The following is a 288,358-nucleotide window of genomic DNA, read 5'->3' as shown; positions in this document are numbered from 1 at the left end:
CCTTACACAAAGCTGTAAACTAAAGAAAATGACATATATAAAACTGTAAAGTGCCTTTGTAGGAAAACCCAAAGAGTTTTATGCACAAGTTTCCAAACTGTCTTATGCATTACAGCTACTATATTTTTAAATGCAATTTATAATACAGAATCATTTTTTTAAAGAGGCAGTGTCAGCCCAGCCACAGATACACTCAAAGATTTCAAAGCCTTTTTCCCAGCCCTTCCTTATCACCACCATACATGCAGGGAGAGAATCTTCCAGTAACCCAGTCCAGTAGTTTCCATCCAAGCCCAGCCCAGCCCCGACAGCCTCAGGCTGCTGAAGTCATTAAGATTTTTATGAACATCTACTAGCCAGATGAGTCCTTATTTCCAAATCCCTTACAATTTTTTTCCACTACAAGAATACTTTCCAAAAGCTGGGCAATAGGCCCCAAACAGTTTTTTCAGCACTAATATGGACTGGAAGCTAAAAAACCATCCAGCAGGTAATTTGTACAAGTCTCTTAAATCTTGAAAATGAGGCTATTCATTTTCTAATAATAAATCTTTACTGCACATAATCTTATCTTCCTTCAACAATAAACTCCTAATTATTACCTTTCCAGCCAGCATATCTGTGATTTTAAAAGTCTGTGACAGCAGTAAAAGCGAGTGCTGGATCTTAGGACTGAAACAAGGGGAATAGTTAGGTTAGGCATACAGAAGATCCTTGGGTTTTAAGCTCTGAACAACATGGCATAACGGAAAAAGTTACAAGCTGTGAGCAAACGATTCGATGAGAGGAGTCAAGGACAGTCACAGCTGCTGGCCCTGGGGAAGCTCCACCTTCTGTTTGAGCAGACCTGCGGTGCCCAAAGGAAAATGAACGAGAAGTCCTTTTTTTTTTCTTTCCTCACTTTAAGTTAGACCTGGTCAAACCTAGAATGCATTTACTACATACTAAAGGCAAACGAATAAAACATTTTTGCAAATATTTGTCTAAACTCAGAACTTTGCACATCATTAATTACAAGTTTTATCTCACTGGAAGTACCTCACGGCTGGCAACTCTGTGAGGCCCAACAGTACCCAAGCACAGTGTGTGCCATGGCACAGACCTTTTCTGAATCACTTCCACTCTGCTAAGGCTAAGCAAATTATGGAGAGTATCTGCAAAGCTAATTTTTGAGTTTCAGAATATTTATATCTACCAAGGAAAAAAGGTCCAAGTATGTCCTCACTTAAAACTGAATATCTGAATTTTGAACAGCTGCCCCTTGTCACTGCCTATTCTCAATCCAGCCACAGGAGAAGTATTTAGAGAAGTGATCTGAAGAACACAACTGTTTGAGAAAACAAGGAATATTTGCAGGGAACCTGTAAAGTGAAAAGGAGACCAGAAATTATCACTCTAGTTCTGCCATTTTACTGCATAGCTTTACAATCATTTTTAAACAGTAAAAGGGATTTAGCTGCATTGACTTTTAAGCAGGTATATTTGCAAACAGCATCCAGCTTTTGAAACCAATTATTCCTTACAAATATATGCACTACTCTAGAAAGTACTTAAGAGTTATTTGCAGAAAGTGATGCGCCAGTGACCCAACAAGATAATAAAATAACCAGAATTTCCTGTCCATTCAGAGTAAATTGTAAAATCACCAGTCTCTTGGCCTCAGTTATTTGGAAATGCCCAGATACTCCTTGCCCTTCCAGAAGGTGTAGATACAAATATTCTGACACTTTTCCCTACCTGTTTAACTATGAATTTATCTCTCAGGTTTTGCCACCAAAGCTGTGATGATGACAAAGGAATGTAATACTTAACAGATAGTCTGAGCCCATCTCATGTAACAATGCTATAAGTACATTAGGGCACATGGAGTCTATGAATCAAAGCTTTATTCTTTATGGGAAAAATACTATACTGTTATTTCTCTTCATGTTAATGCATTTCTTTGGGGCAAAATAAATATTTTGAGTCATACTAAAAAATAATTTTAATTAATTTATAATTTATTGATTTTTAATTTGAAAATAATTTCTTCTATTTATTTCTACAAAATATCTTCATCTTTCACATCTAAGGGACAAAACACAGTGTTCTAACTCCTTGGTCCTTCGCACCGTTTCCTCCCGGAAACCCTACATACCTTTCCCACATACATCAGATTTTCATAACATTTAAATGCAGTTCCTTTCAGCAAATGTGACACAGTTTTTCTCTCTGGGCCCCATAGCAGCCTCCAGCAATTTTCAATCTAGTTGAAATCTTCTTCTTTCTTAGATAACACTAACAATTTGAGCTGAGTGTTACTTTCATTTTTAGACCAAGACCTGGCCTTTAAGCAGCCAGTGCCTGCTTTTCTAGGTTATTGTTTCTACTCTGTGCGTTTTTTTCTCACAAACACAAGTTTGTAGCTTTAGCCTTTGATGAAGCTTGTCACTTGCATTTTAGTAATTTTGCTCACCCTCCTCTTCACAAATTCTTTGAAGATTGCTGTGTGCTCCAATTGTAAAAAAAAAACCAGGAAGCTGCTTGATTTCATAGTGCCTTTTGATCCAAATAGTCTCATGAAATGCTGTACAAACATCAGGATGCCTATGGAACAGATGCTAAATATATTTTCATGTATCAATCCGCGGGGGAGAGTATAGCACTGAGAAATTAAAGGGAAAATGTTCAGATACAGAAAGTAAAGCTGTAGCAAGGTGCTGAAATAATGATGAACTGCATCTGCATATGCAGTATCTCAAAATTTCCTTGAAAAATTATGAACTTTAAGAAGAAGAATACAGTTCTCAAGAGAAGCCTTATCCGTAACAATTAGGATAGAACTGCTGCCCAAATTGACATTAAAGAAATCACTAAGTGAATAAAATCAAGCAGTCCTGCCTTGAAAGCCTATTCTTTAATCTTCAGACAATGCTCTCCAGCCATCCCTGAATTATATTTTTTCATCCGTCTTTGGTTTTTAAGTGTGTTGTTTCTGCTGAGCTTATCTGTGAAGGAAAAGGTCCAAAGTAAGCAAACAGCAACGAGGAAAGATATAAATAAATAATCCCGGGGAAGGAGCCTTTCTGAGCCTGTGTATCTGAACCACTGACTTATTGTCTCTGCTCTCACCACATCCCCCACTTTAGTCGGTTGTTCCTCTGTAAAAAAAAAGAAAAAAAAAAAATTGTGAAAACCTAAGCAGCATAAACGGCCTTAGAATTCTTGGGAAGGGGGGGGGTGGAGGGGAGGGAGGTAGAAAAAAAACAGGGGGGGAAGCTATTTTGCAGTTATACAAAAACAAAAAGCATCTGAAATCAGCATGTTGTATTTGTTTTCACCATCAGTTTGAATGAGGGGGGGAAAGAAAAAATAAAGACAGCTGTTAAGCCATTTTAGTAGAAGTGGAAAAAATCCTGGGGACTTTCTAAGCCTAATTTCAGCCTAGAGTGATTTTTATGGCCAAACAATGAATCCTTAGAATAATTGGTTCATATCACGAATTCACAACAAACAATGAACCCAGGGCCTGATCCAATTTCCAGAGTAATCGGTAGGAATACCTGCTTTGACTCTGGTGATGGTAACAATGTTCAGTATCTTTAAAAATAAAAATTCTACCAATGTGTTCTGGGTGAACACAAACCAATTGTTTATGTTGCATGAGCTCTAAGAGTGTTTTTGAAGCATTACATGTGACTTATGTCGATGCAAAATAATCGATATAAATCCTGGGTTAAAAAAGCACCATCACTTAGAGAGGTACTAAATTTCCAGACCACAGTATTTAGATTATGATTATTTATTGCCATTGTAGGTAGATGAAAGGCTGTGGCGTTCCTTCCAGTCTCACTGCTTCGCGCCAGCTGAATTCTGCGAGAGGGCTGGTGTTAGAAACGGAAGGCTACAGTAATGTTAACTATGCTGTTTCCCTCCAACATCCATTTTGTTCCAAAGAAACACTTGCCAGAGATTAAAATATTCAAGATGGCTGTTTTCTGCACCCTTCCTGCGCGCTCTACAGTTTTTCATCTTTCCAGTACTCCGGGCCCCCGTCTTTATTGAGACCATGAATATTTTATTCCCCATCTTATCTGCCTCCCAAGTCATTAAATATTGGACAAAGTTCAAAGAGGGTTGCTTCACAGCCGCCTCGCTCCCAGTCCGGACACCGCGCAGCGCTCCGGACCCGGCTCCGGCCGGACGCGGCTCCCGCACCGCCGCTCGCAGCCGGGCACAGCGGGACAGCCGCGGAGCCGCCGGCCGGCCCGAAGGAGGCTCGGCCAGGGCACCGCGGGAGCGGCAGGGCCCGCGCCCCGCACTTAGACTGCCCCGTGGGCCCCGCGCCCCTCCCGGGCGGCCCCTGAGCAGCTGCGGGGCGGGGCCGGGGGGCGGCGGGGCCGCGGGGGGGTCCCGGCTCCGCGCGGCCCCGCCCGCTGGCAGGAGACAGCGGGAAGCCCCAGCGAAGGGAGGGGGCGGCGCGGATCCGCCCGGCTCCCACGCACAGCCCACCTCTTCCCTGGGGCTTTCCGAGGCGGGGGAAGAGTATTCTTTTGTCCCCGTGTGCGTGAGTGTCCCGAGCAGCGGCGGGGGTCGGCTCGGGCCAGGGGCGCCAGCAGTGCGGGCAGCTGGGCCATCCCCATCCCCCAGGGCTCCGCTGGACGCGGCGGGGAGGGGTCCCGCATCCGCGGGGAGCGCCAGGCTCCCACAAACCCCGTCCTGCGAGGACGGGCCACGGGCGGCCGGCGGCGGAGCCCCCGGGCTCTGCCTCGCCGTGGGACGCGGCAGAGCTGTACCCTCTGTCCCCAGCCCCGCGTCCCCGTCCCATCGCTGCGTGAACAAAGAGCCGCGGAGCGTTGCGGGCTGCTGTGGTTCATCCAGGCGTTGGTGTTGCCACGTTGAGACAACCGGCGGACAGCTGGTTCTGGGTTCTCTCCAACATCTCGACGGCGAGTCTTCCCCAGTTACCTTAGAAATTCGTTTGTAATATCGGTTGGAAATACTTACTCCGGAATGTATCTTGGTGTTTGTTAGGAGGTCACTTTGAATATGCCAAGTCTTTTTCCCCAAAGCATCAGATGATGCAGTCCTCCATTACACTTGAAACAGCGTTTGTCCTAGACTGCATATAGATAAATGGATTAAGGCAGGAACCTGCTGGTTTGTCTGGGTACATTATACAGCTACGAGAATCTTTTTTCATGGCTGAGAACTGAAAGCTTCACTGACCTCTAAAAAATTTTACTCCATACAAAGAAAGCTTCGATTCCCTATCTAGTCCCAAAATTGTAACAGGTTTCCCGTTCACCACCACCTTAATTGTAATTAGTGACTAGATGGGATGAGGCACTTCCCATGCACGAGCTTTCCACTCCTACAAAATGAGTTTATCAAGCACTGCCTAAACGTCGCTTTGTATTACCGAGCCCATGATGTGCCTTAGAAGAACCTCCTCTTGCACACGTGTGGCAGGAACGCGGTGCGGAGGTTCACAGTCCGCACCTATTTTAACAGCTTTGTTGGTGCACTTTTAACACTGACGCGCAGCAACTGCAAGGAGCGTTAACAAACCTCCTGGCCAGCAATAACCATCCCTATAAAACGCATCTGTGACTTGCTAAGGAAAGCAAGACTTGCTTTATGGATGCACAACCGCCTGTACTTCTTCATGAACTATCAGTTGGATACATTTTACTGCCTAAATTGTTACTGCTTTTCCAGCGATTGCTGCTCAGACTGACAGGATCAATTTTTTGTTGGTGTTGGCTCCTCTAAGCTCTTGATGCTTGCCTGATAGCGCGGCGGTCCAAGCACAGGCAACTGCAGATTTTTAGATTTCATCCACTGTGAGGCTTTGCTGGCTGCAGCAGATGCAGTGCCACCGGGCTGAATTAATCCTGCATTGCAAACAGTGGAAATCTCGAGAAAGGGTATATAACCGAATCACTTAAGTTAAAATAAAATTCTCCCGATCAGCAAGAAATATTTACGTGTTAAGTGTAGCTAACAGTGATAGGTGGGTCCTGCAGCGAGCTGCACCTCCCCTGATGCTCAGCACACGGCTGCCAGTTTTTCAAAATGTTTTACCGAAATGAGAAAGATACGGATGGCAGAGGAAAAAAATGCCATCACATCAACGATTTAGAGTTTACTACTTTCAAAAGATTCTTCGATGTTTCTAAATACATGTCTTTTTTCCGGTATCATGGCTAGCGAGGGCCGTATCTTGTCATCGATGGTAAATCAATGGCACAGCCTGACCTTTAAGAGGGCTGTATCCCTTATTCAAACCAGGGGGGTTGAACAGAAAGGTCTGTGAAATACAACTTCGCTGGGGAAGGGACATTTTTAATACGGATCCTGTTTTCTATAAACTGTAAATAGATCCTTGCAGAGTTGGCAAAGGTCGGGCTGGAAGGCAGCCGATTTCACGCGACGGAGCGCTCGCTGGAATCGGCTCTCGGACTCGGGATACGGCGAAGGTGCCAACTTCTAATTGACACGTTTAGGCGAAGCTCCCAGCGTAATTGCTTTTAACATTCATTTATGCAAAGCAGCTTCGTGCGGTCAGGGCGAGCCCGGAGCGGCCGCGCCTCCTGCCAGCCGGGAGGTGGCCTGGAACACGTCCCGCCTCGGGCGGAGAGGGACCCGCGGGGCACTGTGGTGTCCCGGTCCCTCCCGCCGAGCCCCGGGGACACGGCGGGGCCTCACAGCGGCTCTGTCGCCGGAGTCCCGGACCCCCGCCCCGCTTCCTCCCAGCTGCGGGGGCTCCGTCCGCCGGGGAGAGACTCGGCCGCCGAGCTGCCTGGTAACAAGACGGAGCGCCAGAGATAGCGGCGATAGCCGTCCTCGGCAGTAATCGCAATAATCCTCCTCGCGAGCGGCGTTTGTCCCCGAGCCTCGGCTCCCACCCATGCTGTCCGCTGGCGAACGCTCGAGTGCTGGAGCACCGTGAACGCCTCCCCGAGCAAACCGCCATCGCCCGGCAGCATCGCTAATTATCTCTGTGCAGCTCGAACGCGGGACCTTCCTTCGCACCTCCCGCTCCGAGGTGCACAAACCCCCGGGCACTCGGCTCCCCGCCAGCCTCGGGGCCGAGTCCGTGGGTCTCGCCTGTCCCGCACCCCTCGGCCGGCAGCGGAGGGGCACGGCTGTCGGGCCCTGCAGGCGCTGGGAAGCAGCTCCGTGCCGAGGCTGAGGGCGGGCGGGAGGGGCCCCGCCTCGGTCCCCGCCGGGGGCCCCTGCCCGGCAACACGCGGCGCCTGCAGGGCCCCGGCGCTAATCGCACATCCTCCCCGGGCGCGCACGCACAAAACGACGGCCGGAGGCGGCGCCGGGACAAAAGGGAAACCCGTCCCTGGGTGGGCTCGAACCACCAACCTTTCGGTTAACAGCCGAACGCGCTAACCGATTGCGCCACAGAGACTGTTGCGGCAAGTGTCTCCGCCCTATTGCCCATGTACTGCACCACTGCTCCCTCTCCGGTCCTCGCCCCTGTCCTGGCGACCGGCGGCCACCCCGGACCCAGGGAAGCCGAGCTCCCAAGCCGGGAGCCTTGCGGCGTGCTAGAGGAGGGCTGAGAAAGCAATCGGAACGGCGACTTTTCTTCGCCTGGCCAATATTAAAGACTAATTCCCAAAATCATTGCTCACAGCAGTGCTCTTTTTGTTTTTTAGAAATAAATTCGCGAGCCTAAGTTAAAACTCTTTCTTCTTGGCTGCTGCTAATTAATGCGTTACACAGACAAGCCAAAATGTAATTTCCAAATATCAGGGCAAAATCGCCCTACCGATATATTTAAAAGGTAATTTTAGGCAACTACAGGGAGCAGTTAGACTGTCTAAAACAGGCAGCAGCCCTCTGCATATGTGTGGATAAAGTATATTTACCGCTCTGAGCGACTGAAAACAGACGTGCAGAAAAGCTAACACTCTTATTATCATTTTATCAAAATCTGCTTCCCAAATTACCTTACCGTAAATCTATATCTTCAGCTCTGCAGGTACAAAGTTTCACATCCGAACCTGAGCAAACGTTTCCCCTTTCACATACCAATACTGTTTGAATCTCTCTGAAGTCTTACAATAGCAGTTGCCTCATGTTGTCCCTGTGTCTCCCGAAGATTTGCCTGGTGGCTCTTCTGCCCACTATAAACCCTTTAGAGTCGAGCAGACACACGGCACCCATGTCAAAAGGACAAGTACTAACTCCCAGTCCACTCCTGATACCAGGGAGCCTCATATTTTGTACAATACTTTGCTCTTAAACAGTGTCTGACATCATTCCTCAGTCCAGTGATTAATTTTAGGCTGACCATGCTTTGAAAAGACCTACATAAATGCCAACATTATCTCAGTACCGCTCTATTTTCTTTTATTGCGTATTGTTGGTATCTTACTGACCAACATATTTTAAAACATGGTGGAAAAAGACAAGATATGCAAGGCATCAATAGTAATTAAAATAATTATTTTAAAGATTTATTTTTGTAACATTGTGGCCACTGCTGCATATTTTTCTACCCAGACCTCTGCTATTCACAGAGTCTGAAGAACCAGCTCACAGTCTGGACCACTTCTGTTTTATCTGTATAGGATGACAAGCAAACAGTCCTGTGATTTTATGCACAAGCAAGTTGATATTTAGTGGAAGTAGCAAGACTGCAGTCTGACCAAAGGCCTAACCCATACACCAGTAGTCTGGGTGTAGATTTTGGGTCCTGAATTGTTTTGCTTTATACACATGAATATTCACATGAATTTTAAGAAACGTGTAGACTATTTTCAAATTTTGTGTCTAGAGGCGAGATCTCTAAAAGGTCTTTGCCGTGTTGATACTGAGCACAGACTCTAACTCTGAGGTGTTTGAGGGGAGCAAAGGACCTGGCATTAGGCATCCAAGGCTGCCTACTCAATGCACTGGGACAGTGAGAAGAGTGCTGCAGGTGAGGCTACAGCATCACTTCACACCTCTCTTCTCAGCAGTGTTCCACATTGAATCTTGGAGTCTTTTGTTTAAAATCTTGCAAGGTAAAAAATAAAAAGAACATACACAAAAGTGAATGTTACCCCTTCACACTTGAAACCCACAGATGAGCAACAGATCTGAGCATGGATGACTTTGGCTGACTGTCGAAGCACTAACCAGTGAGCCATTGTACCAGACAGCAACATTATCACTGCTCTGCAAACAGAAAAGATCCACTATCTACCCTTAGGAGAAGGTTTCTGACTGTATCTTTGGTCGAAAGGAATGGGCCAAGTAGTGTTTAAGGCATTCAGAAATGAGAAAGGGCTGCTACTTCAGATGAATCCTCCTCCATATTAGTGTATTGTTCTTTATTCCTGGACAGCTCTGTTCCTTGATACACATTTTCTTGTGGATCATATCTACAGTTGATTAATTTTTTGCACTCTCTAGTGTATATAATTTAAATATCATTATTACATTCACTAATTATGGGTTAGAATTTGTTTTATATTTTAATACAAAATAAATTTATAATAATATGGCACATATTAATATATGAAAACATCATACTATGTAATTTGAATTATTTCATATTTTATAATATTTAATGTCTTATTATTTTATTGTACTATTTAGATCACTGAACTATGACATTGCTATGACATCTATGACCTTGTACAGGTATAGGCTTTGTTTCTTGAATGTCAGAGAAAGTTCCTACAGGGCAGAGGCTGAATCAGGTATTGTTTATGAGATTTATAAACATACCATATATTCATCTACTGCTTAGAAAAATAAATCCAGTTATTCACCCAGAACTATTCCTCAAATCAATTCAACAGGATATAGCAGAAATAAAAGAACCTTTCCACTTGTATAGCAGAATTACTCATTAACTACTGTATTTCTACAATTTCACAGAGGAAAGGACCATTTTCCCTCAAAAAGCACATGTGCCAACTTTATTTATTCACCTGTGTAATTTTTGGTCAACTATTTGTCCATTCTCAAATTACAACTCAGCCCAAACTATAAAAATTCATAGCCTAGCCACTAAAAGTTTTGGAACAGCTACTCAGTTTCTGCTCAAATATATTTCTGATTGCTTACTTTGTAACAGAACTCTCTTAATGCACAGCCTACAATCCAAAGATTTCTTGTGTTTTCCTTGGAAACATATGATTCTAGTCCTTACAAGGACTAGGACATTAAGGTAAGTGGACGGCTAATATAATTCAACATTGCTATTAGAATTATTACAAGCAGAGACTAAGATTTCCATGACAAAAGATTTTCTTCATGAAGCTGCAAGCATCAAACCATGGAAAGCATTATTCCTGAAAAAGGATTGAAAAGGTTGGAAGAAGCAGGTATTGACAGTTCTTTCTTGACCAATTGCAAGATTTCTGTCCTTTCATTCTTCAAATAAAATGCATTTAGTGGTGTTTTTTTAAAGTTATTTGTACACAGACTTGCTGCTTTTCAGATACAAAGGTGTCTTCCATATTTTTTTAAAGACTTTATTAACTAAACACTTCTATTCTTGGGTCTGTAAGTAAAATCATAAAAGTGTTATAACTGAAAAGAAATCACACCAAATAAGATCACCTCCCTTACAAGTAAAGAACAAGACTAAACAATAGCATTTTACTGAGCTATTTAGTTCACTTAGCTCTGTCTTCTCTTGTAATGCAAGTCACAAAAAAGATGGCTAGGTAAGAAAATCCAAGAATCTTGGGGTATTGCTAATTTCAGACTGTTGGGTAAACTAAAAGTCAACGATATTCCCAACGTCCATAACCATGTTTACCAAAAGGAAACGGCATACGATGCCTGGGTCTGAATCAGGAAATATGTAGTTGCACGTTCAGGAGGGAGAAAAAGTCATTTCAGTGTGACTTGTGACAAAACTAGAGAACAGCCATTGCTATTATCAGTAATTTGAAATATAGTTTGCAACTGTGGGAAAAAAAAACCCCAAAACCAAAACCCAAACCAAACAGGGTGATCTACATTCAGAATTAACCTTCAGATCTCACCTGACATACTGTAAGGGGAATTTTGCATTGCCATTCCCTGTAATCTGTTCACTCCAAGTGACTGCTGAAAGGAGTGCAATCATTTCCCAACACACACACACACAAAAAGGAGTGCAATAGTTTCCCAACACACACAGACACACAGACACACAGACACAGACACACACACACACACACACACAAAACCCCCAAACCACAACACTAAAGAAGAAAAACAACCAATAAAAAATCACACAATCTTAAGCAAAAAGAAGAAAATTTTATTGGCTGAAGAAGTGAGACTATAACACCGAGAAGAGTAATAATGATGATTCTCATATATCACTTATTTATCTCAAGAACTTCTTAATAGCATGGTAAGAAAGGGAGAGATTTCCTGTCTTTGCAGGTTTTTTGAACTGCACACACTAGGAATGCTCAAGAGTTCTTAAAATAATAGTGAATATTATCAAAATAAGAATGAGTCTTATGCAACTTAACTTTAATATTGTCTCTACATAACCCACAGGAAAGCACAGGAATTTCCAGGCTGTGTTTCAGGGAGTAGCAACTATTTTAGCATTTTCTGAAGTCCAGGATTCAGATCTAAGTTTTGAACATGGGTCTCAGTTCAGGAAAGCAGCTCTACTCAGAGCAATATGAAAGCATGTGTTAAGTACAATCAGATTACTAGTGTGGTATAAAAGTGTTACGTAGGTTAAATTTCAGAAAAAAAAAGAACAATTTTTAGAGTAGACTCAAATCCACTGTTTGTTAAAAAATGAGAAGAACACACATTTTGTATCCTTGCAATGCTGAAGAAAGCACACCTCCTTGAACGTCTCACCAGAAAACTTCTGCCTCAGTTATTTTGCAGGTGATCACACTAGTCAAGTTTATACCTAAGTGCTACAATTCAACCAGAACACTAATGTTTGAAGGAAAGGCAGTGAGAAAGGAAAACTCAAGTAAGCTTTGTGGATCCAGTCCAGGTATTTCCAAACAGGAATCTGACATGTTTGTCCAGGCAGAAATCTGAAGAAACCTGTGCTGACAGGTTGTATTGGCAACACCACTTCTGAAGGCCTTTTCTTAGTCAGACTGTTTCAAATAATAAAATAATAAATAAAATTCGAGTATCAGTGCTCCTTTTAGGATGCATTTACAGGCTCAAAGTATTCTTGTATTGACTTCTAGAAGAGCTCTGTATGACAGATAGCACTGGGGTTCCAAAGAACCATGGAGAAGCCATCACATTTCTCCAGCTATTTGTATAACCAGCCAGCAAAATATTAGCGGGGGTTTCTAATACTGTAACTATTGCCTAAAATTGAGTAGGTTCTGATATCCCAGCATGAAAACAAGCTTGAATTCCTACATTTACAGTTATGCCCAGCAGAATTCGCACTCTCTCAAACACCTCTGGTGCAAGGAACCTTTGCCATTACTGTTCCCTGTCTGTTCCTTGCAATGCAAGCAGAATCCTGCAGGACCCCAGGATACCAAACATGCTGGTGGTCTGAATGTGCAATAAAAACCTCCTTCTTGGACTTATAAAAAGAATGGTATACTAGAGATTCATCTTATTTCTTATAAATATTATGTAAGAGATATTCAGAATATTCTCAGTAATCCACAGTGTAGAGAAACTAGGGGATTTTTCTCTCTCTCTCTCTCTTATAATCAATCCCTTTTCTTCAAATAGTCTAGACATGGACAGATGTTACAGTAATGGGGCCTAGATAAAAAATAAAAGCAAACCTAAAACTCAGTATTACTCTCCTACAATTCTGTGGGAGAGAGAAAAACTGAGGAGGTTTATACTTACCTTGGTTGAAATAAGGGACGATGGACTTCTACTGTTCTATGATAATTTATGATCATTTAGCACAGACAGGAATTCATGGGGGTGCTGGAATATTTAAAGAATAATTAAAAAACCCCAACCCAACCACCTTCAAACCCTCAAATTAAATATATCTATCCTAATTTCAAGTCTTGCAAATTATGAGTTAGAGGAGGATTACAATATGGAGACTAAAGAAAAAAGAGGCAGACTAGGGAGAAAAAAAGGAGAACAAAGAGGAGTGGGAGGGAAATTAAAGGATAAAAAAATCAGAAAAGTGAAAGGAAGTCTGAATTAGCTCATTTTTGAGACAGGTTGTATTCCTGAGGCTTACTAGAGATTTTGCAGGGGAAAGGAACCAACATATTTTTGCAGTTTCAACAGTTTGCCTTCAGTTAGACTGAAGCAAAAGGAGAACACAGAGGGAACTGACCTCTCTCCTGTTGCTCCTGTCCTAATGGATGGTATAATCTCCACTAAAGCAAAGGAACAGAGTAAAGGCACTTACTCACAGCTCCCTGGTCCCCTCCTCCTCCTCTTGGCCCCCAGTTTCTCAGATCTTTCTATTAAACTTTAATAGTGGGGACCCCCTCACTCAGGGCAGCACTGCAGTCATTCATTAGTGTCCACATAGGGAACAAATAACTCTTTAGCTGCACTGTAGGTGTCCAGCTTGCTTTGTGCCTGGAGGGGGATTTGTAATCGAAACAGGGAAGTGCAGGAGCAAAGAGAAAAAATGGGCAGTAATAACCCGTGAACTCGCCTTTCAATCAGGTAACACACAAGACACATGTTAATGATTTCAGCTTAAGTACCAGGCAGAGAACTAACTGTATGCTAACCAGTCAGAAATCACCTGCATGTGCCAACATCCCGATTAAGCAAGGACTTCCTGGAGAAGGGACAGCGAGAAGTAACTTGCTGAATTTGCAGGGAATTGTTTTGTTGTGTAATTTACTGTTCTGCATTGGCGAAGTCACTTTTCAGCCATCACCCGAATGGATCAACAAGTTAAGATTTCTGTCGAGTCTTGCGTTTTAGCCTGTCTGCACAGTGTTCCTGTAACTGGAGAACCTGCGAGTATCGAGACAGAACGCACTGGCATTTCAGCAGCTGTGTTGTCTGATGGGACTAGAATATCAGCCAGTTATGTGGTATCATAGGCAAGGGAGGCAGAGCTGCTTCAGACCCCATAGTCTGGATCATTAAGATAATTTTTAAATAAAAATTAATGGAAACATAGCAAACAGGAAATGGGGTTTGCTTCATAATAATTTCAGTCGAAGTGCATGTGTGTACAAAAGCAATCAAGTAATCTTCACGTAGGCATTCTCCTTCGTTTGCCTCATTCAGGTTTTTGATGACTGCCGGCCCCAGCAGGGTGGCAGCTCTTTTGCCCATCTTTCCAGCACCCTCAGATGCACACATCAGCCTGCAGCATATAACAGGTACAAGACAGCCGGAGAAATACAAGGGTAGAAAGTTCTCTAATGGAGAGAGGACTGCAAATACCTTTGAGGACAGCATTTCCCTTTTCATCCCTAAATATTTGCAATCAATACAGCTTCAGTATTTCGCGAGCTAATCAATAATGCAGTGACAGTGAAAGAGATGTGAGGGTCTTCTTGGCAGTTGCAAACTGGCAATGATGCTTTGATGGCTCCTACCAAGGATTTATCATTTCTTGGATAATCTCCTGCAGAACACTGTGGAGTCTGAGATTATAATACATAATATAAGAAGGAAACTGGAAAGATGCACTTTATCTTAATTCCCTATAGCATCATCTGCCAAGGAAATTAAAGGTAAAATAAAAGCATGATTACATGTCTCAAAGTATGAATACACTGTACAAAGACTGTTGTTTGGACATTCAATATAGCTAAGCTGGTCCATGAAAGGTAAGACAGAAAAAGGGTGTTATGAGGTGCCACAATCCTCTTTTGCCATTGTCCTTGCTATGACTGACTTCAGAAGCACCTTATTACTATTATTAGACTATATTATCAATTATTTCAGAGGCATACACAAGCTAAACCTCTCTCCTTTTCCATATCCACGCAATTCACTAACTGTGAACAAAATGAAAACTTGCCCCTAAATACAGAATCACATGCAGTCCTTAACTAAAAGGGACAGAAGAGGTCACATCTCTAAAGTTTAATAAATTTTGGTCAAAATGGCCCTGACTCAAGAGACTAGAACATTTACTGAGATGTGCCACCCTGGGGGAAGGGATCTTCCATTCGGACATCTCTATTGCTATGCAGAACACTGCCACTCAGACACAGCATAATCCTCCCAGGAGAAGGAAATACACACTGTACACAGCAGCACATTATGACAATACCAAAGTCCTCCTCTTTCTCCTTGAGGCCTTGATATAGGGCCCTAATAATAACCCCCAATAATAATGCAGCCAACATGTAAAATCTCATCATTTCACCTGTCCAGGAATCCTCTAGGCCTGAAAGGTCTAAAACTATTCTTCTTTCTTCTCCTTTCTCACTTTTCTTTCATTACATAAAAGCCTTTCTAGACTTCCTCAAGTTTGTGTTGCCATTATTTACTACCTTCAAATCGTTATTATAAATACATAAAATTCTACTTCAAGAACAACTGGTATAATAATAAACAGGCACTGCAACACATCCTGGCTGCCACTGAAGAGACTCCTAACCATTCAGCATTACAGCTTATTACAACTATGTATTCTTTGAAAGAATACAATTTTCAGTTTTCCATACAGCCATGCTGTAATTGTGGGACCATTAGATTTTTCTGTATTTCCACACTATATGTTAATACTCTGCACATCAGCTCAATTTCCACTACCTAAGTGTAAATACAAAATATAAAAACTATTAACATGTACAGTGTATATTTAAATCTTAATGCCCTTCCTAATCTTGTCATTACCACATTAACTCTCTTTAAAAAATTCTGCTAACACTTGGAGCACTTTAAAAACTGCTTTCCTTATGTATTCATGTTATTGGTATTTCCAGATTCTCAGATATTTAACCTTTTCCTTCTTTGCAGTTTATTTAAAAAAACACCCAACAACACTCACCTGCCCCACCCCCAAAACAAACAAACACACAAAATCAACAACAACAAAACCAAAACAAAAACCAAACCCCAAACAAACAAAAAGCCCCAAACCCACAGGTGTTCATGAGTCTGTCAATACACCTGGAAACTTTCCTTTTTTTTTTTCAATTAAAATAATCAACACAATTGTAATATTAAAGTCAGTGATTCTCAATTAAATTTTCAAGCAACCTTAAAACAGGCAATTTTATATAATTCTTTCATTTGTTTTTAACTTACTATTAAAGCTTGTTAAAATATTATGCTCAAGCCACCACAAAAAGAATGATGATATTAATGACAAAAATTACGTATGTGCTCTTTTACAAATCGCAGTATCCAATTCAATGACACACAAGCAGATTTATAACAAAAGTCACCTCACAAGACTACAGAAGCCTTTAAAAACAGCATTTCTGCCATCTTCAACAGGCTTTTGCAGCTTAGTAGGTACATAATTTGTATTTCATCAGTCAATGATCATTAAAGACCACCCCATATTTCTCTTCAATTGTATAAATTAGAAAATTGTTCATTTCCTCTTCCTCCAGCTCTGTTTTCATGTATGATGAATTTAGGGATGTTTTGCTGAAAATGGGCAAGAGATTATGCTATATAGAGATATGCCTGCTGAAAACAATTCAATGACTTAAAAATAACCATGGACTGCAACTGACCTTTCATATAAGCCATATATCTCTATATGTTTTACATGTCTTAATGATTATTAGAGTTTGGCTCCATGAAAGCAACTGAAGACTACAGTATTTAGCATTTGCTTTACATTATTTATAATTTCAGTGCTCTATTTACAGATGTTTACAATCCCCATCCTGGAAATCTTACTCAGATGATCAGTCCAATCTCGCATAAGTATTCTGAATGAAGGGTGTTGGAATGACTCTTTCATTCTGTTATAAACACAAGATAAACAGGCAGACAAACCCTATAGCTCAGCTTAGGTGGGGGATGCCTCCTTACTGGAGCCAATGTGTCTGCTGTACAGGGCTTAGAGGCAGATGAGCACAGCAATGTTAAATCCTGACATGCTCCGAGAGATCTGCACCACTTCCGATGGAAACCTATTACGCTCAGCTCTACATTGTGTGTGCCCTCCTCCCCCCAGACAAAAAGTTCACTATTTCCAGCACCATTCTGTGCATAAACACATTTTTCAATATTATGCTCCTAATGTTACTCCTAGTCAATATGAGGATCATAGTCTAGGATGTATTAAATACAGGTTTACTTCTATGAGGAAAAGAGATATCTATAACATCATTTCCAGCCTAATTCCAGTTTTTAACTAAAATTACCATGGAAATGTTTTGATCATTTTGATATTAAATAAATGGAGAATCACGACTGTGAAAAATAATTCTGTGCCTAGTGCCTTATTTAGTATTGAAAAGTAAATATTGTAAATATATATCGAGATTTTCTTCATAAGTATTTTTAATTAACAAATCTTAACAACACATAGAATAAATACATGTATAAAAATGTGATAGAAGTTATACACATTCGTACTTCAGAGCAGATGCAACTATTGCTAACATCTTCCCCACTGATAGATTTTGTTTTCAGTTCAAAAGTTTGCACACAAGGTTCATGCACATGGATTTTCTGACATTTTCAGGATCTGGCCTTAGAAACACTCAAGTAACTTTCTCCAGAAGTGCAGTCCAGCTCAGCTTCAAAGCTCCTCATCTTAGTCAAGCTTACACATTTGCAGAATTAAGCCCCCAGTATAGACACAGATACACATGGCTAAATGAGATTTGGCTGCCAATTTCACAATGTGGTATTCTGTATCAAACAAAGCAACAAAGGAAAGGTGACTTGTTCCCCTGTGTGAGATGTAAATATCAACCATCACACCACTTAATAGGTTTATTTTATTAATAGCATTTATTTAAAGACTTCAATGCAAGTTTCTTTTGAACGAGAAAAAGCTGGCAAATTCTTAAAAGATAATAATCAGCAGTGCAGTGGTTCTTTGATGGTCTGTAATTACCCAACTGTCCACTGTTTGAATGACAGCAGCAAACTACCACTCACCGTTAGTTTATTTTTATTTATAACTTGTACTTTAGGTAGGAATCCATTAATTACAAGCAAAACAAATTGCTTACTTGAAACACTTCCCACAGAGACTTGTTTTTTCACATGCATTAATCTAGCTGAGATATATATGACATTTTAAATGGAGGTTAAACTGATGTAAATAAATGCAATTATTTGAAAGCAAACAGGATTCAGTCACATTTATTTCTGTGTGGGATTACCATACATTTTCCCCTTGCAACCACGCACTGAACCACAAGAATTCCAGAAGGCTGAGGATTTTAAAACTTCCTACCAACATGAAATTTGACAATATGTCACTGTACCCTTTCTTCTAATTTTATATGATTTGCCTGAGGTGGCATCTTGTGGAATTGTTTTTCAATTTCCCATAGAACCACTAAGCTGAAGGGACAGCAAAAGGTTTAGATTTCACAGTCTTCTGTGCTTTGCTAATAAAAATGGTACAGATGAACACCCTGCATGGCCAAGCCCTGCACATGGAGCTGTTGGTCCCGCCTAGGAGCACACCCTGATGGTCACCATCACAGGACTCCTCTTGGGGAACAGCATCCTGGGCAGCCTTCAGTACCCACCAGCCCTGTCCACCTTCTCAGGAACCTGCCTTCAGCCAGCCAGAGCTCACCACGGCCCTCAGCCACCTCCATGGCTGCCACAGCAACAGGGCTTCTCCCCACTCTTCTCCACAGGCACCATTGGCACTGCCCATCCCACCTGGCCGTTCCTGAGGAACACGAAGTTTGCCTGATCGAAGGCCAGGGTCACTTCGAAATCAGTTACCAACCCAAAAAACACATCAAAACTGATAGCTTCAATCTCACAACCTTTTAAAGAGATTTAAATTTCAAAAGTGAATTTGTACAGTTTTGGTGTGGTTTTCTCATAATCCGCACTGTGTTAGTTTTACTGCTGCGGGGCAGCCCTTGATGCAGTCCTTTGAGACAAAGAAAAGCGAAAGATCAGCGTGCACCCAGAGTGACTGTGAGGAGCCACCCAACTTCTGTGCTGCAGGCACTGGGCAGCCCAATCCTCATTTTGGCAAAGACAACAAAAAAGGGATTTTGCCACCAGCATCACTAGCATAGAGATCAAGCAGCAGAAGCAACAATGTTCTGAAAACCAGTTAAGTCATATCATAATGGCTCCTGGACACAGTGATCTGCTTGTACTCACTGGGGACAAAAACCGCCACCCAATTTAATGCTCTAAACCATTTCAGCCACTGTTTTGCTGTGGCAGAGGTCTTCTGAAAATTATTTAAAATAATATGCAATTATGAGCTCCAAAAATGTTAATTTTACATCCTGCCAATTTCAGCTAGTGTTCCATGTAAGGAATAAAGGAAAACATCATAAAATCAAATCGATAATATGAAAACTTACAGCTGAACACTCAGCCTTCCATGAGCTGACCAGCAGTCTTGATGATGGTTGTTTCAAACAATACAAGTTGGGAGTAATTGCAAAAGGATCAATCTTTCCATGATCAGACTGATGCAGGGACAGTGTTGGCTTATAATACCTTTAGGGAGGCATGGGCTGTTCTTTCTACTTTTGTGTCACTGTGGAGGCATTAGCACAGCCTGGTCTTATTCCTGCTCTGCTGAAGAGGTTACCCAGAGGGTCAGGGTGCTGAGCTCCCAGCAGCAGTTTCCTATGAGACCGGATCTCACACGCCTTTTCAGCAGTGTTACTGTGTAAGAACTAGTCACAGATACAGTCTGGCCCATATAATCCATTAAGCCAACCAGACATCAGTTCCTGGGAGAAGTCTATCCCATTTTTTGTCGCCAGCATTGTAAATCTAGCAATAAACTGTTGCGAAATTCTATCCTCTCTCACATTTAGGGAGCTTTGTGGAAAATGGATCTTGGGGGATAGGGAGACACAGGGATATTTTCCTCCAAATATTTTAAGGAGTAGTTTTTCCACATGGGGCTAAAACCATTTTTGTATTTTTGAATATTTATGTAACTAGTACATTTTTAAAATGTTATTTTTACCATTATTTCAATTATCCATAGCTTTGTATGGTCACTTCCCAAACAAACAGGCAGGAGTATCTTGGTCAGAGTTCCATATTATCATCAGACATACATATTTATAACTCTCCATTTCCTAGAATGCTCCACATAAATAGATGCTCAATGCTTGTCATGTTACATGTCTTGCAGATAGTAAGAACAAAAGAATAACAACAAAGAAACAATACCAAAAATAGTTTTTAAAAATCCAAGCTGAAAACATAAAAGATAAATGCTCAGACATTCTCTGGTAACAATCACACATTTGAAGGCAGCAAGGCTGAGCTATGTTTTGCTTTCCTTATGCTTACAAATACAACAGATATCACATGAATGAGGAAAAAATTATTTAAATCTAATCTCATGCTCTGTGTAAATATAATCCTATGCTCTACATTTTATATTGATGGACTAATTAAGAAACCAGCCACCTTTACCTTTATAATAAAGGTCTAGTGTGCAGGAGCTCTAGTGACAGACTAACCTTAATTTCTTCGCTTCAGTCACATGAACCTGGTCAGGGTCATGACCAGTTATATATACCCTGTCATATGGCACAAGGGTCAGTATCTACTAATTCCAGTGGCTACTGTTACAATATTCAACCACCAAAACTTTCAGATCAGAAGTTGAAAGTTTGAGACATTTATGAGTGAGAACAGAGGCTCCTAATTTAAAATGTGTGTGACCTTAATATAGAATTTGGGGGTTCAGAATATTCTTATGTACTTTGTCTAATACTGCAGTTTTACAATACTCCCTCACTTCCAGTCATAAAATCTTATCTGTAAATTTTGAATGGATGCCTGAGAAAAACAAATTTACATGACTATGTGACTAGCTTTCCTTAATGCAAAGGCAGAATAAAAAGAAGCTGCATCTAACTCTTAATTCCAGGCGTAAGTTGGCATTTTGCACAGATGTGTACATTTTTCAGAAAATACTATAAATCAGAATGATTCTGTACTTGTCAATGATAACTCTGTTAATGTAAAATAATCTTATAACAGGACACCAGAATAATCTATCTTTAATCAAAGACAGATTTATATCCATACAGTCCAGTTATTCACAGACTGTAACAAAACCTATAAAAATGTAGATCTGACATCACTGTAAGTCTTGCATACACAATTGACTTCTTCATGTGAGATATAGCAATGAAAAACTATCACCTATTCCTGCTCCCACTGAAATCAGGAACATATTCCCATTTACATCTCTGGCAATCTCTCTGGATGAGAGATCAAAACTAGTGTCCAGCTTTTGAAAATTCCTTAAAACTATGTATTATATGTATTTGAATAACTCTGATTGTTCCAGAACTTACTGGAAATATAAAGTTTTTCTTTTAAATTATCTCAAAGAATTAAAATAAAATTCAGAAAAGGATGATCTCACACAGCATTTTCCATTATTCTACCCATACATTTTTCCATAATTACAGCTTAGTCTACAAGAAACCCACTCAGAAACCAGGCACATCTAACCATTTTCACAAGGAAATTGCTTAGTAAAAGTTAGTATGAAATAGAAATGGAAGATCTATAGGCTGTGACATATCTCATTTTCTCTGGTGGGAATTAGTATGTTACGGATGAAAAATATTTGGAGCAAAATCTTTCTTTATTTAATAATGTGTACTCTTTCTGAAGCAAACAGTCAGTGCATCTACAACAATAGAACTACAAAAACTGTGTTGTCAAATATGACCAAACCCACAGTCCTTATACAACCAAAATATCCATTATTTACATGATGATTTTTCCTACAGTTCTCAGCCATGATGTTTCAGCAGCTTTTTTGATAAAAACAATATTAATAAATGAACTGACAATGGATTCATTACAGAAACAAACTAACGTATTTTTAATAGTATGCAAAAGTTTAATGTGGATGAATTAATTACCTGGTCGTGTTTCTGTATCACCACACCATCAATGAAATTTCAGAATAGGTAGGCAGAGTCAAGAGCAACCTGAATTCTTCATATGAATTCTGGTTCAGATAAAAACAGTTACATTTTATTCAAAGTAAAAGAAAACCCAGTAAAGTTTTAGTGAGACAGAACAGTGCAATAACTCAAGAAAATTAATGCCATGAGCAGTTTTTCCTCTTTCTTTGACTGCAATGGTCAACAAAATAAATGAAGAACAACAAGAGAGAATCAATGCAAAGGCCTAGAGAGTAACTCCAATTTTTTTAACTATTAATTTTGTGCTTGGTGTCAAAGGCAATGACAGTAAGCACTGAATAAATACAAAACTTCTTTGGGATTGCTATTTTTTTCAAGATGAAAAATGCACTGGCTTGGAATGTTTATTTGAACCAGCTGTAGGGTATTACTATAGAGAGTCAGGAAGTTAATATATTCTTTGGAAGTCCAGTATCATAACAAGTTATTCTAGCAGGCACAGTGAATGAGCACAGGACATGCAATGTGACTTGGCAGCCCAAGCACAGACGCTGCAGATGTTCCTACACAGCAGCTATAAGTTATCAGCACCAGGTCTTACTCCTAACTGGAACAGTGACTGGTACAAAGAAGGCATAATCACAATTAATATCAAGATGTCCTAGCAGATGTGAAGGACTGATCCTCTCTGAAATGTACGGAATTAAATCTTCTGACTGAGATCTGGCACATAACAGGATCAGGCTCATAACGTACTGCATCTTTTTTTCATTCGTTATAGTACATAATTCTGGGCATTTGTCTCCAGTGGTTTATGCAACCATGTCCTCATTGTTACAGTGCTGGCAATACAGCAACATGTTGTGATAAGAAGTGCTGGAAAATCACAGAAATCTCTATTCTGACCATGGGAAGCTGAGGGTTGTATGTATTCAGAGGGTTGTATGTGTTGTATGTATGTATGTATGTATCCAGTTAAGAACAGTCATGAAAACCCTTTATATTCTGAATCTCTCTCATAAAACTATTAATGGTGAAATCCCTCATACCACTACAATCAATCTCTCTGTAACTGTTTAATAGCTATGCCGAGGCAAATCAAATTATTCTCATAATCAGGGATAAAATGCAACACATCTTGCAATCTATCAAGTAGAAGATCACCTACTTGTACTATTAGTGTCTAAAGATTGTGACAGGCTGACCCTGGCTGGATGCCAGGTCCCCACGCACTCTATCATTCCCCTCCTCAGCTAAACAGGAGAGAAGAAGTATAACAAAAGGCTCATGGGTTGAGATATGGACAGGGAGAGATCACTCACCAGTTACTGTCACGGGCAAAACAGACTCAACTTGGGCAAATTAGTATCATTTATTACCAAGCAAATCAGAAATAGGGTAATGAGACAGTAAGAACTAAATCTTAAAACACCTTCCTCCCACCCCTCCCTTCTTCCCAGGCTCAACTTCACTCCTCATTTTCCTTACCTCCTCTCCCTCAGTTCAGGGGCATAGAGAATGGAATGGGCCTGCAGTCAATTCATCACATGTTTTCTATGCTGCTCCTTCCTTCTCTGGGGGAGGACTCTTCACACTCTTCCCCTACTCCAGCGTGGGATCCCTTCCATGGGAGACTGTCCTCCACCAGCTTCCCTAACATGAGTGCTTCCCACAAGCTGCAGCTCTTCACAAGCGTCTAGAGCATGGGTCCCTTCCGCAAGGTGCAGTGCTTCAGGCACAGGCTGCTTCAGTGTAGATCCTCTGTGGGGTCACAGCAAATCTGCTCCAGTGTGGACTTCTCCAACCCAGGGTCACAGGTCCTGCCAGGAGCCTGCTCCAGAGTGGGGGTCCTATATGGTCACAGCCTCCTTCGGGCACTCACCTGCCCTCCTTGGCTGTAGGTGGAACTCTGCTCCACCATGAACCACCACTGTTGTCACCACAGACTCCAAGGGAATCTCTGCTCCAACACCTCACCTTAGTGTCTTCAGAGCTGGTTCTCTCACATATTCTCACTCCTCTGGCTGAACTTGCCCAGGATTTCTTTTCCCCCTTCTTATGTATGTGATCCCAAAGGTGCTGCCAGCATTGCTGGTAGACTTGGCCTTGGCCAGCGGCAGATCCATCTTGTAACTGGCTGGTATTGGCTGTGTTGGACATGGAGGAAGCTTCTGGCATTTTGTGAAAGAAATCCCCCTGTACACCCCTCACTACATGGCTATGCAAACCCAACACAAAGAAGAACTACTGTGTTTCAGAATATTAATTTTATGATAGCAAGTTTAAAGGAAATTAATGTAAAGTTAGTGCTGAATTTCAAAGCTAGATGTATATTTTTATGGCAAGACAGTGTAGAAATCTAAGTTATGACATTGCAAAAACTAGGAGTAATAGGGTAAGTTAAGTTACCATAACAGATGTTTTGATTTTAAGTCTGCATTCCCTTACTCTAGCAAATGTCACAATCTTCTGGTTGCCTAAATATGGATTATTACTATCAGCCATATCCCATCATCCTTAGGCAAATTTCCCAAAAAAGGAAAGGGGAATTTTCTTTGAGTGACAGATGCAGAATTCACCATTTTTAGTCCTCTGTTTGCCATGTAAATACAATGTGGAACAATTCTGGGACACCTCTTTGTGGACAAGGACAAAAGGCACTTCCACAAAATACCAATTTTACCTAACTTTTTTTGCCTTCATAGAGCAATACAGACATTAAAAATTAACTGAAATTTTAGAATATGTAAAGAATCTGTCTGAATTTATTTATGCTTAAAAATTGTTTACAATCTAAGCTACTATATCTTCACTTTATTTAAATTACAGAAACAATTTATTTTCCAAAATATGAACAGAGGAAAGGAATAGTTATTTAGTCTATCCAATAAATACAGAAAAATACAAAACTGTTATTTGCTGATGTAATTGGTACACTTACACAGAACCCAACCAGATTGTACTAGAAGATACTTTCTCCCATAACATTAGTCTAATACAGTCCTGTACATAGTAGAATAAGTGGACAAGTGCTCAGTATATGCTTACATTTTAAAACTAAGATTATCTACTTGATATAAGAACTTCTTTTCAGTTGATCAGGTATTTTACTATACTCACAGACTATTTAAAAACTGGACTAGGTAATAGTCTTTTGCATTGAGTACAGGGCATTCCAAATTCTGCTTCTTTTTTTTCTTTTTCCAAGGACTATAATATCATGACAATATCTCAAATAATTATATTAGATTACTGCCATAAAACACATGCTTAAGACTATTGCTATATCCAAAATCCTTATGGCATTTTCCCAGTACAGTGTAGCACAGTGATCCTAGTGATGTGAGTGGATAGTCGGAAGCATCTCCAAGCCTGAGCAGCATGACTTGCCCAGCCTAAGCCATAACTTCATGGTGTGAACAGCTTTCAGCACTGAGAAGTTCCAGCACTAGCAAAGCTATCGCCAGCATTCATTCTGGTTTAGTCATTCAATCCCAGCATTCTTCCCTTCTACCCTTCCCTGACTCTCATTCTTCATAGCCACGTTCAACAAATCTTGGACTTCAAGCCAAATTATGGTGTCCAGTTTTACTCTGTCACAAGAGATGCAGGGGAAATCAGACCAATCCTAATATTAACTGGGTTTTTTTGGAACTTAGAGTCAGGCCAGTGGCTGGGAAGTGAAGGTCACAGTGAAAGAGGGCAGAGGGAAAAGGTGTACGACAGTTTTCGCTGACACTGGGAGAACTCCACAGATGAATGAACTCTTCAGTCTCATCATACAGTATGAGAGAGAAAATGCTACCCTAGAACCTTCCAGGGTTTCCAGCCTCTCAGATGGGCTTTGCCTCAGAGAGGATGCCTTGACAGGAACAGATGTGATAACAATGACCTTTAGAATTGCACCCTGAGAGCTGTTGTCCGTTTCCTGAAAGCTGTTCATCCTCCTGAGCTCCTGGCTTTCGTTTGGAAACCTTGAGATCCTGGCATACAACTAAAAAGGGTCAACAATAAGAAATAGGAAAATAGAGTGTAAGTTTTAGAACCAAAAGAAAGAGGGGGTAAAACCAGAGTAGTAACATATTTAAAGACTTTTGCTTTTAAAGAAAGAAGTAATAAATCTAAACGCAATGCCAAAATGCAGCATCATCTTTTATCCCCAAATCAAAGAAAAAATTCTGAGATGAACAAAAGACTACCAAATGGTAATACAAAAAAAATTGGGTTCAGAGCTATTTTTTATTCCAATCTAAATTAAACCAAGTATATAATATTAGATAACATAGTATTTGTATATTTCTGTGACTGTGCTTAGATTCACTGTGCAACACACAGTCCTTCCCAATGACACCTTACAGCATAATTGGAGTACACAGAGAGCAGTGCACTTCAGGAAGTCCAGGGGAGAGTCCACAAGCATGAGAGAGGAAGATGGGAGATAGTTTATTTGTTCCTCTTTGACTTCACCAGCCAGGATAGTGAAAAATTTCTTGATACTGACATCTTGCAAAGCTCCTTGAAATCAAGACTATAACGATATCCCATGACTGGCATGGAGCAAGTCACATTTCACTCACACACTCACTTAGGTTTGTGCTGATGACTTCAGGCTGTCTCCACTAAGTCTTGGGGGGGACGGGGTGGGGAAAGGCTGAAAGAATAACAACATACTCACTGATATTCCATTTTTAAGGCAAGTTAGGGAAAAACCTGGCCCTGCTAGTACAGTGATATGCTACATCTCATTCATTGCCTGTGAAAGGCAGAGAAGAGAATAAAGGGGAGGGGTAGGCAGGATATGGAACGAGACAGAAAGCAGAAGCAGAAACAAAGACGCAGCATTGGGAGACAAAATGAAAGGAGAGATGACATCGGGGAATGTGCACAAGATGCCTCTTCTTACATTTGTTAAAACTAAACATGCATACAAACTATAAAGCTGAAATGAAAAGCGCAAGCAAGCTTATTTGGTTTAATCCTTTCAAGCAGTGAAATTATTTTCTCTATGATTTTTTCCCTGTCAGTTCCTGTCATTTCCTTGCAATGCATTCTCCTTTCTCACTTGTCTTTCCTCCCTTTTCTTTTCAATGCCATCTTGCTTTGTTCCTTTTTCTTTGCTCCTGTCTGCTTCTTTCTTCCTCTTCCTTTCTTCTCTCACTCTCCCTTGTCTTTTTTTGTCTTGCTCTTGCTCTCCCATGTGTTGTCTGAGCATATGAAAAACATGAGCACAAATAGTTGAAAAGCATTTTTTCCTGATGCTCCTTTTCTATCCCCATGTGGTTTTGACTATTGTAGCTCTGTTAGGTTTTAAATACACATGGCGAACCCACTTGTACTCCCATGTGTTTTAGAATTATCTACAGTAGCACACTGCAGGAAAAACATGTGGGAAGGGAATGTGTCAGAAAAGTTTCTTGTACTCTCTCCAACACGTGGGCCACATTTAACAAGGTCAAGGGACAAGTGTGGCTCACAGGCATTAGTTTGACCGGTACTATAAAAAGGATCTTGCATTCTACTTGCTTTTACCTGCACACACTCTGCAGTTAATCACTCACCCGCATACAGCTTACAGAGTTTCAATTGATCTACTTTTATTTTTAGGCTACATGATCAGCTTAGCATATTTTAGGAACAGATTGTTATATCTTTTTTCCTGATTTGACAATTCCAAGATAATGAAGGATATAAATGTAACAGAAGGAAACCCTTTTTTTCCCCTTTGTCTTTCCTCCTGCATGAGAGCATCATACACGCTGTGATCAAGCAGATGCCTGTTAAGCTTGCTGGCTGTTCCTGAGGGGCAAATACTTTCTGCTGAGGGTTTCTTCTGAACTTTCCTTCTACAACACCAAATTCACACAAAATGTCTGTGAACTGTTGGTTCATGTTATGCACATTTTGACACCTTTCAGCTGGCTTTCACAGATTTTCAAAGCACCTGTCCCAATACAACCTGTCTTTTTGGCAGCAACCAGCACCAGTAAACCCCTGATTTTCTTTCCTCCTTTGCTCAACCATTCCTAACAATGTACATGTCATAAAATATAATGAAGTGAAAGACAGCAAATGTTGTCCAGCTCTCCTAGATACTGGATCACATTTCCTGCAGAAAAAAAATGGTTTGCATTGCTACACAGACTAACTAAACTGCTCTTCCCTGTCACTCATTTCTTAGGGGAAAGGTCCAGCTCACTTGCAAGTGGGCTGCTTGCCATGTGAGCAGATGGGCACGGGGTTTGACAGCCAAGAAATGATGGATCAAATTTTGAAATTTGTTGCTCTATATTCACTCTAGTAGTTCCTAATTGGCCTCTATGGTACTTTATAGCTGTAAAAATGGTATAATGGCAACAACATTTGACTGAACAAACACACATCCCATGTAGGTGCTGCAAACAGGCTTTCTGGCTGACAAAATCGGAATGATGCCATCAATGAATATCTGTTACGAAGTGATGTAGTTCTCTAAGGTTAATGTGTTCCTATGTGAGCGTACAGTGGAGTTGAAAGGGGTATCTGATGCTTATTTTGAAAGGTGATCTAAGATACAGTCTTTTGTCTGAAAATATTCTTTTAATAAATATAACCAAATAAACAAAGCACGGGTTCACTTACATCTTATAATAAGCATAAGGCAGGAGGAGCAAAGAGGTTTTTTCAGTGATGCATTGTTTATAATTAATTATCTAAAAATGTTATCATCTATATCACAAATATTATTCAGGATTTTACCTAGCAAATTGACCAAAATTAAATGATATTTGATTGTGACTAAGAGATGAAGAAAATAAATTTGTGTTTGGAAGAAGATTGTTTCCCAGATTACTAAGGGCCTCTCTGCTCATATACATTCACCTCACATTCCTGTGTAGTCAGTGAAAACATGGGATCTTTGATCTCATTCACGCACTTATATAGTTCTGGGTTTGTACCTTCAGCAATTTGAATTAGTACTGATGAAAGGTTCACTTACCTATGAAATAGAGGGTTCTTACATTTCTTCACATTGGTTGTACACAGCTTTGTAATTTTAACTCTGTCTTTTTGTTACCGATTTGACTGTATCAGCATTGCATTAGCTAATACCAGCAGTCGCAAGACAGGATCTTTTCATTCTGTTTATTTTGTTAATTTGTGCCTCTTTCTTCTCTACGTTTTGACAGGTTAGTGATGCATTTGCAAAAATAGTTGAAGAATTCTATGACTGTGCCAGTATGAGGTGATTATGATTATAATTAGTGTTAACTTTAGAAATTACATTGTATTTTTAATAAAATTGCAGATACAGTGAAAGAGTATAAAATATTTTTAGAAGCATCTACAAGACATTTCATTATTTTTTTCAAGCAAAAGAAAGCAATTTTGCAGGGTCCCTTCCAATTTTTCTTCACCACTTTAGGCCCACTGCTATTTGGTATGGACAGATTAGGGTAGCTGATGATTCCTATTGATTTAAATGTCGTGCTAGGAAGCCTAAATCCCCAAGAGCAATAGAATCTCCCCTATCACTATCCTACTGCTTATTGACCTAATTCACTAACCAACCATCAGGGCTTTCTCTCACAACAAATAAATCTTGCATGAAACAGACAGCACATGGACACTTGTAGTTTTCAGTGGTGTTGCCAGTATAATAAATTTAGGGTCACCAAAGCATTCCTCTTTGTTTTCTCAGATTGAGCATAATGTCTTTTGCCGTTTAAAATGAACAGAAACCACAACTGTATTTTTAATACCAAAACTATTTCTACAGTCTGAAATAAACTTGATGTTATATAAATTATGTAGACAATTTAGCATGTGTAAAATTACATGTATTTCAATGCTTCAATTTGCTGTAAGTTATTGCTAAAGCAGCTGCTGAACAGGTTTAATGGCTGCAGCATTATAACCACTAATTGAGGTATTACTTAGACCCAGTGTTTACTGCTCAAAATTCTGATAATTAGTAAATGTTCTCATTTGTTAATTGAGCCAAACAAATGAAGAATGAACCAGAGTTTGTTATGTTACTCTGGGTCTCACAGGGCAGTCATTTCAACTAAAACTTTCAACTTGGACTCTGCAGATGCATCTGAATTCACTCTTGGTGATATTACTGAGTTGAATAACACGTTTGTTTATATGTAAAAGCCAGAGGTCTAAACTTAGTGGTTCTGTAAAATGTGGTTGTCACTAGATAAGCAATATATGCAGCAAAGGAAAATACAAAAAATACACTATATAAATAAGAAAAAAAAAAGAAAGAAAGAAAAAAAAACAACCCCCTTCATATTACTTTGATAGGCAGATCTGTTTCAGAGGAGAGGCCTAATTCTGCTCCCAGTAAAATTAATTAGAGCAACAGCAAGGTCCTAAATTACTAGTTCTCTCATCAATAGCAAGTTAAGCTTTTATCAATGTAATTTGAAGCAGTATTAAAAGCAATAAATGCTAATTTATAATTGTTGATATTATCAAAGCAAGATCCTTTGCAACCACACATAACTGTGCCAGATTTTTATCACATTATAAAGGTTAACAAAAGTGTTACAAGAAACATCAATGAGCTACCTACACTACGTTTGCTTTTGGTTAGATAAGTATGCTTTGTAGTAGTTGATATTCCCTCTAGATAATGGATATGGGCCAAATTCTCTGCTGACACAAAGCAATATAAGTAATTTGAAGGCAGATATGCTGATTTACACTAGCTGCAGATCTAGCCCTAATATCTTCAGATGCAATAAACCATCTTAAGTAAGTCCGTTTCCTAACTATTACTCAGCCATTTCTCACTGTTGCCAAAAGGGAACTGTGAATGCCAAGGTCTGCAGGATTTTATTTATCAAAGCTTCTTTTAAGGCATCTATCATTTTGGCAGGCAAGCCTTGCTTTATGACCAGGCTCAAGCATTTCCATGAAACAGCAGGACTAATTCTAGCAAAAAATGCCACGCAGTGCTCGTTTCACAGTGGTATTACAACATCTGTTTCAACGATTTTTTTTTATAAAAATGTTTATTACATTAGCAGAATTATATACTTTTGTTGCTTGGTACTGACAAACTGTACACAGAGAATTAAGAATATTATACCATATATCTCTAAATACTGGATTACTGATTACTCATTTTCTGTATTTCTTGTATAATTTGATTAGAACCTAAATACAGAGCTAAGAAAATCACATTTCTATTTGCTACATAAATATAAAATTATTTTACATAGCAAAATTAGGTGCTATGCTAAATAACATTTTAGTGTGGTGACATTAAACATCTGGAGACAAACAGTACCTAAGCCATACAGCTTCACTTTCCTTCAAGGTTTATCTATTTTTACTTAGATTTGCTGGATGTCAGCTTATAATAATTACTGTTCTACACACATCTCTAACACTAATGTGACAGACTGTGAATTCTTCTTGACAATAGAGCATAATATCCTTTTTACAAGTTTCCACTAGCAAGGCTACCATCTTACCATCACGTGTATAAACATGTAAAGAGCCTTACTTAAAACATTGACAAATTTCAAATGTATTTGAGTTACTGTTTAAAATCACATACAGATTAGACTTTTCTCAAAAAAAATCTGAAAAATAAAGCTAGATGCAAAAAACTTTGGCTATGATGTGTGACAACTGCATCTGAGAGCTGACTGAACTTTGAAGTATCTATAAATTGTGGCAGGTAATTTGAAAAGCAACAAAAATTTCCATTTAAGAGCTGCTTCCAATAAATGTTGGTTGCAAAGACAGAATAGCAATGTAACACCTAAAAAGTATTTCCTAGCATTTTTGTGAGCATGACAAACTATGTTCATCTGTGACACAGGACTAGACATGGAATTACAGTAGTAATTCCAGTAAATCAGCAGGAATGTTTGTATTTCTCCATCTGACATTGAAAGCAGCATGTTTTATGTAGGCCTCAGTTATAAACCTCCACAAATTTAGTCAAAGACATGAGAGTTTTATCTTAAGAAAGAGCAAACGTTATGAACTACATAGCTTTATTTCATAGCTTTGTTTCTCTGTGAGACAAAAACAAAGAGTGAGCGTGACTGAAAAGTCAGTAAATACAGAACTTTCACTCAATTGGAAGGACTTTAAAATAAGCTAAAACACATAAATTGACAAAACTGGTATCCTGGAAGATGTGCTATCTAATACATCAGAGTGACCCTAGCTCACATTCCCAAATCCTTACATCCTTTTATTACTCAGATTTTTGTGTGATCTCAGACATAAAGTATGTGAATTTCCCCTGTAATTTCTTTTTATTTAACAAGAAAGTATAAAATATAAATTCAAATTAATTTTTAGGGTTTTGATCTCATATATTTTTTTGCAAAATAAGAGGGTAATGGAAATTTTATAATATGTAAAATTTTATTGAATCGTTAGAAATCAGAGGAACTATGATGTTTTAAACAGTGGTACTTCTCTGATTGTCTCTATTCCAGAGTACTTAAATTAGGACCAAAATATTAACAGCTTAAAAGTGTATAATTAAAATGTGAAAGCTCTAAATTTTTCCTTTTTTTTTTTTACAGTCTAAGAATATGTGGATTTTTCACGTATGAGGGGAAAACCAGAAGACTTTAAGTTTTGATAAAAAAGAAGCTAAAAGCAAGTTGAATAAAGCTAGATAAACAAAATAAATCAAAAGGTAAATAGACAAATCCTATTTATTTTTTAATAAATTAATCTAACTTTACTTCAAAAATAGTACGTGATAGCAAAAATGGTTTTCAGCTTAAACAAAGTAAAAAATATTAAATACCTGGCAAAAAATGTATTCAGCTACTATAGGTTTTACCTTACTGAAATAAATCAAGTGCTTTCACATATTTAAACAAAACTCTAATTTTCTGAACTGTTAATCTGAACTATTTATAAGCAAACAGAGCATGTTTCATTAAATAGTTCTTGTCACTATTCAAACAATGCATTTATTGTAATTAATACATACAAAAAAATTCTGAAAGTAAATATTATTTTTTGAATATGTGATAAGTACTGTATTTTCAGCAGATATGAGGACTGTTTCTGATAGTCATACTAATTAAATAATCCACATAATTGCCTGATTCAAGGCAGTATTTTATTGTATTGCACTCCTTTTTCTGTGATTATGAGAGAGATTTTCCTGGGTTTTCTGCGGAGTGCAGACTCCTTTTCTTTGATTCTATGATCATGTGAATACAATGTTTTCTCTTAAGATACTAATCCAGCAAGAAATTAATTTTGTGAAAAATAGTTACTTATTTTTTACTGTTCTTATCTGGTTAAAACATTTTATTTAGTAGAATATATTTTATAATAAAGAACACTCAATACTGAATTAAAAGAAAAGTTCTGGGGGCATTCCATTAATGTGTGGAGGAAACTCTTGGAATTCAGTGATGATTTTGTAAAAAATGGCTGTTAGAATATCAACATATCACTGTCTCTTAACTCTGCGAAAGAGCAATACATGGACAAAAATTACTAATCTGAGACTTTTCGGAAATACTTATGCCAGTGCTTAAATTTTATGACTTAGTCTTCTGGACAGGCTAAGAGATTTCCCTTAATTTTGAACAGTTGAATTATTTTGTTTTGACTAACAAAGTGAAATCTGTAAAAGTTACTAGCCTGCACGGGCTGAGGAAGTTTGTTTTCCTGATTAATTAATATACAAGTATTAATGCATTTCCTTAATATTTTCTTTATTCAATATAAAGGTTAGATTTCTCTTGGAGATTTTAATTAATAGGGCTTTAAAATATATATATACTCTGCACAGGTAGTAAAATCTGATGGTAATCTGACAGTCTGGATCCATTTCAGAGAGAGAAAAAGAGAGAAAGAGGAAAAGGTCAGGCTGAGAAGATGGGTAGAGGAATAGATTATATAAATTCTGTGATGAAAATTGCAATGAAACTTACATATACTTCATAATTTTGCTATGGATCTTTAGCAGTTGTTTTGCCTTTAAAGCTTTGTGTTAATTCATAGATTTCAATATGCTATAAATGATAAGGAGATGTTGAGGAAGAAATTTCTGTAACATGAGATCATAGCCTATTTCTATATATTCTGTATATTTCTAACATTTTTGGGGTGACTATCCTTTTTTATAGCCTTGGTATCTTTACCTTTGTAATTCTACAGCTCAGAGCTCTATCCTCTCCTCCAGGTTATGGCGTTTCTTCTCCATTTTATGCTGCCTTTTCTTAGGTATTTTGTCTATATTTGACAACCATAACAAAAAAGAGAGAAATACTTATTTTGTCAGCCCACCTCCCTGTCGCCATCCCTTTCTTGTTTCTGGAAAAATAAAAATGACTGGGACCTCTGTCAGCCAGAACTCGGAAGCTTGGAGCTTGTCAATTCAGTGGTATTAATTTTTATGCCAACGTATCAGGCCAGTGGCAGTACTTCAGATCACACTCCAAAACTCTCAGTTTCTTCTCCACAGTGTCATGAGGCCTAAAATTGTACACAGGGAGTTAGAACTGAGGGCCTGATCCTGCAGCCAGTATGATTTTCCTCTTCACCTTAACTTGGGCACAGTTAAGATCTGGGTATACAAACACGGGTTTTTACAACACGGTGACCAGAAAATCCACAGTGCCAGAAACCTGGAGGCAGAATCACTCAATAGCTGTGCTCTGTGAAGTGGGTGGCTGAGCTTGCATAAAAGACTAATTAATTAATACTACAAAAATATTAACAAAAAGTGAAAAAGAAAAAAGTTAAGTGATTATGTCAAATGTAGCGTGATTCCTCTAAACATAAAATGTGATGTGGTAAGGTGTGATAAAGTCTAATCGTAGTGCTCTTCATGCAACAAAGTTTGCACTGGCCTCCAAAGCTGGACTGAGCTCTTGGATGATGGATTGCAATTAGTGAGAGTGATGGATACAAAATTCCAAACAGCTTTTTGATTAAATAATCTATCAATCAATTATTGTGAATAGTTCAGATAAAATGAAATATGTTTGTTCTTTTTGACGTTGTATCGACATTATTTTGAAATCATGAATCTGGTGGAGGCCCCTAGCATTCAGTCATATTTTTTTCAGCTGAGCAGTGTTCAACATTGAATTTTGCTTTAAGAAATATTCAGCAGAAATATTTGTTCAATAAAGAAGGCCAGGTAACATTTTTGTCCATTCAGAATAGACATACATAAAGAAAAAAGTGAAATCTAAAACATTTTACATACTTGAACTCCAAAGGTTGTATACATCATGATCCACGTGGTATAGTAAGGCCTTTACCTTTGTTTTACTACATCAGTCAGGATTTGGTCCTTAGCTAAGATATAACCACATTTCATTGTTTACTTGTAAATTACTAACTTTAGGATTTTTAAGGACTATGGCAGTATTTTAGTACATAAAGAATAAAATGGTAACACAAGAGGTTAATCCCTCACATGAAGAATTTGATTTTCCTGGAGATGTTTTCAGACAGCAGTTGTGTGCTTTTACTAAATTACCAGCAAAGGCTGTATTGTCTGTCAATATTCTTTATATGTCAAAACACGCAAAGCCTTTACCAAAATATGACAACCATCTTGGTTAGAAAATTAATTTTATTGTTAAGTTCCCATTTCAGAAGGCCATAGCCATAGATAACAAACATGTGGCTTGATATGCACATCAATAGCCACGGTGGGGAGGGGATGTCTGGTGATACACACAGACATTCCAGAAGCAAAATAACATTCTTCACTGCCAGAGTGGTTAGGCACAAGAACAGGCTCCCCGGGGAAGTGATGGAGCCACCAAGCCTGGCAATGCCAAAAACCTGAGTGGATTGTGGTACTTTGGGACATGGTTGTGTGGGCATGGTGGTCTTCGGTCCAAGGTTGGGCTCGCTGGTCCTGGAGGCCTTTTCCAACCTCAATGATTCTATACAGCAAAAGGGTTAATACTCCGTCCCTGACATTTTGAATGAGCAGGCAGCGCGTCCTGAATTTCTGGACTGCGAAGTTTCACATCGGTAGAGGTGTATTTATATATACGGGATTAGGGATATTACGGATTTCACGAGATGGGAGCACTTTTAGATTCACCGAAGAGCTGATCCCCCCGCCCCAGAACACACCCGTGCGGCGAACCCCCCGCGCACAGCATCGCCCTCTGCTCCGGACCGCGGGGGGGACTCTGACCAAGGAAGGGGGAAGGGGTGGGGGGGGGGCCCCTCTGCGGGCGCGCGCCGGCACACTCCCCACCCGCGCGCCCCCCCTCCCCGCGCGCGCCCCACCGACCCCCTCCCCGCGCGCCCCCCCCCAAGCCCCCCCCCGCCGCGCGCGCCCCACGGCGGCGGCCCCGCCTCGCGGCCGCGATCAGCTGCGCGCGCGTCACGTGGGCGCGTGTCGAAGGTCACGGCGCCCACAATGGAGCTGTCGCCGTACGCGCAGGGCGGGTGGCGGCTGCTCGGCGACCCGCGCCGTTTCCCCCGCCGCCCCTTCGCCGCGCTGCTCCGCGCCGCCTTCCGCAGCCTCCTCGATGACCCGCAGGCCGCGCTGGGTAAGGCGAGGCGCGGGGGCGGCGCGGGCCGCGCAGGCGGGCGCCGCGCTCCGCCCGTCCCCGCGCGCCGACACGCGTGTCCCCGCGGGGCGGGACGGCGGCCCCGCACGCAGACGGGGCGGCTCCGCCCGGGGACGGCGCCAGGGTGCCGCTGCGCGGGGTGTCACCGCCAGTGCGCGCCCACCTCTCCAGAGCCCCGAGCCGGGCCGGGGCACCCGCGCGTTCGTGCCCTCGGCAGGGGCAGAGCCGCCCTGCCGTCCCACGGCAACCCCCCGCGTGAGGGTGCGCGGCCGTGCAATTACTCTGCGGTGCTAATGACTCCGCGGCCGGTGCCGGGGGCTTCAGCTCTGCGCCTCGCTATTAACAGGCTGCTGGGACCGCGGACGGGACTTGGAGAGGAAATTGTGGGTTTCCTTCTTTCCTTTTTGGCTTTTTTTCCTTTTTTTCCTCCCCCCCCCCTTTTTTTTTTTTTTTTTTTTTTTTTTGTTGTTGGGAAGGAGATGCAGAGGCGGCGGGGCGCACAGCGCCGCACGGCCCCGCCTGGTACGGCTGCCCCAGCCGGTGCTCAGCCTCTCACCTCCTCCACCTCCTCACACCTTGCTGCTTGCGCCGTCCTTGCGCTCTGAAACACCAAATGTGTTTTATTTTGAAGTTTTGTGGGAAAGATAGCGTCCAAAGGGCGAGCAGCGGCCCCCAGTACCGTGTGGTGGAGTTTGGCAAGTAACTGTCATACGTAATTAATTTATTTTAGACGATCCAGATCTGAAAGATATTGACCCTACAGTATTAAAACATTGCCATGCGGCGGCTGCAACGTGTATTCTGGAGGCAGGGAAGCAGAAAGCCGACATATCTGCTATAAGGTATTCATTACTTGGAAGCTACACCAGTTTTCTAGTGGTTGTTACTTAAAAGTGTACTGCTGAGTTAATGTTAACAGAAAACTAATAAATTCTTTTTCCCCCATAGCACATGTCTAGAAGACTGTAAACTGGATAAAGAGAGAATAGAACAATTTTGCACCGAATATCAGGTTTTAAAAACAATTTTAACATAATTTTAACATATTAATTTTTTTCCTCTCATAGGAGTTTATTGAACCTAGTACATTTTTTTCTTTTTTCTTTTTTTTTTTTTTCTCTCCAGAAAAACAAGGATGCATTGGAAATCCTGTTGGGAAGGTAGGTCTTCAGCACAGAGAGACACAGTTTCTATTACACTTAGTTTGAAACTGTCCTGGAAAAGACTTTAGCAGACTTTAGGTGATTTAAATAAGCAGTACTGTTCCTTAAAGAAAAAAGTACACTTTTAAAAAACTCCAGAAAACAGCTGTTGAAACTTTTCTTCATTTGGAATTCCACTCCAAAAAAAGCTTTTTTGAGCATTTCAAGAGTCATTATAAGGATCATGAAAAAGTTCTTTATTGATGGACAGCTTGAGAAAATGACCTTTTAGCATAGGAAACTTGTAACTGTTGTATCTTTCAGCATAGGCAGATCTCCTCCCCATATAACTGATGTGTCTTGGCGCTTGGAATATCAGATCAAGGTAATTTTAATACATTAAGGTGTTTCCTTAGTCTGATTTATTGCTGAGACATAATTTTTTTTGTGTTCTTTGTTTTTAATTTAGAACAATCAACTTCATAAAACTTACCAGCCTTCCTACTTGCTGACCTTAAATGTAGAGGTACTGTACTCCCAGCACACTGAAAGGAAAAAATGTCATTTCATGATTGCTTTAAATAAAACAGACATTGTTGTTTTTGTTGTTTTTTTCCTTCAGAACAGTGATTCAGGATCACACCCAGGTGTTAGTTTTAGTTGTACGATGGAGCAATTACAGGTACTTGTTTCCTTCTTCATTCTGTGCTTAGTTCCAATTGTGGATGTAAATGTTTATCAACTTGCCAATCAAAATGAAGTCACATATACTATTATTGAAAAAAAAAGTAATCTGGTACTGGGAGGATAAGAGGGAATCTTCCTTAAAAATTATCCGAGTGTATTTTTACTGACTTTTCAAATAAAGATGCAAGGTAACTGATTGTAGTTGTGTGGGGGGTAGTTTACATAAGTGCATAAAATTTTGTCTATTTTCCTAACTGTAATCTATATGTGTATTTGGGAAGAGATTTATCTGGACCTCTGATTTCCCATGCCTTAGAGAAATTATTCAAAAAGCTCGTTCAGTGATTTAAATATGTCATGATTAAAAATAGAGGACAAACTGAAGGTTCTTCAGTGGTGTTAATGACATGTAAGAAAAGTACTGAAACAAACGTTAATCTTTGTTTAGCGATTTAAATGTGTAACTGAACAATAGAGGTATTGTAATGCTTGAAAGTGACCAAACTGTGGAGGATTGGGAAGAGGGGTTGGGGGAAGAGGAAAAGCAAGATATTAAAACTTTAGGTTTACACCTCCTCTTTTTAAATGTGTGTCTCAAAAGTCATCCTTTCCTCACGTGTTTCTAGTCGGTTTGCTGATGAAGCAAAATCTGGCATGCTTTGGCTGGAGAATGGTCCTACAAAATTACACTCAAAATATTTTCAGTGTTTTAGAAATGCACGTAGTACTTCAAAGCCTGGAGCGGATGTCAGTGTTAGCCATCGTGGCAGTACTGATAAAATCTACGTGTTAATAGTAGTGATCTGTTTTAGGGGCAAACACATTTCCTGATGTTCCACTTTTCTGACTACATTGTAAAATACGGAGCTATTTATTTACTTGCTGGCATTGTTCATCAGTAGCAACATTTCTGGTACAAGATGCTGGTTTCCCTTGCCTGTCTGTGTAAAAAAGTGTTCTAGTCCTCTAGCTGACCTTTTAAAAAATATGTTTATTCTAAGACAATATTTCATCTCTTAGGATTTAGTTGGAAAACTAAAAGATGCTGCAAAAAGTCTAGAAAGAGCAACTCAGATGTGATTGAAGGAAAGTGTCAGCCTGCTGAGCTGAAGTACTCGCATTCTTAAGAGTGTCTTCTAAATGACAAATGTCTTTCATCTCTTGATGCAAACTATTCTTTTTTTAAGCCCTTGGATGTGAATTAAATGAACCGGTTTTTTTACGGGCCGCACTTGGTATTCCTTGCTGTGTAATTTTTTTTTATTAACGCTTGTTAACCCTGTTGTGTCATCAAAGCATTCCTTCTGTCTTATTTTGTATATTTTTACACTTGTCGCTGCTTATTTTTCTCTGTAGTCTAATAAAAGTTGATTCGTGCCTGTTCTGCAGTTTCTATGGGTGAATTAGCTGTACCTAAAAGTAAGATGCTAAACGTTAGATCGGCTCAGTGAGGCGAAAGCCCCTTGCTCCGGTGCCGCGGTTGCGGCGCGTTTGTTAAATCGCCCGCCGTGCTTTGTCATTTCACTCCAGCCGATCTTAAATCTCCCCTACGAGTAAAGCTTGGACCCCGGCGCGGGTGGCAAGAAAGGATTCAGTTTAATCGCGGTGACTCGGGACGCCTTGCGGAAAGCCGGGAGTCCGCGGGACGGAGCGGAGCCGGGTGGCAGCTCCGGTTCGACGGCAGGGATGCTCCCCGGCTCTGCCGATCGCCTTGGGCCGCTCCCGGCATCAGTGGTCTCCGCGGAGCCACTCGCCCTCGCCGGCAGGTGCGGAAGGACCGCGCCGCGGCGCCCCCGTCTGCACCTGCCGGCGAGAGCGACCGGCCCCGCGGAGGATGCGCGGCGGCAGAACCAGGATTTTTCCTCTTCACGCCCGAGCTGCGGGCGGCGTCTTGTCCTCGCCGGCAGCCACCGCCCGCGAGGCTTTCCCCGCTTTCCCTGCTCCCGGCTGCCCTGTCTTCCCCCGCGGGGAGCGGGGACTCCGTGGGTCCCCCGCCACACCCGCTCCCGCCACCCCGCGGGGCGGAACGTCGGCCGCGCGCCCCGAGGGCTCGGCCGCCTCGACGCCGGCGGCCCCGGGCGGGCGGGAGGCGCACGGCAGCGCGCACGCGGTGGCCCGGGGGGCGCGAGGCTGCGCTGTGGCCGCCCCCGGGGGTCGCTCCGCGGCAGGACGGGCCGTGCGGGGCCGTGCGGAGCCGCCGCGGACGGGAGCGCGCAACAAGTGCGCGGAGGGAGGCGAGAGCTGCGGGGGCAGCGTGATGGGAGGCGTGTGGGACCCGCGGGTGTGCGAGCGGGGGGCAGCGGCGCGGGGCGGATGGAAAGGGCAGCGCCGGACAGAGCAGGGGGCGCGCCCCGCGGAGTCCCGGGGGACGGGCGGGGGTCGGGGCAGGGGTCGCGGACGGGAGCGGAGGCGGCGAGGGCACGGGGCGAGGGTGGGGAGCGGAGGGGCTGAAGGGGGACGGCGGCGCAGACGGAGGGAGAGCGGGGAAGGAAGGCGGGAGGCAGCGCGGCTGCGGCGGGCGGGAGAGGCGGGCGGGAGCCGCGGAGTGGGGCCGGGGGTCGGGCCGGGCGGGCAGGAAAAGGAGGAAAAGGAGGCATCGGCGGCGCGCGGGCGAGCGCGTGCAGGGCCGGGGGGAGGGGAGGGAGGGAGGGAGGGAAGGAGAAAGGGAGGAGGGAGGGAGGGAGGGGAGGGGGTGGTGGCGGGGGAGGGGAGGGAGCGAGGGAGGGGGAGGCGGAGGGGGAGGAGGCGGCCGGGTTGCGGGATTGGGTCACGGGGAGGCTGCCGGGCCCCGGCGGCAGCGCCGCTAATTCCCAGGCCGCCCTTAAGGAATGAGGCGCCCCACGTGACGCTGGCGGGGCGGGCGAACTCCGAGCCATTTTGGGGACGGTGTCAGTTTCCACTGTGTGCCTTCAGCGTTGCATTCTTCCCTCCTCCGCCCTCCTCCCGCCCGCCCGCCCGCCCGCCCTCCTTCCCTCCCCGGGTCCCCGCCACCAACTATGAAATAACAACAACAATAATACTCGTAATAATAACAATAATAATAAAAGAAGGAACGCGAGCGAGGCCGCGAGGCGGAGCGGGGGGCAGAGGGAGAGACAATGGGCTGGTGGAGAGAGGACCCATCCGGACCGGGGAGACTGTGCGCTCGCAGCGCCTGAGCCGCCCGGGCGGCCAACTCGGAGGGAGCGAGAGAGCCAGGGAGCGAGCGAGAAGGGCCCGCGAGGAGCGGAGGAGACCGGGCGTTCTGTAACTAAAATGAGCGGAGCGCAGCGGCGGCGGCGGCAATAAGCTTATTGCAATTGACAGCGTCTGCAGTTCATTTCAAGATGGCCGCTTGGCTCACATTCATTTTCTGCTGAACGACTTTTAACTTTCATTGTCTTTTTTGGCCGCTCCGATCATCACCCACCGGCTCCGTTTTCCGGGTACGTATGAAGCGATCTGTCGCCTTACCAAGGGCGGGGGGCGAAGGGGGCTCGGCGGCGGGTTTCGGCCGGTTTGGGGGCTGCAAAGGGGCGCCTAGGTGTCCCCCGAGCTCTCCGTATGGGAAAAGCGCTGACAGGCTGCTCCAGCCACACACACACATACAGACACGCAGCAGCAGCAGCCTGTGCACTCGCTCGCGTTACGCACCCACATTTGCAAATTTTAGTTCCTTTCTTTCTCCAGACGCCCCCTAAAACCTTTTTGTGCACATGGCCCCCGAGGAGAATATTTATATTTCCCGACCCTGCTGCCAGCCCAGCCCGAGCGCCCTTTGTTTAAAGGCAGATTTTGATTAAACAGGGACGTTCGTGAAATCTGGAGCTGCCTGGGTCAACTGATTTCAGTCCTCCCCGAAAGAAATGTGTCTGGGGGAGGTTAAAATGTCAGATAACGCACCCATTTTATAGAGACGGAGCCAGCAGGGGGTAGCGATTCTCCTGGGGGGGTTGTTAGGCGCCGGGGCGCCCAGCAGAAAATGTTATTAACTTAAGTTGGACAAGTACTTCTGTGAAATTGGATGGGTTGTAAGATGGCGGTTCCCAGTTGTTTCCAATGTCTCCTCTTACATTTCTGCTCTAAATGCTAAACTTTAGAGGTTCTTGCCTACTGGGAGAGACAAGAAGTGGCTAAAGCCGAGAAATAACTTTTTGGGGGGGGTAAGGATAGCAGTTTGGCTGCGATCTTGGGGAGCTGGGGCGTGTGGTTTGCTGGAGCCTTTGGAGCAAAGGTGATGTGTCTGCGGGACGCGGAGGGGGGGTGGTGTGTGTGAATTTCTTTTCTCTGGTTGTTTTTTTTTTTTTTTTTTTTGCCTGAGCCCGGGAAGGGTAAATTTACATGAAATCCTTTGTCAGATCTTAAAGGTGTCGCGAGTGGACTCCTCGTGCTGCTTATGGGCAGCTCTTGAAAGTTGCTGGTGTTGTGTTTTTATTATTGAATGGCCTTGGCAGTATATAATGCGGGATGTTTCTCTGTGTTTGCTATAAACATTTGCAAAATAATCAGGTAAAAATAAGCAGAAAAAATCGCATTTCTATAAAAGTGAGATAGTAACTTTTCAGCCTCTAGAAACTTTCATTCACTCCTCCAACTCTCCAGAAAAGTCGAAGAAAACCTGGGCATGTGTCCCCATTTGCAAGCTTGGCTCTAAAAGGATTTTTTTGCATAGTCTGTAGTGGTCAGAACAGCTTCTTTTATGGGACTGTCCCTAAGACCAGGGACATTCATTTGGAAATACAGTCCAGTAAAACTCCTTTGAGTGACTCTGTGCAGCTCGTCCTGGAAAGTGAGACAGACTTGTGTTGTAGTTTGCCAGAGACACGAAGTCTTGACCTACCTGGTCACTTAGATAGTACAAAAATAACATTTTAGTGTATTTTTAAAGTAGGCATATTGTGTCCTACGCCTAGTCCCAGGGAGGCGATTTTGGAAACTGGGATCCTTTTGCTCTCTGTTGCCCATATTCAGGTCTTTCCTCACTGCAGCGAGTTGGGCAGAGATATTTGAGCTTCGTGTGCCTTCTCTGAAAGAAGCGCCGTCCTCTCCTTTAAAACATATGTGGCCATTCTTAAGTGAAAAAGTAATAACAGGCTCGATAGTACAAGTGGCTCTGTCTGATAAAGGGTGAAAATGTAGGATGACGGCTGCTTTATTTCTGATGAGAGAGTTTTCCGAGAGAAGATGAGTGCAAAGTATACAAACCTACTCGAGCAATGCTTCTATTTTTTATGAATGTATTTTCAATTAGGGACTTGTCGAGCAAGGTTTGATAGCTTATTGCCTTTGTAGATTTTTAATAAATGTAGCTGATTCTTAGCAGGAGAATGCACTTCTGTTTTTCTTCATTTTGACATAACATGTTTAAGGCCTCTAAATAATCTGTTGGCTAGCAGTTTTCACTTCTAGCGAGTATTATCTAAGTATTTTATGTTTAGTTGTTCCCTGTGTCAATGTGTAAATATGTATTGTTCTGCTTAAGAGGCTGTTTATATTTGTGTGAAGTGTTGGCATTCGCCGTGCGATCAGCAGGAGCATAAAAAAGTTCTGAAAGGGTTTTCCTGGTACCAAAATATTAAGCTTAGGCTGCTGTAGTAAAAAGTGATGTGTTCGTGTTACATCCCCATAGGCACAGACACGCGTGTGCTTGTGCCCGTGCGGGTGACTTTTGGGGAGAAATTAGGCTCCTTGCTCAGTTCCCTGGAGAAAATCACTGATTTTCAAGATAACTCATAGCACGTTGAAAATGTGCTAACTTTGGGCAATAAATAATCCGCGTTTAGGGGTTGCTTCGACAAAACAGGTTTCACGGTTGAATTTAATCCCCCTCCATTTAGGAAGGGGCTACGCCTGCGTGAAATAAACGCGTTAATGTCTTGAAAGGTTTGTCCCAGTCTGTCAGGGCTGGGAAGGAATTCTCGGTCAGCCGACTTGCATGACCTCGGTCACTGCTGGATTTTTTTGGTTCAGATATTTATGAATTATAAGGTAGTGACTTGAACAAATAAAACACAGAACCGTGAAAGCAGCCTATCCATGTGTAAGTACCTAAAGGGACCTCAGAGCCGCCGGCTTCAGGGCGCTGGACTCTTCAGAGGGGAGTGCAGAAGCCCTGTCTCCGCCTTTTCTGGGGAAAGCAAAACCTCGGTATGAGTTTAAAAGTAAGAAGCAGAGGGTCAGGGACCCTGGAAGCGACATTTAAACCACAGTACAATGCAGCGGCCGTCTTGCTTTCCCTTTCGGGTCTGGGAACAGCTTTGGGGACCTGGTCTGGCTTGGCGCTTCTGGCACTTTGATTTTCTGTGTGCTGGCCGGCTATGGTTTGTTGCTGAGAAGTTTTATCTGCTGCTCACTCGAGGGTTCTCCTGCAGCAACCAGAGAAGTTTTCTGGCTGGGGTCACTCGCTGGCGCTGTGCACGCTTCTGAGGAATATTGTACCCCTGTCCTGGGCAGTTTGGCCGACGTTCAGACCTTTTAGAAAGCTTGGTGTGTTGGTTTTTTGGTTTGTTTTGGGTTTTTTATTCCCCGCTGCCTAACGTCGAAGTTTGCGAGTGGCTGGGGGGAACCTCGCATCTTAAGAATACAGTGCTTTGGTGAGAAGTGGCTTGCAAGCTCTGCCTCGAGAGAAGTGGAGACCAAGAACAGGACCTGGTGTGTTGGGAGCACTGACCTGGGGAAATTAATAGCTCGCATTGGAGCCACGTTGTTACATTACATTTTTGAGGATCTAGTTGATAGAAAATAATTTACCCTGCAATTGACGTGGCTGACAGGGTTTTTTCCTCGTGTATACTTTCCCCTTTATCTCTATTTCCTCTCATTTTAAACAGTATGTGTGCATCTAGCATTGGTGCCAGTGCATCCGATGGGGGTTTATGGGTTTCAGACTGTGAAAATGACATTTGTTTTTCACTCTTGTCGCTGCATTGTGTTGGCAAGGTGTTGATTTAGCTTTAGGAATGATCTGGTCACATGGTCCTTCGCATGTTGTCACTAATGTACCGTTTTAAGTCGGTTTGGGCTTTTCCCCCCTCCCGGTGTGCTTTATTGCTGAAAACGGGGTTTGCTTAAGGATTCGGAGACTTGTTTTCTCCCAGCCGAGCATCTTAATCTGGAAATCTCTTTCCACCTTTTGCAAAACTTTGCACCGCGCTCGCTTCGTCCGCGGGAGGATTTTCAAACGAGAGTCAAAACGGGGGGAAGGAAATAAAGAGAGAGAAAAAAGAGTCGGGGGGGGGAGAGAAAGGAAAGAAGGAGAGAAATAAGGAAAAGGGAGAAGAACGGAGCGAGGATGCCGGCGCGGTGGAGCGAGAGCTGGGGCTCGGCACCCCGCCGGCGGTGCGGGGGGCTCGGTCCGCGGGAGCGCGGCGCGGTTCGGCTCGGCAGAGGGAGGGAGGAGCGGAGGGGGAGAGGAGCGATCTCAGACCAGCTCCTCGCACCGAGTCGACGTGGAGAGAGGCCCCTGAGAGGATCCGAAATGGCCGAGGCTCGGGAGGAGCCTCTGGCACTCGCCTCCGCCAGGCTGAGACCCCGAAGCCCGGGGCCGCCCCCGCCGCCCGGACTGCCCCGCGCCGCGCCCGGGCACCCTCCGGGCAATGCCACCCGACCCCGCCCGGGCCGCTCCCGCCCTCCCTCTCCCCTCCCTTCGCAGCCGGGCTCCCAGACCCCCGCGGGCTCCTTGGCTCTTCCACTCCCTCCGCCAGCCCCCGGGCCCCGCGTCCCACCCCCTGGCCCGGCCCGGCCCGGCCCAGCCCGCCCCCCCGGCCGCCCCCCGCCCGGCTCTCGTGTGTTCCCAGCGGTGGCAGGATGCCAAGTGTAAGTGTAAGTTGCTATAGCAACCCCCTCGGAGAGCGGAGCAGATCCGGATCGGCACCGAGCCGCAGCGGCAGCCGCCCGGACCCCCCCGGTGGGCCGGCCCCGCCGCCCCGGTGCCCGGCCCCGCTCCGAGGTGCGTGTGTCCCCCCCCGTCCCTCCCCCCGCCGCCCCTCCCCGCGCTCCGGAAATGCCAGGGCAGCCGCACCGGGAGGCGCTGGTTCCCCTTTGTGCTGCTCGCCGGCAGCCCGGTGCCCGCCGTGTCGCCCCCGGAGCTCCCCGCCGCATCGCCGCCGAGCCGGCCGGGGCCGCCGCGCCGCGGGAACGGCCCGTGCCCGCCGGGGAACAGCGCGGTGGGTGCCGCGGAGCGACCGCGGGGCTGCGCCCAGGCCGGCCCGGAGCGGTGCGGTGCGGTGCCGTGCGGGGACGCCCTGTCGGCCTCGGGACCGGCCCTCTCCCGCCGCCCGGCCCTGCGCCGCCGCCACCGCCTTCGTCTTCCGCGCTTGAGCTTCCCCTGCACTGGGGGATGCGATGCGATGCACGGGGGAAGGGGACGCGCCGGACCGCGGCACCTGGGACGCCACCGCGCTCGTTCCCGCTGACCGGTCCTCCGTCTGCGTGTCTTTCAGAGCCGCTCGTCGCCACGCCAAAATGCACCGAACAACCAGAATCAAAATAACCGAGCTAAACCCCCATCTCATGTGCGTGCTCTGCGGCGGGTACTTCATTGATGCAACAACCATCATAGAGTGCCTCCACTCCTGTAAGTACGAACGGGCGCTCCGCGTTGTTCCCCCGCCGCTTCCCTCCTTTCCCGGCATCCCGAGAACACAAAAAACCCCAATCCTCCCAAACCCCCCGAGGGACTCGGGACCGCCGCCCTCCACCTCCCCGACGGGCGGGGAAGTAGGTGTTCCGGCCGCGTTGCAGATTTTCTGAGGACAACTCTAAGGTCTTTGTTAAAGTAATAATATATGTACTATAAGCGTCTCCTTTTCATGGTAATTGCAGCTTATTTGGGTATTTGTTTAGCTTAAGCAGCGTGCTGCTGACAATGGACGATTTGCCCTAGCTTGCATAGTTTAGAAAATCGCACCTTTATCTATGCATATCTGAGTGGCACCTTCGAACATCACTGAAAGTCTGTCGTGTTTGACTTACAGTCTGTAAGACCTGTATTGTGCGTTACTTGGAGACCAGCAAGTATTGTCCTATCTGTGACGTCCAAGTTCACAAAACTCGACCACTTTTGAATATAAGGTAGGAGAAAGTTGCAAAGTGCACCCTCCATCTCTTATTTTGCTTTATATGGGGAGACCAGCAGTAGTCTGTGTCTATGTTGTCTCTTTGTCTGCGATTTAAATCTGAAAGGGCTTGTCAATTTACAAGCTAACTGGTGTGTATGCCCTCTCTTTCGAGCTTCCTCATTGATTGAAACTGAAGATTTCTCTGGATGGAGACAGAAAGTTTTTGTTGGTCTTTTTTAGCATAGGCCAGTCACTGATGTAATGCTTCTTCCCTCTCTCCCATTCTCACTGTGTTAAACCTTGTACACCCGACGGTTCTTGCCTCTGCTCTCTGTATCTCCCAGACATGCATCACTCCAGCCACAACATCTCGTCTTGAAAACTCTTGCTGCAAGTTTCCAAGCTAAAAGGCAAAATCCTTTAAGGCATCATTTGCCGTTCAGAAACATTTTTTTGTCAGCATTGCATTTTGCTCTCTTTACTTTCTAGGGAGGACATGTAGATTTTAAGGCCTTCCTTCAGTCTGAGAGAATAATTTTTCAGTTGAGGTACCACAGATGAGTTTTGGTTCAGAGTGGTATTTAGCACAGTGTTAGTCTGATTACAAGGTCCTGGAAGTTACACTTTTTATGACTGGCCTCCTACTTTACTTTATAGAAGATACCTTGTTGTGAAAGATTATAAGTGAGGATTAAAATATTACTTCACTTGCTTAATTTCATGTTTTGGGTTTGTTCTTTTTTCCAGGTCAGATAAAACTCTCCAAGATATTGTATACAAGCTAGTACCAGGCCTTTTCAAAAGTAAGTAGTTAAATCAGGCATTTTCTTCAGAAAAACAAAACCAGGGCTGCCATCCTATATCAATATCAGGAGTTACAGAGTAAATACTAAAAGAAAAATATATGCTTTTCCATCTAGATGAAATGAAAAGAAGAAGGGATTTTTATGCTGCTCATCCGTCGGCTGATGGTAAAATCTTCTCCTTCACAACTTTAATAAATGTAGCATTGACCTAGATGTTTTACTGTTTCCTTTTTAACTTTAGTGATGTATTACTGTCACAGAATTTCAAGAAGTAAAGTCAGCATAATAAAAGTTTATTGTTTTAACAGTTAGGTAGCTTTTATTCATTATCTTACTGTGAAAATGTTTTTTTCTTGTTACTGAGAATTGCCATTCTTCCTGATTTGAATTTCAAAATGTAAATTATTGTGGAAATTTCTGCGCAGCTGCCAATGGCTCTAATGAAGACAGGGGAGAAGTGGCTGATGAAGACAAAAGAATTATAACAGACGACGAGATAATAAGCTTATCCATTGAATTCTTCGACCAGAACAGGCAAGTTCCAGAATGGCAATATTTTATGTCTACCTGATTGATAGCAGCTCTATCTATTATTTACTGTAATTGTGTCACTTCTTCTCACAGACTGGAACGAAAAGGAAATAAGGACAAAGAAAAATCAAAGGAAGAGGTAAATAACTTTCATTTACTCCAAAGAAAACATATCACACACACACACAACTTTGGGGCAGGTCTGTAGTTGAGAAAAATAAGCAGGTATGTATATCTAGAAGAAAGGAAGCACACCTCCTATTATGGCACGAGGTACAGGAGAGGTAAAACATTTTCATACAGATATATATGTAAGCAACCTTTTAAAATTAAAAAAAAGCTGCAGTATTACTTTTAAATCAGAATCTGATATTTTGTAAAATTTTGGGGAAATATTTAATGATTTATTATTTTATTATAACCTAAACCCAGATTTAATGTGATACAAATATGTATGTATAAATTTAGTCACATTTTTTAATTACTTTTTCTAGAACTGAAATTTACCACTTGTTTCTGATGTGCCTTCTAAGGCAGAAGACGTTGATATATTATAGTTCATAATTTAATAAAGTGCTTTTTTTAACATAAAACGTTAGAATACAACATAAGTGGGAGTAATTGTGTGTTTCAGTAGACTGATTTTCTTTCCTATGCTATCAGGTGAATGACAAAAGATACTTGCGCTGCCCAGCAGCAATGACAGTGATGCATCTAAGAAAGTTCCTGCGGAGTAAAATGGATATACCTAACACTTTCCAGGTACCAATGGGGAAAGAGTGATTTTTTCTTTTAATTTTTTTTAAGGACTCATTTTCTCATTGCAGCCTGTTCCAGCAAGTGCTAACTGCCAAGTATTTCTGGTGTGTGCAATACATTGCTGGGCTTATTTTTAAAATATCTATCTGTAGAGTTTGGCAACACCATAATTTTTTTTTAATGCTCTAAATACTGAAGTATTAAGAAGTTGCTCGTTGGTGCATTTAAAATATATCCAGTAGATACGAAAGTTCCTTACTCTCTGCTAGTTTTAGTATAGCTTTTTGATTTGTTTTAAATTTTGTGATGTGTATGACATCAGGGCTACTTTCACCTCAGAGCAATCATCTGATAGGGATTGAATGCCTGGATGCTCCTTAATGCAGGGATTCATATCTTGAACAGATCGATGTGATGTATGAAGAGGAGCCTCTGAAGGACTACTACACCCTAATGGATATTGCGTACATCTATACCTGGAGACGGGTGAGCATCTCTTCAGTCTGTCTTCTCTGGAGGGACTGCAGGTCATGGCCTGGGGAGGGCACTTATCAGGGTCTCCCTTTTGCTTTGCAGAACGGGCCTCTGCCCCTGAAGTACCGGGTCCGACCTACTTGCAAGAGGATGAAGATCAGTCACCAGAGGGAAGGCTTGAATAATAGTGGGGAGCTGGAAAGTGACTCTGGGAGCGACAAGGCGAGCAGCCCAGCAGGAGGCATCCCCTCCACCTCCTCCTGCTTGCCCAGCCCCAGCACCCCGGTCCAGTCTCCTCACCCCCAGTTCCCCCATATCTCCAGCACCATGAATGGCACCAGCAGCAGCCCCAGCAGTAACCACCAGTCCTCCTTTACCAACAGAGCTCGGAAAACATCAATAAATGGCTCCTCAGCCACTTCATCTGGTTGATGTGTCAACCAGGCTACCGCCCTCGACCCTCCTTTATATAGATCTCTCCATGCCATTACAGCTTTATAGATGCTAATCCATGTGACTATCATCCAAATTGCTTTCTTTTGTAGTAACACTGAACTTGGCTATAAAAGGACTAGGTGACATTCAGGATGGACGTTAATGGAAACGCAAGATTGAAATGTAAATTGTTTTCAGAGGACTGGGAAGCAAACAAAAGTTACATCTTCACCTGTTCTGAGTGATGTGGAGTTGTTTCTGTCCCCATCATCTGGAGTCAGGAGTCTCCAGAAGTCAATACAAATCCCGGGAAGTAGTTTGTTAATCCAGACTAACTCCTTCATTGCATTCTCTTCAATTGTTATTGTTCTTATGCTGTTTTGTGAACCTGTAGAAAGCAAGTGCTTTTTCATCTTGAAATACAACAAAATTGAAAGAATATGCATAGAAAATGCATATATGTAGCCATGTCACTGTGAATAACAATTTTTGCGTATTAGCCATTTTGATTCTTATGTTGCATCTTTTACTTCTCTGTTGCTGCGCAGAACCGATCAAAAGAAAAGTAAACTTCAGTTTTACAATCTGTATGCCTAAAAGCGGGTATTACCGTTTTATTTACTGACTTGTTTAAATGATTCGCTTTTGTAAGAATCAGATGGCATTATGCTTATTGTACAATGCCATATTGGTATATGACATAACAGGAAACAGTATTGTATGATATATTTATAAATACTATAAAGAAAATATTGTGTTTCATGCACTCATGATATGGTTGTTAAATTTCTAAACTGGTTCGACCCTTGCAGATGCCACCTGTTTGAGCTTTGCTCATACTGCAAGAAACACTTTGTGTGTAAGAGCTACAGTATTGGGAAAGCACATTCGAGTCTCTGATAAGTCAGAGGCAATTGGCAATCTTAAAAGGATTTAACTCACTTTCTCTTTTTTTTTTCCAAGTGAAATATTTTTACTTTACCAAATATTGAAGTGATAGAGTGAAAAAAATAATCAAGGGACATGGAAGTCTTTGACCTGTTTGATAACTTTTTTATTATTTAGTGTGGTGGGACTGTGTTTTTGAAAGCACATGGAATCATTATAGAAGCCATAAACTATTTGGTATAAACTTTAAGGAACCAGCAAGTGGCTGGATGAAGGCATTTTATCTAAATTTGTTTTAATATATATGTATATGGTACAGTACTAACTTCATTAAAATTTAACAGGTACTTTAATATTTCCAGTAAATTGTGGAGAATGCCTTCTCTTTAATGGCCTGCAAGTAGGTGCATTTTATTAGAGGCTTCTAAGAGTGGGGCTTTTTCAGTAGAAGGAACTTTTCCACCATAAAATATGAACAGCCCAGACATTTTCAGTTTGTGCTTTGCTTTGGTCGAACTTTGTGTGTGCTCATCACCCATCAGTTATACATTTGTGAGGGTGTTTATTCTATATGGATATTGTTTCATGTTTGTACGGAAAAATTGTAGTTAAACATTTCATTGTCTTCAGTCTGCAAAAGAAGCACAATTCTTATTGCTTTGTCTTGCTTATAGTCATTAAATCATTACTTTTGCATATAAATTGCTGTTATTTGTCCTGCTTGTTTTTATAGACCAGGTGATTGCAAATCCTCCACAACGTTATCGCTTATTGATGTATATGTCTTGTTAAACAAGAGTTGATATTTTTTCCTGTAGTAAACATGTACAGTTCAATTTCAACAGTAAAAACTTCGGTTTTATATACACGAATAACTTTCATTTATAGCTGATCAAAGAAATAAACAAATAAAAGGGATAATTCATTGAAAAGTAGCAAATTACCTCTGTTGATAATGTGTTAAGGGACAAGCATCTATGTCTCATGGGAAGTGTTTCTGGGTCTACCAAAGATTTTAGTGAACAGAACAGTATAGTGTACTACAATAACAAAGGGAGGAAAAGCCTAGAAGTTGCAGTGACTTGTTTTGGTTGCCTGTCTTGAAAACATTTGCTGTTCTTTATTTGACCCCGATTTATTCTTGAAAATAAGCAAATGGTGCATTTTCACATCCCTGTCAGCCACAGGTTTAACCTCCTATCTGTACAAACTTAGCCCGTGTTAAACTGCACTTCCTGGGAAGGGAAGCACTTGATTTTTGTGATGGTGTGTTCCATGTTCTGCATATGCTGCCCTGGATTACTTTTTAAAGTCTCAGTGGAACTAAATACGTTTTAATATAAAGAAATATCTCAACTCGACTGAATGTCTATCTTGGTACTAGTCCCTCAACAACATGAGTAAATCACACTGTACTGCTTGAGCTATTTCACCCAAACCCCAGCACTGAACATGCAGCAGAGGCTTGTACTTTAGCACACTGATCAAATTCTGCTTATTTATACTGGAAGTAGCAGTTAATCACAACTTCTAGCATGAATACGAAACTATTCTCGGTCTTGATGGAGCGTCCATGAAGCACTCGGCAATGAAACAAGAATTGGGTATTTCCCTTCGAGGTTTACTAAGCTCTTACAGCACATTCGACATCTCCCGTCTGAACAAGAACAAACGTTCTCAGTAGCTCTCTTGCTGAGCTGCAGAAGCCGCCGAGGATGTTTGTGCTGCCATGTGAAACTTTTGTTTTGCTGCTGGCCCTGCGCAGATGGCACTACGATGCGTATATACTGCTAAGCACAACTGGGAGGACGATCAAAGATAGCATCTTGGTGTTCTACTAGCGAAGCTGCTCTGTCAACCTTCCCGGGTTCAGAATACTTTCCTTTGCAGATACATAGCGACCGCGTTTCCTGTTTGGAAAGAAATCTTCGACCGGTACGTGTAAGAATCTTTTCGTTATCCGACGTTGCGTTTATATAGATGGAAGGATAAAGCCGAAATCTGCTGCGTTTTCGCGAGCTTGTTCAGCAACCAAAATGATCAAGGGTAGAGGCAGGAGTGGTCTGTGCCCGCTGGAAAAGGATGTTTTTCTGCCTTCGTCTGACCAAATTTTTCGCCCTGGTTCAGCCGCATACAGCTCCAAGCAGCGTTTTGATGCCCGGCCGGAATGGGGATCCAGCCCTGGGGAAAGCAAGGGAGAGGAAGCCTGAATCGCTCCACAGGCTTCTGGAGAAGACAGGCAAAAACAGGGAGAAGGAATGCAGAAATACGCGAGGAAAGAAAGAGAAGGAGCATTACGAACTTGCTGAGCCGGTACGGTTGTCCCTCAGCACCGAGCACTCCTCTCAACAACCTGCACCGCTGCCTTCACGGGCATCGCCGGCAAATTCCCGACACCGGCAGCGTCCCGCGGGCAGGAGAGAAGAGCGGCGGGCGACACGGCCGCGGTGCCGGGGGCTCGGGCAGCACCGGGGGAGTCCCAGAAAACACTGCGCAAAGACGACGTTTCCCGATTTTCGGATGGGGCACGGTAACCCGACGGCAGAGGTAGCGGCAGGCGCCCTGCCCGACAAGGCGGTGCCTTTGGTCCTCTCCCCGCGGCCGCCGGGGACGCACCGCCGTCACCTCCGCCGCCGCACCGCTGTCCCAGGAGTCAATCTTTTCGCTGGGGATTTTCAAAGCGCGGCCAAAGCAAGTCTTCCCGTGGTCAGTACCGGGGCGAATCCTTCTTCCTTTCGCCTCCACCAGCCTTGCCCCTCTTTTCTTCTTCGCCGTGGTCCCGGACCGCCGGTCTCTTTTCCCCGGCGGCAGAGAGCTGTGCTCCTACTTTCCAAACATCGCTTCTGGACTGTTCATCTCTCACCACTCAGGAACTCCTGCAGTTCCGATCTTTACCACCAAAACGGCTGACGAGGATCGGGGTTGTCTCGCCGTGCCGGGCTCTGGTTTGTGGCCCCGGCGCGGGGCGGGCGGTGGCGGCCCCCGCCGCAGGTACTACAGCCGGAGCCGGGTGGCGGCGGCCCCGCAGGGCACCTCGCATCCTCCCAACTTTAATACGGTGAAATTCTGAGACAATGTTTACTCAGATAAGTGTTTCCTGTTTCCGCTGTTAATTTTTAACGTTCTTGCTTCTACTCCGGGTACTTGAAACGGATTTCCTTTATTTTACTATAAACAGTTTCTTTTTCATCTTTTCTGCCCGTCTCCTACCCGGAGGACGCCTGGAAAAGAACCTGCGCTCCCATCCCAAGGTCTGCGGATCTTTGCTTTCCGCAGCTCGAAGTCGTTGCCCCGCTCCGGGAGCTCCGACCCATGGTTGATTTGTGTTTTATTAACTCAAGAATGGCAAGGATTCTGGCAAGGATTCTGACAGCGAGGATTTTTTTCCAGCTTTGGCTCCCTCAGCCCTTTTCCCCACGACCAACAGAGGAGTCCTGCCAGGACAACAGAAAAACTTGTAAAGCCCACTGTGGACCCATGCAACTCTCGGTCTCGCCGTCTTCGGGGATGGGATATTTGTATTTATTTAACAGTGATGATGTGGACTAAAGTAAAAAACTCTCAGCAGTGTCGGTAACGGGTACAGCACGAAGGACACGTAACATCCACGGCCAAGGGGGCTTCTCCCTGCCGGGGCGGGGCAGGCAGCCGCGACGGGCAGACAGCGGCGGCCGCAGGAAGGCCGCGGCGGCGGGCGCTGCGTGGGGGTGTGCGGACCCCGCGGGTCCCCCCGTCGCCGGCGGGGCGGCTGCTGCCCGCCCCAGGAGCGCAGCCCGAGGCTGCAGTTCGGCTGCGTTTGTCTCCGCGTAGCCTCTGCGGGTGGAACGCGGCTTCTCGGCCCGGCGTGGGAAGGCGGCGGCGGGTGCCGCCGGTGCCGCGGGCACGGCCGGGCCCCCGGGCCGCCCCGCTCCGCGCCCCCCGCGCCCGGGCAGAGGCCATCTTGCGCCTGCGCACCTCTCGCGCCCGCGGAAGTTCCCCCCGCGCCGCCAGGTTCGAACGGGGCTGCGCGGGGCGCGCAGAGGGACCCGCAGTGGGACGGGACGGGGGCTCCGAGCCGCGCCTGCCGCGCCCGCCCCTCCAGCACCGCACCAAAGGCCTCCGCCGGCGGCCGCAACGGGTGCGCCGTCGTGCTTTGCCACTGTCTCGGGCCGGGCCGAGTCTGGCCAGGGGGCGGCGGACACGGCCGGCGGGCAGCACCCCCGGCCGCAGCCCCCGCACTGCTCTGCGTCCCCGCCTGCCTTCCCCCGCCTCCTGCCCTTCGGGTGCTCCAGCCAGCCCGGACATCTGGGGGTGTATGCATCGGGACGGCAGCATTCCGGGCTTCCCAGATGCAGGGCGCCGCAGTCCCGTGTCCCCGTCGGCCCTGCCGCAGGCACACGGCCTCCCGCCGAGGCCTGCCGGCATCAGCCCTTCCCAGGGCACGGCGGAGCCCCGGGGCGCCCCGACCTCCCCCAGAGAAGGAAGGGGGCCACAGTAACCATTTGGCTCATCTACTTTCGTGGCTCGCAGCTGAATATCGCACCTCGTCTAGAGAGATAAAGGGTAGTATGCTCTCATCGCCAGGGACAGGCAGATGCCTTCCCCGCGCCGATGCTCTCAATAGTGTGGTGGGGTTAATTTTTCTGGGGGGGGGGGCCGGGTGGAATCTTCCCAGTGGTAGGAGACACTTTCCAATAGCAGAGGCAGCCAGGAGCCCTTCCCCCCTCTAGCCCTTCGCCGGACCCGCTGACGAGGATGCCGCCGGTATCTCTCGCGCGTCGCATCCCCGGTGGAGAAGGCCGAAGCCGGGAGGCACCGCCCCGCATCCTGGGGCCTCCGCTGAGCCCAGAGCTCCCAGGCACTGCTGCCAACTGTGGCATTTCTTACTCCTCCTCTTCCATGTGCTGAGGATGCTTGAGAGTTGCCTCCTCGACGAAGCACTTTCTCATTTGTGAGAGACATCGAGCCAAAGACTCTGCAGCTGATGGAGGCCTCTGAAATGGGCTGACACTACTAAAAAAAAAAAAAAGAAGAAAAAAACCCCTAAGCCCACTAAAACTAACCACTACCAACAACAAAAAGCAGCCCCAAACCCACTGAAGAAAACAACTCCCAATAAAATAACATCAAAACTCCACACTCCACCAGAGAACCCTAAAACAGCTCGCATTCACAATGCCAAAAGTTTAAAGGGGAAATGATAGAAAAAATCCAACAAAACAAACAACAAAATAAAACCCAAAAGAATGCCTGCACAACCAAACCGAAGAAACACAGAAAGCTACGCTCACAGGATACTGAGTGGAAGGTGTTGGTATGTCCAGAGTACAGTGGTACTGAGTGAGTGAAGCCCTTGCGAGGCAGCTCTCACTGCGCGGGGTGCGGAGCGGGCGCACACCCTCTGCATGTTCCCGGCGACCACAGCTCCGCCCGGCCAACGGGTGCTCCAGTGCAGCGGGTCGGGACATGTCTCATCAGGAGGGATGGCACTTTGATTTCTAGGTTGGGATAGGATGGCTGCAAAGGGCTGCGGCTGCAGCCCCGGCGTACACCGCGCTGTTGCTCTCTGGGCTGGGGCTCTGCTGCCGGACAGGCGGGCGCGCAGGGAAAGCCCCCGGGCACCGAGGACCTGGCAGCAGCCGGTACCGGCAGAGGCGCGACAGGCGCTCAGCGCCGAGAGGGATGCCTACAAGCCATGAGCTGCCATTTTGTCTCTTTTAAGAGGGTTGCCTTTCCCCCCTCCTGCAGCGCAGTGCGCGGCGGTGGCAGCATCGTCCCTCCTTGCCCTGCCCCTCCTCGGCCGTCCTTCAGGGAGGCAGCTCGGGGCTGCACGGGAGGTCCCCTCGGGAAAGCGCCCACCAGCTCCAGCCTTCCCAGCCCTAGCGCTCTCCCTGCCACCTCCGCCCTAGGTGCTCAGGGTTTGCAGGCTGTTCAGCTGATTTGTTGCTAATAGCAACCACACGACAGCGATTTGCAGCCTTTGCTGCTGCCAGCGCCTCTCGTTACACCTTCTTCTGCAAACCGGGATATCGTAGTCAGGCTGCTGCCTGTCCACACCCCTCTAACCGCAGCAGCCAGGGACAATGATGGTGCAGGAGGACGGGACGGCCGCGGGGCGAGCTGCGGGCTCCGCTGGGCACCGCGCAGATTTGGTCCTTCCAGATCAAGAACTAAATAATGGCCAGCATTCAGCCGCAGCCGCGCAGGCTCCGCGCATTTCGCATTGTGTGGCAGCATTGTTGCGAGCAGCCTGCGCCCGCAATCCGACCAGCGCGGGGGAAGGGGGGAGAAGCGCTGCTGGGTTTACATATGTAGATGCGGGCAGCGTTCAGCGCCAAGCCGACACACACCCTCCCCCGGAGCATCAGACACAAAGGAAGACCTCGTTCCTTTCAAGTCCCAAGAATAAATTAAGCTTCGGCTTTCAGTTTTGGAACGTCCCAAAAATATTTGTCTCTCTCTTTTCTTTTTCTTTCTTTCTTTTTTTTTTTTTTTAATAGCACTGCACAAGAGCTGACGGTTCCGCAGGAAACCAGAGGTGTAACCATCTGCACGTGGTAAAAAGGGCTCAGCCCTACCAGCTAATATTTCCTGGTCCCATCCTGAAAGTCAACCTGACACGTTTTGCCCTTTTCCGGTTTATTTATCACTTTAAATTTTTATTCAGACTTTGCCTACTGTAATGGCGACGCACCAATCTCCACTAGCCAAATATGTACCGTTTACATGTTTACAGTTACAAATATCTACTCAAGTACCAGTGTCGTCTTCTTAGGTGAAGAAAAAGGAGAAGTCGTCTTTCTAGAGCATCTGAAATGCTTCGACGTTTCTGTCTTCGCCTCACAGAACTAATGTAGTCTATAGAAAGGTCTCACAAACTAAACTCACCACTGAAAATCCAGACCCCAGAAAGATGTGAGTCACTGGAGCCCCGAGACAAAACTCAGGGCAAAAAAAAGGAGAGAAGTCTCCACTGCTAAGGTCTCTCTGACAGAGTTTTTGCTAGAATCAAGTAATGGCAAAGCCCAACTTAAATTTGAAAATTAAATTATTCAAGGATTCAAATTTATTTCAATAGAGGTTAAAAATGGAGTTGGAGATTCTTCACTCAGTGTACTCTCTTATAGAGTTCACTTCAGTTTCCTCCATCCCATTCACTCTCGCTAAGCTTTCCACGTGCAGCCTCCTGTCTTTCAAAAGACCACCCTTTCCAACTCGGATCCGCAGGAGCGAGCAGAAGAGTTTGCGCGTTGTTCTACCCACTGGAAACGCTCAGTCGCTCAAACACGCTATTGAACCCCTCAGTTTCTGTAACCCTGTAAATATCTTCTTAATGCCTTGAACAATTTACCAGGCATGTGGCAAGCAGAGGAGACCCTCCAGAGGCAGATCGGGGGACTCAGAGCCTTGCCGGAGGCGCGGAGGCGGCCGGGGGCAGCTCCGTGTCCAGTCCGGTTGATCCGCAGCCCCGGCGGGCAGTCCCTGCGGCGTCTCGAAGCCGGGTAGCCACAGCATGAAAATCTCGCCTTCTAATGGGCGTCGTGCAGTTTTAAGCCGTAATGTAGCATCCACGGCTTGACCAGTCGAGGCACCGCGGGCATGAGACGTCGAGGGGCAGAGAGCCCTGCTCTGGACCTGCCACCCGGGAGTCCTGCGGAGCACCTGGCTGCTGCCGTGCGGAGGCTGAGTCACCTGTTGCCTCGCATCCGCGGGGACGAGACCAAGCCGGGAAACCCCACCCCGTCAGCACGCCTTACGCCTGAAAAAATTCCAGAAGTAACTTCGCTCTTCCCCGTCTTGAGGAAAACGATGCTTCCCCGCCCCACTTCGGGCGTATTTCCGAGTGAATCAAAGGCTGAGATTAAAGAACACCCACCAGAAAGCGAAGGCACATTATTAATTTGTGTAACTATTGCCTATTCCCCTGGCCCCCGGTTTATTTTTTAAGGTGACGTGTGCGGTAACACAGTCATGACTAACACCACCCGCTTAAGGATACGGGTTTCCTACTAATGAGCACCCCATGCAATGAAGTCTCACAACTACGTCATTTCCATAAATGATTTTCCGTCTTCACTAATTTTGCGAGAACCGGTGACATTTCCGTAGACCGCATTTGCATGGTGTTTATTCCTCATTATTATTATTAACCCTGTGAATAGACTCTCAGTATCAAGCAAAGAAGTGTAACAACAAGTCTTGGTGGTACTCGGGGTGCGTTTTGTTGTTCCTTATCCAAACATTAGACTTAATTAGAGAGATAAATCAATTTATCTGTAATCGACACATCTGCTTTTTTTTAAAACCTCTGGAAGTAATTAATCACCATTTGTTTATTTTTTTATTTAAGTTAAGAACAGAAATAAGTATAAAGAAATGTGTTTAACAGCTGTTCCCTTCTCAAGTACACATGGTGATAATTTCCCAAAATATTTTCTGTGGCAAACGACCTTCTCACCAATCTGATTATATTTGTCTCTTTTATTTGTAAAGAATAGCACATCACCTGTCTAATCTGTTTGCTTAAAGAGATTTTTTTCCCTCACTAAATACTCCTCAAAACATATAGTTCATTTTAGACCACGATATTGTGTATGTTAGCCCCTCTCTTTTCAGCTGAGCAAACACGTAGATGATTTTTTTTTAATTCTGACGTCTTTCTTACACTTTTCCAAACTTTTAAAACGCGGCTGAAGTAACCTCAGAGTTCCAACTTTGAAGTATGGGACAAAACTTTACACTATCTATCAAATAACATGTTTGTATAGTGTCAGTAGTCTCATTTTGTGCATGTAGAGCTTTGCAGGACAGATTACCAGCCTACGAAATCCTGAAGCCATCGTGCAATAGAGAGTGACTACAGAAAGGAACATTTTTTATTGAGTATTAACTCTGATTTTCTGTTGTGGACCACAATTTCACTTGCAGCAGCCTGATCGATAGCAGAGCTAACTGTAACCTTCATTCACAAGTACCTCGCGTCTTGGGAATCGCTCTCAAAAGAGACTGGAGGTGATGCAGAGTTTATTTTTATTCAAACTCTGGTAACACTGATTTCATATTCCGGTCTCACCGTTTACATTAGTTACTATACACTCCCCCAAAGTTGTCTGTACTCATAGATGCAACCATGTTTTTGCCGATCGGTTATGAAGAGAATTATTTCTAATTAATCCTTACGGCCGGAAGCCGAGAGGGGGAAATCTGGAAGGCAGTACCCAAGATACGTTGTTGGGAAAAAAATAAAAAATACTGTTAAGGTGCACTGGAATAACCAGTACCTGTGCTTGGCAGTCAGGGGACTGCTGCCGAACCATCCCTCCCTTCCGTGCCTCTTTCCGCGCTGCTCCCCCTTGCAAGGAGATAGCGGATGCTGCCCACAGCCAGCCGCGGCTGAGCGGGGATGAGAGCCGCCGCTGTGCGGATCTCCTGCGCGGGTGGGTGCGCTCGAGCTGATCATTAAATGCGCCGGGTACAGACTGAAAGAAGCTTTCCCTTCCAGAGGGGGACGGCTCTTCTTCCGCCGTACTTCCCCCGTGTCTCTGGGCGGAGGCGGCGCCCGCAGCCGACGGGCTCGCCCCTGCTCGTCCGCGCTGCCCACGCCGCCACGACCCTCCGCGGCCGCGGGTGGTCGGGGGCTCCTCAGCCCTGCGCGGAACAAGTTAATTTTCCGTGCCGCGCAAAAAGCCCCTGTATGGGCCGGCGCGGCGGCGTTGGGCAAGAGCGGAGATCCCCGAGGAGTAATCGGTGGTGAGGAAGAAAAGGAAAAAACTAAAATCAGAGGACCTCCGCCTCCCCGAAGAATAAAGATGCGGCGGGGGCCTAGCAGCTTCGGGCTGCCCTTTTTTTTTTCTTTTTATTTCTCCTCCCTAGGGAGCGGAGGGGAGCGGGAGCCAGGCAGGCGGACCCCAAGTTGCTGCCGGCGATGGGCTCGACTCTGCTGGAGCGGCAGGGCTCTCCCTCCCTCCCTCCCTGCCCGCTGGGCCCTCGGCAAGTTGCGGAGAGGGACAAGGGACGCGGCCCCGGCGGAGCAGCGCGTGCCACCGGTGCGCACCGACGGGTCGGCCGCGGCGTCGCTCCCGAATGTCAGCACGGGCGGGCGGAGCCGACACCCCAGCGCCGGCCGCTGCTGCCGGGCGGGACTTGGGGCCGCTGCTCGGCTGTGCCCGGACGCGTCCCTGCGCGGAGCTCGGCTCCGTCCCGTGGGTGCTGCGCCTTCCCCGCCCGTCCTCGTCCTTTCCCGGCGCTCCGGCGAGCAGCAGCTGGCGGTGAGAGGTGAGCGCACGCAGGTGCTGCACGCGTTTTTATGTCACGTCGTGTTCACACCCTCCACAGGTGCTCTGTGTGTGTGTGTGTGTGTGTGTGCAGCACAGTGCCGGTCCCCTCTCCGCGGGGCTGTCGGTCCGCACGCCCCCGCGCACCTCTACAGGTGCCGATACCCACACCGGTACCGGCACCTGGGCGTGTGACACGCGCGTGCGACGCCGCCAGCCGGGCACGGCCCGAGCTCCGCACTCATCCCGCCGGTCCCGTCCCGCCCGCACCGGCACGGCCCGCACTGCCCCGCGGGGCGGGAGGAAGGCGCGGTGGCGTCACGGGGAGGCCCCGCCCCGCGGCGCCGCTTCCGCCCGGTTGCCGGGGAGACGCGTCCACCGCGCGGAAATCCCCGCGGGCGCGGAGCTCGCCCGGAGCCGCCATGAGCCAGCGGCAGGTCCTCCAAGGTAGGCCGGGGCCGCGATCGGGGCCGCAGGGCCGGCACCGGGGTCGGGAGTGGGGCCGCGGGGCCGGGGTCGGGGCCGGCTGGGTCCCGCCCGCCCCCTGACCCGGCGCCGCGGCGCTGCCCCCGCAGTGTTCGAGCAGTACCAGCGCGCCCGGACGCAGTTCGTGCAGGCGGTGGCCGACCTCGCCACCCGCCCGCAGAGCATCGAGACTCTCCACAGCGCAGGTACGCGGGAGTCGCCGGGCCGGGCGGGGCAGCGCGGGGTCCGCGGGACCTTTCCCTGGGCTTGGTTTTTCCTTCCCTTCCTCCTCCGTTGGCCGCTCAGTTCCCGATGACTTTTTTTCCAGGGTTTTTTCATTTTGCCAAGTCCCCCGCGGCGCGATGGGAAAGTCACTTGCGCTGATCGGCGACGTGCGGGTGCACCGCGTGTCTGTGCCGAGGTGGATGTCTTCGGACTGTGATCTCATGTTTATTTCATGGGAAATTTCACTTTTCTTAATTTACTTCTTCTAGCTTGCAATATAGCTCTATGTAAAGTGCAGAAATGGCAATTCCCTGTGAAGCCAGCGCTAAGTTGCCAAGGAAATCCTACTTCAGAATAAACTTTTTTTCTACTGGCTTTACAAGTTGTTCCTAAATTCTTCGGTGCTTTCTGCCAGCGGATTTGCTTAGTTTGGGAGGGATTCACTTTTGTTACATTGCTGTCATGGGATGTCGTGAAGCAAATGGAACATTTTTAGGAAGAGGAGCCGCAGGAGCACTTCTACCAGCTGTTGTGCTGCTGGCATCTGGCAGACCCACTCTGCTCGGCCGAAGTTCCTGAGCTTAAATGAGGAAAAAGAAGTGCTTGGTAATCGATTACCTGAATGACAGTCTGAAAATGTGGTATAGATCAATAGTTGGTTTACCATGTGGTATTGATGAATTGATTGTGTTTTGGTTTGCCTATATTTTGTTTTTAATACTTGTTTCTCAGATCTAGTATATCTGTCAGACTTTTCTCCAATACGATGGTATCCAAACAAGCAAACAAAAGAGAAAGTCACTGGTGTAAATATTTACAACTTTCTGTTACTGTATTTACAACTGTTTATTAAAATTGCTCTATTGAAAATCTGTCACCTTAATTTTTGCTAAAGAAAATTTTTTGCTTTGATTATGAGAGTGACATGTTGGCACCAAGACTTTTTTATTACCGTGTTGTGGCTCTTGATTTTTTGTTTTGTTTTGTTTTTCCTTTTTCAGTGAGTTAGTGCCACTTCTGTAGTTTACATAAGTGATCTCTCTTTACCAAAAGGACATATTTGCTATAGGAATAATTTATGTCTTATTTGTACTAAGAGGTCCCTCTGTGTCCCTTTACAGTTTGGTTTTAGGATCTCACAGAGACAGATCCCATTTAGGCAGGCTTCTTACAGCTCAGCCTATTTAAAAATACAGAAAGTTGCTATTTTAAGAAAGCAATCCAAGTGCCAAACTAACTTTCATTGCAGTGCATTTCTTCTTAAAATGATTATCTGAGTTAATCTGGTTAGTAATTACCTCAGAACTAATTTTTTATTTGTGCAGAACAAATAATCAGTTCAGAGGCCTGGAAGTTTCTTCTGCACATAGCTGGTGTTGGTCTGAAGGTTAATTTTACAAGGATCAGGCTCTGGGTAGTAATGTAGAAATGTGCATTTGTGTAGATTATCCTTCTAGGCTCTTTCTGGTACTGAGCTTCTTTTGGATAGGCTTTAGTTTTTCAGATATTGGAAAAGAGAGGAATGTCTGCAAAAATGGTGCTTCCTATTACAATTTGTTTGAATGGCCCACAAATACTTTATCATCTTTTGCACCTGTGCCTTTAAAAATACTTTGTAATTACATAATTAAAATTATAGCTGTTAGTTTTGATATTTTCTGAATGTGCTAGATACAGATTGTAAAACCTACTGCTAAATCAAATGTGTTTCATTTTTTTAAACCTTCCACTAAATAAAATGTGATTTGGTCCTTTTATTAAAACACTTATACAAATATTTTGAGACACAGCTGTCTAGCAGATCACTGATGTACCTTTTATGGTCTTAATCTAGTGAGTGCTGGAGCAATAATTTAAGAAAGATATCTGTCTATACATGTATATTGGTATAAATCAATGCATAAAAGGACTGAGGGCTTACTTCTTATTCTGGTGAGCAGGAATTCTATCCATCCCTTATGGAGATCACTGTTTTAAGATGATGAGGAAAGGCTTTGTCTACTGTCATTTTGTATGAGCTGTAGGAGTCGGGGACACCTTGCAGGGTTCTTTTGTTGGATCTCAGAAGTTGTCAGGGCTTAGTCTTTTGCTGGCTGGTGCAGAAGTCAAGATTACAGTGATGTGAATTGGAACAAAATTGAGCTATTAAAATGTACTGTGGCATTCTCTTGTATTAATGACCTCAGTTTATACTCCTAGAATATCCAGAAATCAGACTGGCAGAAGTAAAATATCAGTGCTCAAGGAATAAAGCATCTGACCACATTTTAGAAGTCCTTCTGATAAATACTTAATGTCTTATGAGGAAAGTAAACACTAGTTTGAGACTTTATTCTTTATGGAGGTGTCTCTGGACATGCTATGTTAACATCATGAAAGATGGAAGTGTATTGAAAAAGTAATTCTCTGCTACACTCCAAGCCCTGCTCGTGTGGTATTAGACCAGGTACAAGCAGTGGCATTGTCGCAAATTCAGAGACTGCAGCCTGGAGGGGAGCCAGGGCCAGAGGCAGGAGGGCCTTGCACTGGCTTGGCACTTGAGAGACCTCAAGGTACCATTGTTGTGGAGACACCTATGTATGACCTGTAAAGAAAACTGGTGGGAAGCTGGAAAGAAGTTCAGAGAGGGCCAACAGGAAACCCACCTTTTCTCAGGACATCTCTCTTCTGAGGCTTCTGTATCTCATCAAGTTCTGGAGCTGCTTTTCCCAATGAGCAGAAATCCTCAAGGTTGTCGTAACTAGGGAACTGGAATCTGTCCTTGGACTTTGACACACTTACATGGCACTGGCTCTGTCCTGGTCAGGAATGCCCTGGGGGGTAGTGCCTGTGAGCTTAACAGCTTTCTGGTGGCAGGGAAGTGCAAGGAATGATCAGAGAAATTCCTTTGTTGGAACTCCTGTGTGTTTTCCAACTCTCTGGTTGGCTCCGATAAAGTTGTTTCTTATGATTAAGTACTACCATGAATAATAATTACAGAATTTGTCATTTGAACATTTAATTAGTGAATAATTTGAAAAAAAAATCTCCTCTAAAGCTTCCAAAACGTTTCCATGTAGTAAATACATGACACAACAGCAGGCAATCTTGTTTCTGGAGGCCTGCTGACTAATGGGAAAAGCTAGTTTGATAGTAGCTATTTTAAATATACTCTTTAAAAATGAATCTATTCATTTGGCAGCTACTGCTTATGAAGTTTGGTATTAGAATGCATTATTCAGTTCCACACTCCCTCATCCTTCCAAAATTTAAAAACCTGGAAACAGACTATTTTCAATTATAATGGCTGAACTTGAGAAAACTTGAGTTCTCTTTCTTGAACTGAGATTTAGGCAGCTGTCTGTCTTTTAAAAGATGCAGGAGAAAGTCTGAACTGGTTCTGTTATGTTTCTTAGAGTGACAATCACTGAGGGTCTCATTCCTCTTGTGAAGTGCAGGCTCTGTAAATAAATAATTCCTGTGAAATAGCATTTTGTTTTGATTTTTTTAGGGCCATTTACAATTCAAGATTAATACAATACTTGTGTCAGAATAAGACTTGAATTACTTTTGAGTATTCATTTTTGAACGATCTGATAAGTATTATTTTTGATTTCTTTATTTTGCATTAGAACAGACAGTGACGAGAATTGTGCTTTTAATATGTAAGTTATTTAAGGCCATCATTGCGATTAAGAAACAGTTTAGTCTTGTAATTTAGCCTTTGACTTTAAAGATATTACAAGATCAGTTCTTTAACCCCTTTCTTGGCTCTAATCACATTCTTTAACATAATGCCTGTGGGAGTCATAGGGAAAGCTGAATATGGGACATGGTAAGAGAGCTCGAAGCCGTGTGGCACAGCAGCCTCGGGCTGGGGCCCTGCACACCTGGGCTCCCTTCTCTTTGCTGCTGGGGTGTTTTTATCATCTAGGGCAGATAACTTCGACTGCTCTTCCTCTGCCTTATGTACTTGCTGGCCAGTCTGCAGGGTTCCAGGAAAGTCCAGAATGTCAGTGTAAAGGAAGATCCTTTCCCAGTGAACCTCTTCCAACTGTCCTTCCACTCCATCAGCCCACAATCCTGAGCCCAGGTCTCCTTTCCATTATGCCTGGTGTCAAACTGCTACACTGAGGCCTCATACTCCAGGACTGAGCCCTCTCCTCTTTTACCTCTGGGCATTTTCTCCTGTATCTGTTCTTCACAACCCATGTTGGCAAGAGGCTGTAGCTTGGGGAGAGGGTTTATCTGAGTCAGGCTGGGGCTCCTCCACAAATCCTTGTGGCATGGCAGATTCTCCTCTACTTTGTGGTCTTTTTATATAAGTAAAGGGCGATTGCCATCAGTGAGACCTAAGTCTCTCCAGGCTCCAGAACTAACTGGTGACAGATTTTAAAAACTGTATTTCCAAATCTTTGGAGTGGTTTTAGGAGTCTTTATTATTGAGAAAAGGCTGTTCAAATTTATTTCCCTCCTCCAGCTGTGTCTTTGCACATGCATTTTTCAACTTTTCTTTCTAGGGTGTATATTTTAAATCTACCTTTTTGAATGTGACAGTTGGACACTTGGCCTTGTGTAATTAGGATCAGAGTCTGGGAAGTGATTTTAGGATGTAATTCCACATTTTGCATAATGCTGAAGCCTGTGCTTTGATAGCACAGTGCTTTATAGAAAGCCCACTGTGAGCATTTAGACCCTGCAAATGGATATGCATGTACAGACTCCAGTGCCTCCGTATATCCAGTTTCAACATTGGGGTTTATGTGCCCTCCCTTCTGAAGGATGCAAACACTTTTTTTTCTTTTAATTATTTTTACTTTGAGTTAGAAGCTTCACTGAGCTTTAGTGGCAGGAGAAGTGGGAGGAAAGTGCAATGTGGCATGAAAGGAAAAAGGTTGTCTTTGGAGTTGTAGTAGGTCATGTGTGGAGAGTGGCTTTCCCCAAGGCTTGATGACATGGTGGTACCTGATGAAGAGAAGGAGGCTGTGTATTAAGGAAAGTATGAGAGAGATGAAAGGAGAAAGTAAGTGCAGCTGAAGCTGGAGGACTGACTTCTTCTGTAACTCAATCAAATGGAAGCTCAACTGCTCCATTCCATCCTCCTCTTCTCAGCCTCCTGGCATGTTCAGAGATTTGCAAGTAAAATGTCAAAACTGGAGTTTGTTAGAAACTTCAGTCTCATCTTAAAAAGTGGCCATTAAAAAGAAGCAGCTCCTTGTGACCCCCTTGGTTTTGTTGTGTCTGTGTAGGATTGTGTGGTGGCCACTAATAGCCCCTTGAAAGGTATTTCCAGAAATTTGTCCTCTTGGATTAGGATTAGTTATGCTGCAGTAATGCAGAAACAGGGTCTGGTGTCTAAGGAGGAGAAACTTACTGCTCCTCAATCCTTCAGAACTCTCCAGTCATACTGTCAAATTGGATCTGCATTATATCCCACACCATCTGGTGATTGCTATGGGAGTTACCTGATTACCCAGATCTGTTACCAAACTGTATTTGTGTTCCCTTTGATCTTTGAAGGATTGTAGTTGTGCTGTGCATGGAACTGTCGCAGTGAGGAGTCCTTTCTCATGGTGAGTCTCACTTGAGGAGTGTGTACTTGAGACGTGCATACTGTGTTGTTTCTGGAAGAGGCTGCGTCAGGACAAGTGAGTGTGAAAATTCTCTTTCACTGCTCTTATGGGAAAGTTGTTCTAAGGAGGAGACTTAGAACTCACTGCTGTGCTGCTTCTAGCAAAAGGTAGTTGAAGACAGGGAGTTGGGGTGAGGCAGAAAAAAATTTCCATTTCATTTCCATGTTAGATCAGCTGAATTTGACATGAGGAGCTCTGAAAAATGAAGCTGATATGACAAATGTTTGAATACCAGTGTTAGCTTGGTGGATGTTCTAAATGTAAGAGGTAGCACACAAAAATGAGATGTTGCCTTTGATCCAAAGCATAAATCAGAAGGACAGCATCTTCAAGACAAGAGAGTGTCCAGAGACAGCAGTAATGTAGAAGGACTTTTTTCCCCATTTTAAAACAGAAATAAATTTTCTTTTAAAGGAGGAGAATAGGGTAGGAATAGTCATGTTCAGGTGCAGAAATGGAAAGTATTTCCAGTGCAGTGATGTTTCTCTGATTTGTGACTAGTCAGATTTGACAAGGATTTGATGGGGATGGGAGGAGAGTAGAAGTATTCTGCATGAATTCCAGGTGGTTTCCCCCAAGAAATCAAAATGACCATGCAAAGATTGCTCTCTCCAGAATAGTGACTATTCATTTGGCTATGGAAACTTTGAAAAAAATTCGCAGCCTGCTGCTTCCCTGAGTGATTTTTTTTCCCAAATAGACAGCAGCCAGCACTTGCTTGCTAAAAGAAAGTACATCAGGCCTATATGTAACAGCTCCACTTGAGAAGTGTGTGTTAAAAGGGATTCAGCTTCTAAAGTGTGTCATTCTTCAAAACAAATTTAAGTGGGATAGAAAGCGGAATCATTCCTTGCCCAAGGTCAGTCAAGGTTCTGTGATGCAAGAGAGAATATTTGGCAGTAATTCTGTGTTATTCAGTTTCTGAGTGCTAGTGGGAACTCTTCCAAAACAAATCTAGTCCAATAGTCTAAATGGCTTATTTTGTAGTTTGCTTAGTGTGTAGTTGCCTTTGAATTAGAGTTAATGAATTTCCTACTTCTGTCACAACAGACTTACTTAGAAGAAGACCTAAAGTTCTAAGAGTTTAGAGTTCTAAAGGTTTCAGAGGCAAGACATTGCTACTCCCTGTTCTGTATGGCCTTGTTCACTTGAGTGAATGGCAAAGTAAACAAAAGTTGTTGGAAGGTTCTTTCCTATTTTCCTATCTCCCCACTTCCAGCTCCTTCGGAGCCATGTATAGAAGGTTTCTGCCTATTTTCCTCCTCTAAGACAATATTAGATACATTTGAATTTAATTTAAGATGCTGATAGGATTCTTGGCTTGGGCCTCTTTGGAGAGGAGGGGTAAACTTTGCTGTAGACAGGATAGTTGAAAAGAAGAGGTCAAGTAGAGATGCTCACCAAATACAGCTGTCTCTGGGATAAAGAGCTGGGTTGGGCCAAGTGCAGGAGAGCCTCCTGTTCCAGGCACATCTGCCCTTTCAGCACTACCTTCTAAAGTCACAGAAGGAAAGGTGAGTATCTTGGATTTCCTGTAGGTGTTTTAGTGGAGACTCTGTGTAGCTGTTTTCACAGTCCTAGAATTCTTTTTTTCTAAGTGCGGTAAAGAAAGAAATATGAGGTTTGCTGAAGTTGTACAAATTATGACAATGGTGAAAACTACTCAAGCATTTGGTCTTACAGAGTAGCAGTAGCTGGGATGATGGATAGTATCTCAACACAGAAAGAAAGTGATTTTAAGAGAGGATGGAAAGTAAAGATAAAAGGTTTTGATTATGTTCAAAGCACAGGCATAATCTAGGCCTATACACTTCTAGCAATTCTCAGTTAATTTGATGTCAGTATAAGGCTTGTATACAACAGGATTTGATTTTTCTTTGTCTTGTTCCTTGAAAGCTCTTGCCATGATAATTATTTGTCCATGGTCCCTTGTCACACTTAGACATCACTTCAAGAAAATACAGTCTCCTTGAGGATCAGCACAGTTGCTATTGTTTCCAAACCTGTTTTTTCCCCTAATCCTGTTGTAGCATCTTATGCCGTTTCTTCAAACAGTAATTTCCATTTCACTTTTTATCTCTTTTCTCACTTTAAGCTGCACCAGCTGAAATAATTTGCAGTAGAACATTTTGTGCTGATGTTTAAATATCATCACCAAACTTTACACAGTTTATACTGCCATGAAATGAATGGTATTGAGGCAGTGGGCTCCTTGGAAGCGTTTCAGACTCACAGCTTTTGAGCCTATTTTAAAAGTGAAATCTGTATCATCTTATCTTTAAATACAATATAAATCTCATATTTGAGACAACTCAAAGCATATGTGCATGTAAACTTTCTTAAATGTAGTCTCACATTTTGCAGTGTGTAGGTACATTGTTAAGGCCAGAAACGTGTCACATGACCTGGACCTGCCTCCTGGGTAAAGTAATTCTAATCTGTTTAAATTCCACTTGATTTCAATACGATCCCAGAACGGACATCCACCAGTTGGGCACAACCTGATTCAATGTCCCAGCCACCAGGCCCTTGGCTTTTTTGGGGTCAGACGCTGCACGCTGAAGTGTTCCTTTCTCTCACCCTAAACCACTTCTAACAGTTTCTTTTGTATCGGTAAAACTAAATTTTTTTCTCCTTTCTTTTTTTTATTTGTTAAATAATTTTGTTTTCATATTATCTTAAGGACTCAAATGTAACATTTGTACACTAAATGCAAGTGAACTACTTCTAACTGTTTCTGCTTAACTGAAATACCTTTGATGTAGGTAGAGTCAGAACAGTATGAGGTCCCCTTCGGAATTTCGGCAGCAGTTTGACCATCCAACTGGTGTTAGAGGGAAGCACAAGAAACACCCCCCACAGAGGGTGCAGATGACTTGCTAGAAGATAATAGAGGATATACAGTGTTGGCCCCAACTTGTATGTTGGCTTTTACTTTTAATTTGTCGTATGAAGTACTTGGTGCGTTTTTGATATGATGTGTAACTTGCTACTGAGATCATGCCTGCTATTTGGGAGACTTTGTGAGAAGATGTCAATATGATGACCATGTGACTTCTACAAAGTGCTAAATGAATTCACATTGGTCTTACAATACTGGAGGATGTACCTTTTGTTCATTGTACACAGGAGGCCTCTTTCAGCTCCCAGTTGTTTTGACAGAAGTGTGAGCAGGCCCCAGCTGTATTACAGACCTGTTCCATAGGTCCTACACATACATGTTCAATTAATGTGTTTTACAGAGCCATTTTTGGTGCTTCTGTCATGCTATTAGACATCACAATTTCATTTTACTTTTCTCTTTTTACTGTGTGCCCCCCTGAGACCTGTTTTATTTTGGCTTGTGGACATGCTGGGAGGCTCTACCTCTCATGACAGTGCAGCTTTTGTCTGGAGTATTGACCTTCCCATAAATTCATTAGTGGGCAGTATGGCCTCCATGGTTAGTTTTTCTGCATCCCCACTCCCATCTCCTTCAGAGCCATGTATGATTTTTAGGGTTTTTTTCTTATTGCTTGGAGCAATGGATTTTGATGTACAATAAAGGTGAGAATTTTGTTACTGCTCAGCTTACTTCTTTTTTTCTTTTCAGTGTTCTTCTATACAGAAGTATTCTGTGGATGTAATTTGCCTCCATCCCTTTCGACTATTCCTTGCTCTGAGGTCCTCAGCTTTTCCTTGTCATGATGTGCCTGTTGAGCACCTGGGTGTTACTTGCCATTGAGGCAATGATCTATTCTGGGACTGTCACACCAAAAGACCTTCGTTCAGTGCTAATAACCACACAAGCTCTTGAGAAGGGAAGTCTTACTCTTTTTCCGCAGTCACCCAACTAAATCTTTCTCTTTGTTACCAAAATAAAAGGTAGTGGAAAGGACTGAGAGAACTGATATGTCTGTATCTCAGTGTGTTCAGTATTCTGTTGTAGCACGTCTGCATTTTCAGAGAGCTCTGATTTCTGGCTGAGGTATAAAGCTCCAAAGTGTTGTTAATTCAGGCAGCTGGCTGGTAGAGGGGCAGCACACTTGAAGATTCACAGTACCAGTAATTTTCCCTTCCCAGACCTTACAAATCATGTACCCATGTGAATCTTGTTTTGGAAGAGTCTTAGTTTACCTGTAGAAAGAGCTTCCAGATACAGATTGGTCATCTTGGATCATCTCTGTTGCCTTTTGCTGAACCTTTTTCAGTTCTACTTTAGTGGAGGGTATTAAATTTAGGATAGTGTTGGTCTCTGCTTTGGCCCTTCTCCCTTTCCAAATAATCCTGAGCACTCTGTGTAGTTCTGTGGGTAAAGTTTCTTCTCTGCTACTGACCAAGAGCTGGTACCTCTATGGAACTGTCTGTCCTAACATTGAGATTTTGCTCCTGTTTGGTAGTAATCTGTTTGGGGTTCATTACTGCATATGAAAGGTTGGGGTTGGATTCCCTGTGTGAGCTCCTGTTCACTTGCTATTTTGTTACCCAGTCGTTCAGTCTCTAGTTCCTTATAGTTTCCCTGGCTGGTACTTTCATATTCTTTATGCTTAACTGATACACTGTGAACTCATCAGTGAAAACACATCATAAATAGTAACAATAAGAAAATCTTCAAGTCTTCTATCTGGAGTGTAATATACTATGAATATTGGGCTCCAAATCAGTCACTGCTTGTAACAGATGAAATGTAATTCTGTGTATTCCAATGCAGAGGTTCTGCTGGCATGATAAGTGAGTGACATGCCAATGTCTTCTCACCCCGACCTCTGGATGGAGTTCCCCATAGGTATGTTAATGCATGCATTTTATATATGTTTGAATATACCTTGTTTTCTTGTGTAAACTTTAAGACATATATTTTACAGGTATTTGAACACAGCTTATTTCTACATGTGACTTCTATTATATTTCAGAATTGTTTTATACCTATGAAAAATTGGCAGAAACAGCAGTGCTATCCAAGTGCCAACTTGATTTCAGCGGAACACCTGGATTTCCTACACGTTCTTATTACCTGGAAGAGTAATTTAGTAGTTTTTTGTGAATAAAGGCAAATGTTTAGAAAAATTTATGCTTACCAAATGTTTTTTTCTCTTCCTGCTGTAACTCAGGTGTAGTGTCTTTGCTGAGACTTCTTTTGCTGGACATTGTCCCAAGTGTTCGACAGACGGCTGCCTTGAGTCTCGGGAGACTTGCTGATTATAGCATGGACCTGGCAGAGGCAATTGTGAAGGCAGGCATTCTTCCACAGCTCGTGTGTTCGTTGCCTGAGGAGAATGTAAGGCATGATTGTTTTCTTAAGTAATATTTTTCTAACTATTGTACAGGGAAAGGGAAATCTTTTAGTATCAGCATTTGCTGTTATTCTAACATGGCATTAAATGTTCTGAAGTCAGAGTAGCATGTATGTGTCTGCACCTCTGCGAGATCACTGTGTACTGTATCCCTAAGTTTGACTTCAAATAAGTTTGACTTTAAAATTTCGTATTACCATTTAATGCACTATAGAAAATACATTCATGCCACGGCGCTGTTTTTAAAATGTTGAGTTATGCTTTGTAAAAGGTTCCTCTCTAAAAATGAGACAATTTGAAAGCTGGGATCATAATGGACTGTGACTTGTTAATAATACCAGACAACTGTAAAATGCGTATAAAAAGACTGAACTTCTGTATTGAAATATTAAATATCTCTGAACATAGGCTTTTGGAAATCTGTAGCATAAGAAGTATCAAACCACTGGCACAGGAAAATATACTGAAAGACTTTCATCTTCATATTTGTCGAAACCAAGCAAAGTATAGTCACCATTGCAATGCAAATAAATCTGGTGGTCTCTTTTACTCCCTTCTTCCCATTTTTCTTCAAGTTCCATGTCTCTTCCCACTTTGATTTCCCAGTGATGCTAATCTAGATTAACAGAAATAGTTTTTGGTGAGGTTCCTAACAACTGAAGAGAGACAGCTGAGAGTTAAGTGCACTGATACCACAGCCATACTTAGGTTGCAGTTTTGATTCAGGAGAAGTAGGTTTTCAATGGAACTATAATTTGGAAAACTGTGTATTTTCATTTTCAACCTTTTGAGGGAAACATAGATATAAATACTCATTGCATATATTTTGTGCATATATAATCATTGTCTCTCTACAATTCATCTTAGAGGGAAAAAAGAGATAAAGAAAAACTGATGGCAAGATACTGGTATAGAATGGAAAGAAAGTTAAGGTTTTAATTAGACAAGTTTATAAGCATTTTGGTTATCTTATTTCTATTTTTAAGGGAAGAAGCAGAACAAAACTCTACCCTCTGTGTTGGTTTGGAAACTATCCCCCTGCTACAGCTCAAAACCCTCACTAAATTAGCTGGAGAACCTTGATTTACCTCTTCCATGTTACTGCCCATGCTGTTGTTACATTGAGATAGCTGTAATTTAGAATCACTTGCGGCAGCAGCAAGACTCATGTGAGGTCATGGAAACCCTATTATGCCCTGGTGACTGAGAGCAGGTGGAGGAAACTCATCTTCAGTTCATGTGCAGTTTAGCAATGTTTGTTACTTCCCATAGGCAAAAAACCCCATTTCCATTCCACTCACTCTTAGTGTATCAATATCTATATTTAAGGATCAGATTCTTTAAGCACACAAGGAATACTATTTCTACTAATTTATGGAGAACAGTGACAGAGGCACATCCCAGATCAATGTTTTATTGATTAAATGGAGCAAAATACAGTTTTACAGTGTGTTCTGACTGTGCCTGTGAATATGATCTGTTTTTGAATAATGTGTTTTGAATAATAAACCCAAAAAAGTGTTTTTCTTTGCCAGGAGTATAATTACTTAACAGAAATAACGTACCCTTATTTGTGCAGACATTGACTTATGTAAACAACTATAGCTCCACTGAGTTCAGCAAAAGTTAGGGTAACAAATTATCTAAGAATTTGACTATTTGTCTGTACTGTTTCCTTAACTTCTGTTCTCCCTGAATGAGGTTTAATGCTTTGCTTGTAAATTATGTTTAATGTGTCTGCTTGTAGGCTTTAACTTAGACGACTATTTTTGGCACTAAGGAATTATATCAGTACTGGTAAACTAAGGAAGGTAAGGGCATGTGTTTGAGCAGTGGATGATGACTGTGCTTGTTAATCATTAACATGCTCTCTGATGTGGTTTAGGCCAATGCCAGCTATCAAACTACTCGACAATGCCTGGACATAGTTTAAAGATAACACAAGGCAGGGACAGTTTCCAGTAGCATAGATGAGACCATTGTGCTTGGAGGAAAGAGGAGTTTAGGTGGATGGATGTGATATGCTGTGTCACCTTCCTTCAGGGCCAGGGAGTGGGCTTGGGTCCATTTTGCTTCGTGTGGGGCAGTTGCAGGTACTTCTTCATTGCCACACCTTAGTGCTTTAGATCAGACTTTTGAAGGTGTTTGGCCACCTTACAGAAGGCACAAAAGCACTCACAGGGTTCTTTGTTTTTCTGGACTTGACCCAAAAGGGATGGGGGCTTTGCATTGTTTAAATTTTGAGTCCCTTGACAGTAGGAATCTAGCACTGTAAAGTGCCCAGGCTCCCTGTGCAGGGCAGGGGAGAATCAAGCATCTTGATAAAATCATAGCCAGGTGGCACACGGAGGAAGAGTCCTCTGGAGCTTGTCCATAGGGATGATCTGTCTATGGCCAGGATGGAGAGCACACTCGGGACACATGGGCATAGCAGTAGGTTACTTTTGTCCCCATGAATCTTGCACTTTCACAAGGGAGGGGAACTGTTTTTCTCACAACTCAGTTTTTTCTGGCAAGAGCACTTTAACTAGGCTCTAGATTTTGTAACTGTAAGGCAGGGAAGAATCTTAATGTTAAGCTTCCATATCCCAATGACAGTTACAAAACTGCAGGAGGAGACTGAAATGTGACCTTTTGGGGGAGGATTTTATCTGTGCTTTTAGAGCAAAGTACAACTACTGATGCAGTTTACATGTGAACCCCATGGTGTGTGCAGTGTCATACATTACATATGCATTCTCAAAATATGTATTTGTTCCAGCACTGAGGAAGATGGATAGAATTGAGACAAGAGCTTAGACTTGCTTGCACTTCTGACAGAGGTGCCAAGGTGCTTAGTTCTGTTCAAAGTGAGCAGTTTCTGGACACATGCAGGAGGAAAATTGCAGGGTGCCTGGTCAAAACGTGGAGTCATTCACCACTGGGTATTGGAGGGATGAGTTTCCAGGATCTTAGCTGTGGGCTTTAGGCAGTATTTAGGCATTTCAGGATTCAGATCCTAAATCCTTTCATTGCATCTAATTACCTCTGTCTCAGTTTCCTATTTGTAAATGTAAACAGTGTTTTCTTGTAGAGATTTTGTGAGGGTATCTCCATTAGAAATTGTAAAACCTTGCAAGTGTCACAGATGGGAGAATTATTTTAGGAGCTTGCCCTGCATAACTTGTGTAATCTGGTTAAATATGTTAACAACTATTGTTTTTGCAGCTCTTGTCGTTCACTATTCACTTAAACAAACAGACTTATCTAGACTATTATCTTTTCCCCATATCCTCTTAGCTTTCTCATTTTTTCTGTTTATTTATGCACTTACTGATTTTAGATCATGAGCTGTCTCAAAGAACTGTAGGTTTGTTGTTTGTATGATGTCTAGTGGTCTTTATTTGGATTGGTATGAGATATTGCTGCTACTAAAAAAGTCTAATTTAGGTATGTCTGTACTATATTATGCTTTGAACTACTTAGTGAAAGTTTGTTTTATTTTTTCTGCTTTGTCTAGCGGTACTACAAGAAATCAGCTGCATTTGTGCTAAGAGCAGTTGCTAAACATTCTCCACAGCTAGCTCAGGCAATAGTTCATTGTGGAGCGCTGGAAGCGCTGGTGATTTGCTTGGAAGATTTTGACCCTGGAGTCAAAGAAGGTGCATCTTGGGCATTTGATTACATTGCCCGACACAATCCAGGTAACAAGTTTCACATGTTATCTTTCAGCTTAATGTTATGTGATAATTATAATGAATTGCATTATTTTGAGAAGTAGAATAAGATGCTTTTTCTTCTCTACTGTTATAAAACTTTAAATTTGGAATAAACCCCTAGTATAACCATACCATTTCAACAATGCTGTAGCTTTTGTGAGAAACTGGCATACCTGGCACCAGGAGTGCCTGGTTATGAGAGGTGCTCTAAGAGGAGACATGTTTGGCCTGTGGCCAAGAAAAGACACTCTGCTCTATTCCTCTTCATGAAGAGATTTCTGAATCTTTATGTATTGTGTGACTGTTACTGCAAACAGGTTCATTTGCTTGTCATTAGTTCTTACTGTACATGCATACACAGTGGAATGGAGAAGCCTAGGGAGAAGCAAGTTGCATTCAGCTTACAGCAGTGTTTGCAGGATAAATTCATTGCACTGACTGTATTATCATTAGCCAGTAGGCCCACAATCCTTTCTGAGAGTCAGGAATAGATCCTAGGAATCCAATACTGAGCAGTTAACTGCTGTCTCACAGATAGTTGTATAACTCACTGGTGGTGTCATGTTCCTATTTAAAAGCTGATCCACGTGGTTGATAGTTCTTTACCAGCTATTTATGTAGTTCAAGTAAAAGTTTAGAGCTATGAATCAAAGAACTGAGGGAAGAAACTGCTGGCTGAAAGGGGTGGGAGAAATGGCTAGTGTGCATTTTGTTTAATACTAAACTAATTCTGGGATCATAACATTAACTCATAGATTTATATTTGGTTTTGGCTCTAAAATGTAGAGAGACTGAATTCGAAAGCGATTTTCTTTCTTTTTTAATCAACACAGAATGTTGGACTGCGAAAGGCATGGGGGCTTCCCCCTTCCCACTTAGAGGGTTAACTTACTGGGACGGTCTCCAAAGTTGGTAGCACCTTTCTAACAGACTGCATTTTCTGGGGAACAAAGTAATTCTTGGGACACCTCTCTGATAAAAATCTTTTTGGTTTTTGGTCACCAGGATTGAATCCCAGCTTTGGTGGAAAATAATTATTCTTCTATCTGAAATATATTTATTTAAATATCAAAGGCATTCATTTGTATAAATGGGTGTAGTGTGTGTGTGTGTGTGTGTGTGTGTGTGTGTGTGTGTGTGTGTGTGTGTGTTACTCTTAACATAAACATTTCTGCACTTTTGTTATGGCAGTAAATCAATATTTACTCACTTCAATTGCCCTTCATACTATTCACTGCATGAATGCTGATGGATCTTTAGGCTGATCCAGTTCACTCTGTGACAGCATTGTTTGCAAAGATGGAGGTGATTTGGGGTATTGAAGACAACAAATTATTTGTACAAATTTTTATTCCATGGTTATGAATAATTTATTCACTGATGGAGAATGGGTGCATACCTTGTGTCAATTTACGACAGCAACAAGAAGAGCATTTTCAGAAGTTAAGTTGAAAATGTGCTATCAAGCTGTAACCATCAGGACATAGACAGATCACTAGATGTAATCAGTAAAAAAAACTAAAACAACCCAACAAGCAAATCCCAACAAAAGATCCCAGAAAAAATTGTTCTTCAGCCAATTTAGGGGATTCACTTTCCTCTACAACACAGTCACAGGAAGTCTCTAAAATTATTGTTGAAAGTAGAGGAGTTACACTGAAAAAAGATCACTGTGTGCATGGTATGTTTCTTACACTCCTACAAGCATGCCTTTGCAACAGGATATTGTTGGAGATGGGATACAGTGATAAGTGAACTTGTTCTTATCAACATCTGGTGTTTACTATTCAAGAAACTCTGGATTAGACTCACATGCTTGTGTTGACAAAATTTGAGTCTTATAATTTTCTGTCATTGACTGACACATAGTGCAGCTTTAACTTTAAAAACAGAGCTGCATGGGAAAAGGTTTCCCCCATCCACAAAAGGTTTTTCCGTTTCACAAATTATTTCAGTTCCAAACTGGGATAATACTAAGACAAGACTTCTTTTCTCTCTCTTGAAAAGCCTGAGGGGTATGGAGATTTATTTGCTCCAGCAAGAAAAATTCAATAATTACAGCATATCTCTGGGGTGTATGTGGAAGACAGATTAAAGTCTTGATCTGTCTTAGGGAGGATGTGAACCTCTGTCTTCCTGAGTGCAGTCAAAGGCTCCCAGCATTCAGGAATAGCTGTTTGCAGTGGTGAGGGTCTTTCTGCTTTAATCAGAAATTCCACCCATGATGTAGTAAATCTGCTGGCTAAGAACTGCAGTGTATGTTCCCATGAAAAGACTTCCATTTTGAGAAATCAAGACTTCTTTTCTTTTTTTTTGTCCTGATGAAAACATTCTCTGGTTAGCAAGTTCTGTATTGACTTCATACAACAATCTCATAGTTTCTGTGAACAGATACCAGCCAAAGGCCTGGAAGATTTCAAGACAAATGTATCACAAGATTTCAAGACACTAGAAATCTTGCCAGATCAGATTCTAAACTTTGGGAACTGCTTTTGCAGTTCTCCTCTTTCTTGAAGATCCCTTTGAGATAAATTTCAGATGCTGATCTCTACTCCAAAGTTTACAGATCAGTGTGCTGCAATTTTGTCATTCGTTATTTCTAATATTTGTGTTTAAAAAGAAGTGTAAAGTGTTTCAAATACTATAAATTCCACTAGGTCCATTAAAAAAACTGTAAAATTTTACTTATACCATATTTGGTTACTTTGAAAATGCAAAATTCTTTTGCTTAAAGTATACAAGTAATTTGGTTTTTCATTTTCTTTGCCTGCATTAAAGGTGTAATATATTAATTGTCTCCTACTTGTTTCAGGGTATTGTAAATTGGTAGGAAACCAAAAATCCCCCACTATTTATACTCAAGCATATTGCTGAGAGCAGAATTTTGCTGATTTTCTGTCATACAGTGGTACTCTTTGGATCATAGGATAGTTCAGCTTGGAAGGGGCCTTGGGAGGTCTCCAGTCCACCTTCCCGCTGAAAGCAGTATCTGCTACAATGTTAGATCACATTGCTCAGCTCTTCAGTGATTTAAGCCTATCCTGCTCCTGATGAAAGGTCTTCCCAGTGGTTCCAGTGGAATCTTTAGCACTGTGGTTGTAGTGGCCTGCATAAACCTGTGATTTTGAAGTGCAGCCTTTGGGCTACCCGTGGGGATCAGAGTCTTCCTATGTGGCCATTACATGGTCACACAGTCCTCATAAAAATACAGTATTGGTGGTTGTTTTGGTCAAAACCTGTTGTTTTCTGTGGATACACCTGCTCCCACAGCAGGATCTGTTTGAGAAGCCTCATCTGAACTGAAACTTGCATTTGTTCCCAGCCAAAGGTTTTGCTGCTGCTCCACTATGTGAATATGATACTGTTCAGAGACAATTTTCCTTCTCTGGGGACTACCTGCACATTCACTTTCTCACCCTCATCTATTTCCCCTTCTCTTTTATGTTTCATCCATACTATTATTACCAATATGTTTACTTTAGTATGGGTTTTTTTAACACCTTAAACCAGTTTAGAATAATTCTGTAAGATTTCCATTGATTTCCATGCATATGTAGTTAGGATCTTCACTCCTCTTTGTTAGCTTTCCACTCTTCTTGATCACATAAACTCATGATGAGACCTCAACTTACTTTGAGTTAATTTCTTAGTCCCTGATGAGTACTTTTGTGTTGACACAAAGTGGAACCCTAGTACAACTTCTAGTTGAACTGTTGACATCTTAAACTCCAGAATCTGTCTTATCATCTTTCTTCTATATCTCTATTTGCTAAAATCTTCCCCATGTTGATCTGGGCAAAACTAATTAATTTTTGGTTGGTTTTGAGCCTGTTATTGTTTGAGCCTGTTATGGTTCTCTTGTTTCTGAGCGTAAGTAGAATTAGATTTCCTACTTTCATTCATGGAGGGAAAAGTTTGACTTTATCATCATGTAGTTGGACAGACTCCTTGAACTGTACCTCAGAGTGAAGTTCCAAGGCTAGGCTTTTCATAATCTTCTGTGGAATTAAATGAGATTCATATATTAGTTTTTATCTACTGCCTTTCTCCTCTTCAACTATCAGTCTTGTCTTTGCCCTTATAAAGCAGCCTTGGCATAGTATTTGGAAAACCTTTTTTGTAATTTTTCCAGCTATTTTATTTTTTTTGACTGAATATTTGTTTTTTAAAATTTCCTTTTGACAACTTTCCTAGTTTTCTTCTCTTTCTCAGTCTTCCTTTTTTCCCCACCTCTGCTTGTGTTTGTAATTGGGTGGCAAAGTTCCATGAATCCTTTGGTGTAAAGTCTGCATTAAAGATATTCTGCCAAGTAGGAAGGTCAATTGAGCCTTTTCTTGAAGAAAAGAAAGGAATTACAATTTATAATAGAATCATTAATACTTAGATATATAATTTTGGGCCTAGTTTGCAGGGAAATGTAATGGGAAGTTTTCTATATTTTCTTTTTTCCCTGCCTTAGCTTTTCTGTTTTTCTGACAGTCCATTTATGACTTGTCTGTCTTTTGACACATGGTCCAGCCCTCCATGTGGTAAGTTATTAGCCATGAACCTTATAAACACCACTGGAAGAACAGCCATTTAATTACCCATGACCAACAGTAACCATCAGTATTTAAATGATATCAGACTTCTAACAGCAAGAGCTGATCTAAACTGAATCAGATTTAGTTCACTCTTTTAGAATAACTTTAATGGCTACTTTTGCATGCCTGGGTGTAGCTGTGACCTTAAGTATCGTTCTTTCTCTCCCTGCTTGAACTTCATGATTTTAACTAATAGGGCATCAAAGAAACCCATTCTTCTAATTTGTACTGGGTCCCTCTTGACCTCATATTCTTGATATTAGCATCTCCTAGCAGACTGCAGGCAGTGGGGTTGCTGGGTCTGAAGTTGCTTCTGAGGCACAGTTGGATGGATTAATCTGGACTGTTGGTCAGTAGATCACAATGTATTCCACTTGGTCAGGGTACCAAAACACATCAAAACACAATCTGAAGAAAGTATGGCTTTTTCCCTGAAGAGCTGACCATAGCTTATACCACTTACATTGAATAGCTAGTTTTCAGATTTGTTTTTACATAAATTTCAGGTATATTTTGCTTCAAATTTGTAAAACTGAAGGTACAGCATTTGAGTTTTGTTGAAATCTTATGATTTATGTGTATTTTGAGGATGCATATGCTACGTTTTCAGTCAAATAGTTATTTGAAAAGTGAACCTTACAGGGTTAATTTTGTATTAGTTTAAAAATTACTGCATTATTGAATACAATTTTGTGATGTAATATTGGTATTTTCTTTAAAAAATTATATCATAAAATAACACACAGTGTAAATATTTGACTTATCACATGTGTTGCAGTGTGTGGCTATAACTCACTAATTGAAAACAAATCTGGTCTGGAACATTATTTGGATATTAACATAATGATGACATGACTTACAGATTTCATGAAAAACTATATTAGTCTATGTATATTTAATGAAGTATGCTGTATTTTTCTTAGTATGAAAATCTCTTTATGGATGGACTATAAATCAAAAGCTAAGTTAGAGTCTTGAAATACAACAGCCATATGTTGCCATGGTACTGTAAGTCAAGATAAATGTTAAAGATAATAATGGATATGCATAATAAGGTGTAGCAAAACCAAATGAAGAACCTAATAGATTATTGAAACCCCTATGATTTTTACCACTTTTTCAACACTATTTTAAAACAACACAGCTTGGTTATAATATAAATTTTGTTTCTGATATTCAGTAATTCTCCTTTTAGGACTGTGATTAATGCTGCATACACAGAGAGAGCTAATGAATTTCTAATAGTGTAATTTTTGTCCATGTCAGCTAATCATATGCTCAGATTTTTTCTTTTTTTATATATAAGGTGCAGTTAGTTAAGGATATTGTGCTAATCTCAGACACAGAATATCTCACTGATGATATTTCCCATTTGTTTAATTGTGTCTGATAACATTTTCGTGTCATTAAAGTATAAATTCTGTCTCATCCCATGTATGGTAGCAAAGACTAGTTTTGATCAGCCAGTTCCATTTTTCCAGTCTTTTATGCAAGATAAATCTTTTATGTATGTTTTTTTGTATTTTTGGTTTTGGCATTTGATCTATGCTAATATCTGCTTATCATTTAAAGAGGGTAAAATGCTCTCTAATTAGGTGGTTGGTAAAATTTTGGTACTTTGGCTTTCTGTGTTGTTGTTAGCCATGCATAAAATGCTTTCCTATTGATCAGTGTAGAATAGCCAGGGTTTAAACAGCTGACATCTGCTTACTTTAAAAAAAGAAAAAGAAAACAGAATAACAAACCATTTCAGCCTAATCTACCTCAAATGTGTGCATGTAAATGGGGGTCCATCTATTGACCTGCATTCTTTTCAGCTGTGGATTGGTCCACACGGTTTATGAAACCAGGAGGGCTGATTTGAAATGCAGATGTCGAGACAGTGAACTACACCCTCCCCTTTTTCCTTTGCTGTATCTGTCAGGGTGAAAAATGGCTTGCACAAGGGTCAGTCACCCATACTCACTTAATTACTTTCCTTGGACCTACAGAACTGTCACAGGCTGTGGTGGATGCAGGCGCTGTTCCTCTTTTAGTGCTCTGTATCCAGGAGCCAGAAATTGCTTTGAAAAGGATTGCTGCTTCAACTCTCAGTGATATTTCAAAGCATTCTCCAGAGTTAGCACAGACAGTAGTGGATGCAGGAGCTATCGCTCACTTAGCTCAGATGATCCCGAACCCTGATGCTAAACTGAAGGTACATTTAATTATTTTTCTTAATCTCCATTATGCCAGTCATTACTTGATACTGAATCAAAGACACTGATGTGCATATTTATTTAGAAACTCTTGGTTTGGGTGTTAACAAAATGTAACTACGTAGTTAGTGACAAAGAGTTCTGATCTTATTCACAAATTTAGCTACTGGATAAAAACTGCAGCTCTGTGAGGAACACCTAAACTAACCTTTAAAGTGAATAGTATGAGTTTTTTTAAGAAACATATAGATATAAAGAATGCAACAGATACTTTTAATAGATAAAACTTGCACATTTCAGTTGCAAAAAAGCTTTTGCATACTAAAGATTATACAATGAACCAGTTAGTAGTAAATGTTTTACTGTATTTTAGAATGTACCATCTAATGTGAATGGTTGTTGTCAAAGGTTTAATCACTAGAGTTTAATTGACAAAAAATTGTTTCTTAATATAAATTTTCTGTCTTGCTCTAAAAGAAACAGAAGACAACATAAAAATGCCACTTCAAACAAATAGATAAAAATTCCTTAATATAAGATTTGACAGATCCAACTTATGCAAACAAAGATATTTTCTATAGATTTTAATAAATTTTAAATTACAGTTTTGAATGGCATATATGTATTTTCTTTTTTAATACATAGCAAGCTTGAACTGGATAAAACAAAAGAGAAACTTTTATTCAGGAACCAGTGAATGTTCTGTGCCATTATATTCGTGCATGAATTGGCTCAGTGAATTGTAAAATAGCTGTAATTGTTTTCCCTATCCTGCTTTGTTTTCCTTGATGCAATAGATTTTTGTGTGCAGGGGGAGTGTGTGTTGTGGGATGTTTGTATACTATTGATTTTATAACAATTTTTATTTACTAGCGTCAGGTGCTGTCAGCTCTAAGCCAAATAGCAAAGCACTCAGTGGATCTTTCAGAGTTGGTGGTTGAAGCAGAAATTTTCCCAGTTGTGCTCACATGCCTGAAGGACTCAGATGAATATGTCAAGAAAAATGGTGCAACTTTAATTAGAGAGATAGCAAAGCATTCGCCTGAGGTAAAACCTTGAAAATGCAAATACAAGGTCATATCATTAGATTTTACACTTTAAATAAAATACAGGATTATTCTGTCATTTGCTTTTGGAAAGGGAGGGCAAATAGCTGTTTGGCATGTTCATTGGAAAATATGGAAATGCTTGCTGATATTATGAGATGTGTATTGAATATGAATTGGGTTAGGAAATTGGGAATCATAAAATGTATACCAGCTACTTCATTCTCTGAGATATCTGCACAGAGAGAGAGTTCTAGGCTGACAGTATTGTCAGTCCTAGATATTAAAAATATCATTAGAAAAGCCGCACAGAAGTCATGTTACCAGCTAATAAATTGCATGATCATCCTGGAACAATAATAGATGGTGTGTGTCTTTTTAAAAATCTTCTGAGGTGCTGGGATCACATTTTAATTATTTTTCCAATGACAGTGAAGGTCAAAAATTCTCTCATTCATTATTAAACTGGTGGTAGTTTCTGTTATTAGCTTGAGTTTGTAATTTGAGTCTCAGCATTTGCAGTGTTTTTGCCAATAGCTGATACAAGACGGTGGAGATGTTCGGCAAAGTCAATACAAAATAAATAGGAAAACCAAATAATTATAACTATGTTAATTTCTCAGACCATAGGGATAATTAAAAGACTCTAAATATGACTTTGGAATGAAATACAAGAAATGTATTTGTAGAACACACTAATGCTGAGCACAGCCATTTCAAATTCATGATACTAGCTTAACAACTGAGAAGTGTTTAAACATGAACATTGTGCTGCTTCTTCAGTCTCCCACTCTTTAAACTGGTGATTAAAGGTTACGATCTTGGCACGCTTCCAGCTTTCTCTCTGCACCTCATGGGCAATGCAACTTCACTTCCTCAAAAAAGGGAAGAAATTATCATTATTAAAGAAGGAGCACTGGAGTCAGAAGCCAAAGACCAAACTCACAAGACTGCAGGTAAAGTCAGAAGGGCTTCTAGCACCGGATCCTCCATGCAAGGGGAATTGGCCATGCTAGCAGCATTCCAGAGGAGCTGTAGGAAGTGACTCCCAGTGGGAAGGCACAATCCGCGTACGACTGCAGAGTGACAGTGACCACTGTCCATCTCTGAGCAACTCTGTTCAAGTAACATGTTGCAGCAGAGACAGACTGGCAAATGATGTTTCTAAAGGACTTGGCTGTGTCATTTGAGACTCGTGGCTTTTGGCTCCCAGCTCTCAACCTGCATATGCAGTAAAATTCATGTGAAGGTCATCACTGGTGGGACTTGCAGTGAGGACAGAGCAGTGGGGAGTGTGCCTGTGCACAGCTCTGTGCATCCAAGTGAATGTGGCTGTGTCTGGACATAGGACTTGGCTGCCGCTGGCTGCAGCTCACAATCATGTGAACAGTTTTTCCTAAGTCATAACTGCAGATTTCATTTATTCATTGTTTCATGAATAAAACAACCCCCTTTTAAAGCCTCTGAGGCAAAGGTGGATTTCATGTTTATAGAAATCAGCTGGATTGGAAATTCACATGCCTCAGTTTTGTTAATTTAATTTTGACTTTTAAGAACATGTTTATTTTGCTTTGCAATCTGTCAGGCAAATGGGATATACTTAAGAACTTGGAAGAAAATAATCATATTATGAAATAATTTCTATGCATTGTTGATATCATACATGCTCTACTGCTGTCCCTCAAGTAAAGTAAGAAGTGACACCTTTCAGAAAAAAAAACAAGTTGCATAGCTTGATTATCATTTATAAGCAAGGCTATATAATTTGGCATTCTGGGGCAGACTCCACTGCCCATTGAGTGTGTTCCCTAGGCACTTTCCACAGGGTACTCTAACATGGCAGAATGGTGCAGCCCAAGTCAGTTTTGCACATCCAGAACAGTTGTCCTTGGCTTCATGCTTCAGTGAGAACATGCACAAAGGATTTTATGCTGCAGAGAATGCAGGAGAGAGGATGAATGGGCCTTTCCCTCTGTCACTGCACAGAACATCCTATGTTAAATTGTGAATGGGTATAAAACAGTATCTGGAGTTGGATAGTGGAGCTGAGAACATGTCATCCCATGCTATACAGCATCAAGAATTCAGAATCCCTATTTCATTGCAGTAAAGTAAATCAAAAACACAGTGGCAAATCAGCTTCATTCCTGAAAACTGCATGCTGCACTTAGCTGCCGACAGTCTGTATGATACATCGCTCTGATTCCAGCTTTATTTTGTAAATTTGGAGCAATACATTCAGAAACTTTCCTAATGTAGTGCTTTATGCCTGTTGGTATTTCAAAGAATCTAATCTCTCTATCTTTTCAGCTTTCCCAGCTTATAGTAAATTCAGGCGGAGTTGCTGCTGTGATTGATTGTATTGGCAGCTGCAGAGGGACTGTCAGACTGCCTGGCATCATGATGCTTGGTTATGTAGCGGCTCATTCGGAGAACCTGTCAATGGCAGTGATTGTCTCCAAGGTTAGCTATCACTTCATTGTCTTCATACAATTCTTCAGTGGTATTCTCAGGTAGAGATACAAATTAACGTCAGCAGAGAATGTATTTTGTGACAGGATTATATACTTGCTCTTGACGAATGCACTTTCTCCTAATATTGCTGCTTACTATGACCGAAATTATGTGGTAACCTGATCAAAGTGTGTCTTTATGATATTGAACCTTTTATAAAATATCCTGAATTAGTTTGTATTACAGTACATGATTTTTCTGTGTTGCAATTGCATGGGTACAGAAAATAAGTTAGTGAATTTCTATAGTCTGCTTCCTCTTAAAATGAATATTTGTGGCTACATCAAAACCTTTTTTGAAGCAAGTATGTTTAATGGCATGTTCTTAATTTCACTAGCATGACTCTGCTAGTACCACTGGAGTATCTTGGAACAGAAATCTTCAGACTTGAAAAGACCTCAGTTTCTAGTGTTTGATTCAGTTGTGCATTTCAAATGAGTGAAGCTATACATTTTCAAGTTTAAATAAATTCTGCTGGGCAATGATACAGAAGGGAGAGGCTTTGCAATACAATAGGTGAAATTAGTGCCTGAGGTAATAGTCTGATGTAAATAATGCTAACTCATGACAGAAGGAAGGGGATAATTTCAATAACCTTTTTGGCTGATTTTCACTCTATGTCAGATCATTTAAAATGCACTGTATGAGTGGAAACAACAAAACAATGTAAGTGGAGGAACAGAAATGTCTTCTAGTAGAAATGCAAATTAAGAATTGGAAAATGCTACAACATGTAACATAGTATGCAGGGAGAGTAGGAGTGATCAAAAATGCTCTCCTGTATTTTAAAACTAAAGGGATAGACACTTTTTCCTTGCCCTCTCTGGAGGCCCTTCTCTGGATGTGTCTGTCTCTCCACTTTCAGGAATGCCTAGAGCAAATTTGCTCCTGCTGTTGAGTGCTTGACATTAAGTGGGATGAATCTAGGATTAAGTTCAGGAGGAAGCCCCTAAGTGTTAAATTTTTGAAGGGTAGTAATGATTCCTATCATAACTGAGTGGAACCACAGTTAGAGCTTTTGTAAGGATCTGTGCAAACTTTCATGAAATTAAATATGCTAATGAATGGTCCACAAAATAAATAATAATAAACCCAAATAAACCCAAAAGCCATTAAAAAATGTGGTGCATAGTGCTGAGGGCAGGACTTGGTAAACTGTAACCATTTAAAAGAAATACACTGTGGCATAACCACATGCAGTTACACACCAATGATATTGTGATGTAAAGTGATAGCTCCATTCTGTGGTACTCTAACCTGGAAAGGATAAATTTTGAAAAGTGAGTTTTGGGGTCATACTGAACAACCAAGTCATCATGGTCTTCTGCTGTAATGCAGTGGAAAGAAAAAAAAAAGACAATTTAGTCCTTTGGGGTATTAAAGACTAGAACATGAAGCATTATTGAAAAAAAGAAGTTAATCTGTCAGTAGTAGTAGTGCATATAGTTCTGCCATCTGTATTTGAAAAGGATCTTGCAAAAAAACCCAAACAAACCAAAACCAGAAAAGTGTGCAGGAAAGACTAAAAAAGATTCATGGGCTGGAGAACAAGGTTTTTGGGATAGAGTTTTAGTAGCCTTGCCTTACCTAAAGTGACATGAAATATTTCCTATTGAAGTATCTTGGCATAAAAAAGTAGCTGTGGTGGAAGGGTAAAGACCATGACCCTGAACCAGAAGAACTTTAGAACAGCTGGATGTGAGATGGTATTCTCCATCTTTTGATGTCTTCAAATAAGAGTTGAAACCTTTCTGAAAGTAATTGGATTCAAACATGTACTACTGGACTCGAGAAGAGGTTGATAAGTTGAGTTGTGGATAATAAAAAATAAAGACTCAATGATTGAGCCCTTACGGTCTTAAACTGCTTTCATAGAATCATAAGCACTCAAATTCTTTTATTTTGACTGACAAAACTGCAGTCTTTCCTCAGTACAGTCTGAATTATGTCATGTATTCCTTTTATTCCTTAAATTTGCATGTTTGTTCAAACTGCCTTCTGACTTAGAACACTGAATCTGTTTCTCTTTCTTTAACTGTATTCATAAAGATTTATTAAAAATTCTTGCTAGTCATGATGATGATGTAAAAATATGACACCACTAGCATGCATTCTCTTACTGCTTTTTTTAGAAGAAGAGTGTAAATAAAGAAACACTTTCTAACAATCTGTATTGGTTTCACATTGTCCTTCCCTGGTCTACATTTGTAAAGATTGTGCTTTTGATTAATGCTACAGGGAATACCACTACTGTGTGCCTGCTTGATAGAGGAACATGAAGATCATATTAAGGCAGCAGCTGCTTGGGCCCTGGGACAGATTGGGAGACACACTGCTGAGCATGCGCGTCATGTGGCAGCAGCAAACGTGCTGCCTACACTGCTCGATATCTATATGGACGCACGCAGTTCAGACGATCTTAAAATGAAAGCAAGTATATTTGTAGTGTTTGCAGTATAATATACCAATTGTAATCAAGGTTTAAGTGCTTAAAAACTACTAAGTTATGTGTGTCTTTATTGATGTTCACAGAGTCCCAGATTTCCTGGGTGCAGGGGATCTGAAGGCTGTGTGTCACTTAGTCTGGCTGGATCATACCAAATCATATGGTACAGCTACTGCAGTCTAGTCTCTTTTTTCCCTGTTAAGATCAGAGTTGCATACACCCATAAATGCTATAATTTCTAATTATCTACTTCTTTTGTGCAAGTATAAGCTCTTGTAGAAAATATATAGTAATTCTAGTAGTTTTTCTTACACTTTTATTATTATAATAAAACTGTAACAGCTAATCAAAGCTCTACTCTTGAAAACATGCAACTGTTTGTGTTTAGGGCCTTCCTGTGTGGGAGCTAGTAGAGTTGTGGTTGAGTAATATGTATTTTTGAGCAACAGTAAGTGAACCAAATGAAGATGTCAGGATATGGTCTCTTGTGTTGCACTATGCTTCTGTACAATCCACTGAAATATTACATTCAAGATATGTAAAATAATTTTTCTATAGTAATTTTCAGTGATCCCAAAACTATCAAGGCCAAATTAGCTCTATCTGTAATTCTGCCCAAGAAGGTCACTACTGCTTGCAGCAGTCAACACTGAGCCTGTTTTCAGAAACTAAGCACCAATGCACAATTATTTCACTCTCTCTTTGCCTCCCTCCTGGACAGTACTACACTTGCTATCCCAGACCAGCAGCCTCTCATAGTAAGCCACTTCTAAATTGCAATCTTTTAAAATGTGTTTTGATTTAACTTTCTTGTTATATTACAGTTTCTTCAATTACTTAAAGGGTCTATGCCAGCTTTCATTATAGTCAAATTGCCATTACTTGAATGAAGATAACATAATATGATGCAGTGTAGGTTTTGAGGCTTAATAAATCTAAGTAGAAAATTGATTCTTCATTAGATGACCTGATAGATATAATAGTTTTTATTCAGAAAATACCCATTGAAAGTTCTGATCAATTTGCTTTTTTGATCAGACTTCAGTGATATATAACATGAGTTCTTGTTTTTTTCATTGATGTCTTACTAGAGAAATTTTATTTTGCATTTCAATAGGCTAAAAAAGCCTTAAAGAATGTTCTTCAGAAATGCACGTATCTTCCAGCACTTGAAGCATTGCTGCATGATGCCCCTCCCAGTATTATGAAACATATTATTGGGCAGTTTAGTAAGGTAAGAAAAGGCTCTGCTTGATGAGTAATATGTTAATTGTTTCCCATTTAGCAAGGAAGCTATCTTTCCAAAGATGAAGTCTCTAATGGTCTTAGTTGTTTTCGCAAGATCCTCAAGCATTCCTTTGAAAAGCAGTTTGGAGCATCCTGTTCTTTTGTCTGATACAGCTGGATACTGTTTCATCTGGAGTCTGCCATAATTCATCCTAAGAGTGGGAAAACAGTTGCTTATAAGCAAGGTGTTTTTTTCTTCCTTGCCTCTTGAGATTAAGTGGAATATTAACTCACGTGCAAATATTTTCACTGAGCCAATGTATCACATAAGTCCCAGTCACATCTGTTTTAGATAAAGTACAAGCTGTCAGTACAGGAGTGACTTAAGTCAGGTATTTTACAATAATATAAAAGCTTCACTACTTTTATCCTCCTTAATTTTAGGTCTCAAATAAATGTAAAAATCCCAAACCTTTTCTCATTCCTCTCAAAGTTTGAAAGTTAGTTGTAATTACATTGTTGATCTGAATGCAGCATGTGGAAAGTGATACAATTTAATAAAAATATTTAAAATTATTTAATTGCTAACTAATCAGGAGATTTGCAGTGCCTGCCATGCTCACAAGCTCTTGGGAATCCTGCTCAATGATAGAATATCTTTTGTGCAATACTCTGCAATGTAATGTGTTACCAGGGAATACAAAGCTCATTCAGTGAGATGTTCTTTCTGGAAATGGCCAAGTAAAACATTCTTGATACTCAGTTCCGATTATTACAGATCTAGAAGCACTTCTGTTGGTAGTGCAGATTCTTGATTATGTTGCCTTGCCACAGTTTTGTTTGTCCTGTCTTCTTGTTAAGTCTGTACGAGGACTGGAGATTTGCACAGAATCCAGTCTCTTTTGCTTCTGCATGCTGACTGGAGCTATTAGTGAGCTGATTGCATAGCAATTGGTTATCCAGTGTGTATTTGAATGTTGCTTGCTTTTGAAGTGGTTTTGTGCCCTTCATATCAGCTAATGTTTTGTTTTCTTTTGTTTTATTTTCCTTCTTTTCCTTTATAGTATTAAACAAACTGTACTTGTCTGGTGTTTACTCTTCTGAAGTATTCTCTAAAAATGAAGTTCTCTGTAGTAAAAGCATTTTTCTCTCCTGTAGCATAGCGTGGGGATTTCCTATTCTTAGAGCTGTGGTGTATTCTGTGGGTTTATTTATAGCACAGTAAAAGCCTTATTTCCAAGCTGTACTTCAGAGTGGGATGTTATCCATTCTTGGTGCTGGACTGTGTCATTTTAGCATTAGAGTTTTCAGGGTCTGTGCAATTCTGTGCTGCCTCAGTTTGAACTGGGGGAAGGGACTGTGTCTCAGAGGTGCTGTCTGTCTTTAGGGCCTCTTCCAAGAGTTTTCTGCTGTCTTATCCTGCCTGGGAGTCACAGTGTGGAGGAGGAAGGCAGGGAAAGGGCCATATCCTGTCTCCTTGTTAGTTCCTCCTTGGCAGGTCTTGTTGTGGGAGATATGTGAAAACAGACGTCTGTTCATTTGCCACAACGAAAAGATCTTAGTTGTTCCTGACACTTCTATGGAGCATATAACAGGGAGAAGTCTCTGTGCTCTCCTGTTTTTTCTTTACCTGTCTGTTGATTTTGTACAGGCTAGAGGGACCAGAGAAATGAAAGCTGCTTGCCTGTAAGCATGGAAGAAATCTTGTCCTTTTCCTTCCCCCTTTTAGTCAATCCCTTCCTTATTTGAGGCTCTGGTTTTCTTTTGAAATACAGTCAAATTTATGGCTTAATTTGTCTGACTGGTGTGAAAGCTTACAAATGCTTTTGTCCTCATAGTCTGTAACTCTAAGAGTTGGTTTTAAACCCATCTGGTTTTGCTGTAAATGCAGCTGCCGTCTTGCATTATCTTTCTGTCTTTCTGTCTTTTTTCTTTTTTCTTTTTTTTTTATTTAATATTATTGCAGCCCCGTGGGCCTATGGACTACACGCTGTCATTCTCCCTTGCCTTGCCCAGCCCCCACCTTCCTCCTTCCCTCCCTTTATCCCTTCCTCCCTCCCTCCCTCCCTCCCTCCCTTCAGTCCTCTGGACAGAGTTGCATATTGGCATCACTCAGGGAGCACAGAATCTTATTGTCTGATCATTTCTGCTTCTCATCCCCTTTGGCTGCAGAAACTTCACGTTTTTGCTTTGTGTGTGTTTGTAAAAGGCTTCCATGGCTACACAGTGTGTTAAAGGATTTTAATATCTAGGAATTTAATAGTAGCATGTAATGCTTCCAGGCTGCATTGTTCACTTGCAACAATTCTCAGTATTGTTTTCATGCACTAATCTATACTAGATCATTATAATGATATAAAATTCAGCTCTACAATTAAACTGTGGGAATTGACATAAAAGACCTGAATAACTTGGTTTAAGTGGAACAGATGCTGTTGTTATTCCATGTTAGTGTTCTGTTTTTATTATCTATTTCATCTCCACGATCTTACTGTCTCCATAGGACTAATTCAAGAAATATTATTTATGTAAGGATAAATATTCAATTAATTATTTCATATATGTTATGTATTAAAGTGCATGCTAAATTATGTTGTAAACATAAAGGGCTGGTTTATGTTTTTTTTTGCTGTACAACTGGGTGTTATAATACAGTAGTCATTACAGATGTTGTATCTCTGATTTTCCATTTTATCTGTCCTCTGAATTACAAATTAGCAATATTTGAGCCTAGCAGCATACAGATTAATTTAAAAGAAAATATTCTGGGTTTTTTTAATGTACTGTTCTGTGTGTAGGTGTTGCCACATGACAGTAAAGCACGTCGTCTCTTTGTAACAACCGGAGGACTTAAAAAGGTTCAAGAAATAAAAGCAGAACCTGGGTCACTTCTTCAGGAATATATCAATGCTATTAACAATTGCTATCCAGAGGAAATAGTAAGGTAAGGAAAATGAAATTTAAAGAATTCATACTGATAACATTGTTAGATTTTTTTCCACAGGAACAACACGAAGGATTTAAAACACTAATCTAAATTCTGTATGAATTTTTTTTGATAAAACAGCGTAACATTTGGTTAATTGCCCCTGTGGTAACACAACCACTAGAAACCTACATTAGAACACTTTCTTGTTTTGGATTGTATTTGGAATCAAATTTCTTTGTTGTAAACAAAGCCCAAATAAGCAGGGTCTTTCAGGAAAGTGGAAAGAAAAGTCAGGCCTGCACTACCCCCATGAACTCTGAATCCTTCAGTACAAGCACACTCATTTTAATGAATGTCTGTGGGAAGTTTATTTTGGTGACTTATTTATGGATTAATTAGGGTCCGAAATACAGGTATTGGTGAACCTTTGGTTACATCCTTAACTTTCCTAATAGTGTCTCTGAACTAGTGTATTCAGAGGCTCCTTTGAAACTGCCTCTGATGTACAGGGGTCCAGAAGCTCTCCTGCACAGTTGGTCTGCCCACAGCTGCCCTTCCTCCCCCAGCCTCATCACGAGGCTTAAGTGTTATATAAAAGGACCATACACCAGCTGTCTGCACCAAGTTGAACTTTGCCCTTAATGAATACAGAAACACTATTAAATAGCTTACAGTCAAAATGTCATCATCCTAAATTGTAATAATGAGAGAAATGCCCTCCTAGATTCTAGATATCCATTTACCCGTCGATCACTCCATCAACACATCAAAAGGATGTTGTACTCGTGCACTCCCTCTACAGGATCTGAAAACCTGCATCATCAATTTTAATTATAGCAGCAGAGTTCTTAAGCTAATAGTTGCTACGAACTAAGTCACACAAAATGAAGGTCTGTTTGTCTCCACAAGGAAAAGCCAGTGGCTGTCAAATGGGTAGAAGCAAAACTGTAAGGAAACTTTATTCTACAGCAGATACTTCAGAGAGAAAGAGGACATTTGCGTATGCTTTTCTGGATATAATTAATGTTTCTTTGTTACAGCTATTTTCCCCCCTGTAAATGAAAACAGGTTAGTCATCTAGCCTGGGATGTAATTAAGAAAAAGGCCCCTTCGAGCATCTCCTACTTGCCTGTCTGTGCTACTGCCTGAAGCTGGTTGTGCTGCCTGAGGCACAGGAGCTCTGGGTTCATTCTGGAGCCCTGTTATTTTAGGCTGTTTGCAGACTGAATATAGTGATGCATTGGAAAGTTAGCTTTACAGTCACAGAAGTAATATGAGTTTTAAAAAGAGTTAAATTATGTAGAACTCATCCAGAAAATGAAAATAAGGTAAATGGATCTTCCCTCAATGGAAAACACTGGGAATTTTTACTTGAATATATTCTAGGCATGCATTACATGGAGGAGTGTTTGTCCATCTTTATAGCTGAAGCTTTTAGGGTTCAGAGACAGCAATTTACATGGCTGCAAAACCAGAAATATACTGAGATGTAGATTTTTAGAATAATTCAGTAATACATTTCAGATACTCTTAACCTGGAAAACAAGAACTAAATGCAGCTTTGATGCTTGCATATTGGAAGCGTGTAGTTGGTCCATTGTTGAAAAATAGCTGAATGACAGCAGGACAACAATGGCACCACAGAGTCCTACTCTAATGAAAACCTATTGGATAATCTCCACCCTTGAGTTGGCATTATAGAGAGAAGGTCATTGTGATAATTTTTTTGTCCCAGAATCAATGTCTCTTACATACATGGATGTAGACTTCACATTAGCTTTGGGGTGCGTGCTAATGTTTGACGAACACCAGCAGACTTTTGTCATCTGGCAGCCTACAGTTCTGTGTAAACTCCTGCTTTTTTATTAAAAGCCATAATTTCAAAAGAACCTAACATCTATATGTCTTAGTAAAGACAATGCTAATGACAGCTGAACCCCTATAAAACCTAGCCACTTACCTAGATGCCCTAAAAGAAGCTAAACTTATTTTTGAAAACCTGACTTCCAAGTATAAATGGTAATGTCAATTGAAAACCAGGCTCTTAAAACATTGTGGGGGACTAACTGGAGAATTTCTTGACCGGTGTTTAATGCTAGGATTTTTTCCTGATCAGTAGGAATATGCATAGTGTCTCATTACTTTGCACAGAACATGCCTTGTAGTCTAACACACAAACAAAATGTTTCTCTTTCAGGTATTATTCCCCTGGATATTCTGAGATACTTCTGGAAAGGGTGGAAAGTTACCAACCAGTTTTATAAACTTCAGGGTTTTATTAGAGCTGCATTTCACATTTATGCCTTTATGACTGTAATACAAATACAGCTGTTGAAAGCCTTGCTTGATTCTAAAATCTCCTTCTACTGTTTGAACTACTGAAAGTGCTCAACAATTCCAGCATGTTACATTTTGTTCTTTATAAACTTGTTTGTTGCAAAGCTTTTCTTTAACATTATTACCAGATATCGCCACATATATGAATGGAATTTCATTCAGGGGTGATGATTTATGGCAGAAGCTTTTTTAGAATCAGTCATTTCCTTTTCCTTCCACAAGAAAGGTTTGTTATTATCTCATTCGAATTTTAGTCTTCTCAGCACTGTTACCATTTTCCCCTTTTGCCTTTGCATATTGTTTAAAGCTTCCCAAGCTTGATGAGGGGGAAAAAGCTGGCCCCTGTGCTTTTTCTAATTATGGAATTCCTTCTGTGCGGAGAAATTTCCTACTGCTACTTTTGAGAAAGTAAAGTGATGTGATTTTGCATCTCCAAACACATTTGTAGCAGCTAAATAAAGGAATATTCACATCTTATGATGATACAAGGGCTGAATTCTGCATTATATGATAGTGTGATCCCCTGGCATGGTAGATAATACATCTTCTGCAGAAATCCCCCTAGTAAGATTGACTGTGGAGGGAAGGAGCAATACACTGCTTGGTGTGTGTGGTGGTGTTCCTCTTAGAAAGGGCAGAATAAACTTAGAACTTCAGTGGGCACAAAAGGAAGAACCCTGGGAGCTTCAGCTCTGTGTGGGTCATCAGCACATTTGTGTGGCTCAGAAGAGGGAATTGCTTGGCTGGAGGAACACTGTTAGCAAAGTTCTGAGTACATTCAGAGGAAATCTGAGGACACTTGAGTTCCACTGATTTGAGTAATGGGACTAAGGTGGCTTAGGATTTATCCTTCGAGAGCTGAAATTGCTGCAGGATTGAGTTGAAACACATTTAGAACTTAGCCTTGAAGTTACAGATCACATCAGCATGGAGGTACGAGCTCTTGCCTGTCTGTAGAACAGCCTGAAACTATTTTTCCCTTTGGTAAAGAGTGAAAAGTCTTTTACATTCTGCTTACTCCTCTGGTGTTATTGTAGCAGCAGGGAACATCAAATAGCACTCTAGTCTTCCCTAATATGTTACTATCATTTACCATTTTTTGTCCTAACCATTTTTCCTTTCCCTATATGCAGCAGTTTTGCGCGTGTGCTTTGTCTTTTTTTTTTTTTTTCCAAAAAAGTACTAAATGGTGTTTCTGGAATGGGATGTTGAAATACTGGCAGCCACAGGTAAAGACAATATTTGAAAACCTCTGCAGGAGAGAAACTTGTCTGCTTTCTTAAACATATAAGTGAATGAGTTTATAAAACAGGGATAATCTCTTCTTGTGAAACAGGAGCAAAGATTTATTGCAGTTGAAAATTATTTAGAGTGGCTTTTCTTTGCCAGTTTCCCAATGACTATTTTATTCTTGTCAGCATATTTTTCAAGAGTTCACAAAAACATTGGTGGGCTATCTTGTCTTAAGGTTTATTTCTATAGAGGTCTGTGTTCCTGCTGTGGGGTACTTGATGCTCCCAGACTGCTGTTCAGAAGGAGCAGGGGCATGCACAGTAACTTGCTGTATGGAGCCTCACAGACAGAAACTGGTGGTGTCATGAATGCTGGTATAGAAACCACACTTGGTGGGTTCTTTCCTTAGCCCCTATCAAGTGAAGAGCCTTGTAACTGACTAACTTCTGCCAAATGCCTTTTTGGTTTTGGTGTTTCTCACATGCATTATGGATATTTAAAAGCCAAATCTTGTACAATCTCTGAAAGAAAATGTAATGGAGGGGCTTCCAGACAGTCTTGAAGGATCTGAAGCCTTTATTTTCCCTAATAGAGCAGAAATGGTGCAGAGGGCTGGCTGAGGGCAGATGGAGGCAGTGGAGGAGCTGTGTGTACCCATGGCTGCCTCGTGTGCTCAGGAGCACACCCACACCACACAATGCTAATGTATATGTTTTTTGCTGAGAGAGCAAAGAGGCTTCAGTCCCCTGACAAATGTGCTCCTGCTGTGTCACACTGTGCTACACTGTAAGGATTCCACAGGGTTAAATTTCAATGCCTAAACAATTTGTTCACAGTCTTTTCACAGTCTTTTTCTGATTCCTGACAAAGGAAATGATTGCACAAGGCAAACCTTCAAAGCGATCTGATTGTGTAGAGGACAATCCAAATCAGACCTAGCATAAATACATCTTTACATCGGCTAGGCAGTTCTGTCCTAGGCCAGTGGCTGTTTGGCCTCTTGTTGCAGGACTCCTGGATGATGCCACATCCCATTATGCTGTGGCAGTGCGGAGTTCTCCCTCACATAGTTGGAGACCCCCTCAGTTGTCCTTTGCTGGCAGGGTGCTTCCCTGCATTGCACACACACGTTTGTGGCTGGAGGCTTCCATGGAGGTACACATCTGCACGAGGCAGATCTAGCCCTTTACGCCACAGTTATTGCTAATTTGTATTTTAGGCTTACTAATGTAACTATGGCAAGAATTCCTTTTTTTTCTGTAGTGTTTCACAAGGTGTTTCTGCACTGTTTGTATTCCATCCTCTCATTTGGCTTAAGTCATAATCTAAAACTATATTAATATTTGTAATAGCTACTCTGGCAGGCTTCAAGTGTGTGTATCATTTGTCTCAATTTCATGTAATAAAATTTAGATTTGCATTTTAATTCATTCAAATGCTGTTTTCATGCTACTTGGTGACTGTGATGCTAGAGAAGATGAACAACAGGCTCATTTGTACCTTGGGCCTTACACCCCCTTTGGAGGTTTTTCTCAGCTTTTACCACTCAATGGTGCCTACTTCTGAGTTTAGGACATACAAGCATTTCAAGTAAGAGTCCCTCTCACAGAGATGGCTTGTTAAGACACACAAAGAAAATTAAGCCAGTGCTTTGGCAGAAATAAATGTAAGCAGAGACGGCCCTTAAATCATTGTGCCGGTTCCTTTGATTGCAGCATTGGGACTTTTCAACCCAAGTCTCTAAAGATCTTCTCTGGGAGCATGAGCCATGATTTTTGTCTACATTACTACAGTTATTATTATATCTACAGATGTAAACCAGGGGCTTGAAAGAACATGTGGATGTGTAAAACTTTTACCATATTTCATTCAGTGGATGGATTAACTGGCCTACAAAAGCTCCATTCTTTATCTGAATGACTGGAAACCTAGAGGATCTGAAAAGGGGAAATTCAAGGAGTTCAACTCTTGTGTATATAATATGTTCTGCATTTCCAGAGGGATTTACCAAGGGATTGCTTTGTCTCATCTGAAGCGATCAATCTGCTGGAGATCTGCATCTTAACAAACAAATGAACAAAATGTTGAAGGAACTGAATGGAACTGGTAGAGGAAGAAATGAATCTCATTTTGTGAAGTAAAGCATAAAGTTACTGTAATTAGCAAGTGGATAGAGTGTGAGTAGGTCTTCGGTGTTCTTAGTTTAGTCTAAGGGGTTGTGAATTAGCTTGGCCAAAGGAGAGTCTTAGGCATGGAGGATGCCATGGGATAGCCTTTTACTTTAGTAAAATTGGACTCTGATTTCTGGGTATGTAGGTGTGGCAGACTATTGTCTCACCAGGTGAAGAATCTATGACAGCATGCTTGCCTCAATATGTCCCTTAATGGCTGCTTGTTTTCCAGTATCATGGTTGTTGATGTTTTAGATCTCCCTATGTGGCCAGGGTAGAAAGGAAATATGGAGTAGGACTGGATTACAAAGCCAGTGGTTCCACTTCTTGCACTGACATAGGACTGCTTTTATGGTCTTGGATAATTATTACAAATCCCTATGATTCATCATCTTCATCTGTGAAATATCTGTTACACTCCTTTGTTAACTTACAGAAGTGCTGGGAAAATTAAATTCATATGAGAGATCGATGCAGCAGAACTTAAGTTCTTTATAACTAATACCATATTCAGAAAGGAATATCATTCAAGAACCTAAAAAAATTTACCTAAGAAATCTTGGAGATGCTGATTTTTAGAACTGGAGTTGAACTAAAAGCCAATGTATTTTGTGAGTTTCCTTATCTGACACAATTTAAAGGGATCATGGAGGAAGAGAAAATTATTATGTCTCCTGACTATACTAAAACTATTGATGTCATTTTTGTATAATACTTAACTGATAATATTGAAGCTGCTATGCTGTATTCTGCAGCCAGCTCTATAATTTAGCTCATGAAAATACTAATTACATTATTACCACTGTACTGTATTTCTAGATATGGCACAAAAGACTGAATTAGAAAATATGTATAAGCAATACTAAAGCATATTTTGATTATGAGAATGCTGTTTAAACCAGGAAATGGTTTTGTGCTGCCTTTCATGAAAAGTTACTCTTACTTGAGTTAAACACATTTCCTGGATGTGTTCCCTCCCACCTGGAGATCTGATCACGAGGCTCGCTGGGTGCTCAGCAAAGTGCTGAGGGGCCATGATCACTGTCTGTAGCAGAAACCAGTTGTGCTCACTGTCATGCATCAGCAACCTATGGAGAGGAACAACACAAAGGTACTGTACTAATGTCTTCAGCTTAGCTTATTTTCACAGAGATTTTGAAAGGCTTGCATTTTCTTCATAAAAATATGCTTGTTCCTATTTCCAAATTGAGTTAAAGAGTAGATGCACAGGTTAACTATTAGCTATTCTGTATTTTATTCCTTTTCCAAGAATAGTGTGTTAATGTATTTCTTTAAAACAAAGTTTTTGATTACTTTTTTGTGTCAAAATCAGTAGCATAACTCTCCATAATCTTATGACAAGATATGTGCCCTTTGCTCTCAAGGAAAGTTTTGTCTTCATTGATACATACTAGTGATAAGTTTTATCCCTTTTGTCCTATTCATAATAAGGTCTGATGGCCTCTGTACATGTTCATCTTTCAGTATGATGTCAGTATTAAAGCCATTATCAACCTAAAAGGTTGGATTGCTACCAGGATCCAGCCTTTGTTGCCCCACAGTCCTATAAATTATATTACAATCTATTGTTAAAAATTAATAATATGCAACACAGAGGTCTGATGGAATCATGTTAATGAGAACACTGAAGCTTCATTGACTTGCAATATCATTAGAGCTCTGAGACAGGTTTATAGCCTTGTGCAAAGTATATTTGTGTTGGTTTAGACACCGTATTTATTTGGTCACACCCAGCCAAATGTTTCCTTACTAAATTAAAATAAATGCTGGTTAGTTCAATGAACTACAAAGATGTATAGTGTAATTTCAGGTTCTCAAGCCACAGAAAATAAGCCCCAACAATGGAAATCAGTAGAGGATCAAAAATGACGGATATACTAGAGTGAGTATGAACAAAGAGAGAAGGGAGTTTACCGAGTTGGGTGCAGTTAATTTTTTGTGACTCAAGCAATGTATAAAATTTGGAAAGAACAGCTCCCATTTGTGGTCTGCCCTATCTTTATGTAACTTCTCCCTGTACATGCATATACACACCCTTGCAAGCAGAGTCGACCAAAATGTAATCAAAAAAGTCTTCTTTCACAAGACTTCTCTCTGTAAAACATCGGTAGGGGCTGGAGGAGAGCAGGTCATTGTCAGCTCTTCTGCTCAGTAATGCTGGCTTTATGGTACTAATTTCCATCAAGGTCAGCAGCATGCACCTGATATCCATTGCAGTGAGAATTAGGCACTGGATCTCCATCATCTGTGCTCTGGACAGCTCTCCTTGCTGGAAACAAAGCAGAAGCAATAAAATTACATCCCTGCTTTCTTCTCCAACAGCACTTCTGATGAGGGAACGGTAGGAAAATCTTTCTAGAGGTTTTTGGGAATGGATTGTGTTCTGTGTTGGAGACCCCAGGGCATGAGACAGAAAGGGAGTTTAGAAGAATAACATACTGGTGTTGCAGCTCTTACCTGCTTTGGGAAATTGATATTAAGGAAGCTTCAAGTTTTCCATCTCCTTTCATGGGTAACACCTCCTTGCTGTAGGTGTCTCTGAGTTTGGTCATGGGGCTGCTTGTCTCTGCTTCCTGTTCTGGAGTCACAGTGGCCCTGTAGCACATGCCAGCCTAGCACTGGATCATGATTCCTACAGACATTTTTATTTTATGGAAATTGAAAGGAGAATAACTTAAGTGATTTAACTGTTTAACAACACAAAACTTCCTTGTTTATGGTCACTCCAAAGAAAATTCTATACCAGTTTACCTGTGAAGGCTGCAAGGTCTTGGAACACACACGAGATGGGGAAATCTGGTGGTAGGAGGCTGGACAGGGTTGAAGGAGAGCAGGCCTTGTGCCTGTGCTGCTTGTATGTTGTCACAGCCAGAGAGGTAGAGCTGAAATCAGTCTGTCCTTAATTGCATGGATTAAGACCCCACCCTGACTTGGAAAAGACAGAGTATGCTCATACCCAGAGCGTATACCTATAGGGCTGAGAGAGTACAGATTGCTCTCCCTGCCTCCATCCTGTGTCCACTTCGCAGCAGTGCACCAACCTTTCCTAGCTGTCTCTGGCACAGTGAGAACTTCCACCTCCTCAGGGTGTCCCAGGGGTGATGTTCATTAATGCTTTGAAGTTGAAAACTGCTATGAGTGCTAAGTGTTATTATTGCCCACCAATGTGTAGCTGACCATAACTCACTTTCCTGTGATAATTCTCTTGATTAACTAAAGAAAATGAACTGTTTTGATGACAATGTTTTAAGATGCTGCCATTTCAGAAGCTATAGCTATGCATGTGATATATCACCCTGACCGACAGCAAGGATGGAAACCTGGCTTTCCCTCTGAGGTGTGGAGGCCCAGTTCAGACCATCTCCCCTTATTTTGGTATCCTTTTTATGTCAGACGACCTACTAGTAAGAAAATCTGTTAAAATTTTTACCATGAACTTGAATTATCATGAGGTGATGAATCACAAAGTTAGGCCTAGCCCTCCCTCTTCAGAGTGTTTTTTAAAACCTTGATTTGTGTTTATGCTAATGTAGTTGTGCAATGGGAATGTTTGGTAAAATTGCTGTTTAATTTACAATAGAAGACTGCTCTAGCAGCTGTTTTATAGCAGTTTGACTACTATGACCTAAATGACTGTTCTTAAGAGATTGAAAAGTAATTGAAAATGTGAAAAAGTCCAGGACTGCCCGTATTTTTTAAACGTCTTTGAAATTATTTTATAAACAATTTGAATTCCTCTTCAGAATTCAGATGAGAGAGAAAAGTATGTCAGTTTACTGGGAATTTTCTCGGACCACCTGAGAAAAATGAGTTTTTCATCCTCTTGAACATCATCTGGAGTTATAATAAAACATGCTCTCAGCTGGATTCCTTCTGTTTGAAAATAGAGCTACATCATTGCACACCTAAAGGAAGGACACAGAACTACAAAAGCAATCTAAAATCTGGATCTTTCCCTCTTCACAGAGACCACAAGTAATTTTCTGTAATCTTAATGAAAATGGTTTCAGTCTTCAAGGAGGGATATACCTCTCCCTTCACCTCAATGCTAGCAGTCCAAAGGAACAGAGTTAGAGATCCTTTTATACAGAGCTAAGTCACCTGTTGGGATCCTAACTGTGAAACCCTCTAAGCAAGGACTGTTGAAGAAACTGCAAACATCTACAAAACTGAAAGGTAATTTGTGAAAATCCACAAGTAAACTAATAAAATTTAAGCTAAATTTTCATTCCAGTCTGTGGCAGATGAATGAAATGTGGTGCTAGTGTGTTGGAATCCTGTGGTGATAGACACATGAAGAACAGATAAAAGATGGTTGTTAGTTAACTAGTGCTGCAGACAGGCCATGCTACTTGTCTGGGGAGTGGGTCCTGAAAACTCTCAGCCATGCAAAAGTTTTTGTTGATTTGAGGGTGACTGTGCACTGAGGGAAGGTTCTGGGCCTGGGCATATGGCAGTCAGATGATCACAGTGTAGCTCCCATGATGTGCTCTGGACTGTGAGATGGTTAGATGACAAAACTCTGCAACTTCACACAAGTGTGGTGTAATTTGAAGCTGTTCTGCAGGGAAACCGTAGGCAGCAAGGACAATTTCTAATCCTGATTTAAATTCCATCCTGTTTAACTGCCACCAGTTCTGCTGCTGCAGATGAGCAAATCAAATGAAAGAACAAAGCAATGGAGAGATTTGATCTGGTTTTGTAATGCAATTGAAAATCTCCCCATTAGAAAAGCATTTGCCATAGCCCCAAAAGCACAGAACTGAGGTCTTTGGTGTTTTCTGTTGCTGTATCACTGTGCCCTAAAGCAGGCAGCTGGTCCATTTGCTTTCTTTCTCCTGCTGAGCAAAATAGTGGTTCACTCACTGTCTTCTGGATTTCCTTCACCTTCCCTCTCTCTAGCTCGTTCCTCCCCCCCTTCCCCCCATTCCTTTTAACTGAAATTCACTGATGCACGTATCTCCTACATGATTTTGTCTGTTGGAGAAATGCAGGAAGCTCTACTTTAGCTCCTTCCAATGCTTTTCCAGACCTTAGGCACTCCCTCTTGTTTCTTGATTCCAGGTTGTGATGCACTTTAAGAATTTGTCCTCTGCTTTTGTTTATTTGGCTAATTACTCTCCACATCTCCTTCAGCCCTTCTAAATTACCACTCCACACATTGCTTGTCATAGTTCACACTCCTTTTGTTTGACTTTGCTTTTTGCAAGGCTAGTTACTGAGTCTTGGTAGAATTGTTACAGCATCTCGCCAACAGCTGTTTTTTGCTGTGACAATAGGCTGATTTGTGCTCCAAAACAAACACACAGACTGCATATTAAATACTTAGAGTGTTGTGACAAGCACAACCAAGTTTTTAAATACTTTAAAAAAATTAAGGTGGAGATTCAAAATAGGAAATCACTGAAAAGAGACATCCCAAAACAGGAGCAGGCATGCTTCTCATGAGATACACAATATCATCTGTGAGGAAAATCTCAAATAAGATCTCTTGCAGTAAAAGACTGAGAGAAAAACACCATGGGCACCATGATGTCCTGTGCATAGTCCATGCAGCAAATGGATGCTTGCACAGTTTCTGCTGGGTTGTATCCGAGTAAAGGGATCACAGAGCAAATGCAGCTCTGCTTACCCACCATGATGGAATGTTCTTATTTTCCAAAATTCATTTATTTCTTCAAATGAAATTTTGTCAGACTACTATGTCACAATCACACTGAGAGTGTATTTTAATGACAGGTTTGGTTTAAAGCTGTGTGGAGTACACTGCTGCCTTCATCCTTTTCCCTGTATCTTTCCTCCACCTTTCCATTACTTTTCCCCATTAATGTTCAATACACGCTCCAAGGTGTGTCTGTCGGTGGGTATTACTTTCACCAGCCTTTCCTTGCAGTGGTATGTCTATAAGTGGCAGACAGCATCATTCCTAATTACATGTTGCCCCCAGATGCTCCAAGGATGATGCTGATGGATTGCTGTGTGGGTGGTGTTGAAGGGACTGGGGGAGGGGAGCTGGGATGCAGCTCCTCTAAGTGGTAGCAGAGGTCTCTCTTAGGACTGTGCTCATCAGTCCTCCCTCGGAAAAGTGAGCTCAGGAATCTCCGAGATCGCCCATCTGGGCATTGGAAAAGGGGACGCAGTGCAGGGAACGCTTCGCGGTACAGCCCAAACAAACGCGGAAGCAGGAGGAGCTGAGAGAGACAGAATTCAACCTTTTCCTATCACTGCAGAAGCCACACAGCACGGAGTGCTGGCAGAGCACACAAGCTGCTGCATCACCCTTCCCTGTGCTCGGTTCCGCGTCGGGCGCTGAGCTCAGCGCGCAGCGGGAGCGCGGCTGCTCCGCCACGCTCCTCTCCTTGGTGCTGCCCGGGCTCAGGGATCCCTGCCGTGACCGAGGGCAGACTGGGCTTTGGAATTGAATCTGGCCGGTTTTAGCTGCCTAAAATGTGGCTGTGAAACTGATGCAGCCACTGACTTCTGCCAGTCGCCTGCCTTGCGGCCGACCTGTACAGGAAAGGGCAGAGCTTCTGCAGCCGCTGCCCATAAAAAGGACGGCCCTTCCCTCAGCCCAGGGACGGACATTCCTGCAACAGCACACTGAGGAGGAAAATGGAAAGCTGAGTGATCCTGGATCTTAAAAGGATGCTCACCAAACCCCAGAGAAATCCAGAGAAGAGTGAGGAGGTGAAAAAAAAGGATCTCCAGTAAAGTGTTTGTCGGTTTTGCAGACCTCTACTTTGCAAAGGCTGCTAATGAGAAAGGAGGAAGTGAGAGAGTGCACGTGTGCGACAGCACATCTGCAAGGGCTGTTTCCTTCTCTAACTGTCCCGTGCTCCTTGAAGGGGTCTATATTTAGTGTGCCTAGCAGGTCACCCTCCAGCTGGGCAGCTACTAGGAAAATGTGGAGGGAATAGGCAGTACTGGTTTTGGGGCTGAAGCAATTGGAATATGGGTTTTTACATCACAAGCTTAGTGCCAGGCTGGGAAATTGCCCCATCACAGTGTGCACTGAAATTGGGAACTATCTTGGGGTGGTGTGCATAAGGACATTTAAGAACATAAGACACCAAATACTGCATCAGACCAATGATCCATCCAGCCCTGAGTCTGACAGGAGGCAGCGCTACCTACAGAGAACAGGTGAGCCTGGTCATGTTCTGCAGCCCATCCTCTCTGTACTCCCACAGCGTTCCCAGTGGGTGGATTTGGATGTTAGAGGTTCATCGCTGCCTAACCTTTCTAGTGTCTGCTTACAGACCCATTGCCAACTCATTCAATTTTATCAAGTCCTTGTAGAGTTACATGCCTGAAAGACCTTAGGGTCACATACAGACTTTAGGACTTCACTGTACACTCCTCTGTTCAGGTACTCACTGAAAATGTTGCATAAAGCTAGTCCCACCATCAATCCTACAGCATGGACATCGTGCTGATGCCTGTTCTCCAACCTGAAAAGTGGCTATTAAGCATTATCTTTTGCTTCATGTTCTGCCTCCAATTTTCAATCTGCAAAGAATCATCCTGTACTGAGTTAGTTTCTCTGATAACCTGTGGTACAGAACCTTATCAAAAGCTTTTTCAAAATTGGACCATTCTATGTCTGCTGCATCCACTCTGTGTTTACTCATGCACTCTGAGGACTGTGGTAGGTTGCTGAGGCAGGATTTCTCTCTGGAGAAGCCACACTGCCTTGTTCCCAAAAGCCCATGTTTATCCTTGTCTAGAGTGACTATTTTTTTAGACCCTACTGCCGTTAGCAAGGATGGATGGCAAACTTCCTGGTCCGCAATTCTCAGGGCCCCTTCTAAAGTCCTTTTTGTGGCTCTGAGTTGCAATGGCAGCTTGCCAGCCCCTTGGAAGCCTGGTTTGCCATGCTGGGCTACCCTCCCCATCCAGGCAGCCTGAGGCTGAAGAGGGAGGATGAATAAAGTCAGAGACAGAGTGGAACTTTACTCAGGAGTGGAAACCACCATCAAGAGAAATGTCAGTAGCTCATTTGTTTTAATATCAAAACACATTTGCTCAACTTCTGAAGTGAATACTTAGGTATTCTTTTCCCCTCTTCCCTCCAAAGGGACAAGGCATTTTACATGGCTCCTCATACAATCATCAGCAAAACAGAGAAGATGTATACAGATTAGGTGATGATACAATTTCTGTCAAAGGTCTCATACCTACCACTGATACATAGTTGCTAATTGGTGGGATATTTCCTACAGTGTGGTGGAAATATCTACGCTGGCAGTTTATTGGAGTAAAAGGGGAAGAGAGAGACTCTCACTATACTCTGAAATCATATAGATCAGGATTTAGCAGAAGGCATGAGCACAAAAATGAATAATATAGCTAAATACAGACCCTTCAGGCTAGAGAAACACCACAATGAAAAGTTTTTGGCTCAACTATTAAAAAAGATATTTCTTACATGACATCTTATGAGGGACATAGGCTGCTAAGGAGCATCCTAGAGGATCCAGCTCGGGAAGGACACTGGAAGACAGCAAAGATGTTTCTTGTGCCTGGTCACAGGCAATGCAGTTTTGCAGGCAATGCTCTTTACTGATCATCACCAAGATGGGAAGAAAGGAAAATACAAAAGCAAAAAAGAAATAGCAAACAGTAAATAAAACAGAGGAGGCAGCAGTAAAATGTCAATTTTTGTTGGCCTTAATGAGACTGCTGAGGATCTTTGTTCTGGGAAGAGAAAGTGCCACAGCAGGATGGGAATGCTTGGATTGGATGGACTGTCATATCTGTCATCATTATAAGCATGGACAGATGATGATGATCTCTCCATTCTGTTTCTGCTTTTTCTTAGTCTCCAGAGATGCTCATCCAGCTGTTTTCACCAGAAAATTTATTCAGATGATTTTTCTATTTTCTTTTTTTGTTTTCTTACAGTGTTTCTTACCTTTATCAAGCTGGTAGCATCTTCTCTGTGCCCGCTGCTACTTTAAGGCCTTCCTGTTCCTGCAGATGCTGACTACTTACTTTCCAGTGCCTGGAGGTGTGTTAGTCTTCCTCTTTCACTGCTTTTCAGCTCATCTTTCCCACACAACATGACATCTCACACTGCTCAAGGAGGGGGCAAGGTGGGGGGAGAAAAACAGGCAGTGACTGGGGGCTGTTTAAGCGGGTCACTTCTCATAGATACAGGCTCACTCCTCCCCTCTTATGGCTCCCTCTCTGCACCCATCCCTTGGGTACTGACCCCATGTTTATTTCCTAGCCTGCAGCAGCAGTGTGTCTAAAACCAGGCAGCTGACAGCACGTCTTGTGAGCTCAACTACTGCTGTAAGGTTTTGAAGACAAGCAGGTTTCACAAGGCTGCAGTTTAAGGAAAAGTATTTCTAGATGCCAGTTCTTCTCTGGGGTTTTCAGAGAAGATGGGTATGGTCACTGACACTTTCCAGTCTGTTTTGGTAAGTGAACTGAGGAATAAGTAATTTTTTTCCCCCCCAAAATGATAACTAGGATATGGCAATCCTCCCAAATTATGTAGCTCTCTTCACCCTGAGCTTGGTCACAGCCTGTGTCTGAGGAGGACCGCTTCGAGTGAGATTTATGTACATTTGCTATAATTTGAAACAGACTGAAACTTGATGTTAGGGCATTTCATGACATGCAGAGCCTTAAAATTATGACAGAAGTCATCTGGGAACCTGCACTGGCAGCATACAACCCTTCTCACTGGAGTTGTTCCTACCTGCTTACCACAGCCTGCAAAACAAACAACTGCCCGTGCAACTGCAGTGCAGACAAAATGCCGCTGTGATGGATGATGTCCAGGTGTGACCTTTCACCTGTCACGGTAGCCAAAAATCTTTGCAGTGAGAATGCATGATGGAAGACTATGGGATAATAAAATAAAAAAAAATCTGTCAGGTGTAGGATTCTGTTGTTAAGAAAGTATTAACTATATTTTAAATACACAACCATCTGACAGGCCAGGCTGCACCTGAAAGGGCAACTGGCAAAGCCCCAGTTGGCTGAAATGGCTTGGTCCAAAGGGCAGCCTGGTTGCTGGAGGATGCAGAGCATATCTTCAGTGAGCTGCTACAACGGAGGCAAGAAACTGAGCACACAGTTTATTATCAAATGCATGGTGGAAACTTGACATTTCAACAATGTAATGTGCTTGTTTTTTCAGCACCATGAGACTAATATACTCCTTTTCTGTGCTTGACGCAGCGTCATTCACATCTGAGCAAAATAAATGGGGAAGAAGACAATTTTGGTATCTATTCTTGGCATTGCTAATTTTAGTCCCACTGAGGAGAGAGATTTTTTCCGTTTTTTGTTCTAATTTTTTGTTTTTAAAGGAAATACAACAAAGCACACAAGTCTTAGAATAAAAATAATTGTGAAGGGCAACATCTCTACTGTTTCTTTGATACTGATGCTTTGATAGCTGCTGTACATCCCTTATGTTGTCTGGAATGAAAACCAGCCAGCAAATTCTGACACAGTGGAGTTACAAAATGTTTCCAGCTTCTCTGAACCCCTGAAGTGAACCAGGGTTTGTGTAGCTGGAATAAATATAGAATGACCATGAATGAAACCTTAATTCAGAGCCATCAGTACAAAACATTGCATCTCTAGTCTGTGTGCAAGATGTTTTGAACCTCAATTTTTGAATCAGCCACCTGTTTCTCTTTTGCAACTCCTTCTAACCATTGTGGTCATCATCATCATCATGGCTCAGCTTTGTGAATAAAGATTTGGGAAGGGCTGTCCCCACATGGGTGTGCCCTTTGAGCCTGCACAGTGGATTTTTTAGGTAAGGCACAGCATGCACAGAACTGGTCCCAACCTTTAACTCCTCAGGTTCATCTGCCACGGCCGAGTGAGCTTGGATGATTACAGTGAAGTCCTCAGGACTAGAACCTACAGCCCCCGGTATTCCCAGGAATTCTCCCATCCAAGTACTAACTGGGGCTGACCCTGCTGAGCTTCCGAGATCTGATGGGATCAGGCATCAGGGTGGCATTTAACTGCCTAACTCCTGTGGTAGTTCGTAACAAAATTGATCTGTGTATTGAAGAAAAGTGGTAGAAAAAGGGTTGTGCTTGGCCTGGCTTCTTTGAAATGTATGTAGACATATTTATTTCCCCTTTGATATAGCTCCTATTATGTGCTTTGCATCTTTAAATGTGCAAAGCATGATGCCTGCCTGGCAGGACTCTGAGATTCAAGACAGAAGAGAGGCAGGCTTTGTTTTCTCTCTCATGGAAATGTTGCTTTTGGTTTTTCTTTACCATTGCATTGGTTTGTGGAGAGAGTTAGTAAAAAACCCTGTCCTGTTTACCAGTTTCTTTACATTTTTTGTGCATAGAGAGCAAAAATTCACTTTTTCCCCTGCACAGAGAATTCCCAGGAAAGGAAAATGTACAAAACCTTAGTGCGAGAAGCAGCGTCTCCTCCACAGACAGACAAGCAGGCAGCACACTCCCATTGGAGTCTGCAAAACAAAGAAAATAAACTTGCAGGCACATATTCTGGAGTGCCTAAGGACTGTTTTTGTTCCTCACCAACCTGCTCATAGCCAGGACAATAACGAAGGCGCTGCTGTGTGGAGGCCCCATATACACAACTGCATTTTGCAGATGAGGCATTTGCCTTTCTGATTGTTTAATTTTTCTAGCTGGTTCATACATATTCTAGAGTACAAGAAAGTAAGAATGCTATGAAAGTAATTCTTCTCCTGTGGTAGGTTACTAGGACAACTGGTTAAGCACTGATCTGATTTTGTAAGTTGTTCCACATGAGCAAGCTGGGAATCTGCAGCCAGCAAGGAGGAAGGCTTGGCTGCATGGCATGGGGGTGACTTTCCTTCAGGGTGACAAGTTTGAAGCCTTGAGTTTTTCAAGGATAAATTTCCTTTTCCCCACTCCTATTGGGCTTCAGAAGCTGTATGGTGGCTGCTTTCTGAGAGGAGGTGTGACTGAGGCAAGCCAAAGTGAGTGAGGCCACATTAGCATTCAGGTTTGTTTGTATGGTTAGAGGCTCACCCACGCTGTCAGTTCTAGATGAGTTCATGAAGAATTTACAGCAATTTGTGGGGAGGCCTTCAGACTTTTGCATGAGGTGTGGACCAACTGTGGTTGGAGCTGCATACTTTTTTCCCCCTGTATAAGTGACCACCTTGGAAAATAAACCCCAGGACTCATGTCAGAGGAGTATTCTGCATGCATTAAACAGTGATACAGCTGTGGTGTGTGTAGCTGTGTGTGTACATGGAATAGCAGTGTTCATACCAACATCCTCCCTCAAGAATCCTGTTGTGGGAGGACAGTTATAAATAACTCTTTGGCCACTATAATTGTTCTGCCAGTGCAGGCTGCCAGAGAAATACATTGACTCAGCACATGCCTGAAAAAGGTCCTTTCCCAGGCAGCACCTCCCACCGTATAAATGTCCCTGCGAAGTCGTGTAGGTGCCTGGTGAGGCAGCGAGCCCCATCTGGCTGCTGCTGCAAGCTGGCATAATCCAACCCTGAATCAAAATTAATGTCTGTAAAACATACTGAAGACAAAAAAAAGCATTACTTAGGCACTAGCTAATATTTTTTTCAGTGCCCCCAGTTATAATTCTATTGTTGCAAGAATTTGAAGTGCCTTTCCCTGCAATGGTACTCTGTGTGTTTCTCATGAAGAAATGGAAGCTCTTTTGCCACTCACACAGAGCCACACTGGTCTTTACTGAGCCAAGTCAGATGATCTTCTATGTGTTCAGTGACAAGAGGAACAAAATTGTCTCTGGTGCTAATGTTCTCAATGTCCATTGCTCCAGTGGTTTTTATGCCCCTTCTGCCTGCCACAGAAAACTCCCTGGCCCTGTACCAAGTAGGAAGCTCCAGTACAATCCTTTTGCTGTGGTTTCTGAAAGGATATGAATTCTTTTTGATAATTACATGGGAGACTATTTTTCTTATTTTAAAAATTGGCTTCAAAATAACAATTAGGAAGCTGTCATTGTTCTTTTTTTCATAGCAGGTTCTACATGGAGTAAAGAACCTAGAGATATGATTTGCTTTTATCACTTGGAGCACCAAAATGGCTGTAAATGAACCCAAATGTAATTTTCTTGAGAAAATCATTCCTCTGTTATGCACACCCTTTTTTCTGTACTTCTCAGGGCCTGTTTTACCTCGATAATTTGAAATTATTAATAAAAAACCACTGCCTTTTTTGTTTGTACAAATCTCGATTCTGCATTTTTAGTCTACTAATCCTATCTCTGACTGCTTTTTTGCTGTTATTAATTCCTACAAATAATTGTAAAAGACTTCTTATCTTCAGACTATAACTCTCTAACTTTCCAAGAACCTATTTGAACATACACAGTGTGTCCTCTTAACTACACGGCTCCTTTTAAACCAGTACAATTGCTTGGAGATATGCAGGGATCCTAGTGGGTTATTCTTACATTGCTGTATCCCTTTCCTGAAATGGTGATGGCCTAATATATAATAGTGCATCATACCTTTATTTAAAATTGCATGTGCAATAAATGTTTTACCACTACAACTACTTTGGTAAAATAAAATTATAGTCTGCCTAATTATAATGATCGAAAACCAGGGTGTAGACCAAGACTCACCAGTTAATTCTTTATTACAATGTGCTTTTAGCTGCAACAGAGTTTAAATGTAATATTTTCTCTGGTGGGTTGTTTTAATTTTTTCCGTAATGTCAAGAATTTATTGTATATAAATGCAATGATGACATCAGCTACAATGGGAACATTTTTATCTTTGCCCTGTGTCCCTGTGCGTAGAGACAAACCTCTAAAAGTCAAACAGTGAGCTTTCAAAACTGAGCTTATCTCTGAGGTTAAACAAGGTGTGGTAACCCTGACATGGGGCTCCTTCACAAAGAAAATGTCATTTTTCCAGCCCTAATAGTGATACTTATTCTGCAATGTGAAAATAATTTTATAGATGTGTATTTACATATTTTTAGCAACATCATATACAGTGTTTTCAATGAAGATGTTATATTTAGAAGTTTCTCAAAATGTGGAGCATGTGTTATGTTTCTTTTGCGTAATCCATCAAGACTAATTTGATTTGAGACCAGTGCCTTTTTTCCCCCATCTGTTTGGAAAAGTGCAGTTGTAAAGACATCAGTCATGTAACACTTTCTGTAAAACAGCTTTACTGACAGTTGGGAGTTGTCAGTAACCATGTGGATTTCAAGCTCTCAGTCTGGCTACGATGAGAAAAACCCTCTGACACGTAATTTCCACAGAGTCACAGAATTTAAGGCTGGAAAGACCCAGCGTGCTCATCTAGCTGACCTCCCAGCTAGCCAATCCAGGGATAAGTCATGTTTCAAGCCTAATGGCTGCAGAAAACAGCAGTTTTTGGGAAAACATGCACTTGATTTAATAGCATTTTCTCACCAATCACCAGTAATTTATTTCAAAAGTTAACGACTGTTATTTATTTCATATATATGTTGTGTACATTACTGTGGCTTGTTTCCTGTCTCAGCTGATCTAGCTTCAACTTCCAACCTTTGAGAAAGCTTGAAGAGATGATGAGTTTGTGTTTCTTGTCTAAATATGTAGAAACCAAACTCTGTTGGGTGAGGGTAGAATAGGCAGATGCCCCAGAAAAGCAGATTGCTGGAAGCAGCAAAACAGTTCTGCAGCGGGAAGACCATGTCCCTACTGCCTATGCCCACAGTCCCTCTTTGAGTTTGCCACCCAGTGCTGGGGCAGAGGCAGTAATAGGGGTTTGCAGGGCTTTGCACAAGCTTGGTGGGCTTGATATAGGCTTGCAGGGCTCTGCATTTGTGCAGGAGATGGAAGAAATCATACCAAAATGCCTGTAAAAGCTCTTTTTCTTTCAACTAGAAAGCAGCAAAACTTGGTTTTGCCTCTGTGATGCTGAGAAATGTGGAATTGTCTCTGAACCAGTGCAGAAAACTCCACTATGTTCACCTTTGGAGAGGTACCACACTGAAACGTTTCCATCTCTCACTGTAAAGTGTTTTGTACCCTCTAGGACTCTGTCCTGTTCATTTGTATTCCACTCAGGAGGTGGCCAGCAGAACAGTCCATGAAGGGCGATGTCAGAGGTGATGTAACCTACTGCATCATACTTGGCATTTCCTTTTGTATGTGTTCGGGTGCACCCATCTTCATATATTAGCTCCTTTTGTGACAGCAATATGCTCTGCAAATTCAAATTCATTTACTGTATTCTCCAAGTCTTTCCTAACCTCTGCTCATCAGCATGGGCTCTCTTCAGCTGTAATCTTTCATCCTTCTATACATCTGAGCTTGCTTTTAGCAGCATTGGAAAGCTTATGGTTTCAGTGTTGCTATACAAATTATCAAGTTGATTCTTTGGGATACAGTCTTTCCTCCTTGTTACTTACTGTTCCCCTGGTTTTGAAGCTTTTCAAAACATTGCTCAGGAATCACTGCATAGTTGCTTCTGGTGCAGTGCAAAAGTATGAAATAATGCGTATTTCAGCTACCTTCTGAAAATTGGAAATAAACACACTTAATCTTATTTATAATCATACTTTGTTATAGTTTCATACAGTTATTGTTTTAATTAGTTACTTGTAGAATCAAGGGACCTCTGGAGTTCATCTAATCCAACATCCTGCTTGAAATGTGGCTGTGACCAACAGTGGACAAGATCAGCCTCACTCCAGCTAAATCTTGAAATACCTCCAGGAGCAGAAGTTTGACAGCCTCTCTGGACAACCTGTTTCAGGGTTACACTGTCGTCCCAGTTAAGATGTCCTCTCATGTCCAGACCTCAGCAGGTGGCCACTTTTACAGCCTTTAGCACTGAGAAGGCAAGTTTGACTCTTCTCTGTATAACCACCCTTCAAAAAGCTGTTCCAGCAGTCCTTAGTCTCCCCTTGATCAGATTAAACAGGCACAGCTCCCTCAGCCCCTCGCACATTGCTCAGGCCTCAGCAGCGCTTCACTGGACCCTTTCCAGTTTGACACATTTGGCCTTGTGTCCTCTCTAATCCCCAGCTCCTTTTAACCAGGATGACTCCTCAGTCAGGAGCTTCCCAGCCTGGAACAGATCATGTTTCCTTGTTGAACCTCATGAGGTGTCTGTTGGCCCAGATCTGAAATATATAAAGGAGCCTCTGCACTGAAGCTTTGCTATCTGTCGGTCCAGACAGTTTAAGTAAATCTGACTGTGTCACCATCAAGGTATCTGATGAAGATACTGAGCAGTATGGATCTCAGTACTGACTCCTTGGGTGCATCTCTGATTGCTGGTGACCTGCCAGATGTGACCAGTCAGTTTTCAGCCCCTCTGACAACCTATCCTTCTAGCCCACACCCTCTAGGCTTCCAAATGATGTTATGCAGGTTGGTGTCAAAGCGTTACAAACATCAGGGTACATTACACCCAACACTTTCATTTTCACACATTCAGTAAATTCATTTTTAGAAATCTGGCTGGTTGGTCAATTTTGGTTTGCCATCAGAAAATCCATACTGTCTGTTCCCAAATATCTTCTTGTCCTTTACAGCCTTAGAACTGAACCCCAAGAGGGACACACTCCCTGACCTTCTAGCGACTGAGATGATGGTGATCAGCAGATAGTTTCTCAGTTTCCTTTCTTGCCTTTTTAAAGATAGATGAAATGTTAGACTTTTCCCAACCACTGGGGACTTTCCTAGTCACTACAGCTGTCACAGACAGCAGTCTTACAATACCACTGGCCAGTTCTTTTGGGAAATAGCTACTGTTCCTCATGTCCATCTCTTGTATGCTCACTTTTTGCATCTGTTTTCATCAAGAAGATGCTTCTGTAGTCAGTTAAGTATTCTGCTGAAATTCCATCTTCCTGCACAACAGGATTGTTTTTTGCTGAGCTCTCAGTAAGTTGTCTTTAAAAATAATTCAGATCTTCTGGGCACATTGGCATTTCATGGTTGCATTCTAAGGGATTTTATTTAGCAACTCTGTGAGTAAACTGAAGTTTCTGCTTCTGAAATCCAGAGTCATAACTCTGTAGCTTACCTTCCCAGCCTTCTTCTGGATTCTGGCAGAAGGTAAAACCAGTTTGATACCATGAGCACATTCAGCACTGGAAGCTAACTGTAACCCTCAGCTGCCCCTTCAGCATTCACATGATTCTCATCACATGTGCAGTATAAGGATTGCCTGGACTGCTTGCTCAATGCTGTGTTGCCCTTCTAGCAGATGCCTGGACAGTTGAAATGCTCCATAAGGATCAGGGCTGGTTAGAAGGGCACTTCTCCCAGTTGTCTGTAGGAAGGCCTGTTCACAGGCTCCCCCTGGCTGAGTGTACTGTGAGAGGCTGCCCTGTTTCCAGCAGATTTATCCCCTCTGCTCCTCACCCAGACTGCCCCCAGTCTTGGCTTTCCTGCTAGAGCTTGGTGTAGTCAAGGAACTCCTTAACACAGAGCGCAACTCATACCGTTCACATTTGATTCACTGTGATTCATGTCATCTTTATTAATTTTGAATCTCTTTATTCATATCATCCTTGTTTCCTAATCAAGATGTCACTGATCTCTAACCTTACAGTCAAACGCAGTCAAATATAAGAAATCTAATTCCTTTTAGTATTATCTGGGCTTGGTATAGAACTGAAATAATAATAATTACATATATTTCTTTACCCTCAAGCTTCTTGAACCTGACCTTCCCAGAATTTAGTGTTCTCCAAGTCAAGCCATCTGTACATGATGACACCAGAAGATGAAGTTCTATTTGCCTGTTATGGGTTTAGCAGTGCATTTGCACCCTAACAAGCTACAGCTGTGAAGGTGGAAGGTATTAGAGGGACATGTGGGCAAATCTTTTTGCTAATGAAAGTACCACACCAATATTAACATCAGGCTGAACAAGCAGAATTTTTTCTTTATTAGTTAATCCCCCAAAGCCCCAAACAATCATGCAAAGAATAGACTCTTTTGAATGGAAGTCACACATTAACTTTATGTTTTATATTTTTCTTCCACAACAGCTGAGTGGGTTTTTTTCCTCCTTTTCCCATTTATTCATTTAATAAGGTTTTGGTGTAAAGGAACAGAAGTGAAGTTTTTGGGTTTTGTTGGCTTTGGTTGGTTGATTGGGTTGGGTTTGGTTTGGTTTGGTTTTTTAAGCAGAAAGCTTGATGCAGAACTTGGGCTGTTCCTGTAGCCAGAAGGTGCAGCAGCCTGGCTGCATGGTGACTCATGGCCCTGTGCCACATCGCAAATAATGCTCTTATTAATCTCTCCAGGCTTTGTTCTGGCCCCCCTCCTAGTGGTGTCTGATTTCATGGTGTGGTGTAGCCAAAGGTCAGATAAACTACATGATGGCCAGAGCTGCTACTGCAGAAGGAAATCGGAAATGCCTCTCCCAGCAGTTTCAGCAATGAGAATAGAGAGAAAAATAATTTTTTACTCCTAACCTGCCTGATGCGTCATCTCATGTTTCTGTTTCAGTAGAGAAAAGCTGTGGTATAGCAGTAGCCCAGGGAAGCAGCCAAGCCCAGCTGTGTTGCAAACACTTCAGGATCTGCCTGGCTCAGTACATTTTTCAGCAAATATGTTCGTTCTTTGGGTGTTTGTTCATTTTCAACAAATGACAGTCCCAGCTAAAAGAGACGCTGAGCTTTCTAACTGAGCTGGCTGATTAATTGACTGATTCATTAATTACCCACTTTTCCCCAGATTTGATTCAACATACTATTCACAAAGAGATAACAAGTCACAAATTAGTCAAGCTGAAGTTTGATGTACTTGGCTACAGGGACATTTTTTTGTTACCAGTTTCAGATGAGTGATTACTCATGTGAAACTAGCAAGTGCTTCTTGTGAGTTGTTTCTTTTCCTCCATGGCTACCCAAAGTGTTTTTATTCAAATGAAATGGAGCCCATAGGCACTGGGCTGGGGCGCTTTGTGAGCAGCTAGCACGGCCGGATCAAACACGGATGCTTACTGTAAGCGTTGCGTGGTTTTCCTTGCTGTCCTTTGAACCAAGCTGTATGTGGTTTCTGGTGAGTGCTGCCTCCATGCTATAGGCTCCAGCTAACACTGACATGTAGAGGACTTATCTGGAAAAAGAGAGGGGAGCAGAAGGCAGCATCACTTCCTGCACACGCAGTCCTGGCCATTTCTATCAAAGGTTGAGACCCCCTCAAAGCTCCTTCCAAGAGAAGCTTCCTGGATCATATTTGAATGACTCTGGGGGCAATAAAACCTGCCTTTGACAAGACCATTACAGGAGAGTAGTAAGATTGTTGTTTTAATGCCTCATAATTTCATTGCAATTCCTTCCTTATATTATGAACATCAAAGTCACATTTGTGCAAGTTTGCAGCATGTGGGGCTCCATTTTTGCTGTCATCCAGAGATGTGCCAGCTCTGCTCTCCATCACTGTGGGGGCTTTCCCTTGCAGCACGGCTTCCACCGCCCATGTAGGCACAGGGCCACAGTTGGCCAGATCCAGCAGTCATATGTTCCCACCTGAAGCAAATGCCAGTAATTCCATAAAGCACAGAAAAGGGGAGAGACCAATCCAAGTCGTGTGTGTTAAACCTGGCCTACATGATGGTCAGAGCTGGGCAAGGTTTTGGCACTGAGCAGATTTGGGGCTTGTCAGTCTGTTGGCTGCTTCTGAGAGGAACCGCCCCTAGCTCATCGCCCTGTTTTCCAGCTGCCAGCAGCTGCCCTGGACTGAGGTCCTCTGGGACCCTGAGGCTTGCCTTGTTTCTGCACCTCAGCTCACTTGCTGCACCACAGACGGTGGCAGGGGCTGAGGAGGTGACAGCCAGAGCCAGTCTTCCTGCCTCAGCCTCTCCAGCGTCCCCTTTGTCACTGCCTGTCCCTGCCTGGTCTCTGAGTAACCTGATGGCTGTCTGGTGGCAAATTGTGCGGGAGCCCTGCCCTGTTTGGCTCGCTTAGCCAGGGGGGTTTATTTTGCGAAGCGTGGTTATTATTGCTCTGCTTTTGTTCTTTGTCATCAGTCCTGCCTTATTTTTATGTGCATTAACTGTTAATAATAATGTGAAGCGTTAAGCTTTGGCAACCAGCTGAGCTCTGCACAAACGCGAGGACAACACGGCTGCTGGCACAAGGCTGCTGGCTGCCCTGGCGGGCGGCCGGGCACACGGAGCACTCGGTTTGGCGGCCAGCACAGGCGGATGCTTTCGATGAGGCAGCAGGGGAGTCGGTAAGGGCAGCCCAGCACATAGTGGCACAAGGCTCAGCACTGGTCTGGCCCCTCTGCAGCCCGGGCTTCTCCCAGCATTGCCCTTTGAGCTCCTTCCCACTTCCCTGGCTCCTCGTCATCCCTCAGGAAGGCGGCGGGAGGAGGGAGGAGCCGAGGGATGAGAGCTGGCTTTACTCATTGCTGCTGCTGCTGCAGAGGGATGCACCACGATGGGAATGTAGACGGACAGGCAGAGGTGATTAGTAGTGATACGTATTATTTTAATTGAGTCATATTTGGCCTCTTGCTTTGTCAGTACTCAATTTTTTTGCTATTGTTGTGGTGTGAATTTGGAATTAATCTAAAGTATAATAAGAATCCCTCATCTGGCAAATGCAGGCAAGACTGAAAATTAAAATGCTATGTAAATCTTACAAGATTAGGGCATAAACTGCAGCAGGCAGTGGAATGGCTGAAGCTTCAAGATGCTGGAAAAGCCCCTCTCCATGTTATTCCTGATAGTACAAAATCAATTTACATTGAATGCATTTTTTCCAAAGAACCATCCACCACATGCTATTTGATATTACTAATGAATGCAGAAATTGGATCTTAATGCATTCCAGGGAAATACTCTGAAAAGGTTTTATTAGTTCTAAAAATACTTTGTGGCATTGCAGTACTTTGTCATTAAAATTGCCAGGTTTTGTGATACAGATATTGTGGAATTGTAATTAATATGCTGTGGCACTGGCAGTGGCAGCATTTTGTTTTGAAATCCCAGGTTCTTTCTGAGGGCTTCTGAAGCACAGTTTATGAGATGCTGCCACCCTCCTGCTTTCAGCTCTACCAAGCTGGGAGCAGGCAGCAGTAAGGCAGGATGGGGATGGTGCATAGGGACAAGAAACGTGTCAGCCAGACTCATGGGCAGCACTGAACTTATATATACAACTCTGCCTCAGGGCTGCCTTGTCCTTCCCAGATGCCTCTGAAGAAAAGGCAACAACAAACAATTAAATGAGTTTTTCTCTCAGCTGGGATGCAGTGGAGACTCAGGGCTATGGACACCACAGGGTCCCGCCATGGTAGAAGCCATTCTCACCTCGTGCTTTGTGGGGCTGCGGGGGCAGCAGGTGCTGGCTGGGGCTACTTTTCCCAGGAATCCCACCAAAACCCATCAAAACGAAAGCATCTAGCATGTGGAGGGTGGTAAATCCCAAAGAGCCTGACAAAGATGTAAGGCCTCCAGCCCTGCAGCACACCCTGGGCACACCATTCCTATGACCACCCGGATGACTTCTGAGATTCCCAGGGCTGGCACTGCGGCTGGATGGCACAGAGGCTGGGGAGATCACTGCCAGCCCGCTGTGTGTGGGACACCGGCTTCGATTTCCCTCCAGTTAGGAGGAGGTGGAAGTCCCTGTGCCTTGGCTGTTGCTTGGAGCTCCATCTGCAGCACTGATGGGGAAAGTATCATTCCTCCTGCACAGAAGCCATTAATTCCAGGCTGCGGGAGAGTGATCAGCAGTGGGGCAGAATCCAAGCCACTGCCTGGTGAGAAAGTGCTGAGGAGAGTGGGCCTGGGGCTCCCGACAGGGCTGTGTCACCACACGCTATTTCTGGCCTTCCCAAAAGTGCTGCTTATTTCTTCAGATTGAGGCCAGCCCGAGCTGGCGCTCCCTTGGAAGCAGGACTCTCCATGGGGCTGGGGCAGACAGGCAACCCCCTCCCTCCCCTGACTCAGCTGCCTCACCTCGGGCACCAGGATAATAATAGTGCCCATAGGAGCTCCATCACTTACAGCCAGTAGCTAAAGTTGTCAAACCAAATGAGAGAAAAGGGACGTACATTATTAGGCTTCCCATCAAGATTCGAGGTTTTTTTCTACTTTTTATTGATAAAAAGTTAAGTGAACTGAAAACGAAACATCAGGAAAAGAAAAAGAACCCCACAGGATCTAAATAAGACTCTTACTTTTGTGAGGTTTCCCAGTATCTTTAACTGTGATAACCCAGCTCTGGCCCAGAAGAAGGTGAAGACCCACAAAATGAAGGCAGTCAGAGGCAAAGTGGAGAGATGAGTTACAACATCAGCATTAATACTTTTCCCACATCCTTTTCAGCCATGGTTACAACTCCCATTTATTCTGCTACTGATTAATTTGATCAAACATTGTGAACAAATAATTTGTATTAAAAATCGTACGAGTTCTACCCTTCATGTGGTTGGCTTCAGGCAGGTATTTATTGAATAACATAGTCTCAGACTAGTGAATGTTGACATTTAATTAATATGGAAGCTTAGTACTGTGAATATGAAGAACAGAAAAAGGCCCAAGAAAATCCTGTGATAATGAAAGGAGATGACAACCAGGTTCTGGTAGTCAGATATTTCTGTTGACATTGAAGGGTGAAATGTAGGTATCTGGTGGAGGGCTGCAAATAACACACTGTGGGTCAGGGTTTGCATGTACAAATAGTTCTATATGACGCCTAACTTACACCTACTTGAGCTGCTTGCACTTACATTGGCAGTGCTATGCTGGATAATTTTGTCATGACTATTCCAGGAAGATGCTACCAAAAAGGGGAGAGTGGTGTAACCTACCAGTAAAAGGCTGCAGCAGTGAATGCCCATCACACTTTCACAGGATTGCTTTCCACAGGCTACAGAGGTTGCAAAAATAGCAAAATTAGGCTAGTAAAACTGCATTTATATTAGGGGATTAGCCACCATGACCTACATGCCTATGCCAGCAGAACTCTAGAGTATCTCAAAAGTACTTGTGTGCTGTCTAATTTGTGATGGGTAACATCCACACCCACAAAAAGGAAACAAACTGGAAATAAATCCATTGTAATAAAAGGAGAATGTTTTATCATAGAAATGTATATGAACTGTTTCTCTCGTCATGCATAAATCAGGAGCATGAGGTTGCCTGAATTTTCCATTCCATTAACTTTGCAGTTTTTGAGTTGAGATGAAAATGGTTTTGGAGAAAGGAAACATTCTGTGCTGTACGCTGAGGATATCACAAGACATGTTAAATTGCCCAGTCACTTTGTTGGGCATTAACCTACCACTGACTTCTGTTTATTATGTGGTTTACTTTACAAAGTAATTGTGTTCAGAATTTTGTTCATTGCATGCGCAGGAAGGGCACTATTTTATCCTTACATTATTGGGCTTTTTAACTAAACCCCTATACTTTCATCTACTTCACGCTGAAATTTGATGAAAAAAATAAAAAGAGGCGAGAGTCTGTCTTTTTCTCTGTTTCATGTTTATATTCAACAGAGAGGTTTCTGCTTAGTGGAAACAGATATTCCATTAAAAGTCCACTGCTGTTGTATAATTTAAATGCTTTTTCAACACCACAAACTACCTCAAGCCAAACAGCTGGTGTTGACTAAGAACGGTATTTCAGCCTGTTACATACTGTGATTATTACTTCCCAAACAAGAGTTTATACTTCATTTTCAGTGAAGATTAAATTAATTAGGGTGGCAATGTGATACGGGAATAAGAAGGCAAGTGAAATTAACAGTTTTCACCTACTCTGAGGTTTGTTTAATTAACTGTTTTCATTTAGAAGTGGTGGTCTGGGACTGTATTTTAGCAGTAATACTTCTTTTTGGACAAACAGTACACTTTGCAAATCATGGAGAAAAACACAAGTTCATCAGAAAGCTCGTCAGAAAATGCTTTCATTTTGTCTATGCATGGGATTCTGAAGGAAAAAAATCCTATTGAACGGATTAAAAAATCTACTTTTTCGAAGCATGTGTTGAAAATGAGTAATACCCTCCCAATAAGTAAGAAGAATTTCAATGTATGAAGAAATTGTATTCTGCTCTTTTATTATATTTGAGGAAATTACTGTCTTGTGTTGCTGGAAAATAGTCTCACTAGGGAAAGCTACTAATTTCTCTTCTCTTCTCTCCATTAAAATGTAGTGAGCATTCTCCTAAATCATCAATAATATTGCAATTCTTCTCTCTTCACAGACCAGGGATTATTCCTCCATCATCAATAATAAAGTTTAGTGTTTAAAATCTTATCTCTGCATTCATAAGGCATTGTTGATATATAAAAAAATCTTCACTATTCTTACAATTGTCTCAGGGTTTCTTAAGTAATTTAAAAAAGAAATAAAAATGAAAAACATCTGCTTTAGAGACCGACCCCTAAGAATCTGATTCTACAAAAATGCTGCTTGCCCTCACATGCCCTTAATGACCACTTATTGACAGTAACATAACTTAAGGTTTTAATTGATGTTTTAGCCAGGCCTTTGACTTCATGGTAGTGTTTGTAAAGATTCCAATTATCATGATATAGTAGAAATTAGAAGGCAATTTGTAAATGTTTAGATCAGTGTGATTAATACAGTAAAACTAGAGCAGCCTCAACATGCATATAGCTTTACTTAGGGGAGCAGTCCACACTTAAAAAATATTGAAAATAACTGCAGATTCAGGTCTTAAGAGATAAAACACCCTCAGTCTGACCAGGTTTTCATTCCCATAGAAATGTGTTGTTTAGTACAACTGTATTCCATTTATCTCATAAAGATAATTTGAATTCCATCAATTATATAAACAAAATTAATCTCTTTTCCTCTTTGACTTTCAAATGTGAATGCATATTGAGAGATCTGAATGTATTTGTTATTTTTAAATACATAAGCTTGTAAATCTTAGTGTACAGTTTCTTCTGACAAGCATGTAGGTATTGACTGGACTTCTTTCCATGAAACACAGCCCTGGAAACCTGAATTTCCACCATGCACTGCAGTAAATTCCAGATTCCCTTTCTGTGAATATTTTCTCACTTTTGGTTAAAAATTACTATCAGTGACAGTCTCATCAAAAGTGGACAATATTTTGTCGCTCTGAAGCAGATTTGAAAACACTGGATACAAAAGGAATACAAACAGACTGAAACCAAAATGATTTAACAGCAGAACTGTTTGGTAGCATCATTCTAAGGCATTTTCAGCCTTCTGCTTTAACATTCAACATTTCAGAGAAGAACAATTTAGAGGTGACATTTACTGTTCCAAACAAGTGAGACAAAATGTAACTCTGCATTATTTACTGTTGTACAGTTTCTAAAAAAACCAAAAAAACCTTAACATTTCCTGACCATAGCATTTTTGCTCGTCTGCCAAACTGTGCTCTTTGCATGCAAAAGCCTGCCATCAGGGTTTAAACTTTCCCCTATAATTCTTTTTAAAATTGGCTTCCTTTCATAATTTTGATACAACCTGGGACACCTTTATTTCATAGAGGCAGAAAGGACAGAAGCAGTTTGTTTCTGGACAGCATGGAGTACCTGTTTTGAGTTAGCCCTGGCTTGTCTGAAACCCCTGAATGATTCTATTGATTTCAAGGGGTCCACTTGCATGAGAAAAGTGAGCAGCAGAGACTGGATGCTCGTTTTATTGTTTCATCCCACACAGATTCATTTTCTAGGATCAGTTATTCTGCGTGATGAATGGGAAGTGCAACTAAAAAATTGAGCCTAGAAACCTAATGTTAGCAGAGAGCGTATGAAAGTCTGATTGTGAAATATGATCCAGAACACATTTACTAACAGACAAAACTCGAGACTCATTTCTCACACAGGCAAGACTGTTAAAGTCAGTAATACTTTGCTTTTCCATTACAGCCAACAGGATTTCTGCTGCACAAAAGCTAAGCAAAGCAAAGACAGAAAGATCTGGTGCTTGGAGCTTTTTATTTACGAAGACCTTGTGCATGCAGAAGGTAGAATTAATTTAATTGGAAATAAATGTCAAAAAATAAATTAATGAAATAGTACTAAATTTTGTAACAAGAATATGTTATGGGTAAGATATTCTTTTGTGTCAGTCTTCCTAAAGAGAGGGAGACAAAGGAAAATGGGTAGGGGAAAAAAAGGCTGTACTGAAAGCACATACAGAAATCAAACACAGAAAAACTGTTGGGGACTTAATAGTGCTAGAGGTAAATTGGCCACTATTCTTTCTATCAGAAAGAGACCAGAGTATTTGATTAAGTTAAACAGGAGCCATTTCTTTGTTCCTGAGAATAGAAAAAGTAGCATTTCAACTACACAACTGAGACAGAGAACCCAGGGAAAAAATCTATTAAAGAGATAACAAAGGAGAAAAGGACTTATACTAATTCTGTCAAAACTCATGAAGCATCTGGAAAGGTTTATAAAGGTGGTATTCTCCTAAGGCCCATAGAGATGGCTATAGAATAATATTTGAGGTAGGTACAAAGGATTGATGATTTCTTTACAAGTGAAAGGCCCAGAAACACCTATGAAATAAGCTCAAATTCTAAATCTGTGAGGGTCAACAAAATAGCACAGCTTTGTGGCTTAGAAATTAAACATCATAAAGACAAAAGCACTTAACCTCTGTTACACTGAAATTATTTCAAGAGGCTCTGTAGAAAGGCAGGCCGGCAGATTTGATGAATATTTTACTTGTTTTTCCTAGGCAGGTCTCATGTTCTAAAGAAGAGGCTGTGCTAGTGTTGCTATAAGGGATTAAAAACTGTGATTTCTTGAAGTTGGTCATGTCAAATCAGTGTCCTTTTATCTCCATGATAATTTATAATATTTACCAGAGTGTAAAATAAAACAAACCCCTCACCTGCACCTATATTCTCTGCTCATCCTCAAGTAAAAATTAGTTCTAGCGATCTACTGTTATGTATTTGTTGGATTTTCAGATGTGAAGAAATAATCAGTTGCCCTGTGGAAAAAAAGCCTAATTCTCCTGTTTCTGATAAATTCACACAGAATGCATTTTACAAGTTTGTATACTGAACACATTTTGTGCAAATATCAAGGTATTTTAGTAGGGCTAATTTGGGGTAAATACTGATTTGAGAGCAAAATATGGCCCATCAGCTTCTATATTTAGGTTAATGCAAAGATATATTAGTCTTCTAGGTAAACATTGACCTTGTCTTCCCCTTGGTCAATATTTACTTCTCAAGTTAATAAATCTTTATATTAACTGCAATTGAAGTCATTCTCTGCTGAAGAGATAAAGACCAAACAGATCCTCATATGAGGACAGCATTCATCCAACAAACTCTCCAGCTTGATTTATCTTCTTGCCCACTTTTCTTAAAAAAATGGTAATCCATAGATGGTGAAAGATGTTCCTTTCTGGAGGGGAAGGGGTTGGTTGTTATTTTAAACCTGTAGCTTTGTGCATTTTACTTACATTTTAAGGTAATGGCACAGCTTTTGTTTCTTGCACTTAGGAATCACCAGAGTTTCCAGGGTGTTATTCCAAAGGATGTTACATCCCTACAGAGTCTATTTACCTATGGGCAAGTCTGGAAACTATTTCACTCAGTGAACAGCCCTCTCGGTCACTGAGCTGGTTGCTATTTGTCTTCAACAAGGTGACAGGTCTAACTTTTTGGAATACATAGTTATTTTGGAGAAAGATAATGACTGAGGGTGTTGAGAATGGCAATGCAATAAAACACCAACAATAAACAAATCAACTAACCTGTGAGGACCTTGGAAAAACAAGAAACTTATAAGAAGAGATATCAAAGACTTGACTTAATCTAGCTGCATGGAATGGGAAAGAAGTTGTCTTGAAGAACATTTGGATAAGTAGAGGGTGAAGTTACAATTAGAGATTTCCTTGAAATTACCAGTGAAAAGGAAAAGCAGACAAGAACAGATTTATGCATCTTCTCTTTCCATAATTTCAAACATTATTGCACTAATTAAAACCTCACTATCCTGTTTTCTCCATATTTAAGTTGAGCTTTTAAAAGCCAAACAACCAACATGTGTTCTGTCCATGGGTGTCTCTGATTGAGTCTGGACTAGGTTATACTATATTTCACCTATAAGTGGATTCTGAATAATATGAAGTCATTCTGCTTGTCTGATCTCCAAAAACTGAGGACTTGCCTAGAGATACTCATTATAGAGAAATTAAAAACTGACCTTCCCAAGAAGCAAAACCGAAGCAACGTTAACATAGGAAAATTAATGGCAAAGCTGTTCCTTTAAAAAAAACATATTTAAGATCTCAAATATCAACCACTTTACTCATGCAGGCATTCCCTTTGAAGTCAATGGGATTAGCCATGGATAAAATTCATCCTAAATTCTGTGTAGAAAGGCAGGTACAAAGTCACTGAATCACTTAATTCCCACAGATTCTCAGCATTAGGCTTAAAAGCTGCAAAGGTTTCTTGTCAGTCCTCCGGACTGGAGTGTTTCAAAACCTGGAAATCTCGGGGGCAGGATTTGTCCTCACTGAAAGATGCTTTAAGGCTCTCCAGTTACATTCCTCTCTCCCGTCGAGTTACAGTTTCAGCATCTTCTTTTTTTTCTCCATGAAGGTTTGATGAGTTTACAATGGTGTTGCGATGCCTTTCTGCAGGCAGTGCAGGGAAATGCAAACTCCATTAATAAATCATCCTATTGGCATAAACTGAATGGCACGGCCAGCTCTACTAGCAACACAATGTGTTTGCATGGCTCTGTGTGTGTGTGTACTAAAGTATATGGACTCATCTTCCAATCCACAAAAACCCGATCTGCGTTTCTCTTTTCCCCTCCGTTGAAAACAGCAGCTTAGTCAGTAAATGACGCGGCATACAAAGGGATACAAGTTGTATAAAGCCAGTAGTGACTGGTGTAATACACCTCTGATTCTGACCGTAAATGATGGAAGTAGTCAGGGCTGTACTTGACACCGTCATTCTTATTTCTAGTTCATGAAAACATAAGAGAATCTCAACATGGTTACCAAATCTGCCAGGATTTTTAAAGAATTTTAATAGAATAAACACAAGCCAATAAAGATGGTTTAATTTACTGGCATGTGAACAATGTGGCTGTTTGAAAGCTACACGCCGAGCAAGTCGCAGTCCTCAGAGAGGGAAAACGAAACAAATTATGGCTGCTGACTCCCAATATTCCACTTTAATTGGGGGGGGGTTGTCCTAGAGAAAGATACATGAGCCTTTCCCGGCGGCAACAGGAATTTGACATCTATAAATACAGAAGACCATTTGTGTTTGAATCATTCACGCATCCGCACCAGCCGTTCGCGCTGGGCCTCTGTGCCCGCCGGTGCTGCTCCCGCTGCGGTGCCCACGGCGGCGGGCGCGGTACCGCAGGGCTCAGAGCCCCGGCTCGCCAAGCGGGGCCGGGAGCGTCTGAACGCGGCTGTACCGACAGCCACAGCCCGCCCTGCCGCGGCGGTTCCGTGCGGGCCCGGGGGTTGCTCTGCGCGTCCGGAGCCGGCGCTGTGGCGGGAGCGGTGCGGGGGCTGCGCGGAGCGCTCCCCTCCTGCCCGGGCGGCCCGGCAGGCGCTGTGCGTACTCGGCTGCTCGGTTGCCATGGGGCCAGCGCTGGCCGCCCCCGGGGCCGCCGCTCCGCGCCGGGCACTGGGGTGCTGTCCCCGCGGGGGCCGCCCGCCCGGGGCCGCCGGCTTGCGGGAAGGGGAGCGGGGCTTCGTGCGGTCCCGATAATTTTAACAGCCTTCTCCCTTTCCTTTCCCCGATATCGGGCGGCCGAAATTGCCAGAGAGGCGCCCCCGCCTCCGCGCCAGGGCTCTCGCCTTTGTTGTGCTGAGCCCGGCAGAGGCGAAGGCGCCGCTAAATGAATGGAAAATGGTCTTTAAAAGGCGCAGACGGGCGATGCCCGGTCCCTGGCGAGCCGCCGGCGGGGGGCGGCCCGCGCCCGGCGCTGAGACACAAGAGGCGCCTTGGAGAGCTTTCAAACACCTTTCTTTCCCCATTTCACATTTCATCCCCTTCTCACTCTGTCGCGACTGCTTCCCCGACACACTGCGTGCCGTGCGAGCTGGACACTCAGGGTAGGCAAGGGCGCATGTGTGTAATTAATAAAGTAAATTAAAGGGTTTTAAAAATTAATTCTACTCATTTAGTCACCAATCTGTTAATGAGGCATGGAAAGCCTCCGGGATCGATAGTCGTGAGTAAAAACGAAGTAGGTGAAGGAGATGCCTGCTGAATGGTAAAAGGTTTATAGAGGAAGTATATGTATCTCAGGCGACATAAATATATATAAAAGGATGTGTATAAATCTTTGTTTGCTCTGGGGGGGTCTGAATTTCATCGGCGCGATGGAGGCAGCCGCCGCCTCCGTAGTTTATGGGGCTCCGAACTTTACCTCTCCCGGTACCGCGGGGGCTTCAACCTTTGCTCTGCCGCATCCTCCCTGCCAAAGGAGCCTCTGGCTCCTACCATAAATATTAATACTCTGCGCTAGTGCGAGGCATAATTATCTCCCCTTAATTGCAAATTCAACCAAAAATTGAGCCTGCTGTCATTCAGGCACCTCTAAATTATTGTAATTAGGGCTTTTTTTTTTACGTCAAGTGAATCCCTGGGCAGAATGTTAGTCCTTGTATGCAGTGGTGCAACATGTAAACCATATGCTGTGCCGCGCTGCTTGGGAAACCCCAGCGCCGGGAGGAGCTGCCTCCCGTCCCCGCTGCCGGGGAAGGGCTCGTCTCGGGGCAGGGGGGCAGGAAGCCCTCGGGGAGCCCCGCGGGGTCTGCCGGCAGGGGCAGCGCCGTCCAGCAGCGGGGGCGATGCGGGGCCGCGGCCCCCGGACCGCTCCGCACTGTCCCCGACCTCCCGTACCTCCGGCCGTCGGGAAATACCCCTCGGAGAACGGACTCCCGACGAGTGCACTCCCTCTGCCCGCTCTGGAGCCTCTGTTCGGGGGCCAGCTTCCAGCGCTGGTGTTGGGGCTGCCGTCTGCAGGTGCTGCCCGGGCTCCGGTCTGTTCCTACTACCTTTTGGGAGTGAGAAAGTGAATCGATATCCATCAGAAATCCCTTAAGTGGCCTGGCACTGCGTTACCGAGCCAGAGTTGAGGCTATTGGAGTGCACAGCACGGTGCTGAGGTGTGCAGATACAGTGTTGTTGTAGTCATGCCTCTTTCCTCAAGGTGCCTCTGAGCAGTGGGCTGAATGCTGAGAGTGCTGCAGCCCTTGCCAAGGAGCTGGCCTCTAGGTCCTCCTTCAAGCTCATGAGATAGGCTTTGTCTTTCTCCCCACGATGGTGGTAGCTGACAATATTATTCCTGTCGAAGGACATGCATCGTTTTGGGTGAAGCTGGGATGCTGTGCTGAGAGGAATACCAGGTTTGTTGGGCTAGCAAGACAGCAAATAAGAAGGGAGCCCAAAGTCTGTGCTGAGGACCTTCTGCCAGGATGGAGGGAGCCTGGATCTTTGTCCCCACTGAGCTTTATGCAATTCATGAAGTAATGCTCATACAAAATATGTAAGTAGCTTTTGTCAGATGCTGGAGTTGTCCGCCTGCATGTGGTCTGCCAGTGCTACTGTTTGCGAGTCTTATAACCTGCCTTCCAAGCTGAAAGGGTGATAACTAATAATTTGTATGGAAACATGGCATCAGGCTTTCAGAAAACTACTTAAAAACAGAAGCTTGCAAATTAGTGCTTGGGAAGTGCTGTACCACAGCACTGGGTACACGAGCCCTGTGAGTGCGCCATGTCTTTAGTCAGACAAGAGATGCTGCTGGCTCTGGTTGTGCTCTCACATTTGGTGGCAAGGTTGAGTAAGGAACTCTTCCCCTCTTATCTCCAGTTTATTCATTCCTGCCCTTGTGCTGCCTGTTGTGCTGGGCTTGAGTCATATGCGGCCTTGTGTGGCCCGGAGTCATAAAGACTGAAGAATTGTTATGGCTACTTTTTATTTCCCCTTCCCCCCTCCCTGATTCTAATAACTATGAATTCTACTGGGAAATCGTGCACCTCCTTTCTCTAGGCACACTCCTACCCTGTGCCTTCATTATCACAAGTCTCACAGGACTCACCTGTAGCTTCTGATTTCCCAAGCCAGGTGATGGAGTGGGTGATAGATGGAATTATAATAAATTAAAAGTTTACTTTTCATGATGCATAGTGTTCTTGATGTGAGGGCTGGTTTTCTGAATAAGAAATTCACACAATGAAATACCATCAAAAGAAAAAAGCCATAAAGTGGAGCACTTGGAAATTAGGAACTGACAGGATGAAACTTCTTCCTACAAGTTAATGTGGCCTTACTGTAAAGGTCTTTTGGTCTCTATCTAAATTTTGAGGTTTTATATCATCTTTGCTGCAAAACACTCTCATTTAATGCAGAAGATGCCTCATGCCCTGACAATGAGTCTGGATTGTTTTTTGGTGCCTGTCCTTCCCTGGCTATGGTGTTGTGTGGGCAGCAGAACTGCCAGTGTGTGAGGGGAACGCTGCAGGCAGCAGCTTTTTCTCTGATGAGACAACCCATTTGTCACCTAGGCTGGCCCCTGCCACAAACTTTTCTGTGCCATTCTTAATTCTGATTCTCAAAGATCTTCTGAGACCTGAGCTGAAGAGGATCTGATTTGGGAAAACCTTCTGTTTAAGCTGTTGAGAGCTATGCTGTGAATCCATGAAGTACTACAAAACATGAAGTTACCGCAAGATTCAGCTCCCAGGGCTTCCAGTTCCACAACTGAGGGCACTAACATGTCTCACTGTGACTGTCCAGTCTCATCTGGGGCCTCCCCGATCCTGCCCATGGCCCAGGACCCCATGCCAGCCCAGCCCATGCCTGTCAATCCCTGCCCCGGTGATGCTGTAGGACACTGTAGCCCCTGCCCTGCCAGACCCGAGGGATCAACCAGCCCTTGTTGTCCCTGACAAAAACTGCTTGAGAGATCTAACATTTCAGCTGCAATTTTTTAATTTTGTCTTTCAAACTCTTGCATATACAACTAAGAGAATAATGCCACCTTGCCTCACAGTGATGAAGTGCAAATAAATTAGTATTTCTAATGAAATGAGCTAACAAGGTGGGAAGGCCAGAGAAAACCCCACAGAGAAATTGCTGGCAAAGTGAGAGGCTGGAGAGCCCCTACTAGAACATGGCAACAGCAGCTCCCATCTTAAAGCAACCACATGGGAGTGAAGAATGGGATGCTCCTTATTTTACTCTTTGTTGTCTTGAGCAGCCGAGTCACTTAAAAACTAAAAGGTCCTTTGGAAGTCACCAGACATGTTAGCTGTTCAGTAGATCTGAAAATAATATTGTACTCTAATCTTTTTTAGTCCATGGTCTGTTACTTGCTTCCTTCCAAAATTTTACTTGCTGAAGGGGTTTACAGTGTCAGAGGTGACCCTGTTCTGGCCCTATTAAAGTCAATGTGAATTTCCCCCCTGACTCGTAAATGTATTTCTCATGGGGAAAGAAAAATTTGCATTCCTTTGCCTCCTTGAATTTAGCCAAGGTCAGTGCAGATTTGGTGAGACCCAAGTGTTACAGAAAGCTCTTTTCTTGAGCTTGCAGATACCATCTCTGTTTGAGGTAAACCAAATTGTGTTCTAAGTTCCAATTTTAGAAGCAAACACAGATGTGATAATTACCACCTATGAGCTGGAAACTAAGATGGTGTAAATGGGTCAACATGCTGCTTGGGCTTGAGCTATGTAACAGAAACCATAGTTTGGTTAGAAGGGAAGTTTTAGATTAAATCTTACTCCATTAGGAACAGGGATAGTCAGTGAAGCTTGTGCTATTGCTAATTTTCAATAATTCTGCAGTGATGTCATCTGCTGTGTTTTTTATTTGCTTTGTACATTATTTGCAATAGTGTTAATAACACTGTTTGCAATATTAATAATATAGGATTGCTGTGAACTTGTGCAGAACTGTGTGTAGGAAAATTATTTGGGATAGTACTTACACAGCTAGTAACATACCATCTGTGGATTTGCAGTTATTATTTATTAGCAGGTTTGGCTGGAAGCCCCCTATGCAAGAATAACTGCCCTTGCCCTCTGTTTGAGCTTTGCCCTGGCAGCAGCATCCTACCCTGATGGGCAGCAGGAGGGATCCTGGAGGAGTCGTGCTGGCTCTGTGGTGCCTGGAGTTGGTCTAACAGAATGGAAATGGCACTCAGATGTCTCTGACCTGATTGGTAGTAGAGGAAAGGTGTGAGGGTGATCTTCCAGAAGGAAGAGGACACTTTGCCTAAAAATATATTTTTGTGCTGATGGAGAATTTCTGCTAAGTAGCTTCACAGCAATGAAGAGCAGTTAATGAGATACAGGGCTCCTCTTTGCCCAAGCTCTCACAGTGTGCTCCTTGCCAGGATCCAGCCCTTGCTAGCTGTGCCAGCAACCCAGATTTTCTTTGTGCCGAAAAAATACAATTTCGGTAAGCAAGCCGTGTGCCGCGCAGCTCGGGAGAGGAAGGCAGGAGAGTGACCGTATCCTATGGAAACTGCAGGGGGCACAGTGTCATTACTAGAGGGAGGGGATAATTAGATGCTGTTCACTTGCCTCCCTAACGACAAGCTATGATGGGACTGTTAGTGGCAGAAAATCAAACCCCGACTTTGATTGCTTACCCTTACACAGGTGCTGTTTTGTGATGGCAAGCCAGCCCAGCGCTGAAGCCGCTGCTGAACCGAAAGGCAGCTCCGTGGCACGGCTGCACAGCGGCAGCGAGGCCTGGCAAGGAGCCCCGTGTGACACGTTGGGAACACAGCCCGTGTCATCCTGTAACATGACATTTGCTCCTGCCCTCAGCAAAAGAGACGCGGTGCAGGCGGATGTGCTAAAGAGCCAGCACTGAGACTTTGAGAGAGTAGGTTTGCCCCACCTTTTAAAAAATATTCAAAAGCACTGAATATAAAAGAATTCCTGTTAATGGCCTATTTTCCGCTAATACATAATCTTTGAAATATGTTAGATTGGAAGCCAAACACATTCAGTGTTACTTTTGCTGTTTTTCTTACATGCAGCTGTGAGGCACAGACCCCACTCTCCTGGGTCAGGAGGATGAGGCATTTGGGGAGACATAGGTAGGGCCATTTGAATGGTGTCTTGTGGTTTTATTTTTTCCCCGCAGAAATGCCTTGTACAGCTGACATCACCAGTTCAGCAACCTACGGTGCTGAATAATCATAAACATGTTTGTCCTACTTCTTCCCCTGGAGGATTTTTCTACTTAAAATATTTAAAGAAATATATACTTGCTGTGACATAGGTCTATTTTACAAATTCTAAAGTTCATAGGTTTTGTAATTATTTCCCTACAAGTAAAAATCAAAAGGTTTTGCCTGTAGATAAGAACCCTTTACCAGCTGAAAATGTTATAATTGTCTAAGCAGAAACATTTTTTAATGTACATAAAAACATGCTCTGATATTAAATACATATGTGTGAAGTCACTGCTTTGGGTCTTAGAACTGATAAATTAACTCTAGAAATGTTTGTTTCTCTTGTGTGTTATCTCTGTGATGTGCAGACAGGTAAATAAGGAGTGTCATACTGCTTGAGGACTTGCTTTTTATATACACTTGTGCTAGTGATAGATTTTGTAAAGTTTGCACTTCTAATATTTGTGTGAAGGGATCAGAAGAGAAAATACAGTTTCTTAAAATTACGTCAGTGAAAATGACAGTTAACCAGACAAAACTGCAAATAAATCTGAATATCAATATAATATGATATAAGGATTGCTTACTCCTATGTAAACTTTACCTTTAGGAATAAAGAAGAAAAGAGAGAGTGACTGGGGGAATGGTGTTTTCAGAGCTGCCAGGAAGCACTGCTAATAGATTATTAGAATTTTTTTGTAGTAGTTCTTAGAATTTCAACAAAAGTATTCATACGAAGTTAATTTCCATACCTTTTTTTTTTTAATTTCGTGCTAGTGTTATTTGCAGACTACTAGTCAAATAAATTACTAGGATTTAATCAGATACTTTGCTACGAAGCTGGTTAATTAAGGAAGTTTATTAAATATTATCCAAGAAACACTGTTTATAAAAGTAGAGTGATTTGAACCTTACAATAAAAAAGGGGATTTTTCCATGTACTTCTGTATATATTTAACAACAGAAGAATACCTTTAAATTGTTAGAGATTTCACCTATATTTAGGTGACTGCATTTTTAGCTAGTAAACCAGTCAAATGGTGAAGACTTTCTCAAGGACTTTCATAGATGGGGCTAGTAGAAGAGTCAAATGTAGAAGAATCTGGTGAGTGCTTTTCCTACATGGAGGTGCTTACAATCTGTTTTTCAACTCAGCAGGTTGCTGTGATGACAGGGAACTGACCAGAGGAGATAGGGGCTGGTGATTCCTGCAGATGAAGCACTGCTCAACTGCAGGAAAGATTAACCCTCCCTGCAGTTTCTACCCTCTGACTTGGCAGCATCACCATGCCCTGGTATGCCCTGCTCTGTCCCTGATGGCCCTGGGGTAGTCATGCCAGGCAGATCCCTGAGGGGTGGCTTTCTTCCCCTCCCTCTACTTCTGACCTGCCAGCAACCTTCCTGCATCTGGGACTAAGCTCTGCCATTTCTGAGAAGAACCAGAACAAATAATTCTGCTAATCTGCCTTCACCCCTTCCAGCACTTCCTACAGATTTGTGTTTTGTGATTGATTCTGAGCTCCAAGTGGAATTTCGTTGTGAGTAGATACTCACATGGGGTCTCATTTAGAGCCTGTACTTCCCTTTCCCTTGTGCAGGGTGCTTTCCAAGTCCCCCTTCTCTACTTGAACTTCTGTTCCTATGAAGATGTATAGGAACTTTGTAGCTCAAAGTGATCAGTAGCCCTCTGTCAAATTTGGTTAAAGCTGGCCAGAGAATTTGGATGATTACTGGATCATACACATACAGAGACACAAGGTGCCTTTGCATCTTGGTTTCCTTAGGAAACAAAGATAAGAAAATCTTATCTATCTTTTCCTGTGATCAGAAGCCAAATTACTACATGAGTGTCCATGGGGAAATCCTTCCTTTGTGACTCCCGTACTTAGCAGCAGAAAGTTTAAACACGAAACTTGAAAAAAATAATAGCTGTCTTCATTGGAGGTTCCAAAACTTATGAGCCTGGCCAGTGTCCATAAAAGAACTGGGTTGAAAACCAGTTCCAAGGCCAGAAAGGACAACAGCTACCCAGCCCATTCTAGGCGTGCAGTTGTTCCTTGTCTCACCCTTTTATGACTTGTTTTCCAAATTTTTATCACTTTCATACAGCTGTCTGAAGGAAGATGAGAGATTTGGAAAAGCAGGCACCAGGACTGCACATAGTAGTGGTCTTGGGAGTGAATTGTACTGCAGCAAAATCAATTTTCACTCAATATTTGCATTTGAACCTTATACCGCAGGCTTGTGTTCTGAGCGGACTTTTCAGCTTCCCTCAGAAGAACTGATTCTCAAAGTAGTCTTCTGTCCTTCCAGCATCCACGGCATTTCTGATTTCCATTTGACTTTTCTGAAATGTCATGTAGGGCTGTGTCCATTTAGCAGAGCTCACAGTAACATATTCCCTTCACTACTTTCTGCACACCTTGGTTTTGCTGCCACGCACAAGCTCTACTGACCCAGATCTTGTGACATTGAGTAGCCCATCAATGAATAGACGAATAGATGGGAAGACTGAGAACTACTCCCAGAAGATTATTTCAGGAGAGTCCCTTTCAGATATTTTCTCATTAAATGACACTTTACATTTTGATATTCTTCATTAATGTGGCTTTTTGACTATATATGCCTTATTATCTTCATATAAAGTGAGTTTCACCAGTTGTGTGGTTCCAAGTCAGACACGAGGAAGAGATCCAACCATACTATAATGGCACCCTGTCTTCTGCTTTCTGCACAGCCACCCACTGATGTCAGGCAAAATGGTCCATACCTCCTAAGACATTTTTCTGTGTTTTAAAATAAGGAGGCACAGTTTGGTATTTTCTGGTATTTTGCAAGGAACTGGGGCTGTCTAGGCAACGTTTAAAGGTAAGAAGCTTGTCATGGGACCAAGGGCTGTGGGGGGGCTGGAATCACACAGTGGAGGATGAGGCAGAAAGGGGTCAAGCCTGAGGAGAAAGACTGGAAGTTTGTGTTGTTGATTAAAGCAGTGATGGAATCTGTGCTTTCTAAATCTCGCTCCTCTTTTGCAACCACAGAATAGCTGACAGGCTTTCTGGTGAGTTGTGCCTTGTGTTACCCTCCAGTGCTGGTCCACACAGATGTAACAACCTACTCCTGCTGCCAGTCGCTTTCTTACCTCAAGTGGCAGATATGTGTGTGGTGAATCTAAGGATGTGAGCCACAGTGGTGAGCCATGTGGTTCAGCATCCATTCATATGATACAATTTCTGTTTTTTGGGGGGTTTGCCTTTTGTACCACTTTTTCATTTGTCATAGAGGTGGTATAACCATTGTTTAGTGATTAAGGTAGAAGAGTGATGCCTGGAGAACTACAGCCTATCCTTTCTATTGCTACAAGGGCACTACATTTTCCCAGACAGATTATTTAAGCCAAATCTTCTATAGACAATCACTGTTTTCATGTTTCTGAAATAAGACCTGTGGGAATGTTAGACACTCAAATGTGGAATTGGTATAATGAGAGCTGTGCTTTGAATCTGTGGAGTTCTATATAACCTCCAAAGCTTTGAAAAATAAGCTACTGGCCTCTCAGAATTGCTATTTGTGTTTTTTTCCTGATCTGTCTCTTCTTCAGTTCATGGTTTGTAAAATGGGACTAATAATGGTGTCTCATACCTAACCTAGGAGAAAAAGAATACAAAATTAGAGGCGATACATTTGATAAGCGATGAATGTCCATAAGGCAATGAGTCATTCTGGTAAGATAGTAGAGTTTCAATAGCATGTACAAATAAAGTATTGGATTATACCTTGAAAAACAGGAAGAAAACAGAATTCTAGGCTTCTGTTTGTTAAATTGATTCTGTCTTTTCTGCATGCAATAACAGAGAACTGGTGGCCGAACAGTGTGTGATCATGTGATCAGAGATGATATATTCAAATATGATAAGCAGATATGCATCTGGAGGCAAAATCAAGGTTGCATAGATATTTAATTGTATTATTTTCCCAAATCCAGTGTTAGAAATCCAGTCATGTGTTAAATGTTTTATTTCAATAGGCTGCCTGAAAGATTATTCATCAGAAAAACAATTTAAATAACATCATGAGCCATTTTGTGTGTCCGTCTTCCCATACTCCCTCCCTGCCTGTTGCCATATACATGTCGTAAATCCTCTACATTGTTGCTCTCTAAGGAACTGTGCAACTGGTTCATTGTTCGTATGTCAGTTTGCATATGCAAATGGCACAGCGCCATACATTTCAGCAGCAGAAAAAGCTGTTTCTATAATCAGGAAAACTAGCAATTAATGAGGTGGGAGTAGGAGCAGATATTGCTACAGGGAGGAACAGTAGGCTTTTGTGCTGTTCCTCCATGACTTTTTGAGTCTATGCTTGGGTTTTAAAACTGTTGTGTAGTTGAGACAGCTCCTGGTTGTTGTTGTTGTTCTGGTTAATTCTGCTTTCTAAGGGCTCAGCACTATGTAAACACACAATTGAAAACTCATTGACTCTTAAAATGAATTTAAAGGTGAGGAGACTTGATTTGAAAAAAATCTATGTAACTGAATGGCAAGCTTTTAGAAATCTTGTTTCCTCAGCACGTGTTTGCTCTCCAGGTTGCCTTACTGCTGAAGGTGGGAAAATAGGAAACTGCAGTAATCGAGGCAAACAATCTCCAGAGGTGAGCGTGTGTACAGGCTGGGACATCCTGCCTGAAGGGACCATGGACAGGAGATGCTTCCTTCTGGACATTTGCTCTGCTGTATCTTCTGTATATACTTACACATAATCCCTGTATTTATCTAGTAGCACTCTATCTACCTTGGTATAAACCAACAGATTTTACAAATGCTTTTGGATCATAGCATGATATTTAAAAGGAAACACAGATGTTAGAGAGCAATTCAGAGAGGAAATGAAAAGAGGAAGAGCATCTGGAAACTTGAGTCTGGGCTGGAGCTCTGGTTGTTGGTTGATTTAGTACTCTGGGGTCTTTCCAATCAGCTCTGGCCTTTCTGCTTTTAAGTAGGTGCCCCAAAGTATTCCCCAGCATACCTGACTTTGTTCTGGGCGGGGGACTACACACCATGTGAATTCGAGGCACAGACAGTGGAATGACTTTGATGCCAATTTCAATTGCAACATTCACAGCTGTGAGTTTCAGATCCCGTTCAGATCTTATCAACCTTCTTGTAACACCGTGTCCAGAAACATTGTCTGTTTTGTGAAAAGTTTGGCAAAGGACAATCACCCACAGAAGGATCTTGGAGACTCTTTCTAATTGTTCTGTGTTTCAGTCGCTGCTCTGAGTCCAGGTAAAGCTGGCAAACCTGCTCCTTTTACAGGTTTTAGTAGACAGGCTTGCAAGCATCTGCACAACAAACTGTTACACCACCTGTGGCGATGATAAATATTTTATACTGTGCAGAATTTGTGTCTTGGTTACAATTACTTACATGTTTCTGTGGTGCTTGTGTCTGCTGAGTTAGTGCAGGCAGTATCTGTGAATGTGAACAGGCTTGTCAGAAGATTCTTGTGTTACTCATCTTCTCTCAGGCTGAGAAATGCAGAGTTCAGGAGCAGTTTTATGCTAGAAATGTAGTGGTACAACATTATCATAATTCTCTGGTGTTTGTGGGGAGGGGTGTTTCCTTAACTTACCCACAGCCTTGTACTTGCTCTCCTCTCTTTGTTCCCAGTGAAATGTGAGATTTAATGAATGCTCAGGCTTACATACATAGCCAGTCTCTCCTCTCAGCTGCATTTTATTATTTAAATAAACATTTTTATATTCTGTACCCTTCCATTGACTTTGTTGATGTATAGTCCTGGAAATAGTGCATGACTTATCTTTTACTATCAGAGATGTAGTTTATGTCTCCTAATAAGTAATATAGACGTTATCTGTGTTTAATGTAGAAATTTCTTTCTTTCCTTGAGCTTTGGTGCTGTATATTGTATACTGTCTAGATCTAGTAAAACTTAAAAGCACCATAGAAGACACTGGATGGAGATCAACCTCAAGATCAGTTCTTTGTTGTCTTTGGAGTTTGCCAGGAACAGTGTGAAGGAAGGAGAAGGATCAGTGAGAAGGTGCAGCTTTTTTTTCCCCAGACTTTTTCCAATTTATATTTCAAGTGACCAGAAAGCTTTATTAATGTAAATTGTAAAGTCAGATTTTTTTTTTGAGGCAGTGCTTTCTTCTGTGTTTTGTTTGTTTGTTTGTTTGTTTGTTGGAGGAATATATTATTCTGCTCTGGGATATTGACCATTTTAATCTTCTAAGCCCACTATTCAAACCTTCTGGAGGTTTCTGCCGATGCAGCCAATTCAGGCTCATAGGACTGCAGGGAGAGAAAAGTATGAGAATACATGCAACACTTGTGGAGGCCAAAGGTATTAAAGGGTTCAGGGAGGGGTAGGTCCACTGAGAGCTGTTAAATGTAATGGTCCAGATGCAACTGTGGTGTTAGTGGAGATGTGGACTCTAAATGCAAATTCTTTGGTTAGATCAGAAGATTTTGAAGTATTATATATGTGGGTTTGGAGATATTTTTACTTAGTATGTGTCTGTTTTCTAGATAACAAGATCATGTATTAGTGTTGCAAATGTATAGGGGTTTTTACAGAAAAGAAAATATACCCTTTATGTAGCTTCCTTTAAATAATAAACCACACAGGAGAGTATAGTAACTTTAGATTTAGCCATGTTGCACAATAGTTGTTGCTGAGGGACTTGTTCTGTTCTTCTTGGAAATCCAGTAGAATTCTACCAACATGAATAGGATTGAATCTTAAATGCTTAAAATTAGTAATGCTAAATACATGCAATTTAGCGACCACAAATTACACATGGTAAGAAAAGTATCACTAGAAGAACATGTAAAGAAGCGTACATATGGATTATGGCAAGCCTCAGTATTTGGAGGAAAAATGATGAAAAGAAAGAAGCAAAGCAAACTGCTTATGGAAATAATTTTCCAGCTATTCTGGGTCATAAATAATTTGTGCCAAAATGCACAAGAAGCACTAAAAATATTTCTTCAATGCAGGTTTGTCTGTTCTAGTATTGGAAAAAGCAGTGAAATTTGCACAACTGCACAACTGCTGTGGGCATAGGATGCCTAATTTCTTTTTACTTGTTATCTCACCTGGTATAATGAAGTATCTATCAGCTAGGGCACAGAGAAAAGTTTGCAGCCTTTAACATTTTATAGAAGAAAAAATAAACTGTATGCATACAAAAAATATCTTAATTTCTTTATAAAACCAAATGACACTATTGCCGACTCCATGTGAACATGTGGGGTTTTTTTAACCTGCATTCACTGTGTTTTAAAAATAATGCAAGTTTTGATGATGGTTTTGTGTGCCATGGGACTCTTCATAATGTGAAAAATGCTTTCATGTTTCTGATAGAGAAATGATAATTTGCAATCTTGAAGAGATTGTCACATAAAGGAGATTGCATGTACTGAGCTGCATGTGCTGCACAGATGAGGTAATGTCTGTGGTGCACACTTGAGATTAACCTGGTTGAAGCACAGAATGCCATTTTAATGACGAATTAAAAAATAAAGTGGGGGGTGTGTGTTAACATATTACTTTGGGCAAAAAGGTGAAGTCCTTCTCTGAGAAGGTTAAACGTGAAAGAAAAACACTATGCTGTAGAAATGAGCTGGAGAATTAATGCATTGTCCGAGGGAGTTTGGAAAAAAAAGTATCTTCCCAAGATGACTTAAGAAATGGCTGAAGAAATGTAGTGGAGGTGTAGAGGGGAAATAGATAAAAATAATTCCTGTTTCCTCTTACCATCAGTTTTCCAGGTGTTACATGTTTCCTTTGCCTCCTGAGTCTAATAAAAGACTTGTGGGAGTCAATGAAAATATTTTTGTCTCTGTATTCTATTTTTCCCCAATAATAGAAATTCTGAGAAAAAAAAAAAAGAAACACCATGGTAGTCCGAAAGGCCTTTCTTTAAATAAAGTAGATTGCAAATTATTTCCTTACAGGACAATCAGTATATTCTTAGGTCACAGTTCAGCTTTTAAACAAGCTTTGATCTATTTTCACAAAACTGAGCCTTTAAGAAAAGTAATTGCCGGACAGTTTCAAAATCTACTTACTATTGCATATGATAAGCTATGTTGAAACGTACCTTTTGAAAAATAATTTAGATGTGATCAGTGCATATACTACCTGGAATTATCTGCTTTATATACAAAGTGGGGAAGAGCATGTTTTGTTAACTACTGCGCTGAAACTTTAGAAATGTGTCACAATATTGAATATCTAGATAATTTTTAGTAATTTCTGAGACTTTGCAGTCTAATGTTTGAGAGATTTTCATTTTCCAAATGTTAGGAATTTCACTCTCTATTGTGCAAAGAAACTTTTTACTTTAATTATATATATATATATATATATTTTAACCTGACATTGTAAGCTGCTTCACTTATCATGACAGTCTTAAGAATGCACCTTTTAAAATGGATTTGGTGCAACTGCAGAAGTGGAAATAAAAGCTGAGAGGTAGTTGTAGTAATTGAAGAAGGTTAATCTTGTATGGTCACCTTCTTGTGTGGATAATCACAGATGTGAGCAAAACCTCAATTTGCTGTGTCCCATGGCCACTCGTTACAACAATACACATTATACCAATAGGGTGACTATATTAATATGAAAGTTCTTAGGTAAATTTTTTATAATGATAGAATATAATTTTTGGTAAACAAGTGAAAGAAACACCTATAATTGAAAACTGTATATAATGTTAATGGTTTGATGCCAGTCAGTGGGAATCCTTTCCCCTAGGAAGGCAGCCAGAATCCCAACAGCAGCAGGATGTAGGTCAGTGGACCCCAACTCAGGGATTAATGGCATGAAGTTGTGCCAGGGGAGGTCTAAGCTGGATATCAGGAAAAGGTTCTTCTCCTTGAGGGTGGTTGGGCACTGGAACAGGCTCCCCAGGCAAATGGTCACAGCACCAAGCCTGACAGAGTTCCAGAAGCATTTGAGCAATGCTCCCAGGCACATGGTGTGAATCTTGGGGCTGTGCTCTGCAGAGCCAGGAGTTGGACTAAATGATCTCTGAGTCCCTTTCAGCTAAGGATATTCAATGATTCTTTGTTTGTTGAATAAAGTCAAACTGTAACTGCCAAAGAAAAGGGATTGCAGCTGATACACCTTCCTGTACAGCATCTAGAGAGGTGGGGAGGTGTTCTTCCTGGATTTGCTTCATATTACATTATGGAATACAGGATAATCTCCTTGTGTCTCACAGGCCCAACACCATCAGCAATGCAGCTGCCGAGATGTGTTTCATTTTAAAGGCTGTCATGCCACAGTATTCCACGTGTGTGGGGCATTTCCCAGACAGAAATTGCTACACTTGTACTGTGCTTAGCCTGTGCAATGAGCCTGACACTTCTGGGAAGAGTCAGATTTACTGTAAATGTGCAATAAATTTGGCACTCGGGAAGTATTTCAGGCTTACTGTGAATGTGTGAATCAGTTGTGCAGTCTATTAATGGCAAATCTGAAGCTTCCAGGCAGAGTCTGACCTATGGTGTGGGAATGTACAGTTAGAATGGTTTGGGTTGGAAGGGACCTTTGAAGACCATCCAGTCCAACTGTGCTATCATGGGCAGCAAAACCTTTCATTACCCCAGGTTGCCTAGAGGCCCATCCAGCCTGGCCTTGAACACTTCCAGGGATGGACCACCCACAATTTCTCTGGTCAACCTCTCCAGTGCCTCACCACCCTCATTGTAAACAATTTCTTTTTTATGCCTAATCTAAATGTCCAGTCTTTAAAGTCAGCACCCCTTGTCCTATCACAGTTGATATGGACAAGAACTTCAGAAAATACACTGCATTTCCAAATGACAAGTATCTGGAAAAGAGGACATGTTTGGGGAAACCCGGGCTAGGGCAGCTCAGTGCAGATTGTTGCAGAGCAGGTCAGTGGCTTCTGACAATCAGAAAGACTCAGGCTTTATCTTAGGCTTGTTGTTCCTCAAAGTGAAAATTGCAGGGTATTCAACTCCTATTGGGAGATTAAGAGGGCTGTGTAAGGCCAAGGAAAAAAAAAAGGTGTTTTTCTTTTCATTATGGCTTTGCAGGGTCTTCCCATAAGCTGTGTATGAGGCAGTGATGGAGTGGAGAAAGTGGAGCTCCTGAAGAGGCAGCGTGTGTGTCCAGACTGGTTCTCCTCCTGAAAGCAAAGTGTGCTGTTGTCTCACTGTACATGTGTTTTGCCTGTTTAAGTAAATCAGCTGAAGAATGGATTTTTTTCTTTATTTCATTGGGAATAATTTTGCTTCCTTGTCTTGAACCTGGAGGCTATTTTTAATTTTAAGAGGATTTCTCGCTTGATGAGGTGATAACCTAAATGGCACACGAGGATCTGATGCGGCATGTTTTCATTCAGGGGCTCAGTTTTACAGTCAAGCCTAGGAATAGAAAAAGGAAGCTTGAAAAAAAATTGTTAACTTTATAGATACAAAGATGTTCAGTTTTATGCACATATGTATTTATGGTTTTGAACATTACACTATGACTTACATGCCAAAGAAATACTTGGATCCCATGCAGTCCTTCTACTAGTTATATATTCCCAGAATTTTGTTGTATATGTAGAAATACACATAATTGCATAAAAACACCTCAGAGAAGAAGCTAGGGAAAGCTGTCCTGCAAGAGGACAGAAGGGGTTTGAGGATGGACTCCTAACAAAACACTGACAATCAGAGAATCATAGAATTGTTTAGATTGGAAAAGACCTTTAAGGTCACTAAGCTCAACCATTAACCCAGCACTGCCAAGCCCACTACTAAACCATGTCCCTTAGTGCCACATTTACAGCTCTTTTAATTACCTCCAGGGCTGGGGACTCCACAACTTCCCTGGGCAGTCAGTTTCAATGCTTGATAACCTTCTTGGTGAAGATTTTCTTCTTAATATCCAGTACATCCCCTGGTGCAACTTGAGGCCATTTCCTATCACTTTTTACTTGGGAGAAAAGATCGACTCCCACATTTGATAAGCCAAAGTCCCCCAGGAGAACTATGACTAGTGATTGTGGAACTTCTGCCAGTTGCTTATAGACTATTTCATCTGCCTCTTCGTCCTGGTTAGGAGGTGTTTTAACAGACTCCTACCATGGTATCTGACAGGTTCTTAATCATAAACAATCCTATTGGCACCATCACTAAGACCCAGATAATCAAAACCCTCCCTTAACATACAGGGCTTCTCCACCTCCTCTCCTTCCTTGCCTATCCATTCTGAAGGTTTTGTAGCTGTCCATTGCAGCTCTCTAGCTGTGTGAGCCATCCCACCACATTTCTGTGATGGCAAATATGCCATAGTTTTCCTGCTGCACAACAGCTTCTGGCTCCTCTTGTTTGTTGCATTGGTGTAGATAGATTTGCACAAGTACACGGTTAAAGTCCGAGCCAAAGCAAGAGGGCAGAAGGAATGTCACCACGTTAGGAAATATGCCCTGACAGCTCATACTGTTGCTGTGGATGGATGTTTCAGGCACGATAGTCAGTACCGACTCAGGAGCAGCACAACTGGTGCTTCTGCCCTGTAAGCAGCTGGTTGTGGGTGGTGAAATTGCTGCCTTAAAATCCAGTCTGACCATGAACATCCTTTTTCTTTGCCCTTATAATTTTTTTAAAATAGCTGTGACTACCAGGGGCATCTGTAATAACCTTTCCTTGGCACATACACCAAAGGTACCTCTTCTTTTTTCACTTTCTTATAAGAACAGCTGCATATTTGTTTGCAGCCCCCACCTTCATCCCAAGGACATGATAGCAGGCTGTGAACTTCCTGAGTCCAGAATCAGTCCCTTAGCTGCCATAAAAAGTGAAGAAAAAAAAAGAATCTCAGTGAACCTTGGCATATTTTTTTAATTGATGTGAATGAGATGAAAGGGATAGCTGACTTCTGTGACCTCTGCAGGATAATTGTGTATCATGTGTTGCATGAATAAAGGGGTGTGCCATAGCTGCAAAAATGAGAATTGACACCATTCTGCTCTTTAACAACATCCATTGGTGTGTGACATACAAGTACATTAACAGCTGTCACCCTTCATTTCTCTTTTGCTTACCTCCCACATACTTTGTCCATTTGCATGATGCAACTTGGTCAGTGAAAAAGTTTGATGCTTAGAATTTTTGAGACACTCGTTCCAACTTATTTTCGTCAATGCAACCATAACTATTAGTCTGCTGGCACTATTTCTGTCTTTACCAGAGCAAGACAGCAGAATAGCCAGCAGAACATCTGGGCAGGTTCTTCCATGTCTTGCTGTATCGGAACTTGTACGAGTGCATTGACAGTGCATTGCCCATAAGACACTTAAGCAAAGGAACAGGTTCTTCAGTGGTGCAAACTGCCATGTACATCGTTAGGACTGAAGCTTGCTCTCCAACTTTTTTTTTCAATAAAATTCTTTCAAGTCGGTTTTGTAGTATTACTTTATCAATCAAAAAGGAGTAGTATTGAAAAGGCTTTGAGCAAAATTGGTTTTATATCATACATTTGTGAAAGAATTACTGCTTCCATGTTTTTATTTCATTAAAGCTTTTGTGCCTGGCTGTCAACCTGGCTTCTGCCAGGTCTTACTCCTCATGGAAGGTTTTGTAGCAAGCTGAAGAGCATCATCTTACTACACCATTTCAGTTGAAATGGTCATGCTTGTGTTTTAAATTAGGTATTTAAGCCTCTTCCTTCTGGAATTGAGAAAAAGGTCTAATGCACACAGTGTAAGCTTACTTCCCCTTCCCTTGGTTAGGGTAGAGAGTTCTCCTGTTGCACAGAGAAGCTGTATGGTACTAATTACACTGTAGGAAAGCTAGCACATACTCAGTGTGTGTGCTGGAGCTGGATTTGTTCTGCTCTCATCTGGTCTGTGGGAATTCATTTGACAGTTAAAAGGATGTTTGAGCTGGCTGTTAAGTACTACAGGAGTATTAGACAAATGGGACCAAAGATCCTGTTCAGGAGAAGGTCTGCTCAAACATCTGTCTTATAATTATACTTAATACAGTTACACTTGGTATATATGGTGAGAAGTTTGACTCTCCTTGTACAGCTGCAATCATGCTGTAAAGCTTTTATTACAGGTACAGTCATACTGTACAAAGCAGAATGTACTTCAATAAGCACCCTAAATGGGATATGGGCTAACAGCACAAGTACTTTTACCATGATATATCCAGATCCACGGCAAGAAAGACTGGAAATATGAATTTATGCTGGCACTACTAAAACAGCAACACCTTTAAGTTTCACAGGAACTAATTTGTGTGAGTCACTGATGATGAAAAGGTTATGCTTGATGAACCTGATTCAATAACTATTGAATTTAGATGGAGCCTTTCCTGGACTTTGGATCAAGTTGTGATTTCTAACTCAAGTAAGTTAGAAGACATTTCAAATGCCTCTGGATTTCTTTTGATGTGTTGAATATGTTCCAAAGTGAATAATGGTTTCAAAGAATGACATGTGCTTGACAGAGTAAACTTCAGGAATAGTACAACTTACTTTTTACCACTGTAAATCTTTTCTATAGGAAAGTCAAACCTGATTGCTACTGTACGGAGGGCAATGCAAGGGATGTAGGTAAGACCATTTTCTACTACAGTGATTAAAAATCAGAGCAGTGCACTCTGGGCTGTGAGTTAGTTTGAAAGGTAATATTTTGATTTGTGAACAAAAAAGAAGGCACTACAGCACTTACTGTGAGGAGGTTCCTTAAAAACACTAAGATATATAGGAGATCGGTTTAATCACTTTATTTAGCAAAAAACCCATTTAGAATTAGAAATAGTTTGCTTGTTAACATCTAAAACTGAGATTTCATGGCAGTATCTGTATCATATGAAACACCTAAATGCAAACATCAGTCAAAAAATCTTGAAGATGTCTGGAAATATGTTTGTATGTGATCTCTGGCTGGTTTCTTTGAACCATCTGAAATTTTCCACCCTTTATTTTCAGGATAAGCTGTGAAATGCAGCCCCCCGTTATGCCTTGTTGTGAAATTACATTTTCTAGGAGCTGTCAAGTCCTGTAACTCTTGTTAAGAAAACTTTCTTCTCTACTTGCCTCACGTAATGAGAGAATGTTTGGAAACATCACAACAGTTTAAGTACATTGGTTTTCTTTCAAACCACTCCTTTCTCCCAGACACAGACCCTGTATTTATGTGGGCTGTGGCTGCCTTGGAGAGCTCCACCTGCCCTGGTGCCCACGAGGATTCAGTGAGCACAACTCTCTAAGCAGGGCTTCAGCAGGGTTTCGGTTTTACTCACGGCTTGTGCAACTCATTTACTCCCTGACTTGGGTTACTGTGATCCTATTATGTCCCAGCTGCATCCTTTACATTGTCCGTGCCTATAAAGCACAGATTATTTTAAACGGGTAGTTTTGATTTATAAAGCATTTAATAGCATAAAGCTTGGCTGTTTGCGGATTATCTTCAGCCTTCCTCTTCTGGGCATCTGTGGTTGGCCATGGTTCACTGTGTAGTTTCCCACCCTCTTGCTTTAAATTAGGGATGTATTCTCTTCCTTACTAGGGTGCAAACTGCTTTGTTTCTCACCTTTTCGAAAAAGCTTGGCTTTTAGTTTTAGTATGTAATGGAATTTGACGTTTAACAACAGCTCTATAACTTGTTTCCCTCCTTCTCTGAAGCCATGTTTTTCAGGAAGCCATCAAATGCTGTTTTAGTAATGATCTTGCTAGTAATGTAGCCAAAGTTGTTCAGTGATAATGCAGGGCACTGTGCCCTCAGAATGGGTCTGGATAATGAGCCCTATTCAGCAGCACAGGAATGTATGGGACAGCAGCTCTTTTCTGGAGGATTTTAAGTACAGAAACCCATTTGGGAAAGCATTTTTATTTGAAACATCTACATTCTAATATTTCAGAAGAGCCACTCATTTAAAGGATGAGCCTGCAACTGCAACATATACATCAGACTGGCTGACTTCTAGGATAGTAGCTGTGATCTGGTCTTTTGCTGCAGCAGTGGTGGCACCTAATGAATTGGTGAGACAGATGATGCACTTTCCCCAGGAAGGCAAGTTAGAGTCTTGTTTGATAACCTAAAGACTGGACTGAGGGTTCAAGCCTAACCCCCAATGCTTGAGAAGGAAGAGGCTGCTTCACAGTGGATCTTAAAAGAAACACAGTCATTTCACATCCATCTTCTCATCTGAAGAGCCTGTTTCTGATCAGCCCTCCCTTCCCCTTGCCCGAAAGGAGGACCAGTGAAAACAATTATCTGCCTGCCTGCCAGAGAAAATGGTACTCAAAAGGTGTGTTTGTGGGGACTGTCTGATAAAACTGAGTCAAAAAGGTGGGAGGTACAGGCTACATCATGCACAAGAAAATGTTTCTGTCAGGAGAAAATCCCATCCAAACAGTGTTTCCCCACTTTGGTTTGGGTCACAGAAAGAGCTCATTTTGATGACGAAAATGTTCCATTTGGCCTACTCCGTCTCTTCAGCATTAACATACGACCGTAACACATGAGTCCAGCAGTATGTTTTGCTTGGGTATTTCCTCGAAGCTTTTAGTGCATTTCTTTTAATGATGCTGGGTTTTATTATGGGGTGCTATCAGTTTGCTCTCGAGGCTGATCAGTTCTTTCTGATTTGCTCTACTTCTAATCTTACACCATAGCACCCTTCCCATTATTTCAGGTGAGGACTATTGTGAAATGCTTTTATGGTGTTGTCAACATAATATTCTATGCCTGTCCTTCTGCATCATAATCTTTATGGTCTGAGATTTTTCTCTGCAAGAGAAAGCCATATGGGACTGTTCTCCCTGATCCTAGAGCATCCGCAAATATGCAAATAGCCAAACTCAGGGAGTATGTTTTCTGTAGCTTCTTTGTGTTTTGTTTCTCATTCTCAGCTTTATTCTCTCTACTGGCATCTGCACTGTCTCTTCTTTGCTGCTTCAAAAAGGTTATTTTGTTTATGCCCTCCCCTTAACCCTAAACCCTTGTTGCTGCAATCTGTGATGTTTTTTCTCCTTAGAACCAAATTCATAACTTCTCTTATCAGATTAGTCCTATCTGATTAGCTTTCTATCAAGGAAGGTAAGTGCTCCACACTTGTCCTCCTGGAAAGGTGAGAACTTGGAGCACAGTGGTGGGACACTGCTCCATGGCTTATTAGGTGTCTGTCAGATGCCATCGTTTGTGCAGGGGTTTGTGGAGGGGTTTATGCAGGAAGACAGCTGTGTAACTGTGTTGGAACAGTCTTCTGACTGCCCTGTGCTTGCCGCAACTCCCAATTTTGGGTGGAGAAGCAGTGTTCACGTGTCCATCCCCACACAAACTTACCTTGTGTCTTTTCTTTTTCCTCTCTATAATTTAAGGCACTGCAGGATAAAAGCAGGTGGCTTTATCTACTTTGTCCTGCAATTTGGTGGCAAATAAAGCATGTCCACTGTCAATGAAAAGGGCAGGAACAGAGGGATACAAATACAGACAATAACCCACATGCACATTTCCCTAAAGCCTGATTTTGATGAGTGTGTCTGATGTGGAGATTGGTGTGGCAGATCAGCAGGCTACACAATACATGAGAAAATGTTTAGAACAGGTAACAAGGCAAGCCCATCTATTTTCTTCAGCCTTCTACTGCTCTGCGAGCTGCACTTGTGAGGAACCCCGTGAGCCTCCTCAGCCCCACTGTCACACTTTGGTTGCCTTGGAGCCAAACAGACGGTAGGCAGGAAGCTCAGCAAGGAGCTGCACTGCACTTCAGGCCAGTGGCTGACAGGGGAAGTGCCACGAGGAGTAATACAAATTTTTTAAAGGGCATTACTTAAATCCAAGGTGCAGTTTCAAACTCCACAATTTCTGAAGTACTGCTAGGTTGTACAGAAAGTATGTTTTTCTCCCTCTCCAGGACCTCTAAAAGCATCACTGTACTGCTGGGTTCAGTTTCAAGGTTACAAATGCATACTCAGCTTCTCCGCTTCCAAACAACCCAGTGCCATGCCAGTCTCCTGCATCCTGGAGCTAAGGAGCAGCCCAGCACAGAGATGCTGCAGCTTGTGTCATGTGAAACACAACATGCAAACTTTTGCTCCAGAGCATTTTACAGTGTAATCAGATCAAACACTGTAATTCTTCCTTCCACACAGCTTTGCTGACTGGGGCAGCAGTACTAAGCAGGCCAGCATGCATATCACTTCACTAAAAGCAGATTCTTTCCATTGTACCCTATAAAGAGATGATCATCATTGCACAGTACAATTTGATATTTTAACACCTCTAAGTCTTTGGTCCAGCTGATGTACAAATAAATTTCCAAGACTTACTGCTGAACAAAGAGAAAAGAGTAAAGTTCTTCAAGGCAGAAAATATTTTGTTATGCAATTCCACAGTGTGAAGGAAGACAGGGCCCTGACCCAGAGTGTAAAGTTCAATTTAGCATTATCTGCCTGGTTAAAGTAGGCACTAATTAATCAGACCTATTTGGCAGAAGGGATTCTTATGCATCGCTCAGATCCAAGCTGCTGGGATTAGCAGGCACATCTTGGGAACATGGGACTTTCTCTTAACCAGAATCAAACATGACCCTGCCTGCTGTCCTCAGGTGGTGGAGGGCAAACTACAATTGTCAGCCCAACAACTCCAGCTAAGATCTTCTATCTGCCTTGGTATGACAAATCCGCTCTAGATATTAAAGTGACTGAGGTATTCTTGTAACAAAATAGCTTCATGCATCCACTTAAAAATGCATGAAACGGAAAAGAAAGTAGAGTGCTTTGGCCTTGGGCTTACTACACAGAGGCAAGGTGAAATACTAGAAATGTAATGATATAAATCATCTTCCAGGCTTGCATGGAAGTGCCAAACCTCTTCAAAACACAAGGTTCTCAGAAACGCCATTTATTCCAATAGGCTGCATATTGCTAAATAAAATGAGTCACTATGAATGAATCAGACTGAGTTGGAACAAAGTAGGAGCTTTTTATAAATTCAAAGCATACTGGGCAATAACGAAAATGCTTACAAACCTTCAGAGCACAGGGTAAGAATGAATTTATACCACCTTGCAGAAATGTATTTTTTGTATCTTAATACTTACAACCTAATAGTTATTTTATGTTGTGTAACTAACAGAGATGAGACTACAAGCTGTGAAAAGGGAATGTCATTAGAAAAGCTAAGACCATGATGTTGTTGTTTACTTTTGGAAAAAGAGAAAAGCAGTATAATATTGCAGTTATAGCAATGACTACAGCCAAGCAGCAGCTATGCTCATTTTGAAACTTCATTCTGTTCAAACAGCAATTATGACTTTTTTTTAATTAGATGGTAAATGGATGGCTAGGAAATTCTCTAAGCAGAAATTCAAGAAACACCATTTTAACTTTTTTTTTTAAATTAGGCACTATAAAAGATGGAATAGGCCATTCTGCCTCACTCAAACCATTCTGATCATTTTGTTAAATAAGAAAAGGGAATATTCAATTTAATATGTGCAAAAGCTAATATTTACATTGTTCAGTACACAGAGGTAGGATCACATTAAGAGAAACTGAAAGAGGAAGAGAACAAACTGTTCTCAGGGTCCACTGTAGATAGAACAAATATTAATAGGCTTAAAGTACAGTAATGTAGTCAGGTAAGACTTTAGAAGAAAATCTTCCTAATGATAGAGCTAGCGAGGCATGGGGAAGGACAGCATAAGGAAGTCATGTAACTACCCTCCCTGGAAAACATTAATCCAGTTTTCATCAGTGTTTATCCACAGATGAACTGCTCTGAGACAGACTATAACTACCTTTTAAAGTCCTTCCCAGACTTGTTTTTTAGCAGTTTCAAGAAAGCTATTGTTAGTGATTTTAGTACTACATAAAGGGCCTTTGCCACTCGGTATTGTAAAGGATATTCGGATATCCAGAAACAATTCCTGCCATAGAGAAATCAGGATAGACAGGAAGAGATGAAACAGATTTCTCTTTTAGGTTAACTACTATCTGGTTTTGTATTTTTTCCCCTGTTAAATAAATGAGTTTGAAAGAAATCAATGGACAGCATGTACAGAGCATACATTGGATAAAGACAGGGTATAAGACCATAAGAATGCAATGGCCCCACTCAATGCAGCGAATTGCTAACTGGTATTACTTTGTAAATGAAGTAGGCACAAAGAAGGGAGCTGAAAATTCAGATTGCATGTTTAGGTTATATAGTTGACATAGAAAATTACTGTTTCCAAGAATTTTTAACTTAAATATTTCTTTTGTCATAGTCCTTGCATTAATAAGCCAGTTGGATCTCCTGCCTTGAATATCATCATTACCTTCAGGTTTTCTTCAGGTGAGATTGCGAGGAAATACTTTATCAGAAAAGATATTCTTTTCTTACACATTGCCATATACACACTTCTGCTAAAGGTCCTGCAGCTGCTGCTTGTTGCCCACCATGGCTAATGGTCTCCGTAATTTGAGCAGCATTCCTTGAGCACCATGTTCACACTAAACCCTAGGCAGCTGGAGCAGCTGTGTGAAGTGCAACCTTAGATTAATACTAGAAACATCATTAAGTGAGTAATTAAGAAGCTGAGTATCTCCCCTCTCTATCACCTAATTTAGTTTTAATAGAATAGTTCCTCAGCCACCTTGTCTTTGGGGTATTTCTACCTTATCATTAATTCAGTCCTGTGCATTTTACAGGTAAAAATCCTGCTGAAAAGACCGTTTTGCTGTACGTGTGCAATAAACTGAAAAGTGATAAATGTATTAAAAGAATTAAAAGTTATGTTGGAATAAAGACAAAAAGACACTTTTCTGCCATGTACCCACACTATGCAGTACAATCTCTATCACACTGAAAGTCATGACAATCAAAGCCTTGAAATTCGAGAAAGCTCTCCCCCCTTCCCATGAAAATTTGGGCTTATTCCCAAGTACTTTTTAAATAATTGGTTTAATGTAAGATCACAGTTAGCAAAGTTACTTCAAGTTTTTTAAAGTTTTGTCTTATTTTTTCCTTTTGCAATACAGGCATTTAACATCCAAAATTCATCTGTAAGCAATCAAAACCATAGGTGAAACACAAGAACAAACGATTTACCTAGTGAGTCATCAAAGTGCTTTATTTTATAAAGCCTTGCTCATGTTTGGAGTGTAATCTAAGCACTAACATACACAATTATGAGTCTTCCTTGCCCTGTCCAAATAAACAGTTTATCAACAAGAATGAGTGACAAAAATGCTATGCAGACAAAAAGAATGTTTTGCTGTAAATGTGTAAAATGGTCTAAAAATGTACACTTGCTGGCTGCAATTAAATATGTACCCCAAGTATTTGTACCTGTTTTTCACTTCAGGGTCTCCCTGTGGCCTCATACCTTCAGAAGCCACAGCATGCTTCAGCAAATGAAACTGGGGTGAGAACGTAGACAACTGGGGTGTACAGGGAGAGGACAAAAAAATCAAGCCACAGTACCAACTTATTTAAATACATACAATACAAAAGTATACACATACATTACAGTGCTGCAGACATCACTAAGTCAAAACATAACAAAAAATTCTGTGGGAAAGGTTGGGGAAAGGAGAAAAAACATTAGTACACAGCAACAGGGATAGTATTGCCTTTGGCCACTGAAGAGAGTGTAAAGGGTTGCTATTGTATAGGCTACTCTGAAGTAAACCACTACATAAGTTATGCACAGTTGCAGGCTGAACAGCACTGACATTAGTTATGGAGAAGGCATGCTGGCACTCCTGATCTGAGTTATAAACCATGATGGGGAGGTTTGACTTCTCTTACATTGCCTACAAAATCTAACAATTTCAATAAAGAAATTTTAAAGGCACAGCTTTAGCACAGTGTATAAGTAGATAAACTTATAAGCATATGTAAATTTGTCTCTTTCAAGCATGGAGTCTTTCAGGGAAAAACACAAGAGGAGAAGAAATACAATGTTGTTTAAAAATTTAAAACATGATCAGCACAGTTTCAGGCAATGTACTATACAATCAAACTTGAGTAAATGGTAGGACAGGTCATTTTGATGCTGAAAGACAACCCTGGGAAAAATCCCTCTGAAATATCCTTTCTCATTTTATTGTAGAAGAGTCTGTCACAGAGATGAGTGAGACATTCACTTTAGTACACTACTGCACATTACCTCTTGGAAGATGACAAAGATTACTTCATTTGTACTGCAAAATAACTTTACATGTAAACTCAAAAGTCATATATTGTACACGGCTCTGAAATTCAGAAATATCCCTGCTTTCCTAATAATGTAAACAGTAAAATTCAGGGTTCATTTTTTGAGGGATAATCTATAATAAAATGCCGCTGTTTCAACAGTACAACATAAGCATTTAAACTTCAAATTCCCAGTAAATTACAAGGGAATGGAATCAGTGTGCACATCTTTCAGGATGGGTGAAAGATGGAGCTACTATTGCCCAAAACTATGCACTTCTTCAGATAAGCTTTTTTAACACTTGTAACATTATTAGTTCCTATATTGCAAGAATATAAAACAAACAAAAACTTCAGGTAACAAAGTGAAATAAGCAAAATTTTCCCTTAACATAAGTTTACTACAGCAAAAACGCACACAGCATGAATTACATTAGCTCTTTGTAAGATAAGAGATGCCAACTCTCAGACATCTGAGAGGCTGATCTTCCTGACACAATGTGCTGAAAAGAAGACAAAAACGGGAGAGGGAGATAAAAAAAGGAAAAAAACAACTGCTAGGAACCAAATGGGAAAAGCCTCTGGCACCAAGGGCTGTTGCAGCTGCTTTTTTAAGGAGTGCCAGTGTACAGGGTGTAAGTGTAACATTCGCAGTAAGATCTTCATTATTATTGTCATCATCATCATCATGAAGAATACTGTCATGTATCTTTTTAGTTCAAAAAATAAACTGATCCACAGTTTACAATTTGATATCAATATCGTAGATTTAACATGCATTTACTCTTCCCCACCCCCGTCCCACACCTCTTTGCTCATTTATTCCATTTCAGCTGGTAGCATCAGAGTATTACTGTCACAGTGCACTCCGAGCAAGCTGTTCTATTTATTTAAATTATTTTAATTTTTTTTTTGCACACACAAAAGAGTCAGAAATAGCTAGAACTATGCTGGGAATATCAGGCAGCTGTTAAAGCGAGTACTCCACCCCACTTCAGTCATCCTTGCCAGCAGATGTAAACAAAGGGGTTGCTTCCTGCAAGATGAGCGCTTCTCTGAGTTCCTTTTTTTCCCTACACTAGTAGCCACTGCTGCTGCTCCCAGGTCTTGTGTCTGTCCTATGTAACATGATAGGTTACGTCAAGATGTTGGCAATAAAGTCCAAGAATCGCTTTGAATACTGTTCAGGATTAACAGTTGAAATTTCTGCACCAGCCTATACAGAGAATGGGGAGGGGAGAGGAAAGAAGGAAGAACCAGTGTTTTATTTAATGTTTTGTCACCAAGGGTGTTTCTTACTCAGTAAATTTCACGTGCAGTCTCAGAACCAGACACTAGAAATACAATTGTAATGGTGCTCAAGCAGAATCTTACTGATGCCTTTTCAGGTTTCACATTAATACAGTGTTACTTGGTACTCACCACTGTAACACTCATCTTCCATTTCTGAAACACACTTTTTTTACTTTCCATAGTTCTCTCTACTTTCACTGTACTTCAGTCTCCTATGTGAATTTTTACTGTACAATTAACCATTTTACCCACTGACTCACCACAACAGATTCTGGTCTCTTGAGCAGCAGTGCCTTCATATAGAGAAGACTGAATTACCATACTCAGATCAGATATGCCAATATTAGTGTAACATACATTGTTATCAGAATGTTAAATAACCTGGTTTGAAATATATGGTAACAGCTATGAACATTTTTCAACATAATATGCTTTTAAACCCCGACTTACTGAATAAGTTGTACAGTTACTACTTCAATGAAGTAATGATTTCATTAATATTTTTATTTGGGGTTTTCAGAGCCTTAGCCACATTTATATTTATATTTTTCCTATTTTACAAAAGGTGTAAATTGTTTGCATGCAATTAATGAATGCACTTCAGTGTCAGGTGGCTCAGGATGGAGACAGAAATAAACAAAATGGTTCTATGAAAGTAGTGCTTTGTGGTAAATTTTAATCACAATCAGCTTCAATAACCATAGTTGTTATTCACAATCTATTTCTATCCCTTATTTAAGCCAGAAGTGTGAGTTTTTAAAGTCTGCCACATTCAAAGTTCAGTAATAATTGCCAGACAATGGCTGCATATGGTCTGCATCAACTTTCAGCTGCCCTGAGAGCAGAGAGAGTAATGAGAGCATTGTTTTAGAGACAAAAAATAGCTTCTACAGGCCTGTGCAGGTCACATCATTATCAACTGTAAATTAAAAGTCCTGAGCCCTTTGCTTAAAACTCCTCACAATGCCCTGACCCCTTAGATACATAGACAGGGAGCGATTTTAAAGTTAATGAAATTTGAACCTCAAATCACCACAGGAGTGGTAATGGTAATATGAATCATAAATTCAGAAGACTGGGCTGGTTTTTTTGGTGTCTGCTGCTCAATAGCAATTTCAGTCAAAATTAATCCATGGTAGTTGAACAGAAGCCTTCACTGAACAGTCTCTGCATATTTAACATGCACATTTTATCTTAAATTTTGCAAATTGTACTTTTTTGTTCCTGAAAAAGTCTTGCAGAATGAGCCACACTATGTGTCCAAGAACTAACTTTCAACAGGCTGTGCCAAACAGTGAAACTGTCACAAAAGTCCTGCACCTGACATTAGGTTCATGACAGTTTGCACAGTGTGGTGAACAGTGTTGTTTGCAAGGATAAGGTGCATCTCACAAATTTAGGACCAAGTTCTAAAAAGGCATCTCACTAGAGCTCTTTATGGCTAAGAAAGCTATTCATATGGCTGAAAAGGTTTCACTCTCAGTATGGAATGTGTAGCAGTTACTCTATACTATTTTATTGCACGTTAAACAAGAAAACAATTCTGATCTATTTCCCCTTTCCCAAGATCTACTGTGCTAGGTCAGGCCACCAAACAATAAAAATGCATGAATATAAATGCGTAAGAGGTAAAAAACCAACCAGATACTTACCCCATGTTTTACTGTTTTTGCAGCATGGGCAGCTTTCTTTTTTGCATCATAATGAGTAAGAATGTCAATAATGGCCATAAAGTAGACTTCCTTTCTAGGTGCATCTGCAAATGGCAAACACAGGGCAGTAAGAATGACTTCAGAAACATCTTAATAATGAGTCCTCCTTCTAACAAAGGAGACTTTATAAGACAGGTGTCAGCCAGAATCAAGGTCTTGAAGACCACAGGCTCAAGCTGTCCCTAACTGAAAGTTTAACTGCACCCATATATAATGCAAAATCCCCCAAATGAGTGTAAAATAAAACACCAGCATACAGAAATAGGAATTATTGCTCAGTTAAAGTGATGTAGATTTCATCTTCCTTTGTGTAAAAATGGTGAAGTTTAATATGAAAGGCATTGCTTATGGGTCAACAAACAAGATCATATTTTCTTTATGAATAAGACCTTGTATTTATTTATGTCAATGCTTATGAAAAAACCAACCAAACAGATATCTTTCCTGTCTTGAACAGCCACAGGTAACAAGTTTTATTTAATTTCACACACTAACACCAAACCCAGTGTCAGGCTTTTCATACAGTCCTTATGATGACTTTCTTAGTTGGAACACAGAAATTGGGTATGAGTGTACAAATTTTCACAAAGCAACCAAAAAAGTGAAATATAACTTGGAATGCTGCTTTTGTTCATTCTTTCTAGACTGTATTTAATAGTGTTATCTGTCAGAAAAAGAACAATTATAGATACTAGATTTCCTGAAACGGATGAAAAACTCATGAACTGCTGAACCTGAACATCTAAGCATTATAGGAATCTTCTGCTTTCTGCTGCACCAAAGAGAAAACTTCCTTTTCTGCAGAATGAACTTCTGTTTTGCAGTTTGCATTTGCCTGTACATGGTTGTGACAACTTTAGGATTCTGATGCAAGATTCAAACCATCCTAACAGAAAAATATTACTGCTTACTTTCATGGGATTTTATTCCATAAACATCAATAGCTGGATCAAATTCCCCTGGAGCCAAAGGCAGTGAGCTGTTCAGCGTGTTTCCTGGACTGTCTGGAGGGGTTCCAATAGGGTGGGTCCCATCACTTTCACCTTCCTCTTCTCCATCATTCTCTTCACACTCTACTTCTTCCTGTTCAGCTCTTTCAACATCATGAATTCCAACCAGCAAGCTGTAGTCCATGAGTTTTAACTGAGCAAGGAACTAGAAAGTGACAATAAGCAATCTGTCAGTATCACTGGAAAAGGTAAGCTCCATTTAGAAGTTACACTAAGGTGTCATCAGTTGAGAAAAACAGGTACTTTTAAGAGAGAGCAAAAGGGAGGATTAAGGGATAAAGTGAGGGAGGAGACACTTAAGATGTAGTAACAGAACACAGATAACATAGTGAGACTTACAGTCTATCTCAATCTCCCCAAATCCTCAGGGAAGCAGCCTTTTGTGTAGTGAAGACAAGTGCACTTGCAAGCTGGTGACAGTCATTCCCGTTTTGTGTTCCAATTTGAATTACCAAATACCTTGGGTTGGAAGTGACCCACAAGGACTATGGAGTCCAACTCCTGGCCCTGCACAGGACCACCCCAAAAGTCACACCATGTGCCCAGCAGCACTGTCCAAACACTTCTTGAACTCTGCCAGGCTTGTTGCTATGACCACTTTCCTGGGGAGCCTGTCCAGTGCTCAGCCACCCTCTGGGATATTTGGATGTATTATAATATCCCAACTAAACCTCCCCTGACACAGCCACAGGCCAGTCCCTCAGGTCCTGTCACTGATCAACAGAGAGAAGAGCTCAGTGCCTGCCCCTCCTCTACCCCTCACAATGAAGTTGTGACTGCAATGAGGTCTCCCTTCAGTCTCCTCCAGGCCAAACAGACCAAGTGACCTCAGCTGCTCCTCACGTGGCTTCCCCTACAGAACCTTCATCATCTCTGTTGCCCTTTGGATGCTCTCTAATAGCTTTACATCTTCCTTATACTGTGGTGCCCAAAATCGCACACAGCACTCGAGGTGAGGGCTGTTTTGTCACTGCTCAACGTCCAGACCAGCCTCAGTGCCATCAGGCACACAGTGTGCTGTGATCTGGTGCTGAATCCGACCCCTCACTCCCTTTTAAGCCTTATTAAAGAGTCCTGAAAAAGTGTTCAAATGTTTTTGCAGTGGAAAACCATAAATTTTTACATCATCAAGACATAAAATGATATTGTATTCTCTTCACAGTGACAGGCTCACGATTTAAATCACACAAACAAAACACAAATGCGAATGAAAGGTTGGTTTTGAAGGAAGACTGAGGATGGGAGATTTTAGAAAACTAAAAGATGAATACATTCTATGTATAGGTAAAGAGTTATTTTAGTTGAAGGGAATAGGGTAAGCTGGAAAGGTAAGAAAGGAGGATGGAAATAAGGAAGGTATAAAAGCAGGAAGATGGCATAAACAGCTCAAGGGGGTGCAGGGTAGCCAGGACAGAGCTGTGTTGCAACCTTAAAGCAATTCTGTGATTTTGAACGTGTGGAGCCCATGCTTGTGGTATACAGAGAAAGTGGCTGAAAATAAAAACTGCTTCAGTTTTTAGACACTCTAAATGGTTATAAAAGGGAAGTTAGAGCAGACCAGGGAAGATGGGATTTAAGCCAAACTTTGGAACAGTGATAGTGATGGTGAAGAAAGAGATGAGTACAAAATACTAGGTAATGAGAAACTACAGTTTGTCAAAATCCTGATTGTGAGAAAAGAGACAAATCAGAGATAACAAAGTGACTAAATTCAAGTGCCAGCAGAAATATTGAGAGGCTGACATTGTACAAAGTAACTGGTTTTTAACGATTTCAATATAATAAAGCAAAAGACTCTTCAAAAGACAAGAAGAGATGTAAGTTTGAAGAGATTATGTTCAACAATGTACAAGATGAACAGATGAGACTGACCAAAGGCAACGGCAAGGAAGAGCTCCAGGTACTTGGTAAATAGAGGAAAAAATTCGACCAATAATCATACAGAATAGCATGAAATAGAACAGACTCTTGGGGAAAAAAAAGAGTGAACTGCAAACTAGAAGAGAATGGCTCTTGGAAAAAAAGTGTGTTGCTGCTAACAACAGCTTAGAAAGGCTTAGGGAGATCAGCACAAGGAAAAGATAATCTGATTTAAAACGGAAACAAATATGTGCTTTTTCTCAGGACACCTGAGACATCACACAGGAGGTGGGGAAATAGACAGGGGGGCATCAAAACAGCAGCAATAGGTATTTGTGTCTGAACACAAGAAGGGGACACATGAGTTGATTATGAGAGAAATATAGAAACAATATACAGAGGATAATAGAAACAAAACTTAATGACAAACAAGAACAGATATAAAGTCATATAGCTCAGAATACTACTCCATAAGATGTTTAACTATAATTGCCATTAATCCTGTACTAAGTGTTGTGCATTTCTTTTCATTGTAGTGAAATGTGAATGTTTACACATTGGGTACAAAGTGTGTATATCAGTTATCTAACAAGGGTAGAACCACCAATAAAAGCAAAAAAAGATTAAAGAATAGCTTGCCATTGTTAAAATCAGGAGCCAGATCACTTTACAGTAATGGTTTATACGGATATTAAATAATTATCTGTATAAATTTCAAACCCATAAAAAACCCTTATAAGACATGATCTGCAACCTGCCATTATATTTCTGGTCTGGTAAAAGATGTAGAAGGTGTCACACAATCCAGTTCCTGCGGTAAGAAAGTATCTTCCACATTCCTTGTACACTCTTAAGATATTATCTGCCATGTACTTACTGTAAAAGCATTTGTCAGCAACAGCAGTACATGCTAGAAGAGCACAAAATCTTAACCGAAAGAAACTTATCTCTAGAGCTGTGACATCTGTACAGCGGTTTTCCAGCACAGTATTTTAAATATAAACACACATTGATATTTCACAGATTTATGTTTTCATCATCATCAACACCATAAATTTTTCATTGTTATCATGATTAGACTTACTCAAAAGAAAATTATCGGGTAGATTGTAAAGTAACAGTACTTTGTTTTGTGCAGCTAATGAGAGACAGATCTGAAGAACTAGACTAGTCAATTCACAGAGCCCTTTTGATAGAAATAGCTGAAAGTCTTATTAAGTCACAGGCACATTTTGCTATGAAGTCTCTTCCAAGTCCCTGCCTTTTCCTTGAAAACAAATTTTAGGCTTTGAGAATAAAGCTGCAAAATACTGTGTTTAATAAAAAAATACACAAAATATTTATTATGTAAACTAAAGGCAAGTTGTTTGAACGAGTTAGTCTGATACTTATTTTATTAGCTGAACTAAATCAGTTATATATTAAATTCATACATTAACACTTTTCTATTATTACATTAACACTTTTCTATTATTTACTACATTCAGCCAATTACAAATTTATAGGAAAGATAAATGACTACATTAAGATAATGAGTCAAATTGCTGTAACAAATTACTGAAGCACTCTAGTGTTGTGATACTAAGAATTATTTAAAACTGGGTTATTCATAAAAAATAGGACATGCATGCTGTGAGTGGGGAAGACGACCCTCCTCTGTTATGGACAACAGTCTGTGTGTGGGCTCAGCTCTGGTGCACTTCCAGCTGTAAAATACAACTAACAATACTCACCTCTCTCTCAGGGGCATTTGGAAGCACTAGGCTTGTAAAGTGCTTAAGTAATAAGCAGTACCATCATTTTAACATCACATCATCAAGGCAGGAACAATGTATGGCAACCAGCTATGGCAGCAAGGCATTTATCACATCAGCAAAAGTAGTGATCAACTCCTGAAAGTTTAAATTGTGTTTCATTTAAAACAGTTGCGCTTACAATCTTATAAACAAGAGTTTTCATTAATGATTTACAGGTATGATTTCCTAGGATATCTGTAATTTGCCACACATTTTAATCCCATTGAACTGAACAGGTACATTCTTACCTCAACATCCTTTTTCAGTTTCTCAAGGAACATCTTTTTGTTGTTCTCATCAATATGAATCTTTTGGCCATCATTAATAAAATCATTGTCTTTGAACGTCGGCAGCTCTTTGGCCTAAAATAAACCAGAACTCCTGTAAGATGGGGTTGCAAAGAGGACTGTGGTGAAGCTGTTGGCCCAGTGCAGTGCTGCCACTGGCAGCAGCACCGCCAGACATCCCTGTGCCCGAGGGAGCACCACCGAGCCGCCTCTCCTTCATGGCATGCAGCTCTCCGTAACTCCACCCACGGAGCTCTTTCCTTAAGTTTATCCCCCCTGTAAATGGCCTTGAAGGTATATATTTACTGGGCATGCAGCAAATGTAGACAGGACACAATCTCCACCTCAATACTTGATTTGCATTGAACACTGATTTGCATAAACTTCTTCCATGATGTGATTTTGCCGAAGTGACTGACAAGCAAAGTCAAACACAATCCACACCTTTTAACAAAGGGCTGCATCAGGTCTTACAGAGGAACTCAGACTGGACTGCATTTTACATGGCTGCTGTGAGCGTTTACAAGTGCCTAATACCAAATAATTATTGAAAAGCATCAAATGAACATGAATTATGACATTCTGCTTAAGAGTGGCAAATGCAAGAGAAGAGCACTGCCTCTTAAATATGTGATCAAGTATTTTTGATGTTGGAACATAAGCTGATTATCTTCAACTCTCCCATGAAGTTATTTGCAGCATTGTTAAGGAAAATCAGAGTAACCACTGGATTAAGTACTAAGATACCTCATAAGGGCTCTGTTTTTGAAGGGCAGCGACTCAAGTTTACTCAAAAAAAAAAACAACAGCAAGCCAATAAACAAAAGAGCAGTTCCTTCAGGGTATGTGGTCAAACAAACTAGAAGTAATAGTAGCTCCTGCAATCAAAAGCCTGTAGAAAATTGGCCCATTAAGAACAATAAACAGCCTCTCTTCCTTCCCCCAACATTTAATCAATAGTAAGGAAGAACAGGTTTTCTTTACAGAGAAAATGTTGCAGAAACAGGAGTGCTGCAATTATCAACGGCCATGAACTAACGAGTACTCTGAATAAAATAATTTCTCCTTAAAGACCTTCTGCTAGGGATAAAAGGCAGCTAACGTCAGTCTACTGGAATGTCTCCTGTCAGTTTAACTAGTCAGACATTGTTTATAATCTTACTGGAGATAGTATTTTTCATAAAGTTTATTTTCTTCCTATGCCACAGTAAGGAAAAGAATCTCAGAGGTTCTTTTCTCTGCTCCAAAATGTATATATTAGAAAGTACAGCATTAAAGTATGAGCACCACAGCAGACTGTGAAATGCTTTTAGATCTTCATAAGGGCCGAAAGTTATTTTTGCTGTTGGGCTGTGCATTGAGGTGGCCAAAATACTCAGTTCCCCAACTATCCAAATTTATTTTTTGGAGCTGGAATATGTGAATTGCTTAAGATTCCACAAAGTTGCTTTTGTTTAGAGAAGCAATTCTTTTCTTCCAATAACTGCTCAAAAACACTTAAGCAATTAGTAACATTTTAATAGTTATGAATCCATATTAAATCCATTGCATTCTGACACATATAAACTCTGGAAAAAATAAGACCCTAATCTGGCTGCTCTGTATTATTACTGTGTTGCATCTACCACATTCTTATAAAATAAAATACACTCCAATGGATATCCTCTATTTCAATTTATAATAAAAGGGGAAAAACACCCAAGGCAGCTGAGATGGAGCTATAACATTAACCTATCCCAGACTCCACTTCTGTGGAGGAGTTACCCTGCAGTGCTCGTCTGCTTTACTTGGAAATCATGTTGGACACTTTTTGAAGATCACAATGAATTGTTGACGATAATACAACTGCACAGCATGGACTGATTTTCTTTCTGGCCTCCTTACTCCAGTCAGTAAGTGGTTTAGGATGCAAACGAATAGGGGAAACATCAGGTAAGTGTTCCAGGCTACCAGTAGTAGAGATTATCGTACACAATCGAGCATACTGTCCCATGGATAAGAACTAATTCTGCAGAAGCAGGACTGTGGATCCAAGGATGTTGCCAACACCAGAGGATGGAATCCAGTGCGTGGGATGCTTAAGAATGGAGAGGAGAATTGGATGAATTAATTTAAAATGAAACAATCATGAAAAGAATGCAGGAAACCAAGCTCCCTTCATTTCTAGCCCAAAGTAACTAAAAAAATTCCCCAGATTATTTATTCAAGTTATTTATCAAATTAGGCAGAGGTTAAAGTGAAACAAACCTATTAACACTGGAAAAAACCCTCTACTAATGCTGTTTAAAGCTGGGGGGTGAGCGGAGAGGAAGGATGTGCTTGTGGTTAAGATGCTGAGATGCATGTTTGTCTCCAGGCTCTGCCAGACTTCCCGCAGAGCACGGCTTCAGCCAGTCAGACCGGGGCGGTGCGAGGGGGAACCTCACTCCACTGCTGAACCAGTCCTATCATTGGTAAAAACAAAATTACAAGCAATGCCTTTTTGGAAGATGCTGGGGCAGGTAAGCCCGTAGTGCAGGTGCCATACTCCACTTTAACCTTGTCTCTGATCTATTTTTAATAGAAGTGAGCTAGCAAAGCTGACACTGCTGCATTTCTTGCCTGCCATCACAAGACCCAAGGGGCGCTCCCAAGGACGTTCAGGGCAGTGAGTCAGCTCTTCCAAAAGCCAGACTCCTCACTGCCTCGTGTGCAGGCTCCCCAGTCCTTGTTAATCCCTCTGTGGATATTTATCTGAAGTAATTTTTCTTCACCAAAATGCCCATAGCTTTGCAGACTTAGCAAGTGTAAAACCATGTAAGTTAAAAGCGAGTTCAGACGTATGTGAAGAAAAAGAGAAAAGCAAAATAAGTGGGTCCCATCTGAGACAGTGAAGCTAAAATGCTATTTTGTCAGTGGCTGTCCCCACCACACTATTTGCATGATGCCTCCCAGCCTATACTCTTCCCTTTCTAGGCGTTACTAGACAAAGATTTTTTTTTTGTGTACTAGGCAATATTATTCTTCCTATTTAGTTAAAGCCGAATAGTTCCAGGATACTGTTGCATCCCATATCGTACTAATGCCAGCCAGCACTAGTAGTGACTGCAGTAGTATTTTAACTGAAAAGTCTTAAAACTGATTTGTGAATTAAAGAATTAAAATCTATAAAATATGGAACTAGGAGGGGCTCTTATAGTCATGCAGAATTAATAATATATGTGCCCATGTTGAAAAATCCTACTATGTTAATTTTATTTTTATGCACTGAAATAAACACACATATAATCACATTGTGGCAGTTTAAAACATTATCTGAATGAAAAAATGAGACTGCTTTAATGAAGTAATTGATATGGTTAATTTTTTATGAAGACTCAAATATTTCCAATGGAGCAAAATCCTTGTTGGAAAAAGATTCTCCTAGAATGTAATTTATTATAATGAACATATTACTGTCATTAAATAACTAAATATTTTAAGAGCTGCTCAGGAGACGAACATCTAACTACTGCCACTAAATTAATAATAGATATTCTTTCTGAACCACCTCCGCTGTTTTTAATCCTCTACTTAAAGATGCAAGCAAGGCACAACAGGTTCTAAAAATATGAAATATTTATTTATTAAAAAAGTGTGTTATTTGCACACTTCACCTTTGCATTCCAAAGTTTGCCACGGTCACACAGAATTTTAATAGCAGGAAGATTTCACTGCCTTTGAAAAGGCTGAAAATCAATCAAGATTTCTTACTAACTGACAGAATATATAAAGCCTCATTCAAAACCTAAAATCATATCGTAAGAGTCCACTGATACTGTCTGGGGTTAAAAAAACCCCATTAGAATACAGGTACCAGGTGATGTTTTACTTTGATATCAACATGGAAATAGTTTTTGTATATTTCTTAACACATCTCAATTCACCATCCTATTCTAATGTGTTGAAATGAGTATTAGAATTTTTTTCCCCAAAAAGATTTTTTTGTGCATCACGACATCAAAAATAATGGACATAGCTAACATCAATGCTAACATTTTGGATGCACTTTGCTAAACCAGCCGTAGGTCACATAAGTTTTGGACTGAATAAAGAAAAAAAAAATTGTCTTCACAACCTGGCACAATTTCTCACCTAAGAAAGGCAAAGATTATGTTGTAGGAGAAATGTGGCATATCAGCTTTTTTTTTCATTTGGAACTAGACACAAGTCACATTACTCACACAGCTAATCATGGAAAAATTTGGCTTACAAATTATAAGTTTTGAAAAAGACACAAAACATCTGCCAAGAGTGAAGCTCCACACCCTGGGCTTCTTTCACAGCAAATGGCCCACATACATGTTTATTTCTTTAAATATTGGGCTCACCAGCATTATATAGTAGGCAGTATTCGGGGGAAAAAAATTGGAACAGGTGGTTTTGAACTGAATCAAAAGTCTGGAGTCACTAGATCTGCAACATGGAAGGCTGAATACAGCAGCTTCTTCCCTTCAGTAGTTCTGTGAACTGGGTCCAAACTTTTGTTGTACTACCTGTCTTTTCAATGCTCCGGGAAACACCCCCAGAATCATCCCTAGCATTAATGTCTTCCTGCTGCAAAACAAACACGCAACAAATAAAACGCAACACAAAATTTTAAAAATTCTTTTAACATATGGAAAACAGACTTTTGAACAATAACAACAAAAAAACCCCAACGCAAAACAAAAAAATCCCCCAACAACAAAAAACCCAAAAGCAAACTAGTGATTTGTTTTGAAAAACAGTTATGGGGTTGATGTTATGTGAAGGCTAAATGCTGAAACAGGAATTGGAACTCTGAATGTCTATTCCTATCTTTGCAGTGTGATGTTTTGAAAGTTATTATCTTTATACATTGCAACTTTGAGATTCATTTCCCAGAGAAATCTCAGACACTTCCCAAGTCTGTTGTGTGAGATCAGCACATGAAACACACTGAAATCATTAAAAGAGATAAGTAAAAACATGCAGGTCTCGAATTAGGTATTTTAAAATAGCAGGAAAACCAGCTCAGATTCTGGAATGATCCACCTTGAATGAAGTTTTACACAGTGACACCAAAAGTAAAAAATACCCCTGAGTCAAGACTAAGTGATCTTGTTGCTATGCTCCCATACTAAACCCCTTCTTCCTTAGGTTATACTTTCCTTTCAGAAACCAGTTAGTTACTCTATGTTGTAATATATAAAGTAAAACACAAAGCTAGCATCTAGTGGCATCTTCCAATCTAATTATCACAGCTGTGTATTTTGCATACAATTTAACTAAGATGTAAAATAACTGCCGACTACTGTAATCTTTTTCCAAAAATAAACTTGCAAAGAAAATCCTTTGTTCAAATGTATTTACTGTAATTTTTCCACATTTATGTTGTTTTATGAAACAACACATACCACAGAGGTGGCAATGCAACGTCTTTTAGATCAATTTTAAAGCATGTAATAATCTCTGAAATTGCTCAGGAAAGATGAAATGTGATGGGCGTCAGTTCAGTTAGGTTTTATTTTTCTTCCTCAAATTTCCTTCTGAGTTGCTCACTCACAAGCAACACACTTAAGTTCTTTTATCAGTACAAGTAGACTCAGCTGTTACTATTAATTTGATGTCCTACTGCAAGTATGGCATAATTGTGAGCAGGCAGACCACCAGGGGAGGTCTGCATTATCCCTGTTTCACTTAAGAGGGCAAAATTGTCCAAGGAATGAATAGAAAATGTCCACTATTAAAATAATAAAAACAAAAAGAGAACTAATGCCTAAAAAGGAGCAGCTGTCAGAATTTGACAACTGTTGAAATGCACTATTCTTTTAAAATTCAAGACATCTTAAGTGCCTGTTATGATACATGTTGCCAAGCAAGCAATGGCTTTATTTTTAATAATGTAATTTATAATACAAATGAAAGGAACTGTGTGTTAAGGTGAAATCTAAGGGACAGAGCTTGTCTCTGCACTATCACAAAATAGTGAAATGACAGTTTCAGAGCTTCTCATCAATGTTAGGACATTAAACAGCTGAAGACAAACAGGAGATAAATTTAAAACAGGATGGAAAAGCAGCATTCTTAAAAGTCAATCCAGACAACTTTTCTTCCTAAAAACTGATTTTAAAAATGTTTGAATACTAGTACCTATTTTACTCTACCAAAATAAAGCAGAAACATGTTTTTCTCCCCTGATTTCTTATATTTTACTCCATTAAATATTTCTGCATAATTGTCTCTTCTTTAATTAACTGAGTAAATGACAAGTTTCTGTTTGATAGGAAGAAGATTCAAGAACATCATAATTTTCACCAAATTTGCCTTTATAAAGTAATTTATCTACAATTTACAGTCTGCATTCCAATGTAAATGAAAGACTTGCTCTTCTGTTTTCTGACTTCTCCAGCTTTACAGGAAGTACATATATTATTTCTGACATCCTGAAAATCACCTGATTACTTCAATATTGGCATCTGAAATTCAATATGAATTACTTCAAAGCCCATTTTAAAACCAGAGCATTGCTGGACATTTTAGCCATATATTTTAGCACCAAAAGCCTCCTGTCTTTCATTACTGTTTCTCAGATGTGAATAGTCATAGATACCTTCATAATAAGTAATTAAATAATGCTGCCATTAATTGAAATTATATTGTCATTTCAGGATAATATAGTAAATTCATGATTTAACTTGCCTCTGGCTAAAAATTAGCTAATAAGTTACTGCACCAGCTAAGGTTCTCAGATTGTCTGGTTTTGCTTCATCACTCAGGGCAATTTCTTCTAAAAGATGAGACACCAAAATCTCTTCAGAGAATTTGCTGAAATGTCTTTTTTTCCCCCGTTCCTTTTCAAGCCAAAATTTTTCAGTTGTTTTAAAATCTTTAAGACTGATTTGAGAGTCCCACAGATGACAACAAACAAAAAGTTTGAAACAGTGACATCTGCTTAAGAGAAAATGAAAGTGAAAAAACCATGCTACAGGGCTGCACTTGCAAGTTACGAATAATGGACTATTTACACACTTAGTCCAACACAGTCCTCAAAGTCCTGAGATCAGTGACACACAGGCAGAGATACATCTCATGACAGCAGCTCTATAGAACTCCTTGGAGTTTCAAAACAAAACTCTGCTTGTCTATTTGTATAAATATACAACACCCTTTTTATTTTAGCTTTAAAACTGCCTTAGAAACATTTAAGTAGTTAGGTAAGTAAACCACTGCAGTTCTCATGCCTGTTGCAGGAGATTCAGATCATAGTGATGATGAATGTTCTGAACATCTGCAATCCAGAAGTGAAGCATATTCTTCAGGCCTTTTTCAAATCAAACCGCAGACTCCAAAACTTAAACAAAAGCCAAATAATGAAGAAAATAGTATTTTCCCCTTGCTTGAATCCCTTAGAGTCTTTCTTGAAGTGTAAAATGTTGTTCCCTCCATGAACTTAGAAGCCTACCCAGTAATTCCCTTTCTCAGAAATGTTTGCTCTGAGTGCAAGCTTGTGGCTCCCTTGCTGCATTGCACTGGTGTTTGAGGGGAATGATGACTCACAGAAAGCTGTTCTGAAAACCTCAGACTGTCTGCCTGCAACATCAATAAGCTTTGTGCAGTTCCACCTCCAAGAAATCAAACTAGTAAAAAAAGAATTTGGAGGACAAGGTTTTGACGTATTTTGTTCAGAGAAGTACTCAAAATAAAAAGGGAGGTTCTAGATATGAAGTTGATAGGAATTTTTGTTACTTGCCTTACTGATGTTATGATTTCACATTAAATTTAGAGAATGCCTATTGTATACAGTTATACAAAATCACACAATTTTGTTTCAACTTAGCTACAAGCAAGTTCAATAGTAATTTTGCCATGAATGTCCATGGCAACAAAATAAAGGTACTGTTCCTTTGAGATTCTCACTTAATGTATTAGCTACAGTATGTGTGTACTATTATTAATCTCTTTACTACTATGAGGCATATTCTCAAAACTGCTCAAAACTACTGCACTAAATATCTGTATAGTATGAGCTCCTGTAGAGCTGAATATGCATAATACTGTTCAAATTTACATTAATATTCCAAGTATTAATGTAGCAACCTGAAGTAGTCCCATCCAAGTAATTTGCCCTCCTCATTTCTGTCAGACTATTTTAGTACTGCCAGTGGAGCCTTTCAATGACATTAAGCAGACACTGAAGGGTTAATCCCTCTGCTTTAAAAACTCCAGAGTTGTACTACTAAACAAGAACAAAACCAGATGACAAGAAAAGAACAGAGACTATTCAGGACATGTTCTTGAGGGCCCTGTACAGCAAAAGAGAGGTAATACTGGCAATCCTAACTGCAGCTGGTACTTGGGACATGTTAGTTGCCTAAAGCTGGAAGAAGAATTTTAAGAGTTTGGTCATGCCTTAGGGTAAAACAGAAAAACATTGCAGAGTTTTTCATACAGTGAGAACTGTAGGACTGACAGCTATTGCCATATCCCTTACTCCTTAGTGCAGTTGTGTGATCTGTAAAAGACTAAGAGAGGCAGGTATGATGCAACTCATGCTTAGGAGAAAAACAAATACTCTGAATAGAATTTGGGCACAATATAAAATTAAGTCTATTAAGTGACCTGTTGAATGACCTTATGCTAATTCAGAAGGAACATGCTTGGAAAAATTATGAAAACAAGGTCATGGGTTCACAGAATCACAGAATATTCAGAATTGGAAGGGACCCACAAGGATCATCAAATTCAACTTGTAAGTGAATGACCCTTACGGGGATCAAACCCACCACCTCAGCATTATTAGCACTGTGCTCCAAACAACTGAGCTGATCTCAGGGTTGTCAGGCTTCACCCCAATTTCAAAACTAAGACATCTTAGATGATGGAGACAATGTTCCACTTTCAATTATCCATAGAATCTCTAGACAAATCTCTTCTGAAATGCCACCAGGTTATTTCAATAAAATCTTAAAGAAAAACTGACTTTGAGAACGTAAAATTTTCCAAATGAACTGAAGTTGGAGGTGCAGAAAAACAAAATGATCAATTTCCTTTAAGAGCAAAGTGTCAGCCCAGAATTAGAGGGAGAGTGTCTCTCATTTTAGCTACATGTATATCTAAGTCTGTCAGTTGTTTGCAGGTTTGTATGAGCTTTACATACCCAGACATTCTCGCAATTCAAGATTTGGTTTATCTTTGCATTCACTTTAGAAGTGGTGTTATGTCACATAATTCTATTAATTGACATGAATATCCATAAATATCAATATTAAAAGAGCAAGAGAAAGAAGATGAAGAAGCAGGAGGGAAGAGAACAAAGTCCTGATGTTTTCCTACCACAGGGCAGGCCCTGGAGAAACTAGGAGAAGAAAAAAACAGGAAAATGAGGAGGTAGAGGATTGGCTCACTTACCTCTGAAATTTCAACACCATTGCAAACCAATATTCAAAGGTCTGCAGAAAACAGAGGAAAGATAAAGGAGGGAAGAGTATGGTAGAAAAAAAGAAAAGGGGCAGAACAGCACTGGTTATGTTTGTTCTGGGACTAGCTAGCGGGTTAATTGAAAAAGAAACAGAAATGCACCATACCTTTTCTTTGTCACTGGCTTCTCGAGCCACAGTAGAGCCCTGAAACAGAAAAAATGGATCTAAAAATGTGCATATGTCAGAAACTAATTTGAAAATGTTATGATAATAGGTCAAAAGGTGGATGAACTGTATCCTTCTGAACTTGAGAGCTGTTTTAAAGAAAGGTGATGGAGTAGGTAGAATGCCCAGGAATGCTGAACTGCTGCAATCACTTGAAGATGATGTATCATGAGAGAAGAAAGATGGATTATATCCTCAAATGCTCTACATCTGTTGTCCTTCTGATTCCTGGTGCTTCTTCCTCATCTCTCATCCTCATTTTGAGGCTATGATCCTGGAAATTCAGTTTGTTTGGGCAGACTTCTCATCTTTTTGTGCCAATTTAGCTGTATGGTTATGGAATAGCCTATTCTACGTAACTGTTTAGACACATATAATACACATTTGAAAAGGATGTCAGACAATATAAACATAAAAATACTTAAGAGATCAAAGTACATAAAAGAACAATGCACCTCACAGCAACATGGAGTAAAAAGAAGAGATGAGACCAACTATGGATTCACAAGATTTACAGTGCTTGCCACAGACATTTTGGATATTTTCTTTTAAATTTATTTTTTAGTTTAAAACTAGTAGGCAATGTGGTGCTTTCCAAGCAAGCTGGAGATGACAAAAAATGGCTGTATTTATTTCCTTAAAAATTTCTTGGAGTAGGACCACACCTTTAAGTATCCAGCATTTGTTTATCACATAATGGCACTGCAAGAAATGGTAACTATAAACATAATAATTGGATATTAAAATATGGGTAAATTAACTCTACTGTCTGTTGGAAGGTGTGCCTTGTATAAAGAAGTGGTGGAGCAGTGTCATACTAATTCAAAGAATGTGAGGATTCCCAACCACATCCTTTACATCATGCTTTATTCTGTTTGCAGAAAGAAACTTAAAAAAACTTAGTAAGGATGGAGAGAAAAGATATATGGGACAGTATCTCTTAGTTATTATGTATGGTCCAGCAAGCAGGGATGTCATTGCATTATACTGTTAACTGCTAACAAAGCCTGGTAAAAGCCTGACATTTTACTTTACTGATGAGACATCTTTTATATTGTATTCTGTGCTCCAACAGACTATTAGGCCAGAAAAAAGATCAGCTGAAAATGAAACTGAAGGGGAAAAAAAGATTCACAATAGTAAAAATTAGGGAGAATGCCAAATTTGACATTTGGCAAAAAAATGACATTGAAGTAATTTTAACCCTTTGAAACCCTATGCTGATCTGTGGTCTTTTTTTCTTGGTATCTACACAGGTGCTACAAGTGAATTCTAAGCTGGGATCAAAACTATCCACATACAGAAAAGGACTCTGAATCTACAACTGCAGATGTCATAGCAAAGAATATCAATAAAAAGTGATGTATATCCAGTGTCACTATAAATCTGCTCAGTGAAGGAGATTGCTTTGCAGAATAATATGATATTGATGTAAATTTCAATTGTATGAGAAGTTAAAGCAAAGCTGTCCAGCAGGACAAACTGAATAGAGTACAGAAGCATTCACAGAGCTAAATAACAGCAGAGCTGTTGACACTGATGTTAAGAATGTACTGTATATAATTACTGTTTCTTCCTCTTATACTTTTGTGCCTTTTTTGATGTATCCAGACATTATGATGCTCTAAAACACAGTTCTCTCAAATTAAAAAAAATAACTTGCTCTGGTAACAATTGCCGCCAATAATACTAAATATCAAAAAGTGAATTGTTGGCAATTCAGAAATCGGTTCTTGTAAATCAAGTTCAGTCAACTACCTAAGGAACTGCTAGGCAGAGAGCTGACAGTAGGAAGGGAGGGTGCCATACGTCGCAGTACAATTGTCTTAACACAGAATCATAAAACAGGCTTGCAGATGCACTAAGTGGTCCAGCACATAGAAATTAAGTGTATTAGAAAGAAGCAGGTTTCTAAGGGGATACTTTATGAAGGAAATTAAAATAAAATCACTTAGGTAGAAAGACAGACTATGTTTTGAGCATTTGTTGTAAGCACTGTATATTAACTATTGGCAAAATTACAATGAGCAGGGAAAGCTTCAGAAAAAAACCTAAAACAGATCTTATGATAAAGGCAACAGGTATTTTGTTGGTTCGTAAGAACCTTCTCCTTTTCACTTGAATTATTTATCAGTTATTTCAACAGCAATTATTTCTCACCTTTAAATCATATTTTCTGTAAACAGATAAACGATGGCTGAACACATTTCTTGTAACAACCATGTATACTTCAACTCCATCAACAGTAAGCCGGTACATGCCCAAAAACTGGGGAAGAAGTGTATTCCCATGACACTCCACAATAAACTGTAGAATAAAAAGAAGAAACAGAAATGAGGATCAACATGTATTATATAAATGCTTATATGGTTTTAGATATAAAATACCCAGAAATAACACGTTTATTTGCCAAATATTTATTTGTTTGAAGACAAACCTTTAAAAGTCATGCAAAACCAAATCCCTTGATGAGGAGGTTATTCTGCTTTTCAGCCAGAGTTTAAAAATTAAAATCTTGAACTGCGTAACTTAAAACTCCTATCTTCTCATAGAGACATTGGACAGACCTTTCAAAGTTTTTGGTTCAAAAATCACACCTAAGAAGGTAACATTTTGGTACTGATGTTGAACATCACACTGCTGTAATTTGCACACTGTTGTGCTAGATTATATTTAATTTGTATGTTTCTCCATTATCAATATTTGTTCCTTATGATGTTGTGGTGTTGTCACCAGCAAGGGTTATTATCACCAACTTTCTGCTAGTTCCTATGTAGTGGTTTCCTTTCAGGGTCAATAGAGCTGAGCAGTGAAATCCAAGTCCCTTCTATTCTTCAGTATATTTCCTTAAGGTCACCATATTTCATTACAAATGGGCTATTAACCTTAAAAAAATTTGCCACCTGCAAACTGTCTTTTTTTTTCTAATCACTTGCCTTAAAACTAATTGTTCTATTGGAAAGACCACTGGAGAAAGCAGAAAAAGCAGAGACAGATTGATGATGAGAACTATTGAAGACTGACTTTTTATTACCAGAATAAAAATGTCCATACTGTATTAATCCCAAAACCCTACTCAAACATATCCACTTTTATGTTTTGTGGAACTGAAGAAAAGTTAAACCACAATGAGGCAAACCAGACAAGGACTCATCAGCTTTCTTCTTTCTGTTAGTACCAAGAGTCAAACAGAGGAACTTGGAGAAAATTTAGAAGTTCAAGCCCCAAATAGGAAACATGAAATCTAACCAACAGTCAGCTTTTAAAGCAGAACAGCTTTTAAATATTGATTGAACATTGAAGCTGTTGGTTTTGTACCAAAGCAACCTCATTATTAGAAATACAGACTTTAGAACAATTTAGAACAAGTTAACTGAATAAGCCATATGAATTGTTTAACAAAGGTAGCCAGTATTTGGTAACAAATGATATAAATGTAACAAAGCTCTTGGAATTCTAGAAATTTTGCAATTCTGGGCTGCTCTGCTAATTTTAAAGAATTTCTCTCACTAACTTTATACTGGAATCTGCACATATCACAGACAGACTTTATTGGGAAAATAAAAATAGAAACATTAAGAGTTCTGAAAACAATCCTGTCCATCAAGAAACAAAGGGAATGAACAAGAAAGACAGAAATTGTTGATTGTGAATTGAACCCAGTTTTGACAGAGAACTCTTAACATGTGAGCCCTGTTGAATCTTCCTGGCACAGTTTGGGCTGTAACACTCCTTTCTGCCTGCCCCAGAGATGTACTGGAGATCCAAGCTCTGAAGCAGAGAATATGTAGTCATGATGCAGTTATGGCACTTCACAGCGAAGCATTTTTAAGCTCAAACTGCTTATAAATGGGCAAAATATCTTAAGGTGCTGCAGAGGTTCAGTGAACACAAATCGGAATTGAAGGAAGGAAATATGATTGTATGGCCCAAAATGTAAATGAAAAGTTTGGCAGCAAGAGGCCACAAAAGCAATGCCAGTTGTGAGCAGTGCAGAAAGATCAATCTGAGATTTCTGTATTTAACAGATAGAGAAGTTTTACACTGGAGTTCTCAAACTGGAGGATGCTCAGTCATAGGGCTGTTACCAACATCATAAAGCAGTTACAACACGTTACAGGATACACAGCTCATTTTGACCATCAGTCATTTCTCTTAGAGATCCAATCATAAAGTGAAATGAGAACTTTTAATGCTGAGGTTACAGAAAACCTGTTTAAAGTACTAATTTACTAATCAAACTACACTGATTATTTTGCTATAAATATCAAGCACTTGGCATATATCCTAAAGGTAAATACTTTTCTAAAACTTAATAGAAAGTGTGAAGGGTTGTTCCTATAAAAACATTTCGTGAGTGACTTCTATCATAAAATAAATTCTTTGGTTAACAGTGTACAAACCCCCCAAAACTGTTCTGTATTACATAACAAGGACAAAAAGGCCATTAATGAGAGTTGCCTAGTTAGGATTTGCCATTTGCTAATGCTGTTGTTTCACTTTAATATGGTACAAACAAAGCCTTATGAAAGGGCAGTGTTACTAGTGTGCAACACAGGACATGAAAAGCTCTGCTAGTACTGCTCTTCACTTGATAAAAAGGGATGTGGCCATGTTCTTCCAGACTTCTAAGAGACCCTCTCAAAGCAGACCATTGACTGCACAGGTGTTTCCCATTTGTTGCTGACTGTGGACACTTGGTGCCATTGCAATTTAAAGAAAAGCCTCTAAAATTATTTGTTTCCTATGACAGCATTTCTTATCCTGATGGGAAGGCAAAGGAAAGAGGGAGTAATGCCACTTGCTTTCAGCATCTACAAGGTTGGTCTCGAACTTCCTACCTTTGAAACTATCAATCCCCCATATCTGCATCACAGAGGAGGCAAAACGTGTCATCTGTTTGGGTGGGAGTCCAGCAGGACTTGCACTGGTGACTGTGGTTGGCAGATTTTCAATTTGTCCATCTTGATATAAAGGAAGTTGGAATTTAGTCACCTCAAGGTGCTTTTTAGGAATGATTTCCTGAAGTTTCCCACTCACAGCTGGAAAAAAAGTGAGCCTAGAAAATAAGCCAGCACACGCTTAACAAGACTGCCAAATTTCAGTGAAAGAAAAGACCTTCACTCCTTTATGTTAACTTTTTCTAAAAAGAACATTAAACAATTCTACCAAGCAGATTTGCTAAATAAAACCATAATGCTTACCTAATGCATTTACAAGTCCTTATATTCAGTAACATAATCATCCTTTTTTAAAATGGGTGTTGTAATAAACACCTCATCATTTTTTGTTAATTTAGACAATTTTCATTTTTGTGCACAGCACAAGGACACTATTACCACTGACAAAGTAAAGTAACATCAGTTATCAACATTGCATCAGCTGTGCAGCACAGGTGTCAAATAATTAATATTCTGAGCTCTCTGGAAACTCATGCTTAAAGCTGAAAATTGCTAAGACATTCTTTATGATCCCATACTCTCATTAATTTTTGTATAAATACAGCTTCAAGATTCCTTAATAAGAACAGAACTTTTTCTATCTCATTAGCTTCTTGCTTCCCCATGGCAATGCTAGTAAGGTATCAGGATGACTAAAAGATAATACAATGCATACAATTTAATGGCAAAGCAGTTAGGCTGCTTTTGGCTCTTTTTGGAAAAAACAGAGGGTAAAATTCCTGCTTCTGCTATTTCTCCTCTTCCACTTGGAGATAATCCGTGGAATGATTTGACATCAGTGAAGACTAAATCCTGAATTATATCTATCTTGGTTATATGTGAAAACTCATTATTCCTATTTCTCACAGTTAGCCCTATTCTACAAACATTAATTCAGAAATACACAACATGCTCATTCTCTGTTACCCCTTTATATACTATTTTCACAATGTCTACATCACAATGTGCCAAGTCTACACGTTAATTAGGACACTTTCATTAAAGAAATTGAATGGCAAGTGATTATTTAAAAACATTTTGGACACTGTGAAGCACAAGACATTGATATTTCTTTTTGTGCTCAAAATCTTTTCCTTTCAAATACTCTTGTCTGCCATCAGAAATATCCTTCACCAAAGTACTTTGTGCACATACACTCCCTAAAAAGGAGATTGAGAAGTTGTTCAGAGTTAAAATATTCCCCTTATTGCCACTTTATCGTACCCTAATAATTTCACAGAAAATTAGGCATCGGGTACTTATGTGATTGATGGCAAAGATTAATTAGCTGAACTACAGCACACAACAGAAAGTTACAGATTTTCACGTCATTCTCATTCTAGTAAGCCATGTAAAGAAGTTAATTTCATTGAAAGAAGTATTTAATAAATACACAGGTTTTCCTACAAGCGCTGTGATTCATACAGGACCTTCCATTTCATGCTGCTTCAGACCTGGACCAGTGTTATTTTTACTTCTAAGTGCAGCATAATCTCAGTATTACCACTACAGGTGATTATCCAGGTTACAGTTCTGCTACCAGGAACATTACACTTGGTATTGCTACAAGTGAGTCACTGCATGGACTGATCTCTTCTGTGAAGTGCTGTGCACAGCAGCAATAGCTTACGTATATAAAATACAATAAATACATAGAAAGCATCTGCTGGTGAATCCCAGCCCTCAACAGAGCCAGTGCAGCCAAGTCCATTCTGCCATTTTGTGCATATGAAATTTCACAACTCTCAGTGAAGACTTTCAATGTGTTTTTCACTTACAGTCCCAGTTTGTGTGGTCCCTTTGGGTATCTCCCTTATGCAATTCCTTTTAACAACCACACTGATGAGTTCCCATTTTCAGTTACCTATCCTAGAGGAAGTGGCCTGTTGAATGCAGGTGAAATGTAGACTGTTTGGATGAGAATGCATACATACATTCTCATCTCTACCTTTTCTGCTTCTCCTGTTTCTTCAGATCAAAGCTGCTTTACAAGTTGGTTATCTCTGCACACGACAGGGGCTGTGTTCTGTGCTGCCTTCCTCACAAGGAATTGTCTTTAAGTCTTTTCTCAACTACATTTCTTTCCAGGCCTCCCAAAAATCGTCACCTTTAACTACCTTAGGACGTACAAAAAGTTGGGGTCACCATTACATGGCACACATCCTTCTTCATGCACATTTGTGTTTCATTAGTATTACACTATACTGCCTTGCTTTGCCATTTTACCTACCCTTTCCCTTCTTTTTGTGATACACATGGATGGGGGGGTTGGGAGGAAGCAAGCTGCTGAATACCTGGGCAAGTAATGACATGGAGGGAGGCTGACATAAACATGAATGTTGCTCTGCTTTAGCAACCCACCAGCTCGACATCAGCACATTGCAGTGCAAATTCCTAGGCACTAGTCTCCACTTTATTTTTTCTGATATTCTCCAGCCTATGTTGTCACCAATTCTGTAACAAAACTGGTTTGACCTACAGTAATATTTTATCTATCTTTTTAAGACTTTAACTTTTCTCTGACCTTCCACACATATTTGTGCTGTTCCTGGATTCCTGCACAGTGCTGAATCCTGTTCTTGGTGCAATATTCCCCCCTTTTCACCTCAGTGCCTACATTTCTCCCCCTTTCATTTGCTTTTCTGTTTCTTTCATGTTTTTTTCCTCTCCAGCAGCTAAGGTAATATATTTTTATGCTTTTCTCTTTTATGCTGTCATTTCCCCTTTTTTGCTCATTCTATTATTTTCTTTCTTACCATTCACTTCCCCATCACTCCACTGTTTGCTGCCTCTGGTGGATGGGCAGTCCCTCTCCTTTACCACTACCCACTATTGCTGCTGGTTGCCAGGGAAACAAACAGGCACTGCAATAGGTGTCAGCTCTGCATGCAATTACCTGTGTAGGGAAGAGAACTGTGCAGTCAACAGGGACAACTGCCCATAGAAAACCTAAAGGGTACCTGCACTCATGAGTAGCTTTATATTGGAAGGTTTGTATGCTTGTATTGGGTTTCTGTGGCCAGCTTTTGGTGGGAGGGAGGGGTGTGTTCAAAATGTGTTGCTTTATCTGAGACACCCAAACTGCTTTCATTGATTTTTAAAAATTTCTATCCTGCCTGTCATCTGTTCTCAAAGAGCACAAGACTCCATTTTTACACCAATTTAAGATTTAAAGCAAGTTTATGAGTTATTGGAAAGGGCAGCATGTCTTGATTCTGACATTTCAGATACTGTAACACCTGCCTTCAGAATTTTACTCAACTGTCACTGATTTCTGCCCATGAAAATCATATTTGCAGTTTAAAAACTATCTACATATGTAGTAATATCTACAATAGTATATTCTGTATTTTATATAAATTAAACTTTTTGCAAAGGACAATATACCCAAAAGAAATACATAAACACAGCTTGAATATATGCTGAAATAAAAAGTTTTCTTTTAGGAGGAAGCAGAGTATTACCCATTCCTTAAACACAGGGTGAAACCCTGGCAATGCACTTATCACAGATGACTTTGCTGAACTCTGCCTTAATAACACCAAAGGGAGCAGTAGCTTTAACTCCATTTTCCTGGTCCGTGCTCTTGGAGTCAGGAGCCTAGGTTTAAAACAAAACTGCACTAGATTTGGAGGTATTGCCAATGAATATTTGATTTTGCTCTCAAATACTATTTAAGTAATTAAGATAAATGTGCTTGATTACCTTTCACAATTTTAAACGGTCCAACTCCATCTGTGAGTCCATACAGCAACAGCTTTTCTAATATTTGAAAGTCTGACCCATTTGAGCATATCAATGGTTCTACCGCATTTGGTAAGTAAATGATGCTCAGCCAAGTAACACCTAAGAGTAGTAAGGCTAATAACTGATAATATACCCATAATACATGCAACACAAACCAATTGCAAATTATCATTAAAATGTAACTAACAGCAGTATTCAACACCATGTATCAGAAAATATTACTGTAGTTAGAAACTGGGTAGCATAGATTCACAGAATAGGAACCTGACAAGTCATGTATCTACTTGTATTTACCGTAATACTTTGAAACCTATCTGGTTCATGCTCTAGGCCATTGTGTCTTTCAAATAGATAGAAGGCTGATTCATGCATGATGGACTTTATAATCTAGTCATAAAAAAATACATTCTTTGCAGCTTTAAACATGAAGAAAGGCGTTATTCCCCCTTTCCCTTGTGCTTTTTGGTTTTTTTTCTTCTTTTAACTTTGGGAAAGAAAATAATGATCTGTAATGTTTCTACTCAGTACTGAAAGTGTCAGACATCTCATCAGTTGACAGAAAGTGTCAGTGTTTAGACTGAAGTGTTCACCATCTGTCTGAGGTCATGGGCCTGACTGCCACCAAAAAACAAGGCATCACATCAGACAGGGTAAATGGATGAATGCAACTCATAATTTTGGACAGCAAGTATAATTTACAATTGTCAGGACTATTATTTACAAGTCAACAGTTTTAATTTGGAATTGCTATATGTACTTACATGATGATTCAGTAGTAACTTCTCCTGACACTCCTTTAAGCCCAGTCCACTTACAGTTATTTACACATTTCTAGTATGTAGTCCTTAGTTTGGAATTTGATCAGGTCACCTTTGATGATTTAAGAACACCAATTTAGATTTGGTATTTGTGTCTATAGGCTATGAACTATGTTCCTGCTCCATTTGTAAACACTGAAGTATACAGACTGTGTAACTATAACCTCAGTTCTCACAGCTCCAAAGAACAGGTGGGTTATTGCACCTTCTGACACATGGAGAGAGGAAGGACTAGACATCTCCACGATCTCCAGTTACTGATCAAATAACCCTTATTTCTACTTTCTAGTGGCAGTCTACCTGTCTCTTTCTAAGCCCTTGGGGACTTCACAAAAAAACACTGGTATGTGGAATTAGATTTTGGCGGTTCATGGGCAAAGCTCCTATGCTACATTTCTCTGCTGACCACACAAGATCCCAGATGTCTCACTGGTAACCCTGAAGTTCAAAAAGGCAAGAGGGACAGCTTTTTTTGCAAATGCCAGGGATGAAAACTATTTTGGTGAATGAAGGACATATTCAGTCTCTCACACTTCTGATTTTTCATGGTCCTCTCCCCAGTATTCTTTGTTTCAAGATAAGTGTCCTCTGGTGTTTATTGCTAAGCAGTTCAAGTAGTCTTGCAAAATATTTGATAAGGCTTGTTTGGTCCCTAAGTAAGGGCAGTGCTACTTCCAAAACTTAGAATGATTCTATCAGCTTGGAGCTGTTAGCCTTAATAAGGAAACAGTTGAGTAAATATTATGGTTTAAATGAAATTCAGCGTTTCAGCCTTGTGAAGGAACCTGGAATGAATTAGAAGAGGGGAAAAAACAAAACCTGCAAGAGATGATCTCTCATAAATGGCATGCACTTCACTCATATTCACGTCAGAAGTAACAGAAGATAATTACTGCCTTCTTGGGCAGGTGAAAGAGGGTGCACAATACTAAAAGTTGACAAGACTTGACAAGTTGACAGAAGTTAGATCATCTGTCCATTGTTCCTAATGGACAGATGATCAAACTTCAGTTCCAGTGGGGGTGCTTGACCTCTAACAAGGGAAGAAACACTCTTCTAAAATTTCTATGAATCACCTCCCTAGCCTTTGTGCACCTGAGAAGGTTATTCCCAGGTGAGCTCTGTTCTATGGAATCAGGTCTGAACATGTCTGCATGCTCCCCTTCTTGAAAGGCTGAACCTTTCAAATTCAGCTTTGCTCTCAGAGCAGACTGGCACAGGGTATACCACCAAAAATCCCAATCACATCTGGGCCATGAAGCACACTTAGCTGGGCCAGGAATTTTCACATATGTGGTGAGTGCTGCTGGCAATCAGCAAACTGAAACTGGAGAAAAGCTAACAAGCAGACTTTTCCCTAAAATTCCCATATTTGATACTTGTGTAACTATTAACAATTAAGGAAGATACTGGACAGGAAGGTATGTAAATCAACAGAGGGAACTTGACATTTCCTCTACAGTAAGAGGAGAGTATGCCAAAATAAAACTGAACTCAAGAGAGCTTGCTTCATTGACAAGGATTTCTACAGGAGTACTAGTGCAGCATCTGAAAAGTCTTGTACCAGTGCAACTATGCCATCCTACAGAACCATAAAGTTACATCCATACCAGTGAATTAGACAGGTCTTGGACTGTCTTCTGGATTCAGTTCTAGTAGGTATGGAATAACTCACATGTAAGTTGGTAAGCTCTCCTCTAAAAAGGATATTCGAGCAGTCCCATGGTGTAATGGAGAGCACTCTGGACTCTGAATCCCAAGGACCTGAGTTCGAGTCTCAGTGGGGACCGTCGCCTGGCAGTTCAATGCCTCCTTGCCACCCGATGCCGTCAGATCTCGAATGCTCAGCAGGGTCAGCCCTGGTTAGTACCGGGTGCTGTGACAGTCACGAGGATTTCACTGTCACCGTCCAAGCTCGCTCGGCCGTGGCAGATGGACCTCAGGACTTAAAGGGTGGGGCCAGTTCTGCGCACACTGTGCCTCATCTAAAAAATCCACTGCACAGGCTGGAAGGGCACACCCATGTGGGGAGAGCCCTTCCCAAATCTTCGTTCATGAAGTCTGGCCATACATACAAAAAGGATGCTCATATTCAGATGCCTAAGTAGGAATATTAACTCATGTAAATTAACACCTGTATCCTTGCCCAGAATTATCAGGGAGACAGCGAGCAAAACCACAGTAGGGACCATTAATGGGTGCAAATGCCAGTGGATGGTGTCTGGCACTGCACTGTCTGCTGGCAGAAAGGTAATCTATGGTCAGTCTGTGCGGGATGACCCGGTCAAGGGAATTATTAATACCTTTCCACCAGGGCAGTGGGTTCTCTAGACTTTGAAAAGCAGGTGAAGATAAGCTTCACTTGTCTGAAAGATACCTAGAGAAATGGAAGGACAAGTTGCCATAGCTAGTGATCCCAAGCATTCAATTTCCAGCAGCCACACAGAGGACAGTGTATCAGCCATCATCAGAGCTAGTGGGATTTAATTCAGATTTTGTTTAATACATTGCTGAAAGTACTGAAATGAATTAATTTCATTAAAAAGCCCAATTATTATACTGTCTCTGTACTTGAGTACTTCTGCATTTACACTTTTATAAAGTGCTTTCAAGTTCTGAGACAAAAAGAAATACAAATTGTATATGTATGAATCTCTTGAAGGCACTACCAAGAGCTTTTTCATATGAATGTTTTTCCAGCATAAACTGAAATTAGATGCCTGGCAGAGATAACTCTCAGATCATTGTTCCTTGTAACCCAGCCTATTATGAATTCTGATGCTGGAGAGCACTAATGAAAGATTCCAAATTATTAAGTTCATTCATGTTACCACTGTCTTCATTGACAATCTTGAAAGAAGATTACTGTTTTGAAAAGCAACAGGACTTTTCAGCTGGATTAAGGCTCAAAATCTGGTTCACTAATACCAGCTTCTAATGCCAAATATGAAACAGAATAAAACTAATTCTGCTGCACTACTTCACAGATCAAAACCTATCAGAGCAAAGCTAAAGTTTTAAGTTTGAAAACTATCATAAAAAATAAATCCCAAATTACCATTAGGTAATGGTTTAAAATTTCTCTTTGGTAAAACTGTAAGTAAAATATTTCTTAGGAGTATTTCTGATAGTGATGTTATTTATTCACACTAAAACAAACACATGGTGGTCCTACATGTTATTTAAGGAGGACAACAAGCAGAGAGAGAGAAAAGAGTTCACAACCAACTTCCTGAAGGCTTCCCAAGCTACTACTGACTTGGAGGGCCTTCAGAGCTCTCCCTTTGAGATCCACAAATATGGCCAGCAATACCTTCAATCCCAAGCACCCTGAAAGAATGCTTTTGTCTCCCTTGCACCTCAGAAGTTAAAAGTAGTTTTACAAAAGTAATAGTATTAAAAAACCTGCAACAAAAAAGAATATTATAAAACAAAAAATAAATCACCTAAACAATAACAAAAAAGTCCAATCCAAAAATATCTTAAAGTCTTTATCTGAAGTCTGAACTCATGGAAGTGAGAAGAAAGATGGAAAGGAGGACAAAATCACCCTCCTATTTGGTAGCATATTTTAGGTGATTGTTAGAAGCTTTTCTGTTAGGTGACTTTTAGAGGTTTTTCTGAATTCTGCAGATTTAGAAGTCACTCAAACACATCTGGGGCTAAGAACACTAGCAGTGATTTTATTAAGGCTTCTTCTATTTCCCAAGTTCTGCCACCCTGCCGTGCCATCTACACAAATTATACACTGGCAGTGTATGGCAGCTATCAAAGACTGATTTGAAGGATCTTCACTGTTCACTTTTGACTTTATTGTTGTATATGAAAATTCACATTGCTAAAGACAATTTTTTTATTAGTAGGAATTTTACATTATTATATTCAATTTTTCATTTCTCATACAATGCAACTTCAATTCTTTGAGATTTGTGGTTAGTGAAACACAGAACATTCAGTGATCAGACCAGAAAGAAAGAGGTGACCTGCACCATTCATACATGTGTATGCAGACATCTCCATCCAAGCAAGCCCAGGATAAAGAAGCTTCACAGTCTGGGAGCCAACTAACCAAAGGAAAGACCCCCTTCCTAGTAAAGCAATGGAGCTCATGGCCTCCAAGTCAGTATCTCTGTATTGTGTAGACATAACTTTTTACATAAAGCTAGCACAGATATTTAGAGAAGCGCAGCCTTGTGAACTGCAGACACACAATAAATTGCTGATGCAAAAGGGAAAAAGTCTGAAGTGACTCTTAATTATAATAATAATCATAATTATTAATGTAAGTTTTTTATGACTCTGAAATAAAGATTGGTATTATAATATATAAGAAGAGATCCCACATGCTGATAGAGTTCATATATTACCTGATGGTATTTCTTCAGTATGTTGTGCATTTCTGCTACATCTTCACTTGTTATCGTTTTGATGATGTATCTTTTGTCGTAAGATGTATGAAAGCGGGCGCCACTGCGGGCTTGGGAATCGTTGGCAAGGGGTGAACTTCTTGTCAATGAATTCTGCCAATTGATTTTACACAAAAAAAGCATCAAGTCAGGCAAAAATATGTAATTTTTAATTAGAATAAATATGAAAAATTTACATTTATTTAAAAATCTTTTCCAATACACCTGCAACAAAATAAATTCTGCAAAGCACATACTCACAGGCTACATTATCTTGAGAAAACACTTCAAAAGTATTCCAAAAACAAAAGCCTGTTTGGGGGGAAGGATTACCCATCAGTGGTTCAAAACTCTTCTCAGCGTTTAATGAGACTGTATCACACTTTGTTGCATATACCTTGGCAGCTTTTGGGAAGAAAGGATGCAGTAATTAAAAATTCAAAAGGAACACTGTGCTACACCACAATAATAATAAACAGAGGCTTCATCCATAGTTACAATATCACTTTAAAACCAGCAGGATTTTCTCTTGAGACAGTGTGATCTGATACATAAACAAGATCACAGTTAGATTTCTGAATTCTAATACCAGAGCTATTGCAATGACTGCATATTTAGAGTTAAGCAAAGAATAATATTGTACAATACCTCCACAGAGTCTTAAGAAGGGAAGGTTACTTAACGACTGCATAGCAGTTAGAAGAAAAACTGCTAGAGATTAGGACCATTTTTACACTGAAGTTTGAGATCACTTGTGCTTCAACAGTAGAAAGAAAGGCCCTTTGCTTTTTCCTCCCCAGAATAAGTATTCACATTAGATTTTATTATATTTATAAAAACAATAAAAAAATTAGACAAAGTATAACAACTTTCTTTGGCTGAAAACATCTTTCTTTACCAGGAAGAACTTAGGGTAATTGTTTTATAATTGAACTGCACCGGTTTTTTCTTTTAGTAAGTAGTAACAGCAGCAACACAGTCATAGAAAATGTTCTTACACCCCTTGTGTACTTCCATAAATGTGGATATACACTGAAAAGGCTAAACAAGTTAACTACAAACTGCTGGAATACTTCTATATTTGTGAAAGAAACTTGCAGTAACCATCTGGTATATCCCTACTGGTAGCAGAATACCCCAGATCCTGCTATGGTCCCTCATGGTACCGTGCTGTACATACAGCTCTTGCTACATTGGAATACATCTCTTCCCCTTCCACACTCACTAAACATAATGTTCTCCCTGTTAAGTGAAAAGTCATTTTATTTTCACAGAAAGTTTTAATAAGATTTTTTATATAAAAGTACATGTTGCAGGTTCCTAAACAGCAAACTTTCAGCTCCAATAGCTACAGAATGAGATGTTTGTGGCTAATAAGGCCCCATGAACTAAGTCACAAAATAGATTTACACTGAAAGAACGATGATGCTTTCAGATAGCAATTACCAATATGCTCCATCTACCCCAAGCAAATCCAAAAAAAATTATTTTTGTAAGATCGATGCCTTATTATTTAATCATTGTTAAATCTGTTCACAAGCTCTATGGACTTCAGCAGGAGCTGAACAGGCAGATTCAACCTCTGTGGCAGAAGGTCAGTAACTGGGATAAAGTAGTAACCTCAGCCAAGAGATAAGGGCAACTACAGCCCTGATTTAAGAAGGCACTTGAACACATACAATTATGCCTCTGTAATTTGGAGATCAATTGACTTCAACAGGGCTTCAGCATAGGTAAATTTATCCCAACTGTGGGGTGCTTTCTGAAATCAATTTCATATGAAATACAACTATTTTCCCATGAGGTTACCTGGTTCAACTGGAATACTCAGGCGTAGCAGGAATAACAGTAAATCACCTAAAAGCACACAGCTCTTAGGACGGTTTATTAGAATGAAAACCTTAATTACATGTAGGTGAAATAAATCTTTGTGCACTTCTTCATCTATATTTTAGGCCTGTACAATGAACTAGAATAATTACTAACATCTATGATAAAAAGTGACATCTTTCTCCATTACCCTCTCTATTCACCAGGAAAAGAAAGGATGTGGGTGTTTCCCTAATGTTTATAAATCAACATTTTTTTTCTAGACTAATCAGAAGAGGGCTTTAGGGACAACCACTGCAGATATTGAAGTTCCCTCTCTGCACTGGTTTTTGGACAGAAAATTTTAAGAGATGTAAGTCCTGACACACCATCACTTCACATGGTATTGAATACAGTAGGGAAGAGAATTTAAGTATTACAGCTGTTTTCGTTGTCTATTTCCAGATGTTTTATATTCTAATTAATTTCCAACCATTCCACCACTAGAAAGTTTTTATGTACAAAGTCTATTCAAGGGAACACGTATCATAAATGGATTAAATTTTCTTATTGCTATACTTGATACCAGTATTCCATTAATTTTCAAACTGAATCATACAGTTAGTGGTAGAAACAATTCTCTGTAGAATCCCTTTCTGTTCTACAGTCAGATCTTGGTTTTGGTTCCAGGTCTGTATTTAATAATTCAAGACGAAAAACTGGTAATAGTTAAAAACAAAAAAAAAAAAGGTGCAACTTCAGTTGCCTTCATCACAAATTGAAAATATGATGTAACATAAGTAATTATTTTTCATTTTGAAAAAAGCAGAAACATGGGCAATTATTCATGTGTGTAGTAAATTAAACTATTGCTAAGTTATTAGGCTGTAATTCAGTTAATAATAATAAAGGCAACCGAGTAATTACTTGTTATTGTTCCCAGCAGAAAAGGGTGCATTATTCTGAGGTTAACTATTGCAATAAAGCAGTAACCACAGTTTTCCAAATGCATTTTTCCCACAGAACCCTTCTATTCAAACTGTAATGGTATAAACCATATGGTATAAACCTTGAAAGCAATTAACCTCGCAGGAGACTTAAGTTGTTTTCCTATAAAAGCTGGGAAAAAGTGTGCTTGCTAGTCTGCCACTGAACCTCTAAACGAGGAGGAAAAGAAGGAAAATGCAAAGAAGGACCTGAACTCAAAATCTAAAATACTTGTAAGGTGTATTTTAATATCCTTCATCAAGAGATTTTCAGATTTGAGTGTAATTCAGATCTGGGAGTACTCAGTATGCAGGAGGTCCCAGTTGACTGGAGGTTAAAAAATGTGACACCCACCTAAAGAAAGGGCTGAAAGGAAGATCCAGGGAACTACAGACCTGTCAGTCTGACCTTGGCGCCAGGGAAGGTTGTGGAGCAGATCATCTTCAGTGCCATCACACAGCATGTGCAGGATAACCAGGGGATCAGACCCAGCCAGCTTGGGTTTGCAAAAGGCAGGTTCTGCTTGACTGACCTGGTCTCCCTTTGGTGACAGGGTGACCCGCTCAGTGGGTGAGGGAAAGGCTGCAGATGTGTCTACCTGGACTTTAGTAAAGCCTTCGACACTTTCTCACAGCATTTCCTTCAGAAACTGGCTGCTCATGGCTTGGCTGGATGTGCTCTTTACTGGGTAACAAACTGTCTGGGTGGCTGAGCCCAGAGAGTGTTGGTGAATGAAGTTACACCCAATTGGCAGCCGGTCACCAGTGGTGTTCCCCAGGGATCAGGGCTGGGGCCAGTCCTGTTTAGTATCTTTATCAGTGATCTGGAGAAGGGGATCGAGGGCACCCTCAGTCAGTTTACAGACACACCAAGTTGGGTGGGAATGTTGACCTGCTGGAAGGTAGGAAAGCTCTGCAGAGGGACCTGGACAGTCTCAATCGATAGGAAGAGGCCAATGGTACAAGGTTCAACAAGGCAAAGTACTGGATCCTGTTCTTGGGTCACAATAACCCTGTGCAGGGCTCCAGGCTGGGGGTAGAGTGGCTGAAAAGCTGCCCAGCACAAAAGGACCTGGCAGTGCAGGTTGAGAGCATCTGATCATGAACCAACATGTGCCCAGGTGGCCAAGAAGGCCAATGGCATCCTGGCCTTTGTCACCAACAGTGTGGCCAGCAGGACCAGGGAAGTGACTGTCTCCATGTACTCAGCACTCCTGAGGCTGCACCTCAATTCCTGTGCTGAGTTTTGGGTCCCTCAGTACAAGGAACACACTGAGGTGCTGGAGCATGTCCTGAGAAGGGAAACGGAGCTGGTGAAGGGTCTGCAACACATGTCTGATGAGGAGTGGCTGAAGGAGGTGGGGGTGTTCAGCCTGGAGAAAAGGAGGCTGAGGGGAGACCTTTCTGTTCGCTACAACTACCTGAGGGAGGAGTTTGTGGTGAGGTGGGGTCGGCCTCTTCTCCCAGGTAACAAGCAATAGGACAAGAGGAAATGGCCTCAAGTTGCACCAGCGGAGGTATAGATTGGGTATGAGGAAAAGTTTCTTCACCTAAAGGGTTGTGGAGGATTAAACAGACTGCCCAGGGAAGTGGTTCAGTCACCATCCCTGTAGGTATTTAAAAAACATGTAAACAGCTGTTACACTAAGAGAATGAATGAACTAGTAGTAGTTTTACTATGGTTCTTTCATTACAATTCAAACTAGACAGAAAAAAAACCTAGTCAGATTCAAATAGAAATTAATAAAGTCATATTTTAAATCATCTGGAGAAAATCTTGGTAAGTCACTGACTTTCTACAGATTCTTGTTATTTTCAGCAGTAGCTTTTTTCCTAATGGAAATTAATTCTGCCTGATTGCTAACTATAACGACAAGTTAATTCGCAAATGCAACTATCATACCAAAAATGTTGCTAACCAGAGAATATAAAACATCTGAAGATAATTATTTAGCTGCACTTTACTTTTTTGTTAATGCTTTAATGGGTTATAAACACTGATACATTTGTTTTTCAGTAGATGGCTATGTTATTATTAATCTATATCAGGATTAATTAGGAATGCACACAGCTATCATTGTATCACATGCATATTCATTTGTTAGAATAAACCAAGCAACTTTATGCTAAGCTGCATCTTTCCATGCATGCACAGATAACCCAAGTGCCCTCTCTACAATATTCTGACTCTGGCAGTAAATTAAGATCAGGTGTTTAAACATTAAACATATTTAAATAAAAAACAACCTCTTGTTAAACAACTTCTTTGATACTATTTTTTCTAAATCCACACTCTTGACATAAGTCAATATAATGCACTTTTCAGATACATAATGTGGTCTTTTGAAAGCATGTGGAGCATGGAAGACACTTAATAGTACTATTTACTCTGTTTTCTTTTGATACTTTACGAAGTTTGTTAAATAAGTATGATTTAAAAAACAGAAAAGAAAAATCTCCATTACATCATATTGTGCAGATAACTGGTAAATGCCATTTGTTTGTACTGATAAATGCATGGCTGAGTTTTGTATGTGGATAGTTTTATCTGTAAGGGTTAGCTCTCACTTCTGTAAATAGAGAAAAGTTAAAATTCCTTCTAAAGTAAAGCTTTCAGGTATCATGCAAAATACCCTAACTCTCAACTATACTAGTTATATTTGCTTACAGATAGAAATCAGTCTTCAGTAAAATACATCTACTGTTGCCCGGTGATAACAATGAACCTTCAAGGAGAGAATGCTGAGAGTTGGCCTGCACTGGCAAATCATCATTAGCAAGTAGAGATCAGAAAACCACTTCCCTTAAATGATCAAACTAGAAGATTTTAGGCGCTTCAAAGAGGAACAGCATGGCTGTTTAAAACCATGAAGATCCTTCCCTTTTGACATATATGCAGCTAACTTACCTGTTACACTGTTCAGTGAAAATCAAAGCATTTTGCACCTCATGGAGCCAAATACTAATAAGTTAATAGTACAAATATTAGAATTTAAGAGATTCTACACTGGAAAATGTTTCTCTTGTAAGTTAAGCCACAAAATGGCCAAGAAGGTCCTGCACTTAAGCCACTAGTAAACCTATAACTATTATGAAATATTGGACAAAAATATCAGTCTGATAACACCACATGTGACATCCAATTTTATTTTTAAATAAGACCTTAGATTTATCTCGACAAGGAAAAAAGTTTAACTTATTCTGGGATTATCTAGACCAAGATTTTAAGTCAAACAACTTTATCTTAATGCAGACAGTAATAAGAAAGTTACATAGTTTGATGGGTAGTAATTTTGTCTGGATGCTCACCAGACAGACTAAAAATATGCATTTATTTGAATTGTACTGCCCTGTTGTTCAGAGTGCTATTGGACACACTGCATAACCTGTCTCTTAACTGTTGAATGCAGTTTTGTGAGACAGTAGAGGGTCAAACACTCCTGTGATCCAGACAATTTTTACCAGAACACACAAATACATTCAAGTGATGATTTGTAAAAAAAGATAAGTTGTATGATAAACATCCATGCAGAAATTCCTTGGAAGCAAAGCTGATTGAACCTGCCTAAATAAAGCAGTAGAGGGCTTTTTCTCTGCTTGTGTCCAGCACTCAACTCATCTAAGGGAGATCCAATGCCACCCCTGACAACAGTATCTCCTTCTTAGATGAAGTGTCTATAGTGGATTAATAAGAAAATACAGAATGAAATGCAAGCATCTCCCTTTTCCAAAAGGAAAATATAAACAGGGTTGAGGGAGAGGGAAAAGAAAAACAGAGAGAGCCAGATCATGGCAAATACCAGATTGAATTCCCTCTGGCTCTGCTTCTTAATTAGGGGAAGACTAAGTGGAATATGAACAGATGGGAAATGAGCCACTCCTCAGCACAAATCTATAAGCCACAAAGCCAGAACAGGGAGGATATCCTTCAGATAGAGACAAATAAATGCCCGACTGTTACCGTCCAAGAGATACAGGTTTGATGGTCTAACAACCCCTTTACCATCCTTACTGTCACGCCATATTGTCCAGTAGAGCATGTATCCAGCTACACAACTTTGGAGGCATGAGTTTTATTAAGTTAATAAAAATCATCTACTTAAATGATAATGCTAGTGAGCTTAAAACTCAAAGAAACAAGGGTCAGGCTGCCCTGTCCTCTTCAGATTTTCCCAGCCTTCTCCAACTCTGCCATGGTGTGCCTTGGTTGTCCAGCACAATTAAAACATCTGTCAGCCACGCATACCCTGTTCCACTGAACAACTTCACTTAGCAACTCACTGCAAGTCTCTTGCTCCAAGTGTGCGTGTTCTGCCAATTCCCCATTCAGTTCTCATTTGTGAGTTTTAATCTTGTGCCTGCTGGTTTTTTGGTCTCAGGAGAAAGAAAAGGTTTTGTACTTTTAAAGTGTTGAATACTTTCATGAGGTCACTTAAAGACTACGCTAAATTACTTGTGTAATTACTTATATAACTGAAGACACATTTAACATGCCAAGCTCGGATTCCTCTACTAGATAAGTATCTCTTTTACATACATCCCTCTCTTTCAAAAATAGTTTCCCTCTGACAAGCCTCACATAAATGAATATAAAAAATATCAGCTATCACTAACTAGCAGGCAACTAGAAATATTCACCTGGTCTTCAGTGCTGAGAGGATACAATCCACTAAGAATTTACCCCATACCACAGAACTAATTTCTGATACAATAATAAAAGTATAGCTTTAAATATAAATGACTAAAAGCTACACCACTTACCAGAACTTTACTTACCAAAGTATTGTTCATAAAAGAGTTAATCAGCACACCTAAATTACATGTCATCAGTTCATCCAAGAAGAGAATATTCTTTAGCAAATTACCTGAAAGGTTGTTTAATTTCTCTATAGACACTGTCTCTAAACTCAAAACTTCCTTCCCAGACTCTCAGCAATCTGTGCAGAGTTTCATTTCCTACAGTAAATACATTTCACATAAGCAAAAAGGTTTTTCTATGGGTGCTCTTAGGATGTGATATACAATTCTTTGAAGTTCACAGGAGTTTCTTCTGAAACCTTCAACAAAATTTCATAAACTAGAAGTCATTGCATTTCACCCAGCAGTTCCTAAACTGAATTGCAATCTCTGCTTTTGGTTAAGGTACAAATTCTAGAAAGGCAGTCCTGATTTTTTCCAACTTCAAAAGACCAAGATTCACCACTATAGTTTTTCTAGTATTTAATCTTATGTGTTGCTGCAAAGGTGTGCCTAATTTTGAATTTGAATAATTTCCTTCTCCAGTCATTCCTGAAATACCTACTAATCTTTTTCTGCAAAGATACTCACCTATACTTCTCTGTTCTAATTTTTGCAAGTGCAGCAGGTCTAACTCTTTCCCTCCCAACCACATGACATTTTCTATCCTTAAACTCCTCTGACACTATTTTTTCGATATCCAAATTTCAACATCCCTTTTTAAAGAAGACTAGGATCAAAACTATATATAGTATTAGCTTCAGGTGTAGAATAATCAGATGTCAAAAAGAAATCAGAGCTCTTTCTGATCATATTTTTAGACCTTCCAAATTATCCACCCAAGGGTGCAGTTACTTATTCCAGTCTGAAGGTCACACTAGTGCGAAGATCTTGTCCTTTCTGACCTCGTGTTCCTTCTCAGAGCTACTACCTCCCCAAACACAGACTTCACCTCTGCAGTTCTGCACTCCTTTTTATCCATATAAGTATTCATTTGGCTGTATTAAAAGACATTTCATTTAGACTGGCTCAGAATGCCAGGTGATCAAAGTGTGTTTTGTACAAAATCCTTGTCTTTATTCTGCTTTGACATTTGGATGGATTTTGCATCTTCTATAAGGTTTCACTACATGAAATGTCAATTGCTCACTGAGAATTAAATTTTGATTGTTATCACTTAATCACCTATTATTTACGTAATTTAATTTTTTAAAAAATTAAGCTCTGCAATAATTAGCATTTTAAAAATCCAAGGCACCAAATATCAAGTCAAATACTTTGTAAGAGGCATCATCAAGAGTCCTTAGAAGCCAGATAAAACACCACCTAATACTTTGTCCTTTGGAAGTCTATTTTTACCTTGCACATTGGTCAATAAAAATAGTTATCTGTTGTAATTAATAGCAGTAATGATATTACTGATAATTCTAGTTATACCAATACCAGATATCCAAAACCTAAGATAATTTCCGGAAAGTCTTCAATTGTTTTAAGTTAAGCTGTTTGGAACTATTTTTTCCAACTGAAACCACTTTTGTGAGGAAAACGCATGGAGCAACACCACTGAAGTACAGGAAGAATTTGTCCCCCCATTCATACTGTAATTGCAAGCTATATTTATAAAGAGCAAAGTACTGCCCCCCTCTTCAAAGACAAACTGCTGGTGAGGCTCTTCCTCCTCTGCCCACTTGCTTAAAATGTTCACAGCATGAATTTTTATCTCCACAGTGGGAGGCCAAGGATTAGTCCCAGTCTCCAAGAGGGTGGAGAGATTTAAAGGTCAATTTAATTAGCTCATTCTAATCTCTTGCATGTCTAATGTAAATGTCATTGTTTTCTAACTGCTACTTTAGTAGACAAGATTGTATTTTAAAAACTTTGAACACATGAACTATGTGTTGGATGTAATACAAATACTTTGTGTAACTAATCTAAAAAGGGAGCCTAATAAAAATTGTCATTGAGTCAGAGCTTTTCCTAAAAAAGAGAAAAAGGGCAACAGGAAAATTCTGGTGGTAAAGCATGGAGAGCTTTAGAAGAATAGTAATCTTTCAAACTGACTAGCTTAACAGCTTCTCATTGATTTAAACCTTTCCAATTTCACAATGTCTGGACAAAGGCAAACAACAGTTTCGGGTACTGTGATCTCATCAGAAAGTCGTGGAACACTAGAATGAGCTTCGCAAGCTCAACACATCCTAAAGACAAATCAGATCACATCCCAGGCTATTTAAGAGTGCCTCTGGGCAAGCTTTGCATGAACAACAAGTGCACAGATGATGCTCTGTGATGACTGAAATCATAGGTCAGTGGAAAAGCCTGGCAGTGGTTCATTGCTGTTACAGAATGATGTACACACAGTCTGGCTGTTCTTCTGTAGCTGAGGTGGTCTCTGGCCCATGCCCAGCTTCCCAACAAGACAAGCTTACAGCTCCCTCCAACCTTTTTTCCTTTTTACAAGGCTTCAGGAACCATGGATATGAATATTAGACATGGATTATTGATTAAGAAGCGTATTAGAGAGACAGCATCATAGAGATGCTCCATCCAAGGTTCTTTGCTGAAATTTGAAACAAGCAACACACTTCTGGGATGGCGTTCAGTCCAGTGTTTTGTCAGTGACTTCTAGAGGGAAGAAAGGCAAAGCACTTGTGTTTAAATGTAACAACAAAAGCACCAAACCTAGAGGTGTCCTGGTTTGTCATACAGGGATAGGTAGGGAAGCCTTTTGGATTTATTTAGCATGTTGGCATTGTATATTCTTTCTATTAAGCAGGCTCCTATCTGGAAACATGATCAGGAGACAATGACCTCTGACACTGAAAGGTGTTTAAGAAGTTTGGCAGGGAGCAAAGCGTTCCTGACCAGTAACACATGCTACAATACAAGCACATTTAGGGCTATGACTGCCCCTTGCCTTTGGCAGACGTATGGACAGCACTGCACAACAATTTCTTGTCAGCTCATGAGCACAGTACCCAAAAGGCCTATGGTGAATGTCACGGGACCTCCAAACGATGAAAACAGAACACCACTGATCCTGTGGTGCACCCATCTGAAATACTGAGTTCCTTCTATGACCTTGTTAAAATGTGGATGCACACACTCTGAACACCTATGAACATTTATAAGCAAATTACATTCAGGGTGTGATTACTGAGGTGAAAAACTTTGACAGAAAAAGGAGAAAGACCAACTTTTTCTTGTTTTGCTCTGAGCTATCCTTCCAGAAGAAAGGTTATGGGTGCCTTGACTTTGCTGAAAGAGTTTAATGAATAAAACATGAGATTCCTTCCTAAATCAAGTTATTCTATTGAGACTGTAGATCTGGATTTGGAGCTGTCAGCTTAAGGCATGCACTTGCTTTGGAAAGAGTTAGGGCTCTTTTTGTGGGAGCCTTTTCCCTTCAGCCCAGCAAAGCTTGGCGTGATGCCTCCCTTTCAATAGCTGTGTCTGCAAGAACTCAGGGAGCGCCTACCAGCTCATTCTTCAGATGTTGCCAGCACATGCTAAATCACTATTTCTCTCGTTTGAATGCTCAGTTGCGAATGATACTTAGTTTAGCCAAGGAATAGTCAAAAGCAAGGCAAAGTAAATGTTTTCTCTAGGGAAAACTAAGAGAGACCAGAAGTTAAGACTTCTGCTGCCATACATAACTAAGATTAAGTCCCACTGTCACTGAATTCTTATTTGGACTCACATTTAAAGCACCAAATCCTAGAACATAAGATTTAGATTGCAGACATGTTTTACATGCTGAAAAGACCACAAACACCACAGGTTTTGATACTGCAGGTGGTTCAAAACCTTACTACTGCTACTACTGCCTACTCCCATGTCAAACAAGATGTCAGCAGTTCTAAACATCTTGGTGTCAACGTCCATTTGGAACCCACAAACTGCATACTCTGCCACAGGGATTTCATCCAAGAGATGAGCGCAAGAATTTTTCATTCACTGACAGTTTTACCAAGCTAAAAAGTCCAGCACAGGGATTTTCTTTTCAAGACAGGTCTTGCTTCCAGTATTTTTAATGCATTTTAATAAATTAATTGAAATGACTATGTCTTAGGAATAAGATCAAACTTCTAACATAGTTATTATTGATGTATTTCTTGCTGACCTTGCTGTCTGTAGTTTGATGCCAGAGGTGGCTTGTTCTTTCGCAAAACAAGCACCAATAAAAGAAAACATAATTTCTGTGCAGAAGCAGAGAGCTCTGATTAACATTTGTTTGTCTGAAGAAACATATGATCTTAGATTGCAAAATAGTTTTTAAGCTCTTAAGATGGTGTCTTAGGGCTGAATAAGTCATGTAAAATGAGCAAAAATATTTAAAGATCAACAGGAATTTTGATGATCTGAGGTTTATAGACACTTAAAAAAATTTATTAAAGACTGACATCTGAAAAATTAACCTAGAATTTCCATTGTTTTCCTCATGCTATATTAAGAGGCTAGACTACAAATCCTTTTGCATAGAAAGCTCTGAGAGATACCGAAAAGTCTCCTTGACACTTGTATCAGAAGTGAAAGATACTAAGTTCATATGGTTTGTCAGGGAAATTGAATAAAACCAAGAATTCTCAATTATCATTTTAGATTTCAATCTTTTACATGGAAAACGCTTAGAGAAATATTAAGCATATCTACATTAAAAAGAACTTACAGACCATCTGCTAGAAGTTCCTTATGAATTCTGTCCTGTACAAAGCATCTCTAGAAACTGCTCCTGCAGACAGGAAAAGTCAGATCTAAGCCTGTCTCCTATTTTACCAGGTACTAAAACTTCAAGGGAAATGGGCTGTGCTCTGCCCCATCCCCAGCAGAAGGCTCGTTAGGTGCACCAGGACATCAGTGCCCTCTGGTATGAGCAATTGTACTTTATTGGGCAAGAACCTGGTCTCCCTCTTCTGCAGAGCAGAATCCAGATGAGGGATTCAGCAATAACTTTAAGCAAGAACAGATGTGTTGGAGCACAGTAAAATAAGTTTCTCTTTCCAGAGCAACAGCAAGGGAGGCATTTGTAACAGTATTAGATCCTTTTTTTCTACAGAGTGTTAGAGGGCATTAGGCTTGCTGCTTGCCTGTTCATCTCTCACAATTTTGCAGTTTACAGAAGCTGATCCTGAAAGTCTTCTAACAGAACTGCACTCTTGGATTTTCTAAGGTAACAAAGTATCTCCACTGAGTTGAAAAGAATCACCAAAGTTCAAATCCATTTATTTTGGAAAAAAATCCAAACCTTCTGCAGAATAACCTTTACAGAACTGTCTAAAGCTGAGGGAGTAGGCAGAAATTAAAAATCAAATTTAGTGCTGTAGTGAGGGACTTACTTTACAACATCTGTTTTCTAATCAATTGTTTTCTTTTCTGCTAGAAATAGTAAAGGCTCTAAGGTACTTTCCTGTCCATGTTAGAAGGATTCTTTCTCAATTAAATAAGAAAACACTAACAAAAACACCTAATTTACCCTATCAAGGCAAAATCGGTCATTACTTAATGCTCTGGCTTGTGGAATTATTTTGACACTTTAAAAAATTATCTTCAATCTGAGATCCATATGTACTTGTAAATTCCAACAGCACAAAGCAAAACAAGTCTCTTTCTCTTTCATAATTTAGTCTTTTTAAGTGGGTAAAACGTTTCTAAAGTTTTTCCATCATTCAAATGCAATTTGGATTTATACTGACTGATCACCACTTGAGTTCCCCTTTCTAAGAAAAAACAGCCAGGCCAGTTTTTCATTTGATGCAATAAATATTTTAGAAATTTTTTTTACATATGAACAGTTTCTTAACCTACATCGAAGACTTAATTGTCATAACAAGTTTCTATAGGCAATCTTTGAATAAACCTCAAGGCTTCAATATCTTCATCCTTTATTTTCCACACTGCTGTCCATAATAAGGAACTAATCACCCAACCCCCTTGACTCAGTAATAGCAACACATATGTATCTCCATGAAACTTTAATTCTAGTTTAGTACTAAATGTCTCTTGGACATGCCAAGCCAGCTATGAAAGAGACAGATGCAGGACAGATTACCAGAAACGTCAGAAAAAAAGGAGTTGGTTTTCATATTGTGAAGGAAGGAAGTCCATTCCAGGAGCTGTAATTGCCATCGCTAGAAATGGCTTCCTGTAAGGCATGAACCATATACATCTTAAGGAATTTCTCTGATTCTGAAGTCAGACTACTTGGAGGAAAAAACCATGTACTTCATGAGACTTAAAACGTCTCTTTAGGGATAAAGGGAGACCTCTGTTAAGAGAAGTTCCATATATTAACCATTCCATGTATGAACTATGTGTTAAGCAGTCCACAAAATGACTGTGCAAATTGATAAAGACAATACAAAGAATTAAAACTAGTATAACCCAGTGATTAGAGCATACACCACAGATTTTTTCATGAGGTTGGCTGTTTTTTTTTTTTCATGCTTACTCATAAGGAAAAACTATCTGCCCTCTGGAACAACTCACCAAAGATATCTGTAGAACGTTCTGAAAACAAAAAAATTTAAAATGAATGTTCTCTGTGATTTAAATTGATGTGTCTGACTAATGAACATGCTAATTGGGTTTATTTATCTAAACCAATCCTATCTTGCTCAATACTATGAGTGACATTGTTCACAATTGATTAGGACTCCCTTCCTGAAAATCATTATGTAAGAAAAACTGTCCAGAGAAAGTTACCTGATTTTTCATCCATAAGCTTTCCCTTAATTCAACAGTGCAAAGAATTTTTCAAATTCACATTCGGTTCTGAGTATAAGACAATAATTTTTAACCAGTATTAATTGGAATAACTTCCTTGAAGATGAAGATTATCTGAAAGAAAGTATATTCAGTAAATCTCCCTTTGTCAAATGAGATTTTCCTTCTTAAATCACAGAGACTGTAACATTAAAATGAAAGCAACTTCTGCTTTTAATAGGGATAATCCCTATCTTACACACTGGGTGACAGGAATTTTCTTTATATGTATTTTTATAAGAATAATTCAACTTTGAATGTGTGTTCAAAATACATTAATACTTTGAGCACATAGGTTTTATTCTTTTTAATCAGACTAGTCCAGTAGAATAAGAATTCAGAGTGATAAATTGCTTGGGCTGAGGAAAAAACCAACAGGCAGACATTGTCTTCTCTTGGTTTAAAATTAACTATCTTCTGTTTTCACTAAATATATTTTAAATACCAAATAGCAGTGAGGGTTTTTTCTAACTAATATGTAATTTTGTTGTATCAAAACCCAGGGTGTGGTTACTCGTCTTATTTTGGATTGTTGTCTGGTTGTATTGTCAAAAAACTAAAACACATGGCTAAAGAGAAGTATTTTTGGTTTTAATCTGAAAATACAGACAGTTTATCCAGTGACAGTTCCTTAACACTGTTTTATCACTGTTATCATTAGTAAATCCAAACAGCAGTATAACATAGCTAAAACAGGAATTTCTGTTGCAGAACAGCAGTGCAGACAGAAACATTTCACAGTGCTGGGGAATGCAACATTTTTGATTATGAAAAGTTTGCCAGTTTTAATTAACAACAACATCATAAGCCTTCTAATATATATGTAATGAAATTTAACTTTCATTGTCTAGTAATGTCAAAAGCCCATCTTGTAAAAAATAGCAAACATGAGCTGACACCACAATTTTAAGCTTAGGAGCAATCGCATGCCCTTTGTCACTCATCCTTTTCCTTTGTCAAGAAAAAGGAAATATTCATATGAAGGGATCAAATAACTTCCCAAACAATAGGATCCCTCCTTGGGCCATCAGCAAAATTGAAGAAGAAAGGCAATTGAATATAACTGTTTTAACTGTTGGCTGGAGTCTCAGGTATTTCCTCTTGAAGTAAATAGAATAATGAAAAATCACGCGATACGACCACGACAGCTGCACCAAAATAAACCAACCCAATCCTCTCCTCCACTGGCTGGCAAAATGTCTTACCAACATTACAGTGGCTGAATACTGAGATTTGTAAACTAAGCTCTATCTACTCTCCTTTGAGCATGTTTTAACCCCCCTATGCATTTCTAACACATTGCGTGACAGTGAAAAGCAGAAAATTGCTTAAGAGCATCTCTGAAGGACTCAAATGTAGATTTCGGCTGCATTATTCAGTTTGTTCTCTTAGCAAGAACAGGAGTGTTATTGTACAATACATTTTGTACCATTTATTTAGCTACTTAAAACCGTTTATTAAATATACCCTAAATATATCTTAGTGACAGGTTATAAATACAACTGTAAAAGAGAAAAAGAGCATGAGAGGAATAGCGCTGGGTTTCACAGCAAGTATTCTCCAGGACTGGACATCTTGCAATGTGACTGCAGAAGGAATTGCCCCCGTGACTGAACACTGTCCATTAGGAACCGTTAATGGAAATGGGAACTGTCAGAAAGAACTGGGAATCAGACTGAAGCAGAGTTCAAGGACTTTCTTTTGCAAAGACAGAAAGAAGCTTTGACTGCATGGAGCAACCCTGCCAAATCTAGAGCATTTTCTTGGTTTGCTGTATCTGCTTTATGCAAGCAATTTGTTTCCAGATCCTCTTAACAACAGGAAAATGAGACATGAAGCAGGATGAAGCTGGCAGGCCACAGGTCATGCTTTTCTAACCAAGAGCATGATGGGGGTGGGGTGTGAACTGGCCACGGTCATTTCAGAAACCACATCTCACACAGACAGACCACTGGAGCAACTGTTACCTAAGTGGCTCAGCTGAATACAGCACATATTGTCAGTAGTGTCCAGACATTACTTTCTCTCTACTGCAAGAAGTCATTACCTTGCAGATTCGATAACATGGTTTATGACTGGGAAGTGCCCTGATGGGAAACACGAAAGACTGAAGATGGCAGAAGGGTAGGAACCAGAAGACAGCTCGGGCAGGCCAAGAGGTAAAACCAAAATGTTCTGGTTGTAGGTGGGGGGATATGTAGAAAGAAAGTAATCCTTTTCTCTTAGTTTTCCTCTAACAAAAATAAGAGAACTTTATTTCAGCACATTGGCCACCTGCTCACAACTCCTTCATCAATAACCTTCAAAGTCTCTATATCACCAGTTTAGGCATTTTTAAAGTGAACTTACCTGAAAGTCTTGATCATCAATTCCAAATCTCTCTCTTAGATTACGGAAAACCATTGGACAATATTCTTTAAATTTGAAATGACTTGGCATGTTTTCTCTGAAAGAATATAAAACCAAATCAACTTCATACATGTTCATATGTAACAAGTATCTCTAAAGAATTTTGTCTCAATTCTGTTCACAGAAAGCAGAGGATAAGGAAATTTACAATCTCTCTTCTAAAGTTTTCTTTTTTTTCAATGAGATTGGTTCTCATCATGTTATGTTCTTTTTCTTCATAATGTTAACAAGCTAATAAATATATATATATACACATTTATTTAAGTTACAAGAGTAACATCACTAAGGATGAAATAAACACAAACCGTATTTTGACAACTTTGAAACATGGACTCAAAAGTAGAAGAAAATGCTTTCCATTGTCCTAAACTTACTTCAAAGGCGAAACCTTAGGCTGGGTTATACAAGAATTACTATACCATCTGTGACACCAAAAAGTACCAACAGTGCTAACGCTTCAAGAAAATTCAACTCGTTCAATACAGAACTAATTTTAATATCTTAGTGTTAATTTTAGACTTATACAAGAGAAAAGTTATTTTGACCTTTGTCACAGACCAGAAGACCCAGTAGCAGAATTCTTTCATTTTCCAAATGTATTCTTGAACAAAATTCAGGTTATACATAAACCAGCATTAATAGTTTTGTATGTCTGTATAAACTGCTTTATGGAGCATTTATTTTTAACAGACAAATATTACATGAAATGACCTTAATACCTTTGAAGCTTCCATATGATCAGTGTGACACATTATTCAAATTTGATATACGCATTAGATTCTCATTCTTATTCAAATATTACATTTAATAAAAAGTGCATGCACATGAATTTATGTTTCTAAAAATATCCAAATAAAAGCTTACATCAGCCATAAATAATCACACCAAGAAAGGATCACCTTCAATATCTAAGATACTCATAAGGCAATAATAAACCATATGGAGAAAAAATTCTACCCAGCATCCCTTGCTGTTGCTTTTTAGAACAGCACAGATGGTTATGTTTATCGCAGGATTAACTTAATCATCAAAACTTCAGTCTCATGCACTGAAAAATAACAGAGTTCATAGGACTTCATAAAAATAACACTGCCACTATCCACTTCTATACAAAATTGTTACTTGTACTTACTTGTTGAAAAGGTGATTGTCCACCTTTATCTTTGAGTACGCTTTGAAATCATCTGGCATCAACATAACAGGGATTTGAACATGGCTCAGTTCATTGATCTAGAGAAAACAGAATATATTTAGTTCCTCATGTCTTTGCAAAGACGCTGCATATTTCTTAATTATGAAAATGTTATTTGGTCTACTATTTCTTGTGTATATGTCCTAGGAGTGATTGTGAGTATCAGAAAAATGAGAAAGCAGTTTTATTCTTTCCAGATTAAATGCAATCGCAAGACTGACACCTTGGAAAAGAAGAAACAGGATTCCATATTTAGACTTGCTTCAGAAAAAAAAGAAGTGCTTCAAAGCACACCAGGAGTGTACCTTTTATGGAAGGTCAAGGAGGATGCCAGCAAAATAGTCTCCTATCCCAACACATTTGTTCTGGTTTCTTGAGTGATGCACTCCAAAGATAATTCAAATTCAGTATTTCCAATGACTATTTACCCTTGTAATTTACGAAGTTGTCATACATGTCTGTGTCTTGAACTGTTTATAGAAAATGAAGTGCAATTTTGCAGACATGTGAATGTACACAGTTTGGGCTCAATAAGCCCAGGTTTATTTCTTACACTAGTGCAGAACTCAGACAAGTTTTTGTAGACCACAGTATTTGAGCATTTTTTTTTGATTGTTCAAGTTGGCCAAAGTATTTAAATAGCTGAATTTTTGCTTAGAAATAGATGGGCATGTAAGTTCCAAGATTTTCCTTATTTTCTTATATTTATGTGGACTCATCTACTCTTTCTAGCTTTGAAATTAATAGTCAGTATTCTCCAGACAGGACTTTTCACATATATTTGAAATCCACTTCTGACCACATTTCTATAATAAAACATTGACAGCTATACCATGACCTAGTTTGTGGGCATGTTTTTATTACTGCCTGTATTAATCTACCCTTTCTTTTGTAAAATTTCACTAAAACACAAGAAATAAAAGACAGAGGATTGTTAGCTTGCAATAGGACTTCCAAATCAGAAAGACATACCTATTACAACAACAGTCACCAGATACCCACAACATACATTTTACCTGTGTTCTTACTGTTCTCTACACCCTGGTCATGCATCTTGATTTACCCAGCCAAGACTCTTTGCTCATGCAGAGCACATTCTGCCTCAGCATTTTTCTACACAGTTAGAGGGAAACCTCACTCTATATGAATACAAATGTACACCAGGACACTCACATCTTAGCACTGCTTTTCCACCACTGTTTTCCAGCTAGGAAGCTGTCAGTTGGCTGTAAACGCTATTCTGTTTTAAAGAGACCTTTGGAGAAACCTTCACAGAAGCAGCTCTAGGTTATAAATACTGGAGGAAAAAAATGCACTCCCTGAATGTATGATCTTTTGCAGAACTAAGTTAAACAAACTAGGAAAACAGTGAGGAGTCTTGCAGCTGTTAAGCAGAGGAAAGAAACCAACACGGGCAGGTCAGGTGGCCTCATTACTTTTCAATATTTTAAAGTCCCAGTAAATGTTCCCTATCATGTCTCACTTTTACGGTTCAGATTCTTGCAGCCCACATGAAAACTGATGAAATCTGTTGAATTTACTTTACAAAATGCTTCTTCGGAAAGCCCTTAGAAGCTCTAGATAGAGGCATAGCAGTTACACAGCAAAGAGGAAAAAGGAAATAGAAAGATGCCTGGGATGAGCTGAATGTGCTCTGCTCCCTGGAGTTGTAGGGAGAATGCTCTTTCCTTCTTCCAAAGGGAGGCAAAGAAGAAATTAATGCAATTTTTTTGAAAACACAGCTGTACAAACCTAATAAATCAGGATGACATTAAATACAACATAAAATAACAAAACACTGATTGCAAATCACTGCATCTGCCATACACGCTCTTTACTGAAGTTGATATCCTTGTACATCAATCTCACTCTGAAACCACAGGGTGGTTCATGAGTCTGCAGAATTGGTTTAGCTGCTGCACAAATAAAACTAGGGATGGATAGATGGATTATGCAGAGATATGAAACTTTAATACAGAATTACCTTCTCTTTTAGATTGCCAGATCACACAACAAATTCCACACCTGAAAAAAGGCTAGCAGAAATCCACATGCAGATACATGTCAGACTAAAGCAATTCCAAGAACACCTTCTGCTGAATGCTGTCCAAAAAGCTGAATTCAAACATCTTCAATCACCTACAGATAGTTTGCTTGCAATCTGCATGTTAGATTATCAAAATGGCACTGATCAAATGTTCATGTGCATTTTCTTTCTTAATCTGCCAATGTAAAGTTTCTCTGCAGGCATCTATAGCTTTGCTTTCATGCCGTGAATATTTAAATCTGTACTATAATGGCACAGTTTTACCTGTACCTGTGGGCCTTACAAGCATTAATTGCACAGCAGAATAACAAAAGCCAAATGTGATTTTATGTGTACACTTCAGAGACTATTTTAAGAAAAAATTCCGAAGTACATCTCATAAGATGTTCCCTACAAGATGTGACTGTACACTCCCTCCATTCCCCACCAGGCAGAAAAATGCAGACTAACAGAAGGTTTGGGGTTTTTTTGGTTTGGCTTGTTGTTTTTTTTTTCAGGGGAGTTGCTTTCTAATTTTCTGTGGCTTATTATTTTGTTTTGTTCTGGTGTTTTGAGTTTGGTTGTTGTTTGGGGTTTTTTTGAGAGATTTTGTTTTGATTTTTTGATATTCATCCAAGTCTGTGGTACATAAAAGTAATTTCTCTAATATTTTAGGGAATTCCTCTCTAGCCAAACAGGAAAATAAAAAAGCAGGTGATGAACACACAGCAGAACTGGCCTTTGGTATAGCATACCAGCTGAGTAATGGTATGTCCCAGTGGCACAGGCTATTAATTAATTTAAACCCTTCAAGTATAAGGTCTGGTTCTTTGTGCAATAGTACATTTTTCAGTTAAGTTTGATGAGGCCAGACTGGGATATGCACAGAAGACAGAAAGGAATACCCATGTCATTAGATCTTGGTGGAAACCAGAACCACATTTTGAGGGGGAAGGAGAAGAAACAATATCCAAAACTCCCCCACAAACAGGTCTTGAAAAGCTACAAGGAAAGGGAAAGGTCAGAGGGATCAATTCTCTGCCATCACTGTGTGAAGAAACAGTCACATCAGAAACATACTAAATATGAAATGTACAGAAAACATTTTGGGCCTTCAGTTCATGTCAGATGAAAATTTTGCTTCTTTTTCCTCTGTGTTTGAAAGCCAAGCCCAACAGAAAATGTGTTCAGGAGCATGTGATTGATACCTGTGACAAACACCGTGTGCATCTCCACACGTTACCCATCACATACAGCTGCTCCCTCAGCAGCAGCAAATGAGATGGGTCTGTGAGGATGAAAGTTCATCCAATTACAACAGAAACTGTGTTACAATAGCTGTAATAATTACATAAGAAATACCCATTTTTCTCTAAGGAGTGCTTTTGAATGTAATAAAATCATAAGCAAGAAACAATTTCGTGCAAGAGATAACGGCAAAGCATCAATTAAGCAAATAGAGCTCACTGGACAGAGGACTGACTTCTTGCTGAGGGCTTAGGATCAGATACTCATTTAACAATTCTCTCTGCAAAGCCACATGTACAGCATCTCTGTAATAAAAGCATGCACGTCATATCGAGAAGGAAAGTTCCTTTAGTACTGCAGCCTATGTCTTTTAACTGCCTCGAATCATTATTGCCAATGAAAAATTTTGCTGAAGTTTGTCTTGCTATCAGAAACAGACAAAACTTGTGGTATTTTTGAAGATTTTAAATCCCATATAACAGCTTTAGAGAATGCATTGTTTTAAATATGAATAAGATTTTAGTTGCACAGTAACCATGCATATTATGTATAAATACCTCATGTGTATTAATAACATTTGTAAACTCAAGCACACAAGTTATTAATAAAGTCACTTAGAAACCTCTCTTTAAGTAATTAATTAAAATATCTTCTGTGATACTTGTATAAACCTAGGTGGTTATGAGAGATGGAAACATCCTCCAACAACTCACAAGCTTTAAGGCAGAAGAATTTTTAGAGCCTTAAGACTTGTATTGCCCCTTTAAACACACGGTACAACAAATTGTGGCTGTAGGGACAGGGATCTGCCCAGAGCGGTGGCTCCATCGTGGCAGGTGGGAGGGGGCCGAAGCCAAAGGAAGCTTTCAGGCAAAAACCAACTGATTGCAACTCATTTTGCTCCTGCAGGTTTAGGATTGAATTCACACTGTCAGGAAAACAGAGGTTGTAATTAAACTGCAAATAAGGGAATAATAAAAGCCTACTGGACATTGAATAAATAGTAAGACTCAGCTGGTAATGATTCCGAAATTAGCACACAGAGAGGTGTTCCCACAAAGACATCTTATATTGGTGACATTTCAAATAAGCTTCTCTAATTTATATGATTTGAAATCAAGCAATGAATATATCACAAATTGTTAGGCATTATTAATGGCCCTTATTTAATTCAGATGCATTCACCCTAAACACCACATTACTAGGCCAATGCTTAATTAAGCATTAGTTTTCATTCTGTCAGAACATAAGCAGCAATAAACTGCTTGTATGCAAAGCAGACAATGAGATATTTAAGCAGCATATAATAAAGGCAATTTACAGCATATATTGTATGTTTAGCTAGAAGAGTCAGGACAATGAACCTGTGCTCCCACAGACACAAGCTGATGCCTATTGCTACAATGCTCCAGCAAGAAAGCTGGGAAACACATTACAGCTGCTATTATTCATTAAAAAACCCAAACAACCAACGAACAAACCATAAAATAAAAATTAAAGAAGTCACGCACAATGTCTAAAATTTCATCCAAAGCACATCACAAGTAATTTTCAGACTACTTAAGAATGCCTAGTGGTTGCTTTTGAAATTCCCTTCTTATTTAAAGCCTTCATTCTCTACTGGGTTTTTGCATGTAATATTGAAGCTTTAATGTACAGCATATACTATTTCCTTCTAATTTAACATATCAGCCAGCCAGATTTGCTGAAACTACAGAGGGATGAGGTGTTTTCACACCAAACAGCTTGATAAAACATTTATCCCAGTCACAGCTACGGCTCTTGGCGGCTTCATGCACAGGAAAATCCCTGATGCTCCCGAGGCTGGACATGGCTGAAGTTGGGGAAGTGCTACTTTCTTTTCAGCTCTGTTTATCTCCAGCTCTTTCTGTAGTGAAAGTCAATTCACAGAAGTCCGATCTGCTGAGAAAAAACAAGCTACAACTGCTTTGTTACTCTGAGAGAAAGTCAAGTGCATTTTTAACAAATTTGTGTATCTTGTATATTTTTAAACACAGATTTTGGAAGAAGTAGAAGTGGTAGGGACTTCAGAAAAAAGAAATTATTGAGGACTAAAAATAGAATTGAACTTTTAACACCATCAGCAGTTCTAAGATTTTTATGTTCATGGTTTTATTTTCTGCATCACAGTTCCTTCTTTGGCAAAGAAACTTGCACAGAAATCTGAAGAGAAAAAATATCAAACAATACCTTTCGTTCAGACACAGTTACCCTTTTGAGTGGGCCACAGACTTCCTCAGGCACAGTTAATTCATAGTTAATAATACTGGGAGGTTAATGCTTACAAAAGCAACCCTATGGGCTTCTAACGGATTGCTCTTAAAAAACAAGGCTCCAGAACAAGAATACAATAGAGGAAAACTGTTTAGGGTATAAAATTTCATGTTTAGGAGACTCTTCTCCTTCATTCTTCCGGCACCTTCTTGGTAACTAAACACCCTGCAGGTCCTCCCCAACAGAGCATTTTCTTAATTAGTAGAGCACAATCACCGAGAAGATAAAGCTTCTTATTCTTACTCATTCTATTGTCCTGCAAAAAGCCTTTTCCAAAGCTGTGCCTATTTTGCAAGGAGCAGAGGTTTAGGTTAAAGCACCATGGGCCGAGTGGTGACAGGCAGAGCTATGGGCAGGCATTTACATCCTCCCCTTCCCAGATGTGGAACACACTGCAGTGTTGCTACCAGGACAGTAAATGCCTTGTGTTGAAGTATAAACTGGAAGTGAAGTGATTATTTTACAACTCTTTGAAATCTACCTTGAAGGGTCTGAAAAGGGTGGGTGAGGTCAGCAGCTAATCAATTTTGTGGAAGACATTTGCCTGTTACAGGGCAAAACCATCATTTGATAAATGTCATTTGACAGTTTAAATTACACTCAAAGCCATTCTTGCAAGAGAAATAAAAGGTTAAGCTAAGTCCTGCTGTAGAGAAATAAATCAGTTCAGCAAAATACTCCTTAATTTGTTTTAAATGAGGTTTTCATCATTTCAATCACACAAAAATTCATCTTTCCCCTCCCTTCCCCCCCACTCCCAAGGTAAAAAATACCTACCCAGACTTCTTTTTATTAACTCCACAGTGTGCTAGGAGTTTAAAAGGCATAGGAGACTTGAATATAAGTAATTTCCAGTTACATATTCAGAATCAAGTCCTGAAATTGTATGACTAAGAAAAACAGAGGCCAAAGCATTTAACTCTCTCGGAATCTTTAAGATCATTTCAATTTAAGATGTATGAAGAGAAAAAAACCCAAACTAACTTAAAAGCCCACCTAGCTGCCAGAGTAACAGGCACTGGAAGTTTTATGTCTCAGAAGATTTACCAGTAATTACCGGACCAGCTTCATGTTTTGTTTTTACAGTTCAGGTGATGCCTGTCATTAGATTTTTGGTTTTTAAATGAAATTCAATAATCTAATACTAGAAAAGTAGGCTCAACCAAACAAAAAATATTTCAAACTGCCTAAATATATACTTTTCCTGAAATATTAACAATCGAATGTCTGAAATACTCTGCAAATATGAAATACACTTCACAGATTTAGAAATTCTGAGAAATGAACGCATCAATTACAGCTTTTACTTTTTATCAAAAAAAGTAGCAAGATTTTCCTGAAGTGTTATGGTCTTCCTTTGAATTGAAAAACCCAAATCAAAACGAAAATTTCACAGCAAACCCCAGATACTTTCATGAGACTTCTTAGCTGCTGTTTTGCACAGTAAAAGGATATGTTTGGGCAGGGAAGGTCTGCAGTCCATGCATTCACGTGGAAAACAGGATATTGTGACATACTCAAGAAAGCTCTGAACAGGATATTGTGACATACCAAGTATAGTCCCAAAACAGAGGAAAAAAATTGGTTTTCAAAGAGCATTCATGTTTCTTTTAAAATTTGGAATATCAGGGTCCAAATTCCAAACACAGGGTTTTACAGGTTGGATATCAGTCCTGTTCAGAGAATTTGGAGGGAGAGGGTTTAAAGAACCTCTAACAAAAGCACCCAAATCGCATTCCCTTCACAAATGTTTTGATGCAAGTTTTTAAGTCTTTCAAGTTTCTTGGACATTTGCACAGTGCAGAATTTCCAGAGCAGCTGCTGCAGACTCTCAGACAAGCATAAAGTCCCATTTCTACATATTTGGGTAAACTTCCTGTGAATGTGCTTACACCTTTCAATGAGTGCAAAAATTAACACTTCATAATGTGCCAAATAATCAAAGGCCAAAAATAAATTAAGCAGCTCAGATATAATGTCTGCCATCATAATCCCTCATTCTCCTAAACAGCTGGGTCAAACACCACAGTATATACAAGTGTATTAGTGCCCATTAATGAGATGAAAAATAGAATAATAGAAATGTGACTTATTTGTAGTGGAGAATTCTGACAAGCTAAAGACTTTCAGTTGCAAATGGCACACAAAAATAAAGTGCACTCTCAGCCCAAAAGGAAATTGTAAAGCAATGGAAGCCCTTCAGATTTGCTTGAGTTGTGATGCACACAATACACATGAGCTCATCTTTGCTTGCTCATGCAATGGTTAAGGAGAAAACAAGGCACATAAGCTCAGACAACAATTTACAAGCTATTAGCTAGTGAACTTGCCACAAAACCGATAAAAGAACATTTTATTTTTTGAGAAGTATCTCAAGTCATCTTGAAACTTCAGTTTGTGCTGGGAAGTTGATGCACTTTGACACAATCTTTCATAGCAATAGGCATCTTCAACTATTGTTTGAAATGCTGACTTAAAATACACACACTTGTCACAGGCCCAATAGCCATCTGGCCTAAATTTTTCTAATTAAAGAACAAAATGCTTATCTGGCAACAGATAAACTTTTAGCTCACTTGGCTTTGTCCTGAATGCTTCACAAGAAAATGACTAAAAAGAGGAAGATGCTAAGAGGCATCAGGTATTATTACATAGGGAAAAGTTTAACAAAAATAATTTCAATTCTACATACAAAGTAATACACAACTCACAGATAAATGTTCTGCTGATTTTCTAAATTATCTATTTGTGGATTCTGGAGGAAGAGTTCAACATGGAAGAACAAAATGAAATAAAATTACACTTCTATTCCATGAAGCATGTTACTCAGATCTGCAGAAAAACCAAACCCACCAACTAACCGGAAAACAAACATAAAGAAGTCTATTAAATAACAGTTTTTAAGATCATATTTTTCAAGTATAACACTTCTGAAGAGGAAAAATGTTCAGAAAAATGTTCCATGGAGTTAAACATAAAATTCCAGTAAGCTGTTGAACAAATAGAGATATGCTGTAGTCTTATCTGAAACTTGTAACTGAAAAATAAAAATCAATAGAAAAAACATTCTCTTCAAAGACAGGCAAAGATATAATGGAAAAAGAAACTTAAGGAACCATTTTGCATATAACACTCAGCTGCTTAGTAACAAGAAAGGTTTCAAGAGCATCCTGCCTAAGAAAAACAAACTAGGATGGTTGTAGAACAAATGCCATAAAGCAACAATTTAAGGCTTCATCATTTTTCAAAAGCAATAAAAAATGTAGAAGCCAAGTTTTTTTGTTATTTTTCACTGGTATAATGGAGGTAATGTATTTCACTTTATAACTAGTGTCAATAGTAGTAGTAGCAGCATTAAAAAAGAAGGAAGAACTTGTGAACAGGCTTTAATGTGCTGTCACACATTCCAACCCCACAAGTATGTTATTATTTAGGAAACTGTTGACTTGTGAAAAGATGACATCAAAACATGATTCCTTCTAGTCATTTCTGACTATGCCTTAGGTGAAGGATGAAGCTGGGAGGCAAATTTTCTGAAACAGTTGCAGTGCCATTTGTATTATATAAATCTAATTTAAAAAGTTAATTAACTGACCAAGAGTGACACTGGAAGCAAGTACACAAAGGTCATCCTTCACGTATTTCTCCATTCCATAAAGCGGAGCAGCAGTTCTTCTTGGCAACATGGACCAAACACAGTAACTGGAGAGCACAAGGGACAGAACTTGCTCTGACAGCAAGTGTTTGCCTGCAGCAAAAACAATTTTTTTTTAGCCTCAACCTCTATTGTCCAGGAGCAGTAGTAACTTTCCATGCAGCACCATGCAAAGTATTGTCCTAGTGGTCCAAATGGGCAAGAATTGCATTTCCTCCGTTTACAGAAATTCCTCCGTTCACCTCCCTGATGCATCTTGGTTTCACTGTATTCCTCTTGCATTTACCAGATCATTTTTTACTTCAAAGCAGTGTAATGCCCGAGGTCAGGCTAACAGGGCTGCAGTCACCTGTGAGGGTTGCCAGCCTTCCCAGCTTTATCAGGATGCCATCCAGACAGATTTTGCTGGATGAAGCCACTATATGGGCTCTGCTTATGAAAATGCCGTCAGAGCAAAAGCAGAAGCTGTTGCTGGTCAGGACAGTGTGACAGCTCCTGGGGGCACATGAGAGGCCTTAAGTCCCAAGGAAACCAAAAAGAGCCTGAGCTCGGTAGCAAGCTCAGAATACATATTTGGATTTGTTTAAGCACTTTCCTGTCCACCTCCAGGTCACTGTGAGTCAGAAATAAAGATTGCTCTTGTTCCCCTAAATATAGTTTCTAAACAGGTATTAATCACTGCTTCTCATAGACATTAAAATACACATTAATTCAGATATATACCCTGCAGCTTCTGCCTACTGAAGTAATGAGTTTACATGCCAGTTGTTCAGTGTTCAGGAAAGAACAGTATCCTGAGTGGCTATAATGAGCCAGGTTTTGATTCTGCTCTGGATATCCTTTTTCCTCACAGAATTCTAATTTATTTTGGCAGTAATGCTATATACAAAATTTCATGAATTTATTATCATTACTTATGAGATATTAACTGCCCAGATATAACAACTGCAATGTTCATTTTGCTGCAGGTCAAGTATTTAAATTACTGCACAGTATTTGATGACCAGAGAGAGCCCTCCCAGCCCAGCAGAGGCAGAGGAGGGGAAGGGGAAGGCGCAGCAGATCTGCCAGTAGCTCATAAGCTCCCAAGTCCCATCACCCTCCTAGTCTGATTAAACTGGGAGTTGAGATGATTATACAACTCAAGGTAAACATCTTTTTTCATCCCTTGATGCCAAATAAAATATAATTTGTTAAAAGGAACATAATGTAATTGCATGACCTTTTTCCTCAGTTTACAGGTCAGAATTTTGCTACCATAGGATTTCATGAGCTTAGGAGGACAATAGGACACATTCAATAGGCAAGATGAGATAAATCCGCTTTCTATTTTTATTTCTTATAGCCCTAAAATAAAAAGCAACTCCAGTGGTTTTAGTGTTGATAATCTGAACATGCACTGGTGTCACAGAGCCTCTGAAAGGAGATCAAACAGAAATTACCAAACCTTGAGATTCAATAAGCATGGCGACAACACATCACCTTTACTGTAAAGATAAGGACAAACCCAAACTGTAAGGATAAAAAGCTTTCTGTAGCAGTTCCTACTGTGTTATGCAGGGTAACACTGCTCCAAAATCCAGTCAAAAAGCATTTCCCATGATGAGGTAGTTGGTGCCAGTGTGTGATCAGCTGCCATTCATTTCCTGTCCAGGACTCAGGAATCACATTTCCAAGACGCAGAGAGCAGAACCAGCCCACAGAAACTCTCATTACTTACATTTGACTCAGGTTATGTATTGCTGATGAACAGCATGAGAAAGAAAATCCAGCTTTTTGATTACTTCCATACTTGAAAATCCAAATTAGAAACATTTAATAGACTTAACTTATCCCTTAGGTAAGATTTTCATATACATACATACATATTTTACATATAACACATAAATAATTTAATAAAAAAAAGCCCTAAGCTACCAAAACACATTTTCAACACAGGAGATTGTCCAATGCAAATTAAAAAAAAGATCTGTACAAGAAATTAAGAGTTCGGAATAATGCACCCACAGTGAGCATAACATTGCATTTTTGAAGAGCCACATGGTATCAAGCCAAGCAATATCTTTGGGACCAGAGACGGGAGCAGGCTGCCTGCACAATACCAGGGCCAGTTAGCTTGACTCACAGCTGCTTTGCATCACTGCACCAGCACAGGCGATCTGGAATGTGCAACCTCATGCCCTCCACATTCCTCTGTGCACACATACTCATTTTTCCATTTTCAGTCTTTCTAAGAAATATTTTCTGAAAAATAATGTTAAAAGAAAATACTGCCCTTAGTTTTCATTTGAATATAAAGAATTGGAAAACATTTTTTTTTTGAAAGATAAACTCACAGTAAAAGCTACTGGCATTTTTCTCCAGGAGATGAGACTACAAACTGTTGTATTTTCTAAAATACATCACAGCACAAGGAGCAACAGTAATTTGCACTAATGACAAGACTGCCATAGATTTCTACTCTTAGTTAATTTCTACAGCAGCAGAAAGGCAGAGTGGCTGCTGGGTCAGGTGTGAGGTGGTGACACTCCATGCCGTGAGGCATCAGAGAGAAGCTCCCATGCAGCAACTTAAGAATCATGCTTATTGCTTTAATTTACCAGGAACCACAACAAACCAGGATGGGTTAAAAGTATCTACTTCAAGCTGGGAAACTCCAGGCTTTTTTCTTGTATTTGATTCTCCCCCTGCCTATTATTTACAAAAGCATTTATGATTTTGTACAAATTTGACTGAAAATGCACAGTTAATACTGGGGTATTTTCCAGGGAATCCAGAACAAACACCTCTACCTAGTTACAATTAAGGACTTGAAGTGGAAAACAGGTTCAACAAACCACAAGTGTTTTCAGGAAAACATACAAAGGCCCACACTTCAAACAAGGCAGTGTTGCCACCATCACCCCCAGAAGCAACACTTCTGGTTTCCCCACTTTTGCCTCCTTTTGTACCAAAATTTTGCCTCTTCTGATGTACATGGGTGTGTGATCAGCTGTGTGACAAACTAGAGCTAAAACCCAAACTAAACCTGCCACAAAAGGATTTTTGCTCACTTGGATGACTTGCCAAATCTGCTCACTGCAAGGCTGCAGAGAAGTGAAGGCAACAAAGAAAGTTTCCTCCTGCAATTCCTCAGCTTAAAGTGAGCTGAGGAATTTGACTATGAGCCAAAGCCCCTCAAGTTGGGAGTGCTGCCTGTAGTCTTAGATGTGATTATTACAAAGTGAATAAAAATTCATCAAAAAATACAATTTTGAAATTTAAATGAAGTTTTACTTCAGTACTTGTAAAACATCCCACAAAATGAGAAATAACAGTAATTATCACTAATGAGTGAACTTCCTGCACACAAACAGATTCTGACTTTTCTTTTTGCTGCCAGCACTTAGGTGCTTGAAAACACCTCCAAGTTTATGGAACTGCAAAACCAGCTTTGGGTAACCAACTTGGTTTTCAGGTGCAGGCAGAATATTTTCTTAATTTCAGCTAACAGAGTTAAACAGACAGGTCATTCAGAGTTGAGAAACCAATTGGGAGCCAAAAAAGCAAAAAATACTTGTTTTCCTTTTCTGGCCCCCTAATTAAAAATGTTACAGAAAATGAGATATAGTTTGGAAATTTTAAGGCATGTTTGTGAGTTGAACTGATTATAGTCTTCAGATAATACTTCCTTAGCTTTTAAAAAATATTACAATGTCAAGTATATATAACTCGGTTTGCTTAACTTATTTTCCACTTTGTGTATCCAGGATATTTAAGGTTGCTTTATTTAACTTAGGAAAAAGAATGTTGGTTTAGTGCATTGTTTTGCAATTTATCAGATGGAGCTTGACAGAGGGGATTTAAAAAAGGATCTCTGTGTTAAAAAGCAAACTCTTGCCTGCCAGCCCACTGTCAAAAATTTTCAGAGATGGGCATACAGTGAACCTTCCTACTTAGAAAGACAGTACTGACTTCATTAAAAATACAAATGCAAAACAGAATTAAAATTAGATACATTATTAACAAAAATCAGTTACTTATCGATTTAAGTTCATTTAAATTTAAACTCCTGCCTTAAAATTCACTCCAGTCTTCTGCCTCAGCTCTACAGGTTTACTTAAGCAGAGCCTTGTTTGACATTCTTTTTAATCTCATGCTACCTTTTGGAACTTGAATGAATAAGATTTCTCTAATTCCCAAGCAAACAGAATTTGATTTATTCATGGCAAGAGTATGTACAATTCCTAAGGAGTCATCAAGAAAATGGAATAATCCTGACTACTTGGCTAAGAACTGCCAAGCAGCAACAAGATTGAAAAAGTACATGTTATTTAGAAGAAAAGCATTAGATTTCTTTTTGTCTCAAAATATTGTCCTTCTTTAATTCAAGTCTGTATGACAAGTTTTCAATATTTACACATCCATCCCAAGTAAACTTACTGTCTCAATATAAAAGAAAACCCATAACAAATTTTGCATGTGTATCAAAAGCAAAACAGAAGTACCCCATCTTGGACATTCATATATAAGGAAAAAAAGTACATTTGCTGCAGTGACTCTTAACTATAAAAACAAAAACTTAAGACTAGGTTTGTAGAACTTCAAAGTTTGAAGCAACAAACCAATAGTGAAGCACACTATCTATCTCTGCCAAGACCTACAGTTGCAGTTTCAGGACCATCAATGAACTCTTTATCAGCCAACAAACTTTGTATCACGAACTCTGAAATTTGAATTCAAACAGTAGTGAAACTACAGCTCTGCTGTACTTTCAGCTAGCAAGATTATCTTTCCAATTCTCATCTCTGTTTTCCTTAGACTGAAAACATCTTTGCAGGCTTCAAACACAGGAAGGCTGCCAGCACTGCAAGGAAGTCTTTTTGTCTTCAGATTTCTGTATTGTCTCCCTCCCACTTCTACTGCTTAGTAGTAGATAAGCCCAGAAGGAGAGATAGATCAACTAAAGCCAATTTTGAGGAGAGCTGCACTTGGCACAACACAAGAATATGTTGTTTTTCTAGGGTCAAAATCCAGGATATTTGGGGAAAAAAAAAAAAAAGGAGGTAACAAGAAATGTTTTGGACCAAAATGTGTAAACTCAATGGGATAAAGATGACTCATACTGCCCTGGCTGGTTCAAGTGACCTCAAATAGTAACACAGATACCATCAAAGAAAACACTAAATAAATACACATTCTAAAATAACATACCATCTATCTGCCAGTGCTAAGAATAGTCTTGCACTAATCTCCTAAAATACTGAATGATGGATAAACAGATGCTGTCATACTGTGATCTCTCTAATTGTAGCAGTGATTGCACGTACCAGACACAGGACTGAAATATCTAGAAGCAAGAACAAGTATTTTGTTCCATGTTTGTTCCACTGCGTAAGAGGAAACATCCTCCATTTCCTCCAACACAAGGGCCCTGACCATCACCTGCAGTGCAAACAGGCTCTAGAGGGACCAATATAAAGGTATTCTCAAAGAACTGAGATAATTTATCCCTCTCTGTTTCAGCTGCTATCAAAAATTCCAATTCACAAGTGTAAATGAAACCCAAGATCCAACCCACCAGAGACTGTTACCAGCTCACAGCTATACCGTGGCCACCTGCAGTTCAGACCAAGCCCTTAAAATCCTCTTTTCCTCATTCACTCCAAAATCAGCCTTTAATAACTCCTGATTTACAGAAGATACAGCAAACACCAATGTAATTTCTCACTTGCTTCACTTCCCTTTCTCTATCCTCCTTCCACAAACTTTGGTCTTCCCCAGACAGAAATTACATTGACTGAAGGATTTAACTGTAGGCTGACTTAAGATTAAATGCAATCATTAAAGTTGTATGTAATTTTTGCAACTTTTACTTGAGCAAAATTCAATTGACCATGGAAAAAACATGAGGCACAAAGCTCAGCTGCATTTACCATGGTGAAGACCTAGACAACAACAAACTGAGTCCAGAATCATCTTGCCATGGTCAAGTGATTAGAACAGGCCATAAGAGATAATGTCCTTAGCACAGAGAAAGGGGTGCTTCAATTCCAAGTGGAGCTGAGAGTGACTAGTTCAGCTCTAGACATCTGCTGCTGTAGAGGCATGGAGAATTTGACTTATCATTGCTTTGCTACTCGGCTATTAAATATTTGCAAAGCACCTACTGACCGGGAACTATCATGTAGAATGAATGAACAATTTTTGGAGACCAAGGATAAAGATTGTTGACTCTCCTGCAAAACACATTTTACCTCACAGAATATAAATACGTCACACGAGCAACAGTAAAGGGGACATGCAAAGGTGCTAGGAGAAAAAATAAACCAGACACACAATACGCAGAAGGCCTGTGAGCAGCTGCTCTTTTTGCAAGGACTAGACTTGTACAAGCACTTTGAACTAATAGTAATTCTCACTGCAGGCTAAGGAAAGAGAAGGAAGGAAGAAGAGGAAAAAGTAAAAAGCCTTAGTTTTGGTTTCTTGAACTTAATTTGATGTGACTTTTATACATAAGCATGTGTCTTGTCACCACATTTGAACATGAAAAATGCAGTGTTATTGACAAAAAATTTATTCCTGGCCCCAAGTCTACATCTGAATTATCAGTCATTTACACTGTAACTTGCTCGGGATCTCTTTTTAAGTAAGTGTATTATGTCTCCTGAACATTTTCTTAAGTTTTTAAAATAGTATTTTACAACTAGCCATGGATTGTTAACTGGTTTTTAATAAAAGGACAGGTAGGGAAAAGGGGAAAAAAATGTCATTAGCCAAAACAATCCTAAACTGGAAAAAGCGACTAGGAAACATATTTATACTCCTGAAAACCATTTACTTTTTTCTGAAGTCTTAACCATGCCAGAAGACTTTCCACCTCATGTAGAGTGAGTCTAATTCTTTCATTAGTATATAATTACTATCATATGTAATTTCCATGTGAAATCTTTCTATTTCATGCAGTAATTTGCTCCTACTTTCACTGTAATTTTAGAAAGGCTTCTACTTTAAATGTAAAATCACGGGTGCACTGTTTAGCCTATAATCACATCACTTTTGATTTAGTGAGATTTTTATATTCATTAGTTAGGAAATTTTAGTTACTAAAAAGAAAGACAGCTGCCATTCAAGGAGAAGTCATACTTTTCTTATCTGTCACTGCCTGAATGAAATTTATTTGTTGCCAGAGCACTGAGAAACGGTTAATGAACCCACGGCGTTTAACCACACCTTTAGGAAGGATTTGACAGGCTTAGATAAACTCTTACAAAAAGCAACACACATATATCCTAAGAGTACAGAGACAAAAACCTACGGCCGCATTGGTGAGGAGCCATTTAGTAACGAGGTGATGAACAGCAACCTGGAAAGGAGGCTTGTGCTAAAAATATCCACTATTTTCTTTTTCTGAAAAAATCAAAACATGCTCAATTTTCAGAAGCAGCAATCTACCTTATTAGAAAAGGAAGAACGTAACTGATAAAAATCATATAGTTTCTATGTGCAATGTAAATAATTAACGAGTACAGGTGGGATTTGCCCTTTGAGAAGACCAGAGGAATCCCAAGAGCATGCTCCGTTCACAATGCATAGTCACTCACCTCCCAGTGTTACAGCTCCAGGAAAGATCTCTGCCTTTGGGTAAAGCAGCATTTAAGTCCAAACATCTTGATTTCCTCCTCCCCCTCCCTCTCAAACTGCTCGGCAGGAAATCTTGGACCAGGTGTGACATATAAATCCTCGGTTCTGGACATAATCAAGATGAGCAAGCAATTACTATGGAAAGTGTGTAAGTTTACAGTCACAAGAAATGTTCCTTGCAAATGCTTTTTGGCAGTCAAAAATGGGGATTCACCTCGTTGGTACCTTTTTTTAAATGCATGTCAGGGTCTCTTTCAAAATAATCTTTTGGTTTTCTGCAGAATCATCGGTAACTAAGGAAACCAGAACAGATAAAACTAGTCTCACAGCAGGTTTTTTGTGGGCAGCCTTCCCCTTTCCCTGAAATCAGCCACATCAAGACACTGGATTCATGATAAAACAAGGCAGAGCCTTTAAAACAGAACAAAACAATTCTTTTATCTAGAAAGGGAAAAAAGCCTCTGTTGTTTGCATAACAGAATTAATGCTGATGTCAATGTTCAGTTGCAAAACAAACTAATACTGTATGGAACCTTCAAGGTAGGAGAGATACTTTAATGACAAGACATTCAAAGTAAAGGTGCCCTTGGACTGAATTCTCAGGTGTTCAGTGCTGAAGAGTCCCTTAGTGTTTCTGAGTTTGACATAACTATAGCCATGAGTGTCTTAGCCAAAATGTAGAAGGCTGGTGTTACCTGACACCAGACAGGATACACAGTCATCATGTTACAAGCTGCTGATTGACTTTTTATTCCGAAGGCTTTGGATCAAAAATATCTGCAGTGATGTCTGTGGAGCTGCCTCATGAACACATGGAAATAGAAGGGTGCATCAAACACTACAGTGTTTGTCTTCCCATATATCCAAGAGAACGAGGGCAAGGCTGCAGAATTTGAACTACAACAACTTAATGGAAATGCCCAATGACACTGACAGGTTAACAGGAAGCAAAGCCAAGAGCTGCAGAAAGAAACTAAATAAAGGAGAGTGAAACTTAGTGGTAGGAAGGAAGGAAGTAAAAGTCCAGGCAATCCCCAAGGTATCAGCATGACACTCAACCTAAAACAGCTATTTTTGGAATTATGAGTTGTTCTGGACACATCATTTGCCCAACTACCTTTGTAGTTGTGCATGCTTCTAAATAAACAAACCAACAGAAGGTTACCTGGCCTTTCATACGCAGTGATTTGGAAGGGAAACAAATGACTGAGCAATTATATGGGTAAAATGGCAATCCTACATTGTAAGTAAAGCACTGCAAATTCAACAGTGTTATTCTTCTTCCAATCTTTTCTGACCCAAATCTTATTCTTGCAAGGAAGAGCTAAGTCAGCTGCTTTCTGAATTAAACTGCTTTTCTATAATCTGAACAACAAAAATTGTAAAGCCTTAGTAAGAAGAAATGGCAAAAGGCCCTCAAAATGGTATTTCCTTTTTTCCTGAAAACCACTTCCTGCAACTTCCCATATAGATAATTCATTCTACCTAATATCAAAGCAACTTCTTGGTGGGGAGCTGCAAAGAGCCTAAGGCAATCCTAGGGCATCCCCCCCTGCGCCTCTCCACTTGCTCCCCAGACCCCCAGTCAGTCTCCTGCAGGTGCTCTGAGCCACAGAACAGCTACAGTGAGTCCCCCTTCTCCTTTCCCTAGGTTAACTGGCTGAAATGGCTCACCACTGTGACACAGCAGTACCAAAGCCAGCACTAGAGATCGAGATGCGATGATATGTGACATGATGGCAAGCAGTGAATTAAGCAGAATATTACACTATTGTACAGTATTTCATTCTGACCAGTCTGCAGCACAACCCCACAACAGTCCTGTCCATATCGAGGCTTTCTATTCATTGATTCATTCATGCCAAATTATCAATTGGATCTAAGCAACTGGTGCCTTGCCTCAAATTGAAGGGGACCTTTTCAGGAGACCAATGGGACATGGCTGTGACAGTCTAAATTGTTCCACCACAGTTATAAGTAAGTAAATGACATAGCACATGCCACATAATTTTCTGAAGCTCCAGAAGTTTGCTGAGATCTACCTATAGCTTTCAAAGACTGGATTAATAAAATCAATCCTTCTTATATTATCTGGTATTGCCATGCTAGCAGTAGGTTCTAGTATCTGATTATTCTGGGGTATCTTCAGTTAACCAGCAAATGCAGTGATGCTCTTCTTCAACACTAAAAAAAAAAACCAAACAAAAACCTCAGACAAACCACCATCAAAAATAAATGTTTGCAGTAAATCACTCTATAACCTGCTTAAACAGGGGTATTTAGTGCTCTACATGGACTTTATTAAATTTTTTCCTTTACCTCTTTAGATAGTTTCTGCTTATTTGAAAGATGTAAAATAAAAAGTTTTATGAACCACAACATTCATTGGTTGATAGTAACTCATGCAGTAACTCCCACTGTACTACCTACATACAACCATGATTAGTATTAGGAAAATCACAGTTATGTCTCACTGCCTGTTTAAAAGCAGCATTAACACCAAACTGTGAAACTGCAGACTCCTGAGTGGTAAGCTACCCCTATTTCCCTCAAAAATACCATGAAATCAGGGATTCACAGGAGACATCCTGTATTTAATTATAGCATTAATCTTCCTGAAAGCTTAAAAATTAGTTTAAAAGTACCTGCCCCCAAACTGAAAACACAAAATGCATTAAAAGCCTCTCAACTGGCCCAGATCTTACAAATCGATCTAAATCAATCTTCAACAAGATACAGAAACACAAGGCAAGTTTTTCAAATTCCCTTCAGCAGCACTAGGGAAGAAAGCAGCAAAGCTGGGAACATACGTGCAAGTAATTCAACCTTATCACACCTGAAATTGTCCTTTTGTGTAGACAGAAGCAACAGGAGCTCACACAGGTGTCTGTTTATCAGGCCCCACTCACACAACAGTGAAGCCCTGCCCACTCAGAGCCTCACCGGGCTGCAAACCCACTGCAGCAGCTGGAAAGCTTGTGCTCAGAGGAAGCACAGAACTGTGAGTTGCTCTTGCACTGACACCACCAGCAGCAGCAACAGATCAGTCCAAGTAACCAACACCACTGTCAGAACACTGTCAGTGTTTGTAAGGGCATTAGAAATCCCTAACCCACCAAGGACAAACCTTTGACTGGATGTTATCTTCCACCAATGGCTTAATCTCAAAGCAAAATGAATGAGAATAAAAATAGAAGGGTTGAGTCTGCCTTCAATTACTGTTATTTAATTATTTTGGCACATTAAAAAACCAGTAACACTCCTTCCAGTTCAAGAACTTGAAACTACACAACAGTTTTGTTCTCATGATAAATATTTATCACTGCAAGCAGATGCAAGAACCTTGGAATGGACTTTTCTAACAAGTCCTTTTATTCTCCTTCAATTCAATCTTATTTTGTCTTTTCAATAGGAGTTTCTCATGTATAGAAACCACATTAAATTTCTTCGAGATCTGTGAAAAAGCTAGCATGAATTCAAGACCAGCATTTTCTCCCCAGAATTGCTAGAGAAGATAACGAGCTCATTTGTGCAAATCTATTGGAGCATATTGGCACACACTCTGCCAACTCCTGACTTTTATGTATCTCTCCTGCATGTTTTGAGAACTACAGGGTGCTGCAGCAAGACACATACTATCATTGAATTGCAGGTTTAGGGACTTTTTCTTAAAAAGGAAAAAGTGCCAAGCTTTACTAATTATCCCAAAGATTTCAAAGTAATAAGGATATAGCTAAAAATATGAATAGTAAAGTCACATCATGAAATATTCTTCCTGTGTACTGATTAGGACTAGACAAGATGTAGTACAGGACTGTAGAGTTTGACTGTATTTCACTCAATACACACTTTAAAACCAATGCCCAATAAATAAGAAACTGAGTATCTAGAAAATCTGTATTTCACAAATTTTAATATATTGAAACTGAAGTGCAGTTTATGAGATTTAGAGCACGAAATATAACAAAATACTATAGACTTGGTTTTTATCCTACCATGTAACTGTTAAACATAATAAATACAGCTTCTGTAACTCCCTCACACAATTTCTGTTTGATAAGGAAACTAGGCACATCAAATCTAAGCTGACTGTTCATTACATTAATAATTTCTTCCACATGGAGGAAATTCCTCTATTTCCTCCTGAAGCCCCATCACCACTGCAGTTTGGTATCACAGGCTTTTCAGAGCTCATCCCAGTCCCCCCTCTTTGGGTGAGTTATCAGCAAGCACAGCTCTACACAGCAGCAGTTACTGTGCCTGTGGGCCACTGGGCTAATGGGGATTTTTTTATTTTAGAGGAGAAAGCACCATTTTCCAAACCTTTAAGCTGACTACAAATAAGACTGCTGTTCCTCCTACAGTATTGATGACAAGGAAAATGTGGTGGCTTGTGCAGCTTGCGTGAGGCTGCTGGATGAGGGCAGTTTTGGGAGATTAACTCCCACACTACCAAGCACTGCAAGCTGTTGGGAGCATTTTGGAACAGTCAGGACCACTGCCACCTGCACTGCCACTCTCTTGCTGCTAGTCCTGGTACAGCAAGAAAGTGAATCATGACAGGGACAATGACAATATTCAGAAATTACCTTAGAAAGATGCAGCAACTTTTTTTTTTAAAGCATCAGAGATGAGTGTAGGCTAACTGAAGCAGACTATGCTGCCCTGATGAGAAACTGCACAATGCTAGAATGAAAAGGAGCATTTTTCATCCCCTCTGCACAATCCTAAGCTGTAGAGATCACACAATACCACAAAAATCCCTGTTCTGTTTCATGCCAACTATCATCAGCTGACAAAATGGCAGAAATCAGAGGATACATTTAATAGGTAACCACTTGTTGTCAGAGCAGCTGTAGATGCTGCTCTGACACAGATGTGTGTAATTTAAAAGAGAAATATACCACAACAGGAACAATTTGATATTTCTTAGCAAGTTGATGGCACTTGTGTAAGATTTTTTCATTGATACAACTAAATTTGTTATTTTTGTTACAACCTGAAACCCATAAAAAGAGATTTTGTATATGTATTTTGTTTTTTCCAGTGCTTGAGCAAATCATCACACTTTCCAAACGCTTCTACAGAAAAAATGCAGGAGATTACCATTTTAAGGAGCCTCGACTGCTTCTCTTTTAAAGTTTACAGCTCATTAGCAACTTACAGTACTATTAACATGCTCCAGCATTCCACATTTTGTCTCTGCAGGCTCCACTTATGCTTTGCAACCAGATGACAAAAGAAATCTCTTTACTGGTTATTGTCTCGTATAAAAAACCAGACTGTGATAAAAATGTATGGAAGACTAGCAATCGGCACCAAGAAGCCAAGAGGCTTGAAACATCTGAGATCTACCTGCAAGGAATTGTAACACCACATTATGGCAAATGTATCATAGAGTATAAAGAGGGGAAAACCTAAGGAAGGATTAATTGGGTGAAGGTACAAGTAAGGATTCAACTCTCAAGCAATGGAACACCTCCTGCTACAACACAAACTCACTACTGGGTGAGGTCCTTCTTGGGAAAGCAAATTAACTCCTAAAACATCTACTGCTGGTATTGGGAACAACATCTTTTGTCATTTGCATCCTTTTAATCAACATGCATTATTTTCCAGTAGAAAAACTTCAGACAGATTAACATACTGATTTTTGTTTTCCCAGACTTCACAAAAAAGAAAAACTATTACACTGATAAAGCTTCATAAGGAAGGAGAAAGTAGCACAGGTAACATTACTGAGATATACTACTTGCTTAACTAACATTTCTAACCCATAAGGAACAGTAAAAATGGGAAATGACTGATGTTTCCAGCAGCAAAAGAGCTGCACAGAAAATTTTTCTATCTCAAAGATGATTAAAAAATAATGAAAAAAAAGCTTATTATTCACCTAATTCAGAAGTAGCCACAACCAGGTATCAAGAACAATAATTAGCATTCTTTTTTTTTTAAATTATAACACATGTTTAGGGTAGAGAGCATAAATCCATTACTAGGATTGCAAACTGACCTGCTCACTGGGGTATATCATATGAGTAAAGACTATTTGACTTAGGAAAGTTTGGGCAGCAAGTTCCTCAGCTGGTAACAGCTCCTTCTTTTCCTTCTGGAGATGCTTGAAGGAGCAAGGCGGGTTGTGATTGCCTGTTGGACAAATCTGGAACCTCTCACTGAAATCCCATGCACGCTGTCATAGCTACACCATTCCCACTGCAGGAACCTGTGTTACTTGCTATTTACTTCAGATACGTATTGTCCTGAAGGACAGTATTCATTCTCTGAGCAAGCAGTAACTGATGTTCTATTCCATTTCTACAAGCTATTTAACTCTTGAATTTTGTATTCCCTACGTTTTTAAGCTTTCACAGTAACTTGTACACAAGGCACTGTATTCTAAAAAACAAGTAAAGGTTATGCTACAGCTGGCTCACTATTGTTTCTTCTGGGGCCTCAATAGTCAGGGTTTAAAATGAGATTTCAATGGAAATTATTGTCAGTTTGATTTCTTTCATGAAATCTTCAATTGCCTCCTGACACAAGGATGTTTTTTATTGTTGCAGAATCTGTACTAGCCATTCCCATCTCGGGAGGAACATGGTGTCATTAACTGTCCCACACAGTGCTCTGAGGCTGCATAAACACCCCAGGCTTGTCCAGTTTCTGCTCTTTCTCCATCACTACAGAGGCAATTGCAGGATCTAGACTAATTTACGTGTTAAAATATTTAAGTGCTGGTCTCTAAGCTAGATTTCTTCTGATTTTCCTGTCACATAAGGATGTTTTTCTAAACATTCATCATTTGCAAAAACTATTTAAAAAGCGAGGCATGATAAAGTTGTTATAGCTGTTATTTATGATCCATTTAAAAGTCCAGCAATAGTATTTTAATTGAAATTGTAAGAAAAATGTGAAGATCAAATTCCTTTTAAAGCTCAAAGGCACGCACTATGAACGGGCAGTAATAAAATGAGATTGAAATGTTTTAAGGGCAACCACACAGAACTGTAATCCTACAAAATGGCAAATTGCAGTGTAAAATGATTATAATCCTAAAGAGAGCCACAGTACAGTCTGACTTCTCTACTTACAGGAAACATCCCCCATTCCAAACCTTGAGTCAGAACAACTACCCTGCATGAACAAGAATTTTGCAGTAAAACTCAGCTAAGAAAATAAAACAGACTATGATGCTGGTTATAAGATGCAAGATTTCCATGCAGAAACACCTGTGGTCAACAAACACTGCCAAAACAACTCAAAACTTCTGCTTTTTAGGTTCTAATGGATGTGGATAAAAATGTACAGCTGATGGGAACTGAAGATATTAAACTCCACCACCATTAACCAGCTTGCACCAGCTCCTTCCCCTGGATTAGGTGGGTAAATTCTGGCTTGTGCAGCAGCACATGGACCTGACCTGCAGTGGTCAGCACAAGTCAGACATTACCTCCAGACCAAACACCTGCACTGAATAACCACTGCAAGAATATGAAGTCTCTTTGAACAGAGGTAGCAACTCTTGAGCCTAGTGCAGGTTGTTTGATAAAGCAGCTCTATGGTATTTCAGGTTTTTTAACAAAAATGCTTCATTAATATGAGGAAATGAAAAGTAAAATTTCCACAGGGTTGTACAGAACAATGTCTCATAGTTTTGTTAAGAGAATTTTTGATTACTATTTTCTAACTATTTCTCAGTCATGGTAATGACAAATGAATAAGAATTAGATATTTTCATCAACCATAAATAATTAACTATGCTCATAAACCACCTTTACATACCTACATAGTAATATGAGTATTTTTGGTTCGACAGAAGTATTAAATACTATTGAGCCTTTGCTTTCAGAGAGAAGAAAAGGGTTATTTCTTAGAATGAGGTGCAGCTTTCCTTTCTCCCTGTCCTTATATTTGGCCATATAGTGTCTTCCAAATGCAGATCCAAAGACAATGTTTGGTCACTGATCCATTGAGAACCACCTCTCACGTCTTGGAAATTAGGTAACATACTCAGGCAACAGTTTAGATGCTCTTAACCTCAGTCCTGTCCTCAGTTCTTCAATATAAGTGCCCAGACAAATGTTTGAAATTCAAGAACATTCACCAGGAGCATTAAGATAGCCCATTCCTAGGGGAGCATGGCAGAGAAGATGCATCATGAAGAATGAGGGTCAGGAACACTTAATTTCCAGAGAAGATCTCAGACTCTCTCCATAGGACACATACTTACTTATAGTAATTACTATCAGCATGACAAAGAACCCAAAATGTAAGGTGATGTCCTTTTTTGTGTAATAAATACCACAGAGTTTTCAGATCTCCTCCTGTATATCTACCTCCCTGCCTGCAGAAAGTTGGATTGTATGTGAAAATACTTGATACTGTACTGCCCTTCACAACTGTGCGGATCACAACACATTTTTAACACACTTAAATTTCTCCGACACTTTCAGCTGCTTAAAATAGTAAAATAAATAAAATAGAAGCAAGCTGTATATTCACTGTCAGCCAGAAAGCTGCAGTGAGGAAACTGGCACCACATAGTCCAGTAGGAGACCAGGAAGGATAACACTTAAAAAAACCCAAAAAAACCCCCAAAACACCTTCCCACTTTCAGATTGCACTCGCCACTCGCTCTCCCTCTCACATAATCCCAACTACCAAAATGTTGTGTCCACCACAAGTTTTGACATAGACAGACACCAATTTGTCTTATCCTCCTGAAATTTGTGGGGTCCCCAAGAGGTGATAAAATATGAATTTCAGGCTTTCTCTTTTTTTTTTTCCTCCAGGCTTATTTTTGTTATATCCTTGAGGAGTCACTGATTAATACTGGGTGGTCCTTTGTCTCAAAATCCCCAGCCTCAGTCCTGGAAAGCACTTGGTCAGGCTGACCCATTATTGGGCTTTCCTCCCCACCTAAGAGGAACAGGAGGAAGCACATGGGGCATGCAGCTCCTTCATGACTCTTTTCCTGGTGCTGGGATGCAGCATCTCAGGGCCTTCCTTTAAGCCTTTTGGTCTTGACATAAACAGCACATTCCTCACATGTTAAAGCTCAGAATGGTATCCTTGGTTATCAACATAGACCACATTTTTAACCCTTTAATCTGCAGTTTTCTAAGACCCTTACTATGCACACTTCTATTCATATTGCATTTGGATTGCTCTTTATGTTTCTTTTACAAAACCACAGTACTACGACTTTTCAAAACACCACAGAGTTCATGCCCACATACACTTAAAGGTTGAAGTCTAAGATATCTTCAAGCTTTTCTGTGGTCTAGTTTTGTTACAAAAAGGAGACAGAAAGCAACACATCTTTCTTTCTCTCCTTTTGCCTCTGCATCTAAATCCCTGATAGTATATATGCACTTTTTCAAGCTGAAAATCATATTTATGGTCTCACAAATAATCAGCTAACCACTTGCTGAGTAATAAAGCAGTAGGAGGTCAGAGGAAGACCCATTTTCAGAACAGAAGACTACCACTGCATAAAACAGAAGGGGTATAACATGAAGGGCAGCATCACCTATGTCAAAAATCCCTTGATTTACATAATATATATTAATCTTAATGCTTGAGCTTTAACTATTACTTTCATTTAGCACTGACTGAATATACTTTCTCCTATATTCATTTTATGTTTTGCTGTGTAATAGGGTACATGCACGTACACATATAAACCTGGAGAACACAGAGGAACTAAGGATTTCCTTGGCTTTTTAGATCACATTTTTAATTCAGAATTTGTATAGCTTACTGGAAAATAGTTTTAACATGGAAACCAGCTAAAGATAACTGCTTAAACAGTCTTGATTAATGACTCTAGGAAAACTGCATTTTTGATATCTGTGCTTTGCTACCCAACCTGGTCACTTTCAATTGCTATCTTTCAAGATTTTGGAGGTAGCATATTTCACTTTCATACCTCAGTTTTATTCACATGTGGATCAAGAAAGGATAACTGTCATTATTTTACATTACTGAGCTAACTAAGCTCAAAAAAACCCCCACACCAAAAACCTCTCAAAACCTACAAACAGGCCTCTGTCAGGCAAAGCTAATTTTAACAGTGTAAAGGTTGAATCAAGGTACTTACTGCAAATAAGCTTTTGTTTCAGTTCAGTATTCTGATCTTTAAAATCTGACAAAATAAGCATACAATACTTTAACATTTCAACTAGCTATTGGCACTAACTTCCAACTTTAGAAAAAGACTGTGACAGTGTTGCCTATTATGGCAATTAAATGCCAAAAATAACCTCAGAACCACACAGTTTAAAATGGTTTTTCAACCATATTGTGTAAGAGATGACCGTTTGCCTGAGTAACTTACTGGCACAAAGGCATTAGGTGATGCCTTCATTGGCCTCGCCTTCTAAAGAGATGTTTGTCTTCTCCAAAAATCATTATTTTTAAAACCCTAGGAAAAATATTTTTATTACTTTTATCCTTCAACCATACATTTCACCTCCTGAAGGACAAGGACAAATTGCTGTGCCTAGGGAGGGAGATCCAAGGAGCATCGGGTCCAATGAGGCTGGTGGCAGCCACTGGGGGATGTGCAGCAGGGATGCACCTTCACATCTCTGCTTTAAATAAAGCAAACACACATCCAAGCCACGCTTTGCTTTTGCAGTCCAAGCTCTGGGTCCAGACAAAGCTGCTAATAGTCTGTTTGGCAGCAGAGTCAGATCTGGGATGACAGTGGAGTGCCAGAAATAATTTTTACATTGAGTTAGGAGAAAAATCAAGTCCCTTGTGTTCCCAGAGCCATCGGCAAATGGACAGAGTGAGAATCAGAACTCCATTAGGATCAGTTAGTCTTATTGATTTAACTGGAAACTAGATAAAGCCTTAGATATCTGATTCTATAACAATGCTTTCTGCTGTGCTTCGGTCAAACCATGGCCTGTTCCATAGGGAAGCCATGATATACCTTCTCATAAGAATCACTGTTTTTCTGTTATTTCAGTTCTTACCGTATTTACACCAATAAATGGTCAATGCACGTTAAATAGGAGTATAAATTCATTAGGCAAAATAAGCCACATCTATGTTCCTAGCACACTCTTCATTCTCCTACTTGAAAGTGAAGGTGAGATTATTTATATGTTCAAGAAGGTGTGGTTAATATTAAAAGCTTGGACTCTACTGCTACAGTTAAAGCTGATAACAACTGTTGCCAGAAAGACCAGGCAGTGCTGGAATCAAGTGAACACACACCTTCTGCCACAGGACACCCATGGCAAGTCCTGGACAACCAACCAACCATTGCTTGCTGCAGTTTATTTCACTGTTGTTTATTTCACTGTTGGCACTTACTCCTACCATCTGTTTTGTGAACTATTCTCTTGATAGGTATCTAAAATGGTATAGCTGCAAGAGGGTAAGAGGGTTACCCCCTTTAAAAACCAAGATGAACACTTTTTCACTTTCCCAAGAAAACAACTTGTTTCCACTATTCCTAAGATACAAAGCCCACAATAGCTACATATACTACACATAAAATTCTTACTTGCTCCAATGACATATAAAAATCTGTTACTACTGAATTTTAAGGTGCAGCAACATTGGTCTGAGTAGCTCTTGCTAACTTACAAATAAGCTTTATTGCAAAGTTCCAATTTGTAGGATCACTGTTGGTATCTGTATATAAGAGCAAAGCTACAGTGTCTAGTCCCCATGCTTGCAGAAGTTTGAAATTAAAAACAATCTCTGAATTAAATACTTTCATGTACCTGGGAAAGGACAGTAGTTGCTCTATTGTTTATTTAGTCTTTCACATTTTTTCAGATGGAAGTAACCACTTGATGATGCTTTGTAGGTAGTAGGGACATGAAGTGAATTTAAACCAAGGGAAAATTTTCTTCCAGGTTTTAAAGAAGGCACTTATATAAAAACTGGTCTGTTAATGTTCAAACAGCCTGTTTTGTCTTTCGTAACTCTGTCTCTGCACTAGGAAAAAAGCCTGAGCTTCTGGCCACATTTGCCTCGTGCATTCAGTAATTAGCCGTATATAGCAGGATTAATTCTGACCCTCAAAACAACACAAGTAGGTACTAGGGCCTACTTTTTTGCTGTTGTGGAGAAAAGGACGGATGGAAGAGGAAAAAACTCCCCCCTCTCCCACTCAGCTTCCTGTAAAATCACTCAGATTTCTTCAAATCACCCTTCAGAAACACAGTCGTTGAGACAGTTGTTTTTTTTTTTGTAAGTGGGAGGAGGAGGAAACGAAGGACAGAAGAAGGGCAGCAAGGGGCGTTTTGTTGCTGGTCTCCTTTAAAATCAGCAGCCAAACCATTCTGCTGGGCCGCTGCTGTGTGGCCAGAAGTAGGACAGAATAGGTGAGACCTTGTTATGTATTTTCTCATGGCATATGTTTAAAGTCCCTACACTATGAACACGGGTATCTACATGTTTCATAAAGGTATTTAATGCACTCCTCAAAAACTGAAAGAAACCACCTAAATGCTTTATCCATCTGTAAAACTGGATGGGCATTGCTGAGGTCGGTGGCACGAAGGGCAGATGCCACTCTTAGAGAAGAGAGGTTTGTCTTTACATCAGCACCTCAGCTCACCTGGCTCTTACATCTGCCTTTATGCATCTTAAGAAAGTTTCAAGGAATTACAAAGCTCTTAATTTTTATTTCTAATGCTTCTGTTGTTTGATTTTCCCTCTAAATAAGGTAGAGGTATTTTTAATTTTGGGGGGCGCTGACAGCTGTTTACTGCTGTATTTAGGCTGTAAAACAAAGGGGAAATACTAATTCAACAAAATATTAAGTAAAAGTAGTTGTAGACATAAAATCAGGTCTAAACCTTATAACTGCACATGTCTTTGTTCATGTGTCAGGGACACAAAAGATAGGAACATAACCAGCTTTAGTATCAGGAAATTAACTAATAGGTGAGGATATACTTGGATTCTTGAAGAATGCAAGAATAGCTTTTTTTTCCCTTAAATTCACACACATTTATACTTTTAAGTTCCTCAGAATTTCCCTGAAGTCCAAAAATACTTGTTCCTTACTGAGGTCAGTTCTGCTGGAGTCAGTCTTGCAATATCTTCTCTCATGTCCCTTAGCCACCACCCAGTGAGTGTATTCTATCCAATCCAACACTATTAAATAAAATTAAGCTTGTGTTCCTTCTAGAGAAGTCATCAGAAAAGACCATACATGCAAGTTACTTCCTATCACCTTTTCCTATGATAAACATACCTACACTAGATGTTTTTCTTTCAAAGCAGCAGAATTAAGTAAAACATAGGAGTTCAACACAGTTTTCAGGGATGATAGTTAATGATTGGACCAATTTTGCACAGATAGGATTCCCTAACCAGAAAAACAGAGCTAGTATTTCCTCTACCAGATGTTGTTAATCTTCTGGATTTTCAAGAGTTCAGCACCTTCTGAAGGTGTTGCTAAAATCTGAGACCAGACATCTGCCTTTAAAGAAGATTCTACTTTCTTGTTCCCTGCACAAATGCAAGAGACAGGTAGAGGCAAGAAGACTAAAACAAAGCCTTTTATGTGTGGAAACCTATACCTAAATGATTATAAACACTTAATGTTACAGGACCTAACAAGATACATCGGCCTATGAGTAAACTCCTGCAGTTTGAACTGTAGCCCAAGTTCTTATATATATTTTGAATCCTTAAAACAATTTACAACAAAGAGCAGAAACATGGTCAGCTAACTACCAGCATACACCAGAGCAGGCCTGTGTGCATTAAGTGGCAAAAGAATGACCCTAAAACACATCCTAAATATCCTCAAATCAAACTAGAGATTAGAAGTCTAACAATGCAGACAGTAATTTTACAGGGCCACGGAATAGAACAGTTTTGCACATTTCAATAACACGTTGTGATGCCGCTTCATCAAGAAACAAAACCAATGCTGTCCACACCCATGAGCTCTGATGCTGAGGAGTTCACAGATTCAACCGGTGGTTTTGATGGCCCTAATGTGTCAGAAACAACTCCCTTCACTGACAGGTAGTCAAGGAAGATTAAAGTCAAATTTTCCTTTTGTACACTTAGATGATTCCAGTTGACTAATGAAAAATAAAAATTTGTCTCAATTTCTGTTTTTAGAGCCAACAGTACAACTTTGACATAAAACACTCACAGAAACAGATCCTAAAAAGCAAAATTACAGGGCAAACCAAGGATGACAGAGTCTGTTCAGATTATAGCGCCTCAGTGTGCAAACAACTTGCTTGACTCTCAAATGAAATAATAAGTAAGAAACGCAGAAAATATGGAGAAGTTATCACATAAAGGGAAACAGGCACATTTTCATCCTCTCTCAGGCACAGCAACTACAATGACAGACTGCTAAGAACCCATGGAAGTTTATTTATAACTGAGACTGCATATGGTCAAATCCATGAGATTTAAGAGGTTTTATATCAAGAAGTATGTCTAACTTCCAGTAATATCAATTAATAGTTTTTCAAGTCATCTTTTCCTGTAAGCTCAGTCTAAGCAATTTAAATTATAGTCTTACAGAGCATGTAAGATCTGCTTTATGATGAGGGAAGAGAATCTGATCACAAACTATCCAAGAGCTCAAATCCACCACGTAATAATGAATGCAAGGCGTTTAAACATCATGCTGTCATATGAAAGCCTTTTTTAAATCAAAATATTATTCTAAATAATTAAAAAAACCTTTCACATAAATAACAAGAGTACATCGAACAGAAAGTCTTAACTACATATCACATATTATAGAGAAGTAGGTAAGTAGTCATTAATTGATTTCCTTTAATACTTTGATGTTTTATGTCATAAAGTCGTGCTAGTAACTGCTCAGATCCCATTAAAGCCTAAGTAAAAGCATCAAAGCGGTTTTACTGGTTTTGTTAGATACTGTGAAAAGACTATGTAGTTTTCACCTCTGACCACTCATTGTAATTCTTTTATTTCACTTCATCACTACATTTTTTTCATTAAGACTGAAAACAGAACAAGTGGCAGCTTCAGCCTTTGATAAAAGGTCACTTCTCGTAATTTTCTACTTTATTCATCTCCTAAAAGGTGAAGGAAAAAATTAAAATTGCAGCTCATTCTGATATAGCTCAACACACAAAGTATGTGATGATATTACTCCATGCAAGACCAGATTTTACTTACATTTTCAAAAACCAGAATGAGATGAAACTAAAACAGCATCACAAATATATGTATGCCAAGGGCAGCCAGTGGTCCATGGAAGCAGGCACTGCCACTCCTCAGTGATGGAGCACTTGAGGGGAAGTTTTGAAACACACCAACTGTAAAAACCCTGTGTTTGAAAAGAGCTAATTAACCAAGCTGCTGCTCACATGAATTGAATCAAGGGAGCAATCTTTAATTTTAGCTGAGGTGGTGCATTGAGGACAAGATCAAGATTTACTTCTTACAATAAAATCTTCAACAGAGCTTTCCATCCATTTGACCCTTTAGAAGGGTCATCACTTCAATTATTCAGATGGACAACTGAAAGTGCCAAGATTAGATGGTAAAGCAAAGAATAAACACAGGTCTTATCAGTTACCTCCCTCAGAGTGATGAACCTTTTGTACAGTGTCTGACATAAAACTGAAGTCTCAGAGCTTAAACTGATGAAGAGAACATTAAACTTTATCAAAGAAGCATCCTCTGTGTGAACTTGTACAAGTAACTACAAATGGCAACACTTCTCAATCAGTAGTATTTTTATTTAGATTATTTTTTAAATATGAAACACATAACCCAACTTAATCTAGTTAGCTCAGAAAGCCTTTAAGGGAAGCAAGGAAAAACATTAAAAACGAAAGTAGCTTTATCTTTGGATTCGTTTTAAATTCACCACAGCAAAATCATTAGAATTCAATTAAGTTTCTACTGTGCTGTAATATGTTTAAGAAATAGACAATATGCATTAGTTTTGAACTGGAGTAGCAGCAATAACTTGTCATTGACAAATTAGATGTCTATCATCTTAATAGTTTAAAATTCAGTCCTCCTCTTGCAATGTAGCCAGCAAGTCTGTACATCACAATGATTTGTGATCAAAGATTAAATAAAGATTGTTAGCCTAATCTTTGAAAGCCTCAAATTCACTGCGTGAAGAACTGCTTGGTGGTTTTGAACTTGGCTTCTACATCATTTTATGGAAAAAGGCAGAAATCACTTCTTAGTCCTCATGACTTTGAGACTCCTCCTCTCCTTCAAGCATCTTTTTTCCATCCTGACAATTCTTGACACTTGAACAAGTATCTGCTCCAAAGCTGTTCCATATCTTGGATCATCCCTCTTGCTCTCAACTGAGCTTTAAGCTCTACTATACATTTTAGCAGGAGAGGACCATACAGAGCATTTAAAATGTGGGTAAAAGCTGGATTGACACAGTAGCACACCTACCTTTTCTAGTTTACTTGATTCCTCTTCTAGTACCTGAAAACAATTGCTTGTTTGACTCCTGAATGATGACAAAATATTAAGAACTTGGTCCTGCATGATTATGTCCAGTTCAGCACCCACCACTTCATGGAAAGCTGGGGCTGTTCTCCTCAGGTAGCTACCCTGACAAAAGCAACACGGGAAATTCAGTCACATGAGTTCTTGTGTGACTCTTTGCAGCTGTACCTCACTGTTAATATCCCAAATAATTTAATATCAGCAGCAAGCTTTCTTCCCCACTGGTAACCGGGTTTTTGGTAAAGTGTTAGATTCCCACAGTAATTTGTCCTGCCTAGAAGTGACTTTCTGTACTGATACAGCCAAGCATTTACTTCTACCCCAAGCTCTCTATAATTTAAGAAATTATTTATTGGCACAAATGCCTTCCTGTCTTATGCCATGGGTTACCAACTCCCTTTAAAGCGAGCAAGGGACCCTCTCAAAATTCACATGGAAATTAGACACACCTAAATCACTCTTATCCACACATCCAACAGCCTTCACAACCTTCCAGGACAGGTCTCCTTATGAAAGTCACACTGACTTTTTCCAAGCAGAGACTAAGAACAGAAGTAGTGGACAGCTGCACAAAAAACTCTACTAACTGAACAGTTTCCAGCATTTTCAAGAGCTTCAGTCTCCCTTACCTACATTTTGGCATCGTATCTGTCATTCTCTACACCCCTGGCACCGCAGTAGATTTACACAAGAATGTCCATGACATCAGTAATTCTGCTATTTCATCTCTGAGTTTTTTGAACCAGAATCAATACCACCCTGTCCTCATACTTTGCTGCTAATCTCCTGCCTCTACTGTGTTAGATCCACCAGTTGAGGAATCACTCACAAAGAAGAGTTCAGAAACTCAAACACTGAACAAAGACACAAATAATTTAATTTCCCTGCAAAGGCTGTATCTACTATACGTGCTCCATTTACATCCTGAACATCACCAATTCCTACAGGAAGTGTTGGAACCCTTCTGATCTGTAGAAGGAAAGCAGTATTATCAGTTTTGGTGCCTTTTGTTAACCACAAACTTTTCAGTGTTTCTACATTTACACTACTAGACTCATGATTTTAACACATTTGAACATTCTTTCTGCTCTATTTGGTTTGTTTTGAAGGCAGTTGTCTTGCTTCCAGTTGTCTCCTTCATACTACCCAGGTTTCTTCTGCTCTCTTGTAATTCTGCTGGATGGCAGACACTGGCACTCTGCTTCACAATCGATCTCTGTGTCACATCTCCACCTCCTTTGCTCTGCTCCAGGTCACCTTGAGAGTTTCAGTCTTAAGAGCTGTCTGGTTACTTTCTTTTTCAGAAGTTTTTTCCCTCCTATTTTTATACCATCTTTTGAACGGGATAGACTTTGAAACATGTACTTGATGATATAAAAAAGACTAAAATTGTTTAAATCGTCCTTTAAAGAATGCAAAATAGTCTGTTCTCACCTACCATTTCTTTGAGCCATGCTGTGTGGTGATAAGTGTGTAATAAGCACAGCTGGTCCACACCCCAGTATGTGTTACACAAGCAGACACTTCCACTGACTCAAGTTAGGGTTCAATACCCTAAAAAAACCCCAAAAAACAGGGGCAGGGAAGATAACACAAAAAATCCAAAGACACAGAAGAATGGATTTGATAAAGTTAGATTTATGGCTCTCCTATATCTCTGCCAGATTGGGTTTTGTTCTGTTTAAAATAAAGTGGTAGTTTAATGTTATTTATTCACCAACTCATTCTCTCATTCCAAGATATCAGCACTGGAATAAATCCAGTTTCCACATAAGTAATTCATATGTAACTGTAACATTACATTGAAATTGTAAAACAAAACAACAGTTAAAGTCTACAAGAACTACAAATTGTTCATTTTCCCACCCACAGACTGCAGACTGTGCATCACTTCTTATACAAAAGAGATATGAATAGCTACAATTTACACCACAACATTAAATTTGCATTAGCTATAGAATCAGATTTCTCATCGGTTTCTACAATAATGGTGCTTAGAAGGAGCCTAATGCGTTTCAAAACAGGTCTTGTAGCTCAGGAGTGTGAAGGCAGGATCTTGATCTACCCACAAGACAGAATGGAGGTTCAGAAACGTTAAAAATAAATTTGATTTTTATTTCTTTAATCTTCCCCCAAAACCTCCATGTTTAACATAAGCTCTTAGTACTTGGCATATTTAACATCCAGCTGACATTCACACTTTACTTCCAAATATTCAATACTTCTTCAGAGTAGAACACTGGCTTTAAAACACATGGAAATAGGCATATCTAATGATCACCACATCTTAGTAACTAACAAGTCACTTACCTTTACATTTTTTAGTGAGGGTCAGAACATAGCTCTCTAGTGTCACCTCCCTTAGATTTAGCCCTAATCTCAAAATAATTTCATTTTTCTATCTCCTCTGCACAACAAACTTTCTCATTTTTTTTTTAGAGTCAAGGTACTGTTCTGTACACAAGAGCCTCCCATCACTATAGTCTTGGTTCATCCCTTCACTCTTGCTTAAAGATATAATGCTGTAAATATTGCTGGAGTCTCATCAGAAACTCCATGAAGTTTAGCAGGTACTTTTATGACTCGCTACACAAACAGACTTCTGTCTATTCATTTCCAACAATTTGCAAGGTAACCAGTGTAAGAAACAGAAGTAAGACTGGAGAGAGAAATGCAGCAATGAACCAGATCCTTATTTTCTTCATAAACAAATTATTTAAAAATCATAGACTTCTATAACATATCACACGTAAGAGCATGCTCAAACATTGCAAATATTGCAGAATTTAACAAAAATAAAGGTATGAAAAGGCATTTCAAAGACACAAACCTATCTTCATGACATCACTGGAGTTACATCGCTGTATTGTAAAATTACATATTAATAACTGGGAACAAAACCCCATGTAAATGAGAATCTGAAGAGTTTCTCAGATCATTCAGATGGGTGACTTCTATTTCTCTTACAGATATTGCCTCATTTGAAAGTTTCTCATCAACAACTCTTTAAAAGAAGTTTACTGAGGCATAGCCACTTGTTTCTGTAGACACTTATGCAGTTACTGTCTACTGCATTAACTGTCTAAGGTATTTTCCATGAAAAGTATTACCTCACCTTTTATTGCTGAATTCCATTAGTTAGATTCCATTAGATTCCTTGACCTGACAAACTCGTAATGAAAAAAAAAACCAAACCAACAAAAAGCAAAAACAAACAAAACCCCCAACAAAACAAAAAAACAAAAAAAACACCCCAAACCACCACACACCACACACAGCCCCCCTCCTCCAACCCTAATGTACTCTATGTAGAGAGCTCAAGTAATCCAATATATAGCCACCTACTCCGTAGGACCTTACCAGCACTCACACAAATGCTACAGTAATCTACTTTCCCCTTCTCCCAAACTATTTGTGGTATCAATGTAAAAAGCATTTGTAACCTTTTAACAGGAGTGCCCCAGCAGAACTAGACTTGCCTTTGACATTACCCTAGCGATTCTTATATATTTATTCTTTGGGGTCTGAAGTTCAGGGAATTCACCATTTCTTCAAAATTAAATTAAAAAAATAACTTCATCCCATCATCTTGCTTTAACATGTTCCTCCCTTCACTGATAAATCTGAAGTATAAGGGATTGCCCTTTCATTCCACTCCTTTGCAACAATTTCAGCTGTAGCAAAATGGATATGTAATTGATCCAGAGGGCTGGCATCCAAACTACCAGCCTGAAATCTTGTCAAGGGCCCCATCGACCACACCACAATTCTGCTATATTAGATTTTACTTTCTGGAACCAGTTAATTGTGTCAACAGTAGAAGAGACTTCACACAACTGATGCAGCAGAGTTTCTTGGGAGGCTGCAAGGCTGCCAGCACAAATATTTCAAAGTTTTTACAACAGCTAGTTTTTGTAGGAGAGCCCTAGAAAGCATGATGCAGTGAACTGCTGCTTCTCACTCCCACGGTGCTGGTGTTTCAATCTTTACTATGTTTAACATATAGGAGAGATCCATGTCATGCGCTGCCTTTGAATATTAAAACAGATTTTTAATTTAAATATTTTTAGGAAAGCATACATTAGCACATACAGAAACAAGCAGACCAAGACTCTGTGGTCTGAATTTAATCAGAATCCACACTCCATTAGCAGCTGGAAGAGTTCCAGAAGCCGCCTGTGCCCTTGGCCATCTGCCAAGACCATTGATTGTGTTTTAAGTCCCCTGAAATTACAAGGATTTACTCAAATATGGCATTCTCTGCTCTTGGTACAGCATTTACAATTTTGTTGCACAAATAAAAACTAGCTGTCTACACTTCCACGTTATGGACATACAGTCAGACATACTTAAAGCCACCTAAACTGCAAATATGTTTGGTACGTTTTGCAAATGAACCACAGTAAAGTTACTAGTGACACCTAATATGAACTATAACTAGCATCTAAGACTTGGATTTAAGTATGGAATTACATCTGTTGACACAAAAATTAAAGTTTTCAAGCATTTAACACTGATATGTTAGAGCCAAGCAACAAAATTATTGTCCAAAAGCTCCATTCAAGTCTACTGCTCATTAGAGTCATGGCATGCACTAATACATAGTTCTTACAATAGCAAGACAGAAAAAGCTGAAAGAAGGAGGAAGTGTTAAAACTAATCACAATAGCTGAAAGTCTTTATGATACAACATGAAAATGAGGTAAGTTAGTTTGGCCACATACTGAGAAATGTGGGGAGTGTAACATCTCTCAAGAACATCTGCAGATCCATGCAGCCACAGTCTCCTCTGGAGACCTTCATATGATAGTACTTTATTTATATAAGGTATCAGAGAATGTTCAGGAAGAAAAAAAAATAAAAATCAAAGTAGACAGTAATGACTAAGAACTCTTGAAGAAACAATGATAGAAATGGAAGCAGAAAACACCCCCCAAAGTACAATACTGGTTTGGTAACAGGTCGAGATATTCTGGAAGTATTTTATGCACATATCCTATGTGAAGTCACCTCAACTTTGATTTCCCCAAGCCCACACCAAGATCTGCCATCACTAAAGAACAGGAAGAGCTAGCAGACTTTCACAAAGCGGATGCATCATAACTCACACAGACTAGAAGCTTCCCTTGAAAACACACTGGTACCCAAGTACTGTTGGGTATCAGGTCTGACACAGGGAAGTCTAACACCATAAGAAAGTCAGAATACTCATTGTCAGAGCAATTCCTTCAAGCTTGGAAGGCTATTGTACAATACAATGCATCTCCACAGTGTTAACTTTGCTCATGGCCTTCTCCAACTGCAGCTCTGGGGCACAGTAAGCAGCTTGTCAGCCAGATCCAGCCCCTGACCCCGCTGGCATTCAACGTGCCTTTTGTTGAGCTCAGCTGGTGACCCACCCAGCCAGGAGCCAGCAGCGAGATCAGCTCGGGCTGTGGATTTCCAGCTTTCTGCTTCCCAGCCAAGGTGAATTACATGATTTGCCACTTGGCAAGTGGGAACAGTCTTGCCTTTTTCCCCTCTCTACCAACCCCTTCGATAAGAAAGTGAGTTCATTCAGCCTATGAACCCAGCAAAATGAGAACAAAACAAAGCCCAAAACACCGACTTTTTGCCAGATTAGTCTCTGGTGTTTGAGAAAGCTGAATTGATTTACTGGATGACCAAAAAAATATTAGAACCACCATAAACTAAGCAGTAGGAACTCTGCCTCCTTTTATAAAATCCATGGACACAGCTGAGAAGGGCTTGATCAGAGTTATTTATCCCTGTACCTTAAGCAACAGGTAGCACTGCTGATCTGCTGTTCATACCAATGGGACACAGTCTAATAGAAAGACTGCAAAAGAAAATACAAATAGGTCACTCAGGAGAGAAACCACTTGAATTCGAAACATGTCTCGATGTGGCAGAGAGGAGACGTCAGTCTCTGAACAAAGACAAATTAAAACAGTGTGTTGGACCAGCAGTCAATGCTGAAGATCTTTAACTACGAGATGTATCACACAAAACACACTGCAGTGCATCATGGCTGCACAAATGTCTGTAATTTCAAATAGAGCTTTCTTACTTTCTTGCCCATGTAAATATTACACCTCCTTGCTCAAGACAGCTGTAGAACAGCACTGCTATGAGGGTGTGCAAGTGTACCCAGTACGAGTGAAGTTAAAACTGGGAAGAATGAGACTTAGGAGATACAAGACACTAAAGTCAGCAGCTTGCTCCCATCACAGGGGGATGGACACATTGACCAGCTGCCCCCTGCACTCTGCCAGGCAGCTCTGTCAGATCCTACCAGAAACTAGAGTAAAAATATCTCCTCCTCCCTAGAAAGATACTTTTCCTGCTGAACTGGCAAGCTAAACAGCTTAGCCAAAGGTACAATACTGAGAAGAAAAAAAAAAGAGGAAAGAATAGGACTAAGACCAACAACAACTTCTGCTGAAAGTGAAGTAACATCTAAAAATGATCAAGTTATCCCTTCCAAGACTCCTACTAGGAGCATATAGTCAAATTTCTCAGATACATGTAGACACATATAGTCAAATTTCACAGAAATGTAGATGCAAGCTGGCTAATACTGCCTTATCTATCCAGCAAATTGTTATTCAGAGTAAGCATAAATTGTCCCTCAGGGGAAAGATTTACTAAGACACAACCCTAGACTGGAAAGGGACACGGCCACTGAGGTGTGATACACATTCAAAAATGGAAGTGAAGAGACTCTGGGCATGGAAAAAAGGATATGATTTCTTTTCTGTAAAGAAGATTTTCCATAGTCTCACATAATGCCAGGAAGGAGCCTCATCAGAGTACTAACTGAAAGAAGTAGAATAATTTTCTCATTTCTTGACAAAGAGGTGGGGGAACAGTTTGCTCAGGTTTCCTTATCACTTACGGTAAACCCCACAACATTAAAGAATGCTAAGATGGATTAATTCCAACACATTCATTTTTAGGTTCAGCAATAGACTAAAACTGATGTCAGTGTCTCCCATTGGGACAAACAGAAGCATTTTCAAGATCCCCAAAAGTTACCATGGATATGGACTACCTGTATTCCAAAGTGATTTTTACAAAATCCCATACAGAGACTACACCCTGATTTCCTTCACATTTTAGTTCCCCAGCATTTGCTGCAAATACATCTAAACATTTCCCCTAAGAGACATATTTAAAGTCAGAGTAATCAGATTTTGCTTTTTTCATGACACAGAAAGCACAATACTGGTTAAGTGTTAAAGAGACTTGGTGTCTGCTGCTAGAGGACAAGTTCAAGAATAAAGGGGCTTGTTAGGATAAGGCTGTTGGTAAAACCTACAGGAACAGAAACTTCAAGCAGCAGCTGATTTCACTTTCTTCAACTGCTCCTCCCCTTGAGGATCACCATTAACATTTCCCAAGTTTCAAGACCACTACCCTCCTTGCAGGGAAGCTAACACAGTCCAGAAAAGGATCTGGCTCTCAGCTGGCACAGACCAAGACAGACTCAGCTCTGCAGCAAAGCACCACACAGCCCAACTCTCAGTGTGCTCTCTTGCCCACTGTTCCCAGTGGTGCTCAAAAAGTAATTTTGCTCATTAGTTTGAAAAGCAACTTGCATCCCACTCCTGTCCTTTCTGCCTCTCCCTGCCTGTCTGCCTCCAGACAGGGTCACTTTTCAGCAGGACAAGCAGCTGGCCTGGCTGAGCAGACACACACCCCGCTGGCAGCCAGGCTCACTTGTGGGAAGGACAGGTTTTAGCAAGGCCCATGCTCATGATGAAGCCATGCCTTTATTTAAAAAACCTGGCCAGAAATAAGAGAAACACAACAGTCTGAAAACACATAAACCCCCAACCAAAATTCCACCTGTCCTGTGAAACACTCTTCCCCTTGCAGATGGAGACAGGAAAGTGCAATGCCAGCCTTAGGTCCTGGAAATCTTAAGGAGTGAAGCTGCTACAGTGCAGCACTGCTAGTATTGGGTTAGTTATTTCATGCTTCCTGACCTTAAGTACACCTTGTAAGGGGAAAAAAAAAAGAAAAAAGAGCTAATAAATAATTTAAATAGTTCATTAGTAAATCACCATGGAAAAATTACCAGGACTAAGTGCCCTAGGTTTCATAGTGTTGGAGCTAAGTGACAAGGAGAGTGTCACTCCTGTAAAAGATGTTTATATTCACAAAGGAAATATTTTACATTTCCAGAAGTCACACAACAATTCTACAGTCAAAGCCTGGACAGCTGAAGATGATTAGGAGTATTGTAGAGTTTCCAATGTTGGTTAGCTTACCTCAGCTTTGAAGTAAACATTACATTATTTTTTGTTTCATTCAAATTTTTGGTGGCAATTACCTTTCCAAAACTTTAGACATCCACAGCATAAGCCCCTCCCTGTGATCAGTCACCTTGTATGCTTTTAAGAGCGGATTTTAGTGTCCATGACCTGTGCCAGCATGACTAGCCTTGGGGCAGAGCTGCGGGCTGGATTTGTTTGACTGTGCTTCGATCACTGTTCCATTTAACACGCCCCTCCAAGGGAGCTGCAAAGCTGTCTGCTCACTGGGGGAGCTGTGAAACAGGTTCCCAGTGCAACAGTGGATACTGCCAATTCCACCAGAAGTCGCAGTCAGATTCTCCACAGCACTTTCCTCTGTGAATTACTTATGCAAATATATGTAAATGCATAGGATCTGAAGCTTTAGGAAACACTTCACAAAGGAAAAGGTTAATTAGGCAGGAAAGCAGCTGTTCTGTCCTGGACTATACAGTAAAATTCAACAATATCAATCTTTTGAGTAGTCCATTTACAAAAAAAAATTAAAATAAATATTAAAAAACTGCAAGTTCTCCTCAGTTATGCAGTGGCAGTGCTATGACTCTGTTTATTTTATGTTCAAGCCTAAAAGCTGAGCATTTCCACTTCTGGTTTGTCTGGTCCCTTTTGTCCACGCTACCTCAAGCTCCAAGATAACAAATATATCTGACACCTTAAACAAAACTAACTGCATGTTTGTCAAAGAGTGGTTAAGAAACCTAGCACAAGTTGTAGAGAGATTGCTGTATGGCACAACTACATCAACAACTGTGCTGTAACAAGGTTTAGCATTCCTGGACTAAATAAGCACCCTATGTGGGTACAGCCCACAGAATTATATTTGAAGTATTTGAAGTAGAAAACTTAGGGGGTTCAACTCTTGAATCCACCAAATAACAGGAAAATGGCACAAAGCATAGCTAGCAAGAACCTGACAAGCCAACTCTGAGCTCAAAGCTGTCAGCTAGGGAAGCAATGCTAAGTAGCAGAGAAAATGGGGCTCAAGGATCATGCTTTACTATCTCAGCTCTCTATTGCTTCTTCCACTTACTTGAAGCCATAGTATTAAATTTCATCATCCAAATGATCCATGACAGCTTGCACCACTATTTGAGTCCAGTTTCAGTAGCAGGTAAAGAAAATCAGGGAAGCCTTTGCAGTAGAAATACGTACCTTTATAAGCAGATACACATAGTTGTCTTGAGAACTCCAGGCAACCAAATCTATGTTCTTCCTTTAGTGAATGGCCTAGGTTTTTTATTGTTTAAATACAGTGATCCCCATGTCACAAACGAGTGTGTCCCAAGTTAACTCTTTTCAAAGCCTTTAACCAGCCAAGTTCAATGTTCACAGAACATTACAATTTCCCCCACTTTTTATTATTTGAGGAACAGGCTATATATATTTCAAGAGTCTACTAGCAAGACACAGATGATTTGGGTTCCTTTCAATTTTGCTTATCCAGAGGCCACTACCGGTCAGAAATGCAAGTGTGACTGAAGAACAAACAATTCTGAAATCTCAGTTGTGTTTATTTGTGACACAGATCTCCCAGCAGATCTGTTCCATTCAAGAGGAGTCCCAAGGCACACAAATGAAAGCAAGCAGGTTACTTCAGGTGTTACTTTCCACCACCTGAGCAAGCACAAGGATGTCTATGCCCTTGTGTCTGGGTTTCAGCTGACACCGTGGCCAACTCACACAAAGGAACACAAGTTAAAATGTGATGGTTTAAATCAATTTCACCTTGCAAATAAAGAAATGCAGGATCCTTTAAGCTGTGACTGCAGTTTTGAAGTGAATTTTAGCCTTGCTATTGAGATAATAATATGCATATAGCAACATTTATTTCAGTGACTGAACTACAGTCTGCCAGCTGGACATATTTCTATATCCCTTATCTCCCCGTTTTTAATTAATGAACTTTACAGCATTGTGCTACCACAAGAATAGTATGGTATCTTGTGAAATACTCAAACAAGAGGAATATTTTCATGACTCTAATAACTCCTAAGACACATGGACAAACAAGCATTTTTACATGCCAAATAACTCAAGAATAGCTTAGCAACTTCAGCAATACAAAGACACCCTCTAAACTACCCATCATTACATACATTTTACTGTAAAACAGTTAGAAACATGTCTTTCCAAGAGTTTCTACATTTTAAAGGGCATTTATAATGGCATGAACAAGACCTCAGGCATGTCACTCCAAATTAGTTAGCAAGAACAAGCCCATTGTAAAACAGTCATTACCCTTCCCACCCCAAGGAATCCTCATCCTTTAGGTGACCAACACACCATGCAGGAAGAACTACTTCAAGGCTCTTCCAGTAACTTCTAGGAGCTCAGCCTTTAATTGTGAGGCAAATCATGTTCATCCAGGAACCTTAGGAAGTCATTCATAGGAAAATTAAAACCTTAACTTAAATACAAAAGTCTGGGAGATTTCCTGAACAAGACAGGAATATTACAAATATCCTATGAAGTAACAGCTTCCAAGGAGAAACTTGCAATATACCTTCAATGAAAGGTTCAGACAGTAGAAAAATAATGTCTGAAGAGTAATTTGCTAGGAAAGTGAACTAAAAACACCAATACCAACCACAGGTAACTGCTGTACATGGGGGGAAAAAACCCAAAACGTGGGAGATTTTGGGGAGAAGGAAAAGAAATCCATCCCACTCCCACCAAGAAAAAGGCACAGGGCACTACCACAATTCAACATGCTCAGTATTTCATACTGTTTTGCTTTGATGTACAGCAACACAAAGAGTGGAGGACGGACAAGGAGCGCAGAATTCTGTGAGCCCAGAGACATCTGAACCCTATTAACATACCTGAGCCAACACAGCCCAAAGGACATTGCTCAGTCAAATGAAATAACCAGCCACAACTGCCTGCAGCTGTAGGTAGGAAAGAGAAAGCAGCATTGTTGAATCAGCTGAAGCCCAAAATAACAGCTGGAGAAACTGCTATATCAGGAACAGAATGGGCAAGAGGTTCCAAAAAATCAGTGGTTGCAGTGCTTTTTAACTGCAAGCAGGTACACAGGTTTGTTGACAAGCACTAAGGGTTTTTTTCTGTAAATTACTTTTATGACTTGTCTTCTGTGAGCCCAGGGAACATCCAGAAAGCTTTTTGTGTTTGGTCCTGTCCATTGTGCAAGCACAGGAGAAGGCTGGTTAACATACCACAGACTGCAAAGTGAATCATAAGTCAGATGGGAAATAACTATACTAGAAAATTTATTTTCAATTCTTCTCGGCTAACAGAGCAGGGAAAACACTGAGAGCATCAGGGAGACCCCTAGTTTGCATCAATCCCAAGCCACTGCACAGGAGGGTGGTGCTGGGCTGCAGCACCTCACCAAGCATCTGACACTGCATTTCAGTTTGAGTGAGTCACTTCCAAGTCATAGAATCATAGAATTATAGAATCGATTGGGTTGGAAAAGACCTCCAAGATCATCGAGTCCCTTGGTCCAACTCTAGTCCATTTACTAGATCATGGCACTCAGCACCACGTCCAATCTGTGTTTAAAAATCTCTAGGGATGGTGAATCCACCACCTCTCTGGGCAGCCCATTCCAATGCCTGATTACTCTCTCTGGAAAGAATTTTTTTCTGATATCCAACTTAAATTTCCCCTGGCAGAGCTTGAGCCCGTGCCCCCTTGTCCTATTGCTGAGTGCTTGGGAGAAGAGACCAGCCCCCACCTGGCTAGAACTTCCCCTCAGGTAGTTATAGACAGTGATGAGGTCACCTCTGAGCCTCCTCTTCTCCAGGCTAAACAACCCCAGCTCCCTCAGCCTCTCCCCACAGGGCTTGTGCTCCAGTCCCTTCACCAGCCTTGTTGCTCTTCTCTGGACTCGCTCCAGCACCTCAATATCCTTTCTGAACTCAGGGGCCCAGAACTGAACACAGTACTCAAGGTGTGGCCTCACCAACGCAAAGTACAGGGGAAGGATCACTTCCCTGGTCCTGCTGGCCACGCTATTTTTGATACAGGACAGGATCCCATTGGCCTTCTTGGCCACCTGGGCACACTGTTGGCTCATGTTGAGCTTCCTGTCAATTAGTACTCCAAGGTCCCTTTCTGCCTGGCTGCTCTCCAGCCACTCTGTACCCAGCCTGTAGCGCTGCAGGGGGTTGTTGTGGCCAAAGTGCAGGACCCGGCACTTGGCCTTATTGAACTTCATCCCATTGGAATCAGCCCATCTCTCAAGTCTATCCAGATCCCTCTGCAGAGCCCTCCTGCCTTCCAGCAGATCGACACTCCCTCCCAGCTTGGTGTCATCAGCAAATTTGCTGATGATGGACTCAATCCCCTCATCTAAATCATCAATAAAGATGTTAAACAGGACTGGACCCAATACAGACCCCTGGGGAACACCACTGGTGACTGGCCGCCAGCTGGATGCAGCTCCGTTCACCAGCACTCTCTGGGCCCGACCCTCCAGCCAGCTCTTAATCCAGGAGAGGGTACACTTGTCCAAGCCATGGGCTACCAGCTTTTCCAGGAGTATATTATGGGAGACAGTGTCAAAGGCCTTGCTGAAGTCCAGATAGACCACATCCACAGCCTTCCCCTCATCCACCAGGTGGGTCACCTGATCATAAAAAGAGATCAGGTTGGTCAGACAGGACCTGCCCCTCCTAAACCCATGCTGGCTGGGTCTAATCCCTTGTCCACCCTGAAGGTGCTGTGTGATTGCACTCAGGATGAACTGCTCCATAACCCTGCCAGGCATGGAGGTCAGGCTGACAGGCCTGTAGTTGCCAGGGTCCTGCTTGCAGCCCTTTTTGTGGATTGGGGTGACATTGGCCAACCTCCAATCATCTGGGACCTCCCCAGAGAGCCAGGACTGTTGGAAGATGATGGAGAGCGGTTTGGCAAGCTCTTCTGCCAGCTCCCTCATCACCCTGGGATGGATCCCATCTGGTCCCATAGACTTGTTAGGATCCAGCTGGCTCAGTAAGTCGGTAACTATTTCCTCCTGGAATACAGGAGGGCTATTCAGCTCCCTCTCCCTGTCTACCAGCTCCAGAGGCCAGTTGTCTTGAGGGCCACCTGTCTTACTGGTGAAAACTGAGGCAAAGTAGGTGTTAAGTACCTCAGCCTTCTCCTCATCTTCTTTAACTATATTTCCCTTCAAGTCCAACAGAGAATGGAGGTTTTCCTTGCCCCTCCTTTTGTTATTAATGTATTTATAAAAGGACGTTTTGTTATCCCTAACTGAAAATTTACTTCAAATTCCACTTTTCTTTCCCTAATTTTTTCCTGCATGACCTAGCTCTATCTGTAAATTCTTCGTAAGTAGCCAGCCCTTTTTTCCATAGTCTGTAAACTTTCTTTTATCCCTGATTTCTTTCAGAATCTCCCTATTTAACCAAGCTGGCCGTCTTCCCCTCCGGCTGGCCTTTCGGCACACTGGGACAGCCTGTTGCTGTGCATTCAGAATCTCCCTCTTAAAACATGTCCATCCCTCCTGGACCCCCTTGCCTTTAAGGGTTGTTTCCCAGGGTATGCTCTGAATCAGTTTTTTGAATAGGCCAAAATCTGCTCTCCGGAAGTCCAAAGTAGAGGTTTTAATGGTGGCTTTCCTTACAACCCTGAGGACTGAAAATTCCATTATTTCATGGTCACTGTGCCCCAGGCAGCCTCCAACCACTACATCATCTACCAGCCCCTCTCTGTTTGTAAACAGTAGGTCTAGCGGGGCCTTACCCCTGGTAGGCTCATTTACCAGTTGATGAAGGAAATTGTTCTCTATACACTCCAGGAACCTCCTTGACTGCCTCTTCTCTGCAGTATGAAGCTCCCAGCAGATATCTGGCAGGTTAAAGTCACCCACAAGAACAAGGGCTGGAGATTTTGAGACATCCGCCAGCTGCTTGTAGAATAATTCATCCCCTTCATCATCCTGGTTGGGTGGTCTGTAACAGACTCCCACAAGGGTGTCAGCCTTGTTGGCCTTGCCCCTCATTCTGGCCCACAGACACTCAACCTTGTCACTGCTGACCTCAACTTCAACAGAGTCAAGATACTCTCTAACATATAAAGCCACCCCTCCACCTCTCCTTCCCTCCCTGTCCTTTCTGAAGAGCTTGTAGACCCCCATAGCAGCACTCCAGTCATGTGAGTCATCCCACCACGTTTCTGTGACAGCAAGTCCTCCAACTGCAAGTCTGCAGTGACTGAGAATGAGGTTGGCTATGGGTTTCCAGTAAAGTCAGCTCATCAGAGACTGCTATCTTTCCCAGGGACACAACCAGCTCTTTTGAATAGCCAGCTGAGACAGCATATGCTGATAAGTCCTTCCTCTTCAAGAAGTAAAAATAGATATACCATTCGTCAACTCAACTGCTTTCTCAATTTCTGGTATTTTGCAATTTGGTCTCCCAAAACTGGCTTGAGATTCAGCTCAAAGTACAGAAAGCCAGAAAGACAGAAGTGGGAAGCTCAGAGATTAGCAACCTTACTTTTGTTATGTCAATCTGATTTTTGCTCAGCTCCAGAAAACCATAACGCATGAGATTAGCAGGCTGTAAAGGGCCCAACAATCATACACTTACTTAAAGAGCATTTCTCTCTGAGCTCCTCTGTGAAGTTTTGTTATAAACACCCAGAGCCCAACCCATGATGAGGGTCACACCACATCATAACACCAGTAAACACTAACTACAGATATGTCCGAGAGAGAAAACAAGCACACGAAACAGATAAACACAGTTAGCAACACTAACATCAGAACCTGCTGTACCAGAAAAGCTTTTGGTACCCACATGATCTAACAAGGGCCAACAAAACACCAGGCAACATGATCAGAACTAAACTCTTGCAACAGGGCATGCCATAGATTAAGGGCATTATAACAGAACTGGTAGTTAATAACCGAATTATTGAGGCTTGGCAGCACAAACTAATCAGGTATTTCTCAATTTCAGTTCAGCACAGTAAAATAGGGTGCTTTCTTTTAACTAGGCTTGTGCTAACAAAGTTTGGTATTTTCCTGGAGGGAAAAGAGAAGAAAAAGTCAGTGACTGCTACAGCCACATGTTGGATAGCCAGCAAGAGAATATTTAAGGTAGGATTCTCAAAAATTGCTATTGTTTAGAAGGTCTTCCAAATGCTGGTATTTACCTCTAAAAGCAACATCGAAGACTTCAGCCCCTAGGAAGCCTTTACAACTTTCCTGAAAACATTTAGTCTCTGGATACACCAATTACGAAGTTAGATGGTGCAGCACGTTCTAAAAAATAAGACTGAAGAGATGACCAGGAACCAACAGGTACAATACAGACAGTTCCGTCTCTTTCAAAATACATGACTATTTCAAAAATTTAAAATAGCTGAGAAAAGTCTCCCTGCTTAAAGTGCAGAATCCACAGTGAGAGTTCTCTGCTCAAGTGGGCTTTTTTTACTATGGACAACAGTGTAACTCAAGGTTATCACACAAGAAACTGAGCTGTAGACAGATCACCAGTCAAAGAGCCTATACTAGAGCTACACATCCACCTCCAACTGTCCCTCACTACTGTGAAAACTCACCTTAAAGCACACATAAATTAGACTCTTCCCTCCGTGCTCCCTGCAGTGTTTGCAGCTCCTGACTGACGCTTACGAAAATGGGGGGGGACTGACACGGAAATGGCCTTTTGTGGCCACCTGCATTAGTTATCCTTTAGCCTATCTCCCCAAATGAACTTGCCACAGGATCAGATCAGTACCAGAGAGCATGGAAGCAAGTCCAGCAGTCCCAGCTTTAGCAGGCCTCAGTACCGTGGAGACTGTGGTTTGTCTAACCTGATGCAAACTTAAACTGGCACCTCCTTACAAAGAAGTTATTCGCCCTAATCTCTTCTGGTTTTGCACCAACTCCACATACTTTGTGCTGGCCCAGCTGTCTGCACAGCTGGACCACAGACTTCAGAGAATTATGGTCCATCTAAAAGACTCTTCAAAATGTACTATTTTTGCTGGATTATTACTTTGGAGCTGGGTGATTACTGATAAGAAAAACAGGTATGGCTGAACTTGTTAACCAGGAAGACTGCAACAGTAGAGAGTTGATTGAAAAATGCAAACACAGCCATAGCAGAGTTGTGAGACAGCACATGACTAAGACATCAGGAGGGAGACGGGGAAATGTGAAAGACTCAGCCAGTTAACTCGAGCAGCTGCAAGGTGGTTCTTTAAGTCTTAGCCTCATCAAGGAAATCCATAGGCTTTCTAGTAATGGCACATAAGGGAATGTGATTTTTTTCATTTTTGTCTTACAATCTAAAAAGAATTGTGCATATATTCACAGCTGTGCTAAGAACATTATGGTTGCCTTGGGAACTTAAAATACACACAAAAAAGCTGGATTAGACTAATTACCTTGCCTCAGTACACAAGGTAGCTGTTCACCAAGTCTAATGAAAAATGAGTACTCTAAAAGGTGTATGGCCATTAAGTATTTCTACTGCAAACTATTCAACCCCACTCTTTGAAGATAAAGCTAATGTTTTCTTTCCAGTTTGAGATCCATCACTGCAGCATTCAGCTACTTCAAACAATTTTCACAACACCCTTATTAAGCAATCTCTCAACACAAAACTCATTAACTTATTATAGAACAGCCCAGGCTTTACAGGAACATCATAAGACAGATGATCACATTGCAAACCACATGCAAGAAGTCACCATCTCAACAATTCAAAGCTAACCCATTTCACCACGTGCAACGATGCAGACCATGAAAACTAACAAGGTTTGTCATTACTGTCCCATAGCCGAGGCAGCAACTTCTGACACTGCTAAAATTATTTCACTGAGGGCAAACACATGCCCTACCAACAGTGAACATGAGGAGGAGAAATCAGGACTTGTGTTAGACATTTATATAGTAAGTATAGAGTACAAGAAGGGGAAAAACATGTAAATATGCCTTGGAAGTAAACATAAAACAATGAATTCATGTTAGAGTATGAAGATAAATGTGTACTTCCTTGGAGCCTTTAAAACCTCATAGTTAACAACCAAGATGACTAAGCTCTTAACAAGTCAAGATATCCATAAGCCAACACTGCTACAACTCTGAGTGCTCAGCTCTGGCATGATTGCACTGAAAAGCTGTAAATAATAGGTAGTTTCATCTTACTCTAAAGTTGTCACAAGGTCATAAAACATACAGCTAGCCTACCAATCCCTACGGCACCAGCTGTTTTCAAGGAAGAGCAGAGAACAAGACTGCACAGCAGGAACTGCATAACGGGGTGAGTCAGTTGTGTTAAACAAAGTTTGCCACCCTGAAACTGCAGGAAGAACATAAACATCTACCGGGCTCTGGCCAATGGGCATAATGCAAGTGCCTGCTTTAATAAGCAAGGAGTTAAAAAATAATCCCCTAGAGATTCCTTCTTAAGGCATCTGGTGCAAGATACTCAAATAAGACAACTAAGTTGAGGCAACAAAACAAATCTATGGCACTTACTTCTTTCACTGAATATTGTCCTGCTCTCTCTCACTGGGGTTAATGAAACTCAGTTTCAAAAACCTATAGGCAAAAAACCCACCCAAGCCTTTGCAGCACCCTGCAGAATGAAAGAAATTACAGAAAGCCGTTTTGAAACTACTGTCAGAGCTCTTTCATAGCTCTTCCCCTCTCACACGTAACAGGAACTATTGTATGTGTCCCTTTCAATAGTTCAGAGGAGGACACGAAATATCATTGTCATTTGTATTTCATGCAGGCATGTTTACCAGCCTTAACCTAACCATAGTAAATATTTACAATTTGTATTTTTACTAGTCCATCCATGCAGTTGGAAAATCAAATTAATTTGTACAGTAGACAGCACCTGACACCCAAAAAAGAACCAAGTTTTCAATAAATAGCTCTTCCTGTTCTACTTCCTTCTATATACAAACATCTGGGCTGAGTGCCCAGCTGGCTTTAAAATAGTTTTAATTGCTTTATTATCTGCTCTGATGTAATCAATTCTTTTTAATACATTGTTTCTTCTTGCTTCTTAGAAAGAGCCTTCTCACATGTAGTCTAACACTACCTCCATTAACCAGTTTATAAGGTGGGGGATTTTTTCCAAGCTCACTGTTTGAAATCTTGAGTGAACTTAAGATCAGTAACTTTAGTTTTACTTGGCCTTTAAAAAGCCACTTAAAGCACAGTTGCAGCAGTGATGTTCTGCATGGAATACAACCAGTAGCAACACAGCTGACAATGCAAGTGATGAGCAGCCCCCTCCCTTCTCAACAGCTTCCAATCACCCTGTTGTGCTGACAGCCAGTGCCACCAGTCAACATTATGGTTCCACATCCCCAGGCTGTCACCAGTTTCATCACCACTTAAGAGTACATTAAAAATATGGATCCAGAAGTTATCACCTCCCGTAACTTTTGAAGACATCACAGTAGTAGTAAATGCTGTGGCCTTGTTTTTGTCAATTGACCCCATCTATTCTTTCAAGGAAACCAATCAAAAATGTATTGTTTTATTTCAGAGGACATAACATAGCTTTTAATTATTTAGGCTGCTTGTTTCTAAGAAACTATTCAGTAATCTCTTCTCAGTGTCATTTCCCTACATATACAGTGTTTCAGGATAGGAAGTTCTTAGGAGAGAGATTAGGTAAGTCAGAACTAAGAAATGTGATTTATGCCACAACCAAGAGGTTCCACTCTTCAGTGACATGTTAAAACATAAGGACAGGCATGAATAAGTGATCTGTATGTATATTTCACAGAACAAATTGGAGAATACTCTGAGTTGGAAGGGACCTCCAGGGATCATCAAGTCCAACTCTGAAGTGAATGGCTCATACAGGGATCGAATCCACAACCTTGGGGTTATTAACATCAGGCTCTAACCAACTGAGCTAATCTCATTTGCCTGGATAAAAGTTTGTAACACAAAAGACAAGTATACTGAGAAAATACCCTAACTGAAAACTGGCTAGAACACAAACATTTTATTGCTTTTTCTGGAGATACAGAAGCTTTCTTAATGGGATCAAACATATCCTAGTGCATGTGAGGGGGGAAAGACACATTTACTTGTCATGCTTTTCTTTTCCCTCCCACCTTCTGACTCAAAAGGTGAAGGAATTCAGGGTGTACACTGGTAGGTAGGAGTTCCACAACCCTCCTTTTATTATTCTGTCCTGTTCTCATTCCATTTCTGTTACAAAGATCAAGCAAGATTATAACCTAGAGTGCAACAGTAGCATCAGCCTCACAGTGCCCCATGTGAGCAACTGAAGAAGGTCATAGAGTTTATTAAGTGCTGAATTCTTCACCCACAGAAACTGTGCTCTTCCTGATGTACTCCATAGGATGATGGGGGTGGAAGTTTATCCATGTATTCTTGTTCCACTTGCTCATTAGGCAGCAAGTGCCATTGAGAAGTCAGGCACTGTTAAGATTTTTAGATCAGCTTGTAATCATCCAAGAAACAGATGGCGATTACAGATTCCAGGAGCTGGGGGGGCTGTTCAGTTTTGGTCGTGTTTTTTGTTTTCAGCTTTTTCTTCTTTTTTAACTTGTACAGTATGCTTAATAACTTCATCAGGCATTCATTCTCTTCTTCTAAATATATTTAATTTAATGGTTGACACAGTAGGCAAGGTCTCCAGCAGCCTCTTCTTTACCTCAAAATTAGTTACAAAAAAACCCTGTTATATTAGTTTTCTTCCATCTTTGAAATTGATGTTTTGAAGGACCTACAAATTTGCAGCTTTTCTAACAAGCTGTGAACAGAAGCAGGTAACCAACCCAAGTGATACCGGGCTCACCCGGTTCTTGGGACCATCATCATAGGATGCCAAAACCAAACAAGCCATGTTTTTCATTTTTCAGCAGAGAAAGCAGGGATGGAAGAATTACTTTCAAAAGCACTACACAAAAAGTTACATATTACCTTCCTTTCCTCTCCTCCTTCCCATAGTTACTGGAAATCAAGCAGCAGTGACAATACAAAAGGAAGAATAAGGGCGTTATTTACCTCATCAGTTGTAAATCAAATATTACAATTATGTTAACTAGTTAAAAATATAGTTTTAAGTCATACTAACCACTGAGTTTAAGTAAGTATTCACTTCAGTAGCAGAGCCAGATCATCTTTGACATGAGGTAAAAGACCATGATAAAATCAAATGTTAATGATGCAGATGCCTGCAAGATCCAAGCACTGACAATTAGTCTTTGCTGTTACAAGTCATCAGTATTATAATCAGATCTACAAAATGGGACACAGTTGCTTTCCCTTTCACTTAGCAGCAAGTTTCATTCCACAGCATATGTCAGAACAACGAGAAATTAATTTACATCTCTGAATGTGAACACATTTTTTCTGACTTCATAAGACATTTGGGTAATGTTCACATGTTTTCCCCTCACATGCCCTTCAAAGTTATTGCTGAATTTGACTGCATTACCAAGCAGGATTTTGCATTAGGTTTCTCTCTCCTTTTACCTATCAATGACTGAGACCACCATAGCAGGTTGCTTACAGTTTCTTGAATGGGGGGTAAGTGATAAGAACCTCTCTGCAGATTTTTTTTTTTGCTCTGTTAAGAATTCACACCTTTTCCGTAAGGCCTCAGCTTTGTGACACCAATGCTCAACTTTTCTGTTTAGAGTTATGTTTCCTCCTAGGACAGGAGAGTTACAGGAGCAGTTTTTATAACTTTTTCCTTAGCTTCTTCACACATGCAATTTTGAAACTCTGAAGATACTCCAAAATTCAACTATCAAGTATAGCCCTAAGATTAAAAAGTTAATACACCTGCAAAAAGAAAAATCTTTTTCCTTTTTACTTTCAAGTGCTTTCTTCCAATATACACAACACCATGAGAAACATGGGAACTTAATCTCAGCTTCACTATTTCAATATATTCTTATTCCCCAAGACAGTCAGTAGGACTCAGGGACTTCTATTGTCTCTTAATTGAGATACACTGCAAGCAGTCTTAAATATAATTTTTCAAGTGATTACTCTGTTCTAAGTTTAATTACTACCATCAGGAACTATGATTTATGCTCAGTTCCTAACTACGGATTTCTGTTTATTTTTCTAAGAAACCTAAGGATCCTTAATTCCTATTCTTAATTAATTTACACATGGTTTGTATTTATCCCACAAGAAATTCTTACTTGTGATAACAGAGTTCAACCACACTGCATATTTATTTTCATTCCTTGGACAGTGCCACATCAAGCATTATAAAACAACAGGAAAAGCATGTAACAGAGGAGCCTGCAACACTTCAATGCTGCATTCTTGGCCAAGAAGAGATGCCTAAATTTGGACACATCAAATTGACTTTTCTTTCCCCGTGGTCTCTTAGAAGGATTTGGCTCCCACAGGGCCCCCAAACACTAATCATTATTACACCTTGCAGCAGGGTAAAGAAATAGAATACCATCTGCAGAACACACAACAGATACTGGCACCTAGAACTATCACCTTTATGTGAACACGAAGCTGCATTTGTCCAAGCCTGCTCTGTTGCCAAGGTTGCTCTCTGAGCCCTCCAATGAAAGGATTTTAGTTTGCAATTTTGAATTTCACGTGCATGAATCAATACACTTTATTACCTTTTCTAGTGGGAACAGCTACTTATGCCACAGCACATTGATCACAGGTCGCTGATGTTGACTACGGTGGTGTGTTTGTCACTATTGATTTTGTTATTATTTATATACTGAAGACGTCTTTCCTCTAAAAGTAGTGGTATTTCCAGTACAAACACACGCAGCAATGAGCCTGTGTTGCAACAGGAAGATCTCTTTTTGTCAGCGATCTTCTCCCTCTCTCCTCAGGGAGATCGCTGCCAGCCAGCACACACTGCCATTCAGTAGAATTCTCTCGCCCTGTAATTACCAGGTCGCTTTCTTTCATTAAAGAGGCCTGTTTGGGAATTTTTCTACGAATAACACTAGCTACTAAAGAAGAAGCAAAAGAAATGCATGTGTTTAAGCCAAATTCTGGCACACAGCATATCATACAATTCCACAATTAGAGGTATTTCTGCTATGTAAGTGGATTACTACTTTCTTATCAGTTCGTGACAGGATGTCACTGCATACAACTGACGTCCAGAAAACTTGAAACCCTTTGTCACCATTTCCTACCGACTCACAGGGCTACCTTAAGTAGACCATTAAACCTCACTAGAGCTTCTCCAAAGCATTTCCCCTAGATCACCACTTCAGGCACAGTAACAGTGCTCAGTCTTGATGCACAGACTCCAGGCTTTGGGCAAAAACTACTGAAACGTACACAAAGAAATAAACTTCATGAGATGTGAATGTCTAGGAAACAAACGGAATAGCGAGTTAATACTACAGGCTGCTCCGCTGGTTTGGTGTGGCTGTTACAAAATTTGTAGTCTGATCTCAAATTGCACATTGACATTCTTACAGGCTGGTTACACAGCAGCACCAGCGGTAACCCATGCAGAGCTGACACTGGGGCGCACACGCTTCGTTCCGCCAAGAGAAGGGAATACGCTTTTGGCTCAACTGCTCTGATACCGATTTTTGGCGATCTTTGGGCTCTACACTTTTAACCTGCAACGGTGGCTATTTAAAGATGCAAAGCTGCGACTTGAGCCTCATAATGCCCAAACCATGTGACATCTTTGCCAGGCTCCTAATTTTAACGCAGAGCAGCGCCCAGCCGGGGGTTCCCGGAGCCCGGGCCGCCCGTCCCCGCAGGGTGATGGAGCACTTCGCAAATGGTGCAGTTCTGCCGCCTTACCACACCAATCCCTCCTCCTCCCTCCCCCGCGCACACCGGCAGCGGACACTCGCCGACGCGAACTGCACGGACACGGGACGAACTTGGCCAGTCAGGGCTGAAAACCCGGATTTTTCCCAACCGCAGCACATCCATGCGCCAGGAGCGGAGCGGTTCGGGCTCCGCTCGCAGCACCGTCGCCTCCAGGGCACCACCCGCCCGCCGGCACCGCGGGGCGATGGGGCGGACCCCGCGGGCACCCGGCACGGCCCCGCTGGGCGATGGGGCGCACACCCAGCACGGCCCCGCGGGGCGATGGGGCGCACACCGGTACCGCGGGCACCCGGCACGGCCCCGCGCCGCCCGGGCAGCCGGACGCGCATCCCCCCGCCCGGGCAGGCACCGCGGCCGCTCCCCCGCGCTCGCCGCTCCCGCAGCGCGGCCCCAACCCCGCCGGGTTGGGGGGCTCCCGGCAGCGCGTGCCTGCCCCGGTCCCGCCCGAGCTCCGCAGCCCCCGCGGGCGATGCGCCGGCGGGGTGGGCGGGCGGCGCGGGTCGAGCCGCGGGCTCTTACCGAGTGGTTGACCCCCCACATGAGGACGCTGAGCAACGGGTCGCTAGCCCGGAACAACTTCACTTTTTGCGCCACGAAGTGTTTTTTCTTGGTCTTGGTTTTACTCGCCATGACGGGCACGATGCTGCTGGGGGCCGCCATGGCGCTGCGGGCGGCGGAGGTGCTGGGGGCAGCGCGGCGGGCGGGCGATGCGGGGCGGTCAGCGCGGCATCCCCGCGGGCGCCCGGCGGCTCTCGGGGCGCATCCCGGCGCGGGCGCTGCAATGGCCCCGCTCGGCGCCGCGGCCCCGCCCCCCCGCGAGCCGCCGCCCGCGCGCCCGCCACGCACCGCGCGCGCCCCGCCCCGCGGGAGCCGCCGCGCGCCCGCGCCCCCGCGCACTGCGCATGTCCCCGCGGGCCGCGCCTGCGCCTGCGCGCGGCGGCAGCGACGGGTTGGCACCGGCAGCGCCGCCCGGGGAGCGGCTCCGTCCGCCCACCCATCTCCGGTCCCCTGGGAAACAAACCCTACCAGCGCCCTGGGCTTCACCCAGCTAACCGCGCACACCGCAACTTCGTGCGGTTTGTGAAACAGTTACTCCGGTGTGCAGCTGCCCTCTCTGCAAAGGCGTCTGTGGGCCTGAGGGGGTCCCTGCGGGGCTGTGCCCGCTGCTCCCGCCCCAGCTCTGCTCCCGCGGCCCCTCAGCCCGCGGCCCACGGGGGGCGAGCGGGCTGTGCAGGGGCACCGTGGCCCCGCCGTCCTGCCCATATCCCCGGCCAGGTGTGCTCCCTCACTGCCTCACGGAGGTGTTGGACAGGACGTCCTGCAAAGGCACACCCGCCCAGCTGAGAAACATGGGACACAATGTACACCTTCTCCACTGGGTAATGAGGAACCTCAATGACCTCTGCCTTCGCTGCTCTACTCACTGCTGTGTTCAGTGTACACGGGTACTACCGAACACACATCTCTGCATTTGCAATAAGTCGTACATCAGCTTCTGGATCATACAGACTGACTTGCCTCCTGCACACCTTGCTTTATTCATCAGCTGATATTTCATCAAGGTGACCAGACCCCTAGGGAGAAGCAAGGGCTGCTCGGTGAGGGAGGATAAACCACAGGTGAAGGTCATCCCAGCGCAAGCAGTGCCCTCAGTGAGAAGGCACAGGCTCAGTGGGCAGCAGCAGTCCCAGAGATGCTGAGGTGATGAGCCAGATCCATTCAGGAGAGCACAGTGCAGGCACAGGGTCCATCCAGGGCCAGAGCACAGTGCAGGCACAGGGTCCATCCAGGGCCAGAGCACAGTGTAGACACAGGGTCCATCCAGGGCCAGAGCACAGTGTAGGCACAGGGTCCATCCAGGGCCAGAGCACAGTGTAGGCACAGGGTCTATCCAGGGCCGGAGCACAGCGTAAGGCACAGCGCCCATCCAGGGCCAGAAACAGGTGCAGGCAAACTACCTACAAGATAGGCCCAAGGTATATCCGGAATACAGTGCTGGTGATGGATATACATACAACACAGCACAGACAAAGACCTAAATTGTACCCTGCTTGAGCTTAAATGGAGGTCCTGGGCAAAAGGTGTTCCCAGGTGTGGCTGTTCAGGGCAACTAAGGTCAGTGCATCAGTCTGGGACCCCAATGCAGACTTACACAACTGCTCATAAATTTAAAAACTTGTTGCCCCTCTCCATTTCTCTTCTGCTGTTGTGATCTCAATAGCAAAGTTATCTGTCATGCTGGAATCCAAAATGGTACTGTTTAATGTCCTTCCTGCATAGAAACAGTTACTGTAATTTAATACATGGTCCCTTTCCTGCATCTTATGGAGAGCAGGAGAAAACAGATGTCTTTTTTTTTTTGAGCAGAGTTACTGAGGAGTTACAGAGACTCTAAACTGTAATTTTTCTTCTTGAAAATAGATTCAACAACAAAAAAATCCCTTATATTTCTGCTGCAGTCAATGGAAGCAGCTGGAGTCAGCACCTTTGAATAAAAGCAGGTCATTTGGATGCCTAAATATAGATTTGAAGTCAGACTTTCAGAAGAGTTCTGTACCCTTTTTATTCCTTAGATTGTGCTTAGAACATGTCATCTGAGCATCATACAGTGCTGCACACAGCAACATGACTAATGTCTGTCACACACATGTCTTTCATCTTTCCAGAGTAAATCCATGTAATGAAGCATTTTATTTTATAAGTGTGTAATAAATAACAAATATTTTCATAGGTTTGTTGTAGGGAAGGCTGAGAAAGGAAGTTTCTTCTTTTTCTGGAAGACTTTCTTGTCATATTGGCCTAGATTCTAAAGAGGTCTTCCCTGCAAATATGAATTCTCACTAAGGAAGTTTGTTTTATCAGAGGAACAAAAGATGTTGACCATAATATTTACAGCAGAAATAAAAAAGATCAAGGGCTTGGGCTATCTTCATGACCAGGAATAAGGCAAAGATTTGTCTTCTCCAATTTTAAGTACCAAGAACAAGATGGTTGCCTGTACCTGTCTTTCCTGTAGAAACCACTGTGGACACAGGTTTTCTACTGAACCCATGATATAGATGCAACTGGATACAGGGGTCACCTGAAGAGGCAAAACTTGATTAAGCTTGCAGCTCACATTCCTCTTGGGAAGTCTCTTTCTCTCAACTGTAATCCTACTCCTTAAAATAAAACAAAAGAGAGGCTGAGTCTGGGACCAGGCCCTCCAGCCAGTGCCAACAGTAAAAATTTCCCCAGTCTAGTTCTTCCAGCCTAGACTTCCCTTTCATTCCCATTCTACTCCCCTCCAGCTGGAGCTCCAAGATTCTCTCTCCCCAATCTAACACCGACCCTGAGAGCAAACCTAATCTTATGCTAAGTCATAATGCAGCGTTCCCAGCCATTGCCCACACCAAAACATTCTCAAAACCACATTCCCTTCACAGTCTACTCTTTCCTTTGGCATGTTCCCTTTTAAGCCCCACTCCATCTGCAGCTCCAGACTCTCTCTCTCTGAATGCCCACCTTAACATTAACAGAGATCCTTAGATCAGAACCCCCAGCCAGTGCCCTCAATAAAATCCTGTCCCTGCCACATTTTCTCTGCCCCACACCATATGTTTTCAAAGCTCCTTTCTAGCTCCATCCCAGCTGCACCTCCAAGTCCACTGTGTCACTCAACTCTAACCTTAAGCCTCAAACAAACCATATGCTGGGCTTCAGATATGGCCTCCAGCCAGTGCCCACACCAGGAAGTTCTTTTTGCCAAGTTCTTCTGGAAGCCTACACTTCCCTGGGCCAGTCACTTTCTAGTGTCAAGCCAGCTGCAGCTGTTCCCTCTTTTCTTCTGTCAAACATAACCTCAAACCTCACCCTACAGCTGGAAGTTATGTTGAGTCTTGGACCAGGCCCCTCAGCCAGTGCCTCCACCTACAACTTTTTGCAGCCAAGCTATCCCTGTGGCCCAGCCTTTTCACTAGCAGCTGCTCTCAAGCTTCCCTCCAGCTGGAGCTCCAGGCTCTCTGACTCCCAGCACTGGCCCTAACCCTCACAACTAGCTGCATGGTGAGCCTCAGACCACGACTGCTGAGCAGCATTGACAACCAAAAATTCCTGCAACAAAGTTTTTCCTTCACCCCATGCATCCTAGGCCTGTTCTAACTGCAGCACTAGACCTTGTCATGTGAAAAATAACCCCAGCTGTAACTCCAGCCATAAGAGTAGGCTGAGCCTCAGACCAGGCAGCCCTGCCAAGCTCTCCTTGAACTTAGACTTCCCCTTCAAAATCCCTAACTCTCCTCCTGCTGGAATACTAGACTCTCTCTTTCTCCCAGACCTAACTTTAATCCTGATGTAAACATAACTGTATGCTGCAGTCTCCCTTTTAATGCCCACACCAAAACCTTCAAACCTTCTCCCAGCCAAGTTCTCCTTGCAGCCCACCTCCTTTTTAACCCCACTCTCACTGCAGCTCTAGGCTCTCTTTTCACCCTGGACATAACCCTGGGCTCTAGAGGTAGGGCGGGCTACAGCAGTGGCTTCTGTGAGAAGATGCCAAAACTTCCCCCCATGTCAGTAGAGCCAATGCCTGGCAGCTCCCAGATGAAGCCACCACTGGCCATGGCTGAGCCCATCACTGATGGTGGTAGCATCTTTGGGATAAAACATTTGAAAAGGGAAAAAATTATGAAAAAACAGCACTGGAAGAGAGGAGTGAGAATATGTGAGAGGAGCAACTCTGCCACCATCAAGGTCAGTGGAGAAAGGGGGGGAGGAGATGGTCCAGGTACTGGAGAGGAGATTCCCCTGCAGCTCATTGGAAAGACCATGGTGAGGCAGCAGTCCCCCTACAGCCCATGGACGTCCATAGTGGAGCAAAATCTACCTGCAGCCTTTGGAGGACTCCACATTAGAGCAGGTGAATGTCCAAAGGAAAATGTGACTCCGTGGGAAGCCTGAACTGGAACAGGCTTCTGACAGGACCTGTGGAAGGAGAAGCCCATGCTAGAACATGCTTTCTGGCAGGCCCTGTCAGTCCGTGGGGGACCCAAACTGGAGCAATCTGTTCCTGAAGGATTTACACCCTGTGGAAGCAGCCCATGCTGAAGCAGTTTGTGAAGAACTGCAGCCTATGGAAAGGTATTTCCCATAGAGAAGTTAGTGGGCAACTGTCTCCTGTAAGAGGGACCCCACACTGGAGCAGGGGAGGTGTGTGAGGTGACCTCCATCTGAAGAAGCAGCAGAGACAGTATGTGATGAACTGACTACAGACCCTTATTCCCCATGTCCCTGCACCACTGTAGTGGAAGAGATAGATAAAATTGGGAGTGAAGTTGAGCCTGGGAAGAAGGGAGAGGTAGGGGAAAGGTGTTTTTAGATTTGTTCTTGTATCACATTATCCTTCTCCAATTTGATTGGCAATAAATTAAATTAATTTCCCACAGTCAAGTCTGTTTTGCCCATGACAGTAACTTGTGAATGATCTTTCCCCTTCCTTATGTTGACTCACGAGTCTTTCACCATATTTTTCTCCCCCTGTCCAGTTGAGGATGGCAGTGATAGCATAACTTGATGGGCACCTGACATCCAGGCAAGGCCAAGCCACTGCACAGCTGTATCAATAAACACAACAAGCTCTGGACTAGAATTCATAAGACCAAAGTAGGCTTGGGGAAAATTGTTTATTTTATGTTGCCCAGTCTGCTCCATTTTTTCTCCCATTGGTACTAAAATTTCTGCTTTGTCCCACTTCTGGTGCAAGATGCTCTCAGCTGGATACTGGTGAAAAAGGGAGACAGAAGAATCATAAATGATGTAGCAAGAATGGCTGTCCTTGACTGACTTCATCAACAGTTAGAATAAATTTAAACTGTGAGTTCTCACACTGAATTTTAAGAAAAGCTTGGGATTAACCATGACTCAGCAAGCTCGCTTCTAAAATCTATTTGCTCTTTTTACTGCTTGCCACAAAGTTTTGTTTACCATTATTGTTTAAACATAATACTAATTTGTTACTTTATTCCAATATGAAAAAGTATATGAATAACTTACTTTTTCTCTCATTGGCCACAAAAGCATTCTGCTGGTGAGTTCGGGTCTCTAATTTGAAGGAAAGTGATATCACATAGTTTGTAAGTGAAGCTTTTCCTAGCTACTGGAAGGTGATATTTCCCTTCACAATTATTTTCTGCAGCTGCAAAGAACAGAAGGCTCACAGAGTTTCCCTGGGCCAACTGCCATAGAAACTAATTTCAGCTAAGGCAGACTCATAAATTGTTCCATTACTCCATAAATTGGTCTGGGCACATGTCACTTCAAGCCAAGCTGGGTTACTTTAAATCTACCCTGTAGTTCTAAAATGCTGCCACTTTTTCTAAAGAACATGGCTTAAAGACATGATGAAAATAAATAATGTCTGAAGTGAGTTAATGTTCTACAAGAGCACAAAACATACAAGGATTTCAAAGTATTAAACATTACTATTTGTTTGGAAATACATAAAGACCAGACCAACTATTTTGAAGACAAATACTTTCCTTCACTTGTAAAACAGAAAAAGAGAAATAAAAAACTATCATCTTCCAACTATTTAAAATGCAGACTCCTTAATTGCTCTGTATTCAGAAAAACAGATACAATCTGTATATGGGAATGATTGCTGCCTACATATGTTTACAGGCAGAAAGTATCACCTGCCCATTTCAGATGTGCCATCAAGAGCTACAAGATTCACAGAATTTCATATTATTACAGAAGATTTCAGTCGTGAAACAAAATTTGAAATACAAATTCAAAATTATTAAAACTAATTTACAAAGATCAATGCAATAATTTCTTAAGCAGAAAGGATTCTGACATTTCATTTTAAGCACTGCTAGTTTCTTTTTGTTCCTGAACAGGAAGCACAGTACAAAACCAAAGCCCTCAAATAGGCTATCAGTCCCAGTTTGATATCAGGCATCTAATGTAAGTGATGCTTTCTTTTTCTGTTTGGTTGGTTTTTTTAAAGGTGAAAAAATAGGCACCCCACTTCAGTCCAGGCTTGGGAAATTAGTACAGGCAGGTGCAGCTCCTATAATCACAATCCTAAAAACAGTGGAAGCCAGGAGAGCTTATTTTCACCTTGTTTGGCTCTTCATAAACAAGCCAACTAAAAGTCTCCCTACAATCAGCATCCAGCAGTAGCGGTGTCCATTTTAGTTCAAACAAAGTCAATTCTCCACAGGCAGAGAAACGCAAAAGCCCAACTGTCCCTCTCCCTCTGGGGCCCTCCGCTTCCTTTTTATGACTTCCCCACTTTGGCAGCACAGCTGCCAGTTCCACCTCCCAGCAGTTTAACAAGCCACAACTGCCAGGTTTTGCAGCTTATATAGTCTTTAAGGGCTAACCTCTTCCTTTCTCTGTAGAGAAGGCTTTTAACCCTTTATAGGCTTACAGAGCCTACAGCTCAGCCTTGTGAGTTGTTTGTGTGCAGCTTTATAGAGTAACTGGGATTTTCCAGTGTCTCTCTGGTGATCCAACTCCTGTTTTATCAGGTGTAGCCTGCTAGGAAATTGCAGAACTGTTCCTGTACACTGTTACTCCAGCTGGGGGGTCAGAGAGCAGTATATAAAATAATATATAAACCTTTTTTCTTCCCAGCAAATACCTCAAAGTTAATAGATTTTGCTATTAAAATAATGGTATTTTACAAATGACATAAAATGTAAGCTTAATAAGGACATTCTGTATATACAACTTCTTGTTTACTCTTCAACTTGAAAGGTGTTCTGCTCAACATCAGGTAATAAATACAATTTTGAATAATCTATTAATTGCACTCATGCCTGTATAAAAGCTTTTTTTCCAAAGTATGCTATTTATCTTATTGGAAAGATTTTAAGCTTCCTCTATCTGCTTTTAATAACCTTTAAAACATAAAAGGACACGAAATCTAATAATAGATTAAGAAATAAGATGTAGTATTTAATTCTTTAGTTTCTCATCCTTTAATAAAAAATGCTTAGTGCAGAGCTTATCTCATTTTTAAAACAACACTGTAGGTTCTATTTTCCTCTAGCTGTTATTTTTATTATTTGCAAAATTTCAGAAGTCTTTTTAATTCATAGCCCAGAAATACAGTTTCCTTACATATGCCATTTTAGCATTTCATGCTTACTGTGGTTAATTACAGGAACTACAATAGCTGAAGAGCTGCTAGAGAACTACAGTCATTCCCACGTGTTCTAATTTAGACAGGTGCCCCTGGAACTGCAGGTTTTGTTTTGAGAGAAGTTTACACTTGTGCCCTCTTTCAGTTGCTTTAGGAATCTCTAGCATTATTCTGCTGGAGACATTGAAAGGCTCCACTGATGCCAGTTAGGTTAGCCCTGGGAAATCTCCTGAAAGTCACGGAAAAGTAAGATACAGAGTTTTCAAAGCTCGATTCACAAAAACATCCTTTTATTTTCAGTGCCTCCATTTTGAACAGAAAACATCAGATACCGAGCCCCTGAGCACTGACAATAAGTGAATATTGAAGCTCTAGCAAACCTTGTGAAAAACCAGGTCTCAAATGTAGCCAATCATATCCAAACAAAAGCCCCACCTACATTTAAAGAAATCACATGGTCACCATTTCACCACACATCAATTTGATCCAGACTTCATCCATTCCAGTTCTGAAGTTTTCAAAGACAGAAATCCTTCAATCTTTCCAGTATTTTGTCACCTGCACCGGGGAAATATTTTTCTACATATCTAGTAAGGATTCCAAATGCTCCAACTTATGTCTGCTGCTGCTTGTCCTGTCACTGGGTTCCTCTGAAAAGAGCCTGGTTCTATCTTCTCTGTGCTCCTCTCCCGTGAGGTGTTTGGAAACAGCAGTAAGACCTTTCCTTTGCCTGCATTTCTCACTGCTAAACACACCCAAATTTCTCAGTCTGTTCTCACACAGCAGGTCATGCAGCCCCTTAGCCATGCTGGTGGCTCTCCACTGCACTTGCTCCAGTATGTCAATGCCTTTCTGGTCCCAGGTATCCCCAAACTGGACACATCACTCCAGATGCAGCCTCATAAGTGCTGAATAGAGGGGAATAAATGCAGTGGCTACACTGTTGTTAATGTAACCCATTTACTCTGTCTTAGATGCAAGGTCCCAGATCCCATTTGCCCTTCATGAGTTTCTGTCAGATCATTCTCCAGTCTGTCCAGATTCTTTGAACCACTGGCGCTCACTCCACTGTCATGCTGACCACAAACTTACTGGGAGTGCATCCATCCTGCCACTGAGGTCATGAATAAAGATATCAAACAGTGTTATCCCCACTATGAATCCTGGAAGGATGCCCCTTGTACAACCACTCACTAGTTCTGCTTCATATTGTTGATTACAATTCTTCCAGCACAGTGGTCTGGCTGATTTTCTATCCATGTGATCATCCACTTACAGTGTCCATACCCCACTAATTTGGCTGTAAGGAGATAATGGGAGACCATATCAAAGGCCTTGCTAGAATCAAAGTACACAACATTCAGTGCTCCTCCCTTCATCCCAGAGCAAGTCATCTCATCACAGAAGGCAATCAGGTTGTTCAGGTATAATTTACCCTGGAAAATTCTGTGCTGGCTGTTCCCAATCAATTTCTTATCTTTCCTGTGCTTGGAAATGCTTGTAGAAGATTCAGTCTGCAACATTCCCAGGGAGTGCAGTTCAGCTGAGTGGCCTGTACTGCCTCAAATTCCCCTGCTATTAGAGGGTTAGAATCTATCATGTCTCTCTTTTAGGGAAAGTTTATATTCTAGTGTAAAAATCTTGCAATATTTAAATAAATTGTGATATGGTTCTGCTATAGAAATCATTACCCTAGCTAAAAATCTTGCCTAATTCTTTTGATTTGCATAATGAATACACATTATCCAAGAAATATTCTGTAATAAAATGAAAATTAGACTTAGTAATTTCTTTAAATTCCTTTAATTACCAAAAACCTTTCCTGAAGCGAGTAGATACTTAAAATATTATTTTATGTAAGATAAATGCAAACAATCAGCTTGGCAAACACCAGAATAAGAAAGAAGAGAAAGCAAATGATATAAAGAAACACTTGTCCATCAAACTACTTTGTAATTACTACATAAAACTCAAAGGATTTCAGAGAAAATGAAACTCATTTCTCATGAGAGCAGAAGGAAGACTGGTGCAAGAGCTGCTTAGGCATGTGACCAAAAGAGATTCGAGTGACATCTTCAAGAAACCGCATAAAATGCTGTAGACTTGAACAAAGAGAAAGGCTTTTAAGTGCATGGTAATGTGCTGCAAACCTGTGCTCGAACTCATCTCTGATCGGAATAAGCAGCTGCAAGCCACAAGGCCATCACTGCTTTATGTGAGGCTGTGGCAAAAGGTTTTCTCTGTTCCCTAAGACTCTTCCCTCTTGTACATGTCTGAAAGTATGTGTGTCTGAGGCCTGACCTACACATTTCCTTTTTTATTAATGTTTTGTCATTAGATGAGTAGTGTAACTTTTAATGTGAATAGTTATCCAGGTGCAGAACTGCCTGCAGCTGTTTACACTAAATGGTAGGCTATTTCCTGTTGTTGGGAGAAGCTGCTAGAGCCTAAGAGCACCTTTTTACATGTATGACATCTTCTGGCCTCAGAGATTGTAGTTCTTTGACTATTCTGGTTTTAAAAAGTACAGTAAACAAAGTAATCACAGCTATTCTAGAGCTGAGAAGCTGTTTCTTTGCCCAAGGTTTCTTCTTTGGTAAGCATTAGCAGTGGAGGTGGCATTTCCTGGAGATCATGGGGATGATAAGATACCGCTCCGTCTGCATGTATGGCTTGGTGTCAGTAACCAGAGTCCTGGTGGGAGATTAATTAGTAGGGATTATCAGTGTTGTTCAAACAATGTGACCTATGTGCAGACAAAGCTTTGATCATTATATAGCATCGTAGAAAGCAGCACATCTCCCAGGTTTGTTATCAGAGCTAACATGGTTTAGGTTCTCTCAGTTTCACTAGGGAAGCATGATAATTTCCAGGAAAATTCAGCTTTGGAGGAAGCCAGTGCTCCCATGATGAAAAAAGAGCCATTCTAGGCAGGAGCAGTTTGTTTGCTCCAAATTCATTGTGTTACATCACTACCAAAAATTATTCAATATTTAGTAGAGGTCTTGGGAAGGCAGATATGGCCAGGGCTAGGACCAGCACCATTTACATTGCAGACAGTGTTTTGACAAGTAAATTAAAGTGGACTTGCCTCATATTTTTTGTTAGTGCTAAAACTATGTTAAAAATAGTCAAAAAGTCATGTTTTATTTTAAAATGACACAATATAGTCACGTGATTTATAATGGAACATTGCTATATTCTATATTGTTTTAACTACTTTTCTGGGTTTTTTTCAGTACTGCTCAAGAATCCAGTTTGTATTTATTTTGCGTGAGAGCAAAATCCAGCAGAATGGAGTGACAATTGATGTAACACAGAGGAAGTCAGGGTATAGAATTATCCATGGAAGTTACTATAAACAAAAAAGAATGCCTTTTCTAAGCACAGAACACATCTTAACCCCAGCTAGTTTCTTTTCTCACAAGGGGAAAAAAAAAGGGCACAGTTCCTTTAAAATCAAAGGTGCTACAAAGAATAGTACCAGGACAGCATCTTATCTGTGATTAAAGTAGACTTGGTGATTGATTCATTGTGGGGGTGGGGAGAAGGACTGAAATCACAGGTGAACAACTGATATATGCCCAGTTTATGTGTGTGAGGTGGGTAGGATTGAGTAGCAGAAAATGGAAGCAGAAAAAGACGTACCACAAACCACAGCTAATTTGGCCCTCAGCTTTCCTGTGCTGTCAGTGTTTCTACACTGGCAGATGAAGTTGCAGCCGCATTTCCTCTGCAAGACAGGCAGAAAGGGTAGCTGAGAAACTTGCAAACTGCAGAATAAGTGCAGCACTGCAGGAGTTTTCATATTGACATAAATATCAGCTCTGACGTTAGGTACTGCACAGTCCTACAGAGATTAGGGCAGAGTTCCCGTCCTATGTTAAAGAACACAACAAGGAAGCCAAGAGATTTTGTTTTTGCTTTGAAGCAAAGATAAAGAGACTGTCTACAAATGAAATATTCATGTATTCCACTGTGTTTTTCAGTTCCTTGAATAGTTATAGTTTGGTTTGAGCTCAAGTTTAAGAAATATCTTAAACTACCACCCCATGGAAGGGAAGGGCTCCAAGGCCTTAAGGCTGAGCTGAATACAGAGCCAGGGTACTGGTGACACCCATCAGCACTACACTTACTGTTGCAGACCCTACTTGCCAGTTGATAACTAATATTTACTCACAGAAAATTGTAAAAAAAAAAAAAATCGACATGCTTAAATATTTGTGATGGAGCAAGAAACTATTTTCATCCTGCTAATGGTTTGCAGACCACATGGTTTCTATTCAGGTCCTGCTGGGAAAGAAAAGGAGGAAAGAAAATCTATGGCAGATTGTGAGGTCTCTTCTACTTCCAAAGCAGAGAAAACTCCAGTAAATATAACTATATAAGCTGATATTTTTGTGTCTTTTTCTCTATTATTTTGGCTGCTGAATATTGCAATGGAGAGACTTTAGCCATTCTTACACACGGCAAACAGGTCAGCTATTTTCACTAATTGTCAGGCAGAATCTATTTTTCAGGATCATTATCTGACTACTGATAAATAGTGTTAAGGCACCATTAAAAATTACAAGAAAATACTATTCCTTGTTGTTTATTGCTTGCACAAGTAGGCAGACACACACACAAATACACGAGTCAGAAAGAAGGACTGTTGGAAGAGAGAGCTCACAGAAAAGGAAATGAAGGAGAGATAAGTACATAATATAACGAAGAGGGAGGGAGGAAGCAGTGGGTGTTTCTTTCCTGTTCTGCATGCTCTTTATGACAAGAAAATAACTTTGGAGGTTTAGGCATTAGATATTAAAGGAAAAAACCACAAACAAATACCAAAGAAAGAAGAAAAGAGTAGCAGAGAAGCCATGAATGAGACTGTTCTTTAGAAACAAGCATTACCTTATAAATGAAATCACATAGCTTCTGCTGGGACAGGTGTCATGAAGTATGCCATCAAAGTGACCTACTCTGTCAGACAGCAAATCATGTTTACCTTTTTGCTCAGAGAAAATAAACAATTTGTATGACATGTCAGTGTTTTATTAATTTGCTTCCTCATCCATTACTGGGATGTTTTCTATCAATTATCAGGTTTGTCTTGGCCCTGTCCTGTATTATGTTTACTGGTAGAAAGTAGTATTAGCTTGAAACAAATCTCTCAAGGAGAAACATGTACTTTTCTAGGCATTCCAATAAGTCGGAAATATTTTTGCTTCCAACAGTCTCTAAGGAGAAGTAGGAAAAAAGCCAGGTCACAGTATCTTTAGCATGAGGAACTATTTAAAAATATATGTAGTCCTTTCTATCTTAGTTTAGTTTCTATGAAGCAGATAGTATTTGCATGTCAGTGAGCATAGTGTATGGTAAAGGAGTGGTCTGTGCTATGGTTAACCCTAAGAAGCTGGAGAGGGAAATGCGATCCACTCTCTCCCATGCATGGAAAGCTACACTGACCAGCTCTTCATTAGGCTTTAGGAGTATCACACACACCATTCCCAAGGCACTGACAGTACTCACTGTCCAGTGTTAAAGTATCTCGGCTGGTACACAAAGAAATTACACACTCAATTCTTACCAGTCTTCAAAATACCACACCACTTGTTAGGCAATAATAACTGTAATACCTAAGTAGTAACTTCTAATATAGCAATATTAAACACAGAAAAGATAAAAAGATCCTCCTATTAAATGTATAGTAAAAAGTAACTTCTCTGTAGTGCTGCTCTGAGATTGTTTCAAGTTTTTCAGGAACAATGCTTTAACAACTTTAGGCAACAGTCTAACAAAGTGGATAGATACATTTAATGTAAGATTAAATGTAGGATACATGTGAAAATTTACAGCCACATAAATAACATGAGCATAAAGGATTAAGGTTGATGGCTGAACCAGTTAAAATCTTCAATTTCTAAAAGCTCCACCACTGTCCTGGAGTGTTTCATAACTGATTTCCACGTGAATAGAAAGGTTTATTTTTAAAATCTCATCCTGTAAACTGTCCATAAATATGCAGACACATTTTACAAGATTTCCAGGTGAAATTTCTCAAGTTTGAAAGTAACGATCAATCTCATAACTCAGACTCAAATTCGAGGATTCCTTTTCTTTTTTTCCCCCACTTATCCCTGACACTAAAAGTTCAGCAGTATAAATGATATCCTCATTGACTTCACCTGGTGAACCAACTGGGTTAGATCTCAGTAAAGAGTTCTGGTCACACACAAGGTCCTTTCAGAAAGATGAGCTCTCTGCTGTAACAATATTTTAACCACTTCAGTAAGGAGTCATTGCACCAAACATACACAAAGGAGGGTTCTGAGGAGTAGGAAAGTGTCATTGAATACATGTTTATCACCAGAGCAGAAGTGCACTTGAAAAACATTCAGATAAAAAGAACTACCAGAAAAATAGCTATCCTATGGTAAAACTATTTCAAGCTGGTACCAAGGGAGAAGAAAATGTGAATAACAGCATCTGAGGACTGGTTCTTTTGATTTTTACTCAGGAAAGTAACTTTGAGGAGAATTTTGCCCCAAGAAACACAAAATCCATTGGATGGCTCAGGATTTACTTACGCTGGCCTTGGCAAAAACATTTTTGCCTTAGAAATGAAAAGGAATGGTTTGAAGAAAAGGCCATAGTGCAATAGGAAGACAGCACTGGGACTGGTATGAAGTCAGATACAGCAGAATCTCAGTGCGCAGTGGAGGATCACAGCATGGGAAGCTGCTGCAAAGGGAAAAGAGAGAGCAAGCCACAGGCAGCCTTAATGTCTGAAATTAAATGAAACCATGCACCTCCTACCTCTAGAGCTAAAAATACCAGTTTTGGCATTCTTAGCTTCCTGATAGGGAGAAATTTCCAACATTGGGCCCTTTCCAGAATGAACATTTTGCCTGCTGGGCCTTGTTCTGCTGAGACAAACCTGAAGTTTTAGCTAACAGAACACATAGAACCTGCTGTTAACTTAGGAAAGTTTATAAAGTATCCCGAAGGAAGTTACTTATTTTGTATTATTTGGTATTTAGATATCATATTTGCTTTTTAAAGCATGGAACAAATTACAATTGACTTCTTAATTATCTGATTCTCAGCAGATGGGGAAAACAGACATTGAGAGGTTAGAATAAATTGGCCACACAAGTTAATGGCAGTCAGGAACATGAACCAGTATCTTCTGGCAAACAGGGCAAAAGTCTCTGCCAGTTGTGCCACTGTGACAATATGGGCTAATCTGGTATCATGTGCTCACTCTCTCCATGTTTGCCTCCTGCCAAGAGGCGCTGCTTTATGCTTGCTGGGAGGGCCCTCATCATGGCATGTGGGATGGTCTGGCCATTGTCACTCCCCTACCCTAGTCCTCTTTGCCTAGCGAAGGACTTTATTTTTCATGTACAAAGAAGTCTTCACTGTTGACTTTTCAATACTTAAATTCAAGCCTCTTTCTTCACATCTTTGTTAAAAGCCTTACAGACCTGATCCACAGCAATCAGATTTACTAATGCATTTTAATCATCAACACTTTCAGTAATTTTTTAAAAAGTCATCTAGTTTATGAGATGATTCACATGATTCAAATTCTTAATCTTTTGAGATGTCTGAATTTCAGCCAAGACATTTCAGGTATGATGGACAACTGTTCAATACAATCATCTGAAACAGTCTATGACTTGATCTCCCATCACTGTGTTAAAATCTGTTGACTTTTCCCTTTTCAGACTGGAATCAGACAATCCATTTTGCATGAGTCTCTGGATGACACACAAGCTTTAAAGACAGTTTAAAAAAAACGTCTATGATGCGCCCTTCTTCTCTGTAGAGGAGGCTCATTTCATTGCCATCTGCAGAAGTCAACGCCAACACTTACCCTGCCTACAAGGAGGGGGGTGATTCTGCAAGGTCAGTCCCTTGGGCTTGATTTCTGCCCAACCAGCAGGTCTAATCGTACCTACAGGGACAACTGACAGTGTTAGACAAAGACTGATTTGGGGTTCCAGAGCATCATTGTCTGGATTAAAATCTGGATCTTTGGGAATGGTTTTCTTTAACTGAAATTGGATTACTCAGTTGTCAGCACTTTTCCCATGTGAGAAGAAGTGCAACTTCTATGAGTCCCAAATCTGAACATTTCTACAAACATTCAAAACATTTCTTGTAAGACTGGTTTGCCATACTCATTCCTTTCAGGGGGGCAACATACCATCTATCTGTCAGCTTCACATGGGTTCACTTTACTCTTAGAAAGCTTGATATGGAAATAAAAAAATTTGTTCTTGATGTAATTAGAGAAGAAAAGCCTCGCTGGAAATATTCAGTAGCCTTCTGGACATGTTCCTGGGCAATTGGCTATAAGTGGCCCTGCATGAGCAGAGGCGTTGGACCAGAGGACCTTCAGATGACCCTTCCAATCTCAACCATTCTGTGATTCTGTAACTGCAAGTGTAAGTACCAATCTTGTGTCTTAACTTTCACGTATACTGCAGTTACATCACAATTTAGCAACCCTTCACCCTTTACCCCTCCCTTCCCCTTTCTCTCTCCTATGCTACTACTGCTTAATGGCTCAACCTGGAGACATCCAGTTAACAAACCCGACATTTTTTCTGCTTGTTTAAGTCCCTGAGCTGGTATGCTGTGGATCAGATGAGCACCAACACCAGCGTAAGAGAGAGACGAGGAGGCACGCAGGGCTAATTTATCAGGGAATCACAGCCTTAGGCATGCTCTGAGGCATCTGTTGGCCACAACAGCCAGGAGCCATCTCAGCAGCACTAGTCCTCTAAAACACCATCTTTAGGAGCGTGTTCCCTTTCAGTAAATGTATATTCAACTTGGAGGTTATTTGGTTGCCACTGGATGTGCAGAGAGTCAAAAAAATTTCTGAGACCCCTCTGTTTCACTAGGAACATTGTTTCTCTATATCTGGATCTCTTTAATTCTACTGCGATTAATGGCGTGAATTAATTACTCAGCATCTGTGAGAATAAAATGGAATAACCTGAAAGTTGCCTGAGATTGCCCTTCCTGTGAAGTGCAGAGTTCTGTTTCTTCCCCTCTTTTGTCTTAGAAATAGAAATTTCGACATATTACACTGTAATTTCACTGGTTTTGAGAATCACATCATTAAAATGTTCTTACTTTGTGGAAATTTCAGCCTTTTGAGGTTACTGGCATCTTACACATATCATGCATGCCATGGTGATACTGCAGTTTTATTTTCAGAGGCCGGCATGGCACACTGCCTCTGCCTCCCATTTGTACTCTTTGAAACCTTGCTGCTTTTTGGCACTTTCAGAGGCTTGGATGTATCCCTCCCTTGCAAAGGGCCAAACTTGGATGCCTCATTCTCCAAATAAAGCTATAAAATTCAGAAAGTGCTAATGGCTAAATAAGGTACAACCCAACATTACTACATCAATGAGAACATATCCTCCACCTCTGGCAATACAGGAACCTGCTACAGTGCTGGCTACAAACATGTCAAGAGAAAAGATGCTCAAAAAATCCATACTGATACATTACTAATCATAATCCACCTTAGCCACAACAAAGCGAAGTAGCTCCTTCTGTTTTATTTTAAAGAAATGGTAAAAAGAGTCACAAAGACCTCCCCCGCCCTCCATCACACACAGAATAATATCACAGTTTAACTTCTCTGAAGATTTGCAAAAAAACTCCTCAGGGAATGATTCAGTATTACCTGTCATACCCATGATGTGTATATTACCATTGAAAGGGTACCTTCCAGAGCAGCTACTCAGACATGCAGTGGCACTGAGGAGTAACTCATATGCTAACTGTGTTTTTCCCTTCATATCATCCTGCACACCGCAGCACTCAAGTTATACTTCATCCTTTTGTTCTGCTCGGATCTGACCCCAGTTTTTAAATGGAAAAATATATTAAGAGAGTCATAATCATAATGCTCCCTCTGGTTCCATTAGCTTTGGAAGAACTGCATTTCATACATTATACGTGACCAAATTAAAAGGCCCAAGTTTTTGTGTGCGATTCCTGGCTTACACGGCTGGGTATAATTATTTCTTCTAGGGTATTGAATTATACTGTAATTTGCACAATGGTCCAAATGCCTTTCAGTGTGCCAGCAGAATCAAAAACTCTACCACTTTACACTCAAGTGCAGTGCTGTTGCTCTGCTTGTTTCAGCATGGGAAAACAATTAGGTAAATAAGATGGAATTAACCCCTTCATCCCCAAATTAGGGGTTGTACTAATAAATAAAAAGAAACATTGAAGTTGAAACATAAACCTACTGATGTAATTTCATCAAGAGTCACCACCATAATATTAAGTAACATATGAAGTAATTGGTTTTAAGTGTACAACTTGAAATATAGAAGAGGTTCTACATTACATTTTCATACTGAGAGTCATGAAACTGTTTGCCCTGCAGTCTTTGAAAGCAGAAACCATCCTTTTTATTCTTCTGTACATGTAAAATTAGGTACTATTGAGTCACAGCTGTCTCAGTGGACAGAAAACATTTTTATTGTGACAAAAAATACCCTCATATGAAGCATTTTAGTAATGTCACCATTTCACCTGTCAGCTGACATTCAGTTTGGCATTTACAAGGTGACTTCAATGACATTTCTGTAATTTGACTAACTAATGAACCTGAATAATCAAGTGATGATAGCTGAGCTCAAACCCAAGCATCTGAAGCGCAACTTCAACTTACATTTATGTCACAAATTGCTATGAAATTTTGATAATTCTAAATATTTTTGTGGTCCATTTAAATCTTGGTTGAACCATGAATATCAAAAAGGCAAAAAATAGAAAGGAAAATGCATATCAAATCATTGATAGAATTTGTGCACCTGGGCTCACTGTTTACTTCTTACAGAATAGGGTATCTTATTCTTCACATCACAGACATTTTTAATAGCTTCTAATAAAGCTCAGAAGTTTTTCTGCACACAGATTAAATTGTGCTTTCTTGAGGTTAGACTATTGAAGTGAACTGTGATTTTCAAGAGACTGGCTGAAATGGAAAAGGTAACTATTTTGAAACTGTACCAAAGAAAAATACCAAAAAAGTAAGTTTTACTTTTTTATTTGAATTCTCAAATCAATCATTTAAGTTCTCATTTAATGCAATTTTTAATCAATTCCAGAGTTTCCCATTATATTCAGAAAATTATGCCAATTATTCTGTATTAGTACCTTTCATTGGATATAGAAAATAAATGCTCAGAAAAACATATAATACTTTATATTTCATATACTGAAACGCATAATTTCATTTATATTTTCTGTTAGTGTTCTGAGTTCCTCTAGTATTTATTCTGTAAGTATTATTTTAAGGATGTCTGGATCTGCAAAACTAAAGCATGTCACTGCAATGACTTGTTGTCACTCATTCTTTCTCTTACTATGGCATGGCTAATATCAACATTGCGAGACATTACATCTATTCTCCTAAATATGTTTATTCAGATATATCTGTTTTCTTTTTTCATGTGCAAGTGTTGGAAGATAAATATATCCCTTATTTCTAAAGAAATGCTGTTGCTTTTAATATGTCAAAGAAACATTATTTCTTCATTGGTTCCCTCAAGCTTCCCTTCCCTTGCCTTGCCTTCCCTCCCCTCCTTTTTCCTTCCCTTTCCTTCCCTTTCCTTATCTTGCCTTGCCTTGCCTTCCCCCCTGTCGCCTTCCCTTGCCTTCCCTTCCCTAAAAGCTTTGCTTTTGTGCTTAAAAGTACATTGATTCGAAAATCTGTAGAATAGCAAATAACAGAGAGATTTCAATCTCAGAAGAGGTTTTTTGGTTGTGCTCTCTTTCCTTGTTTGTTTGTTTGGGTTTTTTTGTTATTGTTTTTTTTAAACTCAGAAGGCTTCTTCATCTCAACTAGTCATCTGCACTCCTTTCTAAGCACTGAAGGTCCAATGATCACATCCTATAGCAAGACAGTTGGACCATGCCTGGAAAGTTTCTGCTTCCTGTCAGTGGAATATGAAAGGAGGTTAGGATGACTTGGTCTGACAGAGACCTCATGCTGTTGCCATCCAAAATTAGAGATAAAGCTCTCTCAAAGCCCTACCTGTATATCAGCTGTAAAAGAGCCACTGGAAACTGTCAGCTCTGGATACGAAGAAAGATCAGCCTGCTTAAAAAACCAAAACAAAGCAACACATGGGGAAAGATGTTTCTGATGAGGCAACCTAGACAGAGTAACACTATTGGGTATCTGGCATTTGGTTCCTATTATAGGGAACAGTAAGGACGGGTTAATGCTACAACCAAGAGAAATTAATTTCCTCACAGGAAGTGTACTGGCTGTTTTTTTAATTACTTCTGTTTCAAATACTTCCATTTTATGAATTTGAAAATATGCACTTTACTTTTATACTCCAGTGGATGATCAGGTGCCTATCTAGACTGGCAACCTGAATGTTATCTAGAGTGCTTTTCCAAGGAGGGAGGAACCCCCAACCCTTATAGCATTTTGGAAAACTCAAAGTTGAGTTGGTATTTGGGTTCATATTGTCATTCTATGAAATAGTCTGTATTGAGACAGAACTTTTAGGGCATCACCCCCAACCCAATTTGCATGATCATACTGGAATGCAGCTGCTTTTATGTAGCCACCCTCATTCCTCTTGTACCAAAGTCTGTCTCATCTAACCATATGTAACCTGAGAGAAAGAAATCCTTGAGTAAAGAGAAGATGTTCAGAAGTCCTCAGGACTTGGAATGTTATTTATAGGGCTGAGTGAGGATTTTCTGAATCTACTGATTTGCCATGAATATTTATTTAATTAAGGGAAAAAAAACATTTGCATGCACATTTGCACCACTTTTGCAATGGTTTAGACTGACAGTCTCCCACTTGCCTGTTAGTTACTTTGTTGGGGTTTTTTGGTTCAATCTTTCCTATTCCACTCTGCTTTTCTGGCTTGTTATCTTTGTCCACTGATGGGATACATGCCTGGGAAACCATATGAGCACAGGACAAGCTTGCAGTCACCCTACAAGTTCCCTAGTAAAATACTCATAGCTCAGTATTTAGCGCAGAATTCCACGTGGTTTGTTATTTATTGGGTATCAATGTATTTCACACAGGATAGGATCAGCTTCAAGTTCAACCTCACCTCTTCCAAAGTGTAGCTCATCATAAAGAAAGTTCAACAAGTATAACCCATATTACTCTTTATTGCAACCTGCATATCAAAGCCATGCAGCTACCAGAATACTGCACGTGCTTTTAGCTTTCCTCCCATACGTACAATTGCAAGTAGAGAAGCAATAATTTAAAGACAATGGATTTTTGTCTACTTCTACAGCTAGACAGTAAACTAAAATCTTTCAGCTATATTAATATCTCTGACAGTCTTCAGGTTGTATGTTTATTACAATGGAAAATCAAAGTATATTAAATTACTACCAGTGTGAAACAATTTACAGTCCATGGTTTGATAATATATTATTTAGTTAAAAAAACAAATAAAACCACACCAAAGACAAAGCCAAATTCATCCAACAACTCAGTGAGTCTCAACCTCAAACTTACAATCAATGACGTTTTGCTGAGGGAGATTATGGCCCACATCTTTAGTTTTGTTTGATATTAGCAGTTATCTAATATAATATTCCATATGAAAGGATCTCCCTTACATTAATACAAATATGTTGGGTGAAGAGAAAGAGAAATGGTTTTGAAAGTAAGTTAGCTGAAGTTAAGAAAAATACAAAGCCGAACATTTGTTCCTCAGATTTGGACAGTGATGGGGTACCACATTTATGAATAATTCCTTACAGTTTTTTATCACTTTCTGTCTCAGAAGCTAAATTAGTTTTACAACTATTAATTGAATTGTCTAACTTCACTACGCACTGGGAGATAGAAAGGATTATTAACTCCACTTTACAGATAAGGAAACTGAGACAGGGAGAGGAAACGATTAGCTGGAGGTCACACAGAGAATCAGAGGCAGATAAATCCCAGATCTCCATCCAATGTATTAAACACTGAACATTGCTACTTTTCCACACAAACAGCCAGGAGAAATGAGACACATTTCAAAGAGAAACAATTAAAGCAACATTTCATCAAAGATAAAAGCTTCTGAAACTCATCCTATGCTGGTGATCCCACACATTGTTGTCTTTTGTCTCTGTCACATTGTTTTAAGTGCAGATTAGTCATCCTTCCTTGCTTCCTGCAACATTAGGCCACGCACTCACATCTCTCCTGTAGCCCTCCTGCAAATATCTGCCCTACCTACATACCACACACTGTTTTGTGATTCCATTGCAGGGAGTACAAAAGCTGCTCCTGAGCACTCTCAGTACATGAAGCACAAGTCTGCCTCTCCAAAGAGACCTGTCTCCATACGGATGTAGGATACTTTTTTATTGAGAAGTTAGAGAGCAAGTTCAAAAGTAAGTTGTGCAATGCTTAACTCTCTGAAAGGATGGGGAGGGAGGCGTAATAAATAAATAAATAACAATATACCTTATACTTCTGAGATTTGCTTGGCCTGACCTGACTCACGCTCTGGATATCTAGGAGAGCTCTGGCATACTCACCTTGCACTGGACTTCACAATTTCAGCTATCACCACCCTGAATAAGGTACTTAATTAAATTAATTAAAGGGATGTTTATTAGCTGACAGTCATTAATAAGACAGTTAAACACTTTCCACAGTGTATCAATCAACAGATTAGAATTTTCTTTGCTTTACCTTAAGCCTACCTGTGTCTGCTATAATTACTGTAGTACTTAGATTTAATCCTGAAATTCTGTATATCAACATATATATTGCCATTAATTTCTACAGGAAAAACACCAGGATCTCTATGAAAAACATTTAATAAACCACTGTATGTGAGCAATCAGGTCGCTATAGGACTAAGGTTTTGAAGCAACTTTAGTTCCTGGCTTTAGCATTTCTCTGCATACTCTCGTCTCCACTTAACACTTGTACACAAATTATTTGCTCCATTTCTAACAGAGTGAATGAGGTCTCAGGACTTTAGTTGAACAGGGCAGATCCATGCTACAGAAGAAAACAGAATTATTGTAGTAAACATTAGGGCAGGTGCATAGATTCGTACAAACCAAACCAAAAGGCTTCAAAAGGTGGCATTAGCATTTCAAAAACTCTTGTTTGAGCTACTGCATTGTTAAATACCATTCTTAATTTTTGTTATGCAGGTTTGTAAAATAGAGAGTTTCTAAACAGCAGCATGGATAAAAAATAGTATTTTTAAAATAGTCCTTAATGACTGCTAATTCAGTGTGGAACTAGCCTTCAGAATTTCTCAGAGTTAAATAACAATATGTTTGGATTGGTTTCAGTGGAATCACTGAGAATATGATCTGAGGAAGGATTTTATTAGTACTTGAAGACTGAAGCTTAAAAAAACAATCTGGAAATCAAGAAAATGCAATTAGATAAAAATAGAGCAACTAACAAATCAGTTGTCTCTGCCTATTGCTTTCTCTAATTGTACATAATTTCCTACTGGATAGTCCTGATGTCTTTTACAAGGTCTAGAACATGAACACACTGCAATTTCCCTGTGGTATTCCTTAAATAAAAAGTTAAATTTTAAATTTAAATTTTAATATTTGCTCTAGATACATTAAAAAGTCTTTATTTTGCTTGTGAGGTGAATACTCCTCTTATTAACTTATAATTGTTCTCAGGTCTAGTTATATTTTGTTAGAACAAACTATAATGTGTAAAGAACGATAGATGAATATTTGAAAAATAGCCCAAGTGAGTTTTGTTTATAATAAGACTTTTTCAGGGTATCTAAGAAACAGAATTTATAGTTAAAGACTTTTGTCTTCCTAAGAACAACTGTAATAGCCTTTCTTAAAGCCATATGTTTAGACTACAGCTGTAGGCCATTAAACACCTGTGACCTTCTCCCACCAGCAGCTGAAGATCTTTGAAATTGAATCTTTATCTAATGGCAACTGTTTAGTAAAAAGAAAACAACTCCAAAGCAGAAAACAACAGTAACAAGAAAAGCAAGCAACTAAGCAAGCAAAAAACCCCTATACCCAATCTCAAAACTCTGGAGTGAAGCACTGGCCCCCTTCCAGGGGTCACTGCCCTTATTTTTCCAGGAAGAAAAGGGATGGGCGACCACTGGTTCAGAAACCCAGGAAGTTCCTCCACCAGTGTTACTCTACAGAGGGAAAATTTGGATGGTGTGCAATCTCATTAAGTGCCTGGGGCTGTGTGAGGGCACTGGATTGTCACATCTGCATACAGATTAATTTTCAAACCCATCTCCAGAAATCCTTCTCATCTTCACCTCCCAGGTCCCAGCACAGAGGCTTGGTCTGCTTCAGATCCATTCTAGATGCCAAGAAGAACTAAAAGTTCTGCCACAAAATCCAGGCTACAACTGCATCTGTATTAGTGTTGTGTTCTGAGGCAATGCAAATCTCGACAGTCCTTATTTACTGCACATTGGTGCAGTCTATAGAACAGTGTTTACACTAACTGGGATTCCTTTCAGGGATATCTAATCTGATGGTGGTCCTCCATATGGCCACCAATTGCACTTCAGCTCCTGTAGCAGTGCTCCAGAGCATGTCTGCACTGCAGCTTGTCAGTTCTGACCACAAGTGTGTATCTGGAGTAGAGCTCCCAGCTGTCCCGCTTGCTCCTTAATTCGCACTCCAGAGGTGTCAGAGACCCTAAACTGGATTCCTTGTAGGTGAAACTAAACTAGAAAATGTACCTCAGGATTTTCTCCCAGGGCACCACAGCCACTAATGAACATTCAGTGCATAGGACCAAATGAGATCTGATTTGAAATACACCCTCTGAAACACAGAGAATGTGGTCCTCAGCACCAACTGCTTCACTCTGCAGGCCAGCTTTTCTTGCAGGACACTATCTGCAAACTTAAACACAGCCTCACATAATTTCAGACTGCATGTGTGGTGATGATGATTGTGGGGACCAACTCAAAACTGCTCAAAAGTAAAACACCTGAACTGCACATAATGTAGATATACAGGCCTCAGTACTGTTCACTTCACTAACTGTTCCTTTTATTGCACCAAATTACTTGATAGTGTGGACATAGCAGAGTGCTCTTTGCCAGTAAATAGTAGCCTCTGATGCTTAGTCATACCAATCCAGGGACAATATTTTAGACCGGTGAAAAAATGCATGCAGTTTCATGTCAATTTTTACACTTGAATACTTATGTTCATCTCTCTGTTGCTTTAACTCTATGGCATTATTGGGTAAGGTTGGAAGTAGTGGGAGTTAGGAGACCTGCCACCATGGAGATGCTGAGATGGGTTGAGAAGGACTGTTGGTTTTCATAGCTCTGCTTAGTTAAGACTAAAATTCCATCATACAGCTTTTACTGACGGTTTATTTAAATCCTGCAAATGTAGTTTTGTTTTATTAATGTATCAGATTAAATTTTGTGGCTTTTTTATCTCTGTATATCATCTAGCATTAAAAGTTGAGTCACTGAAATATAAATAAATACATAAGTGAACTCAAATCCTCCATAATTCTGCTGGTCTGATTCTGATTTCATGCTAGCATTAATCAGAACTAAAACAACAGAAAAAAAATCAGAGCCATACACTTCCAGAGTTTGTTCTGGTGTACCTCATAGTATCAGAAGGTCATCCTCTAGCAGCGCAGCAACTTCTGATGTTGCAGATTGCAAATACTAAACTAAAGAAGAAATTGTGATGGAGCCTAACATTAATCTGATGCAAAGCCCAAGAGAGCCTCTGTGGTCTTTGCTAAACTAAGGAACACGAAAGACTTGACCAAGTATTAATGGTCAGAATTTAGAAAGTGGAAATGAAAGTTTCCACATACCTCTGACTTCTGCCTTGTGGTTTCAGTCTGCAATACAATCAGCCTACAAAAGAAAATAAATTATTACAGAACTACAGACACAGACCAAGGCTGCTTTAGATTAAGTTCTCTGTATACATCATGGATCTGTACCATCTGTTTTGTATTGAAAAAGAATAATATTTTATGGCACGTTTATTACAATATACTAAGAAACTTAAGAGCTCATATACTCCTTAAAAATATATACTAAAATTAAAGACAAAGTCCAACAGTGTTTGAAACTGAGGGTCCTCAGTATCTTTTAAGAGACATTCGACAATTTCATGATAGCACTGTAAATGGAAAACAAGCCTAATGTATATGATTCTTGCCTGCATCCTGTAAAAATAAACACCATTATTTATACTGTGCTCCTCACACATTTTACATGCATGTCCTGTAAATTACCAAGAATAAACTTCAGTCATAATATTTACTGATAAAATTCTGTTACAAAATGTTGTGGAAAACTTTATAAAAATGAAGTATTTCCTTTTGTTTCTTTTTAGCCATGGATGGACTTACTGAATTTTCACATACTAGACTTCGGATAAACTGGATTTAAAATACATAGAGCTTTTTATTTATGCTCTGTATATGAAATTCATGCACTTTTCTTGTTGGGCTTGTATAACTTTTCTGTTGTTATTCAGATTTCACAATATCCTTGCATTGTATGCCTCAGTGAATTCAATAATTTTGGGTTTTGTTAGCAAAAGAAATAAATTTTATGAACCACATATTATCCATGAGCACTGCAGTTGCAGTTTTCTTTGTACAATTTGGGCTACTTACCCATGCTAG

General features: G+C 40.7%; 4 protein-coding genes, 1 long non-coding RNA gene and 1 other non-coding gene across 12 annotated transcripts; 3 read left to right on the top strand and 3 right to left on the bottom strand.

The window, feature by feature from the left end:
* Positions 1–7,331: 7,331 nt before the first annotated feature.
* On the bottom strand, positions 7,332–7,405 carry TRNAN-GUU (transfer RNA asparagine (anticodon GUU)). The gene has a single exon. It is a non-coding gene; the product is annotated as a tRNA-Asn (tRNA).
* Positions 7,406–36,291: 28,886 nt separating this feature from the next.
* Positions 36,292–39,678, top strand: COMMD3 (COMM domain containing 3). The gene is made up of 8 exons (XM_071560166.1): positions 36,292–36,445; positions 37,197–37,308; positions 37,415–37,478; positions 37,592–37,626; positions 37,933–37,993; positions 38,078–38,134; positions 38,231–38,290; positions 39,316–39,678. The coding sequence occupies exons 1-8, from the start codon at positions 36,313–36,315 to the stop codon at positions 39,373–39,375; spliced, it is 582 nt and encodes a 193-aa protein (XP_071416267.1). The 5' UTR covers positions 36,292–36,312; the 3' UTR covers positions 39,376–39,678.
* Positions 39,679–41,258: 1,580 nt separating this feature from the next.
* On the top strand, positions 41,259–52,296 carry BMI1 (BMI1 proto-oncogene, polycomb ring finger). 2 transcript variants are annotated; one of them, XM_071560164.1, is made up of 10 exons: positions 41,259–41,720; positions 46,716–46,849; positions 47,250–47,346; positions 48,081–48,136; positions 48,254–48,304; positions 48,565–48,673; positions 48,764–48,809; positions 49,334–49,432; positions 49,835–49,915; positions 50,006–52,296. In XM_071560164.1, the coding sequence occupies exons 2-10, from the start codon at positions 46,738–46,740 to the stop codon at positions 50,333–50,335; spliced, it is 981 nt and encodes a 326-aa protein (XP_071416265.1). In that variant the 5' UTR covers positions 41,259–41,720; positions 46,716–46,737; the 3' UTR covers positions 50,336–52,296. The 2 variants fall into 2 exon arrangements, with proteins under 2 accessions (XP_071416265.1, XP_071416266.1); XM_071560165.1 differs by lacking the exon at positions 41,259–41,720 and adding an exon at positions 46,358–46,439.
* Positions 48,417–54,296, bottom strand: LOC139674055 (uncharacterized). Its single transcript, XR_011698261.1, has 3 exons — positions 50,571–54,296; positions 49,906–50,039; positions 48,417–48,764 (listed from the first exon to the last, which is right to left on the bottom strand). It is a non-coding gene; the product is annotated as an uncharacterized lncRNA (long non-coding RNA).
* A 6,979-nt stretch (positions 54,297–61,275) lies between these two features.
* Positions 61,276–100,660, top strand: SPAG6 (sperm associated antigen 6). 4 transcript variants are annotated; one of them, XM_071560605.1, is made up of 12 exons: positions 61,276–61,926; positions 62,055–62,150; positions 72,872–73,038; positions 76,554–76,737; positions 83,327–83,532; positions 84,407–84,580; positions 85,416–85,535; positions 86,890–87,042; positions 89,332–89,523; positions 90,657–90,773; positions 93,565–93,710; positions 95,893–100,660. In XM_071560605.1, the coding sequence occupies exons 1-12, from the start codon at positions 61,512–61,514 to the stop codon at positions 95,957–95,959; spliced, it is 2,037 nt and encodes a 678-aa protein (XP_071416706.1). In that variant the 5' UTR covers positions 61,276–61,511; the 3' UTR covers positions 95,960–100,660. The 4 variants fall into 4 exon arrangements, with proteins under 4 accessions (XP_071416706.1, XP_071416705.1, XP_071416707.1 ...); XM_071560604.1 differs by having other exon boundaries at positions 85,392–85,535; XM_071560607.1 differs by lacking the exon at positions 61,276–61,926 and adding an exon at positions 72,472–72,546 and having other exon boundaries at positions 62,089–62,150; positions 85,392–85,535.
* Positions 100,661–142,978: 42,318 nt separating this feature from the next.
* On the bottom strand, positions 142,979–262,383 carry PIP4K2A (phosphatidylinositol-5-phosphate 4-kinase type 2 alpha). Of its 3 annotated transcripts, none has more exons than XM_071560161.1 (10): positions 262,077–262,383; positions 205,087–205,184; positions 203,895–203,991; positions 187,213–187,365; positions 175,501–175,647; positions 173,281–173,319; positions 163,676–163,789; positions 159,673–159,916; positions 158,702–158,805; positions 142,979–144,990 (listed from the first exon to the last, which is right to left on the bottom strand). In XM_071560161.1, exons 1-10 carry the CDS (start codon positions 262,215–262,217, stop codon positions 144,985–144,987), a joined length of 1,143 nt encoding a protein of 380 aa, XP_071416262.1. In that variant the 5' UTR covers positions 262,218–262,383; the 3' UTR covers positions 142,979–144,984. The 3 variants fall into 3 exon arrangements, with proteins under 3 accessions (XP_071416262.1, XP_071416261.1, XP_071416263.1); XM_071560160.1 differs by lacking the exon at positions 142,979–144,990 and adding an exon at positions 154,669–156,972; XM_071560162.1 differs by lacking the exons at positions 142,979–144,990; positions 262,077–262,383 and adding exons at positions 154,669–156,972; positions 221,954–222,147.
* Between the last annotated feature and the right edge of the window lie 25,975 nt (positions 262,384–288,358).

Source organism: Pithys albifrons, chromosome 7, assembly GCF_047495875.1.
Source record: "Pithys albifrons albifrons isolate INPA30051 chromosome 7, PitAlb_v1, whole genome shotgun sequence".
Taxonomy (NCBI): domain Eukaryota; kingdom Metazoa; phylum Chordata; class Aves; order Passeriformes; family Thamnophilidae; genus Pithys; species Pithys albifrons.
Note: the sequence above shows the minus strand (reverse complement) of the source record. Positions and strands in the feature narration are given on the sequence as shown.

Excerpts from the sequence above, each read along its gene's own strand:
- PIP4K2A (XM_071560160.1), bottom strand. The coding sequence starts at position 262,217 with ATGGCGGCCCCCAGCAGCATCGTGCCCGTCATGGCGAGTAAAACCAAG. Across the intron at positions 175,648-187,212 it reads TACTGAAGAAATACCATCAG|TTTATTGTGGAGTGTCATGG; the intron begins GTAATATATGAA and ends TTTATTCTACAG. Across the intron at positions 158,806-159,672 it reads TGGAATAAAATCCCATGAAA|ATGCACCTAGAAAGGAAGTC; the intron begins GTAAGCAGTAAT and ends TGCCATTTGCAG.
- BMI1 (XM_071560164.1), top strand. The coding sequence starts at position 46,738 with ATGCACCGAACAACCAGAATCAAAATAACCGAGCTAAACCCCCATCTC. Across the intron at positions 46,850-47,249 it reads CATAGAGTGCCTCCACTCCT|TCTGTAAGACCTGTATTGTG; the intron begins GTAAGTACGAAC and ends TTTGACTTACAG. Across the intron at positions 48,305-48,564 it reads TGCTCATCCGTCGGCTGATG|CTGCCAATGGCTCTAATGAA; the intron begins GTAAAATCTTCT and ends ATTTCTGCGCAG.
- COMMD3 (XM_071560166.1), top strand. The coding sequence starts at position 36,313 with ATGGAGCTGTCGCCGTACGCGCAGGGCGGGTGGCGGCTGCTCGGCGAC. Across the intron at positions 37,479-37,591 it reads AATTTTGCACCGAATATCAG|AAAAACAAGGATGCATTGGA; the intron begins GTTTTAAAAACA and ends TTTTCTCTCCAG. Across the intron at positions 38,291-39,315 it reads GTACGATGGAGCAATTACAG|GATTTAGTTGGAAAACTAAA; the intron begins GTACTTGTTTCC and ends TTCATCTCTTAG.
- SPAG6 (XM_071560604.1), top strand. The coding sequence starts at position 61,512 with ATGTCACGTCGTGTTCACACCCTCCACAGGTGCTCTGTGTGTGTGTGT. Across the intron at positions 62,151-72,871 it reads CGAGACTCTCCACAGCGCAG|GTGTAGTGTCTTTGCTGAGA; the intron begins GTACGCGGGAGT and ends GCTGTAACTCAG. Across the intron at positions 87,043-89,331 it reads TGGCAGTGATTGTCTCCAAG|GGAATACCACTACTGTGTGC; the intron begins GTTAGCTATCAC and ends TTAATGCTACAG.